The 235321-nt window shown below is 40.6% G+C and overlaps 2 protein-coding genes across 9 annotated transcripts; one reads left to right on the top strand and one right to left on the bottom strand.

The window, feature by feature from the left end:
• Positions 1 to 35063: 35063 nt before the first annotated feature.
• On the top strand, positions 35064 to 173127 carry LOC128610390 (zinc finger protein 521). Of its 8 annotated transcripts, none has more exons than XM_053629674.1 (8): positions 35064 to 35172; positions 47184 to 47237; positions 58588 to 58782; positions 95101 to 98573; positions 98786 to 98870; positions 137857 to 137988; positions 146860 to 146975; positions 171777 to 173127. In XM_053629674.1, exons 4-8 carry the CDS (start codon positions 95451 to 95453, stop codon positions 171807 to 171809), a joined length of 3489 nt encoding a protein of 1162 aa, XP_053485649.1. In that variant the 5' UTR covers positions 35064 to 35172; positions 47184 to 47237; positions 58588 to 58782; positions 95101 to 95450; the 3' UTR covers positions 171810 to 173127. The 8 variants fall into 8 exon arrangements, with proteins under 8 accessions (XP_053485649.1, XP_053485648.1, XP_053485650.1 ...); XM_053629673.1 differs by having other exon boundaries at positions 35065 to 35172; positions 47181 to 47237; XM_053629669.1 differs by lacking the exon at positions 35064 to 35172 and adding an exon at positions 35228 to 35912.
• A 22927-nt stretch (positions 173128 to 196054) lies between these two features.
• Positions 196055 to 222748, bottom strand: LOC128610389 (histamine H3 receptor). The gene is made up of 3 exons (XM_053629666.1): positions 221533 to 222748; positions 207794 to 207960; positions 196055 to 196819 (listed from the first exon to the last, which is right to left on the bottom strand). Exons 1-3 carry the CDS (start codon positions 221795 to 221797, stop codon positions 196055 to 196057), a joined length of 1197 nt encoding a protein of 398 aa, XP_053485641.1. The 5' UTR covers positions 221798 to 222748.
• Positions 222749 to 235321: the final 12573 nt, after the last annotated feature.

Genomic DNA, 235321 nt, shown 5'->3' with positions numbered 1-235321 from the left:
TCTGCCAAAGATGCACGTAGTTCAGCGTGGTCTAAATCAATGTGGCCTGGTCCACACCGGGACTAACCCCCCTCCTGCCTGCCACCTCTCACCATGCTACCGTATTAGGAAAATAATGCCATTGATCCAGCAGGACGTCAGGCTGAGCATTAAATTAGAAAAGCGGCAAGTTGGGCCCGCCAGGTTTCCCCTGCTCGCTCGGTTTAGGAGACGTGGCGATGAAGGAAGACTTTCCCGCTGCCCTAGATGATAACCGGAAGAGCACATGATGTCCCGATGGATGATGGAGACGGGGTCCTGCTCGGTCTGCGTCCATTATAGGAGCAGTATAGGGGAACGGGTCGATCAGAGGCAGAGCAGCAGGGAGAAGATGGTGTGTGTCCCAAAAACAGTGTGATCCCACTATAGCCATGCTATTGGGAGGAAGATACAGAGCGTGACTCTGACGACACGGACAGATGAAGAGCTGAGATTGATTGATTGAGAGATATTGGAAGAAATTTAATGAAGCACATTTAAAACAATGTCCTTTGACCAAATTCTTTACTGAGAAAATCTACTAGATAGAAACACTGACTATTTTACACCCTTCATATCAATTATGTTGTTGTTGTTGTTGTTGTTGTTGTTGTTGTTGTTCAGTGTACTCGTCCTGTCCTGTATTAAAACTGAGCAGGAGAGATGCATGATGGCCCACTTCTCCGCGTCCTTGAGAGGCGTATGTCAGCGCCAGGGGCTTGTAACTTGTGTGTGTGTGTGTGTGTGTGTGAGGGTCCTGTGGAGCTCAGCATGTGCTCTGTGCCCGAGTTCGCTCCACCCAGACGCTCGTCCCCTACCCGCTTCTGGAGAAGAGCCAGGATCTGGAGGGACCGCTGTCACAAGAGGGAGGGAGAGGGAGCGTGTTAAGGTTGAAGAGGACTTCCGAGAGTGTAATGTCTTCAGAAAGCTGTGCTAAATGCGTTGAAGCTACATACATATGCCATATAGAATGATGTTTCTGTAATAGAATTATAAATAAATGCTGCAAATCTTAAGTGTAACCATCATTCTTGCCACCTGAACGCTCTCCAGAGAACCAAATTCCTGCCATTAACACATCAGAGGAAGCATTTTATCTCGTACGTGTGTGTTGTCCGTAATCTCCGTCGTGCCCTGCACATTTCCGACTCGCTCTCAGTGTGCCGTTTGTGTGTTTGCTATAATTGGTATGGATATTCGCCAAGAGCGAAGATAAAGATCCATCTGAGATCCTTTTGTCCTTGAATGGCGCAATGTGGGAATTCGCTAGCCCTTTTCCCTCCTTTATTCCGTAGCTCAGCGTGGGGAATTGGTGGGATGAGACGCTATTCCCTAAATAGCCCGTGGCAAAAGGTAGCCTGATTAGCATGCTGTCTGCTAGGCATTCCTCCAGGCCACGAGCGCTAGCTATCACTTACTAACTATTTGTATTTATAGTTGTGTGTGTGTGTGTGTGTGTGTGTGTGTGTGTCTGTGTGTGGTGTTATAATTAGAATGAGCACAGGAAGCGTGTTTGCTTTTGATCAGCTGCCAGCCTCGCGCAGTGCCGCCGTGCCACAGCCCTCACTGCTCCCAGTGGATCATGGAAAACAGCAAGGACTGTTCTAGAAAGAGCCTGAGAGCATTGCACTTGCTCAAGGTCGAACAACAGAATGGAAGAGGCGATATCACGGACTGAAACTATATCAAATAAAAATGGAGGTGAAATTTTTTTATTGATTTTTTTTTTTTTTTAAATCAATAATAAGTAACCTGATCCTATAGTAAGCATTTCTGCAGGGACGTGTACGCACGATGTGCCACAAAAAAAGTGCTGTTATTTAACAAAGACGTATAGCCATTGATTTGGAGAAGCTTTTTGTATGGAGATTTTACACACTTATGGAAGGAGTCTCCAGTGTTATAACGTTTTTTTTTTTCCACAGGAAAGTCTTCAGGACCCTGAACCTGGAACTGAAATGGACATAACTGGGATTATAGGTCATGAATCTGCACAACATAGCCCATAATATTAAAATGGCCAAAAAAAAAAAAAAATCTATATTCTGCGAAATTATTTAAAATAATAAGAGTGACAGTTGTGGTCGGAAGTTTACATACACTCATCATGGACATGAATGTCATGGCAATATTGAGCTTTCAGTAGCTTCTTTGAACTTTTCATTTTCTGGGGTGGAATGATTGTACAACATACATATTTAATAAATAAATAAATAACAGGAATTTGGTTCACAAGTTTGTTTGTTTTTGGTGGGGGGGAGTTCTGTCATCAACACAGGACCAAAATTATACATACAAGGTCAAAAATATACATAAAAACACTTAGATGATTAATTTAGTGGTGCTGAAAGTTCCAAAATGTCCAAGGCCTCTTCTTTCCTGTTAGTGATCATGATTGACTACAGCTGGCAGATTCTCTGTGCCAACATATAAAGGGTTTGTTTGACAGCACTCGTTGGATTGACCAACACTCAGTACTACTGGAAAGTCCAAGGAGCACAGTGCAGATCTGAATAAAGAGCATGGTGGATTTGCACAAGTCAGGAATGTCTCTTGGAGCCGTTTCTAAACAATTGCAGGTTCCAAGATCATCAGTTCAAACAATTGCACGTAAGTACAGGTTATTGGGAAGTGTGGCCACTTTGCCAAGGTCTGGAAGAAGACCCAAACTGTCACCCTCAGCTGAGAGGAAATTAGTTCAGATGGTCAGGAAAAACCCAAGAACCACCAAGGCACAGGCCTGCCATGAACTGGAAGCTGCTGGAACATCATCGTCACTGTCTACAACCAAGCGAGTTTTACATCACCATGGACTCAAAAGCTGCCGTCCAAGAAAGAACTTCCTGCTCCAAAATCGACACCTTCAAGTCTGTGTAAAGTTTCTGGCTGACCATATAAACAAAGAAAACGCCATCTGGAGGAAAGTTTTATGGTGAGATGAGACAAAGATTGAGTTGTTTGGCCACAATGACCAGATGTATGTTTGGAGGAGTAAAGGTGTAGAACACTGTACCAACCATTATGCTCTGGGGCTCTTTTGCTTCCAGTGGAACTGGTGCATTGCTCAAAGTGGATGGAATAATGAAGAAGGAGGACTACCTTAGAATTATTCAGCATAATCTCAAACCATCAGTCAGACGGTTGAAACTTGGACACAACTGGGTGTTCCAACAGGACAATGACCCCAAACACACTTCAAAGCTGGTTGTGGACTGGATAAAGCAGGCTAACATTAAGCTTTTGGAATGGTCTTCCCAAAATCCTGATCTTAATCCTATTGAAAATTTGTGGACCGTGCTTAATAGTCAAGTTAGGGCCAGGAAACCAACAAATGTCATTGAACTTTACCAATTCTGCCAAGAAGAAGTGGTCAAATATCCAAGCGGAGTTCTGCCAGAAGCTGGTTGATGGCTACGAAAAGCGTCTGCTCAAGGTGAAACCTGCCAAGGGACGTTCAACTAAATATTCGGTCGTGTGTATATTTTTAACCCTGTATGTGTCATTGTCATAAATGAAAACTTTAAATTGAAGCAAATTCTTGTTTTTTGATTTATTAAATATCTAGGTTGCACAGTCATTCTACCCCAGGAAAAAGAAAAGTTCAAAGAAACTATTGAAAGCCCAATATTGCCATGACATTCATGTGCATGATGAGTGCACGTAAACTTCCGACCACGAGGCCCTGTATACATTGGGATGCAACATCATGTCTGAAGGATTACAGTGTATTATATAGAAATATCTGGGTTCGGTACTGTATTACATTATACATACCCACCTGGAGGTAAAACATTATGGCTACCGAGCCCTGAGACTGCTCACATTTAAACACACATCCGCTTCCTGTCCATCAAACTACACATCTCCTATCTACCAGAGTGATGTGCTGAATAGTTCATGATGCTGCAGGATGTAATATTTAGCCAACTACAACAGCAGCATCCACGAGATCCTTCACCGTTTCTGTTCCCTGCTTGCAAAGGTACGTTTTTTTAGCCGTGTCATTTTTCATGTGCCTAGACATCAGTGACGAGCACTGAGTAGGGATTTAACCTGCACGCCAAACAGCCAGACTCCGTTCCTTTCCCCCACTAGACATCTGTGTACATTCCTACACGTGGAAATGAGAGATGTGCTCTAATGATGTCTGGCTGTGGCTGTGTGCTTTCCATTTCTCTTCATCAAGTGCTTGGCATTCTGCTTGCTCAGCACTTTATCGGGAATAAGGGGGAGGGGTGTAAACTCTTAGGGGAATCATAAGAGTTTGATGTGGTCTCACTGCCAAAATGTCAACGATGCTGGGGAAGATGGGGAAAAAAAAAACCCCTCCTTGGCTCAATATTTAAGTAAGCTCTCCAGGGTTGAATATTTTTTTTTAAAGCTACGTTGGTCCACGAATTTATATTTGAATACGCAAGTCTTCAGTGTGACAGTTTGGAGATGTGCTGCAAACAATCCACAGGAAATCATGCAGGAAAATTGAGTCACTGATGAATTAGCAATTTTGTAGTTCACCTCATAATTTTCATAAGGAGTCAGTGTTGATCCATCTGATGAATCTCTGATACATATTGAGAGTATTTCCACTGCAAGAACTTTTTAAGAACTTTAGGAACTTTAGTAAGAACCATAGCCATAGACTGCAGGAACAATTCCTCTGGAGGACTCATGTTCAAGTTTAGCTCCTGGGCTGTAGCTCCAAAACCCTTTCAGGGGCAGGTCATGATATTAGATATTAGTCTAAAATGATTTACTATATACAGTCTGCTCCAAAAGTATTGGAACAGCAAGGCCAATTCTTTTGTTTTTGCTGTACACTGAAGATGCTTGGATTTGAGATCAAACATGAGACAATAGATCAAAATTTCAGCTTTCATTTCCTGATATTTACATCTAGATGTGTTAAACAACTCTGAACATGGCACCTTTAGTGGCAGACTACCCAATTTCTAAATGAGCAAAAGTATAGGAACATATTTACATTTGTGGCATTTGGCTGACGCCTTATCCAGAGCGACTTAAATTTATATCATTTATACAGCTGAGCAGTTGAGGGTTAAGGGCCTTGCTCAAGGGCAGCTTGGCGGTGCTGGGGTTTGACCTCATGACCTTCCGATTTTTTTTCTAATATTTAGTTGCATGTCCCTTGCTTGAAATACCTGCATGCGACCCACTGACATCACAAAAAGATTTTTTTTTTTTTTGTGATGCTTTTCCTGGCTTTTACTGTAGTTTCTTTTAGTTGTTGTTTCTTTCGGGGGTTTCTCCCGTCAGTCTCCTCTTCAGGAGGTGAAATGCATGCTCAATTAAGTTAAGGTCTGGTGATAGACTTGGGCAGTCTGAAACCTTCCACTTGTTCCCCCTTGATGAAGTCCTTTGTTGAGTTGGCAGTGTGTTTTGGGGTCTTTGTCTTGCATGATGAAGTTCCTCCCAATTAGATTGGATGCATTTCTCGGTAAATTGGAAGACAGGTTGTTTCTGTAGACTTCAGAATTCATTCTGCTGCTACCATCATTCTGCACCCATCCATCCATATACTCATCCACCTACCCATCCATCTATCTATCCATCCATCCATCCATCCATCTCTAACCCTACAGCAGAGGTTTTCCCTTTTAGAAAAGGTTTCCCTTTTATTATCTCTCCAAACTATCCAAAGAAGGCCCCCTTATTTCATATTTTTGGACACCATGTTAGATTCCCTTCCAGTCCATCTTTATTATTAACACAGTAAGTAAAACAATCAGTTTCCATCACATTTCCGTCACATCTGTGGCACCAACCAATATCCATCCATCCATCCATCTTCTATACCGCTTATCCTTTTCAGGGTCACGGGGAACCTGGAGCCTATCCCAGGGAGCATCGGGCACAAGGCAGGGTACACCCTGGACAGGGTGCCAATACCAACCAATATCTATCAGTTAAAATGTTATTTAGGAAACCAAATATGTGTTCTTTTGTTCACTCTAAAGAATCAGTCTATTAACACTGTTTTTTTTTTTTTTTTAAATTATTTTAAAGGGAAAAAAATCTCACTAAAGTTCATTTATTTGAAATAGAAGTGCAAACTTGACTTTGTGTATAAGAACAATTTTACACACATATTAATTCTTAAATCATCACAGAGTACAGCAAAAGATACCTAATATATAAAATAGCATAGTACCAAAATCTCCTGCCAATTTCAAGCTCCTAATGGGACTTCAGTGTGTTTCATAATGGCGAGCAACCCAACGCTATCTAACGGCGCCCAGTGGTTGATTTCCATTGTTAGCTTAATGGCATTAATAACACGGTGCAGGCTTAGCGCTCACATTAATGATGATGGAATCCTCGTTAATCTATCATCCCACACTGCAAGCTGCCCCGGACGAGAGAACGCATCACTCGAGGATTGCCATGATGAGTTCTTTCCACCTGGGCACTGCAAACACCTGCCAAAATATTGGCAATTAGAGGCTAATTAGTTGCGAGTGTTTTCTGAGTAAAAAGCAAAGGAGCGTTTTTTTTTTTTTTTTTTCTCCCTGTGCCCGCATGCTGTCTGCTGCTATTGCGCCCCTCAGGTGCTTCTCATCCTTAGAACAGAACCAGTGCTCCGGATCAACATATGCAAATGATTTATTAATTACTCTTCAACATAATGGCCACATTTCAGACATCGAGGCCCATCCTGCCTCATCACGCACCCTCTTGGAACCAGACCCGAGCTGCAAAAGCCTGTGTGTGCACTTTTCTTAGATATTTCATTAAAAATAATTAAATAAATTGGAAAAAAAAAAAATCATCAAATAATGCCAACCAAAATGGACTTATTCATTAACACATTCATACGCAAAGCAGTTACCGGTACCACCTCATCCCTCAGCAATTTGTCAATGTAGACAATTAAAAGAAAAAAAAAAAAGAATTTATTAAAGAGTACTTTTTACCCATTTATAGTTGCATTTAATGGTGTGGAACTTCCACAAAACAAGTTAGTTCATGTTATCACTTGTTCATGTTATAGCTGCTACAAACCCTTACCAGCCTCTCTTTGTTTCTCTCTCTTAAAGTTAATAAACAAAAACAATACAGTTTGTCATTTTACTAAGAAACCCAAAAGGCTTCTTTCCTATGTAGGAAAACATAGTTACAGCTTAACCTCTGATTACTACAAAGCATTGAAACTTTCTTAAATAAACATCTTGACATCTTGTTTTTATTATGGTTCTAGTCCTATCTCTGGCCCCTGTCCGGTCATTGGTGTATTACCTCACTGTGTTCACCTGTTCAGTGTTCCACGCTAGCTTTCCTATTTACACCCTGTCTGTACCCTTCTGAAACCTTCAGTCCAAGCCTTCTTTCCATAGTGCCTTATTTTATAGTTGTGTTACCTCGTTTTGACCTGCATGCGATCTACCTGTCTGTTGCACCTCAATATAAAGTTTAACCATAATTTTTTTTTTTTTACCCTAATAAAGCACCTTAATTTTTCACATTTGCCTTCACTCAGCACACGTTACACATATGTTAAAATCAACGGAACGTTCATCTTGTAACCTCTTCCGCACGATGCTACACTGTAAAACCGGATCAGCTCATTTAACTCCAAAAAAAAAAAAAAAAAAAAAAAAGTGAAGAAACTAATTACCTCAAAATTTTTTTAAGTTGATAAATCAATTTCTTTAAGCCAAATACACTTAAATATAACACAAATTTAACTCAAACTTTGTCATTTAAAACGAATTTTTTATTATATTTAAGTGTATTTGGCTTAAAAAAAAAAATTGATTTATCAACTTAAAAAATTTTGAGGTAATTAGTTTCCTCAAATTTTTTTTGGAGTTAAACGAACTGATCCGGTTTTACAGTGTAGATGCAAATGCACTGGTTTGTTTTGTCACAAGTAATCAATTTAAAAAAAACATCTCCTGCAGATTTAAGTCTGGCGTTCACGTTTCATCTTGATACTATAAATAAAAAAGATCTCAGAAGTAAATGAACTCTAGAAAGGTCAGAACTGCTCCAAGTGGAAGCTCAAGAGAAACTGTAGTAAAAAAAACAAAACAAACAAAAATCACTATAATCATGGGTTCAGTAAATAAAAGGAGTTCTTAGCAGGAAAACTTTATGTCGTAGTTCTAATTGGCTCGCTCGCTTTTAGTTAATGCAGAGCTAATTTTTGAACAGTAATGACACTGTTTCCTCAATCTGTTAATTGTTGTATTTTGGATGCGACAGCCAAGCTCAAAATGCTGAAGTGCTATCTGAGTTTGTGAGCTGTGAATCCCAATCTGGACATGTTTAAAAGACAACCTGCGTGCACATTTACATTCATACAGTATGCATGCATGGAAGTGTCAACACAATAAGCCTGCTTTGGAAGATAAATCACGGATGAACACTTTTCTGACATTTTTTTTTTTTTTTTTTTTGGTCTCTGATGCGTAAGTCACACTTAGCTGACATGGAAAATGAGATGACACCTCAGTTTAACAGGGTGGGGGGGACACTGTGCAATACAATGATTGAAAACATTATACATGAATAAAACAACTTTTATGTTCATGGAATAAGCTTGATATTCTCATGAAGTTTGGTTTGTTTCACCTTCAGGCTAGAAGACTCCGATGAGCTTAGTGTATTCAATTTTCTACTCTATATGAAATGAATATCTTTTTTTGTTCATGTTAATTTACCTCGTGTGTCTGTTTGAAGAGACTCCCCCAACGTGTGTGTGTTGGAGAAGCTTTTTCTCCCAAATGGGACTCATACCAGTGTTGTACCACTCCATCATCAGCTGCTACACTGCCCTGTGCCCTGAGTTAATTATAGGTTTGTTTCTGAACATGTAGAACCCATTATGCAACACTAAATTAATCTAATGATGCAGTAATAAAACGAAAACACACACACACACACACACACACACACATACACAGAACCATTCGCCATACATAACAGATTCACTCATTACATGTTTGTGATGCCATGTCCCATTTGCATGGGTTATTAAAGTGGACTAATGGCACTGCGCCCCGGCGCTTCCAAGTTTAATGGTCAATCATTAGTGCTCATCGCCAAGCATTGCAGGAACAGTTCAGGTCAGTTGGATAGCTTACTAATGAGAGATTGTAGATAGCAACGTGATAAAATCAGAAATAAATTTCAATGCAACAGCTTTATCTCTGGCTGTTACACAACCCCGACACTGGAGACTCCTTCCAAAAAAAATTGGTACATTAAAAGAAGCAGAATCAAGAATTCTACAGCACTGTGGTGTATACGGTGGTGCTCGAAAGTTTGTGAACCCTTTCGATTTTTCTATATATCTGCATAAATATGACCTAGGAAAAGGTTACAAAACCATCTCTAAAGAGTTTGGAATCCACAGTCAGACAGATTGTGTACAGATGGAGGAAATTCAAGATCATTGTTACCCTACCCAGGAGTGGAGACCAACAAAGATCACTCCAAGAGAAAGACGTGTAATAGTCCACAAGGTCACAAAGGACCCCAGGGTAACTTCTAAGCAACTAATGACCTCACACATTGGCTAATGTTAATGTTCATGAGTCCACCATCAGGAGAACACTGATCAACCATGGTGTGCATGGCAGGGTTGCAAGGAGAAAGCCACTGCTCTCCAAAAATAACATTGCTGCCCTTCTGATGTTTGCTAAAGATCACGTGGACAAGCCAGAAGGCTGTTGGTAAAATATTTTGTGAATAGATGAGACCAAAATAGAATTTTTGGTTTCAACAAGAAGGGCTATGTTATCCCATAGCCCTTATCCCATCTGTGAAACATGGTGGTGGTAGTATCATGGTTTGGATCTGTTTTGCTGCATCTGGTCCAGGACGACTTGCCATAATCAATAGAACAATGAATTCTGAATTACACCAGTGAATTTCAGGATTTCTGTCCATAAACCGAATCTGAAGAGAAAGTGGGTCATGCAGGAAGACAGCGACCCTAACCACACAAGTCATTCTACCAAATAATGATTAAAGAAGAATAAAGTGAATGTTTTGGAACGGCCAAGTGAAAGTCCTGACCTTAATCCAATAGAAATGTTGTGGAAGGACCTGAAGCAAGCAGTTCATGTGAGGAAACCCACCAACATCCCAGAGTTGAATCTGTTCTGTACTGAGGAACGGGATAAAATTCCTCCAAGCCACTCACAGATATGTAATATTGGATCATTTTCCTCAATAAGTAAATGACCAAGTATAATATTTTCGTCTCGTTTGTTTAATCGGGTTCTCGTCGTCTCCTATTAGGACTTGTGTGAAAATCTGATGATGTTTCAGGTCATGTTAATGCAGATATATAGAAAATTCTAAAGGGGTCACAATTTTTCAAGCACCACTGTATGTCATATGTGTATGGATTATGCTTTATGCTGTACATACTAAATAATCTTTAGGAGCTGAAGTGTCAAGTGTGTGTCTATGCACATGTTGAATTTCTACCATCTGTCCTGTAGGTCCATTGGCATGTTTGAAGCCCCACATCATGTATGCAGACATAACAGTCAACATGCCAGCATCTCTTCTTCCATTGCCACATGTCACCTTCTTAGATGCTTGGGTGTCTGTGTGAAACTGAGAACTGGGAGAAGGACCTGATTCTATCAAGCCATGTTGTCTTGTTGGACTCCCTTGGCTATGCAGCAATGACTGCAATTGTTACATAGTCGAGTTAGTGTTAAAGCCAAAGTCTACACAACCACTACCTATGCTGGTGTATACATCAGTAACTAATATTCAAGTGTTTGGTGATATACTAATCCCAGCAGGATGCATAAAAACTGTCCTAATTCTCATCAAGTTGTTCAGTTTGTGTGCAAGGCCCATGATCAGGTAGAGCAGAAAGGCTTGCCGACAAAACTGGAAACACAGCATTGAGTTATGATATAGTAGAACAGGACAAATTGATTCTATGTGGGCTTGTAATGTATTCAGGCCAAGCCAACTATCAGTGTTGCTCCAAATGCTGTATTGTGAGTTTCAGTGCATGCAAACAAGCCTTTATAGAGTTTCACAATGTGCATTATGACAGACAGTGCACAAAGTTAACTGAATTTGAGTGGCCACGCTAGGAAAGTAGCTGGCCTTAAACACTATGGAAGAATCCTGGTGATGCTGGTCATCTTAAGGTTCTTGGCAAATTGTTCCAGAATTCTAAGAAAATTGCTTCCACTAGTCACAAGAGACATTGAATGGTAGTCTAAACCAGGCCAACCATCAGAAGTTGTTGATGGCACCAGGAGCACACTATCCATCAATGTAAGCAGCCTTAGAAAGGTGAAAGGTGGCCCACCTGGTCTACACTGACTGTCCAAACAATGCACTTGGTCAACATTTATAGCATCTTGACTTGGCAACAGATCTTTGCCCACTTTCCTGAAGGCATGCCAAATATGTGGCGGCTCAGTGGTTAAGGCTTATCGACACCCCAGTATCAACAAGTTGAAATGGTCATTGAACAAGACCCTTAACCTTCAACTGCTCAGTTGTACAACTGTTTCAGTTGTCTTTTTGATAAAAGCATCAGCCAATGAGCAAATGTAAAGGCAGTGTAATGTAGACTGCAATTTAGAAGTAAACACTGGCTTGACTAAAGATGATGTTTAATGCCCTTTGAATGATATCTGGTAAACCTATATCTCTAGGTTAGGAAACTGGACAGCAGACATTTTGAACTAATCCAGATTCAGCAGTAGGTGGGCAGACCACAGCACTGAATCTTCATAGAAATCACAAAGACCAGTAGTTTACAGTCAACAGATGCTGTGAATGGTAGACCTGGAGGACGGAAGTTTTAAGGCCAAGGCTCATGGTCAATGAGTTGCACTGTTCTTCTATTGACCAGAGTGGAATCACTGGCTGAAGAAGGCTATAACACAGTCATGAGGGCAATAGGTGAATCCAGGCACGGATGTGCTAGCAAAGCTTGATTGGTATCAGAAAGTTCCTTGATCATGTCCTCTGACCAGTTGATCAAGTATTTGGGATCCTTGGCTCTGAGAGCTCCATAGAGTCCAGAAGGAGGTCGATTTTCTCTCAGGAAAGAGCTCCCAACAAGTACATAATCTATGTAGACAGGAAGAAAATCAAGGACTAGAATAAAGATCAGGTTCTCATGTTCTTAAGACCAAATTGCATTAAAAAAAAAAGAGTGCAGATACAGTATGATTAAAAAAATAAGGGGCGTAATGACGCTCATCTTAAAATCATTCTTAAAATGGTGCCCGGTGGTGAGGTCCATGATTTGAAAAATTCTTTGTGCCCAGAAAAATTGGCCTGAAAAGTCTTGCATGGCATCAACAGGATGGGAGGAAGGGAGGGGTCATACAAGGGTATTTGAGCAAATGACTATGCCAAGCTTTCCCATGTTGGAAAACTCCGAGCTCACAGTGACAAGCTTCTCTGAGATGCATGGACCGGAAGACCAGTTATGACAATGTAGTGGTCCACCCCATGGTGTGGTGAAAAAAAGTCAAGCAAAGTCTAAAAAGCAGCCAGGTGAACTCTCAAGCAGCAGCAGGTGCTCTAGAAAGTGGTGCCATAGGAAAGCCAAAGTATGTGCGAATACAGTGATTCTGAATGTAGTCCATACACACATAGTGCCACCATAGATGTGCCACCATAGATGCTTTTCATACATTTGTATCTTGTTGCCAGTGATGACCTCAAGCAGAGGGCTGTTGCACTCCCCCTGAACATTCATCGATGATGCAGACAATTCACTCACCTGCTTGCCTGTGCTTCAAAGTAAATGTCACCTTTAGTGGAAGGTTTTTGAGCAGATGTACTGCACCAGCTGCTGTGGAACCACAGAGTGATGTGACCATTTAGTCATGTCATTAGTGCTGATTTATCACAGTTTGAACCATACAGCTTGTTTCTCTCAAAGCTCTGGTTACTTCAAAGCTACTATGATGGTCAAGATGTCAAAGCAAAAACTCTGGAATCATAGAGAGTTGGAGAGTGGAGGTTGTGGAGAGATTCACGTGTGCAAGCTGTTTTGTATCTGTGCAGGAACATAATAGGCAATATGCAAAACTTGTGCAATGTTACATAGCTTTAAAAATAAAAAAATGCAACCTGTAACTATGCCGGGTATGAATTATGCAACCCATAACAGTGCCAGTATATCCACCACTAAAACCTCACACTCTGCCTTTCTCCTTTTCTACATGCTTCCTGTAGGCTTTCACTCCATGTCACACCACTGTTTCTTTCCCTCTGCTTTTTTTCTGTCTTTTAATTTCTGTGATATAGCTGGTGTGTGTTTCCTCCATATTTCCTATGGGAAATTAAAACCGGGATTATGGATCTCTGGAGGATTTGACTAGAGATGAGATTCGTAGAGGACGAGGAGCACTGGAGCATTAGGTGGGAGCGTCGGAGGTGTGTGAAGTTACGCAATTGCTTAGTTGACTTTAAAGAGATCTGCTGAAACATAACCTTTAATTCCTGCGGTAAAATCTTTGTCAAGCTTGTACAGCTTTATGGCTACAGCTGGTCCTCAAGAGCAGCGATGGATAAAGCTCAGTCGCTGCTGCTTGTGGAAACGTCCGGACATATACGAAAGTCTCGACAAACGTTTTCCACTTATTTCAATCAACAGAGAGGGTTTGTCCAGATTTTGCTACTTTAGATTTATGTTGGAGCTACAAGTATTGACCAGAAATATGCGTCATTTTGCATAAAAGTACAAATCGATTCTAAGGGTGCATCAAAAGAGGGGGAAAGCCCAGCGTGAAATGTTTTTTTTAATTATTTTTCCATCCATCCATCCATCTTCTATACTGCTTAATCCTTTTCAGGGTCACGGGGAAACCTGGAGCCTATCCCAGGGAGCATCGGGCACAAGGCGGGGTACACCCTGGACAGGGTGCCAGTCCATCGCAGGGGTTTTTGAGGTTTGGACCAGTGTAAACAGAGAAAACTAGTTATTTACAGTATATATATATTTATTTATTTGTTTCATGCATAGTGATTTTACAATTTCTACATCTACCTGGCAAAAGTTTGTTCATATTTTTCTGTTGCCATATTTCTGACCAATGAATGGTACATTTTTATGAGTGTTTTCATTCCTACACGGCCCTCAATCACTGTTTTGTTTTTTAAAACTTCTTATTCTTATTTTTTTTCTTTTTCAGTTAATTAATTAAGCAAACAAACCAGTATTTCAGCTTGGTGTGGACTAATAGCTGTAAAAGCATCCTAAATAAGTTTCCTCGGCTGTAATTTCTTTTAGTATGCCAAACATGAGTATGTCTAAAAGCCAAATTGTAGCATACTAAATGTCGACTCAGTATGCTGTGCTGAAAATGAATAAATGGAGACTTAAAGCAAACCATTGCACGTCCAGTGTGTGTTGAGGTGCCACCAGTTTGATCTCTGAGTGCAACAGTGCAGATGAATCACCTCCAGACATGACTACAGTACTGGAGACGCCTGTAATCCAGGCTAAGTGCAGCCTAATGTCATTTCATTAGCTTAATGAAATCAAGGGTCACTGCAGATTTCCGTCAGCACTTTTCTGCTTTTACTTCCTGCAATCTCTGCTGGATGGATCACACTCAGCTGGCACGGAACCGAGCTGCAGTGCTATCAAATGAGACGCGCGCTTTGCTGTTTTGTTTTTTTTAAATACGACAGCCTGGGTGGCACGATGAGAAAATATAACAATAAAAATCATGCTTGTTTAAGAGTTTAAGAGTGCTTTATATTAACACAAGAAACGTTTATTAAAATAAATAAATACATAAAAATGAAAAGTAAAAAAAATAAAAATGAAAATCAAGGAAAATGAATACAAAAAATACCTCAGAAATAAATAAATAAATTTTAAAAACTATTAAAATAGTAATAAATATTAACGCAATATTTATAATAAGCAAGGAAAGAATGAAAATAATAATAATAAAATTAAATTAATTATTAAATATAAAAATATGTAATAATGAAGAAAATAATATCAAGCATAAAATCAAAAGAAAAACAAAATAAAAATGTTGCTCAGCATTTTTTTAATTTGCATCTTGTTAATAGAGGATAAAGTGTTCCTCAAAGAATCGCCTAAAACAGTCTCATAAACAGTTTTTATGTTAATGACTGGCCCAAACAATCTGTTGTGGATGCGATAAAGACTCCAGATGTCAAGAACTTCAAACAACATTGATTGAGATGCGTGTGCGTGTGTGTGTGTGATAGAGAGTGAGCTAGGCTGAAAAGGGGCGATGCCGGATGTCGTCTGGCGAGCAGAACTCCTTTTGGAAATTGGGAATTGGAGAGAGAAGTAGGTCAGTGTCCAGAGCTGCGAAGCCTTTGGTCCCTGAGTCTCTCATGTCAGCTGTCTTGACAGCAGGGATGGGATCAGGATGGGGAACACTCCTCTCCTCCTCTCCTCTCTCTTCACCTCGCTGTCCTGCCCTCCCCTCTGAAGAATACTCGGCCCTTGACAGGAGTTTTGTGAAAGAGGTCATGTGACTTGGGAAAAAGCTCATTTTCCTGCCTCTGTGAACCGAGGACCTTCAGCACCGCAGCTCTTTTATAGGTTTATGACTGAACTGACACAGGATATCAAACAGATGATAATTGGTTATATTATATCGAATACTGTCTTTCTTATAAGTAAAGTCTTCATTAGCGTAAGCATTAAGCTCAAAAGGAGAAGAAGAAAAAAAGGAGAAGAATCTGATTTGTCACGGCAAATGGTTTAATCCTGTATCTCATCAAAAAGCACAGCGAGGCAGAAAACACATTTTAATGATGTGCTGATAAATAAATAAGCTTTAGGTGGAACCGGAAAATTCAAATGGAATTTAAGATCAAAGGCGTAAATAGAAAAAAAAAATCTCATGTTTCATTTCCTTCCTGCTTAAATTGAAGCTCAAGAAGTTTGCTGTAATTATGAAGAAAATAAGCATGTTAACTTCGCTAACTTCTTTTTAAAACTTCATTGGTGTAACATGGCATGAATATGGCATATTTTCTATAACTATAAACTGGGGGGGTGCACGGTGGCTTAGGGGTTAGCACCTTCACCTCACACCTCTAGAGTCGGGGGTTCGATTCCCACCGTGGCCCTGTGTGTGTGTGAGGAGTTTGCATGTTCTCCCCGTGCTGTGGGGGTTTCCTCCGGGTTCTCCGGTTTCCTCCCCCAGTCCAAAGACATGCACGGTAGGCTGATTGGCGTGTCTAAAGTGTCCGTAGTGGATGGATTGGCACCCCGTCCAGGGTGTACCCTGCCTTGCTCCCGATGCTCCCTCGAATAAGCTCCAGGACCCTGTAGGATAAGCAGTATAGAAAATGGATGGATGGATAAAATGTGGTGTCCAATAGTTTATAGAACTACGACTAAGCACAAATTCGAACAATCAGCCAGTCATGTAGCAGTGTATAAAATCATGCAGCTACAGGTCAAGAGCTTCAGTTCATCTTCACACCGAACACTAGAATGGGGAAAAATGTGATCTCAGGGACTTTGCGTGGTTGTTGGTGGGTCTCAGAGGGTCTCAAACTGCTGATCTCCTGGGATTTTCACAACTGAAAATGGAGCGAAAAACAAAACACATCCAGTGTTCGGAAAACGCCTCGTTGATGAGAGAGGTCAGAGGAGAATGGCCAGACTGCTTCAAGATGACAGGAAGGCTACGGTAACTCAAATAAGTACTCTTTACAACCGTGGTGAGCAGAAAAGCACCTTGGAATGCACAACATGTCAAATCTTGAGGTGAATGAGCTACAACAGCACATCCTATCAGACCAGAACATGAATCTGCATCACTGTAAATGAATGCAAAGTTCTTCTGACTGATCACCTCCATCATGACTCCGCCTCCATCCACAGGGCACGAGGACTCACTGAACGGTTTGATGAGGATGAAAATGATAACTCATATGCCATGGCCTTCACACTCAACACATCTACAAAACCGCTGTGGGGGATTTTGGAGCGATGTTTTAAACAGAGTTCTAATCGTCAACCCATCAAGCATCATCAAAACACCAACTGAGGGAAAATCTTTCAGAAGAATGGTCTTCATTATCCATCCATCCATCCATCCATCCATCCAGTACACATGTATCAGGTTCGTGTTTTATTTCCACATTGCATCATCGTCACACTGCAATAAAACCAGTCTAACACTTAATGTAACGTGCTCAGGTGCACCGTTAATTAACACCGTAAGAAACACCAGGCACACATTTAACCCCTACTCGTTTCTCACAGAACAGACGCAGCGCTAATTAATGACTATTTGCTGTCCTCTTTTCTGCTTAACACATTAATGCATGCTCAGTATCAATGCCTGTTTTTTTTCATTTTATTTTATTTTTTTACATTTAAACATTGAAGTTTAAGTGCTCAGAAGAATTTACTAAAAATAATAGCCAGAAAAATAAATAATTTAAAAAATCCCATCGCCTCCTATTAGATCTCATTTTCATTAACCGTAAGCAATATTCCACATCTGAACATTTTTTATTTTATTATTTGTCACATGAATTCTCTGTGACCATCTGATAGACAACTCAACTTTTGAGAAATGTTACATCTTTTTATTTATATATATATATATATATATATATATATATATATATATATATATATATATATATATATATATAATATATGTATGTGTATATATATATATATATGTGTGTGTATATATATATATATATATATATATGTATATGTGTGTGTGTATGTATGTGTGTGCATATATATATGTATATGTGTATATATATATATATATATATATATATATATGTATATATATATATATATGCGCGTGTGTGTATATATACAAATTATATATATATGTATATATACAAATTATATATATATATATAAAAGACATTATTTGAGCAGCTAAGAAGTGCTCACAGATGTAGATTTTGTTTTCTTTTTGCATATTTCTCATAGTGTGGTGATTATTAACGTAGTATAAGACTACGTCAAATGTCATTTATTCCTAGGAATATATTACTGAATTTCAGTAGTTTTTAAATAAATATTGGAAAAAAGCAGTTGAAATGAACTGAGAGTTTTATTCCCTGTGTATTAATCTTAGATAGATAGATAGATAGATAGATAACTCTCTATATATCTAATCTTGGGATTTTGCGAAAGTACTGATAGCAACAGAGTAATGAATGCTTATAAGATGTTAACTTAAGCACTGTGCATTGACACTTTAAAATATTTCACACGAATTGATTATCCATTCGTAAAGGCTCCATGTGCAACAATCAAGCTGTTTATCAAGCTGTTTATGATTATATGGTTTAGTGTTTTCAGCTCTCTGAGACGTCGTCTCAGACGTCCCACCCCTGCCCACCTCCTGTTTCAACCCCTCATGCTTTTTTATTTTATATCTCTCCCTCTGTTTTGCGGCGTTGCTGTATCCCCTGCATGTCTCCGCTCCATCCTGAGTGGCTGCTTGTGGCCGGAGCTCTGTCAGTAAGCTGCGCTGATGTGAACAAGCTGCTTTTCTAATGAGGGTCTTGTCATGGCTAAGGGGGAGCACAGGAGAGAGACTCCGGTTTCATCCAGATCTCCACATGCTGCATCACAACAACTGCGGTTATGTGCTCTGACTGAATCTTTTTATTTCACTGTGCTTGAGCGTTATGTTTCATTTGACAAACTTTTGTTAAAATGAGTGAAACAAAATAAGAACTAATCAAAAGACATAGTCTCTCTAATAAAAAACACAACATTATAAAAAAAAGAAAGAAGTCAATAAATAAAGAAAAAGAATGTTGAAATATGAAGTATTCAAGAAAGTAAATTTTTTAAATGTTTAATATATATATATATATAATATATATATAACAATTACTTTATTATTTGTTTATATACTATTAAGCATTTATTTATTTTTGATATTTAAAAAAAATAGTGATGAAAGATGAAATTCTGTCATTAAAAAAAAAAATTAAATACACTTCAATATAAACAAACAAACAAACATCAATTAATTAATTCTCATTAAAAAAGTCACTTTTAAAAAATAAATAAACTTCAAAATATTGTAAATATAAACAAACAACCAAATAAAAAAATTAATATATTACATAAATAAATAAAGATATTTATTATTTTTTTGTTTATTTAAAAAGTGTTTAAAGTATAATAATATAATATTATTATTATTATTATTATTATTATTATTATTATTATTAACAATTGTTATTTTTTATCATTATTATTGTTATTATTATTATTATTATTATTATTATCTATTAAAATCTTTGTTATTATTTAAAATATTTCAAACCTAAACCAAAGATTTAATTTATTCTTGTTCCTATTCTCCCCTTCTTTAATTTACACCCCCACCTGTCACCAGGACGATCCTCAACAGTGAAGAATAATATTATGTCTCTCTTTTCTTATATTGCTCATTAATTATATAATAAAATTCATTTTACAGTGATACTGTAATATAATCTTATAAGTTGACCTGAATCAGTGAGACACAATGGACAGTGTGTGTGTGTGTGTGTGTGTGTGTGTGTGTGTGTGTGTGTGTGTGTGATTAAGCAGTGATCAGAAGTGTTAGATACTAAATGTAGAGCCTTTCAGATACTTTCCCAGCAGTGGGTTTATCCCATTCCTCTGAGTAAAGCGAACTTCTCATGTTTAATTAAGTGGAATAAGTTCGGTGCTGTAAGTGCGGGAGAGGCGTGATGGAACACAGGCTTCGGTCCTGAACGCAGCGGGAAGTCTGCAGAGAGCGAGCGCCAGGCAGCTGCAACATGCTAGGCGTTCACCCTGAATACAGGATCTCCGGACCCCCAGAGCATTAACCTTTTCCTTTAATTAACACGGTCTCTGTGGTCCAGAGAGAGTGAGAGAACAAGGGAGGGAGGGAGAGAGGGAGGGAGAGAGGGATGAAGGCAGCGAGGTGAGGAGGGGTTCGTGCTGTTGTCAGGGAAGCCGTTGAAAAAAAAAAGAGAGAGAGAGAGAGGAGGAGGAGGAGGAGAGGATGAGTAATGTGCACAGGGCCAGACACTGGACCAGGGCCTTCTTACAATCTGGCATAATGCCCCTCACACACACACACACACACACCATACATTGTTGTATCCGTAATCAACATGCATTTTGTTGTTTTAACAATTTCTTCTAATCCAATTATTATTATTATTTTTTAAATGCACCCAACTGGGAGCAAGTAATGATCAGTTCTCATTGGTTTATTAAGAAGAAATGTCAATATGTAAGGAATAAAATACGCTGTTATAGGAAAATAATCAATGATGACTTGCTGTGATGAAGCATGGTCTCTGTTGATTGATTATTTTCCCATAACAGCACATCCTGCAGTGTTTCACTCCTCTTATATCGCAGCAATTTGCACAACAATTCAGATTCCTTATTAATTCATCAATGACGTGTCATGCTTTTTTTTATCCATTTATAGTCGCAGAATGTCCGCAAAACATGTTGGTTCCTGTTATCGCTTGAGTTACAGCAGCTAAACATTCGTTCCATCACCAGCCTCTCTTTTTTGCTGTCTTTTAAAGGTAAAGAGACAAAACAAAAAAATCACCGCTTGTCGTGTGAGCGTGAACGTTTGTGTTCTGAAGACTTTCCTGCAATCGCTGCAAGTTCAGTCGGGAATTAACAACCAAAAATATGTTAATTACAGTTTTGTTCATGTCGATCATCATAGACTTCACTGTACACACTGACGGTATTAACGTGAGGGTAATTCGAGTGTTTATTGTTTGGTGTGTTTGGTTTATTATATGATAAACATATGTTAATGTTATTTATGGTGCATTCATGCCGACTTTCATGGTTTGTCCATGTTAAACAATGTCAGTTAAGGGAACCTTAAATGGAAGTGGTGCTCAATGGTTAAGACTCTGGGTTACTGATGAGAAGGTCAGGGGTTCAAGCCCCAGCACCACCAGGCTGCCACTGATGGGCCCTTGTGCAAGGCCCTTAACCATCTCTGCTCCATGGACGCTATATCATGGCTGACCCTGCGCTCTGTTGGATATGTGACAAAAAGAATTTCACTGTTCTGTAATGTCAATCTATCCATCCATTTTCCATACTGCTAATCCGACACACTATCATTAGGAGCCTGGAACCTATCCCAGAGGGCTCGGGGAATAAGGCGGGAGACACCCTGAGTGAGTGCCGACGCAGCACGGGGCACGTCCTGTAATGATTATGTGACCGAATAAAGGCTGATTCTTCTTCTTCTGCTTCTAATGCAAAGCATTACCAATGGATGCTTCAAACAGATGAGAAGAAAGTGACCATGTTGAGACAAAAGGTAAGACATCAGCGAGTTTTGGAGCTGGAGATGGAGAACATTTGCAAAGAGACAGCTCTATTTCCTGAAGTTATTACGACTAGAGATAAACTGATCACCTCATGTTTGCCCACCTCATTGAGCACTCTATCAGAATTGGGAAAGCCTGGGAGATAATCTGGCTGTAGATGGACTATCATTGACTGTACAATGATAGAATGAAGTGACAAGCAGAGTGGGAGGAGATGGCACTGCCAGAAGCTCCGTTTGTCCTGTTCTGTCGAGGACCCAGAGCAAGGACACACTCTCCCCGGCCCCATAGATCAGCCAGCCCTGAATGTCAACGCACACAGCAGCCGGTGTTGTGCCAGGAGTCCTCTGTCTCTCTCTCCCTCTCCCGCCATGTATCTCTCGCTCTCTCTCTGAGTACTCTGGCCCTGGCTCCTTCGTCTGGTGACACCGCTGCGCTAACGACCCAGCGTGGGACCGGAGCAGGAGGAGAAAAAAATGGAAGAAGCGGAGATCCAGCTGGAAGGTCACGCCTGATGAAGGCCATAGCTACCCACCGCATGACAGAGACATTGATTTTCTTCAGTGTATTTAGGTAAAAGGGTTCGAGTAGATATTTTTATCTAAATAGTGAAGTGTGCTATCTTAAATAAAGGTTGATTTGTATTTCTACCTAGTTCTATAACATGCTGTGTGATGGAGGTGAAGGCGCGAGATGCAAGTGTGTAAACAATAATCCTAGCCAAAGGCCGTAGTGGAATACTGAGTAATTGCAGGGATCTATATCAACAAGGGTAAAGCAGACAGCAAGCAAATGTAGGAAACATGCAACAGCCATAAGACAATGGTACATTGACTCAACAAGGAATAAATAGATAGACAAATTAGAACTAAACGTAGAACAGGTGAACACAGTCAGATAACAAACCAATGGGGGTGGAGGCAGGACTAGAAGAGAAAACAAAGGCTTATAGGTAAAAGGCTTATAAGTAAGCAAAGCATTGCAGATGCATGCAGATAGACTGACATACAGAATTACAAAATCTCAACAATGCATCATTGTTACAAACACTAATTTGTTGATCAAGTTGGACGGTTGTGGCTCAGGTGGTAGAGCGGGTTGTCCACTAATCGTAGGGTTGGCGGTTCGATTCCCGGCCCACGTGACTACACATACCGAAGTGTCCTTGGGCAAGACACTGAACCCCAAGTTGCTCCTGATGGCAAGTTAGCGCCTTGCATGGCAGCTCTGCTACCATTGGTGTGTGTGTGTGAATGGGTGAATGAGACAAAATGTAAAGTGCTTTGGAACCGCTAAGGTTAAAAAAGTGCTATATAAGTGCAGACCATTTACCAATTGTATCTAATAGCATTAAGGTTGGGACTGTCTCTTCCAGCATAGCCATGTTTGACTATCCCAGCGGTTGTTTTTCTTTCAGTGACTTTGAATCTGCCGAGTTTATCTTAGTGAACATTAAAGCACATTTGCCTGCTTCTGAAATGTGAGCTAATCAAAAACAATAGGGCCATCTGTGCTAACGCTAATCATTAAGTAGTGATCATGTGCTCTCTGTTTCTGAGCACCTGCTCAAGTATCCAGCGCTTTAAAAGCTTTAATGCAACTGAGAGACATCATTTGTAAAGTAGCTTGTAAAATAATCTGTAGCTTAGTTAACACTTTTAGAGTATCATTACAACGATTGTATTCCGCTGTGTAAGGTCAAGGAATGTGATCTGTCTCAAATATGGTGTGACCGAAACATATCACCATCCTCCTCTCTGCTGCTTAAAAACAAAAAAAAAATGTTTAGAACTGTTTAATACCTCAGCACCTTGTTTGATGGAAGATTTCAAACAGCTTCGAACCGTACATGAACCCTGTTCCAATAAATAAGCACTATTGAACAAACATAAATTAGACTTTATTTTCTATATCTTTTGGGAGACTGACAAATTAGATGGGAAAAGAGAAGTAAAGAAAAACATGTGCTTAGAATTGTGCCAAGTTGTTTAGTATTTAAAAAAAAAAAAAAAAAAAGGGTGGACCTACAATTAACCCTTGGGGAACTCCTTTAGTAATTCTGGTGTCAATATTTACGCTGGGAAATTTGCATCTAGTTAAAGATGGGTTACATTCCTGCTGAAGTTGGTTTGTCAGTGTACCTTTCGTTTTATGCAAATGACTTGAGTTCTTCAACACCAAACTTGACAAACCATATCTTCACGGAGCTTGCTTTGTGCACAGAAGTATTGTCATGCTGGAACAGGTTTGAGCCTCTGACAACATACAACCATACAAGGACTTTCTATACGATTGTGTGCTTCCAACTTCGTGGAAATTTGGGAAAGAACCACATTAGGGATCTAATGGTCAAGTGTCCACAAACTTTTGGCCTTATAGTGTGTATGAAGGAAAAATTGTTGATATATATGGCTGCATGAACATAACTTATCGTAAATCATCACTTTTAATTTAACAACATGGCTTCCACCCTTGTCATTAGGCAGCTTGTAAAATAGCACTTGATCCAGCGCATCCTAATATTTTGTATTTCATCATATATATTTAGATATCATTCTCCAACACTTACGCTGTGTCCCAATTCCCCTACTGTCCATCCTAAATAGTATCTGAGATTAGAATTATTGTGTCCCAAATGGTAGTATGTTGAAATGAGTATGCCAAGGGTACTTGGATGGTCTATTAATTCCAGTAGATTTTCAAAACTCCTTGCACGACTGAGGAGGAGATTTGCGATGGTTTGCTTTGCCGAATTCAACCTGCAAACATGGCGGACGAGTGTAACGTCTGTGGTGCATATTTTAGAGAGGTGTAAATGAAGTGTGGAAATATAAATCAAGGGACTGGTAAATTAAATTATATAAGGAATAATGAATGAAGAAACGCTGAAATGCAGAGAGGTGTTTGTTTACGGTGGCAGTGTGCGTAACTAGGCAACAACGTTCTCTTCCGTTACATGTGTTACATGTTAGTATGTCCAGGTACTTGCATACTCTTTTGATACACACTAAAAAGTATGTCGTTTTTCTTCACAAGAAAGAGTCCAGTGCTGTGAAAAAGTATTTGCCCCATCCTGATTTCTATTGTTTTTGTGTATATCTCATACTAAATAGTTATACATCATCAAACGACATAAAATAAAGGCAACCTGAGTAAACACACAATACAGTTTTATTTATTTATTTGTGATGCTTATTGAAGCAAAAAAAAAAAAAAAGTTATCCACACCTATCACCCATGTGAAAAAGTAACTGGTTGTTCCTCCTTTAGCAGCAATAACTGCAACCAAACACTTCTGATAAGTGGAGATCAGTCTTTCACAGCGCTGTGGTGGGATTTTGACCCGCTCTTCTTTACAGAACTGCTTTAGTTCAGTGACACTGGAGGGTTTTCGAGCATGAACTGCCTGTTTAAGGTCCTGCCACAGCATCTCAATTGGTTGAGTCAGGACTTTGACTAGGCCACACCAAAACATTCATTTTGCTTTTTTTTTGAGTCATTCAGATCATGGATTTACTCCTACGCTTTGGATAATTGTCTTGCTGCATAATCCAGTTGCGCTTGAGTATCAACCTATGGAATGAAGACCGGACATTCTCCTTTAGGATTTTCTGATAGAGGGCAGAATTATGTCAAGTTGCCCAGGCCCTGAGGCAGCAAAGCATCCCCACACCATCACACTTCCACCACCATGCTTGACCGTAGGTATGATGTTCTTTTTGTGGAATTCGGTGTTTGGTTTACTCCAGATGTAACGGGGCCCCTGTCTTCCAAACAGTTCCACTTTCCACTCATCAGTCCACAGAACATTCTCCCAAAAGGTTTGAGGATCATCAGGGTGTGTTTTGGCAAAATTCAGACGATCCTTAATGTTCTTCTGGGTTAGCAGTAGTTTTCACCTCATCACTCTTCCATGGATGCCATTTTTGCCCAGTGTCTTTCTGATAGTGGAGTCATGAACAGTGACCTTTATTGACGTGAGAGAGGCCTGTAGTTCCTTTGATGTTATCCCTAGCTCTTTTATGACTTCCTAGACAAGTGGTCACTGTGCTCTTGCAGGAATTTTGGAAGGTTGGAAACTTCTGGGACGGTTCACTACTGTGATGAGTTTTTCCATTTTGAGATAATGGCCCTCCCTGTGGTTCTTTGGAGTCCCAGAGCCTTTATAAACCGTCCCAGACTGATGTATTTCAGTCACCTTCTTCCTCATCATTTCTTTCAATTTTGGCATATTGTGTTACTGCGTAAGACCTTTTAACCAACTTCATGCTGTTGATAAAGTTCTATTTAAGTGTTGATGTGATTGAACAGGGTTTGCAGTAATGAGGTCTGGTTGTGTCTAGTCCAGCTGAACCCCATTATGAATGCAGTTTCATAGATTTGGGGAATTAGTAAGGCCAAACAAATTTTCACACAGGTCCGGTTGGTATTGGCTAACTTTTTTGCTTCACTAAATAACATTATCATTTAAATCTGTATTTTGTGTTTCCTCAGGTTGCCTTTGTTTTATCTGAGATTTTGTTTTAATTTCTGAAACAATTTATTATGAGATAAACAGAAGAAATCGGTTATACTTTTTCACAACACTGTACATACTTTTAATGCATAGTATAAGTAGGCGAATTGGGACACAGCTTTACTCATGCGTACAACTGAAGATATTAAATCCAGGTTGTGAAAATCATAGTGTGTGTGTGCTACTTTACCGTGCTTTTAATTCACCATTTTGATTTGTTGAATTCGTGAAATAATGCGTATTTGTCAGATTTCAGTATTAAATCCTAACTGTGTGTGCTTACCTCAGCTCCGAATACGGCCCTCTGTGTGGGAAGATTGTTCGTGTAGATATGACGAAAAACAGGCTAGGTCTTGTTTTTTGCTCGGAATATGAACTGACTGTAAGTTTGAGTCAACTTGTAACATTTTTAGAATAATACCTTGCAGCTAGTGTACGTGTTCTAGCAGAGCGTACGTGTGCAATACAAATCCGAACATCAACACGAAGTCAAACTGTTCGGTCTTTATTTGTTAAAAAAAACAACCCCTCTGCTTATTCCTACCGCTTGCCATGGCTATACGCTTCAGTTCTCCTCAAACCCTCCGTGACTTTATAGTTTGTTTTTCTCATTTTTATCTCCACTGTTGCTTTCGTCTCTCTGAAGCATCAGGAGTTTGGCTGGCGCGAGCCGAGCGCGGCGGTGATGGGGGCATGGCGTCGACCCCTTGATGCCCGCTGTGGGTGGCATCGGAGCGGAGAGAGGTCCAGATAGAGGGGCTGATGTTGCCATGGGACTCCCCTCAGGAGGAGGCCTTATTCTCAGGGTCGCACTTCCATGCAGGCTCCATAATTACGAGCACAAGAGAGAAAGGGGAAGAAAAAAAAAAGTGTTCAGCAATTCCCGCAGATGTGCGCAGAAGCCCTTCTCCTCTGAGACGTATCCATCTCAAAAGTTCTAGTAGATGAGTATGAGTTTTAATGAGCCAAGTGTGTGCGAGTGTGTGTGTATTTCAGTGTTGGTGTCTGTGCTGTTTGCATCACAGATCGAATGTGTGTAATTGGCAGGCAGTAGGAAATGTGCTGTGTGTTTTTTTTTTTTTGCAGTTGAGGGGGCAGTCAGGGTTAGGTCTGAGAGCCCCAGTAGTAGGCCTTCAGCTATCATTATTCTGGAGAGAAACAAGTTTATTTTGGATGGACATGAGATCTTGGCTCAGAGAGGAAAAACACATCTGTCAAGCAAAGTGAGTCTGACTTTATGATATCTCAGTGGCATTTGAACCAAGGAAAATTCTGTATTGATGAGAGACATGTTTTTCAATGCAAATTAAGTGCATTTATGCAATTTCTGAGTAGTATTTCTGTGGAAGAATTTTTCTTAACAAGTTAAGACGACTGAACCTTACAGTATACCGTACAGTTAAAGACACGCTGTTAAGGCAGACATTATAGTCATATAAGCACGTATATAGCGTTTTTTTTTTTTTAACCTTAGAGGTTCTACAAAACTCTTTACACTAGTTCTCATTCACCCATACACACACACACACACACACACTCACACACCAATGGTAGCAGAGCTGCCATGCAAGGCGCTGGCTTGCCATCGGGAGCAACTTAGGGTTCAAGGACACTTCGGTATGTGGAGTCACGTGGGCCGGGGATCGAATCGCCAACACTACGATCAATGGACAACCCGCTCTACCACCTGATCCACAGCCGCCCCAAATTATACAACAATTCTGTTGAATTCTCAATTCTGATTGGTCAGAATATAAGGTGTTAATTAATTTTCTATACTATCATGAGGTTTATATTAATGATCCGATTAATTGCTGGTACCAAATGTCTTAATGTGGATTATTTTGGATTTTGTGGAACCAAACGTAACAGCATCACCGATGGTCATAAGAGAAATATTCAGGATGGTATGAAGAAGCAAGAAGCAAAGATGGGGCTCATTTAATTCTAGCCAAGCCTGTCACTGAGACTAGATTTGATCTCTGTTTGAGGTGATATTTTTACATCTCATCCTCATGGACTACATCAGATTTGTCAGTTCTTGCTGTGAGATGTTCCTCCACCAAGGCATCGGCAAGTTCTCGATCACGTCTGGGGGACACACATGGTTACATGTAATTTTCCACTGCGAGGACGATCAGCTGTCCTTCCTGTCTCCCTGTAAGGCGTCTTACATTACAGACATTGCAGTTTATTGCTCTGGACACATCTGCAGTCCTCATGCGTCCCTGCAGCAGGTCTATGGCATGATCACGCAGGTGAGCAGGAACCCTAGGCATCTTTCTTCTGGTGTTTTTCAGAGTCAGTAGAAAGGACTCTTTAGTGTCCTAACTTATTGAAACTGACATTAATCGCCTACCGCCTGTAAACTGTTCGTGTCTCCACAGGTGCATGTGCAATAATTGTTTATGGTACAAGCATGAAAAACATCGTTTAAACCCTTTCCCATAAAGATCTGTAAAGCTTATCTGGATTTTACAAAATTATCTTTAAAATACAGTCTCCTGAAAAAGGGACGTTTCTTTTTTTTTTTTTTTTTTTTTTGCTGAGTGCAGTTTGTCTCACATCATTCCTTTTATGTGTCAGGTAATGAGTTTAGGAGACAGATGCAAGTGCATGTAAGGCAGTTTTAATGAGAATAACAATCCAAAGTGTAGTGCAAAGATAAAAAAAAAAACGTTAGACAGGCAAGGTCAGGCGACTGGAACAGGTAAGGCAGAGAATCAGAGTCGAGGGCAAAACAGAATCAAAACCAGATAAGCAACAACAGAGAATGGCTTGGTATAGACAGAGACAGTAGTAACTGAGCGTATACTTTGCAGCTGAACAAGGGGTTTAGATATATATAATATATAATATAATACACATAATCAAGGGGATAAGACAAAACAGCTGATTATAATGATGACACATAAGGGAAACAACCGATGACAAAAAAGGGGTGGAGATAGGACATAAACCATAGCAGTGTGCACACGTGTCAAAAGTAAACAGGGTCAATGTCACTGAAAACCCGGACGTGCAAGCCATCCCGCTTCATGCATGCTGAATACAGCGCGAGGGGAAAGCATGACAATATGGTTAGTGGTTAGCACATTAGGACGTGCCTTGCACCCCTGAGGTTGGGGGTTCGAGTCCAGTGCTTTGGGGGTTTCCTCTGGGTACTCCAGTTTACTCCCCCAGTCCAAAGACATGCACTGTAGGCTGATTGGCATTTCCAAATTGTCTGTCGTGTATGAGTGTGTGTGATTGTGCCCTGTGATGGGTTGGCACCCCGTCCAGGGTTATCCCCATTCCCTGGGATTGGCTCCAGACTCCCTGCATCCCTATGTAGGAGTAGCGGTACAGAAAATGGATAGATGGATGATACCTCATGGGGGGCGCATGGTGGCTTAGTGGTGCCTCACACCTCCAGGGTCGGGGGTTCGATTCCCACCGTGGAGTGGGCGGAGTTTGCATGTTCTCCCCGTGCTGCGGGGGTTTCCTCCGGGTACTCCAGTTTCCTCCCCCAGTCCAAAGACATGCATGGTAGGCTGATTGGCGTGTCTAAAGTGTCCGTAGTGTATGAATGGGTGTGTGAGTGTGTATGTGATTGTACACCCTGTCCAGGGTGTACCCCGCCTTGTGCCCGATGCTCCCTGGGATAGGCTCCAGGTTCCCCGTGACCCTGAAAAGGATAAAGCGGTATAGAAGATGGATGGATGGATGATACCTTGTGATTTGATGTATTAGTTAACACTAATACTTTTGTTATAGAGTTATAGATAGATGTATTTTAGTTCTCCCTTACTAAAGAATTAGGAATTGACCTAACTGTTCCAAAAGCTCGAAAAGTACCTAACAGTGACACCATCAACTCAACATACATTTGATTAAAAATACGACAAACTGAGATCCTCGAGGACATACTGTATCTTCACAAGCACTAAAAAACAAAACAAAAGGGCACCACATCAAGCAATTACATCAATTCAGGACTCGTTTGGAGCATTTGCATAGAGGAAACCTCTCCTCGCTTTGTAAAATTTATCCACAGCTTCTTCATTCTGTAGCTAATGAAAGATACAAAAAGCCCATAAGGACTCAGGGAGCGCCGTTTGTTTGTTTGTGTGTTGTTGCAGGCTGCCACTGAGGCCTGGGGCACACGGGCAAACAGGCATATAACTGAGGTGCCTCGGATTTTGGGGAAAAATCGCTTGACAGCATGCTGGGAGCAGAGGCTCAGCTCACACTGAAGTAGAAGACAAGCGAGACCTCCCGACAGAGCGCGGAAGACCTACAAATAGATGTTTACATCCCGCGAACACTTTGAATGCTGAAATAAACCAAATCATGTCAATCTTTACTAGTTTCTTTTCTTTTCTTTTTTTTTTTTCTTTGATATTCCTCCCTTCGCTTTTCTTCTGTCACCCGGTGGGTGGGGAATTCATTCCGAGGTGCGAGAGCGCCTGTCAAGTTTTAAGGGTCTTATGAAAATAGGTGCGAAATGATATTCAATAAAGTGAAAAACCCTGACAACAATGTAGGTCATAACTTCCCAGATAAGCTGTCTTTTAAAAAGAAATGCCCTGAAGGCGATATGAAGTGGTAATTTTGAACACATTAAAAAAAAAAAAAAAAGTGTTGAAGTAAACTAAGCTGACAGTTGACAAAATATAATGGAACGATATATATCATTACTTTAAAAAAAAAAAAGTAAGAAAAAGAATGCTATTATTGTAATAAATGTTAAAATGTTAGTTCTATCTGTGCAATGCATGCATGAGAAAATGTTAGTCATATTGAATTTAGAAGACATTTTTTTTTCCCCCCCACATTTTAGCAGACAGTTTTCATCTTAAAACCGATACGAAAGCATTAAAGAAGATTAAGTGATGTTTCAATTATAGACGAATATGCAGATTAAATGCAGAATCAACAGACGCTCGATGATGGATGTGAAGAGAAAATTCGATATAATCTACATAACGCACGTACACTGCGTATGGAGAATAAATGAATAATAAAAAAAGGGAATATAAATATGTATAAAGCACAATGCCTAACAAGTAAAAGTGCTAAGAATGTCTCATCACTGTTCATTTCATTTATTTAATTATTATTTTTTTTTAAAAATAAAAAGCTGTCAGCATAGTTTCTGTGTAATTTGTATAATCCCGCAGTCTGTAGTTTATATTTATACACAATATTCTGCTCATTATGTTCTAACTACCTACTGGGATGGTCAGTAGTTCAGTTTAGTACACAACGGGAACACTGAGTGTGTAGGATGCTGCTAATAATAACATAGGATTCTGTAGAGCTCAAAGTAAAATAGGCTTAATATGTTTAAAAATAAATAAATAAGCAAACCAGAACAAAAACCCAACACATAGGGTAGTGCAGTTACAGGAAAGCGTTAACATCAGGGCGGTGTGATATGGTGCAATTTGAAACGCATCACTGTTATCACTTGATTATTGTTCATTAACAGTACATCCTGAAGTGTTTTATTCCTCTTCTACAACAGCAATTTGCCAACAATGACTGCTTATATTTATTAACCGCGTTCTCACAGTGCTCAGGCGTTCCGTTTCGCCGCTGGAATGGAAATCGACTTGGCGCGAATTGTTTTATCGCTGCAAATCTGTTAGAAGTTTAGTCAGGACACTGTTGGGTTTCTGTGTGTAGAGTATCACGACTCGGCAAATGATCCCCACCTGTCCACAATAAAACTGCTACGGAGATCAAACTGACGTTTTTTTTTTTTTTTTTTTTTTTTAGGGGGGTAGGAAAACACTGTGTACAACTGTCACGATAAAATTATAGCATGTAAACCTAGTAGGCTAGGTTAAAAAACAAAAAACATATATACGCATAAAAACTGCAAATTCCTAAAGCCCCGAGTGTCTGCTTTCATATGAGCCGTTGTTTCATCACAAATAAAGTCAGTGCTGAACACAGGCACCCCCAAAACCTCTGGTTTTTTGGCCTCTGGTACAAAGAATGAAAGAAGTCAAGTTTTATCCGTTTACGGTTACATTTAATGTTGTGGAACATCAAGGAAACAAGTTAGAGCAGTTTCTTTTTTTTATTTCTTTTCTAGTTAGAAATGCAGCTTGTCATGTCTCTAAAAAAACAACAACACACATAGTGTGAATTGATTCGTCCTGAAGACTCATGTCAGCAAACTTAAAGTTACAGCTGTACTTCCAGCTGTTACAAAGCACTGACACTTGAAACTCCTTCGGAAAAAAAAAACATTGAATAAACATCTCCTTACTGAAAACTTCCTGTTTTGAGTTGCTATTAAATAAGCAATAAAGTATTAGAACGAGGACATTGATAGAAACCTGTGATTTGCCTTGCAGCTACTAGTAGGAACTATTGTCAGAGTATTGAAAATCAATCCAAACCTTCTGACCAATCAGAATGAAGAATCCAACAGCACTGCCGTATAATATTCCATTTATAGCAATAAACGGAGGCTTTTTCACAAACCTGACGGGACATAAATGTTTATTTCTGAATCGTAAAGTACACACCGGATTAAAAGGGTGACTCTCTGTATCCGAAGTTCGCTTGCAGTCGTATTGTAATAAGCTCTGAGGTACGGGTGAGGACAGAGTGATCTAACTGTCCCCAGGGGTGAGAGGTAAGAGTGTGATCCCCTCTGCAGGAGGTCCTTTCTAGGCCTCATTTTCACATAGATGGGGTGTAAAGCCTGGACAGGTGAAATGAGCTCGTGCTCCGCTAAGAAAAGACCAAAAACCTGAAGGGAGACACCTCCACCGGCCTCACCGTCATCGTCGTTCTTCATTAGAAGTTTCCGACACCTCTGTCTGACAACTGGCTGGAATTTCACACGTGAAAAAGTGTGTTGAATTCCAAGTGAGCTTGTGTTATTGTAGAGTAACTCAAGTATTAAAATACTGCTAGAACAGACATCTTGTTAATTGCTACGTAGCCGTTTCTGGTCGCTGGTCTTAGATCACATAATCTGATCTAACGATTTAATGCCATCGTGTCCAAAGACGATCGACAATGGCAGTCGTGTCAGAAAATTTTTATTTATTTATTTTTTTTTAATTAAAATCCCGACGCTGTGACGCTTGTCTAAAATCCACCAATAGGAGGACGGTATCGGATGACGTATAACTGAGTCGTTTTCTTTAATCCCAGGTTTATTTATTTATTTATTTATTTATTTTTTTAGAGAATCTACGTTGTATAATCCGATACAGAGAACACGTTAGGCGTGTTATTCCTGTCAGACGGCTTTGGGACAAAATCAAATCGACTGAATTTAAAACGTGTCATGATTAAAAAAAATGCTCTTTTAGCTCCAAGAACAACATCTGAGTGAAATCTCTTGCTTTTGTGCAATTGTTTAGCCCATAAACAGAGCTGAAGTGAACTTTTATTGAACAAATCTCAGCAGATATACTCCTACAGTGTCCTACATAATGTATAGTGAAATTCTAATCCTGTATCTATACAGGACTCCATCTTTTTTTTTTTTTTTTTTTTTTTTTAGAGTTTAAATAAAATTTACAGTCCGCTTTTGGAATAAACTGCCTCTAAGCAGTGCTTTTCCTGCCAGAAGGGGGACCAATCCATCTGCTGAAAGCTGCAGACTGACTGAGAGGAAAGAGCATTGCAGAAGGTTGCCAGATCATATGTATACCCCCATTTTTATTTTTATTTTTTTATTTTTAAATTTTTTTTTAAATCACATTGTACAGATGAACTGACAGTATGCATTCAGAGTAAGCATTTATTTGGTACGTTTATTCAGACTCATTATTGTGCTTTATAAAGGCATTAAATCCAATCGTTGGAAAATGACCAGATATTATTTGATATTGTTATTCCGCCTCACAGCTCCAAAGTTTGAGCCTGAGTTCGGGTTCCTGTATTTTTGGAGTTTTAGCTGTTCTTCTCATCCATGTTTCCTCCACCTAAGATTGTCCCTAGGTGTGAAAGTCTGTGTTCATGATGCCCTGTAATAGACTGGCACCCCAGATAAGCTCTGGATCCACCATGACCCTAACCCATGAGCCTGACCAGTATAAAGTGCTTACTGATGATGAATGAATGAATATATATATATATATATATATATATATATATATATATATATATATATATATATATATATATATATGATTTTATAATGTTCTCAGCACAGAACAGTCTACTGGTGGGCTGAATCCGGCCCGTGAGTGAGTTTCTAGTTATATTAAAATAATGTAGCGTCTATAAAAAAAGAGTAAAGTATTGAATGTTGTCCTCCCATCACGACTTACTGAAAGACTGATGCTGTCTTGTGCCTTCTGTGTGTGTGTGTGTGTGTGTGTGTGAGTGAGTGTGTGTGTGTGTGTGTAATTGTGCGGTACAGTAATTGGGTCAGAATTGTGCACTTATAAAGTTAATGTATTACATATAATTAAAAGGGTGAGTCAGTGTGTAGTCAATGTAATTTGGAGGATGTTTCTTAATTAATACTGAATATGAATCATCAAAAATTGAAGAAGAATTATCCTAAAAGTAATCATATCATTCTTCATAAATCACAGTGATATTTATCATGTTTTATTAACGCTGTTGTTCCTTAATTGTTTCACATTTATCTCCACCGTGACTGCGACACCCCTTGTTCTTGCTTCTTTTTTTTTTTTTTTTTTAAATTATCTTCACGTTCAAATTATTTTATCCTTATATTTATCGTTTATTGTTTCATTCTGTTAGTTTGGTTGTTATTTTTTTACATAAGGTGCTTTGAGATTTTTTAACTCATAATAATAATAATAATAATAATAATATTAATAATAATAACATTATGTAATGTAATGTAATTTAATATTTGATGGTGATGGAAGTTACAATTGGAGGGATTAATATCTTGCGTTGAAGTAAAGAAAAACGTCAATCTGGCAACCCGTGTGTGTCACGGAGCCGAATCCTGATCCGGATCGGACCGCGCGCGTCCGCGTTTTGCTGCCGCCCCTCGGATTTTAATCATACCCTCTGTGTGTGTGTGTGTGTGTGTGTGTGTGTGTGTGTGTAGTATAGTGTGTGTGTGTGTGTGTAGATAGTGTGTTTGTGTGTGTAGTATAGTGTGTGTGTGTGTGTGTGTGTGTGTGTGTGTGCGTGCGTGCGCGCGAGCGCAGGCAGGCAGGCAGGCCGACAATGATTTCCTCCGTGATTACGCAGCGCGCGCGTCCCTGTGGGCTCGGGCCCCCTCTGGAGCCGTCCTCATGGCTTTGGGGGCCTCGCTTCCATTTTCCATTATGATGTACCGGACTACCGGAGCGGCGGCGCAGTCCGACACCTCGCAGGTTGGTGACGAGCGAGCGCGCAGTCTTCTTCCTCTCCTCTCTCTCTCTTTCTCTCTGTCTGCTTTTTCCTCCTCTGCTTTTTTTTTTTTTGTGTAAAGGAAGAAAAAGCAATTAAGACGTAGACTTTTTTTGAAACCCCCCGATTCGTAGCTCTAGATTATTATAATTATGAATAGATTATTAGAAAACGGGAGTGAGGGGGAAAATAGTTTTTAACACTTAGACGAATGTAAGCAAAGGAGGAAAAAGTGTTTGTCATTTTTACGGGTTTTTTTTTTTAAATTGTGTTCCTCATTTTGATTTTTTTAATACATCTTTTTTTTTTCTTTTCAGCACGCATTGTCTTTTTTTTTTTTTTTTTTTCGCGCGCCGTGCCAAGAATCCACGCGTAAAGCTACAACTCCTTTGCGTCAATCAGATCATTATTGTCGGGAATCAACGCGTTTCGCACAGGACATGGACGCGCACGACGGATTCTCCGCGACTCCCGTGCCCGCACTTTTCCCGACACTGAAATAGGCGGCACGAATCGGATTTTCTAACCAAATAAACCAAACAAACAAGGCGCCAAGTGTAGAAACCCCCCCACCCCGCGCCCCCCCACGACCCAAAGCGCGTTTTGCGAGCCGATTCTCTGCGATGTTCTTGCGCTAAATTCTCCACCGATCAGCGTCTTCTGCCCGAGCCGCTTCTCTGTAGGATGTCGCGCCGCAAGCAAGCCAAGCCAAGATCGCTCAGAGGTAAGTGCCGCTTTCTCGCCGCGGACACCGAGCGGATTTTAGCAGACAGTAGCAGCCCTGCCTTGCCTCGTCTCGCCTTTGCCTCGCCTTTGCCTCGCCTCGCCTCGCCTGCTCTCTCCTGCACCTGAATGCATGCGGTGCGGTGAAACGTTTTCACGGCGCACAGACGCGCTTTGGTTTGGTTGCAGGTTTGAGGCGACGCGCGTTGCGTAAAGGCTGTGCGTGTTGCATCATTTTACACCAATAATACTCCAAAGTGCCTGTAGGACTTTGTAACTTTGGTGGTGTTTACAATTTTCCTTCTAAGAGGACATTAAAAAAAAAATTCTCTCTCTCTCTCTCTCTCTCTCTCTCTCTCTCTCTCTCACTCTCTCACTCAGAGTCTCTCTGTAGCGGAATTCCGACTTCATCGCAGTTTCTAACACTGGGCTGTGTAGATGTTTATCTAGACCATTGAGCGCGTGCGTATTGTAAATAATGAGGGGCTGCATTTATTTGGACTGGGACTTGGCACCCATTTGGTTGTGGTTTGCAAACTCGTAACATGTAACATTCTGGAGCAGGGGAAACTTTACGCATTGGAGAGATGCCAGTTGCGAATTCGACCTATGCAGAGTTTTGAGGTTAAGGTCAAAAGGTTAGAAGTTTAAACCTAAATCACCCTTGAATTTGGATCATAAGATCAGCTTGGTCATGTCACATGACTTTTAGAAGAGTAGGCGCATGCCTTTTTTTGTTTGTTTGTGTGTGTGTGTGTGTGTGTATGTTTTGGTTTATTTTGAGGATCACCAAGACAGTCTTAGTGAGTTCCTGCTCTGACACACTGAATAAGTGAGCTGATGAGCTGGATCGGGCGTTCGAGAAGAGTCATGAAGGCTGTGCTGGACTCTGACGTACACTTCTGAGTTTTATGAGGCTCGTTTTCAGAGGATGCTTCACTCGGGTGGAAAAGAATGGAAACGTCTGAGTGTGTGTGTGTGCGTGCGTGCGTGAGTGAGTGAGTGAGTGAGTGAGTGCGCGGGGTTCATGGGTGATTAATGACTAGTTAGTCTGGATAATATAGGAGGTTTTCTGAACGTTACCGCGCGTCAGCGAAGTGATGTGTTAAGTTTTGTGATGTTTACGACAGGCTGCGTGTTGGAAAAGTGTTGCATGCAGACAGATACATGACTGTCAATCTTTTTTTTTTTTTTTCAACTATTCTAGATGCAAACACAGGCTTTAAGGACTTGGGCTTAATCACACATAATCACATGTTTCCCAACAAGACTAGAAAGACTTCTCTTTAATCTTACACACGCACACACAGAGGCGGTAAAGTAAATCGAATGCAGACTTTTTTCCCCCTGTAGCCTTTGAGGGTAGCCACTGGTATTCATGGCTAAGCTCCAGTTCATCTGGCAGGCTTTATATTTCGCTCAGCAAATAATTGCCGATTTCACATTCCCAGCTTGTTGTCTGCTCGTTCTCCTCCTTATTTATTTATTTATATATTTATTTATTTATTTATCCCCCTACACCCCTTTCGTTCTCGGAAGTCCTCATCTGAAAGGAAGATTACGTGGTCTGCGGCGTGTTCTTCCAGCCACCATTTTAAATGAATGCCACGGGGGAGAAGAGAATACGACCACGATCGCATCTCTCCGTTCTTACACGAAACGTGTTGACGGACAGCAGGCACACGCTGGGGCGAAGCGGGAATCTCGTCTGCTCTTTAGATTCGTGGCAAGTCGTTTAGAGACACACGTAATCCAAGACTCGAGATCTGTGTGAAGTCGGATGTATCGTGGTGGTGGGATGGATCGCGTTTTTAATTTTGCTTGCGCCTTTTAAAATTTTGACCTTTTTTTTTAAGATTACGTGATCCGGGGGCCGTGTTTTTACGTCTAATTAATGGCAGAGAGAGGTTCACGCGTGTGCCAGGAAATGCATTCGAAACTCGTCGTCGATATATTTTTTGAGCTTTTATTGGTTCTTGGAAAGTTTTGTTTCGTTGGTTCTGATTTTGGATTCTGGGTTTACAATAAAGCAGACTTCATTCAGATTCCAGCCAGGTTAAATCTCATATGGACTAGTCCACTGGTTGGGGGACGGGGGACGGGTTGTGGGGTGTCCACCAGGGGTCAGAATCTCAACACACCATTATCCTATAATATTTTATTACATATATTTATTGGGTTTTTATACTTATTAGTCATTTGATTTGAACGGGTTTAATCCAAATGGTGGGAAGTTCAGGAGTAACCAGCTCTACGACTAGTAAATGGATAAAATATTATTTTGTATCCATTTGAAAGTTTGAGAACCCCTGAACCGGACGCCATGGAAGTTAAGTAAATCTCTGAGCAGAAAGAAAGTTCTACGTGAAACGTGACCCCGAGCATCCCAGACTGCACATGTGGATCCCAGTGGAATTCCAAAAGCCATTTTTCCCCCCACCCATTTCAATATAGAGTGTAAGACAGAGGCGATGGCGTTATTGCTTGAGGGAATAAATGGCACAGACGGAGGCCATACATCATCCGCTTGTATGCAAACACTTCAACCTCGGTGTCTGACATTTACCCAGTCCTGCCTTACTGCGTCACTCATACATACATACTTCCTGTCATTCCATCTTCCCGATGCTTTGTCGCCAAGTTGGATCTTCTGTGTCGCTCTGGAATGCATGACGCCTGCCACGTTGCTCTTTCTCTTTCTCCTCTATCCCTTCTCTCTCTCTCTCTCTCGCGCACTCTCTCTCTCTCTCTCTGTCCCTTCTGTTTTTTACCGAAACACAGCTGTGGCATGTGATCATCGGACACCAGCGTGCGCCCATCCACTAATGCTCGGGTTTTATTAGCAGGGAATCCTACATACATAAATATATTTTCTGCGCCATTTATCTGCTGTGTCTTGGGTGCCATGAAATTGCTCCGGTGTCATATGCACCTGAAAAATACGCCGCTTCCATACACTAGCATGCACAGAGGCTGAAGCTGAAAACGTTCAAAGTTAAACAGGAAAGGTCGGGATTTAGGAACCTCACATTGTGGCACAGATTATACAGTATTATTGTTTTAGAGTATATTATACTGTAGTAGGGGTATATATATCGGTGTATTGTTGCCTTTTTAATGTCACAAAATACTCAGATCACATGCATTTCACATGTAATTACACGAGAAATATGTAACCGCAAGTGGCAAGTGAAACACATGACATCATGTGGATAATGTGTGATCGCGTGAAAAATTTAAAGACATTCCCGACTTGTGAAAAATGATTCATCAATTCGGTGAGAAAAGTCACGTATGAAAATGAATGAATCATAATGAGACTCGCATGTGAAAATGAATGAATGATGAGAAAATTAGATGGGAAAATAAATGAATTACACAAGAGTTACGTGAAAAACGAATCACATGACAATAAATGAATGACATGTTCAAATAAATGAATCACATGAAAATCACGTGAAAATAAATGAATCGTGAGAAACTCTGCTGGGAAAAGAAGTGAATCACACGAGAATGGCGTGAAAATAAATGAATCACATGTCAACATAAGTGAACCGTAAAGCACCACATACGAAAATAAACGAATCACGTGCGAATCACGTTAAAATAAATGAATCGTAAAGAATCACATGCGAGCATAAATGAATCACATGCGAATCACGTTAAAAGAAATGAATCGTGAAGAATCACATGCGAGCATAAATGAATCACATGCGAATCACGTTAAAAGAAATGAATCGTAAAGAATCACATGCGAAAATAAATGAATCGTGAGAAAATCTGGTCGGAAAAATATACACGAATCACATGAGAATCACATGGCAGAATAAGTGACTCGTAAAGAATCACATGCGAAAATGAATGAATCCTGAGAAACTCTGATTGGAAAATAAACAAATCACATGAGAACGTAAGAAAGTCCTGAAGCAAAAACGTCACTTTTTGCACTATAATCATTCAGACCTATGCCTTTACAGTTTACGTTTTCAAAACTGTCGCTTAATAGCGATTCTCTTCCATGTTTAAGTACTATTTTGTGGTGAAATATTCCCTTTATCCAATGCTCCTGATTTTTGATCGGAAGGTTTTTCTACACTGATTTCTCACAGTTTGCTTTAGTTACTCTAAATGAACTAATTAGTGTGCACTAATTCTTAACCCCTTAAACTCCCCGGACATGTTCGCCGGTCCAGATTTACTTCCCTCGCTCTCTACACACCTTTCCTAATAGTTTAACGGTAGTTACAGAATATCCTCAGAATAAAACAGAGCAATTCAAATCGCAGGTTTATATTAACATGCTCGTTCGAATGCATCATCGTTTCTATAGTAACAGCCAAGAATTGCTTTCTTTTCTGTAAGGAAATAACATTTATGGAAGGACTTTCCAGCGTTAGCATATTGTACCAGTCAGTAGGCTTTCCTCTATGGGGAAACTCCTAAATCAGTACAGAAGACTTCTTATTAAATTCAAGAGAGAAATAATAATAATAATAATAATAATAATAATAATAATAATAATAATAATAATAAGAGAGTCTAATGAGGGAACGGCGCTGTTTTTCGAGAGATCACAGGACCTCATTTGTTTTGTAGATGTTCCACGACATAAAATGTAACTCTATATACGCATAAGTGTTGTTCTTTCATATATACACAACATGTCAAATGGCTGCTTTGTGCCATTTTTGGAAAAAAAATCTCATGATCACATTTCTTCACTCAACCCTGTGATAACAGGACGTGTTTTTATTCCTAATGTGATGAATCATTGAATAACGAGCTGAGACATGAAGGGGTTAATATTGAACTTAGTGATCGTACTGAGTTTAATGCAGTATTGTATTTGCATGCTTTAGAATTGCGATGTATGTATTCACGGTTATAAGCATGTAATAACACCATCCATCAATATTCTTTATATTACAGGGAAAAAATGTCATTGTCATTAAGAAAACTGTCAGAGAACCATAAAAAAAATCCCATTAGCAGAGCTGTCACTTCTCATGACACTCGCCTCTGTAAGTTGTTCATGGTGTCTCGGGAGCTGGCCGATTTTTCTGTTTTTTTTTTTCTTTCCCCCCTTAGTTTCTTTCTTTTTTGTCATTGTAGGTGGCTGTCTTTTTTTTCTTTTTTCTTTTTTTTTTTCTTTCCCTCCTTTTCTAATTTCTCACTGGTCCAGCTGGGAGTCTGTGCGCATGTAGCGCATAGTATTTAAGAATGATCATCTTAACAAATATGTTAAATTATCTTGTGTTGTTGCTTTTATTACGGCCGCTAATGAGATTGGTATGAATTAATAATGAAATTGTTCGTTTGCCATGGCTTTATTTGCGTTAGATGAAAATAATAACCTTTAATATTACTTACCGTGAAGGTCATGCGTCTTTCTAACGCGTATTATTACAGTACCGCGGAATGTCCTAATGATCACCACATATTTTTTTACAGGAACAGAAAGACGTAAATGCTACCAGCGCTAATGAGGAAAAAAGCCATTGTACGAGTCACCAATTCCGGTGAATTATAATGTGCATAATTGCAGGCTAGATTCTTTCTTTGAATTTTTTTTTTTTTTTTTTGATCAGCAGTATGTGAATTCAGTAGCTACTTGTGAGGATGTCCTGTTTTTGGCGTCTTAGCGCCGAGTCTTAATTGAGGCAGCGTGACCCGTCGTGCCCTGCTCTAAATTGAGTGGTGATTCGCCTCATGAGGGCTTCTCTCGTGGTCAGCCCTCTGGTTTTTCCCGCCGTTCAGCTCCGCTAACATCCCTTTATTGTTTAAAAACAGCTGTATGAGCGTCTCTCTGGTGTGAAGGGCGGCTCGAAGTCTTCCTGACGAGGACTTACTATAAGATGGCGGTACGGAGATGGCTGTAGTTAGTCATCTTTAAAGATGAACTTTTTTTTTTAACCTTACTCAAGAATATCAGGCATAAAAAGGGTTTAAAAAGGGGGGGGGGGCGCAGTGTTAACCAACAATATCTTATGATGTTTATCTTCCCCTCTCCATCTTATACATTCACTGAATAAAAACACTTCACTCAGAAATGCATCATGTTGCCCGAAGTTTCCTTTTGTTAGCATGCTAACTCGGCATGCTGCGTTCAACAACGCAACAGTTCTCTTTCTCACAGAAGTCTTCGGTTTCATCATGGTTTCTTGATTACGACCATTACTTCCGCCATTCCGACATTAAAAATATCTCCACTTTCTCTTCACTGCTTGTTCAAACCGCAGTCATTTTTACTAGCATATTTGTTTTTAGCATTTAGCTTCAAGGCGTTGATCTAAATTCCAAACAAATCTAAATGCTAACAGATAGTGATTATGAGACAGCGAGTACGAGAGCTAATACACATCACCGCAGTCAATCTGCCGCTGTGTACATGCAGTCCGTATTGCAACAGCTAGTAAATAGCATTCGGCTAGTTTATATGGCAGTGTTATTACCATGCTAGCTGACTTTTGAGAGATTAGGAATGTTGTTGGTTAGTCTTAGCTAATGTTTTACAACGTTCCTGGGTTCCTTGGTGAAAAAGACACTAATTTACCACCAGGAGCTGAAATCAGCGTGTGACTTGAGAAAGACGTCTTTTTATGTTTTCTTTCGTGAATCTTTCTTCTACTTTTATACTTTCTGCAAATGTTTATAAGAGTTTATACTTCAGCTTGAGGGAATCATCTGAAGCTGTCCCGTGTGTTTATTTAAAGGTCTAACTGGACTTTTTTATGGAAAGACTAATACATAATTTACCTCAGCATATCAACCATCAAACCATAAAATGTGTATTGAAACTTACACACACACACACACACACATATATATATATATATATATATATATATATATATATATATATATATATATATATATAACCACAAATCATAACTGTTATTATTTGAAAGTTTTTATGCCTCTTTAAACTCAAAACCCAGGAAGTGGCAAGTGAGAAGAAACATGACAAGAAATCCCAGGCTTTTTTTTTTTTTAGTGTTTGACGTAAATGGTTTAAAGGTAGAGTCAGTGATTTTTTTTTTAAATGGGTTAAATAGTAAAAAAAAAAAAAAAAAAAAAAAAAAAAATCAGAACTAGTTTCTCCTCACATTCAGGCAGCTTCTATAAAATATCAATATGGAGGGAAACCTTGGTCTCTGTGGATTCCCAGGTTCTTATCAATTACTAACTAATCACCTTTCAGTCGTGTTGCATTCGCATTCTGGCGTTTTGGCCTAATTTGAAGGTGTGGCTTTGGGGAAAACACTAATGGATGGAGCTGTATTTTTTTAAAATCACTGACTGCACTATTAATTACAGAAACCTTACAGGTAGCAAAATAACAGAAGAATATTTGGTACATTTGAATAACTCTGTAAATAAGGTGCAGTTTTAGGATTCCGTAGGCTATAAATATAGAGAAGTGAGTTGAGATAAGAGAATAAAGTAGGACAACTGTGTTGTCTTTTTTTTTTTTTTTTTTTTTTTGCTTTGAAATCAATTGCATGGGCGAGGTAGCATTTTAATCATCAAAAATACGCAAAAACAAAGCATTTCTGCTGTGCAGGAGAATCACTAGCGTCATGCTGTACTGACTACATCCAGGGAAAAAAAAAGTCCAGCAAGTCAATGTGGGAACAGATATGAGTGTGTGTATACTGCATGTCTGTGTGAGTGAGTCACAGGGTATGACCTCATGACCCAGCCTGCAGAGGGTTGCACAGAAAACATCACACGGACGAAACACATTTGTTTTGAACTCGAAGTAGAGAATAGACACATACTTTTCTGTCCAGTCATTTTTAATCATTCTGTTTTTGTCTTCGAATTGTTTTGTTTTTGGTTTTTTTTTGGGTACAAGCCATGTCTTTAGTTCACTTATCAGACCAGAGAGGGCAAAAGAAATGATAGATCTATGAAAATCAGTGAAAATGTGCCCCTTTTCAGCTGAATAATTTATGCATGTGATTGGATAAACTGTTACAGAGGATCTGATACAGAAGTTGAGATGTTTAGAAAACTAAAACACGGGCAATTTTTTCAGATATTGAATGCTCTGCTATAGTATTTTTTCAGTTCTGCTTACTAAAATACTTCCCACCAGTTACTGACCCCTGATGGAAACCCTTATTTGAGTTTCCAATGTTTTTTATATATATATATATATATAAATTATTCATTTTCTTTACACATTTTATGAACCTAAGATACAGAACCATATTTACTCCAATTTTTTGTAGGACCAATGAATCGTGAACGAAACTGCTTAATCAGCTTACTGTATCGTAACACGCCTATCGGCACATTTCCCATGAGGGCTTTACATTTTGCATTTTCGTTTTTTATTAAGGCCCTCAAATCCCAACGTTACTTTACTTTCCGATCTCCAACGCACCGTTTGCTCTTTAGTTCTGCGCCTCTGCCTCAGGTTTCATGTTCATAACTCCACGTGTGCCCATCGATGGCGTGAGACAGTATGGCAGGTTGTGCAGTAGTCTTTATCTTCGCTACTGTTAATGGCTAATCACTTCCCCAGCAGGATAAACCATCACAACATCCAACTGAGAAGGAATTTATGTGCTGTATATAAGAAAAAACCCGGCCCTGAATATACGCAGTTCAGTCGAAAACGACAGAAACTTTTTTAATGAGAGCGCTGTGGTGACAAACGACTGTTCTACCGCCATAATGCAAAAGTTCTGATCGTGTCATTAAAAGGAATTTTCTGCCTGAACTCCCCGGTTCTCACCAACAGGGATGGTAATCAAAACAAAACTATGAACTCTCCGTACTCCCATCTCCCATTTGGCTGTGGGGGATTTATTAAGAACCCCCCTCCTGTCCGGATTGAAAACGCTCCTGCGTGCGCCGATCTCCGGCGTGCCACAGAAATTCATTTAGCTCACGTGAACGGGCGCAAGCTGTGCTTCTGTTTTTCGCCGAGGAATATTTGGACATCAAGCCGGTCTCAATTTGTGTCATAACTTTGCTCGTGACTGGTTTCCTGCTTCCTTCTATAGAAATGATGACCAATTACAAAATGTCACACACTGTGTAGTGAAGGGGTTCTTAAACTTTTTGCCGACAGGGACCCCTTTTTATCTGTAAAATAAATCTCACGGACCCCCTCCGATTATAATCCGTGTATGCAAATATTAGGCTCGTTAGTTAAATGTCTACGGTAATATTTGAGTCGTTTATTGCAGCTGTGGAGGGTTTTAGTTCGGAAACTTCCACAGACGGAGCACATTCGGTCTGGTTATAGGCTATACTGAGATTTGGATTAAACCCCATTCAAATCGCATGACCAGTTAAACAGGCTGATGTCAATTCACTAATCGGACCAGAGAGAGTAAATAAAATGAAAGCTTTATGTAACTGTGTGATAATTATTCCTTTTCTGAGGTAATTTCTCTATCCACGTAGCTTCGCTCTGGTCCAATGAGCTGCCTTCAGGTAACTCATTTACATAAACGCTTAGGATAAATATCTAGATTTTGTACTGAAGGCGTTCTCAAACTTTTTGGCTGTAAGGGACCCCTTTAACTGTGAAATAATTTTCCAAACACAATCCGACTATTCAAATATGGCCCGTTATTGAAATCGCATCTGACCGTGGCAGCTTACTATTCATGAAAGTATAAGAACTCAATACTACATTAAATAGCTTTGACCATGGTGGGTTGTGATTTCCATTGTTGTAACAAGGTAAAAATAAACGACGTACCCCCTGACTATGCTTCATGGGGTTCCCTGAGAACCAGTGGCGTGCTGAACATTCTATTATGACATGGCTTTTGAAGAGCTTACTAACTTTTCCTGTCTAAAAGTTGGCTCCGCTTAAATGAGACTTCTTATAGTTTTTGAATGGTTGCAGTCAGCCTGGCACTAAAAAAAAAACAAAAAAAAAAAACACTGTAATGATCCAACCAGTCAGAATTTTGATTGCTCTCCTCAGCAAGCTTTGACTCAAGATCCCGCCGAGCTTTTCGGAGGAAAAGCGAGTTTGACGCAGCTTGCCTGCCGCTGCCCTGTCGTTTTTCCCCGCGCAGCACACCTACTCCAGCACCACTAGCCTCTGACTTAATTATGTCAAATGGAGGACTTTTTAAAAAGGCTCTGTTCAAGACGGCCTCCCGCGCGGCCGGTGGCCCCCAGCAGGGCCCTCTTGTCACGACTCCCACTCGCCGCGCTCGGGAAATGAAAGGGTAGATGGGGAACGAGGCATAATGGAGGCCGGCTTTCCGACGGCGGGAGAGGAGTGGCGAGGAGTGCAGGCCTCCTCCCGGAGACCCTCATTTTCCATGGAGCAGGTGGGAGTCTTTTGTTCTCATCCTGCTGCTAAAATCCATTTAGCTCGCCGCACCTGACATACAGACAAGGAGCGCTTCCAGTTTTAGCCGGTGAGGCAAGGAGCCTCTAATGAAAGAGTTTTACAGCGAGCAACCACAACCAGCGCCCCGTACACTCGTCAAAGAGCGCTCGATTGCCGTGTAATGAATTTGTCTAAATAGCCGACAAGCAGGAGGGGGGGGGTTCATTTGCGGACCAGCGTAGCTTCTCGAGCAGTTGCTGAGAATCATTAGGATGCACAGACATGGCTTGGCTAATGGAAAGACAGGAGGCAGAAGTGCTGCAGGTGATGAGGCTCCAAACAGACAGGATGTGCAGTGTTACCTTCGACAACCTCACACTTCTTGTTTTTTTTTTTTGTTTTTTTGTTTTTTTTACAATTTGTGTACACAGCTCTTGTAGCTCTTTGCAGCATCGAGGTTCATGATTAGAATGTTAGTGCACTGTTGCGAGACAAACCCGATGGGTTATTCATGTATTGGACAGCAGGCCACGCCATGCGGCGAGATCTTTGTTTGGGGGGGATTTTTTTATAATTCATCGTGTTATTACTCGACTCGATAAGTGATTTATGTGGGTGGCTGCGGGCCTCCCTGCAAAACCTGCTGCATACGAACGAGCCGAACCAGGCCGACGAAAACAAACCAAAAAAAAAACAACAACGACAACGACAACACACACACACACACACACACAAAAAAAACCCACAGAAAGTCACACAAAATTAAAAAAAAATACAAAAAAAAAAAAAAACTCCGGCTGCATATCAATGCAAAAACCACAACAACACACTGAAGCTGTGCTTAAGAGATTCCAGAAGATTAGGATGAGATTGTTTTGCCAAGGATTCTGGGCTTGCGTGTTCAGTGACTAATTTATTCTGTGTTTTTTCTCTCTCCCTGTCTTTCCTCCATGGCAGTAGAAGACAATGTGACGGAGGAACAGCACACTCCTGGGCAGGCTGCCATTCAAAGCGGTAATATTTCATTTGTGTTTGGAGTTTGTCGTGTCTTCCTATATTATTATTATTATTAATTTTTCTTCCTTTGGCTTTTTCAAACTGTCGCCATCAGTTTGTCCATCTGTTGTATAAGAGTTGATCAAAACAGCTATGTCAGGAATGGAACACTTGGGCATGTATTGTTACAGGAAAATAATCAACAACCGGACGAGGTAATGCGGTGTAATGTTGATTATTTCCCTGTAACAAAATGTTTTATTCCTCTTACACTACAGCTAAATGAATCTCATTACAATAATCAGAACTGTTCTGATCTAACTCGAATCTAAGCTAACCTAACTCATAGACCTGCTTGCGTTTCATCTCGCTATGCTAACTAACTCCCACGCTCTTGCGTGCTCCGTGTATGAGATGACGGTGTGTACCGGTGCGCGTCGGCTCTCTTCGGACTCTCTCCACCCGTCTCGATGCTGCCGTGTCAGCGTTTTAGCAGATGAATGCTTCCTGTCACCTCATGTGACATTCAGCATTGGCCTCCAGGCAGCGAGCTTTAATCCAGGTCACGCGTTCGGCCGGCCCGCCTATGAATGAGGCCTGCTCCTGACGTGCGCCGAGCCCGGCTCTTCTTTCATTTGTCTCGTGTAAAGGTTAGGTCTCATGTGTGGTTATTTTAAACCTGATATGGATGACTTCGCCCAGCAGGCACGAGGGACCACCGGCCCCTTCTCAAAGCCTGGCATCGGCGTAGAGCGAAAAACCATCGGCGCTTTGTTTTCCGCTGGACGCCGCTGAAAAATGGCCGTCGCAGCGTTGCGCTCAAGTCTTTGACACAGAAACACAGAGGCAAGCAAACACACAGGTAGTACAAGCCTCAGAAGGTGTTTGCGATTTGAAACGTTTAAAGTCAAAACACCCGTGCTGAAAAAACCCCCCCAAAACAATAGAAACCATCACAGAAATTCTAATGGTTTCCACTACAAATACCATTACAAACCATCATCATTACTAACCGTTCAAACCTTTACCACTACTGGTCCTTAACGGTCTCCACTAAACATAACATGCTACCAATAAAAGGCAACAAATTTCCACTAGAGAACCACAGGGACCATTTTAGTTTCCATTAAAACCAATACAATTCCCATTATAATCAATAAAACCATTACAACTGACCTTTACTCAATTCTCATCACCGGTTTCTCTTGACTTGAACTGAACACTATGGTCAGATGGCATGAAGTGAAATCTTTCAGATGTGTCGTTTAGATGCTAGCAATGAATGGATGATAATTAGACTAGCTAGCATGATCTAATGTACATGAATCTAACTAGCCAAATCTGATGGGTTGCTAGCAAACCTGTAAACAAAAAAAACTAAACGAGGAAGAAGAGGATTTAAATTGCCTGATTGGTTGACTAGTTAACTAAATTCTGCTTCTGTTATGTTGTCGTATATGAGCGGTTATCTTGCTAGTCATGTAATATTTGCACTTCTTCCTGGATATAACATGTGATTCTGGCTTCTACAGGCTATAATTCACAGCCGTGGAACATCGTTTTGCACATTACTAGAAACACCGGTAGGTTTTATCGTGTCAGAAACCACCCTGCGCTTGAGCTCACTTGACAACCCGATGCAAATCGAAGCGTGTGTTGATGAACGATGTACTGTAAGTGATAATTATAACACAGTAATTGCTAATCGTTTGATACCAGGCCTCGGCGTTGCGTCGCCGTGCCAGTTTACAAGTGTTTTAATAAACGTGAATTCTCTAGAGAGAACAGGAAGCGGTCTTTAAGCAGTACTCTGGTGAGCCGTTTTATTCTTATTGGAGATATTTTAGGGGGTGGGTTCAGGTTTTTTTTTCTAATTCAAAACGTGCCTTCTTGAAAAGCCAAACATTTTTGAGACATGTTTTTTTTCTTCCTGATATTTAGTATTATTATTGGGGGGCACGGTGGCTTAGTGGTTAACATGTTTGCCTCGCACCTCCGGAGTTGGGGGTTCGACTCCCACCTCCGCCCTGTGTGCGTGAAGCTTGCATGTTCTCCCCGTGCTTCGGGGGTTTCCAGTGGGTACTCTGGTTTCCTCCTCCAGTCCAAACACATGTGTTGTACTCTGATTGGTATTTCCAAATTGTCCGTAGTGTGTGATTGTACCTTGTGATGGGTTGGAACCCCTTCCATGTTCCCCGAGTTTCCTGGGATAGACTCCAGGATCCCTGCGACCCTGTGTTGGATAAGCAGTATGGAACATGGATGGATGGATGGATGAATGGATGGATGGATATTATTATTATTATTATTATTATGACCAGTCTGTAATGACGCCATATGGAACCAATCATCATAGGGAAACTTTGTTACTGGTGCAGAAGTGACGGAGACGAAGAAAAAGAAAAAAAGCACAGTTTCACTTTTCTAATGAAAAAATAAAGAAGCAACAACAAAAGTTTTGGCACTTTTATGCAGTGGAAAAAAAAGAAAGAAGCTCCCTTCGACAGTCTCCTGGTGGTAAGGAGAAGTTCGTAAATTGGCCTCCAGGTACGTCCGTGGCCGAGTCTGAGAGAAAAGCAACCGAGAAAGGAAAAAGAGCCTAAAGCTCACATCGCTGCTTGACACGTGCCCAGAAGAAAAGTGAAATTAGTCACAAAATAAACCGTTCTGGAAAAGTGTGCACGCTCCCCTAGCATGAGGCTCAGGAACAGTGTAGCATCAGGGATTTAATGAGATTTTCTCTTTTTTCAGCTGGGTTTTTGTTTTTTTTTCTTTTCTTCTTTTTCTTCTTTCTCTTTCCAAAGTCAGGCGTGTTTAAGATCCAGAGCTGGCTGGAGTGCTGTGCTGTCTGGCTGTAATTATAACCACATGCGTCTTCTGCACTCCTACAGCCCCCCCCCCCCCCCCCCCCCGTTCTTTTCTTTTCTTTTTGTGCTCCCTCGATTTTTTCCACCCTGCATCAGGTTTGAGGGATTCTGTAAAATAGGATGTCAGCTTTGGCTAAACCAGAGTGGATCGACTTGTATTCGTGTTAGATCGCCGAATACAAGGTGCCGAGAGAGAGCGAGAGAGAGAGAGAGAGAGAGAGAGAGAGAGAGAGAGAGAGAGAGGGAGGGATATGGAGTAAGAATGAGAGATGGAGAAGCGAGAGATCAATGCGCCGCTGCCAGAGGAAAGAAAGAGTGAGGGAGGGAATAGAGAGGGAAGCTCGCTCTCCTCTGGCTCTGCTGAAATCAGCCTCTCTATTATTCATTTCCTTTGTTGTGCGACTGCGCCACGGCAAGACTCTTAGTCCCGTAGTATATCTCCTTCCTGCAAGAGTCAGGACGTGAACCAGAGAAAGTGGGGGTCCTGCTCTCATCCTGATAGCTTTGATAGTTGCATTTTTCTTCTCCTCTTGCCTTTGCTATGAGAGGAAAATCTTTAACATTATCCATATGTAGCATGACACGGAGCAATCTGTTTTAAATACAGAAGTACAGAAGATTTTTTTTTTTCTTGGACTCTTTGGAGTTAAGGACGTCTTTTCCAGATCTTTCTTTTTTACTTGTAAAGGATTACTTAACACATTTAACGCTTCATGAATGGTGAAACTGCATACTGTACGCACCTGGCATGCACTCAAGACACAAATTTGCCGGAAATCCCCTCTGTACCCGCTATTTTTTTTTTTTCTTCTTATCCTTCTCATACAATAGCCCACATGTCCGGAGCCAGGCACGCAGTATCGTTCAGTAGCCATCCTGCTGTTCCTCTACGCTCCTCTAACACGCATCAACTCATAAGAACTCATCAGCTAATAATAACCAACAGATACACTAAGTTGAGTTCAGATTCAGTAGATTCAGATTCAGCACACCTGATTTGATTCATTCAGTGTATTTAGATTCAGCACACCTGATTCGATTCATTCAGTGTATTGAGATTCAGCACACCTGATTCGATTCATTCAGTGTATTTAGATTCAGTGCACCTGATTCGATTCATTCAGCGTATTCAGATTCAGCGCACCTGATTCGATTCATTCAGCGTATTCAGATTCAGCGCACCTGATTCGATTCATTCAGTGTATTTAGATTAAGCGCACCTGATTCGATTCATTCAGTGTATTCAGATTCAGCGCACCTGATTTTATTCATTCAGTGTATTCAGATTCAGCGCACCGGATTCGATTCATTCAGTGTAACACTGAATGAATCGAACTGAATGAATCAAATCAGGTGCGCTGAATCTGAATCTGCTGAATCTGAACTCAACTTAGTGTATCTGTTGGTTTTGATACAGGGATTTGTTCATGCAGGAATGCGCATGTTTTCTGATTTGTTGCATAAATGACTCATTGGACATGAATCCGGTCAAATGGTCCTACTTTTTGGTGGAGAGAGAAAAAAAAAGAATCAAATTTAACGTGTTACGAAGCTCAGGGTTTATGGGTTGTTTTTCTATGACTGTGAACTTATTTTATTATTATTATTTCATCTGAATTTAAAAGAAATTTATTCATTTTCACTTAGACAATCTTAGTCAAGAATTAGTTCAATTTAATCTGCAGTATTTATCAAATCTGAAGAGATTAGACATTTATAACTGCTGACGATCAGAAACTCGCTGTCTCCGTCTCGGTCTCTGTAGTGCTTCACGGTGACCCACATGGGTGAATGGTGCTTAGAAGTTTTACAACTTTTCTCTCTTTCTGCCTTTAAAAAAAAAAAATCTTTTTTTCCTCCCATAATGAGAAGTGGGTGTTGGTGTGAAGGTTATTCAATCTTAATGTCCTCTCATGTGTGTCAGCTCTCCCTGACTGCAATAAAAGGAAACGCGCACACCTTTGATCAGGAGACGCCAACATGTGTCGAGTCGAGCCGCACGCCGATTAAAATAAATTCTTAATTTGAGCTCGGCCGGGGAGTTGGGGGGGGGTTGGGGCAAAGCTGCTGGAGAGAGAGTTCAGTGCTTGTGAAATGTTTCAGAAAATGAGAGAGGAAATGATTAGAGGAAAAAGGGCACGTGAAGTCCATCCTGGTTGTTAGGTGTGTTCAAATAAGTGAATATTTCATCGCTTTAAGACCGAAATCAAGACGGTTCGCTGGGGTTTGAGCTCAGATTTGACACACTTCCTGTTTACTTCTTAGTGATGCATGTCCTTTTAATTTTATAGCAAAATTTAAAATAAATAAATAAGAAACGGAATAAATATAAATAATTTTTAAAAATTATTATGAAAAAATTATATTTACAGGAACAAGCAGCAGCTTCTTATATAATAAATAAAATGTAAACAATAAATAAATAAATAAATAAATAAAAACAAAAACAGATGCTCATCGGCCATGTTGGATCCGCGGAAAAACCGTCGGATTTTAAATTTTAACCGTGAAATTTAAACGGACGATCCGAATATCGTCTCTGTAATTTATGATTTATAAAATTCTCATTGGAAAAATATTTATTTATTTATTTATTTTTTGGAAAAGTCGTTTTATATTATGACTAGAACACGGCATAGTGTTTAAAGTTACCATTGTGTGTGTGTGTGTGTGTGTATGTGTGTGTGTGTGGTGAATGGACTGGGCTGCGGCTCATGATTTGGTCTGTATTCATACTGAATGTTTGAATCTAGCTCTAGCGGTTATTGATCAGCTGCAGTGCTAGCTAGATGGAGTAGTGTACACCAGATACAATGGTGGATTCCCCGGGGCTTTCTCAGGAACTGCAGCTCAAGGGCTGTTAATGCTGGACTCCAGCTCATGGCACAGCCGGGTCAAATTTCTGGAACTAATGGCTGCTGCTAGATATACTCAAGTGGCATAATACAGTAGAGACCAGAAGTCTGAGAGCACTGCCAAGAACTGGTTTTACTTCATCGGGTTTATCACAAGCTCACACAAATTTGTTAAATTATTATTATTATTATTATTATTTCCATTAGTCTTCATGTCACAAAAGGTGGCAAATAAAAAATGTTGCAAATAAATATAAATGTCAACTTTTTTTAAATTTAATTTTTGTATGAAAAATGGGCTGTAAACTTGTTTATTTATTTATTTATTTATTTATTTATTTATTTGTAGGTTTGTTTGTTTACTCTGTCTGTTTATACATTTGCAGCCTATTTGCAATGTGAAATATCAGGTATATTTGGAGATATATAACATACATAGCACAATGTGTGAAGATTTCCTTTCCAGCAGTATTTCATATAACAGTTCTGTAAATACATATGAATCACATGGCGCTGCAAGCAGGATGTTGACATATTTTTATTTCGTTTTAGTCATGCTATATTCTCTATAGTCTCTCTTTCTGTCTTTATATCCAGACTGAAACATCCTCTAGTCAGCGAGTAAGTCAAAAACCTTCATAGACTTATATCCTTCTTCCAGTCTGTCCATTTGTCTCGCTTTTTCCTCTCTTGTTTTAGTCTGTCTCTCTCCATCGTCCCCTGTCTCTGGTGGTTTGACAGATTGGCGGTACAGTCCAGGCCAAAGACAGCCCCCTCCTCCTCAACATTCGGTCCCAGCGGGAGGCTCCGTAGAGGGAAATCAGCGAGCGAGCTCAGTCGGGGGTCTGGGGCCCCACAGCAGGAGCTCTCCATAGCTGAGAAGAGAACATCAATTAAACCACTATAAATATTTAAGCGCAGAAAAGATTCAATAATATTTGGTCAGGGAGCTATCAGAGCCTGACCCCCAGATGAAAGTCCTGGAGTGATAAATGCCACCAGAACGTCTCTGCAGCGAGCAGTCTTGCCAGACATTGACGAATGACCAAAAGCATGCACATGATATTGCAGGACTTACCTGAAATGGCAACGTTCGTTGACTTTGGAGGACAGAATTAAATCAGAAAACAATGATCGAGTCCCCTGGTGAACAGGTGAACATCTGCTCTTAGAATCTGCAAGGGTATGACCAGTATTCAAAAAGATTGTATATAAAAGCTCTTCTTTATCGATGCCTCAATTTATTTGAAGAACTGTATGGCTTATTACCCTTGCGTACCAACGACTTGGACATCTTCTGTTCTGTTGACTCTGAAAAACAATTATGTCCAGTCTGTTTTCTCTAAGCTTAGCAAACTGCTCTTTGTATTTCGTTATTCGTTTTACCCTGTGCTAAAAAAGCTGATAGAGAGAAGCATGACTCCTGGCTGTCAGTTAGCTTAAGCAGAGTTCCATTGATCCCCTGGCCACTCTTTGGGGGATTCAGGTAGGAGAATGTCTAGATCTAATGGATTAATGGTTCTAAACCTGGGCGGAGAGCAACCCGGTATTGACTTTGAGCGCTAATCCCTTGGATCTCCATGACCTTGCTTCTTGCTGAGCACCCGCACCATTGGTCCTGACGGCTCCAAAAGCCAGCTTGTGTGAGGAAGCTAGCTCATGAGGGTAGGGAATGATCTCAGTGGGTCTTGCTAGACTGCGAAAGGAGCCTTTACACTTACAAAAAAAAAAAAAAAAATCAGGGCTCTGCCCTGAGAGTTTGGTACATTTGGTGAAAGCTGTTTTTGAGCCCAGGAGCGGCCTGAGAACTGATCCCTGGTCTTCTTGAAAACGATGGCCTGGGGCTCACTTCAACCGAACTATGGTTTGGTCTGCATCTGTTGTGGAAGCTATCTGCTTTCGGCGCAACGTGCGAGTAACGTGATTGGTTTAACTTGTCACATTATTTACTATTTCAAGTTTCCTCTTTCAACCAGACCTTCGTAAGACTGGAGCACTGTAATTCGTTTACCTTTGTGGTGTAGCTGGTGTGAAAAATCTTCGTGGCGTCAGTGTTGGTACCAAAGAAAAACGCAAATGGATGAACTTAGTGCTTACCATTTTGCAAAGCTGCGTTCACAAAAGCGATGTGTGGAATTGTGCAATTGATCTAAGGTTCAGAAGGAATTTTATGTGAAAACAAACCCGTCTCAGCCAAACACAGAGAATCAGACCTGGGCGCAGACTCAGGTATTCGTGCCAAGTGTGGAAATGCCCTAGATATCAGTCAGCGTTGATTAAAAATGGTTTTGAATAGTTTCAGTTGTTTCAAGGCAATTCTTAATGTGAAAACCTTCGCTCTGATATTTAACATATATATCATGTATCTGCATAAAATAACACAAGCCTAGTACTTCATGCAAATCTGCAGTGCAGAGATTTCCAAGTTGTATAAATGACCACATTCTGTATGAGGACTAGAAGTTATAGTAAAGCCAAACAAACTGAAATGAACATGAGCAAACCGTCCTGAACCAAGTGAAGATTTGCACTTTGAGCAAGCCGCCACTCTCCCGTTACACGCTTGGCAGTCTAGAAAAAGACATGGAGTACTGTGGTCATGCCCTTTGAGGTTTGCTGGTGTTCGGGTGACCATGCTTGGCATGACTGGCCCCTGTCCCAAGCTTCCTTCAGTGCTGTTGGCCAAGCATTTGCCAGGAGCATGCTGGGATTTTCATCTTCTCCCACCACCTCCTGCTTGCTTCTGCGAGAACCCCACAGGGATGGGTACACTGATATTTTTAGAGGGTATGTTCCACAAGCCTCCATTGCCATGAGAGAATGACAGTGAAGGGTGTTGGGTTACATCAGTACTTGGTGTTCAGGCTCAGGAAGTTGGGAGAGGAAAGAATCCTGGGTGGCCTCGATAAGTTCTGAAATGGTGCTCCTTAAGGAATTTCACACCCATGTGATACACCCCCTCTTTCTAAAATACAGAATAAATGGAAGGTTTTGTACATCTAGATGTGGGTGTAGAGCGTTATGCACCATGGGATGTTTCTTTGAATCCATCCCTGAAGTAGTTGTAATTTTGGACTTAATTGTGTGCAAGAAGCAGTCTGGACTATGGTCTATAATCTTACAACATGAAGTAAGTCCTGAATGCATCAGAACACCTCAAGTTCTGGACAAAGACAATGCCTGAAACTTCATGTCTTCAATGTGGCTTGCTGTAATAAGACACAGTGGATTGCATAAGGAAAATAGTCTTTACTTACTCCAAAATGGCAGCCTTTCCTCCCCTAGTAGGTAGTTGTTGGTACGCACCAGTTTCAGAACTAATCTGTGAAATTTTGTGACTTCTAGGTAGAAAACAGTCCTTAGGTCCTGGTATATTTATGAACCTTAAACATGGAGCACATGGAGTTCTAATCTTTATTAAGAATATATACAAACTATAAGAACAAGAACAAACCTAAGGATAACTTCAGCAAAATCAAGTATTCCTACTTCAAGCCCAGTGTTCCTGGGATACATTGCGATCCTACAACCCTGACCAGGATAAAGCAATTACTGAAGAGGGACCAGAACTTCCAGAACCCTCTGGCAAAATACCCAACAAATCTAGATGGTGTAGCAAATCATGTCTCAACTCTTTATTCTTGTGCCTTCTACCGGCTTGTTTTGGTTCTTCAATGAAGAATGGTACAGATTCACACACAATAGACTGAATCAAACCACAAATCTGAGAATATTCAAACCTGTTGATGTTGGATCCTGTATAATATGCTGTTGGGAGGGTCCTCATGGGGGTCTTTGGATTGGCTAGCTGTTATGACTTTTTGAGAAGGTTCTACATGGAACCTCTTTTGAAAAGGAAACACTGTTTCCTTTCAGGTAGATTCTTTTTGATCTACGTAACTGATCTTTTCATGACCAGACGCATTGTACTTTGGATGGCTAGCTGTTCTAGATTTCTAATAAGGTTCAACTTCTTTTTATTTAGAGGGAAACGCTTTTTTACGGTTTCACACAGAAAATTTCAGGGTTCCTCCGATGGACGAAATGAAGGATGTAGCAGATGGAGCCTTTTTGTTTTTCTTACCTCTCGAAGCTTACACATTTCTGACTCACGTCTTATATAAAATATGATACCTAGAGGTAATTTGTGAGGAAATAACCTTCCAGAGATTGATATTTATTCATGAATAAAATCCTTCACCATGGGCAACGATTATCATTAATTCGATTCATTACACAGTGTGTCGCTTCTTTGTTGCCAAGACAGGTCAGAGGGAAGGTTCTCACTAAAGCGTATTAAAATCATAGACGTTTAGGAAACGTTCGTTTGTGGTGATCGCCATTGATTATTCATCACAGTGACATTATGAGGAAGGTGTTTGACAGATGAGGCTTTGGATGCGCATACAGTGCCTTCCATTTGTTTCATGACTGTCAGCTCCATTTCGAGACAAGGTTGATGTAAGAATTGGCCTAGAAGGCTTGTTCCATTTTATGAATTAGATGGCCACTGCAGAGCCGCAAGATTGATAGTCGACGCCATTGCAGACCTGGTTCGCCTTTGAAAGACAACACTGCAGATACGAGAATATTGATGTGTGCGACCCGTGGCTGCCTGCAAGCAAGGCTGAATTATTCAGGGAAGTGTGTCACATTGAGATCGTAACACACACCAATCTCAGCTTTGCATGCTTTGTCTCGCTTTGTCTTCTGATCCGTCGAATTGGCAGACTCCGTGTTCAATGCAGGGGTTCGGGGTTCATCTCGAACATATTTTATGTGGGTTTTTTTTTTCTTTTCCCAGTCATGTTTTAAGGCACATTGTGGAAGGAAATGCGATGCCATGTAATGTGATGTAACTTACAAAAGTGCGACAATTTCCGCACATTTTGGGACTCCAGAAGAGGCAGACTCTTTGCATTTTTGGTTTAAATAGTGAGGTTTGGTTCCTGTTGTTTCTGAGTGTATTCGGTATAGTGACGAAGACAATAAAATAAAGCATTATCCTGTGATTAAGGTGGAATCTTTTGATCTGGATTCATAACTGGTCTTGTCAGATCTATCACGTCTCCGTACTACCAGTATCACACAGTTGGTCTAATGCTTAGAACCATTCTTTGGGTGGCTTGCTGTAATAGCTCATTAAGAAGGTTCTGCTGGAGCCTTTTCTGAATGAGACACTCTTGTAGGGTTCCACAGTGAACATTTAAGGACAAGTAAAAAAAACAAAAACATTAATGTGATAGATCGAGCCTTTTTTTTTTAAATCTCAAAAAGTACACTTTTTTTTTTTTAGATATTTAATTTAAAAATATGATACTTAGAGATAATTGGAGAGAATATAACCTTCTGGAGATTGATATTTTTGACTTAAGGTGGAATATTTAAGGTGGAATCGTGTCTCTTTGCTACAAGAATCGCACAGTTGGTCTAACGCTTAGAGACATTTTTCCTTTCAGTTTTTAGCTAAAAGCCATGGCCGTATATAACTTTAAACCGATTCATATTGTCATTGACAAAATTTGATCCAATTTTATACTTCCATGACTCTTAGCTAATAACCTAACACTTGCAGCAGTCGTCCCAGTGGACGCAGCACCCAGCAGTGACCATGGCACGCTGTTTTTCCGTTGTTTTCCACCACAGATCGCGAGTGTGCCCCCGACACGGTGTGTGAGGATGCCGAGGACGGGCGTCTGACGAGGAGGAGGAGGTGCTCTCCTGGGGAAGGAGACGAGGGGGAGGAGGAGGACGAGGAGCACAGCTGCCGTTCCTGCCACCAGGTTTTCGACTCAGCGAGCGATCTTAGCCAACACAAGATTAATCAATGCCAGCTGACAGGTAAACAATGCTCACTCCATTCCACTTAGCTTATAGCCTAGCTTAACACATAGCACCACCAAAACCTGCCTCTTGGGCCTTGTATGTCCTCTGTCCTTTGTCTTTCTTGGTTTCGGTCTAAAGATACTCCCACAGTTATCATAACAGTTCTGACAATCTGTCCTCAAATTTACATGGTACATCATAATTACGATTAAAACCGCCATTTCTCAAACAGAAACACGTCAAACACAGAGTTTGGTTAATGACTTCCTCCTGCAATATTCTGGAGCTTGACAAATGTCCAATGAGTGTCTGAGGGTCACCAGAAGATGAGTGTCGTTTCTTGTCTGATGTATTAACACGGCTAAAAATACACTGACAGCGAGGGCCAGGAGAGCTAATGATATCAGCTAAAGGCTTTCGGTGGACTGGGCGTCCTCTTTGTTATACTAGCTTTCAGTCTTTGTAACTGATCTAGGTTACTGGAGTTCACTGTGTTTCACATTCGTCCTGTTATTTAACTCATAACTTCTTATAACAGTTGGACAGTAATTCACGTCCGTGAGCAATTGTTTATCTTTGCAAAAACAGGACGTTTCCTTTTAGTCAGATCACCAAAAGAAACGTCCATGTATTTGTGAATGAAGTATTAACTTTAATGAATGGAGTGAATCATGGATAATTGTGATAGTTTGCCAGTGATCAGTGATCATCATCAATAGTAATTTCTTGTTCAGGCTTGAAATCTGTGAGGCCTCTTTTGCTTGTTTGAAGTCTTCCTGATATTACACCTGTACTGAACTAGTACTAGCAGGGGAAAAACACAGAAAATCTTCTGCTTCAACAGAATCTGTATCTTTGAAACAAGACAAAGTCCAAGACTATACATATATATATATATATATATATATATATATATATATATATATATATATATAGATATATGTGTGTGTGTGTGTGTGTGTGTATATATATATGTATATATATATATATATGTGCGTGTGTGTGTGTGTGTGTGTGTGTATATATATATATATATATATATATATATTTATGTATATATATATATGATGTGATGAGGTGATGTGATTGTGCCTGAGCCATGCCGGGAGTTTCCTCACAGGAACTTCACCACATCAATGTTTATACATTTTTACTTGATAAACAAGAGCACATGAATAAATGAGTTTATTATTAGTCTTAGCGTACATGAACATGTGCCTCATGACTCCCTCTTAGTGAGCTGTTAGTATAGAAACAATGTATTATTGTCAGAGCTGCTGCAATAGGAAATGAATCAACGCCTTTTGACCTGTCAGAATTGAGAATTCGACAGCCCCGTGGTTTGCGCTTCTAACAAAAGAACGATTATTCTTTCGAGAAACAGGATTAACTCAAAATGTAGTATAGAGAAATGAGTGTATGTGGCCAAAAAAGAGACTGCTAAATAAATATTTTCAATAGGAAGCAGTATAGGTCCTGAGTGCGGGTTTAGTCCGGTGAGCCGAGCACCTCCTCTTCCCTGTAGACCAGATTAATTTTAGCAGTGACAATAAGCCTTTGTGTGTCTGTTCATCTGAAATGTATAAGAGCTCTGTATGAGCGAGAGAGCAAGACAGAGTGGTTTGCATGTGTGCAATGTGCGAGTGATCAAAATTCTCGTGTATCTAACCACAAATTATAGGCCATGAATGACTTGGATCGGTCTCCCGTGTCTAGACAACCAGAAAGATATCCCATCTGAGTATTACGAAGATTTTCCGTTCACTGGGAGCTCCTTGATTTGTGAGGGAATAGGTTTTATGAACACGTTGCACATGTGGTAGTGTGTGTGTGTGTGTGTGTGTGTGTGTGTGCAAACGGAATGAGCAGTGTCAGTGATAAGTCATATTGTTTTATTAATTTGTGAAATACAGGCAGTCAACCTACAACCACTAGCAGGTTCTAAGTAATAATACAGTCTAGACTTAAAGGGGGGGGGGGGGGAGTTTCCACTGTGAATGACTTGAATATAAATTTTTATAATTATAATGTGGTCTCCAAGTGACACCCAAGCTTTATTTCGCGATGGCGTTTTTAGAGTTTAAACGTCTTTTATTGACATGTTGTTCTATTTTCACTTTGGTTAACGGTTTCCCTCGTTACCCACAATGCCGTTCGACCGCTCGTGGTGCAGTGAGATTTAGCTGTCTCTTCATCTCCACTGAAGAACGTCTGTCTGTCTCACAGACGGCTAATACCACATCAAAGAGCACTAACTAGCCGAGCCGAGTCTTTTGCTGTAACTCAGAGTCGTGTAGCTGCACTGCATTCTGGGTATATGAGTCCTAACGTTTGCATCACATCTCCACGCTACTTCTCCATTGGATTTCTCATTAAAATAACATTACGCATTGCTGGAAAATGGTGAGTGGAAAAAGAAGCTCTTGCCTTTTTTTTTGTTTTTAGGAGCAAGATGTAATGTAAACACAGCACTCACTGATAAATATGTAGCAGAATCACAAATGTGTTATATGAATATAATGTAAGTTATAAAACGTATATATATATATATATGTAATGTGTTTCAGGGTGCGTTTTCCTTTAAGAGGACTTGTTTTGTTGTTCCTCATGTTCCACTAAGGGTTTTGATTTAAGTTAGTATTGTTATTTTACCTCTTGTACACACTTGACAGTCTCATTTTTAAATATGGAGTCATGGGGGGTGGTGAGGGTTGGGGGTGTTGGTGTTTGATTTTTCTTGACTGTGTTCCCAGACCTCAAATGTTTCTGCCATTCTTGCCATTAGAGCAAGACCTCATTAACGTCAAGCTCTTAGACAAATAACTTCTAATTGAACAATGCTTGCAATAAAAGGACATAATTGCCATTTGGGAACTGAGTAGTCAGGTACATCGAAAATGAAGGGTTTTTTTTTTTTCCCAAAGAATGGACGCAAATGGATCTTTTATAAAAAAAGAAAAGAAAAGAAAAGAAAGTATTTTACGATTTGTATGTCTAATTGATTTTTAATTGCTGAACGTTCAATCAGTTTTTCAAGTGGTTGAAAAGGGATGGCTTTAGCGAATGCTGGACGTGCCTTCGTTACAGAATGTTGAGCGTGTGAGAGAAACACAAAGAAGGGGGAAAAAAAAAGAGAGATGTAACATGTCACCCCAATCAATGGCTGCCTTTGTCTAGCCTAGTCTGGGAGAGGTTTATCACCTTTTCGTGCACTTAAGGCGCGACCGCTGGCCTGCGCTGAGGGAACTGGTGGAGTATGGATCGGCCCGTGTCCCTCCTGCGATTGGCGCTATTGATCGCGTTAATGCTGGACTGCAGAAGGAGCCGGAGGAAAAAAAAGATGAGGCAGAGAGAGAGAGAGAGGGAGAGAGGGAGAGAAGGGAAGGGAAAGAGAGAGGTGCACACGCTGCAGGAATGTGTCTCTAGGGAGCAGGCCATCTTCGACTAGGGCAGGGCTGGAGGAATGCTTGCGGCACCCCACCTCCCACTCTCGTCTTCTTCGTATCGACCCCCTTAACGCACACACACACACACTCCCTTCAGCAGGGACTCTCCAGATGCTTGGGCAGGGCTGCAGGAATGCCTCCCCAGGGACTCGGTAGAGTCGGGTGGATGGAATTCTCCCCAGGAGAGTTAGAGGAAGCAGAGTGGAGGTATATTTACCCCCTAAAAGCCTCCTGTGCTCTCTGGTTCTGGCTCTGGCTCCGGGACGGCTGCGGATCAGGTTTCTGCTCTTTAAGAGCCCGTCATCCTCGTTCATCCATATGTCTGATCAAGGTCAGGGGAGTTTGGGTGCAGGTTTCAGGTCAGATCCTCGCCTCCTTTATCTCGACCAAACCCTTGTGAAGAGTAAACCTATTCTCTCTGCAAGAAAAAAAATAAAAAATATATCAAGGAGGAGAAGAAATCCAGTACAATGCCGGTCAGATTTTGCTTAGGAGGCTTAACACTTGGTGCACTCTAGGTAACATGCGAGAAGAAAGCAGCATTTTATTGATATGCTTGGCCATTACCGAGCGCATTTCAGTTTAGAGACTAGAGACTCCCCGAGCACAGTACACCAAGCACCTTTCCTCTACACTGAGAGCCAGCAAGTATGCTTGTTAATTGCTGTCATCTTTTAACACCTGGAAAAACAATGAGATGACTAAACACTCCTCGCGAAGGCTGGTATGCACTGCAAGAACTGATTAGCATTAATGGTGAGGCTTAAGACTGGGAGTCACGTTTCAGTCCCAGCTGCAATGTGTTCTGCGTCTGTGGATCATCAGGAAACAAACGCCAATGTTTATATTGGGAAGGAGGCACGGCGAGTTTCTCTGGTCACGTGGCACCAGAAAAGAGCAACAATTTCAGCAATTAAAGGTATTAAACTCCAATGTTTTTCAGTTTCGACTCTATCTACTGCATCGGTAGGGTATATATGCTTAGCACAGACACGTTTACCTAACTACAGTATATACACCAATTTTTAAAACTACAGAATGTCCCAAAAGTCTCCATATATACAGGGGACTGTGTTGGCCAGCACCACGTCAGTTGTGCCTTCGTCAGTGGATGATCTCGGTTGAACTTCTCGGGTTGGTCCACATTACTTCCAGTCTTATTGAATTTGTTAATAAGTTTGGCAGCAGTGTCGTGTGTGATGTACTCGCCATGTTTCCTGTTAAAGTCCATCGCAACCCTGAGACAGCTTCCCGATCCAGCCATGAGAAGGATTTCACAATGTTCTTCTTTTGTCAAAGGCGTTCTTAAAGGCTATTTGCAAGATATATATATATATATATATACATATATATATATATATATATATATATATACACACACACACACAGGTAATATAAACTAACTATGAAAAATTTCAGCAGACATTTTGCTAAAAAGTCTTAGAGACTTTTGGGACACCTGTGGAACTTTTTATTTTGTAGTTTTATCAAATGTTAACCCTTTACTGCATGGTGTTGCCATATAGCAACAATTAACTCGTCTCCAAATTTTTTTATAGGCAATTATACAATACTGCAGTTTTCTTATGTAACTGGAAACGGGGAGCTTTAACTCTGGCATAACAAAACAAAAAAAGTTTGCACTTCCGTATCGATCAGTCACATGGCATGGTGAAGGCCATCCTCGGAGGGCTCTGCAAAAGCGATTAGTTTTTCAACATTTAGGCGAAACTACTTAAAGGAAAATTTTTAAACACTACCTGAGATAAGTTGAGATAAATGTTTTTGTCTTTTAAACACGTTTATATAGTTTGAATATTTTGTTAAAGGGTAAAATGTAATTGTTGCCATATCTCAACAACAGGCGATAATGGTAACAGTGCGTTCATGAATTGAAACAGGCCTACATAGAAAAAAGTACACTAGGCTTCTCTAATAGTATATTTACATTTTTCAAATTCAAAGTAAGAAAAACCGTAGTGATTTCCGACATTTTTGCAATTCAAAGAATTTAAGAGAGGATAAAAAAACAATACTTTACCCAAAACAAAAACTAATTCAATTAATAAAAGTCCGTGAAACATTTTTTGATGTAAATGTAATAATTCATGCAGAAGAGGGTTAATCATTATAATGATGCTAATTCACAAATTTTGAAAGATTAGACTCTCTCTTTTTTTTTTTTTTTTTTTTTTTTTAACTGGGAATTTACTGTACGTATAAATAAATATTAAGGGAATAGCTGATTATTACAACTGACCTGGCTGTTTTATTAGTCTGGTCTCACTATTTTGGTAAAACTATATATATATATATATATATATATATATATATATATATATATATATATATATATATATAGTGGAGGAGTGGTGTGTTAATGGTTCCACTGTCATACACTGGAGAATGTTAGCTGTGGCTCCTTCACTTGTGGGACAATTAAAAAAAGATATATTTCTGAGATACATCATGCCCTAAAGAAGAAGCCCTTACTTTGACCCCATACTTACACAAGAAAAGTGAGAGAAAAGTGCAACTTTAACAATCCTACAGAACTCACTTTTGTTATTTTTTTTTGTAAGAAAGAAAGAAAGGTGAGAGTAACCACAGCAAGCCTCCAGCTCGCTTACAGAAATACATCCTGTCACTCCCAGAAACGTCCTCTCTCCATGATCCGGCCGCTCCCCCAGTGGAGATTATTTCCTCTCTCATTTCCCCGAAGCTGCTGCTTTCCTCCTGTCCTTCTGTGGAAAACCTTCCCCTTTGCGAGGGCCCTTGCGAGGTGGCCTTTTTAATAAGTGCCTTTCCCCGTTCTCATCATGGCACAGAGAGAATAAGCTAAGCACACCTCGGCCAGATGGCCAACGATAATGAAAGCGATTCAGGGTCACAAGTAGAGGGTGGAAGAGGAAAAGTATGCTTTGTGCTAAAAAAAAACCCAAACATGCTTTTAATGAACGAAACAGAACGGTGTTTTCGTCCGTGGGTAGCCGTATTTGCATGCACGAGATGGCATATTCCTTTAACGTTTGACTAAAAGACGATGACAACGGCGTCACGAGAATTGCTCAACAGCTCTTAGTTGTATAGTCCAAAAGAGGACTTTTTTAATTTTTTATGTTTAACTGTCACACTGAATGAGTGTGTTTACAGCAGCGGTCAGACTAAACATAAATAAAATCAGTCTGGTGAAAAAGCCGTCACTTGAACACGCGTGTGGAAAAAGAATTCCCTTCTGGTCTGGATACACTTTGGATGATTATTTGAGTTAAATTATGAGTTTCAGGGTGATAACTGAGAATCCACAGCTCTCAAAGAGCAATTAAAACGATTATTAATAATGTAACTGCTCATTCTTAAACCTTGTTTGCTTGGTAAACTAGCTAGCTAGCTAGCTAACCGAATCCCTACATTCCCCTTCAAGGACCAGCTTTAACTGTCTGATTATCAATAAAGATCATAAACGTGTCATGGAAAATGTCCTACCCTCTCATGTCCAGTGTAAAGGCCTCATCGCCTGCAATGCTAACCTGACACTGCTGTACAACTGGACAAAAACGCTGGTAGGTGGTAGTAATTGTCATGATAGCCATCTTAATGTTTACCTGCTTACACCACATGCTAATATTTCGCTAGGTGAGCTAGGGTGACAGATATTCTATATGATCAAAACTGTCAGAATATAATATCTTTTCTACCGTGACCTTCTGATCGCATTCATTCGAATACAATGCTAATCGAGCGCTGGATGTAGCATGTCATGTAAGCTGTAATGATGGCAAACACGACCACATATGACGACACATGATGACAAGTTTTATGAATTGAAATACATAGAAACCAGCATTGTTCTGTGACTGCGATAGAAAACGTCGTTATGGCTGGTTAGAAAGTACGTATCTGTCATAAACACATGCTAACTCCTGCACACTTAGCAAACAAATTGCATGTGATATAGATATTTAAACAGCTGTTATGTCAAGGTAACATGTCTGGTCACACTTTACAATAACAGTACATGAATAATCATGCGCTTCATGAGACTCGTGTCGTAGTTAAGGCTAGCTCGAAATCAGTTCGGGATTAGTACATGCCTTAACTCGTCGTTACTTCATATTTAAATAAGTATTAATTCAGGTATTAGTGCATGATTATTCATGTACTGTTCTTGTAAAGTCGTACCACCTGTTTATACCATGTTACTGTTTCTATAGTAACAACACAGGGACTTTTATGGTGTGACTTAAACGGTTTTTAATAAATGTGTAATTGTATAGTTGAAGTTTTCTGTGAAGAGATGTTTACTTATCTTTTATGGAAGGAGTCTCCAGTGTCAGTGCCTTGTAACAGTCAGATTTCCACCATGGAAAAGTCTTCGGAGTGGAGAACTCTTTTCAGCATCTCGCTAACATGACAAGCTGTAATGTAATGGTTTTAATGGAATTGTATTGCTTTTAATGGAAACTGTAATGGTCTCTGTGGGTCTCTACTGGTAATTTGTTGCCTTCTATTTGTGGCTTGTTATGTCTAGTGGATACCATTACGGTGAGGAGAATTGAGTAGAGTACAAACACCGGGTAGCATGCTACATTACATTTTCAGGTTTTCAATCCCTGCTGAAAAAATAAATGAATTTGTAATGGTTTTAATGGTTTTAATGGGAATTGTATAGGTTTTAAAGGAAACTGTAATGGTCTCTGTGGGTCTCTACTGGTAATGTGTTGCCTTCTATTGGTGGCATGTTATGTCTAGTGGATACCATTAAGGACCAATAATGGTAATGGTAATGGTTTTAACAGTTAGCTGATGGTTTGTAATGGTATTTGTAGTGGAAACCATTAGAAGGTTCCTGTAGATTTTTTAAACAGGGTGGTGAGGGAGTGTCTGTTTATAGCTGCTATAATTTAAGTGACCACTGTGTCAATCTTCACCGCCGTAGACTTTTATGCAGAAATATCACTGACTTTGTTCAAAATATATTTCCAGATGTTAGCATGTTAGAGACGCAGTGTTATTAACAGCAACGTTCGTTCAGGAATTAGCAATCCCTCCATGCTTGAGGCTTGGTATCCATGAAGCTTTGATGTGATGTGATGCGATGTGATGAGACTGGCAGAAGATGAGGAGTAGCAGGCAAGAATATCACTTTCCGAGTTGTCGCCCTGCTTGAAAAGAGACCTCATGGTAGACTGAGCTCACTGAATCAATCCCAAACCCACCCCGAGTGCGCAGCGTGAGCCGATACACGGGCTAACACGTTTACGGTACCGAGATGGTGTGTTTCAGTGTTGGCGTAGGCAGTGATGTATGAAGTGATTTGCACATTTGGACGTTGTAATCATCGAGGAAGGTGCCATTGTGCTCTTTCTTGTGTGTGTGCGTGCGTGTGTGTGTGTTTCTTTACCGCCTGTGTGCGGAGTCTCCTGCGTCTCCTCTCCAGTGCCTGAAACATTAGCGGGAGTGTCATTAGGCATTCAAAGCAGCTGCAGTCTCGTGAGATGTGCCTCTTTGCTTCTCCCCCAAGCTTCACGCTGCACATTATGCACTGGATCAACTATTTATTGGGCTTTTGTCAGAAGCTCGCCGTGCTGCTCGGCTCAGCCACAATGAGAGGAAGTGAGACGAGATGCCTCGCCGTGTGAGCTCCTGGATGCCTGCGTTTCCTTCGTGTCCTCTTAATTCCTGCCTGGAAAGAATATTTTGCTTTTTCTGTTCTGCATAACATACACACACACACACACACACACATGCATGCTTATGAGGACCTTCCATTGATATATTTATTAACGCTGTACCTAAACGTACTCTGAATCCAAAAATGGTACATTTTGGTCCTCGCCGACAGTGTCAGAACTGTCAGATATTCCTATCCATATGGGGACATTTGGTTCTCAGTCCCCATGAGGCTATAAAAACATGCCCACACACACATATACATACACATACACACCTGAACGCACACACATGTAGGTATATAACTGATGCCAGCACATTTACTTCCTGACCCTAGTTAACACATTTAGTCTTTGCCATTTCTCACATGTTCTCTCACTCTCTCATAAACACACCCACCCACACACACACACACACACACACACACACACACAAACTGATGAGAACAGTACAAAGTGCAGAAAATGGCTTTCAGTTCTGTTCGCATTTGTCTGAGCAGCTGTAAATGTTTCCTTTGAGAACCGTGTGGTGATGAAGGGGAAAGGCGTGGTTTAACCTTTCCTCCATTTCCTAACATCCTCCCGCTGTCGTTATTCTCTCCGACCTCACATGTGAAGAAAACGAGAATGAAAAACACGCTCGAAAACCTGTGCATGCGTACGCTGTACTCTGTACTCCGAGACACTTCCATCCCTACCGCCTCGTCGCGTAAACACCAGTCACGGCCGGGTGTGATATAAACAAATTCAACTTAGCGTTACTGTTATGAAACCTGTAAGGTTGAGCTTTATAGCATAAGCAGAAAACTATGACTCATACACACAGGAACACACACACACACACACACCATCCGTCCATCCGTTTTCTGTACCGCTTATCCTACAAGGGTCACGGCGGAGCCTGGAGCCTGTCCCAGGGAACTCCGGGCAGAAGGCGGGGGACACCCTGGATGGAGTGATAACCCATCGCAGGGCATAATCAAACACACGGTCACACTCACACACTACGGACATGCCAGTCAGCCTACAGCACATGTCTCTGGACTGGTTGAGTACCCGGAGGAAAACCCCAAAGCACGGGAATAACATGCAAAACTCTATGCGCACAGGCCGGTGGTGGGATTCGAACCCCCATGGCCAGAGGTGTGAGGCAAACGTTCTAACCACTAATTACCACCTAAACGACCGCCCATTTTCTCCCCAGTTCCCATACCTGTCAAACGACTTCTACCAGTCAAGGAAGGTGGGATAAACACATGCTTTCTCCATTACACATGAAGCCAAGTGCTGTACATTTCCAAACTGCTGTTCATGCAGCATCACATGGTGGTATAACACGCTCAGGGAACAGTGCTATCTGCCCTCTTCCGCATACACGAGCTTACAGATGCCTCCGATTGGCTAGTTTCACTGTGATTGACAGGGTAGAGATAGTACAGTAGCGATAGCCATCCTTCCTACCCGAACACCATGGCAAGTGTTACTCTCTTGACTCCTGGCCACATCAGGATTTGAACCCATGATTTCCCAGTGAGAAGGGAGTACTCTGTCGTACCCGTTCCTTTTGCACCATCTCAATAACTGCTCGTGTTACAGATGTATCACCGATACACAAATTAGCCACGATGGATGCTAAATCTAAGGTGTTTGACGTTCTACAACTCTAGCAAATAAGTCAACCACAATTTTCACCATTCTGTGTATTTTTACCGCTGACCGTTGATGGGGCTGTTGTTTATGGTTCCACTGAAGTAAAAGCAATCCACTTCAAGCTCTTTAATAACAGGGGAAAAATGTAATAAAGGCAAAATAAAATACAGTATTTCATTTTTCTTGAGCGTAGCCCCTCTATCCAATTTATACCAACTGGCCTGCCCTAGTAAACACACACACACACACACACACACACACACACACACACATACACAGATTAGTCCTGAATCAGTCCTCCTCAATGTCCGTGTTCTTCGCCGCTGTCTGAGCTGAGCAGAAGAATGGAGCATTAAATGTTAATAGGTCTGCGCTCGGCTGGAGCAGAATCACAAACCCACTACAGCTCGTCTTCCTCTTCTGGCTGTGGAAATGCGCCTGAACAAAACTGCTGCTTTCTGTCAGTGTCGGTGTAATGAAGAACAGTCCACCTTCGAACGGCTAGCACACACAATTCTCTCTCTGTCTCTCTCTCTCACACACACACACACACACACAAACATATACTCGTTTTCTCTAAAAAGAGACGCTCTGACACTAGTCGTGCCTATATGAGACGGTAGTCAAATGACCCCACGTTCCTCAGCACGAGACACGGACAAGGTGAAGATACCGAGACGATACCGAGGCTGGAGTTTCAGCGATTACACGCTATATATATATATATATATTTAGGGAATTCCAGTAGTAAGACTTCTTATTATTAATTGATCATCAATGCTCCGGATACTGTGTAAGCATGTCAGAGTGTAACCATGACAACGAGCTCAAAGAACGGTTCGGGCCGTGGTTATTTACACTCCGCCATTTCTTTCATGATCGTGCTGCCAAAGGAAATGATATGAGCGATATTTCATTACTTTCGAGATGACAGAACCTGGGAGGAATAGGAGACACGTAAAGCGACACCACGCCACTCGTGAGAAAGGCTTCATCTTTGATGCCGATGAATAAATTACACCGAGAACAAAATGCTCCACCTGTTTTACTAGCGACGGTTAACATCCGTGAAGGCTGAAATCTTAAATGTGGAAATAAACGTATGAAATAGAACGATGTCGAAATAAGTTATTACGAGGCAACGGTGAATTTTTATTTTTTTTTAAATATATTTTCTTTTAGGTAGCAGCAACAAGAACAACAGACATAACATCCCCAGAGACGTAATCATAACAGCAAACATAATGGAGCACTAGTAACAGTAAACACACACACACACACACACACACACACACACACAGATTAGTCCTGAATCAGTCCTCCACAATGTTGGTGTTCTTCGCCGCTGTCTGAGCTGAATTTTTTCATTTTTAACTTTTACATTTAATGTTAACTTTTTTATTTATTTATTTATTTATTTATTTATTTTACAACAGACATAACATCATAACAGCAAAACATAATGGAGCACTGGCAAGTTAGCGGAATAAATGAGGAGTTAGTTCGTCCGTATCGTTTCCATACCGTGTTTTACACACTGTAAAAACCCGGATAAGTTCATTTAACTCCAAAAATGTGAGGAAACTTCCAGATCTTCCAAATTTTTAAGTTGATAAAACAATCTCTTTACGCCAAATACACTTAAATATCACGGAAGTTTTACTCAAACTTTGTCATTTAAGTGTATTTGGCTTAAAGAACTTAAAAATTTCGAGGTACTTAATTCCCTCACATTTTTGGAGTTAAATGAACCGATCCGGTTTTATAGTGTAGTGAACTTTCCTTGGACGGTGAGACTTTCGGTGAGTGATTCGGCGACTGACAGATGCGTTCGGTATCGAGACTCCGCTCTGCTGGTAATGAGTGAATAAAGGGCCGAGTCTTCCCCGGGGAGCGGATGTGCGTGAGCCAATAGGGACGCCTGTAGTTTTATGTGCACACCGGGAACCAGGGCAGCGGCGAACACAGCCAGTCGAACGCTACCCACTACCCACTTACATGCCCCTGCGCCCTCTTAAAACATCTGCTCTTGATAATTACGCTTAATGCCAGACGGGTTTTACACGGTGAGATGAGAGTAAGAGGGAGGCAGGGAGGGATGGAGGACAGAGACAGAGAGATGTCTCAATTCTGAGTCAGGTTGTTTGAACGGATGCTAGTACGGTGAAACGTAGCTGTGTGTGTGTTGGTGTATGAGAAGGTGTACTGGATCTCAGCACAGTGCTGATCCTCTACAGCACTCCCTACTTTTCTCACACGGTTGTCTCTACTGCATTCAAATGATGGGTGTGTGTGTGTGTGTGTGTGTGATGTCTGTCGAATGATGATGAGGCTGTTGTCGAAAGCGAGGGTAGGATTAGGGCTGGATCATTCGCGATTGATTTAACATCTCAGAAACTTTAGTGTGTGAGGGTTTTGATACCTCCAAGTGGATTTCTTACAACTAATTCCACCCAGAGGCGCGATTCGGACACGGAGGCTTGAGTGTAACTTTTAATAACATTTTGTGTAACATGCGTGCGTGCGTTACATAAAGCATCTTGCGATCGTTTTCTAATCTAACTTTTTTATTTATTTATTTATTTTAAAGGTTGCGTTCATTTTCACCGACTTAATGAATGAATGAATGAATGAATTTATATTTTTTTTCCCCCCTCTATATCCTTCTGTAATTCTGAAGATCCTATCTCATTTTATTCCATTGCTAAAAGCAGACCCACCATTTCATCAGTATGGGTGAGCCCCCCCCCCACCCCCACCAAAAAATAAAAAGACATGTTTAATTTAATATCGTATTCGGTAATCATGTTTGCTTCCTTTGATAGCAACAAGCTCTAACAGGTGTGTCGCTCGCTCGCTACAACTGACTGCCTTGCTTTGTTGCCCCGGCTTGAATTAATAAATAATCGCACAAAGTGTGAAACATAATCAAACACATGCCACGTAATTGCGAATCGCTATTAGCATATCAAATGCCAAAGAGCTTTTCAGGGGTGTGCTGCTCTCTCAAGATAATGTGTATGTGTGTGTGTGTGTGTGAGGAGACTGCTCGAGTCCTGAGTGCGCTCTCTAGCACAACACACACACACACACCGTCTCTTGGATTTAAATACTCGTTCCTTGATGCAGAGATCTCTATTAATTCATGTAGCTTTTAGCGCAGAGCAACAGAGCAGGGTTTTTTTTTTTTCTTTTTTTTTTTTCCCAGATAAAAGAACGAGCTGAGGGATTTTAGGATGCAGTAATTGAAAACAAAGATGAAATAATGAAACAGAGCCGTTTGTTCGGTTGCAATGGTACGTTGTTTGAGGTTTTTAGACGGATATTCATACTACCGTTAAGTGAGAATCGACGAAATCCATCGTAAGCCTCTACCGTGATATGTTACGTACGGTAGGTCGTCTGCATCCTGGGGGTGAGAGACAAAATATAACATGGGTACTTGAAAACATTATTATGATACACAGTGCTTGGTATGCATGCTCAGGCTTTTTCCTAACAAATCCCAGACAAAATAGTGGGTTATTATTATATTATTACGTAAACATTTAAGTAAATATACACTCAGGGACATTTTTGTTACCAGGCATCTACAGACAATTAAAGTGTTTAACAAAGAATAAGAGGTTAAATAAAAGAATTGCCACAAAAAGTAGATTCAGTAGATAAATCGATGTAATGATGTTAATATATGTCAATAATATATTGTTTTATACCACGACGGTTTTGAATTCTCAGTTCTGATTTGCCAGACGGACTTGTACGGTGGCCGCTGTACATCATTTCCCACTTATAACAAATACAGTTTTAAAAACCTGCTATTATTTAATGAGAAAAAAAAAAATCTGTTATGATTTGGTGTTGATTTAACATTTTTAGAAGGAGTCTCCAGTGCCAGCACTTCGTAACAGTCAGTATGTTTTCTGCCATGTGTTGTCGTTGTTTTTTTTTTTGGAGGTTCTCAGCAGTCCGTCCATGATGTCGCAATTTTGCGATCGCAGAAATGAAGGCAGAATTACTGCAGACTTTGGGCTGATAGGTGTTACGTGACGTGATCACAACGTGTTACGTGACATCATCACAACACGCATTGAGCCAAAGCCCTCTAAGATTCACGTGTGCCTCTCTAACATACTCTTTGTAACCAGTCATGTTACTGACCTGTTGCCAATTAACTGAATTAGTTGCTAAATGTTCCTCCAGCTGTTTCTTTTCAGTAACACTTACTTTTCCAGCCTTCTGTTGCTACCGTCCCAACTTTTTTGAGACGTGTTGTGGCCATCAAATTCACAATGACTTTATTTTTTCCTTAAAAACGGTACATTTCCCCAGTTTAAACATTTGATATGTTTTCTATGTTCTATTGTGTATAACATATGGGTTTTTGAGATTTGCAAATCATCGCATTCTGTTTTTATTTACATTTCACCCAGCGTCCCAACTTTTTTGGAATTGGGGTTGTAATTTGACAAGCTCTGTTTTTTTTTGGGTTTTTTTGGTGTTCTTTTTTTAACTAACTACGAACTAACCTGTTTTGTGGACTTTCCACAACATCAAAATTGACACATATGGACAAAAAAAAATGACAAAACGTATCATGTGTCATACCATAATTAGGAACAATTGAAATTGTCGTCAAATTGCTGTGGTATGTGGAATAAAACACTCCTGGACATGCTGCAAATAATCACCTTTGATGCGATCATCCCGTTGTTGATTATTTTTTCTATGACAATCATTGGGATTTGTTGACTGAACCCTGGTGATACAAAACGGGCTTTCCCAGTTTGGTAGAGTCATATCATATAGCAACCTCTCAGAACTAGCTTTCACATTTTACTTTCCGTCCTCAAAAAAGCTCTCGTTTGAACAAAGGCCCGCCTCAGTTATCGTGGCCGACAGCACCAGTCGTCTTACGTCAGTGTGTGGAAATATACCACACATTTCTTCCTCCCCAGCGTCCCTGAGCTCCTGGCTGCCAAACTGGCCACTGGTGAGGAGCCACTGGGAGTTTAGAGGGCGAGAGCAGTGGAAAGAGTGAACGGTGCGACAGCTTTATGCTTCTCCCGTGGCCTCTTTCCTCCCAGTCTAAGCTCTCAGGAAGGAGTCTTGGCCAGCAGGGGAGGAGGGTGGATGGAAGGCCGGATAGAGAGAGGTTCTCATCCCAGCAATGCAAGGGCTTCAGAGGTCTATGGAGGGATTAACACTCAGGGAGGTGGAGAAACCATTTGGTGATTCTACCATCAAGGGTTTTTTTAATGTCTCAATATGTTAGCAATTTTGTTTGGTTTCAAGGTCCTTTGTGTTTGCATGATCTCACTGGCCCCTACCCTTGTACGTGACTTGTTTCATACACCACCCTCAAACTCATTAATCTTCATAAGCAAATCTATTGACAAGGATTCAGGCTTTCAGTTTTGGAGGGAGAGCGAGCAGAACAAATAGCATTCTGTGCAAAATGCATGCGCAAATGTCAAACCCAGTCCACTTCGACTGCTAACACTTTACGATGAATGATATATCTCATGTTCTGTTTCTTTTATTCTTTGGGGATCAGGACTGCTTGCTTATGAGTCTTGTTCCCAAATGCAGCTTAGCAAAGATCATGGAGATGGTAGAGCAAGCAGTACTCAAAATGTTCCCTGTCCCACTTAAGATGATCTCAACACTACGAGGCTATTGGGAGAGAAGACCCTGGTCTTAGCAGGCTTAGGGGGGCTAGCTTAATGACTCAGCACTTTGTAGATCAATTAAAGCCCCTGATTAAGCTGTAATTCAACTCTTCCGATTGTCTGTGTCTAGACGAGATTAAAGCTTTAAAGTTATCAATAAAGGTTGGAGACATTAACACTGTCGCCTTGAATTGGATGAACGTCAATCTAGATTACAGATAGACTTTATATAGCGTTTTAACATTCATACACTAAGAGAAAAAGCAAAATGTAGAATATTAAAGGGTTACTTGGACTGAACCTTTGAGGGATGCCTCAGTAATGTCTAGAATCATAGAACAGACGCTTTCCCCATCAGAGAGGATCCCAAATAAAATCCCTTCAGGTAACAAATGACCAAGAACCCTTGAGGAACCCTGTTTTAAAGATTGTCACGCATTAGCATATTTGTGCTCAGAAAGGCGCTTCACTTCACTGGTGAATCAAACGAGTCCAATTCAATTTTTTTGTTATGGTGATTTTAACAGTAAGGATAGTCTTTACAGAAATCTGGATGTAGGATTAGATCCGTTATAAGGAAGCCAACGGCAAGGAAAACTCCCTGAAATAACAGGAAGAGGAAGAGACCTTGAAAGGAACCAGAGACAAAAGAGAACCCATCCTCTTCTGGGTGACACCAGAAAGTGGGATTATAAATCATTACTCTTCTACAAGGATATAATATAAAGGCAAACAGTACAGTGTGCATTGAAAAGATGTTCAGTACAAGCAGATGAAGAGTGAAGAGCTCTGGGATGAGCACAAGCCATTTTTTTATGATTACAGCATCAGTTCTTGCATTGTGAACAGCATTGTGAATGTCTTTCAAATTGGCTATTGTGATATATATATATATTTTTTAAAAAGTCATGCATCATCTCCAAATGGCGCATTAATTAAGGTTATTATCTGTATTCCGGATCTTCCAGGCGGAAGCGTTTGGGCGCGATCCATTAGCATGGACTGTGCGATTTCACATTTGCACTGAAGAGCCTCTGCTGATCTTTTGGACATGTACAAAATGGTGGATGGCCAAAGCAGTGTCCTATATAGTGAGTAGGGTATGAGTTTGCACATTTTTCCAAGATGCTTTTCAGCCCTAAATCCCCACTTGCCAGCACCAGCCAGTTCTGCCAAGAGAATAGCTAATTCAATAGTTGTCTTGATTATGTGCGACTGAATTACACAGCGATGACGTTATCCAAATTCTCAGTTGCTGTTTGGATGTGACCACGGTGAGTGTGCAATCTTATTCCTGCTTGACTTATTGGAGAAGAAAATGGATTTCTGAACACTCTGTCAATGTCTCTCGCTTTTTTAAAAAAAAAAAAAAATTGCGATGTAGACTGTAGAACCGTTAAAGATGTAGGAGGCATAGGAAGATGCTAATAGCTAAAGGACTTACATAAGCATTGAGATTTTATTGTGATGTGTATATCCATTCAGTCATCTTCATTTTGTCCTGGTAACGGTCGTGGTGGTTCCAGTCTGTCCCAGGAACATTGGGCACAAGGTGGAAATACACCCTGGATCGGATGCCAGTTGGTATTTGTATGGATTTTCTTATTAATGGGTAAGATTATTGTAATATACCACACTCACACTCAACACAGTAGTCTTTTTTTTTTTTTACAACCCTCAGTCATGGCCAGAGAAGTTATGTATGCTACATAACCATTTAAAAGCAAATTGTCATTCATCCTCCGTAAAGATATAAAGCAACCTGGGGGAATGTAGGCCTGAGTCGTTCAGAGCCAGAGCAGCTTACTCAGTCTGCCGGATAAAGCTCACGCCTCAGGATGGCCAGGGGTCATCTGCACTCAAGAACAAACTGTTGATGCCCTCGGCTCTCTCACGCTCCCGCCCTCTCTTTTATTCGCTATTTCTTCCCTTCCTTTACTCTCTCACTGTGTCACAACACAATTTGTTTAAACCATACTCTTATATCTTCTCCCGGACTCTGGAGAATGGCTTAATGCTACAGATGTCCAGTCCACTAAATAGAGAAATCACGCTGGCCTTGATTTTCTGCCTCAGGCTGTCAAGCACATGCAGGGTAGTTTGTCGAACAGGTAAAGCACAGTTTGAGACTTCTGAAAAGAGGAAGTTTGAGGTTGCTTTAACATGCAGACTCCATCGTAAGCCGGTATCTCCAGAACCACATCTGGGGTTCAGGGGTGAGAGTTATTTTCACCAACTTCCTCCCCGTTCTGGAGTCTTTATCTCTTGCACTGTGTTCATATCGACTGTCTTTCGGAATAAAAGGAGATGAGGGCACTGGAGCGCTCGAGGACATTTCTCTGGCAAGCTGCCTGGCATTGTGCTTTGTTTTGTACAGCACTGGAAGGTCTACGAGTGAAGGAGATCATTAGGAAGAACTGTTTGATACATCTCCCTACCTGTTTGACCTTTCTTTTTATATTCAAACCATTTCTGATCTCACCAAGTGAAGAATCGCCGTTGGATCTCTGGTTCTGTAATCCAATAGGAAGCATCTTCTGAAAGTGTAGTGAGAAGATCTTTACTACGAGGAAAAACCCCGTGTTCGGTTTCTCTTCAAAGATTCTGTAATCCTTATAACGGTTACGCTGGAGCTCGATCGAAGTTCTCACCTTCTAATGCCTTAAAGGCAATATTTTCCTTCATAACACCTTATCTCCTCAAATGTCTTCTAACCACTCTTTTCTTTTACTGTATCTATTGTCTCTTTCCTTCCCTTTTCCCTTTGCTCTCTTTCTCCTAAGTATTCAGCTCTTGTCTTGTGTGGAGATTTTGCACAGACACGTCTGGCTTTAGGTAAAGTGCTGTCCCCAGAGAGCGTGCTCCGCAGCCCCCGGGTCGCCACCACCATGAATACATTATCGTCCCCCTATTTCCATTTGGTTGCCACGGCAGCAATTTCCGAGCCACCAGACGATTAAGACGTCACTCTCTGGCTTGCAAACAGATCTAAATGTCCGGATTCCATGCTCTCCTCCCTTTTTATGAAGTGCTTACAGAAGCACTTTTACGGCTACGTTTAATGCTAATCTGGAAGACCGGAGTGCACATAAACGTGGTTCAGTTACACCTCCTTCACTGCTCATCTAACTGTTAGTCCATTTAAACAAGGCTCAGACATCACTCCAATTTGGAGTGAAATGTTCTGCTTGCTTTATATATATATATATATATAAAAAAAAGCTAGCTTGTTTACCTTTTCTTTTTTTCATTGTTTTATTGTTTGAACTGAAAGGTGATGTATAAAACATGGTGCCTCAGGTAGACGATGTTGGCTAGGATGCCATGTCCCCTTAAATGGACAGCCGTGTGCATGTGCCTAACACTTCACTGAGCAATCTGTCAACATGTCAGCAACACATGTTTTGTAAAAAGTCTCCAGTGGGAGCCAGGGGAAGAAAAAAAAAAGGCTGCTCCTGCCAGACCAGAGAGAGGAAATGCTTTTTTCCTCTTCTCCCTCTCTTTCTCTCTACCTCTCTCTTTCTCCGAAGCAGTAGATTTTCTATTGCTAGTGTGTGTTCCCTGGAGGCCTCCTCCCTCCTTCCTTGCACTTCAGAAATTTGAACTGGGGGACCCTCAGGGAGGGTCTCCTACTTTCTCTCTTTCTCTCTGCCTCTCCCTCTATCGTCTGCACCGAGTGCCTGAAATTGTGGAGGTATATTGTAGCTGAGTCCCCAAGTGGTCTTTTCTAATACCTGAGTTTCTGGAGAAGCTGGAAATTACCGGCAGGCACCTCTAGGGACTCCTTTTTCCACACCAGGAAGGGAGCCCAACTCAGCAGGGAAGTTGCTTAATGCATGGCTGAAATAAAAGAATGTCTGACTGACGGGGGCCATGGTGCTAGTTTTTTACCCCACCCCCACCAGCCCTCCCCCACCCCTCCACTACCACTACCAATTCCCTTCCATCTTCAACCTTTCCTCACTTCTTTTTTTTTCCCCCCAGTCTCTGGTAGCTTAGCTTTCTCTTGTATGTGAGCAAGGCTTGTCTTTAATAAACTTTCGGTGCAGCGGGTGCCGGCAGACAGCTCAACAAATACCCTTGGGTGTTCCCTTTTGTCTGAGCAACAGCTTTTTGTTATGTTCTTGCAAATTTGATTTCTCCTACAGTCTCGCTCTGGCTTGGCCTCTACCCTGCAAGTCTCACTTCTAGTTTTGCAGCATTGTCTTACTTTTGCTCTATCTGTTTGTCTTTTTCCTTCTTCACCTTGCTGCTCTTGAGATATATATATATATATATATTTTGTACTTGCAAGTGTAATTTGTGTGCTCTGTCTTTCTGCTGTTTTTCCATTGTCCTCCTCCATCTTGCTCATAGCAAAAGGAAGCTCATTTATTTAGCGAGACTATTGTGCACCACAGACTTAACTGGTGTGACTCCCCATAGTGATCCTGCGTGCCAGTAGACCTCGGCGTGTACGACAGCAGGTGTTTCAGGCATACATGCCATTATGTCACCATTTGCTGCGCTGATTCACCGCGATTCCCCTGCTAACGTGGGTTCAGATTTCCGTCCGTGCATTAGGATGGATTTCTATCTCTGTTTAAAAAGCCTTGGTGAGGTTTTAGTGTTCAGGGCCAAACTCTTGTCTTTCCTACCTCTGGTTTTACCATTATGTTCTAGATGGCATTAGGCGTAAATACTTAAATATGTTACATGGTCTTAAATGTAATGCTTCTAAGGTCGAAATTTTCACCGTATAATTAATTATATATTGGCTACTATACATAAGAGAGGAAAAAGTAGTCTCCACAACATTACATGTAAGTGTAACTGGAAAAAAAATTATGGTATGATGTGTCTTTCTTTAATCAGTAAAAAAATACTGTTGTGGTATAAGAGGAATAAAACACTTTGGGACATAATCAAGTTCACGGTGGTAACATTAAGGCTTCATCACATCATGGATTATTTTCTTCTCACAGCATGCTCTTTTAAGTTGTAGTCTTTAAGAGTATTTTGTTTTGTAATAAACATACGGAATATTTGTGAACTGTTAGTGGAATGCTTTTTTTGTTCTACAGTAATACCTTTGTTAATAATCACCACGGATGTACATGTTTGTTAATGACCCGAATCCAAAGACGCATTTAAACCCAGACAAAGCACGCAGTACAAACCTCGCTCGGTGCGCCAGCCTGCCTCGGCTCTTGTCTCCACTCCGGTGCTGGTGAATAATTCAGCCTTTTCAAGTACAGAGTCCTTTTCCTCTTAATAGGGATGCCGCATCTGTTGTAAGGGCGAAAACAAACCGAGCACACTGGGGGAAGATGGGAAGGGATTCGGGATTGGAGAGGGTCAAGAAACAAGTCGTTTTCTGCTGTAAGAAAAGCTGCTGACTGGCTGGCATTAATTAAACCCTTAAGAATAGAGGTTATCTGAGGCCTAGAGAAAGCATGTGTCTTGAGTGTTGAGATGCTATCCACTGCATCCTAATAAACAGCCCCTGGAACTGATCTGGTGATTCCTGAGGGTGCCGCCAGCTTCTGTTCATTCCGCTACAGTTTAAAAAAACTCTGAATTCGGTTCAGGGTCCACGTCTTGATTTTGTAAAGAAAAGTGTATTGTAAACAGAAATATGATCTTAAAGGAATACAGGGTTTTAACGTAATCTCTATACGTTGCATCGGAAGCATATGGATAATTACTATGGGCAAGAGATTCATGTTTTGCCTGGACTGAAGAAAAACAAATGAAATCCTGTTTACTCAAAACTCACTTATTATTGAGATCTAAGGGCAGTCCTTAGATAAGGCGAGTCACTAAACATTAACGTGGAATGCACGGTTTTGTACGGCACTTCCAGGGTTTCTTCAGTCACCTTTTCAGAGGTGTTTACACCTTACCAATCTAGTTCTGAAGGTGCTTGTACCTAACTAGACTTACTTTCAGACTTTTTATTATATTACTCCATTGTTGGAAAGTCTTGCTGTCTGGCTGCTAGAAATCTCTTGCTAGCAGTGTTGGCACCTTTAAATTTGGCTTGGGTGTCAATACATTTCACCTGTGACAATATAAATAAATGCATTGCTTAATTTGAAAGGTGTGGAATGTCGCTCGGAAGTTTAAATGTAAATCTTTTTATACACCCAGATCAGCATGTGCTTCCATAATTTAGCACAAGACAGTGTATACCCAAAGTTTGTGATCAATGTGAATTTCAACATGACATTCCAAAAATAGCCGCTAGCTTGTACCGAGGCAGTTCGGATATTAGCATAACTGAAGGATCATTTGTGTCTGCTGTTAGTTTTATATCCCGTATGTTTTCTAGTGGAGTGCATATATTAGAGTCATCTAGCCTTTGCTAAATGAGTCCATGGGATTATTCATCTCTACAACGCTTCTTCGTCCAGACTGAGACTGATGTAGAGGCTTCGGTGGTTGTTTGTATCCTCCCAACTGTTCATTCAGTCCATTTTACAGTATATCCAGGGTGTTTTGAGACAACCAGGAGAAACGTGCGCCATTACCATGTGGTGAAATGGGTCAGACAAGGTAAAAAGCCCAATCCCAATCCCATCACCCTTGTGTCAATCACACCTATCCATCTGTCCGTCCTCTTTTTCACACGTGGCCTCTTGAGGACTGAAGTACAGCAAGAGTGTGGAGTTTTGGAGGTAAAAGATGAAGATGTTTATTCATCTGGAGTGTATTAGTATGATGAGAGCTCTGAGGAGCAGGAGGTGAGGAGGACAGCTGCAGCTAGCGCTTTATAGAGTTGTGAGAAAAGATTTGGAATTCATTTGGATTTCTGCATGAATTGCTCGTAAAATGTTAATGAAATCTTTTGTAACGCCCAACTTTCTACACAAGAAGGTTAAATCTGGAATGCTAAACGGTTCTTCAGATAAATCGTTCCACAATGTAGAACCCTACAATAAAGTGACAGAGATGGTTCGTTTTTACTGAAACGCAAATTTAAGGTAGTTCACTTAATACAAAATTGGGTGGCATGGTCACACAGTGGGTGGTGTTGTCACCTAACGGCTCCCTGGTTCAATCCCGAGGTTACTATCCGTGCTTAAGTTTCTCCCATTGTTCTCCATGTGTTTCCTCCGGGTTTTTCATTTTGCTCTCGCTTCCCAAAAAATCATGCCGGTAGGTAGATTGGTGACTCTAAATAGTAGCCTCTAGGTGTGAATCAGTGTGAGAATGTGTGTGCATCATACCCTGTGATGAACTGGCTTTTGATTCAGTGTATATTTCTGCCTTACACCCAGTGTTCCTGAAATAGGCTCTGTATCCACCAAAATGATGACTGAATGAATGAATGGATGAATAATAGAAAGTCAGCGGTTTAAAACGGAATTTAGGCGTTTCAATCAGTCAGGGTGTGGATTTGATCGGACAAGTGAAATATGGCCTAATTAATAGAGCTTTCAGAGGACCTTGGGAAAAAGAAAAGTTTGCAAAACATTTCTAACGGCTCTGAACCGATGGAGCTCAAGACAGACAAAACCACAGGATGACAGCTCGGGATCTGAAGGCATCTATTACACCTGACAACTTCTGTTGAGACAACCGTAGGAAAAACAAGACTCTCACTGATGTCTTCCCAACTTCAATTTACAAAAGAACGTCAATCTACACGATGCCACGTTAAGAGAAAACCAAACAATGCACAGTAATGCCAATTCCTTATCCTTTCTGGTAGAGAGAGAATGATTTTTCTGGAAGAAAATTGCGATCTATAACCCAGAAAAGCTCAGGTCTTGCACTATGACAGGAATAATCCAAAAACCCAAGGGGCCCAAACAAAGGAAATTTTGTATAAGAGGCTAAGTCAGAGGTTTGACCCTTTGGGAGTGGGGTGTGGCTACATCTTCACTTCCACTTCCTCCAGATGCAGTATCCTTTTCATGCGCCGTGCCTTCACTTTCCGACTTTACACTGCTAGTCGTGATTAATGAATGAACCGTAGCGCTAAGCTGATTTAGCCTACAACATGTTCTCATATCTCGCCTGTTGTCCAACACATGAACAGGTACCGTACAGTTTATCAACCTCTGCTACATCAGTTGAGTTAATAATTGGGAAGCTTTCAAAACAACAATCAGCAAACTGTTATTTATAGTTGACAACAATCGGGGCAGACCACAAGAAAATGAATAGTGCGCCTTCTATGCATATCTGTATTTGTATCTGTTTGGAACGCATTACCTGTTATAAAATGAATGTCTTAATATTCAGTTACATCCCGACTAGGTATGAACCCAAGGATACCGAAGAACACCAGTTTGAAAATTCCAGAAAAATTCCAGATTCACTCTAAAATCATTTGATGTAGCAATAGTGTGTTAGCTGAAGAGTATAAGATGACAGCATCCGGTTATCTCCAAATGATTCATGATGGTGGGGGGTGAATTACAGAAAAGAGAAAAGATAAAGGCATACCAGAGGTGGTGTGGAGAATGGACAGTGTGCTTTTATTCGTTTTTTGAGCCCAAAAAAAAAAAAGGAGGTGTTGTGCTGTTGTCAAGGAGAACTTGAGTTTACTTTGCTCCTGGTCAAGGCTAATTATTAATGAATGCAGTTTTTGTTCAACCTTGGCAAAGTGTCAGTGCTTCCTCTCGCTCGGGGGTGGAAATCTTGACATTTAAGACAGGAATGCGTGAAAAGACACGGTCTTGCTTGGGCTGACAAATGTGTTTTTTTAAGATCTTCTTCCTTTTTTTTTTTATTCTGCCTCTCTTCTCCGGCTCTTCCCTTGATGATGCTTGTTTTGCTCTTGCCCTCGCGTTCGGACTGTCGGCTGCAGTTCTCACGGTGACAAGCTGGGATGCGATTGACGAGGAATCAAACCCGGGGCGAGAGAGTTTTAATCAGCTGTGGGGTGAAGGGTCACTCTCCTTCAGTGAATTCTAATTCCTTCTGTCTGCTGCCTATGCCTGGCTGCTGCACTCCGGATAGCCATATTGCTTCATGCCTCCTGGTGCTACACATCTACAACATGTCTGCAGTTTGGTGAAGTCTTAAGTCAGCCTATAAATATTTCATCCTGCCAAAGGCAGAGATCCCAGTTTTCCTGAAACGTCTAATCAGGTGCTGTTACGCTCTGTTCAACATTTTAATCTGCGTTTTGACCTTGTGTTCGAGAAGAACGACGCGTTCGTTGGCGGTTTAAATTGGAATGTTGACTGATGTTGCAAAACAGTAACATTTTGAGAGTTATTTTAGGTGCAGAAGATGTATCTCTTTTTTTTTTTTTTTTTTTATTTTTTTTTATGTATGTAATTAAGTTTAAATGATTAAGTTATTTCACTCACTTTCAATAAACGCTTTATCCCGATCAAGGTCAGGGTGTATCCAGACCCTTGTGCAGGATCACTGCGTGTTAGGCAGGAATACGCCCCCAGATGAGGTGCCAGTCCATTGATTAAAATAAAATATTAAAATATTACTCATTGCATCCTACTGCAAAGTGAGTATCAGTGGAATGGAATATACTGGAATGGAAATTTTTATTTTTTCCCTCCACATTTTAGAATAATAATAATAAAGTCATCAAAACTCTGGTGTAACACAAATGGAACTATGGGAATTATGTCATGATAAAAAAAAAATTTTCAAAATAAATCAAGATAATTTAGTATTTTAGCATCTTCAAAGTAGACACCATTTTTGCCTAGAATTTCCAGAAATGTATTCTTGGCGTTTTCTCGACCGATTTCTTGAGGAATTTCCCTGAGATGCTTTTTAAACAGTATTAAAGGAGTTCACACCGACGCCGGACTCTTATCGGCTGCTTTTCGGAAATATTTCCGAGTCGTCTGAGTCGTCCGTTTAAAAGAATATTTTTTTTGTAAATAAAATGTTAGTTTTCTAATGAAAGAAACGAATACGTCGGCACGATTGTATTTTTGCCGACGACACCGACTTCACACGTTTAATCACACACCTTCAGATCAAAAGGTTTTTATCGGGATCATGAGAAACATTTCAGTCGAGTGTCCACAAACTTTTGACCGGTAGTGTATTAACCCATGCGTCCACATTCACGAGCAGTCAGAGGGGTTTATCATACTGCCTATACAGACGAGTGACACATTCAAGGGACATCTGAATAAGTGAACGGCGTGTCACTTCGGTGACGGATATCGCTCGGTGGACTGTGTTTCAATAAGGTCTATGGGAAAGACATCAGGAAATAGAGTCGGAAATTGTGGTCGAAAGAAAACAGAGCTGTTCTTCACGTGGTTAAGAATACCAATATCGCCATGGGAGCAAACCACGTGTTGGTTTTTCCTTTAATTTATCAAATTGTGTGAGTTAAGGAGATAAAGTATTACTACTGATCACAGAGCCACCATTGGTGTGTCCATCTGTTTTTTTTTGTTGAGTTTTTGTTGTTTTGGTCCGGGTCCTTTAGCCTCAGTTGTCGATGAGCCAAGGCTGTCCTCGGGTCCCAACTGTCTGTCCTCACGTTGGTCCCGCTGGGCGAGCAAACGCTGGCGGGCCGTACCACACTGGGGGACAGAGGGGGACAGATTGTCCTCCCCCCCGGCCAGCCACAGGAGACAGAGGCCCAGCCAAGGTCTCAGGCGGAGCTCACTTCCTGTTTGCTCGCTCTTACCTGACCCTGGTCAACTGCTTTTCCTCTGGCTCAGCTTCCTTAGGAGAGATCTGCCCAAGGACAAGAGGCTCCGGGGACAAACACACACATGCTTTTTTTTTTTTTCATTTTTCATTATTATTTCTTTCTGTGGTATCTCAGTTAACACATATATTACTGTAGATTTGCTATTGCTGTGTCTACAGCTTAACCTTAGTAATGAAATTTGTCTCATGTTCCTATTATTATGGTCCTCATAAGGAGGTGAATCCACCCCCTCTCTATCACACACAGGCAATGTGTTAGTGATCACACTGGCCAGGTTGGTGTATACCTCTTAACCCTCATCTTCTGTTTCCTCTCTTCAGCCCAAAATGACCCACTTACTCTTTTGCCTAAAAGTGGAACAATACTGAAAAAAAAAAAAAAAAAATATATATATATATATATATATATATATATATATATATATATATATATATATATATATATATATTTCCCAACTTTATTTGCTTGGTTTGGGTTTTTCTAAAGAACATGAATCAATTTTTTTTTTTTTTAAATAAATAAAGTCACAATTGCAGAGATTTAATTAAGGCCATCTGGACATGAAAGTAACACAGTTAAATAAAAAAAAATGTTAAAAAAAACACCATTCTTTGTGAATGTAAACCAAAGAAATGAAACCGAAAGGGGATTTTTAGTCCCTGTACACACACCTGGAGGAAATTACAGCTGTGCGTGCCTGCATGAGTGTATTTCTATTAATAAGTCTAAAGATTGAGATTTGTTAGGTATTTTAAGTAAGGAATAAAACATTTGTGGGCGTTGCCGTTGTAGGAAAATAATCAAGGATGGGGTGGTGTGATGGAGTGGAGTCAATTCAATTCAATTTTATTTGTATAGCGCTTTTTACAGTGGTCATTGTCTCAAAGCAGCTTTACAGAAATATATAAACACAGGATACAGATTTTAAATGTGTGAATTTATCCCAACTGAGCAAGCCGGTGGCAACGGTGAGCAAGCCGGTCACTGTTACCACCCAAAAACTGATGATTTTTTTTACAAACAAAAGCAGCTTCCGAAGTGTTTCCTTCCACTTACGCCACATCACTTATGTTATAACAGCTATAATCAGTCGTTCACTCACCAGCGCCTCTTGTGTCTCTCTTGAAGTTGTCATGTTTCCAAGGAACCACAAAATGCACTTACAGCTTTACCTCTGACTGTTACAAAGCGCTGACACTGGAGTCTCCTTCCACCAATGTTAAATAAATGTCTTTTTTTTTTTTACAGAAAACTTAAGCATATTGATAATTACAGACGTTTTAAAAATCTGTTCATGTGGCGCGTCTGCCATGCAAGTCCCTGTGTAAGTTGTTACAGGTTAGAACGAGTGCATAAATATCAACAAGTGGAACCACTGCTGTTATAGAAAATCAAAACCACCTGACCAATCAGAATTGAGAATTCAACAGCACTGTGGTATGAAATAAATTGTGCAAATTGTATCTTTGGCATTTTAAGGATATATATATATATATATATATATATATATATATATATATATATATATATATATATATATATATTTTATACTGTTATAACTATGTAATTTGCCTGCCAATGATTGTATGTGAGAATATATAATATTACAACAAGATATTGTTTAAAAGCATAAACAAAAAACCAACTAAATAAATAAATAAATAAATAGGGTCTAATTCGATTTTTTGGGTATTGAAAACTTTTTAGTTTAATATATTAAAAACCCAGACTGGCCGAAATCGTATAATTTCAAAGTTAGATGTAAAATCAAAAGAGACAGCACGTGATGGAATTTCTGTTTTATATTCTGGATAAATGATCAATCCTGGCAACCGCTCAACTAGATAAGCACCGTGCGAATCACCAGTACTGCTGACTTTTCAAAAATCAGGCAATATTCACTTATCAGGGTTAAAAAAGGACTTGTTTTATGATTTGTATGGTTGCTCCAGAAATCACATCGCTTTCATGATATTGTCTTGGGCCAAAGCTGGACAAGAGCAGGAATTCTTCATCTTGCCCAGGTGGATGTTCCCCAGGTCCGCCTTTGCTGGAAAAAAGCCGGGCTGGGGTTAGAGGATGAGTGACTGCCCTAGTTTTTCCACACTGCTCTGTCATTTTTCTTCACTTTCCTGGGCAGCCAGTGGCGCTTTGCACAAGACATTGACCAAGTGCCTGTGTCCAGACTGGGACACGATTAAATGTGGACAAAAGTAGTTGATGAGACAGAAATTGAACAAACTGCCATAAAGAGAGTGCTCCTTCAAAACAGCCCGAGTGTGTGTTTGTATTTGTGCCATCGCAGGTTGTTTATTGTTGCCATGGCACTCCTGAAGCGTGTCACGTTGGCGTGCATACACAAAGACACGGGTACACACTCTTTTCTCTTTTGGAGTGACTTGATCGATGACTGGGAGTGACATTTCTCAGTAGTGTGTAAAGAACCATATTGTGTTTGCTTAGAGCCAGAAATAGATAGATGGATAGATGGAGAGAGAAGGACTCAGTCAGTCATTTTTTTTCTTTTTCTGCCAATTGCATTTCAAAAAAAATAATAAATAAATTATAAGAAAAGGATAGAAAAGCGGAATTGAAATGAATATATTGCAATAATAAAAAGCAAAGAAAAACGTGGAAGAAACAAACAGATGATAGAATGTCCCTTGTAGAATAAAAGCCCCAGTTTGTCTTTCATTTCGTTTCCATTTCACTGATCTATTTCGATTTTTTTTTTAAAGCATTGTTTGCTAACCATGCATTTTTGATAGAAATCATTCTCATCTATTAGACATGAACGTTAACAGATGTTAAAAATGAATAAATGAATCACCGCATTTTTTTCTTCAGAGCCATTTGGCCACTGCTGGTGTTCTAAGCTTCAAAAGTCCTGGCACCTTGAACATTCCACTGATCTGAAAACACAATACATACATACATACATACATACAAAAATAAAAGAGCTTGCTTCTGAGGTGATGCTTTCTACTCCCTCTGTTTTTGCTCAATTTATGATAAGTGGTTGTGTCACATACAGCATTGCATGCACTACTGCTGTTCAGACTCTGTGTTGTATCTGGGCTTTGGAATAGGAGTTGCTTTGTGGTGACACATCAGCAGCCTCCAGGGGGATATTCAACATTTTATTTCTGCTTCTGTGAAGACGTTTTCCTTCTTCTCACAGTATGAAGCAAGGTCAAAGTTAGACACGTTGACAGCGTTTTTTGAAAATTAATGAATAAACACAAAAGCACACACAAACATATATACTCCGAAACACGCTTTCTCCAACATTACAGTGAATAATGTCAAATTTAGTTTCGGGACACATAAAAAGAGGATTGAGAAGAAAAACAAAACAGACCTGTTATCCTAGAATGGTCCTATTTCTCATTTATCACATACATTTGCACTGAAATGTACTGCTAATGTTAGCTAGTTGGTTATCCTGATATGTTTGTGTATCTTCCTAACATTTCGCCCTATTATATAATATACATAACGGAATAAAGAGAAATGTACAGTTATGTCTGTGGACTAATTAGTGACTACTAAGTTATATTTAGAATGAAAACAAACCCACCGTCCACCACAAAATACGGTCCTTTTTACATTGTGGTGAAAGGCTAAAGGTCGTTCATTAAGTAAGCAAGAAACTCAGGTGTTAAAATAATTTCCGAGTAGCTACGTGTAATTATGTACTGAAGGATGTATCATGTGGTACTTTTAGGTCAAAACTCCTTTTTGTTAGTTTATGATAAGAGCTCATTCTAATTAGTTTAGAGTCTAATTAGAGTAATCCTAATTGAAATATGACACGTCTACACCCTACATACATTTCTGTATGCAAGCGGAATGCCACATTATAAATATGGGGGCTTAGGTGTTGCTCCATGGCCTGCCCTTCTGTAGAGCTTTCCAACTTTAGGGGGTAGCCTGTTCACTTTTCTATAGAGGTAAGGTGTTGTTGCTCCATGGCCTGCTCTTCTGTAGAGTTTTGCAACCTTAGGTGCTGGCCTGTGGACTCCTGCTCCATAAGGCTTTCCACTTGTAGCTGGCCCCCATTGATCCCCATTCGCCAGAGTGGATTTCCCTTCCAAATAGTTAGTGGCCCAATACATAGGGCATTCAAACCTTAGGGGGCAGCTTGTGAACTCCCCTTCAATAAGGTTTCCAACCTTAGGTGGTGGCTTGTGGACTCACCTTCTGTAGGCCATTGCCAATCTTAGGGGGCAGCCTGTGGAATCCCCTTCCATAGGGTTTCTAACCTTAGGTGGCAGCTTGTGGACTTGCCTTCAGCAGGGCTTTCCCAAACTTATTGGGCTGCCTGTGGACTCCTGTTCCATAAGCCTTTCTAAAATTTTATGTAGCACACCGTGGACTCCCCAACCTTAGGATGCAGCCTGTGGAATCACCTTCCATACCTTCTATGGTCTACCCTTCTGCAGGGCTTTCCAACTTTGGTGGCAGCCAATTGACTTTCCTTTCACGGGGATTTCAAACCTTATGTGACAGCCCAAGGACTCTCCAAACATAAGGATTTCCAAACATATGGAGGGTTCAGAACCCTTGCTGAGGAAGAGGCATCAACCAGTCTTTAGGCCTGTTAAGACCTGCAGCGTCTGTTGGTGTTCATTTCGCATCTACACTCCATTTCAAGGTTTAATTAGATTGATGCTAGTTGTAGAGTCCACTATATTATGCTAACTGGGTGTTATAAAACCAGAAAAACTTGTAGACACTGAAAGAGTCAGTTAATCAATTCAAGTTCCTACTCACCAATTGGTGGAAATCACTGCAATAACTACTTGTGTCTCATGATGAAATTATTTATTAAAGATGATGCCAAAGCCTAGCTAACTACTTTCAAGGTGTGAGAACATCACCTAGTGTTACCTTGTTAACCCAGTTGTGAGTCTGATGGCAACACTTCAGAAACTGTTAGCTGCTTAATAGTGCAGACTTACACTTATTATTGTAAACTGCACTAATGAGAGAAATAATGAATCCCCTCAACCCCCCCCCACCGCACAAGCCAAACACGCATACACACACATACACACACATGCACAACCCCACACTTCAAGTTAAGGTGCCATTTTTCACAGCAGACAGGTGTGCTGAATGTGATTCTCTCACCTGTTCTTTCACATTCCTCCAGTTGCAATCACAGAGCAGGAGTTAGAGGAGTTTTTAGCTGAAGAGTGCAGCAATTAGCAAACAGCAATGCTCATTAGCTCCCTCACAGCCCAGAGCAACACCCTGTTCTCCTGGTGTCTTTTTTTTTCCATTTCTCCATCTTACTTTTCACTTTCGCTTGATACTTTACCACAGTAACGGTCTGAACGATGTTTCCCTGTATATTTGAAGGAAACTAGCGTTAATGCTTTTAGGTAGCATGTTATCCAAAAACAATGGCATCAATCATTATGGCAGTCGTTATAGTTACTGCTAATTGTAACATAACGCTGCTATATAGCAGGACATAAATTGTGATGGCAAATCAAGACATCTTTTGTGACATGTTCATGTGGCAGGGTTCAAGTATAGACATCAAACACTGCCGCTATCATGGCCCTTGTATACAACTAGATGTAAATTGTCACGGCTATTCAAGGGGTCATGTTTATGATGTCAGGTTAAGTGTTACTCAAGTTCCAACTGCTTCCATTATTTTAAAACCGGAAAAAAACAAAAAACAATGGGAACAACATCTGGCAATTTATGTATATGGCTTTAATGAAAATAGATTTCTCAGTCAGAGCAGCCAGATTAACAGTTCTGTCTTTGTTATTTTTCATCACTTAAATGATGATCATAATTATAGCTTGCATTCACTAAGAAGGATCTGAGTCTGTCTTCAGACCAAAACAGTCATTAGAAAACAGTATACTACATGGGGCAGCCTTTATTGTTCGAGGAAAAATACAGTCTATCTAGGCATCCAGACTGGAATACAGGGAGTGTTTGGTTGTGTGGGTGTTTTGATGGGGTGGGCATGTGCCAAAGTGTTTGTGATGTGTTAAAAGGCTGAGATTCTCAGCATACTAAGCAGTCTACCTGAGATCTGATTGTCTTTGTTATCTTGTAATCTGACCAAACCAAGAGAAATGACATGGCTGTTGTGACCAGCTGAGCATGTGAGATTGTTATACACCTATTTGGTCTCTTCCCAAATGCTCTCCTACCAATAAATATGCTGAAACAGATGTCAAACGGGTATCCAGCTGTCCTTGTGCTGAACATTACAAATGTGTTGTTTTGCTCAGAGAGCTAGACTACACTGTGTGCCAAAAAAATAAATAAAAAATTTAAATGCAAGGGGCGGGGGGGGAACTTACATCATGAAGCAGCATCAGGCCCTAAGATGGAGGTCTTCCTCCAAGGCTGAGACAGGCTACTAGCCAGGGGATGTTCAGGAAGGCTTTGGCAGTTCAACAAAGCCAGGCCTTCAGCTGTGGGGTGGAGGTTTGCAGTGTGCAGCATCCCCTTTGGCTGGCTCACACAGACCACTGTCGTGTGCTGGGATATGTGTGTATGGTGTGTGTATGTATGTGGAAAAAAGAGCCCTCTCTTATATTTACTCAGGCTGTCCTGGGTCTGGGCATTTCTCGTCATGGTGAAGGGAGGGGAAAAACACCAAGACAGCAAGGGAGAGAGCAGAGAGAGAGGAAAACAAGCTTCCCTCTTATCCTCTTGACTCTCCAGAGGCTCTCTGTACTCTTTGGTTGGTGTTCACACACTAGTCTGGAGGCGGGTGCACTTTCTGACTGGCCAGCAGGATAGTCAAAAGGAGACAATCAGAATGAATATGGTTTCCATTAAAAAGTGCCCTTCAGTGCCTCTTGTTCACTAATATATTCATATAAAGCTCATTATATAGTATAACAACATAATGTATACTGTACATGAAAGAGCTGAAAAGTTTCAACAGCTGATGAGCCTTAATGAATGATTGTGTTGGTATTACGTACATGGAGGAAGTATGTGGTTAATGCATGTAGATTAACCCCAACCCTAACCCTAACCCTATTAACAGAGGAGACAGTATGGAGGTGATAATTAAATTGCCTTTCAAAAGTCCACTCTATAAATTGAGGCAGAACAGAAACAGTAGATCTAGTAGTTTTTTGGGCGTTTTTTTTTTAAGTTGGCATGTTGCCCAGGGTGGGAGATTTCCAACAAGAGGACACTGCAAGGCTAGCCCATCAACGTGCCTCTTTCAGCAGTTTGAGGAACAGGAGGTCAATATGTGACCTCATCTGTTTCCTGAAGATTGGGTACAGTGGGTTAAGCGATCAACAAGGGCATGTTATCCTGACAGAAGGCAGAGGGCTGTGTTTAAAAGAAAAACAGTCGAAGTGGCTAGAGAAGCCAGTCCAAGGATGGAGAGCAGGCTACATTCAAAGAGGTGTTTTTATGCTTTCCTGCACATGTCTCATAAATCTTGTCTGTTTCCTTTTGTTTTTCTGTTTTCCCAAATCAGCTCTTGGCTCTTTTTTTTTCTTCTAGTGAGGATTAGATAAGCATAAAGAACACTCACCTTTCAAACAAAGTGTGGTGGGTGTGCACATAATCAATTAAAAACTAAAAACGCCATTATTGGTAATAGTTATGGACTGTTATATGAAATAAAGTGAGTTGGGCACCAATGTAGGTCAGACGTCTTTGTCTGATGTCATGAATAGTCAACAACAGGTCACCAACAGGTTTCATTTCTTACACCTAACACTGCCATTTTTGCTGGCATGTCTTGCTGTTCATGGTTCATGGTAGGGATGTCACGATACCAAAAATCTAGTAGTCGGTACCGATACCACCAAAAGTACACGATACTCGATATCAAAGTCGATACCACGGTGTGGTATAAAAATAAAATTAAAAAAATTAAATTAAAAACTCTCCCGGAGGACACCCTCCTCTGGCTGATACTGGCAAAAAGAGAGAGAGAGAGAGAGAGAGAGAGAGAGAATTTTAGTTATCAAACACTGTCTGATAATGATTGGAGGTGCACTCCTAAACGCGCGCACACACACACACACACACACACACACACACACACACACACCCCTTATACTCTGAATGCAAGCATTAGTTTAAATTCACTGATATGGTGGCAGGCCAAAAAGATTTATTAAAAGCATGAACATTTGAATAATTATTAGTGACATTAGGCTACATTTAACTGACAGGACACGGGCTGAATGGAGATGCATGGAGGCCCATTCGCAGGTAGTTTATAACATTGCAATGCGTTAGCGTCGTTAACAAATAACAGGCTATCGCTAACATTACATGGAGCATAACGTTAGCTGGTTTCACGGCCACAATGCCAGCTGCCTCAAACAAACATAATATAGGACCGTCTTTCAGGTGCTTCGCCAAAGTCCAGGTGTTTCCTCGCTTTATTTGAAATGTACGATAGCATCGGTTGCACACCAGAAACCGATACTAGCTTTCCTCTCAATGAGTCGGGGCGGAACTAAACTTGTTAAGCTAAGCTAATCTTCTGTAGTTTTTACCCGTGTGCTTGTAGGCGTTCCACTTCTTTTTCACCACTTGTGGATCGACTAAAACACTCACGTGTATTTGCTGCCCCCATCAGGTCCGGAAGAATTGCAACCTCGGTACCTCCATTAGAACCGGTTCCAACGCTAGTGCAGAAAAACAAGTACCGTCACGTTTTAAGGATGTTGGTACCGACTTGGTACCGAAGTATCGGTTCTCGTGACATCCCTAGTTCATGGTATTCTTGGTAAGTGGTAGTATAAATGAGCATGAAGGTTTCACAATGGATTGAGGGTCCTTATGGTAATTTTGTATAACAATGAAAGCTATTGTTACATATTAATTTATCTAATGTCTGCTGTCTCTCTAAACAAATACACACCCCTCAGACAGCTGCTGGATTCAAATGTCAGAAATGGCTTTTTCTGTCTCAGTGCATATTGCCATTAGGTGGCCACATGCAAGATTAATTTCTCCCTGTTTCTTTTATGGAAATATTTTTTTGTCATTGTAATTGAATACCACACCACCTCTCATTCTCTCTCTCTCTCTCTCTCTCTCTCTCTCTCTGTCTAGCTCACTCTTACTCTGTGCATACCAGTGTACCTGTGTTTGGTGTATGTCTTTTTATGAATGAAGCATAAAGCATACTAAATACATATATAATATATATTATGAATAACCTTCTATTTTCTGTATATTTGTATGCAGTTACAAAATATCTTTTGTTTTTCCTTTATTTGCAGATGGGCCTGATTTAGAAGATGACCCATCCTGTTCCTGGCCTGCTTCTTCACCATCTAGCAAAGACCAAACATCTCCAGTCCACGATTACGATTTTGGTGAAGATGAAGGGGGCCCTGGCCTGCCCTACCCATGCCAGTTCTGTGACAAATCATTCAGTCGCCTGAGCTTCCTTAAGCGCCACGAGCAGAGCCATAGTGACAAGCTTCCTTTTAGCTGTACCTTCTGCAGTCGTTTATTCAAGCACAAGCGCAGCCGTGACCGGCATATCAAGCTCCACACTGGTGACAAGAAGTACCACTGCACTGAGTGCAATTCTGCTTTCTCACGCAGTGACCACCTTAAGATCCATATGAAGACGCACGCCACAAACAAGCCTCATAAATGCCCTGTGTGCCGGAGAGGGTTCCTGTCCTCCAGCTCCCTCCTTGGACACATGCAGGTGCATGAACGAGGGAAGGAAGGTCAGAGCACAGGGATCTCTGGAGCAGAAGAGTGGAAGCTAAAGGAAGCACGCAAGTGCAGCCGTTGTGAAGAGGGTTTTGATGTGCCCGAGGAGCTCCAGAAGCACATTGCAGAGTGCCACCCGGAGTGTTCACCCCCAGAAGAAGGGAGTGTAGGGCCTGGTCTGCAGTGCATCTACTGCCATGAGCCATTTAGTGATGAGGGTACTTTACTTAGCCATATTGACCAGGCACATAGTCGAGACCAAAAGGGCCATATATGCACTGTATGCTCTGAGCACTTCCCCACTGTGGAAGAGTTGTATGCACACATGGACATTCACCAACTCCCAGAGTCTAGCAACCACAGCAACAGTCCTTCTCTGTTGACTGTAGGATACACATCTGTCTCAAGCACCACTCCAGACTCAAACCTTTCTGTTGATAGTTCAACCATGGTAGACACTGCACCCACTGTGCCCAAGACTCGTGGAAGAAGAAAGCGTGCTGCCCAGCACACAAATGATATTTGTGGACGACCTGCTAAACAGCCTAAAGTAGCTTACAGTTGCATCTACTGCAACAAACAGTTATTCTCCAGTCTTGCTGTCCTTCAGATTCACCTAAAGACAATGCATGTAGAAAAACCCGAGCAGGCCCACACTTGCCAGTTCTGCCTAGAGATCCTTCCATCTCTGGTCAACTTAAATGAGCATCTGAAACAAGTCCACAATGCTGAAGATCCATCCAGCCTACTTGCTAGCTTGTCTGATGTCTTGTTACAATGTAACTTTTGTCCAGAGATGCTTGGAGATCTCAATGCCTTGCAGGAGCACATCCGTTGCTCGCATGGCTTTCCCAGCCCGGTAGCCAAGGAGAGCAATGCCTTTTTTTGCCCCCAGTGCTTCATGGGATTTCTGACTGAGGCCACACTAGAAGAACATGTACGACAGACTCACTGTGATTCTGGAAGCTTGCGATTTGACTCTCCACTTGCAGTCACTCCTAAAGATCCCATTGTGGAGGTGTATTCCTGCTCTTATTGTACCAACTCTCCCATTTTTAACAGTGTCTTGAAGCTGAACAAGCACATCAAAGAAAACCACAAGAACATCCCCCTGGCATTGAATTATATCAACAATGGGAGAAGAACCCATAGAACCCTTAGCCCTTCGTCTTCCATATCTGTAGATCAAGCTACCCTTCTCAAACATGGCAGCACTTCATCCCGCTCAACAAGTGAATTCATCTGTAACCAGTGTGGTGCTAAGTACACTAGTCTTGATCTTTTTCAGACTCATCTGAAGACTCACCTTGATGGTATGCTACCACAGCTCACCTGTCCACAGTGCAACAAAGACTTTCCCAGTCAGGAAGCTCTGCTGAAGCATGTGACTGTCCACTTTACTGTCACTTCCACATACTACATCTGTGAAAGTTGTGACAAGCAGTTCACATCAGTAGATGACCTGCAGAAGCACCTACTTGACATGCACACCTTTGTGTTCTTTCGCTGCACTCTTTGCCAAGAGGTATTTGACTCGAAAGTCTCAACTCAGCTTCATCTTGCAGTCAAACACAGCAATGAGAAGAAAGTCTACCGCTGTACGTCTTGTAACTGGGATTTCCGTCATGAGACTGACCTTCAATTGCATGTCAAGCACAGTCATTTGGAGAACCAGGGCCGTGTTCACCGCTGCATCTTTTGTGGTGAGTCCTTTGGCACAGAAGTTGAGCTGCAGTGCCACATTACCACACACAGCAAGAAATATAACTGCCGCTTCTGCAACAAGGCTTTCCATGCTATAATCCTGCTGGAACGTCATTTACGGGAGAAACATTGTGTGTTTGAGGGAAAGGCCCAGAACTGTGGCACCAATGGCTCTACAGGTGGTGGTGAATCTGTTGCTAAAGACGATGGAGAACTGCAGGGCATGCTCACCAATAGCCATGGAGGACCTGGTACGGGGGAGTCTCACAATAGTCATGATGGAAGCGAAGAGGATGTTGAGTCCTCAGAGGTCATGTATACCTGTGACATCTGTGGGGCATCTTATACTATGGAGTCTCTCCTGACCAATCACCAGCTACGTGATCACAACATCCGACCAGGAGAGACTGCGATGCACAAGAAGAAGGCCGAAATAATCAAGGGGAGCCACAAATGCAATGTTTGCTCTAGAACATTCTTCTCTGAAGCAGGGCTCCGAGAACATATGCAAACTCACCTGGGACCTGTAAAGCACTACATGTGTCCCATTTGTGGCGAACGTTTCCCGTCTCTCCTTACTTTGACAGAGCATAAGGTTACTCACAGTAAGAGCTTGGATACAGGCAGCTGTCGAATTTGCAAGTTACCATTGCAGAGTGAGGAAGACTTCCTAGAGCACTGTCAAATGCATCCAGATTTGCGCAACTCTCTGACTGGATTTCGCTGTGTGGTCTGCATGCAGACCGTTACTTCAACTTTAGAGCTGAAGATCCATGGCACGTTCCACATGCAGAAGACAGGAGCCATGTCCACCAATCACCCTAGTGGGCGCGCCACTATTCCTCACCACCAGCATCACCAGAGTCAGAAGCTCTTCAAGTGTGCTTCATGTCTTAAAGAGTTCCGCTCAAAGCAGGACATGGTGAAGCTTGATATTAATGGACTACCGTATGGTCTCTGTGCCACATGTGTAAGTGCTAGCAAAAGCTCCAGTCCAACCATAAATGGTGGAAAGCAGCAGCAACCAGGGGGGCAAACACCAGCACCCTCTAATACCGGGTGGAACCAAGTGGAAAGTCTGAGCCCCTGTGGTGTAAAAAGAAAGGGGACCACCTATTCCACATCATCCTCTTCATCAATATCATCCACTGTTGCCAAGACAAGATGCTCCAGCTGCAATGTGAAGTTTGAATCAGAGGTAGAGCTGCAGACACATCTTCAAACAGTGCACAGAGAGCAGACAGGAGAGGGAAGTGGCAGTCAAGTGAGGACCCCTCAAGGATCCCCCATGCCAAGAGTGAGTCCTTCACAAAGTGAAGAGGTAAGGCAAAGTTTCATACATGCATTTTTACGCTTGTTATGAATGTTTTATCTAGGCTTTTACTTGCTCACAGTGTCATTTGGTGCAATCATTTAGTACATCATTATTACACTGTGTGACATGCACTAATAGCTAAAATTGTGTATGCATGTTCTACTCTGCCACTGTTATTTGTTTTGTTTTGTTTTTTTTGTTTTGTTTTTTTCCCCCAGAAGAAGACATACCAGTGCATTAAGTGTCAGATGGTCTTCCATAGTGAATGGGACATTCAGGTTCATGTGGCAAATCATATGCTTGGTAAGTCTGTATTTTAGAATTGTATGTTTTACACATATTTATTAAAAAAAAAAAAAATTAATTCACCTCAGTTTTCTGTCAGCAATTTGGTGATGAGAAAATGCACATTGTGTGTTTACAAATCTAGTGTTAATGCAAGAAGCAGCTAATCAGCACACTTACTGTTTAGCTAGTCCATTGTACTCAAGATACCAAGGGTTAAAACTGCACATCCGCACATCTACACCATATTATGTCTCATACTGATGTAATGAAATTTATTTTATTAATTCATTGATTCATCTTTTGTAACCACATGATTCTAGTCGAGGTCATGGTGGACCAAGTAGACTATCCCGGAAACACTGGGCGCAATCGCAGGGCAAGATACATTTTAACACTTTAAACAGCACTGAGGTTAAGCACATTTTAAGGACCAAGACGTGTGTCTGGGTGAGACCAGGACTATGAGAATTTTTGCAAACCTGGTCGTGTTATATGAGACATATGGGAAATCATTGCCTTCACTATAAATGGAGGCAGGATTTGAGTAGGATTTGAGCCTAGTAGATGACACTCTTCTGTAGTTTTTTTTTTTTTTTTTTTTTTTATGATGTGAAGAAATTTTCCATTGTGTCTGTTGTTCAAGGTGGTTAATTGATTTTCATGTGTTTGGTTTTTTGGGAGATAACATAAATTTGTTACTGTGGGCTGTTTTCTTGGGTCAGAACATTATCTGTAGAACTACTTCGAGGAGATCAGGTTGAGGTGAAAGGTGGTCAGGGGAGGGTGGACACACCACCTATGTGAAAAACAGGTTTGCGTAGTGTGTTGCATTATGGGCTATGTTTACTCTTTTAAAAATATATATATGCATTATTTTTTATTTATTAATTTTTTTAAAATGATGGCTACAATCCATTACCCCAGCGTTCACAAACTGAACAAACACTGATATGTTGTGTGATGAGCATTAATAACATATAAGTATATTTAAAACCCAAAACAGAGTCCTGCATGCCTTTTTCCAGGCAGTGCACAGTAATTTTCAAACGCATTACCATGCTTCATGGTACTGATTTATTTATTTACATTATTAATATTGCATAGGTCTGTGAATGATACAGTACATGCATTAATGTGTTTCTTGGCTCTAAATATTCACATTCGCCCACACACCAACAGCATCCATTATTGGTATTCAGATTGATTGCGAGACACTTTTCTATGCTGACGTTCTATTCCATAAGACTTCTGGTTACAGTTGAACAGATTCTGTTCTTTCTTCATTTATTATTTGATTTCTTTGTTGGATCTTTCATTACTCTGCATTTCCCAGTTTGATTTTTGGGAACGTTTAAGAATATAGAGAAACGTTCAGTGTATAAGACACGTTCAAAATCTCTACATTAACCCTCCTGGTGAGACGCGAAACTAAAATTTATGGCTGGTTTGTTTAATTCAGAATGAATCGCAGATTTACATGGTAAGCAAAGAATGCTACATCTATGTATGTTTATTATCAGACTACTTAGATTTGAAAACTACAGAGCTGCTGAGTTGATATGGTGGATGTTTTTTTAATAAGGTGTGGCCACAAATGATTATATTAAGCCGACGTCTATTTCAATCAAGATTTATTTCATGGCCACAGAATATGTAACTTTAAAATTTTTTAAATGAATGAGACACAAAGAAATAATCCGAATTAGAGCATTGTGGACACAAGAACCAAAGATGGATAGAAGTAATGATATTACACTTCACTGTTGAAATGACGCACGAGGACATACTTGAGTCAGTAGCGATGTGAAAGGATATACCATTAGCCCATGACATGTTAAGCATGTTCTCAAAGCACATAGTTTTCCACATGTTCCTGCCAAATAATTACCTGGAGACCATGTATGAAGTATGACATTCCACAACATATTAATTTATGGGCTCAAGGTACACATTTTGTAGCCAGAAATCCACAATATTATGGCACACAATCTTATATATACTGTTTGTTGTTTCTATGGGTTATTATGCTGCGGCCACAAGATATTCTCAATTTTATATTCTATAAAATTGTGAAGATCCTAACTTATTAAAATTGCGGCTTCGAACGTGTGGCTTTATTAAAAAATAACCATCATGCTACCTCAGAGGCTCCATAGGCAACACGTTTTAATTTATATACAGTGCCCTCCACTAATATTGGCACCCTTGGTAAATATGAGCAAAGACGGCTGTGAAAAATTGTCTTTATTGTTTAACCTTTTGATCTTTTTTTGCTCGAAAAAAAATTCTCACAAAAATTCTCTGCTCTCATGGATTTCAAACAATTGCAAAATACAACACAGGTTTATCAAAAAGAATATATTTGTTAAATCTAGGTGTGCAATAATTATTGTTATTGTTAATTATAATAGTTAACAATTATTGCCACCCCTGTGAATTCATATGAGACAAATATATTTGGAGGATATTCCCATTGATATTTTAAATTTTTTTAGTACAGCTGGTTGACTAGGAAAAGGAAGTTGTTCAACCATGACTTCCTGTTTCACAGGGGTATAAATATGAGGTAACACACAGGCCAAATTCCTTTAGTCATTCATAACAAAGGGTAAGACCAAGGAATATAGCTGTGATGTGCAGCAAAAGGTTGTTGAGCTTCACAAAATGGGAAGTGGCTATTAAGAATGCGTATAAGTACAAGCATTGAAAATGGCCATTTCCACCATCAGGGCAATAATTAAGAAGTTCCAGTCAACTGGAAATGTTATGAATCGACCTGGAATTGGATGTGTGCCTATATCTTCTTGATGCACTGTGAAGAGGATGGTTCGAGTGGCCAAAATGTCTTCAAGGATCACACCTGGAGAATTGCAGAGAATTGCAGTTGTGTCTTGGGGTCAGAAAGTCTCCAAAACACAGAGAGGTAGCCATATGGAAAAGTACCTCATACCCACGGTTAAATATGGTGGAGGATCTTTAATGTTTTGGGCCTGTTTTTCTGGCAGAGGACCTGGACATTTAGTTAGGATACATGGCATTATGGATATCAACAGATATTAAACAAAAACCTGATTGCCTCTGCCAGAAAGCATCAAATGGGCCGTGTTTGGATCTTCCAGCAGGACAATGATCCAAAACATACATCAAAATCCACACAAAAATAATTTACTGACCACAAAATCAAGGTCCTGCCATGGCCATCCCTGTCCCCTGACCTGAACCCCATAGAGAACCTGTGGGGTGAACTGAAGAGGAGAGTCCACCAGCGTGGACCTCAAATTTGAAGGATCTGGAGAGATTCTGTATGGAGGAATGTTCTCAGATCCCTCGCCATGTATTCTCCAACCTGAGAAGACTCAGAGCTGTTATCTTGGCAAAGGGAGGTAGCACAAAGTATTGACTAAAAGGTGCCAATAATTGTTGCACACCTATATTTAACAAAGATTCTTTTTTGATAAACCTGTGTTTTGTTTGAAATTGTTTGATATCCATGAGAGCAGAGTATTTTTGTGAATTTTTTTGAACAAAAGATCCAAAAGTTAAACAATAAAGGCAATTTTTCACAGCCTTCTTTGCTCATATTTACCAAGGGTGCCAATATTAGTGGAGGGCACCGTATATACAGATTCAACCATTTGTGTCCTTGTACAATGACTATAAAGAAAATAATCACTCTGTAGTCATCTCAGACAACCATTTACATTTCAAAATGGCTGAAAGTCTCTATCCAGCTGGCATGGACCTGACTCACAGCCCCTACTCAGGTGTCCAGCACCGTCTTCCTTTGACAGTTCTGGTGGGTGATGGTAGTGGGTGGGTTGGGTTAATGGGGGTGTGGGGTGTGGTGGATGGGTAAATCTGGACTGGATCGTAATTACCTCACAGATAACATGTGCCAGAAAAGCAAAACGGGAAGGGGGAAGCAGAGGCCTCATTTGGAAAAGGGTCCAAATGCCTTCTCCCTTGAAAAAAGGGGACACTTTCTCCTTTTAATGGCCATCTGCACAGGAGAGGCGAAACGAGAGGCCGGGGGTCATCTCTGCTCAGCTGTCACTGTTATTAGCGTAGGTAATGGAGCAGGCGCTCCTCTCTTAGGGGTGCTGTTCCTGGCCCTACGCTCCTTGCTTTATGGCTGTTGACTCACCCCGGTAGCTCTCTCTCTCTCTCTATATATATATAGATGACATGATGGCACAGAATAGAATAAAGTAAATTAGCATGTCCTCTGAGTCTAATCTGAGCGATGGCCACTAAGAAAAAGGCTCCAAAAAAGCACAGAGCAATTTTGATGAGTCGCTCTGTTCCACCTTTGCACCCATCGTCCCCGTGACCCCCAAAATTAAATTGAATAAAGTATCCCTTAGAATTTATAGAATTGATAACTTCAGTGATGTGGTGATGAGTCCAGCTTTTGCCTAATGGATCCAAGTGGACATGTGTGGCTTTGTGTGGAAAAAGGGAACCATATAACATCCTAATCACGTTTCTAGTGAGGAAAGTGTTGCGTATTGGCCTGAACCATTAGCCACATGCCCTTGGGAGTGAAGAGACAGCTCTCAAGGTCCAGATGGATCCATCCACATTCGCCATACAGCTGGCCATTCAGATCATGGGACTCGATGTGATATTCCTGTCCATCTGTAGGAAAAAAACAAATTGAAAAAATTCGATTGCTGGTGGCTGTGGAGCAATTTCGAAGCAGGCCAGAAGACAGCTGGCCTCTCTTTAGTTTGGAGTTTGCTGGCATGGCTAATTCACACAACTAAAGGCATGCGATGTGTCACCAGAGAGGGTGAGAGGAAGACAGGAGGAATGGATGCCAGGGTTTATGCCTCTCTGAGCTTCTGTGGTCACTATCAAAACTGTCGTTAACTTCCTAGTTTTTGAAGGATGTTTATTAAGGCCTGCATGTTCTCAGCGTACACACTTCAGATGTGTATCCTCTACAGACTGGAGCTTGGCTTTCAAGCGTCTCTGAGTTCTCTATTCAGACGCCACACACACGCAAGCATACATTTTTGTACATTTTCTGAAGAACGCTCAATGTTTGCATAACAATGTCGATATTGCAATGTGAGCAACAGAGCAAAAGAATCTCCAGAGTGTCAAAAACTTTTCCTCGCCGTCCAGAGATACATGTGAAGGTCTTTCGCTGACAGATAAGCCGAAAAGAATCACAGCAGCGCTTCAAAATCCCCCTGTTTTTTTGACAACAGTGTGAACTTTGACCCTTAAAGCTCCGTAGGAGCCTATTTTCCCTCCAAGTTCTCCTGCTGAGCCTAAACCTCTTGCTTACTTCTAAGTACCCTGATGTGAGGTTGTCAGGCACAAGGAAAAAGGTCTAAATCTGCCCTCCATCTCAGATATCCAGCAATCTTCCAAAGCTTGGCTTTGGAAGAAAAAAGCATTGGTGTTTTTTTAGTGGTCCAAGGAGTCATTAGGATTCTTCTTTTTCTTCTTCTTCTTCTTCATCTTTATCCATTACATGAAGCATGCAGACCAAACATTTTGGGCAATATTTCAAGGTCTACAGACAAATTTCTCTTTTTTTTCTTTTTTTTTTGGATGAATAGAAAAAAACCCTCTCTAACTCCACCCATATCGGTTTTGAGCTAATTTGCATATTATGCAACACCTACTTTTGCGAACTAAAATTGTCACCGTATAACTCAGCAAGCTAAATTTCAGCAGCTTAGCACTGAACTACTGTAATGAAACTTGAAATTATATCCATCTATGGCCTCTTTACTGTTTTATGGAACATGGCAAGAATTGGACACTGATTGTACTATTAGTAAATGGTGCTTGGACCCCACAGATCGCTGCTTTCAGCTAGAATTTCGTTGTTCGTTTTCTTTTTTTCTCCACTGAACCCCCCCAACCCCCCCTTCCCCCCGCCAAGCTGGTGGATGACGTTTTTTTTGAAGGACAGTCAGGAACTTTATAAACAGGCGGACTGAATGTTCTGGAAAAGCTGATTTAGAGGGTCACCTTTTGGTGTGTTTTCTTTATATTTTTTTTTCAAGGTGGGAGGGGGTGAAAGCTGAGTGTATGCCCAGACTTCCATCCGCAACACGGAAAGTGGGCAAGAGAGAGCGTGGCCTGGATCGATGGGCAGGAGGTGGGAAGGTGGCGAGGGTGGAGGGGGCTAGGGGGCAGAGTAGGGCGCACATTTACTGTACAGCTGGCCTCTCTGTGTGAGGCAGAACCGTGGGCTGCTACCAAGTGCGAGGAGATGAGAAGCAGCGAGATGAGAACAGGAGAAACAAGAGATTCCATCCTGCTTCCTTGTTCCTGCCTTCTGTTTTAAATCGAATTCATTTCGATTTCCAGCCTGACACCCATCCCGGCTCCTCCTCTGCTCTGTACGTCTGAATTACATGCATGCTTTGTCTTGGAAAAAAAAAAAAAAAACAGAAAAGGATACTTAATTTGCTGCCTGGAATTGAGAACACAAATTATCCATGACACTGTTGTCTGAGGATCCCATGGGAATAGTTTGAGCGGTGATGTGTTTACTGAATGTTAACTGACTATATAACAAATACACCCCATCAAGATGGTGCCAGGGGGATTGCATGGACTGCAATATTATAAAACATATTAGAGATTATTATTATTATTATTATTATTATGATTTTTAAATCTTTGGATTTATCTCAATCCGTATCGTGTCAAAGAGATTCTCTGTTGATTTGATTCTAATTTAAATTGTTGATTCTAATACCCAAAGCGAGAAAATGCAGGTCTGTCTCAATAAATCCAAAGACTAAAGCGGAAATGAAATTCTCAATGTTAGCACTACCGTTCCTCTTTAGCGTGCACCAAATCACTGACAGTAAAAGTGAGTATGAGAGAGAAAAATAGACAGACAGAGAGAGAGAGAGAGAGAGAGAGAGAGAGAGAGAGATAAGTCATTGATCAGCAAGGTGTGTGTAATTGCTTATTAACACAGCCACACTTCACTGCACAGAGGTGACTGCACTAATGAATGGAGAGGCGTTATTAATCACCAATTAATAAAAATGGGGCGACTGTTCAATCTACGCTACACATGACCTCCTCAGCATGCTCTGAGTCACTCGGTTGAATTCCCCATTTTTTCCCCCTCTGAAAATCGATGCACACCACTACACACTCCTCACGTTTACTTTGGTCTGTCTGTCTACTTGAATAGAAGTTACTTTATTAGTGTTTTAGTGTTGTAGTTCATGGTTTAACAGCTAAGATATTTATGCTGGGGTCGTCCTGTTACAAATTGAAAATGTTCAAGCTTTCTTTGCTCAGAGGAAGGGGATTTGCTCAGCGTTGCTCAGGAGATATATTCATACATTCATTTGAAGTTTCATTTCACCTGCCATGTTTATGTTTGCTCATATGTTTTATTCCTCTTAAAAATTTTTTAGTACAAATTCTTAAAGGGAAAGGTTTGGAAATAGAGTATCTTGGAAATACTACGCATGTTTTCCTTGCATGATGAGCCACTTAATTCATTGAAAATTTGAAAAAAACAAAAAACAAAAAACTTTTCTTTTTATCATTTTATCATTATCATCAAGGAAAGGTCCTCATATTTTTTTTAAATTTAAATTTAGTTTTTATTATTGTTTTTGTATTTTTATAGTGCATTTCTTCTCTTATTTTAGTTTTTAATTATAGATTAGATTTTTTTTTTTTAGATTTATTGATTGATTTATTCTTTTTTATTATATTTATATAAGTCCAGTCAGTCTCTCATTAATCCCTTAAAAAGAGTTTTCCAATGGGCTTTTGATGATCCATTTAAATACCTAAAAGGCTTCACCAGCAGTTTTTCACAAGCACCGTTCATCACCTCCGTGACATTAGTCAACTCCTCTCTCAAGCCGCCAGAGGTGAAAGACCCCTCTGTGCTTTCACCCCGAGTTCCTGCGCATGTTTTATTGATGGTGAGCGACGAAGGGGCCGCATTACATTAGCAGTCTTAATGCCACCCCTTGTTCTGAAGCTCAATGTTTAGGATTAAGTCCTGGCTCATAGCGTTCGGCCTTCCAAACGTCCGGACATGGAGGAAGGCATTGAGGGGTCATCCCAACATGTCAGAATGGAAAGCCGCCCAAGACCAAGGTTAGAGAGGAAGGTGGACTTGGAAAACTGGCCTTGTCCCAAAAAAACCCTTAACTCTGAATGGAATCTCGCTCCCTATGTGGCGTCTTTGATGGGTTTGGCAGTTATCAGTTGTTTTTTTTTTTTTTCCCTCCGTCTCCTGTTCCCATATGTACAAAGAAAGAGAAAAGGTCAAGGCCGAGACATCATTCACACTTAGATCGCTTGGCTTCAGTCAGTTGGCTTTGAAAGGGCAGATCCGACAGCAGGTATTCTGTCTCTGACTGATTTATGGTGTAATGTAGAGTAACACTTCTCAAGCTCTCTTCCACAATATCGATCTTAAAGTACTTTTGTGAGTTTAGATTTCCAGAGTTGTTTCACTGAGAATGTTTTGTTTCTTGGCACGGTGTGTAATGTGCTACTAAATGCATTAGTTATACATTTTAGCAGTTAGCAGACATAAATACTATATTTCTGCATATTTATTATATATGGGTGCGCTTTCACACATTTTTGCTTAATGTTTCTGTGTGTTTATGGTATACGTGCATGCTGTGTGTATGCAGTTTAACGTGTGTCTGTGTGTGTGTGTGTGTGTGAGGTTTAATAATAAGGAGAAAGTGGATTGGGTGGTGCGGCTGAGTGCCAGGCACATGGATGGCCATGGCAAGGTCAACAGCGCAGAAGAGGCGCAGTTACTGCACCCTCCACTCCTGCAGCTGAGAGAGGAGAGGGCCAGCCATCTGTCCACTCCTGCCTGCCATACCCGCAGAGCACACACACACACACACACACACACACACACACACACACGCTCACTCACAAATGACACACACTCATACAAACTCTCTGGCACACAATCACACTGTAATACACAAACACAGATGCACGCATGCAGCACACATGAAACAAACATAGACACAACATGTCCAATACAAATATGGATGAGCAAATACGGCCATATGCACAAAGCACATATTCGGCTGTGGTGTTTTAGAAGCCAGACTGCATGTCAGTAGACGTCACGGTGACTTTGAAGGCCAGGATGGTTTGTGATCACATGGTAACACGATGCTCTGATGTTCCAAAACATTGACTGTAACTAGAAATGGACGAATGTGTCGCTCTTTAATACATTTGAAGTTGTTCGCATTGGCAAATTGATGTGGTATACAATAACAGGAGTGAAACACACTACGGGATGCGCTTTTATGGAAAAATAATCAACTTCTGGATGGTAACGGTAACTCTGCCTCATTACACCACCCTGCTGTTGATTATGTCCCTATAACAGCATATCCCCAGGTGTTTAATTCCTCACATACGGTAGATATAATGAAACCGTAGTATACTTATGTATATCATGGTTGTGTACAAGTTCCGTCTCAATAAGCTGAAGCGATTTAATAAAAGTTAATGTGTCAAATCAGGCTTGTTAAAGAGAAAAGTATGAACTTTTCAGTGCTTCTGAAGTCCTAGGTATTACCTTTTATAATGTCATGCATGACTCCAGGTCAATTAAATACTCTAGATATGACTAAACAGTTATACTCCAGGGGTACTAAAGGCCAGAGTCCTCATCTTCCCAAAGCTAGGTGTTTTTTCTTCTTCCACGTCAACAGTGAGACATTTTTATCGAGAGATTTTTTTCCCTTTAATGCGACCAACTTCTTCTTGTTTTTCACCTTGCCTAGGCCCCCCGGGGTCAGCCGGAGAACGGGCTGCTGATTAGCGCAGCTCTCTCTTGCGAAGACCTTTACTATGCCCTCTGGCCGCAGCGGTAGAACCCTGTGGAATGTTCCAAAGCTCTCTAATAGGTTTCAGGTGCTTCGGGCCAACGGCCAGCCGCCAAGTCTGCCCCAGTCCCCAGTCAATGTGCCACTATTTATTTATATCCTCTTGAACTACCTGATAGCCATACCATAAAGCAAAAGGTTAGCTAGTCAGGTTAGAACTTGACAGGATGCAAATAATAGCAAGGTTGGGTGATTTTGTTTGGTTTGCTGTACGTGTAAGCAAAAGTTCTTGTTTTGACCTCATGTCAACTGGCAAACTTACCTGGCAGTTTCTGTAGAACTTTCTGTAGAGGTCTAAACTTCACAGAGGTTTTTTTTTTTTTTTTTTTTTTGCCAACATTAGCCATTTTAGGTAATTACAGATGCAACCAGACCTGAAACCCTGTTCAATCAAATCAACACTTAAATAGAACTTTTTCAACAGCATGAAGTTGGTTAAAAAGTCTTACCCAGTAACACAATCTGCCAAAGTTGAAAGAAATTCCAGAAATGATGAGGAAGAAGGTGATTGAAATACAGTCTGGGAAGGGTTTCAAAGCAATTACAAAAGCTCTGGGACTCCAAAGGACCACAGTGAGAGCCATTATCTCCAAATTGAAAAAAAAAAACTCATCACAGTAGTGAACCTTCCCAGAAGTGGCCGACCTTCCAAAATTCCTCCAAGAGCACATCAACTACTCATCCAGGAAGTCACAAAAGATCTTGGATCAGTAAAGGTCACTGTTCATGACTCCACTATCAGAAAGACACTGGGCAAAAATGGCTTCCATGGAAGAGTGTTGAGGTGAAAACCACTGCTAACCCAGAAGAAGATTAAGGATCATCTGAATTTTGCCAAAACACACCTTGATGATCCTCAAACCTTTTGGCAGAATGTTCTGTGGACTGATGAGTCAAAAGTGGAACTGTTTGGAAGACCCGTTACAGCTGACATAAACCAAATAGAGAATTCCACTAAAAGAACGTCATACCTGCGGTCAAGCATGGTGGTGGAAGTGTGATGGTGTGGGGATGCTTTGCTGCTTCAGGGCCTGGGCAACTTGCACTAATTGAGGGAAACACGAATTCTGCTCTCTACCAAGAAATAGTAAAGGAGAATGTCTGGTCTTCAGTCCGTAACTTGAAACTCAACTCGATTACGCAGCAAGACAATGATGGTGGCTCAACAGTTAAGACTCTGGTTTACTGATCAGAAGTTCAGAGCTGCCACAGTTGGACCCTAGAGCAAGGCCCTTAACCCTATCTGCTCCGGGGGTGCCGCATAATGGCTGACCCTGCACTCTGACCCCAACTTCCTAATAAGCTGGGATATGTGAAGAAAAGAATTTCACTGTGCTGTAATGTATATGTGGCAAAGGCTTCTAAGCATAGGAGTAAATCCACCTCTGAATGGCTCCAAAAAAATCTAAATGATAGTTTTGGAGTTCCCTAGTCAAAGTCCTGACTTGAACCAATTGAGATGCTGTGGCAGGACCTTAAACAGGCAGTTCATGCTCGAAAACCCTCCAGTGTCACTGAATTAAAGCAGTTCTGTAAAGAAGAGTGGGCCAAAATCCCACCACAGCGCTGTGAAAGACTGATCTCCACTTATCAGAAGCATTTGCTTGCAATTATTGCTGCTAAAGGTGACACAACCAAAGGTTTTTTTATATATTTTATTTTTAAGTTTAAAGCGGCAATTAGTTTTTCATATGGGTGAAACGTGTCGGATAACTCTTTTTTGCTCCGGCAAAAAAAATAAAATAAACAAAAACTGTATTGTGTGTTTACTCAGGTCGCCTTTAAATTATGTTGTATTTCGTTCGAAGATCTAAAACGATTTAACATTTAAAAGAAATCCTTTTTCCCCAGCACTACAGACATGACATGTTTGAGTATTAAACTGTCAGTATGTCATTGGGTCTTCCCTGCATGTAAGTATCAAATGAAGAGCCATCATTTACCATTAGAGTTCAATTAATCAGTTCACAGTGTCTTTCTTCATCTCCTTAAACTCATCAAAAGAGAAACTGCAGAGCTTTATTTCGTTCAATAAAAATACACCCCATTATTTATGTGAGGGGGGAAAAAAAAAACCATGAAGCATGAAGGTCTGCAGTAATATTAAATGTAGTCAACGACGCAGTATTTTAATGTGTTGGGAGTCTTATTCAGATCCCTGAATCTGCCTAGTTTAGTGTTTTCATGCTGTAACACACCAGCTTTAACCAGAACAGACTGTAAACTACACTACTTGGTTTCAGCAGCAGGGGAATAAACAGCAATAGTATTGTAGGTGGAATGTTTTCCAGAAACATCATCTAGATTATATAAGGAAAAACGACTAAAAGTCATAGGGGTGTGCTGTTATAGGACAATAAGAATCGATGGGTTGGTGTAATGCAGTTTGATGCGAAGCGGAGTTACTGTTAACACCCAGTAGTGGATTATTTTCCAATTACAGCACTTCCTGTAGTGTTTATTTCATCTTCTACCAGAGCAATTTGCCAACACTTGCATTAGTTTAAATGTATTAAAAAAGGCCATGTACGTTTTATTTATTTATTTGTTTGTTTTTCATCAGTTTTTAGTTACATTTAAGGTTTTGTAACATCCATGAGACAAGTTAGTTCCTGCTGTACACCCCTTTTTACTCTCTCGAAGGTGCTAAGACAGAAATTTGCAGCCTGTCATGCTACAACGCACAAAGTCCTCTGTCCTGAGGAGACTCGGAAAGAGACTCCTTCCATCTCTTCAACGAAAATCTCACCATATTTGATGAATCTGTTTAAGACCCCGTGAATGAGCTGTCACTGTAGAGACGATAACACATACATAACGAGTGCGTTAATATAAACCCCGTGATTTGCCGTGCAGCCGGAAGTACTGTCCGGACTGCTGTTGTAGAAAATGAATCAACACCTCCTGACCAATCGGAATCGCAAACTCAACAGCGCTGAAGTGTAATTGATTGTAGCGCTGGGCCTGGCTGTGAGGCAGAAGCAGAGTTTGCATCACGTTATTAATTCCAGCGCAGGCAGATGAGGAAGGTTTGTCGTTATGGGTGTGCAGTTGCATCAGTCATGGATGCCTTGCGTTCATGTCAGCATGTGTTTCTATCAATATTAGTTTCTCGAATCGACTTGAATATGGGAATCGTAATAATAGTGCACTCGGGTGTTGGATGAACAGTGGCGCTCGTGAACAATTTTATCTCTTCAGAGTCACATTCAGGCTGGACGAGAAGCGCCATCGCTGGCATTGATTGATTGATTTTTCTTTCCCCCCGCAACACTAATTACACAAATTCGAAAATGTACATTTCACGGTCTGCATGATGTTTTTTTTTAACCAAAAATGGTCTGCAGACCAAAAATGGTCTCTTTTGTCTTCGCGTTTCCCTTCCCCCGACATCTCTGGATCGGAGACGCAAACCTTAAGCCGCTCTCGCTCTGATTAATCCTTAAGGTTTATAATTACTAATTAACTTACTGAGCGACTTCTAATGTAGTCCCCCTTCAGTGAGGTGCGTGGAGGACAACAGATCATTAGCTTCAATAATGAATGTGGACAGGACAGATAATGGACTGTGATATGCCAGCTCTGACAGTTGTATTAAATGAGGCGAGGGTTCACTGCGAACACCGTGAACGCGACTAGATCCGTCTTCGCTGGGACGCGTGGCGGTTTGCCAACGGAAAATAGAAACGAACAGGAATGAGACAGCATTACGCTCGAGATTGATTTGAATGCATAAATATGTGTGGAGTTAAAACTCCGGCCGAAAGGCGAAAATTTCGGGCATTTCTGGTCGAAATGCAGCGGTGTACAGTAGCTGTAACACAAAATCGTACGGGGGACGGCTTCAAATCTACGATCGAGTGGGATTCCCAAGGAAACAAGCAGCACTTGCATGAGGGAAATCATCGAAATGTTACTACAACGTTCGAGGCTAAAGGCCAAATGCACGCTCAGCGTTTTCGTTTTTTAACAACTAAGAGGTGTTAATTGCTGTTTGATCCCATTAATGATGATAGCTATTGTCTCACACACACACACTATCTGCTGTTTTTGTCTTAATGACACCGCCTCCGTGGCGCTTTTTTTGCCAGCATCTCCCTCACCCAACCCCCTCCACCCCCCCACTAAACACACACGCACACACGCACACATTCACATTGAGGAAAGATGCGTCTGGCGTAATGATTATTATCATTAAGAAATATTAATGTGCAAAGCAGTGGTGACCCAGAAGCTCATTACTGTCAGAGGCTCGCATGAGCCGAAGCCAAAGCGGCTGCGTACGAGCACGTCTCCACCTGCGCGAGGGCCGCACACCCCCACTCGAGGATCACGTCTTCTACCGTGACCTCCTCATAACAGCTAGCAGCTCCTTTACAATCTGTGTGAGTGTGTGTGAGAGAAAGAGAGATAGATAGAGCTATGGGCGAAATGGCTTTTGACCTTGTTTGCTTCTCCATTATGAATGTACAGTCTATTCTTGGAACAAATAAATAAATGCATGTGCATGTTTGTGCATATCAACACTGCTCACACTTCAGACGACATCTCTACGGTAGATTTAATAGATTTAAACGTGTCACCTTTGGAGGTGTACGATTACCGTCCGCACCATTTTATCAAACCCTTACTGCCCCTATCCATCAATATATATATACGTATACCGCGGCTAGGTGTAGTTAGGTATTCGCACGATTAACGTGATTGTGTGTACCACCGACGGTATTTATCTACTCGTGTGTCCTCTCTTACATCTTGAGCAACTTAATCTACTTTCCACTCAGAGATCTCATGTTTATAATTGCTTGTGTGTGTGTGTGTGTCCATGTGACTGTGCGAATGCACGAAGTCCTTGTGATTATTAATTCCAACCCAGTTTTTTTTTTCCTTCCCAATCCCTCCTCTCTCATACAGTATTGGCATACATTAATTATGGCGGTGTTATTCTGATATCCGCCCGCTCTCCCAGTAGAGACGGTGCTCCACATAATTACACAGTCAATACTCATGTTACCATTACCATCATGTTACCGGGATGAAAACACAGCGCTCTTTTCCAGATGTGAAGTGGAACCTTTTCCCCGCTCACAAGCCTTTTAAACAGACAAATTGAAGCGATGCAGTCGCGCTGATGGCGAATTAGACAGAGGGGTGAATCAAACAGGAGTCAGGACGGGTTTCCTCACGTTTACGTTTACGGTATTTGGCGGATGCACTTATCCAGAGCGACTTACATTTATCTCATCTATACATCTGAGTAGGTGAGGGTTAAGGGCCTTGCTCAAGGGCCCAACAGTGGCTGCTTGGCGGTGCTGGGATTTGAACTCACGACCTTTCGATTGGTATCACTGCCTTAGAGCGAAAGTGCTTGTTATGCCTTGGGGAGAACAGTTATATAAAAATATGTGTATGGAGACATTTGCGATGTTTGTGTTGTCATTTCCATCAGCTCTCTACTCTCTACAGGTCTCTACTTCAGCATGGATGTTCAACAGGTGTGACACCGCATGCATTCTCGGTTCTGATTGGTCAGAACGTGTCGGTTAGTTCCCAATCACAGGTTTATATGAATGCACTCATTCTAATATGTTATCAATTATACACTAACACACAGAATTTTCAAGTGGACATTCCACACGTTTTAAAAAAAATGTGCGTAATCGTTGATATGGGCAGGAGTCTCCGGTGTTCAGCGCTTTATAACACTCAGATGTAACGCTGTTTCGTGTTCGAAAGTCTCCGTGATGGAGGATTTGGCACTTTTGGTTTTCTTAATAATAGACTTCATGAATATTAAACATAACTACTAACAGATAAAGATAAATACACCATCCATCCACCCACTTTCTGTACCGCTTATCCTACACACAGTCACGGGGAGCCTGGAGCTTATCCCAAGGGACTCGGGGCACGAGATGGGCGGGGTTCCAATCCATTGCAAGGCACAATCACACACACACTCATACAATTTTGGAAATGCCAATCAACCTACAACGCATGTCTCTGGACTAGGGAAGGAAACCGGAGTACCCGGAGGAAACGCCCAAAGCAGGGGGAGAACATGCAAACTCCACGCACACGGGGAAAAGTCAGGAATTGAACCCTTAACCCTGGAGGTGCGAGGCAAACGTGCTAAATGCTAAACCACCCACCGTGGCCCCCAGCATACACCATATCATTCTTAAATACACAATTATGTGTGGTGCTGTTTTAGAGGAATAAAGCACTTCGGGACATGTTCTTATTGGAAAATTAGAACTTTAGGTTCGTTATAGTAACTCGGTTTCACATCGGTGCTCGCATCATTCGTATGTTGACAGTAATAGTCGCACAGTTGAGTTCCTGCTTGTATTCTTGCAATGACGTCACTTGTTTCGGATTAATATGTGGAAAACTTTACTGCTGTTTTCACTGTCACGTTTCGATCTGGTGTATACTTGGATTGAGTTACGTGTCGCGTAAGTCCTCAGTCACTGTGGATGAAGATACAGTAAATATGACTGTCAGAAAGGGTGCTATAACGGGCGATACGTTTTCGTGCTTTAATGTTAATAACCTTCAGCGATATTGTATGACACACAAAACTAGAGATCCAACAGAACTAAATAGAGTGAAGTACTGTATATTTTGAGAAGTAACTCACTCCTACGAGTAAAACTGAGTCGATTCGGACTGTACGCTCTAGTCCTAGGGTCATTTAGCACTTTCACTGTGCACAAGCGCTTTTGTAGCCACTTTAAATCACTCGTAATAATGACCTCTCGCTCTTTGCCAATTATAGAACATTCCGCTGCAGATCACATGCTCGGACAGCGAAGCCGGGCCGATCGTGGCCACACTTCAGCGTCCTGCGTGACGCCGTCCTGCAGTCGAGAGGCGCTCGCAACTCATTTCCCATTCCGACTCAAGCAGTAGGCTTCCTGGCTCCTCTCCTGACTTTTTTTCCGCCAGCTTTTCGATGGCTGCTTCATTAAGACTTGGACGGGAGTCCCGTGGTTCCATTTAATCAAACGAATCGCTATGGCAGACTCAGCCAATCAATCACAATCCTTAACCAATATGCTGCATTCCATAAGCGTGGCAGAGGGTTTAGAAAAGGCAGAGTGCTGCTTTTTCCTCACGGTCTGCTCATTCTCACAGTGAACGAGTGACACTCATGAGGACTGGAGTACTGCATGTACCATAAACTATTATAATATATACTATACTATAAACTATTATAATATATATTCAACTATAAACTATTATCTCCTCCAACACTCATGCTACGAATGTGCACACAATAGCACTGGGTGTAATGATGATATAATATCAATATTCTGATGAATTTTGTTGTAATACAATTTTCTATTATTTATTTTTTTTAAACAACACACGTTTTATATTGAAACATGCAGTTTTAATGAAAAAAAAAATTTTTTGTAGCTATTTGGAGTTAAAACTTTTACAGTTTTTAATAAAAAATAGATTTTTGTAGATGTTTCATATTTTTGAAGGAAAAAAATTAGTTTTTTTTTAGTGGTCATTTTGTGTTAAAGCATGTGTAGAATATTTGAAATAAACAAAAATCATACTTTTTTGTAGGTTTTGTTTTGTGACATTTAAAAAAAATGTAAATGAATAAGAAAAACGAATAGATATTTGTAGACATTTCATATTTTTTATTTAAAACACGTTACATGTTAAAACTTTTACAGATTTTTTTTTTACTAAAAAATACTGAACTAAAAATAACAGTTTTATAGATACTTTATATTAAGAATGACAGATTTCTAAATAAATTAAATTGATGAATTAAACATAATTTTATATTTGTCGACCCTTTGGTTTAAAACTTTAACAAGATTTTTAAAAAAAATTTTTTACTAAAAATACTGAACTAAAAATGACAAATTTCTAAATAAATTAAATTGATAAATTAAAAATAATTTTATATTTGTTTTAAAACTTTAACAGAATTTTGTTTTAGACATTTAGCTTTCTTTGGGCCTCTGATTTTCTCTCTGTCTCCCTCTACCTCCCTGTCTTTCGTACATTTTCTTTCTCTCTCCATTTCATGGCTTTGTCTGTCGTCATCTTTCTCTACTGTACTTTATCTTTTCTCTTTCTCATCTCTCGCTTCATGCTATTCAGTTTTTCCTCCATTTCTGTCTCGCTGCCTCACTCTCCATCCTTCTCTTTCTCTCTCTCTCTCTCTCTCCGTGCCTGTCCCCCCATCCCCCCGTCTCTGCGGCAGCGGGTCCCGGTGTGGCGCTCCTGGCTGGCCTGCCGGTTGTTTGCCAGCGTCTGGGTCCTGCTGGAATTGAGTCCTGAATGAAGGCGGCGGAATGAGCGGCGTCCCAGGCTGCTTCCTCTCCCTCCCTCATCAGCATTCCACCGATGAGAGTAATTAAAGCCCAAATTAATTCTGCTGTAAGCAGAGGAGCCACTGAATAACTGATATTAGAGGCTAGATGATGAATGCTTGGCATCAAGGGAAGTCTCCTGGGGGAGCAGAGGAATGGAAGAAGGAGGGGGAAAGAGAGAGAGAGGGAGAGGTGGAGGGAGGGACTTTCTCCATCTCCTTTCTTTTCCTCTTTTTCCATCTTAACTTTTAACTTTTCTCTTTCTTTTCCTTTTCTTTTGTATCTCATACCATCGCACCCATACAAACACAACCATCTCTACATCCCCAGAATGTCATTTTCTTCCCACATTTTTTTTTCTCTTTTCCTGTTTCAACCAAACACATCATTTCCTCAGCTCAGTGTCAAGAGAAATTAACGTCCAATATCTGGTACGGGTTATTTAAATCAGCCGCTTTGCTATTTTCAGTGCAGCCGTTATTTGTGAGCGAGAGAGGTGTGAGCGCCATTTATATATATATATATATATATATATATATATATATATATATATATTTTTTATTATTGGCGGCCATGAGATCCACGCTTGTATGATTCAATGATCCCTCCTGTCCCTGGCCGCTTTATTTTTGGAGCAGCACATCTTTAGCGGGAGCAGTCACAAGGCACAAAGACAAACAACCGAACTCATTTAGAGGAAGGAGTGCTCCGAGTCCTCCGAGAGATGGAATATTGTGTCATTATTTGCAGTTGCCGTAGGATTCGCTGATATTGTGATAGCATCATGTATTAGATTATTGCGCGTCATTGGGTACAGCTTGGCCAGCAGCAAAAGCAATTGAATTTGACCTTTTATTTTGTCTCCTCCTTAAAGAAATCCGCTCCTCAAGCAAATGAGTTTTTGATACGACGTGACGACAAATTCATCACAAGTCTCCGTTCTCTTTAAGAAAGCATTAAGCGTATGCGGGATGTTTGTTATGCTAGCGGATTAGTGATTACTGGAGGAAGAGATCATGTGGTGAAATAAATAGTGAAAAAGCATTCACTTTAATAAATCCGGTGCTGTATTTGAGAGCTGTGGATACACGTAGCGACGACTCGACACAATCTCTATGGGGTTTCCTCACAGACATAAAGAATTACACAGACAAATAGGAACACACGCTAAAAAACAGATCAATTACACAATTTTTGAATTTCTATGTCAAGTTTCTCAAGTACGCCTTCTCGATCGTTGCGGATGACGTGTCGGTGTTGGACCGCTCGGCGACGCAGGTTTACATAAAATACAATGCCACAATGCACGCAGAATCTCGAGGACGTGTAACCAAGTGTAATAATTTGACGCGGCATTCAACAATAGTACAGTCGGGTCTAGAAAGAAATCAGCCCCAACCAACCTTGCTTCTTCAGACCATTCTGTGTATTTTAGCTTGGTTGCTATTGTTTTTGATTCTACGAATAACGCACACTTTAATCAATCGATCAACCTGTTAACAGCAAATTAAGAGAACGTACATGTCAAAAATTGAGCCACGTTTATACCTCCTATCCCTGGTTATACGGTTTTGGACTGTGAAGTAAAAAAAAACAAAAAAAAAAAACGAAATCACTAGATTTCTAACACTAGAATACAGGTAGGAAAATATTTTAAAAAGCCGCTTGCTTTTCTTATGAAGCGGAAGATGCGACTAAGAAATCCAGCCATCAGAGAGAGAAGTATTTAAACCCCAGAGAGAGAGAGGAGGAAAGAGTGCTGAGGAGAATAAAAGGGTTGGCTTGGCGACACAGAGGGAAAGATTGGAGCCCATAAGGGGGCCAAATGCAGAAGAGATGCATCTTTGTTGCCTTGGGACTCATGCACACACTTACACACAGCATGTAGGAGTGGTGTGCATGTGTGTGTGTGTGTGTGTGTGTGTTTGCTTGGACCCTGTGTGAATCCTGCTCACTATTTATTTCTCCTACCGCCTGCATCTCCTCCCATCTTCACCCGCTCTCTGAAGTCACTGAAGCACATGATACGGACACGGACGAAAGAAATGATAAGGAAAGCATCTTCGTTCAATTATTTAGAGCTGACCTGTTCATAACTGCTTGGGAAATGGTCTTTTTAAATTTTTTTTTTTACATTCAGGGGCGTTAGTTAGACCAAATCGTAATGCTGAAATTATTGAAAATGTGATCGCGTTTATAATACGGATACGGCGCGAGTGTAGTTGTTAGCGAAGTAGTTATGTAAGAGTTACATTATAAGTTCGGAGAGAAAGAGGGAGCGATTGATTGTCTCTTGTTTTGCTGTCGGGATCCTGGCGGAATTACCGAAACCAGAAGCTTCTTAGGGGCTCTTTAGAAGGAGAACGGGAGGGGGAGAATAAAGCTTTAAGAGGACATGGGTGCCATTAAGGCTAGGCCGCAGTGCCACTAAAAGCAGAGAGTGATCTGCTCTATGTCTTGGTCTGGACGACTGGGAGCTCTGTGGTTAGAGCAGCAACGGGGAAATGGACTTCCACTGATCGTGGATCTGCTGTTGTGTTTTGAATTTAGGCTGGAGAGGCTCATCACAAGCCTGGCTTCCTGTGCGCTAATGAGAAAAGTCGAGCCACTAAGAACACTTCTCATTATAATTTCTCAATTGTGCTATCTTGTATTTATCCTGAGTAAGATTTTTTTTTAATCAAGAATCTTCATGGTCCTTAACACAGTGTCATTTTATATCCTGAAAACTCGTCCGCATCACTGAACTGAGAAAAACCTGAATTGTATTTTGTTCAGAGTGTAGCAGGGATACTGGCACAGGTCAGCATCCAGCCAGCTCCACCTGGACCTAGCAAGATACTGCTGCAGGATATCGATAAGTAGAAGGGGGAAGTGATCCAACTTCCCAGGGCGAATTTATCTGAAAGTCATGAAAGTTGGTGCAGTTACCCTATAGACGTATGTGCAGACTCATTAGTTTGTGCTTAAGTTCTACTAGAACATAGAATTACCATCAGGGAAATTATGCAAGGAATAAAACACAATGGGGTTGTTTGATGTCAGTGTTAACATCCTCAAGTTGATTATTTTCCTGTTACAGCACATCCCAGTGTGTTTTATACGTCTTATACCAAAACAGTTCGTCAACCGGACACTGCAGACTCCTTCCAAAAATGATCAGCGTCTTACAGAAACCTCACCATATCAACAAGTATGGCTTACGTTCAATAAAAGCATGTTGTCTGATAGAACTTCCATAGCACACCTTCTGACCAATCAGAATCGAGAATTCAAAAGTAACTATAAATGTAGCTGGGTGCAACGTGAATCGTTAGGGGAATGCAAAAACAAACAAACAAACAAACAAACAAACAGATCAAAACATGTCAGCCCTTGTGCCTGTGTATCTATGCCATTGTTGGGATTTGATGTACAATGTGCATTTCGCCCAGTCACATTGGCTGGCCATTACCAGAATCCAGCGAAATGGATATTGTTTAACGTGCTTGCTCAATTTTATTGTCAGAACCATAAAGAGGAAAATGAATCCTCATTTCAGAGCCGAAATGGCCAACTTCAGGGACCCAATACCTGTAAGTGCCATTAAGTGGAAATTGCTGCTCACATATTCCAGTGGTTTGATTAATTACTCTCTCACATGTGCGTCTGCTGTGGGCCAATGAAAGATAAGAAACAAATTGCATTGCATTTGTTGTCCTGTTCTGTAAAACCAGTTTAATTATTTGACACATGTTTTGCCACCTGGCAATGGAGAGGATAGCTGTTCTACAACAACAAAATGTCTGACGCCGTGCGCTACAATGGTGATGTGAGAATAGGCTTAGTCATCGTGCTGGGCTTTTTGCTGAGAAAAGATTGATGAGTGATGTTGCAGGCAGGAAGCAAATCCTAGGCTTTCACAGGTGTTCTGATCAAGGAGCTCAGACGTTTCAATTTAGGGTGACATTTTTTTTTTTTTCTCTCTACTAGTTTATTTCTAAACTCGGTAAGAGTAGCAGATGAGCACCCGGGACTTTTTATTTTTCTCTCACCCATACCTGTGGAAGATGCTGTCTGGTGCACCAGTGAGATGCGAATGCATCCGTTCATTAATTACTAAACAATTACACTATGCTACATTGATTAGGACTGGTGCAAGAAAGTTTTTAGCAAAGTAGAGTGCCTGGCTCACTACCTGATCTTGTTGACCAGCATGGGTAAGCTAGGTAGGCAGTCCCTGGCCCTCTCATCTTTCCCTCCCTCCTTCCCAATATGCACTTGGACCAGGGATCCGGCTGCACCTTCCCCTGTTCCGCAGGGATAGGGAGGCCAGATGGAGGAATTTGATTAAGCAGCAGTGGAAGACCAAATGTTCAATTGGATCCAGAACCTGTGGAAGTACAGGGAAAGGGGATGGGATGGCAAAATGGGGGTCTGAAGAGGGGAGAGGGGAGGGGGGGTAGGAATCTAAAATGGCTGGCAAGTGTCGGCCAACAGCAGCTCCAAACGGGAGGTGAGGCAGGCGCTGAGGTGTAGTAATGCAGAAGGCCTTTTTCCAAGTACCAGCTGGGCCTTTTAGGAGCTGGTCTCCCTGCAGCAGACGCTCAGTATCCTCCAAGCAGCTTGACTTAACCATATGTGGAAACTTTTTTCTCCCCCCTCATGCTCTGACTGGTTCCCCCTCCTTCCCTGGAGGATAGCTTACCACTGAGATATTGGATGCAGGTGAATTGCTCTTAACGTGAAGCACTGAATCACAAGTCCAGCATCCCCTGGAGAGAGGAAACGGATCCAGAGGAAAGTCTGGCTTGGACTAGTGCGACCTTGGAGTCTTGGCTAGCGAGGATAGCTAAAATGGGGGGCAGAGGGGTAGTTTGGTGTGTCCTTGGTGTGTTGTCTTGGATATTCTGATGCTTATAGCTCTTTCACCTCAGTATCATTTTACAAAGTGCTTTTTGTAAAGCAACACAATCCATTTAGTAAACTGGCCAGAGTCTTTCATTTGCTCCGTTTACTGCATCCTTCGCCAGCCCCAGGCTATCAGGCTCCCTCTCTCTTCCTCCACCTGTCCTTTTTAATTCACTATGCAAGGCTTCCAGGTTACTAGAGGCCTGTAGACTAGTTTCTCTTCCTTGAAAAGATGATATATTTTAAAATATACATATTTTCATTTTGGGTTACCACAACAAGATGTAAAAGCTCCCGTTGCAAAAGTTCCATGAGATGAATCGCTTGAAATCCTTTGCGTGCAACTCTTTATGTAAGGAAATATCCAGGTATGCAGGTCCAAAGTTTTTGGTTGAGTAGTGAGATGGGTTTGAGGACATTGTGCACTGGCCATCAAGGAAAACGGGTTAATGGCTTCAGGAACCATTACTCAAACATCATACTGTATAATCACTAAGAATCTAAGAGTTTTCCTTTTTTCAGTCCACCCCCCCTCCCCCAGTTCTCCTCTCCTCATCTCTGCTCTAATCCTTCCAAATGGCTCAAGTGAATCTCTGCCAGAACGAGAGAGGAAAAAAGACGAGCAGAGGATTGAGTGTAGATGTCACTTTAAAAGCTGCTCTTTCCCCCACTGAGGGAAGTCCATCCTCCGGTCACATGAGTTCAACATGTCGTGACCTCTTCATACTTTGAATTGCTATTGTTACGTGCTGTGGTTTTGGTTGCAATGTAAAAAAGTTTGTCAGTAGGTCAGAGGCTTTTTCTTAGCAGCAGAAGCAGCAGGAGCTTTTCCACACAAAAAGTGATGAGTAGAAGAGTACGTTTAGCTAAGCAAAGCGCTTTAGTTCTACACACTTTGTTCATGGCGGTGGTGTGAGGTGGTAAATAAAGATGGCCAGCGGCTCCAACAGTTCATTGGGACATATGGAAAATGGCCTGTCCCAGTGTGGAAAATGGAGCTATTCATGCACGGTCAATTTTACCAGCAGACAGAAATTCCACGATACCCCTGTTTGTGCAGCTGTGCACCCCGATTAAATTAGCCGTTGCGCACACCCATCATGTTCACACCCCCCCACCCCCCCTTTTAGCTTTCCTGGCTGATTTTTTTTTTGTCCCCTCTCGTTCAACCTTAGCCAATGAGTGTTCCGCCAGATTCAGCAGGTGAGAGGGTGAAGGGAGAAACTTGCACCCTTTAAATCCACTTTAACAGGCTTGGTAATGGGATGAGACCCAAGACCGTAACACCCCCCAAGGAGGAGGACTATGATTTGGTGTGATGGCGGGTAGCGAGTTTTTTTTCTCCAGGGACAAGGCAGTAGCAGCAGTGACGGCAGTGTGACAGGCCTTCGGGGAGGAAATCTGCAGGATTGGGGCTGTCAGCTGTTCCTACAGAGCCAAACGTGCAGGCTAAGATGTCTACTGGGAGGGAATTACTGAAGGCTTTTCTTCTGTACCTGGATTTAACTCCTTCTCGTTTTTTTTTTCCTCTTCCTCTTCCTATCTGTTCTTTAAAGGGGGTGTGATTGTAAGTGCATTTGATTGTGAGTGCATCTGTGTACAGAGCACAGAGGGAACTTGATCTGTTCGCCTTCTGATTCAGAGGTGAAGACAAGCGCCCACAGGGGCCCCCTGTCAGTGCGTTCAGGTCTCTGACTTCTATAAAAACACATGAAATGAAATCCCCACACAAGAGCTCCTGGTCCCAAACACCTCCGTCAAAAACAAGAGATCGCGTCCACGACATGTTTCGTCCACAAACTTGTCTCAGCGACGATGCAACCTCCATCTGGAAGAAGAAGAAGAGGAAGAAGAAGAAGAAGAAGAATCGCAAAGACGACATGACTGATATTAAATTGCCTTTCTCACACCTACCATTTCACACATCGATTCCCTTTCCGCTAGCTGTTGACAAATGTCGAGAGTGTGCAGAGATAAGTGTGCCGTTCTGTGAGTAACCCTACCTGTACAACACGACTCCGCTCCTGAGAGAGACAGGAAGTGAATAAAAACCCGCACTGTTAGCATCAAACACTTCAGAACCCGCTGCAGCAAAATGAGAATCTTGTTCTCTACACATCCCCATGGGAACGACTCCTCCCCTACCTTTATGTACTTTTTATTGTTGAAATTTTCCGCCTTTGGCAGACATCTTAGGATTTCGTAGGATTGTTTTTTTTTGGTTTTTTTGATGCCTCGCGAGTTGTGTTGAGGGAAGTTTGTTTAGTCTGATTGTGATTGTGAAGTTCGATGTAGATGAAGCAGTGCTCTCCTGATACTGCCACGACTGTCATCTCCGCAAGCTCTCGAAGAAGCCGTCAGTCATGTTGACACCGTGTTTTAATCATGGCTGTCCCACTTGCTGCGATGATGGAGAGCGCCAGGGTTCTCTTCCCTGGACAATTCCATTGCTCCATCACTTGTGTCACATAGTGCCACTGTTTTTAAATAAATAAATAATCCTTAATGTTTCCGCTTTCTTATTTCCGAAACGTATTTAAGGGAATAAAGCGATTGCAGGAGATGTTTATTGTTGAACTGTTGACAGGTTTAACATCACTGAAGAGAGTACAAGATGAAGAAAACTGTGGCGGGAAAAAAAAAACCCAACTAATCTTGTGAATGGTTCGAATTGAACTTAATTAAATGAACGTTAAATCACGACTCGCAACGTGGAGCTCTGTTATACAGAAAGCCTAATTAATGATTTCATCTTTGCTTAATTTAGAAACAGAAAAAGGTGATTATTATTTTATTTAAATTTTTTTGCAGGAATACCAACGATATTACTTTTTTCCTAAGATAAATTGCTTGAATTAGTAACGTTAAATGTCCAAAGTGTCCGTAGTGTATGAATGGGTGTGTGAGTGTGTATGTGATTGTGCCCTGTGACGGATTGGCACCCTGTCCAGGGTGTACCCCGCCTCGTGCCCCATGCTCCCTGGGATAGGCTCCAGGTTAATCCCGTGACCCTGAAAAGGATATAGAAGATGGATGTATGGATGGATGGATAGTAACGTTAAATAGTTTAGCATGTCCTTATTTTTTTGTATTTACTTGTGGCTAATATGACAAAAATATTTCATATATCATGATACTTAAAGATATTTCTGCAATACATGATTATACAGTGAAAACGCAGGCGTAGAACACGTTTTGGTTCTATTTATGAACGATAACTCGGATTAACCTTCGCCGCTGAGCGTCATACTGTATATACAGCTGTGACCGTGTCACACATCCATTTTGCTTCACTCATAACAGCTCAGTGTTATTTTCACTGTGTAAAGCAGTGTTCCTCGCTCCTACTGCACACTCGAGTCAACTCATCAGCTAATCATGACACTTCGGATGTGCTGAAGTAGGTCAAGCACTAAATTCTGCCTTTCTAATAAACCTTGACTACTGGAGACATACTAGAAATATACCTTTCATCTTTTCTCATTACGATCATTTTTACAGACAGATAATTAATCATATATATTAATAAAATATACCCGTAACTTTCTAGAGGTAGTCGATGCGAAATTTTCACCACAGCTCTTTTCTTTCTGTGTGTGTATATATATATATATATATATATATATATATATATATATATATATATATATATATATATATATATTTTATCATTGTATTTTATTTTTCATTTCTACAATTTTTTATTTAATTTTTTTTTAAAAATATTTAAATGACTAATTAACTCAGAAATGTATCCATGCTGTGTTGTTATACACGTATTGTCTGCGCAGAAGGTCTTTGTGTTCGGTTCTCTGGCACGAGAGGAGCATGTTCAGCTGTTTGATGCTCTGGGTGCAATCTCAAAGGCCCTGATCCTGCTTGCCTTTTAATTCATTTGTCGTGCTCCACAACAATCTGATTTCTCCCCTGATTGTGTCCTGTTCTTGTTTGATTGGTCGCCCTCGCCTTTTCAAATGGCGGAAACTATGGCAACGGGCATCCGAGGCAGGCGGCGCCAGCGAACGCCTGCTTGAAACACGGCCCTGCGCCGCATCTTATTCCTCCCCAGTTCGTTTATTATTATCTTCAATATCCATGTAGATGAGCTGGAATATAAATGGGCTGCAGAAGCTGTGCTGAAGCAGATGTCGGCAGCACGCGGAGCCGCTCTAGGGTAATTGGGGGTCCAGGAGAGAGCTGGCACTGGCCAAAATTAGACTGGTGCTCCTGCCTGGACTCCATGAGGTGGGAAAACAGAGGGCTGCACCAGCAGGGGGCGCCACTACACATTTCCATTTAGCCGTACTGCTGCTAGAGAATGTGGGGGAGAAAAAGCAGTACCGCTGTTTTTAGAAAAGAGAAGACGATGGTTCCAGATGGGTGCCAGTTATTATGTGCTACCGAGGCCAGGTGGTTAATCATGTACTCCAGGGGTATTGAGGTCAAATTTGTAAAGATTCTCCGCCATAAAATTCCTTGTTTATCAAGCTCTGGATCAGCAACTAGTGTAATTGAATGTTGACATCAGCTACGTTTTTAATTAGTTTATGGCTATAAATTAGAAAATCTGAAGTGGTGTTTGATTTCATCACCGTGCTTCTCGTTACCACATTTGTCCAGAGCCATGGAACCTGAAGAAGAGAATAAAGACACACTGCTCTGTCTAAACCAGACCAGAAAGTGTAAATAAAGCGCTTTGTGAGGTAATGTCTCTAGCCCTGTAGCTAATCTCTGGTCCGACGAGCTACCTTCAGCTAAATAATCGACATCAATGCATGTGATTGGATTAAACCATTAAACAGATAATCTTCTGCAGAAGCCGTAACGATTCAAAAACTGTTTTTTTTTAAGCGCTTATTCGATCTTCAGATGTATTTTGCTGACTCCACATCCACACCACAGTCCAGCAGTTGATGTACAGTATTTCATTCCAGTGGCTTGGCTTTTTTTCATCCCTGATTTATGGTCCACAAGAATACTAATGATACGCTGGTTTTCTCTAATGCTAGGCATACTATGCTAGTCTACGTCAACTTGTGTTCAACTTGGACTCGTGAAAACCACTCATCAGGCCACTTTTCAAGTCCTTATTGTTGATGTCTTACTGCTAACTTCCGAATCGCTGCCAAACAATGTTAGACTTTTTCATTAGGTTTTTGGGACTAGACTCGGCAGCCTGCGTTCCTTATTCCTCCGGCCTTTCTTGCACTCTGCTCCATTAGCTAATTGCATACAGGTGTTTTCCTCTCTCTCCGAGCACAGCGTTCTTCTCAGTCTAATAGAAGGTATGAAAGAAAACGCACAAAGCAAGAGCAAAGGGAGAAGTCGGAGGGGAAAAAAGAGGTGTAGAAGTGAGGTAAAAAAAAAAAAAGAGAAAAAAAAAATGGATGAAGCAGCTGAATGTGCTGTGTGAAGCAAATTATCACCCCACGTAGATTCATCACTTCTCCCCGCTGGATTATGGAAGGGCCTTTCTAATGAAGTTCGCCCCGTCAAAATGAAGGGACTAATTCTGATTTAGCTGAGGTAATGAACTTCCCCTCTCCTGGTGCGAGGGGCACCGTGGGGAGGGCGAGGAAGACGAGCCTCAGCAGCATCAGGAGGGATTGAAGAGAGAGAGCGAGAGAGAGCGAGAGAGAGAGAGACAGCATGACATGGAGAGGTAGAGAGATAGAGAGAGAATGTCTCAGTGACAGAAAGATGAAAAAAACATTATGCAAAATGGCGGTCTGCTATCTGCTGAAATGTATTAAATTTCCAGAGCGGGGGCCTGTGTTATATAAAATTATGCTAATGCCTGGCGGCCCACTGTGACTGGTGGCTTGCTGCTCGCGGGCATGCGTGCCTGGCCGCAACATGGTGCGCGCTCAGTGGGACTTGCCTTTTCTATTAAAGCCCTACCTCCAGACACCTGATGATGAATTTGCTTCTGCCAAATGTTCCTTGCTTCTCTTCTCTTCTCTTCTTCTTTTTTTTTTTTCTTTTTCACAGCTCAGGTAGGGAGGGTAAAAGAAACCAGACTCTATTTAAACGACTAGGGACGTAGTGTGCTGTTCTGCTCTGTCTATAGTGCTTGTAGTGTTTTATTACAGGGGCGCGTCCCTCCGCAAGCAGGCTCAGAGAGTCAATTAAGGTGAGTGCTGATAATTATAAGAAGCCGGATCATTTTTGAGTGTTTAATGCTGCAAGCCAAGCCAAGGGGCTCTTCTCAGTCTCTTTTGCTCACTCACTTCCTATGATTGAGACCATGGACTCATGTATCGGCGCTGTTGCTGTGCGTAATAACCAACCCTAACCCTCACCCGAATTGGAGAGATCTCCGCCGTACACCTCTTATTTTCCCTCTCCCCTTTATCTCTAGAATAGACAGAGCGCATGTACTTGGTATGCCTTACAACTGCGAGCAGAAATGGCCACCGAAACAGCCATCAAGAGCAGCGTGGACGTCTGTGTGTGTTTGTGTTGCGCCTTTGCACAATCCATCAGGGCAGTTTTCACTGTTTACCTCCCAGTGGACGTATGTTGGTGTGTTCACTGTCGGCTCCCACCTATCATTAGATAACCAGTCTGCTGCTTTTTGTCCCCGTGTGTGCTCCTCTCACCAACACAAGTAATTTTCCCTCCATTAATTGGACAGACAAGCCCCAGAGTGTTCAGAATTTTTTTTTTTTTCATTTGAAATTGTGGTAAATCAACACTAGAGAAATAAAGACGGCTTTGCCCCTTCCACTGGAGCTCCTTGGTGTGTCTCTATAGGTCTGACATGTACCCATGATTTCCCTCATGAACCATCTCCACATTTAGCGGCATGCTAATCGGGGTGCAGCATGCTGCGTGTTCCCATTGATGCCCCATTATTTGGCTGACAAGACCTCTCTTGGTAGACACAAAATGTACACATTTGCTCCTCATTGCTTCTTGTGTTCCCCCATTTTTATTTTCAAGTGTTTTTCCCTCAGTGGCTCACAGAGATTTAATCAACTGTACCATATGTTCTTTTCCAGCAGCTTTAAGTCACTTTGAGTTTTATGATTATTAGTATTATTATTATTTTTTGTCATCGGGATTCTGCGTATGAATTTCCGGATTAAATCTGTTGGAACGCTGTCTCTCAAACGGAATCCGATGCACTATATAGTGTACCAGGGGTTTTCAATTAAATATGGTTATTAAATTATATATAGTACACCAGGGGTATTAAATTAAATAGGGTTGACATTTACAAATCAAGAGCTGTGGGTCTGAAACAGTATTTATTAAAACATTTTGCTAGGTCCTCTCCACTAATCGACTACCCCTGAACGTCTCAAATGGAGCCCTAACATGTTAAAAGTACAAGCTAACTTGTACTGAAATATGACCTTACTGCATGGTACCGCAGGCCCAAAGCGAACCATTTTAGCACTCAAAATGTCCGGTTTCTGCATCCATGGTGTAGCTCCGTTCTCACTCATTCAGAGAGATTGCCTTCGGGGAATCTTGAGGTGGCTCCGCCCTTCCTTTATGTACATGCGGCTACCAATTCCGTGCAGAAAAACCGTCTAGTGGTTCATTTGAATATCATTTTGTATTATTAGTACACTACATCTCAACCTGCAAGTGTGCATGCAATCAAATGTGATTATTATAGTATGGAATAACTTGAACTTTCATAATAATAAGACTTGCGTCATAATATCAGCATGTTATAACAGCTCTGACATCAACCGCACTGACCTCTATGACTTAAAGGTTATGACAGAGTTAATGACGGAGGTCTAATCTCGCGTCGTAAAAGGACTGACGCTGACATATGCCACTATGTCATCAGATTAGCAGCTTAGGAAGGACCAAAACGCGTGAAATCATTTTAAACTGATTTGCCGTCATGCTGTTAATGACGGTTTGTCTCATGATGTCATAACCTCCACCATAAAACATGCTGGCTCTGCTAGACCTGAGCTGTGCATCGAAAATTAGGACAGCCATCATGACGCTTAATAATAAGGCAACAGTATCACGATGCGGGTATGTCACCTTCAGCTCAATGTATTTATAACAGCCTTATGTCCTCCAGTTATCTAATCTGGAAGTCTGTTAAGGAAGGTATGAAGTCTTAGTTTTTAGACTGAGCTATGCAACACAACCGTGCACGTCTACCTCCAGGAGACACAACATCGCTAATCAGCTTTAGCATCCCAGTCTGAGCGCTTGCTGGCAAATGTCACACACTGCCCACCATTTCCTAGCGATCCAGAAATCCAGACACAATGTCTAATGAAATGACTCGGGAGCCTGGTTTTGCCTTATATGGTAGTGGAAGCTAATGAAGAAAACGAAGGCCAGTCAAGCAACGATTAGTCTGTAGGGAGACGCTCGTCTGAGGATCCTCCTGCTTCGTCAGATCGATCATTTTGGAAAGACGCAGCGCATTCCCACGTGAGCGGCTACACGCCCTCGAGATTATCCTCTTTTTTTTCTTTTATATATACACGTGCCGAAAAACACACTGCCTCTCCTAGGGAGGAGGAGTCGATTTGTTTGCATCCCTTATTCCCTGAGCTTTAATCACGCAGATTTCGGCCCATTATGCTTTAATAGATAGCTCTCACCACGAGAGGCGAGAAAACAGACCCACCTACTGCTTGCAGGTCTGCGTCTAACTATAAAGGCCTTCCGAGACTGTTTTTAATCAGTTGAAACGTAGAGGGAGTTTCACATATAAAAGTTGAACAGCAGTGGTGTGGCTTCATGCGCAGGCCCACAGCGCACTAACCACGTGACACAAACACGTGAGTTTCAGCTTTTATTTATTTATTTTTGTCTTTTTTTTTCTTTTTTTTTTTAAGGCTTAATACATTACCAGTGGGATTGCCCATCAATAATTATGTGTATTTTTGTAGGGTTTGTTCTGTTCCTGAAATTTATGGGTTTCTTTTCCCTTTGGTATTTTTCTGCTGCATGGTCAGAACAAGAACAGGGCCAAACAGGAACCAAGTGGTTATGGCTTTTTGTTGTTGTTGTTGTTGTTGTTGTTGTTAAGGTGTTACAGAGCAAATAGACTGTAGGTTCAAATCCCCGCACCTCTAAACTGCCAATTGTACATAACGTATGCAATACTTCGTTGTAAACACGTTTTACAGTTTACATTTTTTTTTTTTGCAGAACTTTCCTGGAAACCCCGCATTTGTTTCTTCTGAATTCTTTCCCTATGACTCGGATTCATACTTCTCGGACTACATACTTCTCGTGCACATTTTAGGTTTGAACGTAAGACCTCTCTTTCCACGCGGCCCAATTTTCAAAACAGGACCGAACAGGAACCAAGATGACCTGTCGTTTCAGTTCTGAATTTGGTTCCATCATTGATAATAAGGTGTATATATATATATATATATTTATTTTTTTAAAAAAGGTATGAATGCACTTTCTTTCTCATTGGCATTTTTTTTTCCACACACACCAAGAACCAGAACAAACATTCAGATCTAACCAGCTGTGAGTTGTGCATGTTTTGCAGAAACGTGTCGCAAACCTCAGCAGGTCCCTTTAAGAGCAAGACGTTCCCCAGCCCCTTGTGGCAGCTGTAAATCTATGTATCAGATTTTTCTGCATCAATGCCAAGCACTAACACTGAGCTGTATCTCAGCAGAATTGATAGCAGGCTGTTGTGGAAACAGAGGGGAGAGCAAACGAGGCCGTTTTTGCCAAAGCGGGACTTTAAATAAGCTCGGTCGTCGTCTAAAAGTGCGTTATAGACCGAACTTTACCCGCTCTACGGCTTCCCGTGACCAACCGCACGCGCCTGTTCGGCTTAGCCTGCAAAAAACACCCCACATATCGACCCGATCCTCATCTTCATGTGGGTCCTCTTCAACGCCGAGATTAAGAGGAAAAGGTGCATCCTGTATGCTTAATACTGGCAGGATTCTTTTATTTCTTTACTTCCCACTCCTTCCACATGGGAGAGAGATTAGGCGCCAGCGATGGAGCGAGCTGCTGAATGCATAAAGCATGAGGGCGCGAGCGGCAGACCCTGTGGATATGCAGATGAGCTTTCAGCTTTCTCTGGTGTCAGCGGTGCTAGGCTGCAGACGCACTGGCACTGTCTCGTTCTCAAAAACTGCGTTAACACTGAACAGGCGGTGTGTCAGGAAGTAACGGAAGAGACGGGCGCGCAAAGCGAGCGCAGGGAAGGGAAAGAATTCGAGTCTGACCCAAAGAAACAGAAACGATTCCTAAGGAAGATGGCTTTTATAGACGCAAAAACAAGGGCTGCGCTTGCCAGGAAGCAGAAAGTTATTAGATTGGAATGGATCTAAAGAGACTACATGATGATATGATCAGTTGAGTTGTAGGCCTTTCGAGAGACGTCCCCTTGTTGCTTCGGCTCTGAGTAAACCACACTGACATTTAAGAGTAGAAATTAGGGTTTGGGGGAAGAAAAAAAAAAAAACGTCTGTGAGACTTACGTGGTTCTACCTCTTAATACCGTAAGCTAATAATAAAATAAAACGTCCTTCTTGGAAAATGCAAAAAGCAGTGTACGCAAAGTAGGAATATCATCTCTCTGTCTTCTGTCTGTCAATAGAGCATGAGATATATGAGATACATGAGCGTTTGGGTTCTGTCTCACTCTCTCATTCCAAGCCACACACAAAAAAAATAATAATAAATTCAGTGAAGCACTCAATTATTTGAGTGTACAAGTTTTTTTTTCTTCCTTTCTTATTTAATTGTGGCGAACCGGTTCATGAGAGAAGCATTGGAACGATCTTCGACCACAAATTGCGTTCTCATGTAGCAGATAAACACGCTACAGCAAAGAATTATAGAGCAAGATGGCTGCATGGTATGACTTCCCAGCACAAAAAATACATAAATAAATAAAGAACGACACTTTAATAGTGAATGGAAAGAGAAAAAGGTCTGCAGTGAGTACTAAGAAATATAACCAGCTAGCTAGTATAGCTAGTTTCCTGTATATGACATTTGTCTTCCTTCAATCAGTCCGTACAGGATGTCAGGATTGCTGTGGCTTTTTTAAAAAAAAATCTGCGATGTAACTTGCTGAGTTTTTTTTTTTCTTCTGGAAAACTACTTGAATTGGAGAGACTCCAATCGCACGAAATTGTTTTGCCCGCTCTTTCGCAGCGATGTTTGTTGGTAAACGAGACCTTTCAGCTGTACTCGTGTCCGCCGCACACGATGACGTCACGCGACGCGTCCCGTCCCGAATCTGCGGAAAATCCGCGGTCATTTCGACAGATCGCAAGCGCCACAGAATATCGTAGGGTTTGCTCGATTTCGCGTTCATTTCTGTACTTGCAAAATGGCGAACTCCTGGATGGACATGATTCATGAAATAATGTAATAATTACTAATATCACCGAGTGTAACTATACTTATGTAGTACAGGTGGGATGATTCATTGAAATGAAATGACGCGACGATCATAAATCTGATTATAAAACAATTATAAGCACAGTTTTTAGACTGACGTTTAAACAATTTAATAGACCTGTTCAGTCTATTCTCTACGTCATCATTCATAGTACTAGCCCAGATTCTCGACAGATTTGGTCGCATATTAATTGAAGGTTGCTAAATCGAATCATTTTGCATCACAGCAGATTCAATACTACCACCAGATCATATCCGATCATCGCCTTAAAGATGCGTTTGATAAGATTAACGGTTAAGTAGGTGGGTTTGATTTAAAGAATTTTTTATTCTCCTCCTTAAGTGCCATTCCCACTCATATTCACAAAGCCCCGCCCCCAGAATCTACAGTGGCCTATAGAGTCCGTTTTCCAAACGGGTTTTCTCAGCCACTCAGAGGCCATGGCTTAATACGTTATTTTTTTTTAGTGTGTTCTTTTCCAGGTTATTTATACAAGTAAGAGAGAGAGAGAGAGAGAGAAAAAAAGACTACTAATAATAGTAATAATAATGACAATAATACGCTTTATATTGTAGACTTCATTCTGCGATTTTTAACCCCTAATTGTATCTCCGTGAATAATGGACTTACAGTATATCACCGAAACGTCTCATTTCTCATTCTCATTATGAGTATCGACCCATAATTATTTAACATTATGTCTGAGTCCGGTGAACACTGAACAATCATCAGCGGCTGCTCCTCCAACAAAACTCTTCCTGAAAGTTGCATCCCACTGAGTACAAAATGGCTGAACAGAAAGACATTTTCCCCCCCCTGCTTTTGAAATGAACGGCTGCTGGTGGTTTGGCTGCGCCGGTTTGAAGTTTCTACTCGGGGATGGAAGTGAGCTCAGAGCTCTAGCGGAGATGACAGTATGTCTCTCTCATAAGCATCTCGGGCAGTCTGCTTTTAATACTCTTGTGTTCGAAGCACAGCAAGACATGCTGCCAGATGACTTTTTTTTTTTCTTCTTCTTTTTTTTTTCTTTTCTTTTTTTTTTCCCGGAGAATTTTCCATCGTGTGACCCACTGGTGCTTTGTTACTTGTGGACTTTTTGAAAGTAAAGGAAGTTTGCTTGCAGAGTTTGTTGAAGTTATTAGGAATTTGACTCTTTGACAAATGGGCATGAGATCAATATGCTTTAAAAACACAGTCGAAATTCGTAAAATAATACCACAGCGGAGGACGGAATTGTGTTTTAAATGATCGTTCTCACTCTTTAGGAGTCTCCGTGGTAATTGTTTGGTGTGTGTGTATACTGTGTTTGTGTGTGTGTGTGTATATATATATATACATATATATATATATATATATATATATATATATATATATATATAGGCTGGTTCAGGTGTCTCTGGTAACAGAATCATTCATGCTAAACACCCATCTGTCCCAGGCACTTTTTTGGGTGTCGGGCTGCTCAGGTCGCTTGTCTTGCCAGCGCTGAATCACGGTCCGTCCTGCTAAACGGTCCTCTGGGTGCTTTGGTGGGCCGCAGCTGGTTCCTGAGGGGTCTGGGCTTGATTTGGCCCCATATGGCAAGCGCCGGACCGTGGAGAGTGAGAGAGTGGATGAGTCATGGATGATTTCACTTACCTTATCATCCTGATTGTAAAGGCAGCTCACATTTATTTTCCGTTTTGTTTTTTGTTTCTTTTTCTTTTTCTAATGGCATCCGAACTCTGGCGGGGGAAAAAAATAATAAAATCCGAGATATAAACTTTAGACTTCCGAAGGAAAGACTAGACATCTTTTAGCAGAAAGCACCTGAAATTCAGACCGAATACATTGCAGTGAGAATTAATGGCATTTAAACAGGAGCGGTCTCCATGTTAGTCCTTCCACAGGGACGCTTCATCTATTTATAACCTACAGAATTACAAAATTAGTGAATATCAAAGGAGTTTGCCCAGATGTGATGAATTATAGTGTTCATGGATATCAGTATTTTCACTTTAAGCCATCCAGAAGTCATTAAGAGAACTTCACGGTGGAGGATTTTGAAGCGCATCGATTTTTTAAAAACGTATTTATTTATATTTTTGAGTCCTGTATTCTCTGTGTGTCTGTCTTAAAATAAAACTAGACGGAGAATCATGGGTTTATGTTCAAAATATCACTGCATACGTGCTCATTTTCATGGATTATACCACGTAGAGATTTCATTTCATTTTACTTCATTAAATTTTAGTTTGTTTTTAGATTTTCTGTCTTAAATCTACAGCATCGCATAAGCTTAAGCTCTACCAGCTCTTTAAGAAGGTCTTAGATTATGGATCGCCACGATTTTATTTATTCGACTCATTTTTAATGTTTGTTTTTAATGTTTCAGAAATAAAATTCTACGTCATATACTGTAGGTTCGGGCTCCGAATCTGACTTGTTGCACGCGTGTTCATTTTCAAGAAAGGGCGCCGATAATTTCGGAGCTGGCTGGTGCAGTCATGAAGGCGGCATGAGATCCGTAATGAGCCGGCATTTACATAAATCACGCACCTTTTTAATCGTGATTCGTTAACGGCAAAGAGTGAGACAAACGACTGTACGAAGATGGATTTGCGTAGCTGTCGTCGCTGTCAGCGCGTGTGAATTTGAAAACGATTCATGCGCTCGGCGTCAAAATAAAACATCGGGGTGGTGTAAGACGTGCCTTTTTTTTTTTTTTTGTTCTGTAGCACAACACCATTTTATGTATGCTAGTGAGAAGGGAAAAAAAAACTTCCTAAAGCAGTACAGGACCCCTGCCGGCTGTCCAATTTGTGCCTAATGGGAACTGATCGCACGTTCTATTACTTCTTCTAAAACTCAGGAAATCAAAAGCATGTGCTCGTATCACTCCGCAGTGTTAAACACGAAAAAAACGGGCAAATCGGTAGCAAGCGGAGCTTCCCGTTTAACAAAGCACAGTAGAATCGAGTTGATCAGTACTTAAACATACTTTTTCATGGCGCCGTTGTACACGTACGTCTTTATAACTGTGTTAATAACTGTTTATAAGTTGGTAATGACGCCTTGTATGCGTTTTATAAACTCTAATAATGATATGATATGATAATGAGTCTTTATCGGTCACGTATACATTACAGCACAGGGAAATTATTTTCCTCGAATACCCCAGTATGTCAGGAAGCTGGGGTCAGAGCACAGGGTCAGCCATGATACAGCGCCCCCTGGAGTAGAGAGGGTTAAGGGCCTTGCTCAAGGGCCCAACAGTGACAGATTGGCAGTGCTGGGGCTTGAACCCCCGGCCTTCTGATCAGTAACCCAGACCCTTAACCACCAAGCCGCCACTGCCCCCTCGTAAAGATCTTATAAATAATTCCTTTTACTATAAATGACTTATCTTGTTTAGCACTACATGTTAGCGCTTTATGTTGTAGAGCTCATGCTCTGTGAATAATGATAAAGCAACTAAAGCAATATTCATTAACAGTTGTTTGATGAAAACGTTCTAAATGTTTAAATTGTCAGCGCCGAGTGCTTTTCGATTATATGACATGGACGCACATATTCTTCAGCACGTGTAATGACGAATAACTTTATTTTTGTTAAGCATATTTTGCTGGATTTTACACAATGTAGGATTTCTTATCAGTTAAAGTAAGACTGAAAACTTATGTTAGCTACTTGGGACAGGCTTATGAGATTATCGGGCAAGTAAAATCTCCAGTGTGCTGCCCAGTGTTGTGTTTCGTTGCTTGGAGATTTAGGATAACGTGGCAGCTAACGTGACGTAGTAATGTATGACGTGCGTCAATACAGACGAAGTGAAACGGACGAGTCCATTTGATGACGTGGAATTGTGTCTGTTGACGAACGTTTCGCATGTGGAAGGTTTCAGAGTCTGGCTAGCATCTTTATTGTCTCTCAGAATGTTTGACGTGGTGCGGTGACTGTGTGTCGTGTTAGTAGGGGCGTCGGCGACAGGACGGCTTTGCGCCGCGCTTTATTTTGCTCGTCTTTGTCAGCGTTTCCGCAAAGTCGAACCCTTTCGAATGGAAATCGACTTTATCAGACATTTTCAACCAGTATAAACAAATGAACTTAATTACCACCGTAAGTCTGTTATAAGATGAGTCAGGACACTGTTGGGTTTCTGTGTGTAGAGTAGAACTGTGTTGGGAAAGGGTAAGGGTGTGCGCCCCCTGCTGGGCAAACAATTCACATCTCTCCACAGTAACACTGGTAAAGACTTAACACTGAGGCCACAACTAAAGCTTTTGATTTTTTTTATATTAAAAGACCGTATACAACTGCCACAATACAAGATAATATAAGATTTAAACCTAGTAGGCTAGATTAGAAAAAAAGGAAGAATTATGAAAAACTGCAAATTCTTAAATACAGTGTGCATTATCCCGTTACGACTTCATTTCGTATCTGCAGTGAGACATTAAATCTGTTGTCCTGACGCGGTTTGTTTTCTTCGTGTTATTTTCTGTTCACATTTCTCTCAGAAGAGGGGCTGAACCACGAATGTAAGCTGTGCAGTCAGACTTTCGACTCGCCGGCGAAGCTGCAGTGTCACCTGATCGAGCACAGCTTCGAAGGCATGGGAGGAACCTTCAAGTGTCCTGTCTGTTTCACAGGTAAGCGTGTGTATATATGTGTGTGTGTGTGGGGTGGGGGGGGGGGGTTACCGTCATTAACCCCGGTGACGATTATTGCTGTTGAGATGGCGTAGTGATACTAAACGTTATGGTAACGAACTTCACTACATTAACACGGTGTCACACTACTGTACACAACACGTCTATTCATTGTGTCCTTTTTCTTTTGGAGAAATGGTTCATGATAAAGTTCTGCATGCTAGAACTTTGTCAAATTGTCCAAGGGCCAGGGAAAAACTTGACAGATACTTTCATACCATGTCATGATTTCTTTTTTTTTGTTGTTGAACAAAATATCCACAGAGGCTTCAGACCGCGTGAAAACTTTGCGTACTGACACAAAGCAGCTGCAACCACGCCGAAGTCGATTATTGTCCCATAATAATAGGACGTCCTGAAACGTTTTATTCCTCTTAAACAGTTTCAGCAGATAGAATTTTCACTATACCTACTTTTTATCTATTTATTGTTACTTTTAATGTTTAAAGACAGATTCGTTCCTGTTATCGTCTTACATCATAAAAGCCCATAAACACTCGTTTCCTGTAAACCAACCTCACCCCCCCCCCCCCATCTCTCTCTCTCTCTGTCTCTCTTGAAGTTAATAATAAAATAAAATTAACGCAGACGTCAAACTCCTCTGTCTTACTGATGGTTACAAAGCGCTCACGCTTGAGACTCCTTCCGAAAAAGTTAAATAAATATCACCGTACAGAATTCTTGTAAATAACAACATGTTAATTCTTTGTGATTAGCCTTGGGTTATATAGAGAGTCCATTAAAGAAGTCACTGTGTGTGTGTGTGTGTGTGTGTGTGTGTGTGTGTGATGTTAATGTAGAAATGATAATGTATTCGAATAAGCGTGTTAATGTTGACAAACCTTTGCTTCGGACACCTGTCGACCAATCAGAATTGAGAATTCAGCAGTGCTGTGGTATAACTTGAAGATCATGTTAAAATGTGTATCTAAATACGAATCACTGAAACTGGAGGAGGAGACAAAGAGATGGGTGTGTGGAGAGAGAGAGACAGAGAGAGAGAGAGAGATGGGGGGGAGGGAGACATGCTAATTGTGGATGTTGGTGGTAATGATCTCATCAGTCTCGGAGCGTGGCGCACTCCATCCTGTGAGGATCACTCCCCGCTCCGGTGTCAGCAGGGTTAACTGTCTGGATAATGAAATCTGCAAAGCTCTTAGCTGCCGTTCGCCACTCGGCTCCCGCTAAGCCTCATCACTCTTCTCGGTGGACAAAGCTACTTTCACGTCGCTCCACTTCCCGTTCCACGCTTGTTTAGCGGCCGTATATTTAGGCCTCGCATGTGCACACTGCTTACAGCACATCCCTCATGGCAGTGTAACACACACTGTCAGACTCACACACTGCCAGACTCACACTGTCTACTGCATAGAATACAGGAGCAATTTTGTCAGGGCTTCAGTTCCTGCAAAAAAAAAAAAAAAGCATTAAAATATTAGGTTAATAATTAATAATAGGCCTTTATATGAATTTCAAATGCATCTCAGGGTTTCGTGCAAAATGGTGGGGTAAAATTCCATCACATCGCTCGCAAGCCCTGAATTCATTACATGTACTGGATACTTATCGAACTTATTAAACATGCTCTATGAACAGAGTTGAAGTAGAGTCATGAAATTACTTAAACCGTGCTATATTTATGGACATATTAACATATTTATGCATGTGTCAATACAGTGTATAGATCTTTTTTTTTAATATATATATATATATATATATATGTATATATAAATGCCTAAATATTTTTCTGGTAAAAAACTTCTCAGAGCAGAAATCTTTGAAGGACGTGCTTCTCATTAAAATAGAATTATTACATTTTATTGAATTATCTTGAATGATACTTTTAAAATGTTTCAGTATAGCACTTTGCGCAGTGCTTTAAAAATAAAAATGTACGTACTGACTTACAATTCAGATTTCTGCACTACGTAGGTCTTTATATCAAGACTTAAAGTAAATAAATAATAAAATACAGTGTGTTCGGGCTGTCGAAAACAAATTCCATTGTTCAAATGCTATACAAATGGTCCAATTGCTTTCAAAGGCTAAGAATTCCACATCTGAATGTTTAAAGGGGCAGTATGTAATGTTTAGAGCCCTCTGCTGCCTGCGAGGTGAATTGCAATTTGCAGGTTAAAAAAAAAAAAAAAAAAACCCAACAAAACAAGCCTGAACCAATCCTGTTTTTTTTTTTTGGTTTTTTTTTTGGATTCCTTGTGAGTTGCCTTTTTGAGAAAAGGGACTTGACCTGAACAGCCTGCTTTCAGCTGGCAGTGATGCCATTTTCAGGGCTGTAAATATTGCAAACAGAAATCTGAAATGACAAAGCTAGTCAAATTCATTACACAACGATATCACCAATCATCAGTTTTAGACTGTATCTTTGAAATGCTATGATTAGTGCGGGTCTAGAAACACGTTTAACTGTTACAGACTGCACCTTTAATATCTCATGTCCTACTTTTAATCGGTAAATCACTTGTAATTTATTGGTAGTTCAGTGTATCATTTGATGTAGGAACAGTGGTCAGATATTAGAGGTCAGTACTGAGCCATATCACCCTGCAGCTCTCGGCTGGCGTCCCACTGAAGCTAAGCAGGGTTGAGCCTGGCCAGTACCTGGCCCTCACCCTCACCCAGGGGTCTGTGTGGGTCCTAATGCCCCGGTATATTGACGGGGACACTATACTGTAAAAACAGCACCATCTTTCGGATGAGACGTTAAAGCGAGGTCCTGACTCTCTGTGGTCATTAAAAATCCCAGGACACTTCTCGTAAAAGAGTAGGGGTATAACCCCGGTGTCCTGGCGATAACATAATGCCCCATTGGCCCTTATCTATCACAGCCCCCTAATAATCTCCATCTCTGAACTGGCTACCTTTATTAATAGTAATATCAATGAATAGCACCTGAAACAGATAATATCAGGTGAGTACACTTTAGAGATAACCAGTGGCGGCCATATTGGACTGAAGAATGGACATGTGTGTGTCTGTGTGTGTGTATGGGAGAGAGAGAGAGAGAGAGAGCGAGAGAGAGAGAGAGAGAGAGAGATTCTCCAGGAGTTGAACATTTACAGTACAGTAGAGATATGAATAATATTAACATCACTACGCCCAACTGAACAATTCTTCCCCTGCTTGGCTCATTAGTTTTATTGAGTAAACATCATCTATTTTCAATCATTTTTTCTCTCCTTTAAGGTGGTTACAAAAGTGAATTCAAATCATATATTAATAACATGAAAATGCTAATATATCAACATATTAAACATCAGCATTCTGGGCCGCATTTCACCGAACAAAACGAGTTCCTCACCGATAACCCGCGGAGATCGTATAACACCGTCCAACACTCCTAAAGTCACGTCAATGTAACGTTCTATAGAAACGCCGTATTTATGAACGCTAGGGTGCTAATCGCTCACAGAAAGCCTGGTTTTGTGTGAACACACTTCATTTGTAAGGCGCTAGAATGATTTCCAGGATGGCTTGAATCCCTTGACGATACGGAGAAAAGTGCAACCTTAAACAATGGCGACAAGATAATGTACTTTAAATGTATTTTTTAAGAATGAAAGTCAAAAGCTGAAGCTTGCGTGCGTACGATCTCACGGCATACAGTTTAGCACATACAAATGCACTTGTTTTACTATGTATCTCAGTTCTTATAGCACTTTTCACAGTAGACATTGCCACAAAGCAGCTACAGAAATCCAGATTTAGATTTAGATCCCTAACCCTAACCCTTGAGACGACATGAGGAAGAAACCTTGAGAGGAACCAGACTGAAAAGGGAAAAGAGACACCAGATAGTGGGGTTATAAATCATTACTCTTCTCCAGCTGTATAATATAAAGTAGTGAATGTGTTGAAAGGATGTTCAGTATGAGTATGAGTTCTGGACTGAGCACAGGACAGTATGTAGGTGAGATTATCCACTGAAGTAAGGGTGAGACTTGGGCATAAACTATTTCTGAGAAGTGCAGGTCTTTAGAGTACAGTATAGAAGCTCCGAGTCTGTACGAGAGAACGTATACTCTGTATATATATTGACGTTGAAATTCACTACCTTTGACTCTTTCTTTATTTTCTACAAAGGTTTAGTAATAATATGCATCACCGGCTCCGTTAATCCCAAGTCAAATTCTTCTTGTTCCTCAAATTGTTCCTCAAATTGAAAGCGATTGAACTTTTTATTCAGAGAGAAAGTCTGTCAGAAATTGTGACAAAAAATAAGCGGCATGCCTTAAGTTTCTTCTCTGTGACTGTATTTGGGTTTGTACAGTGGAATTTAGAGATGAAACATCTCACAATCAGAAGATGTGACTTTTCTAGCTTGTCCCAAAATTTGAGAAGTAAATAGTGCTGTAGTGATGAGCACCATTGTCCAAAGTCCAAGGTAGGTCCAAGACTACCTGAAATCAAGTCAAGACTGAGTGTTAAGTGGGTTGAATCCACATGAAGATGGAATCCAAATGAAAGCCATTATATGCTTTTCAAGAGCAAGCCTTATTTATCTAGTTGGCTTCATTTGTGCATCGAGTTTTTATCATGATTGTTGTTTTCTAGAATGAAAAAAATGTACTTCCTGTCAAACAATAGGAACTGTACATTATTTTCACAAACTCTGTCAAGACTAAAACTATATTTAGCGAGACTAATGTCCAAGACCAAGACAAGTCCAAGTACAAATGCCACTAAGTCAGACAAGTCCAAGTAAATACAAAAAAGACACGTTGACTTGAGTCGGACGTGAGTCCTACAGCCCGATACATGAGCACTACAGCTAGTAGAAGCCTCATTGTTTTATAAGAACAGAAGGATAATACGGCGAAGGATAGAGAGAGAGAGAGAGAAGGATTATAGTGGACTAAATTACTTGAACTATCTGACGAATTATAGGAATTTGAAGGGAAGATGAGGGGAACGGGCGAGGGGAATGCAGACAAAGCAAGAAAAAGGTAAAGAGAAAAAAAATGGGGGATGAGAGAAAGGAGAGGGGAAGGGAAAGAGGGAAAAGTGGAGTTGAAGAGAGATCCAGAGGCCCCAGGAAGATGACAGAAGCTCCAGTCTCGCAGGGCAAATTTGACAGCTATCAGAAGTAAGGAAGCCCGCAGCGAAAAAGTGTCTGTGCTCACTACGGAGAAGGAGGGCGGGCGCGGATCGCCTTGTGATTTCGACCGCGAGGACTCGCACAAACAAACCAGAAGTAGAGGTGAAAGTCAGGAGGGATTTCTGCACTTTGTCTCACTTCTTCAACCCTTAAAGAAAGCAAATTCTCCACACACTATCGAGTTACAGCACGAGCAGGCACCATTCGATAACAAAGCAGCACGGTGCAATGTTCCTCGCCACGCCGAGAGGAAAGGTAAAACCTCGTCTCTAAAGTCGGACCGGATCCTTCTCCATAATCTCCCACAATGCTCCGTCAACATCCTTGTGCCACATAAAGACGAGAGGGGAAAAAAAAAAAAGTTGTTTATCAAGTGTAAAATATTCAAATGTAGCCCAGAATGCTAACTTTCCCCACATTCGTGTCCCTCAGAGACCGGACCCCTCCCCCGTCCGTCGCCTTTTCTCTCTCATTTCAGAATGGACACATGGGTCTAGCATAACGAAGAGCACGTTTGAAGTACTCCTTTGAGAATTTAGGCCGCATTTACTAACACACACCAACACGCACTAACACGCACATATTCATCCACTGGTGCCGACTTAATTAAAAGAACACAGGCACAGTATGTATTTTTAAGTGCCATCCCAAAGTCGGGGTGACTGTATTCAGGCTACGCATAAATAAATAGTGCGTCTGCATGAATATTTATATTGTCAGTATAATTAAGGACGTAATAGACAGGGTTTTTTTTTTTTTCGCACATTTTTCCCCCCTCAGTGTCTCAGGATCTGATGACTAAAGTGTTTAATAAAGCCTTAGCACTGACCAGAAGTATCAGCTAGATGTGCACATATATGATCATTTCATATCACTTCATTGCATATAATTTGTAATAAATTGTCAGAAAATCCTCTCGTTTTATAGTTATGAAAATGACATCCTGAACCCAACTGTGTTTTTTTTTGTTTGTTTTTTTGTTTTTTGGCATGTAGCTCAAGAAATATGAATAAAATTGCTTTTAAAGGTTTAATTCTGACCGAATGGATTAGGCTTATGTGAGTTTCGCTACAGCAAGTAATTAGCCAACAGTTTGATCAAAGCGTGGCATTCATTTCATAGGAAATCACAATTTAGCAAGCAAGATTTTAGACATCTTCCCACCATGTTTGTTAAACTGGCTCCTTACACAACATCTTAGCAGGAAGACATCCTAGGCAAGATTAACCCATGGGGATATGGGGGCTTTTGTCATTTTGTCGCTCTCGCTCTCTCTCTCTCTCTCTCGCTCTACATATATATATATGAATGAATATATATATATATATATATATATATATATATATATATATATATATATATATATATATAAAGCAAAACTTATTTTCCAACTTGTTTTTCTCACTTTGTCTACTTATCTCCAATTAGTTTGACCCATCCAATTAATCTATGCTAATGACTGTAGCTACTGTCCTGTGCCAGTTTGACAATCAAAACAAACCGATCATTTTTGTCTCATTGTTGACTTACTATTTTGCCGTTTCGTGGTCTGTGAAAGCCAAACAAACAAAAACCCACACTGAAGTCTCGAGCAAGCATTTTTGACAAAATGTGACTGTATTTTATGACTTTTTTGTTGTTGTAAAAATGTAAACAAAGACATTCCTACATCGTTTTAGTGAACTATCTTTATGTTTTCTTGAAGTAGAGGAGTTAGCGTACTGTATGTTCCAGGAAGTAAAACACAAAACTTGATTTATCGTCTGATCCTGAACTGTTTTCATGTGCAGGACGGGAAAGTCTGGAAATGTAGAAAAAAGGTTTTGAAGTGGATGGATATTCTGTAAATGGATATTCTTTTGGCAAATTGACACAGATTCATAACACAAGGGTTATACATGTATTGTGTTTATACAGTACTGTAGCGTCATTTCTGTAGCCGTCTTAATGGATCACGTTTCATTCATTCATTAAGCTTCAGTAAGCGCTTTATCCTGGTCAGGGTCACAGTCACGTTGGATCCGGGGTCTATCTAAGGAACACTGGGTGCAAGGTTAGAATACACCCTGTATTAACGATCACAAGATCACATTTCATGTCGTTCCTTTTGATGTTACAGTTAATGACGTTTAATAAATAGCAAGACAACTGCACGTAGTTTCGGGGGAAAAGTCCGGAAAAGATCCGAGATTGTTTTCCAAGAGGGAAGGGCGAGAACCCTGGGTTATTCAGCTGCTGGCACTCCAGATGGTCCCTGGTCTTGTGTCTGCTTTTGTGTGTATTTTTAGTCGACAACAATTTCACTCGGATTACTCATTAATGGGACGTGCTTCTGAATCTCAGGAATACGGTACAGCATGCTTTATTTCCCCAACAGCAGCTTTGTTTTTAGGGATGTTCTTGTGTTCAGTGTGACGTGTTTTCGTCCAAATAATCAAATTGTGATCACCGTGATCTGTCATATCACTTTATCAGCACACACCTGCTATCATGACTGTGAAAAACAGCATCCAGGATGCCCAAGATCCAAACGCTGGTGCTAAAATGCCAGGCTTATTTTAAGCCTCTCTCGCTCGCTGGCTCGTCTGACTGCCGTGACGTTTGCAGTGGCCCAGATCCCGTTCTCCAGCTTTGGCATTTGGCGTGTTTTCTGTTTGAACGCTGCATTTAGAGTTTCTCCCACTATACAGGCACACAGTACAGGGAATGTGGGTTACGCAAAATTGTTTTATTTCATGCAACAGGGATGCAATCAGGAGCACAACGCCGCTTCCTAAGTGGCGCTAAATTTAGTTGTCTCACAACGATTTCATTTTGATTAGAAGATCTGAGTTTGGTTTTCTACTGTTCTTACCACCAGCATGTCTTCAGTGCATGCATGCAATGTGTAACGTTTAACTGAGGCCTCGTAACTGACATCCGTACATCCTCTGTCTAAATCTCCCTGTGTACATCAAGGCCTCAGACCAAAGAAGTGGGAAAATAAAGCATTTTATTTGAGTCTTACCGGGTACCAACTAGTATGAGGTCACCTCACTGAGTACGAAATGATACTTAAATGTCGGTGCATTGTTCACTCGTCAGAAAAATAATAGGTAATAAAATGTACAATGGAATTGGTATTATTATTTTATTATTATTATTATTATTATTATCTTAGCATGTGCTGTTTTGAGGAAATCTGAGGGGGAAAAAACAACATCATTACCTTTGTCTTCCTAAGGGTGTGCAAACTTTTCCTCTTGCACTGTATATAATTGGATTCTGCAAATGTGAAACAAATGCGATGTGTTGAATGAAACAGGGAGCCGAAACAGGACACAAGATCATCATCCAAGCGGCACAAAATGCAGTCCATGTCTCTCATTATCTCATGTATGCCCTTCAAAGCAGGTCTGCAGTCTGCTTGGGCTTATTAGCCAACCTTTTGTTATAAGAGGCATCTGATATGAGATATTAGAATTTTGGATTACTGCTAATGGGGGTCATGGTGTGAATCAGATATAATGGTGAAGTTGACGTTCATTAGGCACAGAAACAGACTCGAATCCATGTCTAGCTCTGATGAGACCGAGACATTTTAGTTTCCAAGACATAAAAGATCAAGCTCTCATGTCTGTACTGCAGTTTTTCCATGTTGAAGAATAAAGCAACTTAAAGCCTTTCTGCACTTCTGTGTCTTTCACTTTGCGCAGTATTCGTCCAGGCCAGTAAGCTCCAGCAGCATATTTTCTCAGCTCACGGTCAGGAAGATAAGATCTACGACTGCACACAGTGTCCGCAGAAGTTCTTCTTTCAAACAGAGCTTCAGGTGAGTCACTTTAGCACCAGCTAACAAATGACACACTTTATTCAACGTGGCAGTTTACAAACAGGTGGACCGGAGAAGGGAAAGACAATGGATCAGCCTTCAAGATGATCTCACAGTTGTAAATTTGTAAAAAAAAAAAAAAAAAAAAAAGAAAAAAGAAAAAAAGAAAAGAAAATTCACTTGAGACAACTCTTACAAAAAGTTGTTAGTGTATGTTTTTTTTTTGTTTTTTTTTTGCTTTAGGTTTCCTAAGTGGTCCCTATTAGCTCTTATTGCTCATCGTTTATGTAAGGTAATGTATTTTGTACAAATATAAAGGAACAACTCCACGATAAATTCAATTTCCAGTTGTAAAATTCAATTCCTCAGTCAGTTGAGGCATATTTTGGTCCTTCTTTAGTTTTGCACCGTATCTTTGAGGCTAATGTAACTAGTAATGAAAGTATGGCTCATCTAAAATCTTCCTCAAACAGCATCCAGGTCTTCAGTGATATATCTCTCTGCTGATGTGATTTAAGACAATGTGGGATTTTCTACCTCGCTGTACAGATAAACGCTGAAATGTTTATGGAGGCGGCCATGTTGTCCCAAAGTGTGAATGCAGATTCGAACAAAAACCTTCAAACTGATCTGGATGCTAATATAGTTCTAACTTAGATTTGTGAATACACACCTTTCTATTTAACAATAAGATTGCATACTATAACTTAATGACATCATTTAGAGATGATATAGAAAGAAATAGGGTGACCTGACCACCATTACTTGTCATGCACACTCATCAAGCATACTGGGTAAAGCCTCCTTTTGCTCTCAAAACAGCCTCAGTTCTTTGTGCCATGGATTCCACTGAAGAACTCATTGTCATGTTCATGAAACCGGTTTGAGATGACTTTTTCTTTGTCACGGTGCATTATCATACAGGAAGTAGCCATTACAAGATGGGTAAATTGTGGCTATTTAGAGATGCACACAGTCAGGAACAATACTCAGATAGTCTGAGGCATTCAAGCCATGATTGATTGGTCTTAACAGGCCCAAAGTGTGCCAAGAAAACATTCCCCACACCATTACACCACCTCCACCAGCCTGGACTGTCGACACAAGGCAGGTTGGGTCCATGGATTCATGCTGTTGGTGCCAAATTCTGACCCTACCATATGTGTGCATCAGAAGAAATCGAGATTCATCAGACCAAGCTATGTTTTTCCATTTTTCAACTGTCCAGTTTTGGTGTGCCTGTGCACACTGCACCCTCAGCTTTCTGTTCTTGGCTGACAGGAATGGAAGCCGACGTGGTGTTCTCCTGTTGTAGCCCATCTGCCTCAAGGTTTGACGTGTTGTGGATTCTGAGATGCTTTTCTGCTCACCACAATTGTACAGAGTGGTTATCTGAGTCACTGTAGCCTTTCTGTCAGCTCGAACCAGTCTGGTCATTCTCTGTTAGAATAATGATATTAACTCCATATATTTATGAAGCACTGTTCTAAGCACTTGATATTTCCCCAGGAGGTCTCCCATCCAGGTACTGGGCAGGCTCAACCTTACTTAGGTTCAGTGAGAAACCAAAGAAGAACCGCACAGTGATATGGCTCTGGCTCAGGAGCTTGCTTATCAACAAGGTGTTTGCATCTGCAGAACTGCTGCTTGCGGGATGTTTATTCTTTATTGCACCATTCCGTGTAAACTCTAGAGACAATATTAAACTGTGTGAAAATCCCAGGAGATCAGCAGTTATAGAATGACTTAAAGTAGCCTGTCTGGCACCAACAATCACGCCATGGTCAAAATCACCGAGGTCACATTTTCTCCCCCCATGCTGATGGTTGATGTGAGCATTTCCCAAAGTTGCTGGCCCGTATCTGCATGGTCTTATGCCTCTGCACTGGTGCCACACGATTGGCCGATTAGGTAATTGCATAAATGAGTAGGTGTACAGATGTTCCTAAGTGTTCCGTGAGTGTACATTAACCTTGTAGTTAAACCTTGGAAGTTGAAATGTTTTGTCCAAACGCTTGGACAAAGGCAACACTAAGAATATAAGAGCTTTTCATTTCCAGTAGCCCACAAACACAGGAGACATGTGACAACTCTGGGAAAGCACAGTTTTCTTGGGAATTGGATCGATGTGTATTATCATAAACAGATTTATTTTTATTTTTTTAATTGTATTGTGTATTGTTTTTACAGAATAGAGTATTTACAGCAGAGTGATTCCGAGCTATAGGACTAAACTGCGTCATTGTCATTTCATCCATTTTACTTTTATTCGTAATTATTTCCAGTTGGTTTCGATTCAGACAGCAGCGCTCTTATCTCTGCTCTAGGCCAGAAAAAAAGTGAGGATGATCATTATGTGGAAACTCGGTATAAGTCCACGGTGATAAAATAAACCAAACCTGACATACTGACATGGCCCACAGTCATGGGGATGGTAAATAAAGAAACCTCAGTCTGAGCATCGTGTAGCTAGTCCTGTTTTTCATTCTCCATTTTCCACAAGACAAACGTTACGATTAGGTGTAAACAACCGTTCTTTAACCTGAGGGATGTTTCTCAATACTTTTTTCTCCCCACCCCCCCGTTTTGTTTTTCCGATGTTCGGAATGGGATGGATGCGTGTCTCCCCTTGGTGGAGTTTCACGTATGCTTTAGTTGTTTTCCAGGCTTTTTGTCGAGACAAGAGCAGACATGAAAGACCTCTGGATCTTTGTTCTGGATCAGGGAAGGTTATGAAAGAAGCAGCACATTGCACTCGGGGAAATACTGTTATTATATTTCACCTGAAAATTGTTCCCAGATTGTGCCCCATGGGTAGATGCATCACACACACACACACACACACACACACACACACACACACATACACACATACTCCCACACGCATGTTTCAAATATTGTATATAATCCACAAAACCTCATGACTTGATAGTTACCATGCTGCCAACTGCATTTTAAGCATCCTTATAAAGCTTACAATGGCATCTCGGTATTATATAGGAGATTTAATTTATGTAATTAATTCATTAATTAAAAACTACACATCACCTGAATGTTTGTCTAGTGATGCGTACCCAGTTAACTGTAGATAAACAGTATAAAATGTTGGCAAAAAGCATGTTGCACTGTAGAATTACATTTATAATGATAATAGATAATAAATAAATAAATAAATAAAACAATCATTACTGCAATACAACAAATATATACAGCCTGAAACAAAACAAATATATACAATTAATTATAGTAGAACCAAATAAACAAATAAACATTAATAGAACAAATACATAGAGACTGAAATAACAACGACAACAACAACATTTTGTCATGTAAAGTATTAAAAAGACAGGTTTATTTTCGTATCTGATGGTTTTTAAATGCTTTTAATTTGTGAGGAATTGTTGATTTGAGGATCCATCAACCAGTCAGCATTATTCAAATGCATATATCAGTGTTTTTACTGCAGTGAGTCATATGGCATTTGTGACTCAGGTTGTATTTTACAAGCAAACTCTAAGAGAATAAATAGGGGCTAATTCTAACAACTCTCCAGTTTTTATAATACATCCTCGAGGCAGTCCAATCTTTTTAAACAATATATATGTTGTGTTGTTGCGGATGCAGTATGCAGTGGACTACTGTGAGCATCAGGCATCATTTCACATCTTGTCAGATGTGCCACGTACATGTCAGTATCTCTGGCTGAATCGTAGTTCGGTCTGTCAGAGGCCTGGGCTGCTTTCAGCTAGTTCAAGATTCTCTCTTCTTCCACTGTCTTTCTGGCAACATCTTCTTATCTTTGCTTTCTCTGGCCAGTGAGGTCAAGGGTCAGGCTCCCGCTGAGCTCAAGACAGAAGGAGGGATAGAGAGAGAGAGAGGGAGGGATGGAAAGAGAGAGGGATGGAGAGAGAGAGTGCTGGGGGGAATGATATTTTATTCATTTGCAGGAGAGCTCATTGCAGGAGACGATGAGCTGTGACAGGTAGCTCCCTGCCAGGAGCCGGCCAATTTCCACTGGCCTGTCTAGGAGCATGATCGGAAAGCCGAGGACTAATCAGGCCTCCCAGGAACACATGCACACACTGTGATTGATTGACTCTCGGGCCTGTGTGAGATCCAACAGAGGAGATGGTGGTCTCTGACTGGCTGGAACCCCACTCATCTGCTCCACTTCGAACCTCACTGTGCTCGTTTAATGGGCCCAAAATGTTGTTATTCTGCAAAGAATGAAGGTTTGCAGAATAACAACATTATTAGATTAGTGTTTGATAGGGCATGTGTGTGTGTGTGTGTGTTATTAACTGTGTTAACCAAATACTAGGGATACCAGTCCTCCTTCTACACTGTTTCATGACGATTTTAGTCGTCTTTCACTGAGAAGCCAAACATCTCCGGAGTAACAATTTCACCACTCAGTTCTCTTTTCTCTCAAGCAGACCTTCTTATAGACTTCTCTCTCGCTCTCTTTCTCGCTGCCTTTTCCCCCCGTCTGAGCTCAGCAGTCAATTTCATTATAGCGTATTCGCAAATCACTATGTTCTCGCAATAAAATCATGCATGAGATTATATTTGTAGATTTATATAACTTTCTATTCGCCCATATCTGAACCTCATGAGCAAGAACTGTAGCCTACACAGTGATTGTGGCTTTGTAGGTTGTCTTGTAGTTGCAAACAGGTTATAAAATAACAGAACCAACCAGACTTCAGTTTTTCCTGTCAGACAGAGAACTCTTAGGTTTTACCAGAGGTGATTGATAGTGACCATGGCGGCGTTATCACTCACTGTCGTTGATTGTCATTGTTTCAGTTCACATTCCATTATTAGATTTGAGTCATTTCCTTGTTTGGTCATAGCTCCGCCCTGTCATCTGTAGGTCTTTAGTTACCCCGCCTTGTCATTAGTAGTCCCAGGTGTTCCTTGTCTAACTGTGTGTATCTAGAGCCCTTATATGTGTATTTATAAGTTGCTCTATCAATTGGTCTTAGCCAAACAGTTCTAGTTTCATGGGGAAACTAGATACTCCATATCCTAAAGACAGCTCTGAGCCCATTTTACTGGTGGAATGACCAAACATGTTGTGTGAATACAGCACAGATACTCAAGAATGCATATTCTGATAGCTAAATAAGTTCTTAAAGAGTGATTGACTGTGTGACCAACAAATTCTCAACAGTTCACACAAAGGTAGCAAGGCTAAGGCTAGGGTTATGTGGCATGCCTAGCTGAAAAGCTTTGCCAAATCAGGATACGTGTGGAAATCTGTACTGTAGGTTGTCAAAAGTTTACGAGAGCTTAATTTTACACAAACGAGCCCATATGCTGCATTACATTTGGACAGTTAGATGAGAAAAGACATAATGGGAATACTAATTTGCGTCTTGAGACCTTCATATATTGGAGTTTTTACTGAACTCCAGGAAGCACGTTAGATGACTTGCTACTGCTGGAGTCATTTTCTGAGCTGGCTAGCTAGCTGAGTAGATGACTTGTGTGTATCATAATGAAGTAAAACAGCCGTACCTGCTATACCTCAGTAGCTTATTTTTACATCATTGTATGAGTTTATGTCCCACTAACATCATGGCTTAGTGGTTAGCATGTTTGACTTTCACCCCCGGGGGTTGGGGGCTTGAATCCCACTTCTGCTCTTTGTGTGTAGAGTCCCTGCTTCTGGGGTTTCCTCCCCCAGTCCAAAGACATGTGTTGTAGGTTGATTGGCATTTCCAAATTATCTGTGATGTGTGAATATGTGTGCAGTTGTGTCCCGTGATGGGTTGGTGTGCCCTGAGTTCCCTGGGATAGGCTCCAGGCTTAGAATAAGTGGTATGGAAAGTAAATGGATGGGATTACAAAATAGCTATCAGTAATTAAGTAGCTTGTTTATCATATAGTTCAATGCAGTTTAATATTGTCTAGCAGCTTTCCACAATAGCCAAGCCCATAAAAATGTCATATAAAAGCCCAGGAGCAGAGATGGCAGTATGTGGCAACAATATTTGCAAGTGGACACATACCCTTATCTTAACAGCCTGTTCCCTTTGCTGTAACACACTTCATATTTGTGATTTGTAGCACTCATATAATACTGACGTGGGGGAAATAACTCGGCTCTGCTGGTTCTGCTCTAAAAAACACACAAACTAGAATCTAGAATGCGATTTTTTTTTTCTTCCCCCCCTATCATTCACAAACTGGCACTGTGAGTGGGCCAGGAGACATTATCAAACATCTAACGAGTGACGTTACTCTTCACGCCTTCTGTTTTTAAACACTACTCGTAATATGCTGACTTCACGCCTCATTAGAACATCCACTTGTTGCAGTGTGGGAACGACTGCTCAGATGCCAAGCGAAGGAAAAAAAAGCGAAGAAAGGCATGTTGGCTTTTTGAGTACCAGCGGCTGGGTGACTGCACGACCCTCACCTTAATTATAGTCCCTTTTTAAACCTCCCTTATTATTATTCCATTTAGTTCACTGTGCCTTTAACAAAAGGCATTGTCACAAAGCAGCTTTACAGAGATCCCGATGTAGAGGTAGATCCCTAACTAAGAAGCTAAAACTCCCTGAGATGACGTCTCTAGAAGAACTAGACTCAAAAGGGAACCCTTGAGCTCCTACTCAAGGTCTTAATGCGTGGCCTGAAGATGAGAAGAGACTTTATTTTTATACCACTGCACTAATGAATGCTTGTATGAGTTTGTTTTTGGATGAGAGTAGAGGCTTTTTTCTTGAAACCCTTCCAAACAACTTGTGGTGATGTAGGTGACTTCGGATTGTAGTTTTGGAGACGTTCTGACCCCAAGACGCAACTAACTTCTGCAATTCTCCAGCTGTGATCCTTGGAGATTTTTTATCCACTCGAACCGTCCTCTTCACAGTGCGTTGAGACGATATAGACACACGTCCAATTCCAGGTTGATTCATAACATTTCCAGTGGACTGGGACTTCTTAATTATTGCCCTGATGGTGGAAATGGGCATCTTCAATGCTTGTGCTATTTTCTTATAGCCACGCCCCATTTTGTGAAGCTCAACAACCTTTTGCCGCAAATCACAGCTATATTCCTCGCTCTTACCCATTGTTATGAATGACTAAGGGAATTTGGCCTGTGTGTTACCTCATATTTTATACCCCTGTGAAACAGGATGTCATGTTTGAACAATTTCCTGTTCCTAATCACCCAGCTGTAGTAAAAAAAAATGTAAAATATCAATGGGAATATACTTGTATATTTTTCCCATATGAATTCATAGGGTTGCCAATAATTGTGGGACACATTGAAATTCTCACAGCCTTCTTTGCTCAAATTTACCAAGGGTGCTAATATTAGTGGAGGGCACTCAAACATTTTCCCCATTTTTCCCCTTAACATGGTTGCCAGGTTTTGTATATAATGTCAGTTTTTTTTTTTCAGATATATTGATTGCAAAACAAAAATACGTACAAACGTTAACTTGTTTTTCTCCCTGAAAACCAAAAAAAGGCTTTTTTTGTGTTTGTTTCATCTTGCAGGATCTGAACCTGGCAACCTTTCTTAAAATAAATTAAAGAAAAGAACCCAAGCAAACAAAAAAATAAGACACTGCTTATTTTTTTCAGCCATTATTATTGACATATACTGTATATTGCAGTACAGTGACATTTTCTTTTCTTCACATATCACCAGCGTGTTAGGACGCTGGGGTCAGAACACAGGGTCAGCCATGATACAGTGCCCCTGGAGCAGGTAGGGTTAAGGTCTTGCTCAAAACCTTCTGATCGATAACCCAGAGCCTTTCATCATTGAGCCACCACTGCCCACAATCAAAAGTGATCAGACTGAACTGGTAGAACTAGAACAGTGGACTAGTTCAACAAACAGACTTCATGTACAAACCATAATGAACTTTCTTTTACTTTCACACTATCTGTTGTGACCCAGATGAGGACGGGTTCCCTCCTGAGTCTGGTTCCTCTCAAGGTTTCTTCCTCATATCATCTTAGGGAGTTTTACCACCGTCACCACCGTCTCTCTCAATAGGGATAAATTCACACACTTAAAATTTGTATCCTGTGTTTATATTTTTCTGTAAAGCTGCTTTGAGACAATGTCCGTCGTTAAAAGCGCTATACAAATCAAATTGAATTGAATCGAATAGAACTCAAGATGATCTGTTCGATCCGAACCGAACGAGTTTTCACAGATTTTCCCACGTTTGCGGTCTGATTATTGAACCGACAACATGGACTGATTTAAAAAGCGAAGAAGGACGGAAATGCGTTCAGAACGTTTAAAGACGAATTGACGGAGAAGTGTGCTTTTAGTCTCCCTGCATCTCTTCAGAGTCCGTGGCGCTATCCAACAGTGATAATGTACAGAAAAGCGCCAGTGCGAAACAAACTAGAACCATTTTGAATCGTTTTGTTTGTAGCCATGAACTAATCATTCATTGCTAAGCATTAAAAGTCACTCCCTCCAGGATTGAGTGATTTTCCAGTTCGCAGAAACGAATGCAAAATCTATGAAAATCCCGCGGATTTGGGCCGAGACGCATCGTGTGACATCATCGCGACGGGTAAAACCCGCTTCACTGTTTCACGTGCGTGGAACATGAGCGAAATCCTGTACAGACTGAAAAGTCACCAATCGTTCCTATCACCAATCGCTGCTTATGTAGAACTGTACCATTGCTAATTTTTGTAGAATAACCCTGATCAATAACCCTAAAGCACATTAAACAAATGGTCTGCATTTATATAGCACTTTTTTTAACCTTAGCGGTTCCAAAGTGCTTTACACGGGGTCTCATTCACACACACACCAATGGTAGCCGAGCTGCTATGCAAGGTGCTAGCTTGGAGTAACTTGGGGTTCATTGTCTTGCCCAAGGACACTTCGAGATGTGTAGTCACATGGGCCGGGAATCGAACCGCCAACCCTACGATTAGTGGACAACCCGCTCTACCACCTGACACACATGAAGAAAACAGCGATGTTTAGAAAGCCGTGCTGAGAGGAGGAGCTTCGGCGTAACACCGTAGCGATGTTCCACTTACTCAGGTAGATTAGAATTAGACAGGCTCACACACTCTTCGCTCCTGTGAGAATTCTGTACGTTTGCATGTGTACATGTGTGTGTAACGCGTGTGCGCGTCCACCAAGACTCTTGTCTTTGTTCCCGCGTCTTGCCGGGTCTGATGTGCGTATGCAAACACGTCGTCTAGAGGGAGACGTGACAAAAACTCCCCGAAGCCTTTGAGCTTTCTCTTGTTCTCTCTCTTCCGTCTCGTCTGCGCGCTCGGGGATGTTCAATCCAAACAAACGGCGGTGCCGCGCGCTCAGCTGAGAAATCCGATCACCTTTTTTTGATCTCTGACACTTCTGTGCTACATCCCGTCAACTTTTCCTAAACTTTCTTAAGGGAATGGCAAATTAACAGTTAATTTTTCAAGTGCCAGAGGCATCCCTCGTTTCACAAAGCTTAGGATTTAGGAAGAACACGCGGCATCGTGATTTGGGAAGAACAGCCCGTGTTAGTAATCAGAATTAACCTCGGAGGTTCTTTGAAGTTCTTTCTGATTCAGACTGCAGTAATTGTGATTAATTCATACGGTCTGTCTGAGTCGTTCTCGATTTTATTCAAATCAGCGTCGCCTTATTGGAATGACTGCATTAGGTTGTGATGTTGTTAAAGCATTTAAATCAGTTGATTAATCAATCAAATAAGAACATTTAAAGCCCCAGGGAAGCTCAATGTGTGGTTGCTTGTTGATTAGGTTAATTTTGGTGTTTTGTGCACACAAAATAAATCATCCGAAGCATAAATAATTGGTGCCCTTCTAATGTCTACATGTACTTGATCAGCATGTTGCTGTGGCTGATAAAAGACAAGTTTTTCTGCCAATAATGGACATCAGTTCAGTTTGTGATCCGATTTTGCTGCAGCTTTTTTGCAAAATGTGCGTTTTTGCCGGAAAACTACTTGAACTGGCGAAATCGCAGCTGCGCAAAATAGTTTTGCACGGTCTTTCGCGGCGATGTTTGTTGGTAAACGAGACATTTTTAGCTGTACGAATGTTCGACGCACGTGAATCGAAGCGGGCTTTAGCTGAATGCGCGTCACGTGGTAAATGGTCTGCACTTATATAGCGCTTTTTTAACCTTAGCGGTTCCAAAGCGCTTTAGCAGAACTGCCATTCAAGGCGCTAGCTTGCCATCGGGAGCAGCGTGGGGTTCAGTGTCTTCCCCGAGGACACTTCGGCATGTGGAGTCACGTGTTCCGGGAAACAAACCGCCAACCCTACGATTTGTGGACAACCCGCTCTACCACCTGAGCCACAGCTGCCAATCGTGGTAGAGCGTCTCGGCCCGAACCTGTGGAAAATCTGCGGTAATTTAGAAAAATTGCAAGCTCCTCCGAACATTGCGGCGTTTCCTTGATTTTCCTTTCATTTTCTGCTATCGCAAAAGCGCTATAGAGACTGGTAAATAGTCATTAATGAAAGGAAACGTATTGGACTGAACAGACTGAATCAGAAATTGAACGAATCGGCGATTGTTTCCTCACCCGTGTTAGCGTGAAAAGAGACCGAAACTGTTTTAGTCGTTAAAATCAGGCAGTGATGTTGTTTCTCCAGACGTAGGTTAGGTTATAAACGTAGAGGTAAGTGTAACGTCTTTCAGTGGTGTTCGACAAAATGTGACCATGGTTCCGTCTCCAACATGGTCATGTGATATACTTGACGTCTTTACGATTAGAATTCGTCGCACTGTATGAAAAGATCTCAATACATATCTGGGATGAAATCTATAAGCACGCGATATGATCACATGTTCTCCGTGTCAGATTTTACGATGACGATCCTCTAATGATAGACCTCCGAAAAAAATTCTCCAAAGCGAGCTTTAGGGGATATAATAATGATATATTATTCGGTTCGTTCGCTTGTTTTTGTTTACGTTTCAAATCTGGTATTGTTGTCCTGTAAGGTTCTCGTAATCCTTTGCCATCCTCTTATCGGTCGATTCGAACCCTGACCCTAGCCATCGTAGCAGCATTGAGATTTCGATGGATAAATCGGTCAGAACTTGTCTGTCTTTGGTCCCATGTTACATTAAAAAACGCAAATCTTAACTCGTGGCCAAAGAATTCTTTTACGATGTTCAATTTCTCTCAGCAAAACAGTCATCCAGTATTAACCCAGATTTAGTTTAGAGATACACTTCATTAGTGGGTTTGGAAAGTCCTCAGCAGATTTCTTGCTATAATGTTGCAGTAAAGTAGCTAATGCGCATTCTTTTACAGCAGGAGTGTGTTGTGTTGTGGCGGGACGCGAGTGTGTTTCGGAGCCCTGCGGACTTCATCTCCCTTCCAGTGACAGGCAGAGATCCTCCCTGCCTCTGTCTAATTAGAGGATGTAGCCCAGGGCTCACGGCCCGGGAAGACCACCCTCCCTCCCACCATCACTCCCTAAAGAAAGCATTTAATTGGGCTCTTAAGTCCTAGCCTTCATTTTTTTAGGGTTTGTATATATGTGTGTGTGTGTGTGTGTGTGTGTGTGTGTGTGTGAAAGACGTGCACTGACATCACCTTAGGATTTATAAAAGGCCTCTCTTTTATTTTGGTATCACGAAGCTTTGCGATATCAATAGTCGCGTCTTCTCCGACCGTAAAGCTCATAATCCGAGTTTTAATCACGTCTGTTATTTTACAGAAAAGCGAGGCGTCGCTGTGTGATTTCTCTCTCGTCTTACCTCAGGGTGTGATGATATCAGGAGTCTTCATCCATGTGTCTTCTTTATGAAGCGGTTTGCCTTCCTACATCAGTTACTCTCTCGTTTCTAAGGAAAAGTGTGTTTTTTTTTTTTTTTTAGATGAACTTTCCATCCTTTCTTGCCTCCTTGCTTTTTAAAAGTGCGAGGCACAATTTTTTTTTTTTTTTTTTAATCACTTTTGTGAATTCGATTACAATTCCTTTCCTCTGTTAATCTCTGTGGTATTATAATCCAGTGAGTCCAGATCATCCGCGTATGTGTCATTTTCATCATTGCGTGCTGCGTTTTTTATTTGATCGTCAGGCCAACGCTCCGGCTCTGATGCGTCCCTCGCTGTCACGTATTCTTTGATTATGTGTGGCGTTTTATTTCTTTTTTCTTTAACATGCGTTATCAAATCCTGATTAAGTCAGCTATATGAGAACTTTCTGAGTCGCCTGGATGTTTCTCTGAGATGGCGTCTTTCTCCTGATCTTTCCTGCTTGCTCTCTCTCTCTCTCTCTCTCTCTCTCTCTCTCTCTCTCTCTATACCTCCCCTATCTTTCTCCCTTAATGAGGCCCCATAATAACACAGCAGTTGTGCAGTTGTTTTGCTTCCTCTGTCAAACAGCGGGACGGCTGCACTGCGAGTTTGCTGGAGCGTTTGCTTGCACTCCTTCGACAGGGTAATGAGTGTCATTTGGAGCAACAAAGCTGTTAAACGATGGCTGTTTGCCGCTGCAGTCATACTTCAAACCTCTCCCAGTGTCGTCGCGCAGACCTTCAGCTCTTCGGCGCGTGCATACAGTAGCTCCCTCTATAGGATCGTACGCTAAACTGTGCACAGAAGCACGAGGGAGACGTTAGGTGGAGTGGGGTATAAGGATAGATCCAGCGCAGAGGTGTAGGTGATGTTTACCGCAACATCGGAACAAAATAATTAAAGGACTGGAAATGTAGAGAAAAATACAGTCCCAAAGCCAGCATCGGCATTAAAGTACAGAAAAAATAAAACTCTTTGTATTTAGTGCTTGTTCGTTTGAAATGCATTTAAAACCAAGACATTTTAAAAAAAAATCAACTTAGAAAAATGTATGCAACCTACAATATTTTACAGAAATGTATATAACACAAACACACACGTTTGTCTTATAATCCTTATGAGGACCTGCAGTTGGCTTAATTATTAATGCAGCTTATTAATGCACCTAAGCCTAATCATAACCATGACCTTAGTAACCAAAAGGAAACATCCATCCATCCATCCATCCATCTTCAATTATTTACTCCTTTTCAGGGTCACGGGGAACCTGGAGCCTATCCCAGGAAGCATCGGGCACAAGGCGGGGTACACCCTGGACAGGGTGCCTGTCCATCGCAGGGCACACAAAAGGAAACATTTAGGCTTTAATTTAATTTAATTTATTAAAATAGAAGCGTTAATCTTTGTAGAGGACCAGCCAAATGTCCCCATGAGTTCAAAACTCTCCAATCCTTGTACAGCCATTTTGACAGAAAAACATTCAAACATAAAGCTACTGTATAAAATGTAATATAATATAATATAATACACCACAGAATAATTTACCAGAGGTTATTATAATCAGTATAATTCCAAACATTTATATTACATGTTGTCAACGTGGCTAGCAAAACCAACTAGTTAAAAATGCATAGTCATGCTAGCTAGCTAGCTAAACCGTGTTAGCTAGCATTGTTTTCGTTTTCATCATGGCATGGATAATGCATACTCTTTTTTTTTTTCTAATGTGTACTTTACTATAATGATGTTTTACCATGAGAAAGTGTTTAACAGTAAGCGACAGCAAGTAAACATACTTCATAGTAAGTTTAATTTAACTTCTTAATTTGTTAGCTGAAGGCGTGGAACATTATAACCTGTACTGTATAGAGTGTTTCAAATGATGTACCGAATAAAAATCACATGAGATGTTAATTCAGACTCATTTGGGAGTTCGTGGGTAAGACAAAGAAAGAAACCCATACGGATATTAAATAATAACGGATATTTTCGGTTGAGTTTTTGTTCCTAGCAAAATACCGTTTTTACGATGTCGCGTTCACACAATTTTGCCCAGTTTGTTTTAAATCATTCTAATATAATCTAACCAACAATTCATTCTTGTCACGTTCTTATGACTTGATTTGTATTATATTCAGTAAATAAGTCTGACAAAATCATGTTTTTTTTAAAAATGTTAAAGTAAAGACAGCTCATGGTTTGAACTTTCCCTCGCCTGGAAACTCTCTCTCTCTCTCACACACACATGAAATTCACAAGATAATTGGTTTCCAAGGAGATTGAGCCGGCCACGGTCAGAGGACGAGGTCAAATCTGCAGTTGGCCTGAGATGTGTTTATTATTGTAGAGAGTGCCCACTTTGAGTTGTTTATATAGATTTATTCATATATTTCTGGTTTTATTGGAAGCAAAGCCAGGCATGAGGAAAAACTGGACTGTTTCCAGTGTGGAGAAGAGATCTGATTAAGACGGTAGAGAGACTGAAACCGTTACTAATGCACTCTGGTGAAATTGTCCTGTATTGTTCAAGCCATGAGATATTTTTCAACACAGTGTCCTTCTTAAAGATTTTTTCAACGGTGATTAATCAAAGAACCAGTCTATGAACGCTGAGTATCAGTTTAGTACCAAACCTCTAACTGAGTTAACTAACACAGGGAGAAAAGTGAAAGCTCTACATTTCTGTCAACATGTTGATCATGGGATTCATTTCAGTTCTGGAATCTTCGCACGTTCTTACTGTATTTCCTGTGGGTTTCCTCTGGGTTCTCCAGTTTCTTCCCACCTCCAAAAAGCATGCTGGTAGATGGTTTGGTTACCTGTGATGGACTGGTGTCCCAATCAGGGTGTATTCCTGGCTCTCACACAGGGTTCCTGGGATAGGCTCTGACCCTGATCAGGATAAAGTGGGTACTGAAGATTCTGAAAGAGATGAATTTAATCAGAAAGAGAAGGTCAGAAAAGGACTTTTAGGCCATTTTCACATATGTTTTTCCCCCCAGACTCTGGGCCATTGTAGCCTTAAGTTTGGTATGATTGGATCCAGAGATCCAATCCTTGGTCCTCTTGAAAATGGTAGTCTGTGGTTCACTTTAACTGAATACATAGTAGACAAATATATAAATAAATAAATATTAAAAATCAATACTACTACTACTACTACTAATAATAATAATAATAATAGAAGTCGTAGTGAGTGGTAGTAGTAAAATATACAGCAAATAATAATAATAATTGTATTAATGTACTTCAATATACTACTTAATACTGTTATACACATATGACACAGTTTAAGTGACTTTTTATGCCAATGTTAGGAATACAGCGTTATTCAAAATGATACATTTTTAGCATATTTAAAACTATTTCTCACTTGTTTGTTTGTTTGTTTGTTTGTTTGTTTGTTTGTTGTAAACATCTGTATGCAATTGTATAATAGTTACGCATGAACGTAAATGCATTTAGTCTTAAAAAAAAAAAAAAAGCCTTCTTTGACTCTTATACAAACTACAAAGCTCAAAAAAAAAAAAGAAGAAGACTTAACGCGACCCCTGGAACAACTTCTCTATATAATACAAGTCTCTCTATTTTCATATACACGTCGTCCTAATCAAAGCGGATCAGTACAGGATTATCTTCTCGACAGTTGCTGAGACTTCCTCTGTCTGCTGTCGTTTTAAGGTTGGCATCGTGATGTCTTAATTAAAAGCGTCGAGCTGGAGTGAGTTGAAGAGTTACTTTAGCACTCTTACAGATGGCACCGAGGCGCCAAACTTGTGCACAGACAAGCGAAAGCCCTCGCGGGACTCCGTGACAATAGGAAATTGTGGGCGATGTCATGCTCATGCATTTTAGTCCAGCTCATATTATATCTAACATCAGAAATCCGGAAAAACAAAGACTGTTGGCTATCGGTGTGGTACTTTCTTTGGGATTTTTAGATGTGCTAGTATGCACATGGTCCGTGTGCTAGCAGTTTTACTTTGCCCGTAGCTGACATGAGCACTCTGAACGGTGAGCTGTGTTCTATGTGGCTGTCTCTTTGTCTAAGTGCTGTTCTTCTCGATCTCTCAGCCGTCGTCTGCTGCCTCCTTTTCCTTTTCACAGAGCCCCATGAGGCAGTGTGCTAAGAGGCCTTTCTCTCTGGCCATTCCTGAGGCTCAGACTACACAAGAAAGCCCTCTAAAAGCCTTAAGGGGAACTGCACATGATTCAGAATGACTACTTTAACCCTGAACATAGAGTGATGCTGGAAGAGGATAGTGGTGTATTGCTGCGTGTGGTTTGTAACGCGGATCAGGTTCACATTAAAACCTAAATACGTGACAAAATAAATCGTAAAATATGGTTTTCAGAGGTTCACATTGGGAATATTTTTTCCGCTTCCAATGGAAATTGGTGAAAAATTTTTCATTGAACATTTTCTCACCAGGATGCAATGGATTTAATAGTCTCAGTGACAGATTCACAATATAGCCAATGTGTCATTAGTAACATCTTTCCTTGCGGAGCTTGAAATTCTATATTATTATAGACTACAAAGAGTGTAACAGAAGTTAAGTCCATTAAGTGAGGGGGGAAAAACACACACGGGGGCATGCTGTTGTGGGAAAATAATCAGCGATAAATAATCAGGTGTGATTCAGAGTGAAATGGAGTTAACAGGAATTATTTATGATTTCTATTTGTTTATTTATTTCAGTTATTCAATATAAAATGAAGATAATGCAAGTTGATTATTATCCAATAACAGCATGTCCTTGAGCATTTTATTCCTCTTATACCTCAGCAATTTGCCAAAAAAAAAAAAAAATAATAATTATCAGTTAAAGAACATTTACTTTGTTTACAATTACGTTTAACGTTGTCGAAACAAGTTCATTCCTGCTATCACTTATGTTATAGACATTGTAACTAATCGGTCACTAATCGTCTGCTAAATGAATAAATGTCAGTGTAATCGTAACATTGACACTGGAGACTCCTTCCTTAAACGTTAAATAAACGTCTCCTCACAGAAAACTTCCCCGTAGATGTATTTGTAATCACTTTTTAACATGTTTATACGGAGCGTCCTTCACGCAAGTCCGTCTGAACGAGTTGTTACTATAGAAATGTTGACGTATTAGTCCTATAAACCTGTGATTGTTGCAGCTAGATCAAAAGAAAATGAATCAACACCTTCTAACCGGTCATATTTGGGAATTCAACCAACGATGCTTATTACTACACCATCAGAGACCATGAGGCTCCTGTTGGACATATTTGAATCCTATTAAAAACACCAAACGCATCTAGAATCATTCAGTAATCACCTGTTAAACTTTTGGGACTCTCTGTATTGTGATATCCATCCATATGGAAAACCACGAAAGCACCAGGAATCATGATTTTTTTAAAGCAGATTCAGCAGATTGTTCTCTAGCTTTTAGTGAACACAGTGTCATGTTCATTAGGGAGGCTAAATATTTAACTTATAACACATACATTGCTGTTGTCTATGCCAAGATGATTTTATATATATATATATATATATATATATATATATATATATATATATATATATACACCATAGGTAAGTCAGATTACTTGTTTGAAGTTCTAACTTTTATTCTTTCCGTTTTTAACTCTGTGGTGGAATAGTTCTCAACAGTTTTACAAGAAATAGAAAGAAATCCTTAACGATAGCCTGGAGCTCATTTTAGGCCTCTCCCAGGTGGCTAAGAAGCAAAACATCCACCTCTCGCCGTGTCCTATAAACCCAGCCGGCCGATCCATCGCCCAACCGTATCAATAAGCGCCAGAGAAATGGGAGCCGCCAAAACTAACGATCTCTTAATAAATCAACAGCAGCTTCCCAGCCACGTAGTCTCTCTCTACCTCTACTTCTCTCTCTCACGCTCTATCTTTCTCTCTTATCCCTCAGCCATGTCTTAACACACTTCAGACAAATTGCACCTGTTTGCATGGGCTTTAAGTGAACCGCTGATAGGTTTTGTAGCGTTTTGCCGTTTTTTTCTCCACCCAAACCTCCACCCATGACCCCCAAATGCCAAACACATCAACACGTTGGTATACAATTATGTAATGGCATAAAAGGACAGCAGGGACTGAGGAAGACTGGATGGAGAAGAAAAGGAAGACTAAAGAGAGTAGTGGAGTTTCTGTGATGAGGGAAGAAAAGGAAGTGAACTTTGGAGATCTTGTACCATTGAGGAAGGCTCTGAACCCATTGTTCATCTCCAAATCATAGTGGTGACAGAGAAGACGGTGAGGGAGAACATGGCAAGGGAGAATAGGGTATGGGGGAACATGGTGAGATGAGAACATGAGAACGTGATGCGGGAGAACACGGTAAGGAAGAATACAGTGAGGAAGAACATGATGCAGTAGAAAACAGTGAGGGAGAAATGTGGTGATGGAGAACGCAGTGAGGAAGTACATGGTGATGGAGAATGCAATGAGAAAGTACATGGTGGAGAGCACAACGATTGAAAAAGCAGTAAGGAAGTACATGGTGATAGATAACATGGTGTTGGAGTATGCATTGATGGAGAATGCAGCAATGGAGAACACGGTGATGGAGAATACCATGAGGAAATACATGGTGATGGAGAGCACAGTGAGGAAGTAAACGATGATGGAGTATGCAGTGATGGAGAACGCAGTGAGGAAGTACATGGTGATGGAGTATGCAGTGATGGAGAATGCAGTGATGGAGAACGCAGTGAGGAAGTAAATGATGATGGAGTATACAGTGATGGAGAATGCAGTGAGGAAGTACATGGTGATGGAGTATGCAGTGATGGAGAACGCAGTGAGGAAGTACATGGTGATGGAGTATGCAGTGATGGAGAATGCAGTGATGGAGAACGCAGTGAGGAAGTACATGGTGATTGAGTATGCAGTGATGGAGAATGCCGTGATGGAGAACGCAGTGAGGAAGTAAATGATGATGGAGTATACAGTGATGGAGAATGCAGTGAGGAAGTACATGGTGATGGAGTATGCAGTGATGGAGAATGCAGTGATGGAGAACGCAGTGAGGAAGTACATGGTGATGGAGTATGCAGTGATGGAGAACGCAGTGAGGAAGTACATGGTGATGGAGTATGCAGTGATGGAGAACGCAGTGAGGAAGTATATGGTGATGGAGAATGCAGTGAGAAAGTACATGGTGGAGAGCACAATGATTGAGAAAGCGGTAAGGAAGTACATGGTGATAGATAACATGGTGATGGAGTATGCATTGATGGAGAATGCAGCAATGGAGAACACGGTAATGGAGAATACCATGAGGAAATACATGGTGATGGAGAGCACAGTGAGGAAGTAAACGATGATGGAGTATGCAGTGATGGAGAACGCAGTGAGGAAGTAAATGATGATGGAGTATGCAGTGATGGAGAACGCAGTGAGGAAGTACATGGTGATGGAGTATGCAGTGATGGAGAACGCAGTGAGGAAGTACATGGTGATGGAGTATGCAGTGATGGAGAACGCAGTGAGGAAGTACATGGTGATGGAGAATGCAGTGATGGAGAACGCAGTGAGGAAGTACATGGTGATGGAGTATGCAGTGATGGAGAACGCAGTGAGGAAGTACATGGTGATGGAGTATGCAGTGATGGAGAACGCAGTGAGGAAGTACATGGTGATGGAGAATGCAGTGATGGAGAACGCAGTGAGGAAGTACATGGTGATGGAGTATGCAGTGATTGAGAACGCAGTGAGGAAGTATATGGTGATGGAGAATGCAGTGAGAAAGTACATGGTGGAGAGCACAATGATTGAGAAAGCGGTAAGGAAGTACATGGTGATAGATAACATGGTGATGGAGTATGCATTGATGGAGAATGCAGCAATGGAGAACACGGTAATGGAGAATACCATGAGGAAATACATGGTGATGGAGAGCACAGTGAGGAAGTAAACGATGATGGAGTATGCAGTGATGGAGAACGCAGTGAGGAAGTAAATGATGATGGAGTATGCAGTGATGGAGAACGCAGTGAGGAAGTACATGGTGATGGAGTATGCAGTGATGGAGAACGCAGTGAGGAAGTACATGGTGATGGAGTATGCAGTGATGGAGAACGCAGTGAGGAAGTACATGGTGATGGAGTATGCAGTGATGGAGAACGCAGTGAGGAAGTACATGGTGATGGAGAATGCAGTGATGGAGAACGCAGTGAGGAAGTACATGGTGATGGAGTATGCAGTGATTGAGAACGCAGTGAGGAAGTACATGGTGATGGAGAATGCAGTGATGGAGAACGCAGTGAGGAAGTACATGGTGATGGAGTATGCAGTGATGGAGAACGCAGTGAGGAAGTACACAGTGTGACAGAACACAGTGATGGAGAACATAGTGGCTTCTTTGTAGTTGTTATATCCTGCCAGAATTCAGTCACTGACCTTGTATGATTATTTTGAAAAGGTCCACAGTGACACAGATTTCATTATTTTTTGAAAAAGCACTTTCTGTAACAAGCCCACATTTCACACACACACACACACACACCAAGTCTTTGGAACAAATCCAGAAACACATAAGTACATATGAAATTGCGTGTCTTTTAATATAACATGTAAATATGAGATTATTGTTTAATATAAAATGATGAGTTGCCTTTGGAAACTGCATTGTGAGTTATCAGAGATTGTGTAGATGCGAATGCATATGCAAGGACCACGCTGCTCTCATTGCGTTAGCGTTCTCGCTACGGTATTGATTTGTTTCTGTCTCTAGGCCGTGCCGTGTCTCTGTAGATAGTAATTTAGAGTGGGTGTAATAATACGCGCTTCTGAATTGAATCCGCCATGTTTACACACTTGCCATATATTCATTATGAGAACAGCTGACGGAATGAGCGCAACACACACTCCGGTATTTAGATTTTTAATACAGATAATAATTGAGATGCTCGGAGCGAGACCGGTGCTGTCGTTCGCTCTCGCCAAAACACACTGGGTAGCCTCAGACGCAGAGGCAGGCTTTGTCTTTTCCCTTTTGTCTTTCTTCCTCTGTTTTCTTTTTTTTTCACCCTTCTCCAGCCTGCATGGCTGCCACTGAAGTCGTTTAACACTGTCCTTGAGAATGCCTGAAGAGTGAGAGAGAGAAAGGGAGAGAGAGAGCGCGCGAGAGAGAGAGCTTGTCACATGTTTAAAGGAAGAGGTAGACCACTGCTCCCCCATGAGGCTTTATTTTCCCCTTTAATAGCTGTTGCGAGCCCTACATTATATCCAAGGAGCCGCATCCCTTTGGGGTCTCGGCATGCACTTGAGTGTGCGCGCGCACGCACACACACACACACACACACACACACACACACACACAACAAATGCCTGTACACAATAATGCAGGCAGACACTCACACACCTACACGCACTCTTTTTCTTCTCTCTTTGTCCCTCCCCTTTCGATCTTTCTCTCCTTCTGTCTTCTCTTTCTCTCTCTCTCTCTCACACACACACACACACACTTATGCACGTTCCTTTCCTTTCCCCCCACACGCCACAAACACCTCGGCACACACTCGCTCAGTCACTTTGCGGCGCCGCGTGTCAATATCCTGCCATTTGAAGCCCCAGGCCGCTGAGGCTAGGGAGCTGCCGACAAGCAGGGCTGATGGGTAATGGACCGCATTCATTAAGGAAGCTGCAGCTCTGCTCCTTCCTTCTGCCACCAGGGGAGGAGGTGAAGGAGGAGGATGAGGTTTGGGGTGGAGGGGGTTTGTCTCAGGAGAAACCCTCTTCCTCCCTCCCTCGGTTTCTTGCTGCTTCTGTCAGTAAATGGCTGCCTCAGTCACTCAGACTGGAATGAAGGTGAGAGTTTGAACACAGCCATGTTCACACACCAACTTTATTTTCCCCTTGCCCCTGCCCCTGGCATCACAACTTCTTATTACCTTGCCTGTCCCGGCATCATAGGGTCCTGGAAGTGTGAGGTGGATTTAGGGATGAAGGTGAATAATCCAGGCTTGCGCTTGACAGCCCAAAGCTGTAGAGACTACATTATGTTTTATGTACTTCAATCTAAATCCAAAAAGTCCACCTATTCCTATTTAAAGGACATCAACCTTTTTTGCATGAATAGACAGCGTGATACTTTCTAACCTTGTATTTATAGATACATGAACCACTCATTTGTCTTACACAGTCACCAATTTATAAAAAAAAAAAAAAAATGAAGTCTTACAGAAACTATTTCATGTTAATGAAATGATTTCAAATGGACTGTGGAGATAAAAAAAAAAAATTAAAAAATCGTCTCGATTTCTCAGTATAAACCGATATTAACCATGAACATTCAGTTAGCAGTCGGTGCTAAGTGTACTTACAGTATTATTTAAGCGATACAAGTCATTTATTAGTAATCTAACAACACAGCTGAGGTAAAACTTAATATTCTGTATTACTTTGTCTTGTTTCCCCGTCACTACGACTTTAAATTGTCCATGTAAAAGACATAACAGATCTACTGTATGCTAGCTAGCTAATTTGTAGCTAGCTAGAAACAGTGTTGTCGTAAATGTAACTACTTGAATAGTGAGCGTAAAGCACACTGATTAGTTGGATCAGGTGAGCTTGAGACAACACCTGTGTTGCATATTTGTGCTGTTGTGAGGGATTCTATTCGGGTTGATTCATTTTGCGACTGGAGAAGTCATTGTAAGTTGCGTTTTCGGTTGAACCACTTGAAGCATTCGTTGTGTTGAACTATTTCAATCGCTTTGGTTTGATTTGTTCATCGCAAACAGCTGAAAGTCTGTACATTTTGACAGTTATCCGGATTTACAATGGGGGTTGAATCATTTTGATCGCAACTGTGATGGTTCTGTGCTAGCTAGCTAAACTGTAGCTTCCCTCCTCAGCATTTAGTGTTTCACAGTTCCATAGCAGCCTTCTCTCACAAGTTTAACCACTTGACTTGTGAGCACATAATATACTTTTTAGTCTAATTTTACAAGTATGGTATATTTTAGCTATTTAAAAACTTACCGACACGTAAATATTAATTGTTTCCTAAATTGTTTTGGTTTTTTTTTTGTCTTGTTTCCACTGTCATTGCCTTTAAATTGTCAGTATAAAAGAAACAATGCCTCTATGCTAGCTAGCTCAATCATAGCTTCCAAATTTCCCACTCGCATAACAACAGCCTTCTCAAAAGTTTCACCGCTTAAGTAGCGAGTGCGTTATGTATCTTTTAGTGTAATTGTAGACTGATGAAGTCTTCTCTTGGACATCTAACGCCATATCTGAGGTAAATGTTGATATTTCCGATCATTTTGTTTGTTTTGTTTGTTTATTTCCACTGTACTACTGTAGATGAAGTTGCCTAGCAACAGTGTTCTAACAATTTGAATCGTTTGAACAGCAACTTTATTGTATGTCCACCTTCGTACGTCAAAGAAACCACAATAGTAAACGTTTGAAAATACCATGTCATATATTTGCACTGCTGTTTAGTCTTCGACGTTGTTGTTGGTTTTTTTTTCCCCTGTATTTTATTTGCTACTAATAAGGCAAGCTTGTGACAGGTGTACTTAATCCGTGCCAGTTTGAGGCATCCAAGGTTGCGTTATAGAGCGAGAACAGCAAGTGGGGCATGTAGTTTGCATTAAAGGGATTAGCAGTCACTTCAAAAGATGACCTGGATTCGGCCCACCAGGGACACCAGTTCCACTGCCCCCCCAGGTCCACACTTCCCTTCACAGAGGCTCCCTCCGTGCTTTTGTTAGTGCACACAGGTGTATCTGTATTTATTTTATTTTTGCTGCTTGAGTGTCTTTGTGTGTACAATCGGCGTCGGTACGTTATCTCTGAAGATCGTTTGATTTTTTCCCCCAACCGTTTGATTTCATGCCTCGATGATTCCAACTAGATCCGAGGGTTAACAAAACACTTGTAATTTGCATGCACTTACCTCTGCTGATAAATCTAAAGGGTTTATTTTAATTTTATTTTAATTGTTGGTTTGTTTGTTTGTTTTTCACATCCAATTGAAATTTTCCTTCGCTTGTGCATATTAATATCTGATACGAAAGGGACGGCAGGAAGGGGAGAGAAATCAATGAGAAATGAACAGTAAGAGCCTAATCATTCGGAGGTAACAAATGACCGAGCCTTTTATTGTTCATTTCACATCGATTTTTCATTTTCAGACTCCACTGTTTTCCAGAGCACCGTGCACCACTTAGACTGCACATTATAATCACGGTTCGTATTAAATATACAGTGGTGCTTACATTCAATACAGAGTTTTATCAACACCACTGAGCCTCGTGGTTCAGTAAACGCATATAAGGATTCGACTCGGATTCGATTGGACGTATTAATTAACAGCAGTCGTCGGCTTTGTCGGAAAACAAAAGCAAGAAATTATTATGTTATTCACCTCGTTCTGCTCGTATGAGAAAGACTCAGCTCCTGGCTGGTTGTCATGGCCACAGCCATCGATCCCTGGGCGTTTGCGTTCGGATTGAGACGTCGCGGTTTGAGGGGGTTTGACAGCTCGAGCGCGTCACCTGCTATGTCTCTGTGCTTTTCTACCATACCTGCTGCCGCACAGGGCCGAGCTCTGTCGATCCCCATGCAAATTCCGCTCCGTTCTCTACTAATTGGATTTAGATAATGGAAACGCCAAACATGTCCGTCAGACACGTTTTCTCATCCGGCATTGTTCCTTCTTGTTCCTAAGGAGTCCGGACGGATGACGTGCACGCGGTTCCTGATTGTTTTATCGAAGGTAGACGTGTCGCTCGACAGGAAAACACGGCAGCTTCATTTGGGTGAACGAATTACGAAGGGTAAAGCTTTTCGGACGAGAAACACGCATAACCGGATATACGTTTATGAGACGGATGTGATATACTTGTGCCAGGATGCTATGATTACAGTAATATACAGTTAAATTGCGGGAAAGTGAAGGGCGCTTCAGAAAACATGAAAGTTAAATCAATTATAGCGTTCATATCGACTGATATCTGGTCTTTTTTTTTCTTCTATTTTGCAGAATCACACTCTGAGCCAGCACAGCAGCAGCTAACAAGGAAGTTCAACTCAACATAAAGAGCCTCGCCAACGACATCCACCAATCATTGTGCTCTTTTTGTCAGTTTTGCACTGAAATGTTCATTTCAGTTCACAAAAAAAAAATAATAATTAACCCGAGAGCCAGAGGCAAGACATATCCTTGTGAAATTTGACGTTGACACGTTGTTTATCCAACATGTTTGTAAATACCGTTCTTTCCGTCTTGCTGTCTGTCAGCTCTTATGCGTTCTTGCGCTCGCCATTGTACATACTGTTTGTTGAGGGGGGGAAAAAAAAAAAGTATTACACTTTGTTTAAACCATTTTAAATGGACAAATCGTCAGCCAGAGACCTTCGACGTCAGGTGGACGATTTTTAACGGCTGATACACGTCCAGTTGTCTGTGATGCACCCTCTCGAGCCGTGGGATGAGATGCCTGATCACCAGCATGGCCTGAGCAAAACTTTTTACAAAAACTAACACACCTCAGCTAAAAATATGTGGAGTACACTTGTGTATCTCAATTGTTCTGAAAGCAAAGAGAGAAAAAAGGATAGAAGGGATACTTGATATATGCAACAACAACAAAAACAAAACAGTTTTGTGTTAAAAGAAGTATTGAAAGACTCTTTGGGTTGGAAGGAGTTCACAGATGGGACCCATTCCTCGTTCTCCCTCCCTCTGGATGAGAAACTGCTCTCTACACTTGTACATTTCTGTTATTAATGTTTACCCGTCACCGAAGGCTGGATATGACTGGAATTGTCCCTTCTTTTTTCTTTTTTTTTTTCCCTTTTTGTCAGACATGCAATGGGGAATAAATGTATCCTCTGTTTCAGGTCTGTTCTGGCTGCTATCACTCGATTATATGGTGAGGTTCTGGTCAGAAAAAAAAAAAATTATGAAAACGAAAGAAAAACAAGTATTTGTACCCTCCGCCCACGAGTAAGCCGAGCCGAGTCATTTCCGTCGCTATGCTATCGTTCTATTCATGCTGTGAGACATGGTAATGTGTACAGTATTCTCATGGATCTCTGGTATATATGTCAGTTTGGAATTAGTCGAACCTGAAATGCACTTTTGTAACACTCCATACTTTCATGGATGTTCATGTTCGAAAGGCGCTTGACAAGTGACTGTCAATTCAGCCACAAGACTTTGGGAAATCAAACTTTTAACAAGGGTGACAACTTCTGGTGTTAACAGGGGGGGGAAAAAATGTTATATACAAATATTAACCGGGGTCTGAATTTGCTAGACCTCTTTTTTTTTGTGTTCTCATGTGATGAAAACATTACAAAAAAAAAACATTAAAATTGTATGAAGATAACTCTCTGTGTGTGTATATGTGCGTATGTGTTTCTAGGACTTTCTGTCGTTGTGTAACACATTTCCTTTATGTAATTACTGCATTTTCTGACATATATATTAGATTTGTGCATGCTTCTGATATTAGGTCATGTCCAGACGTTTTTTTAATCTGTGATAATCTGTGAGGGAAGAAAAAAAAAAAAAAAAAAAAAGCTCACAATAGAATTCAGTTCAATTCTATTCAATTCAGTGCCTCCTGCTAGTAAGGCAGAGAAAATATTGGCCTTATGGGAATCATTGAAAAGCAATGTGTAAAACGTGGGAGGACTCATCTTAGATAGCGTTTGCTTTTCTCAGAGTAGGAGGTGAAGGAGCAAAAAAAAAAAAATGGTTCCCGAATATGTACTCTCACCGAAAGCAATGAAAAAAAATATATATATATATATATATATATATATATATATATATATATATATAATTTTTAAATTGGAAATCTCCTTCTGAACATCTTAATTCATATGAGACTCCATTTTAAAAACCACCCTCAACTTGTGTCCCTCAGCTGCTTCACAGAGGAAACTACTTGGCCAACCTTACTGAGCATCAGGGTCCAGAAGAACTGTGGTGTTCCTCAGGGGTCTGTCTGACCAACTCTTTTCAGGCTCTCTGCATCTGCAGGCTGTGATATGGGTTTACATTGTTAGCAGGGGTAACAGCCAAACAGTCTGTTGCCTCACTGCCCATGCCAACATTCCATAAGCACCTGCAGTTCATGCTAAACTGATCAAATGTTCTTTATCAGGATGACTAGCATGCCTCTAAGCATTGCTGACATTCCTTCTCTGGGTCGTGGAGGACTTGATGTTGTATCTACTGGGACATGTTCACTATGGTCAAGTAGTAGAATTCCATGAGAGCATATATGTTCCTTTAATAATGGGTTTCCACACCCTTGTAGTATCATGGGAATGAGGGCACAAGATTCAGGGGTTTGGGCCGCTAGAGCTAGCCTCATGTCTCGTAATTAGAATGTAGAATTGTGTTCGCAGCACAGCATACAACATAAGGTATATTAAAACTCTTCAATCTACGTTCACTTCAGTGTATAAGAAGACAGTAGCCCAGTCAAGGGTACTAAGCACTTAGGAATATTTCAGACACTTTGCCAAAAAAATGTCCCTGACTAGCTACAGGGAAATTCCTACAGTATGTTACTCCCAGGTGGAAGAACCATGTCCAGGCGACAGTCTAACCTCCAGCTGTTTCTTTTTACTAACACGTACTTTCCCAGCCTTTTGTTGCCTCCGTCCCAACTTTTTTGAGACGTCTTACGGCTATGAAATTCAAAATGACCTTATTTTCTGTCTTAAAACGGTACATTTCCTCGGTTTAAACATTTGGTTTGTTTTCCATGTTCTATTGTGAATAACGTACGGCTTTATGAGATTTGCGAACCATCGCGTTATTTTTTTTTTTTTTATCTACATATAGCTACATCTATTTTACACAGCGTCCCAACTTTTTTGGAATTGGGCTTGTACATAAATTGTACATTGTCTCGTACCTTGAAATGTAAAATGGTCATTTGTACATACCGTTCCAGCCTGCTACACTATCGTTCATTAATGCTAGCATTATATTTCTATTCCAATGCATTATGGGGCAGATTCCTGACAGTCTATCACTTCATTTCATATCCTCTGTGCTCAATCCCAGTGGTTATAGATGGCACCAACACAGCTAAAACCCAAGACAATCTGGGAATGCCAGCTGTTTCCTTCTCTATCTGTGGGATATGTGATTTGCTTTATTTTCATTGTGCATAGATGATGACAGTGTACAGTATACACCATGGATTTTTCTACCTCAGGTACAAATTAATATTCAACATTCGATATATGTAGACTACTGGAAGTGTGGTGCAGATGATATAGGCGGCTTACAGTGCTTTGCCATCCAGTTGTGCATCGCATCGTGTTCAGAGAAATAGAGCGTCTCAGTTTTCAAACCCTGCCTTTGGTAGTCAGTACTGATGCAATGATCTATTGATACTAGCCCTGCAGAGATTACTTGTCACTACTCATCACCCAATCGTAGCTAAATGGAAAGTGTCTCTCTGAAATAAAGAGGTAAAGAGGCATCAGATACCTCACAGAGCTCGCCGCACATCTGTGATGCAGACAATCTGTTTGAAGTTAGCCGAATGCCCGAGCACACATCGAAAACATTACAGCCCATCTCTCCCAGTTTAACCATCAAACTGAATGCACGTTTGGCAGTGACATAGTTAGCGACTAACGTTGCCAGGCACTTTTAATAAGCTTCAAGGGTATTCAGAGGCATCCAGCTCTTCATGTTTGCCAACAGCATCCTGGCCCACTTCATCCATTCCATTAAAGCGGGTGGTGGCCTCCTGCTCGTGTTTGTGATTTAATTAAATGTGCTCGCGGAGGCGAGAGCAGGACCGTTGCAATGTCTGTCGCCTGAGCATGTGCATGGGAGACAGTGGCCTGTCTCGCTGCTTCCCAAAAACAAGGGGTTTGTGGGGGGATTTTTTGGCACATGCCATCACACAGGGCCATGTCAGCCTGCAGAGAAGCATCTGAACAGATATACAAATCAAAAGCTGGAGGCAGAAAGCATGGACTGCTAGCGTACATGGCCTACGCCAGATTTGGGTAGTTGTGATGCCCTACAGACTTACCTGAATGTCACTGGAAATCCTTTTGAAGGCTAATGAGATCTCTATCATGATTAGAGAGACAGACAAGGAGAAAATGTGAGCATGACTGTCAGTGATGATTGAATTTATTGACTCATTCATCCATGACATTTGTCCATTCACCAGGGATCCGGTAAAGTATGACAGTTGATTATTGAAGGCACTATTCATAATGCTTCCATAGAGGTTGTATTCTTAGGTATAATAATTATGCATTCATAGTAAGAAGGGTTTCTCAAGGGTTCTAAGTAAAACACGATGATAGGGAAGCACTTTTTGGGGGGGATCTATAGAGAATTCCCCTAGTGGGCCAAACCAAAGAAACCTTAAGTGTGGTAAATGGAATCTTTTTTAAATAAGAGTGTTATTCAGTTTCAAGTGACTTTAAATCATTAAATCATTTTTCCATTGTCCAGGAATCTGTGCTGGTCCACTTTTTGGCCACTTTCAGAGCTGAATGCTTAACCACCATTGAATTAATTTGGCAACATTGGAATGGTTTTTCAGCTGGTTGGAGCACAAAAATGCTGCTGGTCTGGAAATAAGAATGAGTACCATTAGAGGCTTGGGTGTGGTATCATTTCATCACCATGGTAATAACTCCAGTAGGCTATATTCATGGCCTCCAAGGCGAACATAACCATTTTACTTGCTATTGCAACAATATGTAAATAACACTGCTAATGCTGGCATGAATACTATGTTTCAGTTGATCAGCTAAACACTGAATAAACTTTTTACAACCAGTAAAACCAATCAAATCATTGCTTTTGCATGGAGTCATGGACTATTGATATGGCGACTGAATGATTATGCAATCAAGTTGGTTTTGGCAATTGGAGGTATGCTCTTAAGGGTTCTGCATGGAACAGTCTCTTTTATATATATATATATATATATATATATATATATATATATATATATATAATTCTACATCGAACCTTTACAGGTTTGTCCAGAGGAACAAAGTGAATAACCCTTAAGGGTGCTATGATGCTGGATAGTAACTAGCAGTGTTATTCATGGCATAATCATTAATTTTGTACCTTGTAACTGCTATAATCAAAAACACTGTCCTATGGTCATCCCTGGACTCTTAATCACAATACACTCATACTGAAAACAGTACTGTTTGACTTTATAACTGTATAGTAGAAGAATAGTAATGATTTATATCCCCCAGTATCCAGGGTCACCCAGGAGAGGATGGATTCCATTTTGAGTGTGGTTCCTCTCAAGCTTTTCAAAGTTTTTCCTTTCTACTGTCACATCTGGTTTGCTCATTATGGATCAAAATCTACATCTGTATTTCTTCAGAGCTGCTTTATGGCAATATTTATCGTTAAAACTGAATTGGGAAAGTTGAATTTCCCGTTGTTTTTTTTTTTTTTTTTTGTTATTTCCAACCGTGTGATTGCAATGCTCATCACCACAGGCACAGATCAGAGCCTGGGCCTAAACTCTTCAAGGCCACCCAGAAGTTCTGCAGAGGTTTAAGTGTGGTGGAACTTCCTCAGCAGGCACAGAAAAGAAACACAAGAATAAGTTTCAGGTGATAATTGGAGGGAAAAAAAAGCCCAGAACTGTGAATATCGCCTTCAGGTCCTGGAGGAGTTTCAGAGAAACTTGGCAGTGGTGAGCACATCCACCCCCACGCATTACTACAAATACACCAGATAACAAGTACACTGTGTTTCACATGCAATGTGCAGCAAATGCACTGTACACTGCCAAACTTTGAATGCCTCTGGATCACATTGTTCTCGCAGTCTTTCTCTGATGCCGACCACTTTTAAGCCCCCAGGTCCTGCCTGGACGGCTAATTAACTTTCCTCTAGTGAGCTACGATGCCTGAGGGGTGAGTCGCCCTCTAGCATCAGCTTCACAGTCTCTCACCGTCATACTATCCAGGAGTCTGGAGCTCCAGAACAGGTGTGTGTGTGTGTCCCCCATACTGAATCTAGCAGGAAGTGATGGAATGCGATTCCTACTTCTCAGGGTGAAAGCGACTTTAAATCCCATTAGAGTTAGCAGTGTGAGTAGAGTAAGAAACAGAGCTAGGAAAAGAGCTGCAGACAAGGGAAGTACTGATGAGATATGAGAGCCAAGTGCACTGAAAAGACAAACTTTACTCTTTATCTTTGACTCGATGGTCTAAACTTTAAAGAAATGATAAATGACACAATTATTTAAATTTTCCACTCAAATAACTGGAGAAACCATTCGCCAAAAGCTGCAAATAGACAGCTTCGGAGGAAGAACTCAGTAAGATAAATTGGCATATCAAAATCATGGACAGCGCTCCATAATAAATGCTGTTTGACCATTTCCTGTTTCTTTGGAGTATAAATATGTAGTCCATCATCATAGGAAAGAGTTTTCAATACAGTTGGCTGTTGACATAGGGTATGTGTTCCTTGTGCTGCTAAAAATCATAGGAATACAGTCATGTGAAAAAATAAGTACACCCCATGGAAATTGTGGGCTTTTTTTTTTTTTTTTGGACATATTTGGACAAGCAAACATTTGATCCTCTTTGAATGTGTCTATTAATAAAGTTGATACACTCTATCAAATGATACATAAAATTGACATTTTGTAGTAATTTTCACAATTTAAATGAACCAAAAAAAAAACAACAAAAAAACAGATCAGTCACATGGAAAAAGTAAGTACACCCCTACATTTCTCACACCTTCAAATCCATATAATTAGAATCAGGTGTTGAAGATCGGGTGCCAGTGATTAGAACCTGCTCAGGAAGTGCAGGTGGAACTGGTCTTATTTATACACCTTTCATATCTAGTGTTCCCTTTGTTATTGAGGTGTGTGGTGTCATCATGCCAAGATCTAAAGAGCTCCGTAACGCCTTCAGAAAAAGAAAAAAAAAAGGTTGTGGATGCCTATGAGTCTGGCAAGGGATTTAAAAAGATTTCCAAATTATTTGAAATACATCATTCCACTGTGAGGAAAATAATCTACAAATGCCGCAGATTACAAACGACTGCCAATTTGTCCAGGACTGGTCGTCCCGGCAAATTCAGCCCAAAATTCAGACCGTCTGATGCAAAAAGAAGTCCCCGAGAACCCCAGGATTTCATCACAGGATCTGCTAGTAAGTCTGACTGCTGTTGGTGTTAAAGTGCATGCTTCTACAATCAGAAAGAGATTGCACAAATTTGAGCTACATGGGAGGTGTGCCAGGAAAAAGCCTTTGCAGGACTGCAGTTTGCCAACGAGTATGTAGGCAAAGACCAGGCCTTTTGGAATAATGTCTAATAACAGCAGATATGTTTGCCGTTGACCAAAGACAGCTTTTCAGGAGAAGCGCCTCATACCAACTGTGAAGCACGGTGGTGGAAATGTTATGGTTTGGGGTTGCTTCTCTGCCTCAGGGACTGGACAGCTTGCATTCGTTGATTCAACTATGAATTCTGCATCATATCAAAGAGTGCTTGAAGTTAATGTGAGGCCGTCTGTCTGAAAGCTGAAGATGAAGATCTGAAAGTGGACCTTTCAACAGGATAATGATCCTAAACAGACTAGAAAATTCCTGAAGGAATGGCTCAAAAAGAAGAAATGGAGGGTTATGCAATGGCCTAGTCAAAGCCCGGATTTGAATCCCATTGAAATGTTGCGGGTGCATGTGAAACTGGCAGAACATGCAAGAAAACCCTCAAACATCTTGCAACTGAAAGAATATTGCATTCCAGCAAGCCTGGTGGACAATTATGCAAAACACCTACAAGAAGTTATTTCTGTTAAAGGGGGCAATACTAGCTTCTGAGGAAAAGGGTGTACCTACTTTTTCCACTAAAGATCACATCTATTTATATTTCTGTTGAATAAATGATTGAAAAAGCTAATTTTCCATGTGGTTTTGTATATCAAGTATATCAAGTTTTTTTTGTTGTTGTTGTTGTTGTTTTTTTGTTTTGTTTTGTTTTTTACAGTAATAGGCACTGTTTCAAAAATGATCAAATGTTTGCTTGTCCAAATATGTTTAAAAAATAAATAAATAAATAAATTTTTACTTATCTTATTTTTTCACATGACTGTAAACAAACAAACAAACAAACAAACAAACAAACAAACTCATTTATTCATATTGGGAAAAGTTAAATATAGGCAGGAAGTTTTTTTTTTAATGTTTAAAAAAAATACTGATTTAAACTATAATCTCAAAATATCAATTGTATTATACATATTCACAGCCATCTTACTTATGTGCCAGAAATATACTGAAAAGACTTATTAATCATTAACAATTTGGGAAAACTGTCAACAAAATCTAGTTAACCAGTCCTAGTCTGCTATTAAGTTAGCATCGCAGCAAGGAACCATCATTGGCATACGTTAGCAAAACATAAATAGTTATCTAGGTAAAATCATGAGGTAGCAGGCTATTGTTTCAGCTTTGGTTAAACCAAGGTCTAATGATTGGAGTAACTAAACATACGTCGCTAAATCCTGTTTCCATCTAGCTTTGCAGTTATCACACTATAAAATTATTTAATATGTACGCACTGTATAGAGTATACTTCACTATAACCACTATAAAAAGTCAGAGGCTATCACAACAGTTGCTAAACATTACATAAGCAACCTGGATAGCTAAATAACTCAACACTAACTACAACATTGTAACAAAAAATGCATACTGAAATCTCTTTATTTTGCAGCTGATGGCTATAGTTTGAGGCATGTTAACCTGCTAATAGTGAGAAGCTAATCATGGAAATAAGTTGACGAGGACTTTAACTGATGAGTCAGCGTTGTTTTTTGGGGGGGGGGGTTTTGTGGCCCATAATTGTAATTGACCATTTCTCATCGTTACCACTGATGCGCCATTATGCTCTTCATTCATTCACTCATCCAAAATGTGTAAACTCATCAGCATGGCCTCAAATATTTCGAATCACAGTAGACTTAATGAGAGGGAAAAGAAAAAGACAGATGACCCCAATCAGACAGGTAATTTAGCCATTTCCCTACTCAATTTCAACTAATTATCAAGCTTTGAATGAGTTAGATGAGTTCCAATGCATTGACTTCTTGTAGTAAAGACAGATCTGTCTGTAGGCCAAACTATATCTTACAGATCTGCTTATACAGGAAGGAAGCCTGCAGTATGGACAGATTTGAGTAACTGATTCATAAGCATCCTCCGTTAGTGGTAGGATAAAAGTCAGTATGCGTGTTAGAAATATGCAGCACATTTAAACGAACCAGTATCAGGTGAATGAACTTGTACAGTTCAGTGGTGTAAACTGTATAGAACTGTGATCCAAACTGAAACTTGATGCAGTGACCTTTTCACATATACGTAACAGAGGCTTTTTTTGCACTCAGATTTGATTTAACACTGGTGATGTTATGAGTAAGAGAAAGGGAACAGACATAAAGCTGAATATTATCTCATTGTATGTATTATAGCATTTGACACCTCCTAAGGACACAGCATAGTGGTTCACTGAAGCACGCATCCGCATTACACAAGCTAGTTAATCTGGACTGATTTAATTCTGTAATCTAGTTTCCAGTTACATAGGAATATAGTAGTTTTGTATTATTGCCTATCTATCTATCTATCTATCTATCTATCTATCTGTCTGTCTATATATATGATAATACTAGAGAGATTTTTGTTTGTTTTAATTTACTTGTATCCGTCAGAAACAGAAAAACTAAACCTGTCAGTGATAAAAAAAACAAAAACAAAGGGCCCATTTGGATTTTTTCGCCTAAAACGCTAGTCAGGTTATTTAATTTTCTAGTCGTTTTTCTCATCAGAGCAGGCGTACCCGGTCACTTTAACTCTCTGTAATGGTAGTGTGTCATCTCTCGCCCTTTCCCTCCTGCGTAGTGGAGAAGCAGGCAATACTGCAGAGAGCAGTCTCACGGGAACGCCGCGTCTTCCTCTCTTCCGCCGTCTCTTTCTCCCCTTCCCTTCCACCTTATGTGCTTATGAGAATTCCCTCTTCTCTTCCCTCAAGACTTCGTCTGTACTCTGTTACTCTCTCCCTCTCTCTCTCTCTCTGTCTGTTACTCTGCTTAGACTTTAAGTCTCTCCATCTCTGTCTCTATCTACTGTATTAGTTGTATCCTTTCTTCGACTATGTTCTTGAATAGCTTGCTTTGTAAAGAGGTCTGTCTTTCTCTCTTCCAGTCTTCTTGCACTATTTCTCTCTCTCTCTCTCTCTCTCTCTCTCTCTCTCTCTCTCTCCATCCTCTTACTTACTGTGCATTGTAAACAGCTCACAAAAGCGTGACAAGGTCTCACCCCGTGGTCTTCAAACCCCCCCCCCCACCCACCCCCCCCCCCCCCGCACTTGTTCTTCCCAGTTATTTGTTATTGTCTCAGAGCTATCGAGTGTTTGTCTCTTTATTCCCCCTTTTTTCCGGCAAAGAAAAGGAGAAGTTAATTAAATATGGAGCGAAGCGGAGAGGCATCTCTTTAAACCATCATGTCATTAAAATGGCGTCCCTGGGAGATGGGCTTAAAAGGAGCCGGAGAACAATGTCTTCCCAGTCAGATATTTATGGGATGCGTTATGTAAACACACTCCTTTTATTCTCTATGTATATTTCATGTAATTATCACTTTTTGTCGAGACTCTTCCTGGGGACCCTCTAGGGGAACGTCATTAGAAAAGACCGTTATTACAAAGAAGCGAAGATGCTCGAATACACAGCAGTGTGGATGGGACCGAGTGGAGGGATTAAACCGCAGGTGAATGTATCGCTATAACAGACACTAAATCAAACACTGCCGAATTAACAACCATGGATAAATCTGAACGTTCAGTGCTCATGTGTCATAAAAAGACTAATGAATACACACTCTGTGTAAACAATGATAGGTTTTATCTGTCAGCCTTGAAAAGGTGTGGGGGGGGGACGGTAGCTAGCACATCTCTTGTAATGAAGACGCTCGAAAAAGCGAGACTGTGTGAAGCGAGAACACTAAACACACTGTGTTTTCTGACTGGGATTGATTCCCAGCTGTGTCGTCCGCCGTCCAAGTCGATGGCAAAGCAACTGCCCACTTCACCAGCTGAGAGACGCTGCACTGCAGGGAGTGTTCCTTCTGTCCTCCTCAGGAGGACTTTCCCAGCATGGCTTCACCAGTCCTTCCACCATGCTGGTATCAACCCTTGACATCCCTGCATCATAAGTAACAAATAAAGCTCTTGAGGACATGTTGGTATAGTAAAATAATCAATCACAGGGTAGTGGGATGAACCTGACTCGAAGCAGAGTCACTGTTACGACTCAGAAGTGTTTTATTACTCTTTTACCACAGCAGTTCACCAACAATATATTTTGATTGATTTATTTATTGAAGAGCATCAGGTCATACTCCCCCACCCCCCCCCATCCATTTAATGTTCTTCTAAACAAGTTTGTTGCTATCATTTAACAGCTGTAATCAGTCACTCCTTTTATTTCAATCCTCTCTTTTCTCTCTCTCTCTCTCTCTCTTGAAGTAAATAAGACAAAAAAAAAAAACCTCCACACTGACGCTAGAGACGCCGTCCATCTCACTGATTATACATTTTGCTTCGTCAAATAATAAAGTTCTCCATCGTGAATGGTCTGTTACTAAAGAAACAATAACATTATATTATATTATGTTATATTAAGTGCATTAATATGAGCATGTGATTCGAAAACCAATCGCATTCAAGATTTCGTCGCGATGTGGTCTGAAAATGTTTGGAGTTTAGGAGTGTATGAGGTTCAACACTCAAAAGCTGAAGCTACACTGATCATTTGAACTAACTAACAGTGTCAGTCGTAATGCCCTCCATTTTTCTTTTTATTATAGCTGCATGATTGAATAACAGGGCATGTTGTATTAGAATTAAACATTAGTGAACTAGGGTGTCTCTGCTTCCTTGATCCCTCCTCCTCCTCCTCCTCCTCCTCCTCATCCTCCTCATCCTCCTCCACACTAACACTTTCACTCCAGCTGACTCAGACACTGAACTTTGCCTTACTGAGCATATTAGTGCTTTCCAATTGTCTTTGCATTCTCGCTTTGCGTCTCATTACTCCTCGTCCTGAAGTGGCGATTCGGCGCGAACTCTCGGGCTCCTGAAGCTGACGTGACTCTAATTTGCCCGAGGAAATGAGGGTGACCCTCAGAACAGGACCCTTTGATGAGAAAACGAAATTGTTTAAGTGAAAAGTGCTGGAAGCTGTCCCGAGAGGATTCCTCTGGAGATATTTAAGTTCGGACGCACATATAGGGAGAAGAGCGTGAAGAGAGTGATGAAGATGGAGCAGAGTTGATACAGTGTTGTTATGTAGAGCTGTGTCTGTCAACTGTGTCTGTGTACTGTGTCTGTGCACTGTGTCTGTGTATTGTGTCTGTGCACTGTGTCTGTGTACTGTGTCTGTGCACTGTGTCTGTGTACTGTGTCTGTGCACTGTGTCTGTGTATTGTGTCTGTGTCTGTGTACTGTGCACTGTGTCTGTGTACTGTGTCTGTGTATTGTGTCTGTGCACTGTGTCTGTGCACTGTGTCTGTGTACTGTGTCTGTGCACTGTGTCTGTGCACTGTCTGTGTATTGTGTCTGTGTACTGTGTCTGTGCACTGTGTCTGTGTACTGTGTCTGTGCACTGTGTCTGTGTATTGTGTCTGTGTCTGTGTACTGTGCACTGTGTCTGTGTACTGTGTCTGTGTATTGTGTCTGTGCACTGTGTCTGTGCACTGTGTCTGTGCACTGTCTGTGTACTGTGTCTGTGTACTGTGTCTGTGCACTGTGTCTGTGCACTGTGTCTGTGTACTGTGTCTGTGCACTGTGTCTGTGTATTGTGTCTGTGTCTGTGTACTGTGCACTGTGTCTGTGTACTGTGTCTGTGTATTGTGTCTGTGCACTGTGTCTGTGCACTGTGTCTGTGCACTGTCTGTGTATTGTGTCTGTGTACTGTGTCTGTGCACTGTGTCTGTGTACTGTGTCTGTGCACTGTGTCTGTGTACTGTGTCTGTGCACTGTGTCTGTGTACTGTGTCTGTGCACTGTGTCTGTGCACTGTCTGGTGGGGGTGAAGAAGATCAGATGAGTCCCTAATTTTCCTTTCAGTTGGTTTTAAAAGTGGATCAATTTGAATGAATTGTTTTGCTGTTTTAGCTTCTCTAATCCGATGTGTTCAAATCCATTGTTGAATTTTTTTAATGTACAATGGCAAAAACGCAGCAACAACCCAGCTAATGAGGGACCGCCATAAAGCTACAGGGTTATACTGTATAATGTAATGTGGAAACATTAACTGGAAGTTCTGTTTCTTCTTCTTCTTCCACTTATTATTATTATTATTATTATTATTATTATTATTATTATTATTAGTAATAGTAGTAGTAGTAGTAGCAGTAGTAGTATTAAATGTATTCAGTACAAGTTCACATATCGGTATCTATCTATCTATCAGTGTGTCTATCTATCTATCTATCTATCTATTCCTTTCACCTTTCCATCCTTTCATCCTTACTGTACATTTTTCTACAATTCCTTACTTTCTTTCCTTTCCATTCTCCCCCTCTCTCTCTCTCTCTCTCTCTCTCTCTCTCTGTGCCTTCCATCCTTCCTTCCTCTCTTTGTTCCTCCCATCCTTCCTTTCCTCTTTCCACCCTTTCCCCATCCTTTCTCTTTCATTTATTTATTTGTTTGTTTTTGTTTACTCCTTTCACCTTTCCATCCTTTCATCCTTAAATCTTTCTACAGTTCCTTCCTTCCTTTATTCCTTCCCTTCTTTCTTTCCTTCTCCCTCCATGTGTCCCTTCCTTGCTCTCTTTGTTCCTCCCATCCTTCCTTTCTTCCTTCCACCCTATCTATCTATCTATCTATCTATCTATCTATCTATCTATCTATCATCTGTCTGTCCATCATGAAAGGGATCCCTGGTTCCTGCAATTTAATTAAGTAAACAAACAAACAATAAATAAACACAAATAATTAATTATGTAATTGATGTATTGATTCATTTATATTCACAGGAAATTGTATGAATCAACAATGAATTAATAATAATAATAATAATAATAATAATAATAATAATAATAATAAATGATTGATTTCATACCAACATGAAATTAATTAAATAATTAATTCCATGTGAGTATTCGGAAACGGAGGAGCAACAATGACATCATCAAAAGCACATCAGCCGAACACACATGGTCATGGTGAAACTGGTCGACATATTTACTACCTCATTTTACCCCACAGAAGGGGGGTCGGGGTGGGCGGGGGCTTCTATTTCTCTATACATCAACATTTAAACCTCCAAAGACTTTTTTTTTTGTCCAGTTCTCTCATATTTCCATTCTGGTTTCTTTATACCCAAATTCAAAATCCCACAGGACGAGGTGAAGGAAAAGCTCACGCACGTGTTCGACTGCTGCCGGTGTTTGCTCAGGGTCGTACATGCCTACGTGAAGCGTGTGGGTTTGTACTGAAGCTATCGATTTTGGTTTCAGCTTTCTGATGGCTGAGGGATTGAGAAGCCCAGCAGTTTTTGCTCACACTAACCGAAACCACGACTCAGCTAGCATCCTACCAGGAGGTCTTCAGCTCTTCGCTGTCTCTGAGCTTGACTTGTTAAAAAAAAACAACAACACAGAAACAAAATGATGTGTTGGACTTCAGCACTTGAGGGGATGTTTAGACCCAGTTTCTCCTTCGTTACTGCTGTGTTTTACTTCTCGCTTAATGGCTTCCATAAACTTTGAGGGCACAGGTGTGCACCAGAAGGGGTCACGGCTCCAGACAGCCCTCGCAGGATTACACACACACACACACACACACACACACGTGAGAGTCATTTTGTTAAGGGTGTGTGGTGTAGCAGTACTGGTTACATCTGTGGAACACGAAGTGTCAAGTGTAGCCAATCTCATCTGCAGCATATTTCTGGGGACCTGTTCATGAGGGCCATCTAAACGACGGGTGAAGAATGTATTACCCTCCTAAAAATCCCTAAAACTTATGTCCCGCACTCTCATAAATACAAACATCAAGTGGAAACATCTTGAATATAGTCAAATTAATTGAAAGTATTTAGTGATATAAGATTGTTCAACATATTTTGCTTCTTTCCAGAAATAAATGCTTGAAATTAGCAAATTGTCTGCTAATAGAATAAGACTATTTCAAGCTTGAAATGAGCAAGACTGTCTAGAAATAGGTTTAATCGTTTATATTTGCTTTATTGTAATCTTATAATAGTAATAACTGGATAGATTTGACTATATCCAAGATATTCGCTTGCTAAAATGTCATTTGTTTGCAGTGGACATACTGAGTATTAGGGTTTGAGGCGAAACGGTTAAAATAGAGCTTTTAAAAACGCACACACACACACACACACACACACACACACACACACACACACACACAGAACCTGATACACCTTGATGAACATTACCCAACCGACAAGATGGCTGTGATAAAGACACAAATGTTTCTTATATCTATTTTAAGTCAACTTTACGTTTGTACACAAGACTGAGGTTCTTCCTGTTTCACAGGGGTATAAATAAGAGGTAACACACAGGCCAAATTCCCTTAGTCATTCATAACAATGGGTAAGACCAAGGAATATAGCTGTGATGTGCGGCAAAAGGTTGTTGAGCTTCACAAAATGGGGCGTGGCTATAAGAAAATAGCACAAGCATTGAAAACGCCCATTTCACCATCAGGGCAATAATTAAGACGTTCCAGTCAAGTGGAAATGTTATGAATCGAATTATCCAGAGAAGAAGGCTAGTTAAACATGTTAAAAATAAGTTAAATATATACTGCAAAATTATTATGAAATAAAAGTATTTAAGTGCACTACTTGCCTGGTAGTCATGTTAGCATTTATTTTAAAAAACCCAAATTGTATTTCGATCATATCTGTGTGCAGGACGCCGGCCAAAGCTTCAGCTTGTCCTCAGGGCGCAGCTAGACACTCCCACTATTGTTGTTAGCGAATCAACGTTGTGTTTATATTTTTTGACCTCATGTGATTGGACCGTTCTCGACGACGCTCTTTCCCGCTACTGCAGGAGAATATTAACAATGTAGATGTAGGCACAACAATTCTTCCAGATGAAAGAAAATTCATTTGAACACAACAGGATAAAGGAGTTTGGACCAGCTTGACCAAATTCAGTGATAGCAGACGAGCTCGCACTCGGGTTTCTCCGGTACTTGTTATGGCGAACGGAGTTGGCTAGTTGGATGAGATGTACAGAAAGTCATGCATTTAATTGTTTTCCTTGTTTGCTGTTTTAAAGTCCTGGTACCGGGGCTCCGAGACTTAAACATCTTTCTGAAAAATGCAAACGGAATGAAAGTCGCCATCTTGACAATGCAAAAAATCTCCAAGGATCACAGCTGGAGAATCGCAGAAGTTAGTTGGATCTTGGGATCAGAACGTCTCCAAAACTACAATCTGAAGTCATCTACATCACCACAAGTTGTTTGGAAGGGTTTCAAAAAAATAGCCTCTCCTCTCATCCAAAAACAAACTTGAGCGCCTTCAGTTTGCCAGACACTACTGGAACTTCAAATGGGATCGGGTTCGATGGTCAGATGAAACCAAAATAGGAAGCAAAATCACATTTCAAATGAATCATGTGGGGGGGGAAGTGAAAATAAAACCACAAACTACATGTGAAAATAAATTAATTGTGTGGAAAGAACATATTTCAAAATAAATGAATCACGTGGGAAAAAAAATCTGAATCTGAAAAGACGTGAAAAATCACAAAAATAGTGAAAATGTGGGGGAAAAAATTCTGAAAATATCTGAAAATAAACAAATCGCGTGGAAAAGAAATCCCGTGAAAATAAAAGAATCCTGAGGGAAAAAAAATATCCCTGAAAAATCATATGAATGAAATGAATAGTGAAAAAAATAATCATGAGAATAAATGAATCACGTGAAAAACAAAATAATTGAAAAAACCCAGATGCACTACGTGTGGAATAAAAACCCGACCTTATCGGAAAATCAAACAGACCTACACGCCTTAAAAAACAAATAAGTTACCTGATACAGTGACTGAATCGAATCATGTGGAAATAAAACCATGCCTTACATGTGAAAATGTGTGAAATGTCTAAAATCACGTATACATTTCTGTAATAATAAAACAACAAAAAAACATTGTGTGGGTAAAAAATATTAAACAGCAATGAACTTTCACATCTAGCTTGTTCAGTGAAAAAGATCTTTCTCAAACTGAAAGTTCATGTGCTCTTTGAAAGTTATAAGCAATAAAATTCCACAATAATCTGCACACAGAACCCACTCGTATGAATGAAGACGATGTAAGGGAAGCATTTTGAGATTAAACATTAACAACTGATAATGAGAATTGACTTAGAATTGAATTATAAAAGGAAACGACGCACAGGTCGGAATAGCACATCAAATTCCTCGCCTGAACATTATTATCACCGATATTTCTAACCGTAGAAATAATATAGATTTCGTTCTAAATCAAATAATAGAAACGATTTCAGTTTGCAAGGCGGACAAAACCGGTCCGAGAGCTCGCTGTTGTATCTGCAGAGTTGTCGATAATATCTGTTAAACAGCTCAAGGTCATGCTGAAGACATGCTCAAGGCTGATAACAGTGATAAACATTACAGCAATGTCACACCACACAATGTGTGTCTATGTCTGAGAGATGGTTCTACAGTAAACAATTCAAACAGGAAGATGAACAGTGACTTCTAGTGGCCGAAAGTCGGTAGTGCAGCAAAACAAATAGGCGTAAGGTAGAAGTCAGGTCAGGGGTTATGTGAGGCTCTAGATCAGGCCTGGAGAGCTCTAACCTTATTGAACACACAAGTCAATGCAATAATGAATTCCCGAGGATCATTTCGGTGTTGATTAAATCTTCAAAATGATGCCTGATACCTCCTAACATTTCTACAAGGTAAAGACTTTCATTGTACCTGGTCTTAATTAATTAACAGTTCAATCATATAAAGTAACGTGCACCTCAAATATATGGTTGTATTTTTGTTTTCGTTCCAAATCCCAGTGTTAAGTGTATAAATATGCAAAAATGTTCATGGTATACTCATAATTAAATTGTAATAGTAGCACTTTACTTAATGATGGTGTTTTCTAAAGCTAGAGCTACATGAAAGCTCCAGAAACTTCGAGAGCACTACTGAAAAATGTTGTGGAAATGCATTCACTTCTACAATTTTCATTACAGATGATATTATTGACAACATCTGGAGTGAAAAGTAGATTCTTTGAAATATTAACATGAATTTCAGAGTTTCTTAGTATTTGGTACGTCCCCCACGCTTTTTTTTTTTTTTTTGCTTTAATGAGAGCGCGCACTCGAGCTGGCATGGACTCCATAAGTTTGTGCAAAACCTCATGATCCATTTTAGATCCAATCCATCTGAGTTTCGTCTGAACATAGTGCTTCAATAGAAGAGATTAGACATGAGGAAAATCTTGGTTAATATCCCACATTTGCTTACAGTTAAATAATGACCTTGAAGCAGTGCAGAATCGTGAACATTCAGTATTCAGTATATATCGAACATTTACTTTCTTTGTTAAAAATATTTCAAGATTTTTAAACTGTTCTGTTTATTTCCCATTTTAAATGGGAAAAAATAAATAAATAAGAAAATCCCAGATTTTCACGTGATGTGATCTTCGACTTTTGTTCGATATAAAACTGCTATAAAACTACAGAAATATTTAAAAGCTTTATTATAACCTTCTAAGACATTATGTGTCGTAAAGTCTGCGCTCACGCTAATGTTGATGTCGTCATAGGAAGTGAATGACGTGAAATAGATTGTGTTAGCATACGGATATGTTAATTGTTAGGACTTCTTCTTGACTGTCGTCAGGAAACTTCACTGTAGTCAGTGAAGCTGTACATCACAGTGTCATTTCCTTGACATTAAGCTAAGAAGAAAAAAAACACCACCACCACCACCACCACCGACACCAACAACAATAACAAAAACAACAATAAACCATCATAAACGGTCAAATTAAACGTAAGAGCCAGATAAAATCTACATAAATCTGTCATGAAATCCAGCGGCATTGATTTCCCATAAATATTCAAAAGCAGAAAAATTATACAGAACATAACATTATGAAAACATACTTCATAACCAATCCACGTTCAGGAGTCACTACGAAGCATCTCCTGCTTTGCTCATTATTCTAATGAACTTCATTTATGTCATGAAGTTATGTCACGTTATTATCATCATGTGCCTCTTCCAGAGGTACAACATCAGTTGACATGATACCCTTATTTAATTCAGGCCAGAACTTGATGTCAAAAAACCTGCTGTAATAAAAATGTATAAACATTTACGTATGTTATGTCAGACATCGGATATCGGGGTGCATAGTGGTTTAGTGGTTAGCACGTTCGCCTCACACCGCCAGGGTTGGGGGTTTGATTCCAGCCACAGCCATGGTAGGGTACTCTGGTTTCCTCCGCCAGTCCAAAGACATCCATGATAGGCTGATTGGCATGTCCAAAGTGTATGAATGGGTGTGTGAGTGTGTATGTGATTGTGCCCTGCGATGGATTGGCACCCCGTCCAGGTTATACCCCGCCTTGTGCCCCATGCTCCTTAGGATAGGCTCCAGGTTCCCCGTGACCCTGAAAAGGATAAGCGGTAAAGAAGATGGACGGATGGATGTCAGACGTCATGAAGGCTTATACCGTGTAGTCCTATGAACATCCCCCCGCAGGTCTTTTACCATTATAGTAATACAAGTAAGGAATAAAGCATGACATGGTGGAGTGATTTGCCAGTCTAATCATTAACATTTCCAAATGAAAGCTGCTGCATTCAAGAGCATTAATAATTTACTGAGGAGTCGAAATGATGATGCATACTGTATGTCTCGAGCACTGGCTGTTTATTACATTTATTACCCAGAAGAACAAGGTGAAAACATTTTATTTGTTGTGCTAACGTCATCAACATCCATTTTGCTCCATCTTCTAACCAAAAGCTTGGTTCAAAACAGATATACCTAGTCCTCCACTTGAAGGCCACACGGTTACCTTCAGCTCTCGTTGGTAACTTGTGCTTAAGGTACCTCTCAGAAGTCCCGAAATCAGTGTGCCAGTATAAGTACCCTTACCCTCTGGCAATCTTGATCGCTTGCTTTGCACAAGTATGAGCAAATTTGCATCACTCTCCAGAATCCTCAAGCAGTTAAGGCTGATTTGCCACTCCCTGATCCTTCTTAAGCCGTGACCTGGCAAGAAATCGATTGCTACTCCAGGCCCTTAAATAAATATGGGCAATTTAGCTTCTACTGAATCACCCATGAAAACACTCGTGGTTATTTTGAGGCTGTAGATAATATTCAAACTTGTACTGAATTAATTTGGAAGTTTAAAACCCACTGTCGACTTTTCAGCATTAATGCATTTTAATGAGTGATCGGTTTACACTTTAGCTATCATAGTTGTAAGCCTGATTGAGTAAAACCCCATTCATCCGTACATACATTTTCTGTACTGCTCATACTACACAGGGTCGCAGGGAACCTGGAGCCTATCCCAGGGGACTCAGGGCACAAGGCGGGGGACACCCTGGACTGTGTGCCAATCCATCGCAGGGCACACTCACACACATAAATTTACACACTACAGACAATTTAGAGATGCCAATCAGCCTACACGGCATGTCTTTGGACTGGGGGAGGAGACCAGAATACCCGGAGGAAACCCCCGCAGCACGGTAAGAAATGGTAAAGGGCGCACTTATATAGCGCTTTTATCCAAAGCGCTTTACACTGTTTCTCATTCACCCATTCACACACACACACTCACACACCAGTGGTAGCAGAGCTGCCATGCATGGCGCTAACTTGCCATCGGGAGCAACTCATTCATTCATTCAGTGTCTTGCCCAAGGACACTTCGGCATGTGGAGTCACGCGGGCCGGGAATCGAACCGCCAACCCTACGATCTGCGACAAATCTGTGCCTTTCTATTCAGGAACGGATCCATTGCTGTAAAAAAAAAAAAAAACGATCTGAGTACTTCTGACTTACATTACAGCAGCTGGCTTAGTTCCCTGGCTTTAGGAAGAAACCACAACACACAATATTCTCAGTCCTGAACATTTCCCTGTGTCTGAAAACTTACTGACTGTTACCAAGCACTGACACTGGAGACTCCTTCCATAAATGTTAAACGGGCCATTAAAGGAAACGTCACCCTATCAACGATTATACAATTTTTAGGTTAAATAACAGCACTTATTATTAGAATCCGTTTAAGCGGAGTGTCCGCCTTACAAGTGAATGAGCCGTTACTATAGAAACAAGAACGCATTACAATAAGCGCATTAATTCAAACCTGCCGTTTGTAGATGCAGTCCGGTCAGAGCTGCTACTATAGAAAATCCATCAACAAATTCTGACCAATCACATCCGAGGAAACCAACAGCACTGTCATATCGTTTGAATAAAAAGACTATTAAGGAGGCAAGCCGATGAAGATCCAGACTGTAAAGGAGAGTATCCGACTACAAACAGTACGAACAAGCCCAGAGAAAGTACCACCAACCAGGGTCGACTGACACTCGGATCCTGTTGCCTATATGGACTCAACCACTGCAAAAACAGCAGCTGAGACATACAGTATGCGTGATAGGAAATACAGTAGCTCTCCATACCGACGTGCGGCAGTAGTCTGTATTGGCAAAATAAACAAGCTATATTCACTATATTCTTACACTATGTCTATACCATGTCCTTGAATATGTACATAGATTTTTGTTGGGTACGGATATTTCAAATCGAACTGAACACTAAACTGAATAAACAGGTATTATGCAGGCGAGAACCTGCCAAAAGTATAAAAAGTCTCCACCTTTCCTTTATTTCTTGTTGCTTCGAAAAATATATCAGCATAGTAAGCACACTACTTTCATTACAAATATGCAAATTCTGTTAATTGAGATGATGCGTCTGTGTCACGAATTGCGTACCACTCTACTGAACAGCCTGCCAGGCTAATTAGCAGTATTAGTACATATAGTTGAATAGCTATAGTGATGGCTTCTTCTCCTGCACTCGGATTTTCTCTGCCATTCTCCTCACGTGCCAATTCAACACGGATTGGCACCGACATTCAGCTTGGTAAGGGTTAAATATGAACTAGCAAACTCCCTGAACGATGGTCCGTTTCAAATTCAATTACAATAGTCATTTAATACTCATCCTAGTCTTCCAAGTTTCCCCCCAGCGCTGAAAAAGTTCAAAAGTCGAACCGACGTCTGGTGAATGTACCGCACAAGACTTTATAGCACGAATAATTCAGTCAATACACCGATTCCACAATAATACTGCATGACAGAGTTTACATTGCAAAAGAACATCCAGGCTAATGTACAGCATGAGTGGAGTCGGTACAGTACATGAACATCACAACGCCACAAGGTGGAGTTATAAACACAGAGCGTGGTGAAGCACATTTAGGACTCTCCTTCCAACAACGCTTTACAGAGAGTGAATATACGGTACATGTGTGTAATGTATGCATTGTTTTACACTGGGCCTGCTTTCTACTTTACATAGAAACTCTTATTTACACTGGCCCATAAGTGCTAAAAACATTAACAAACCAGAAAACAAACAACACCACCGAATCAGCAGACATAACCACAAAACAAACAACACCACCGAATCAGCAGACATAACAACAAAACTCAAAACACGACAGCACATCAGCAGACATGACAACAAAAGAGCAAATCTGAAACACAACAACAAATCATAAAATGCGACAGTGAACCCCAAAACACAACAACAAACCTAAAAACACAACAGTAAATCACAGAACCAAACAACAACAACAACAACAACACAAAAGCAAATCAAAAACAAAAGAACAAATCCGAAAAGGCTTCAAACAAAAGCACAACAACCGACCAGACAACACGACAACCAACCTAAAACAGCATTCGATTCAGAAACACAACAAGAATAACTGTAAACAGAAAGGAGAGGTCCTTATCGAATACTACAGGCTTGTTTCTGATTGGCTACCGCACACGTCAATCTGCGGGACGGTAGAAAACCGAGAGCTGGAGGATGTTTACAGTAAGAAGAATTATGAGCCTAAATAAATCTGAAGAAGAAACTGAAAAAGGGGTCATTCTTTTTTCCTTGTGATAGTCACGGCCAATCAGCAAAGAGCATGTGATGTTCAATAAGAGCCTACACGTTCTGTTTTGAGTTAATGTTTTGAGATGAGTTTCTAAATTTGCTGTTGCGTTTTTTGGTTTGTTAATATGTTTTGTACTTCCAGGCCACCGTACTTATTACTTTGGAACAGTGACAATACTAATAATATAATAATTTCTCTCTTTTTTTTTTTTTTTTTTTGGAGAAGACCAATTGCCCTTGTAGAACGGTAGAAAGGTTGAAAACAGAACGAGTGTCATGTTGGCAATGGTTTACCACTGACCATTAAAATACATGAATAAAGTGCAGTTGCAGTAAGACACGTCCTTCAGGACTCGCTTTTTTTTATGAGAGCCAAAGCAATCCACAGTGGAGAACTGAGTTCTGGGAATTTGGCTTCACATGACCTGGTGAGATCACAATAATACGATTGGTGTTACAGATTAACCTCAGACACTACATCGGTAAAAGCAAGGCTGTACTAGTGGACAAGCATTTGGTTATCCCATTTTGTAATGTTTATACATACAGTATGTACATGAGTTAAATACATTGAGAGTTCAGATTATTACTTCATATCCTGTAAGAAATGTAGTGTGAAACCTTGTAGGACTGATTTAAAACGTTTTAATAGGCAGTCATTTTTTAAAAACTTTCAGAGCAGGATCCGTCCATGGTTTTACATCCGGTAAAACGTTTAGCTTTTATTCTCTGTAAGAGATGTGCCTAGGTACTGTTCTAAATCAAAGGCCATTTTTGTGTTTAAGGAAAGGGCTTCTCTGTATCCAGGGGCAGGTAGAGTTGGTGCTTTAACGGTTCAGGGGCTTGGGTTCTCTGTGTGGGTTTCATCTGTGTTGTCTGGTTTCCTTTCCTAGTAAAAACATGCAGGAAGGTGGATTTACTGCCACTAGGTGTGAATGAGTGGGTCCACCATGACCCTGACAAGTTACCAAAGATGAATGAATGCATGAATTATCTGTCCAAAACTATTGCAGTGAGATAGATGGACTATCTATGGTTGTTAGATGCGTTATCTGATGGTGCTTCAGTGGTTCGGTGTTTGGGGCACAGGATCTTTGCGAAAGCCCTGCGGAAGCTGCTGTGGCAAAGAGGATACAGGAACGGATTGATGGCAGAGTTGAGCCACAGCAGCCAGAACGTCACTTCGTACCAGTGGTATGATACACAGTGCCCCCTGCAGGCAGCGCGTATGATCATCAGAAGCGTGTACGGTGCCCAGCATACAGCAAACACACACACAATCACCGCTAACGACTTTGCGATCTTCTTGTCCTGAATCAGGCGTGTACACTGAGTGCTTCGTATACTCCGTGTGTCGATGCGTCCTGCGGACGGCGAAGAACGATCACCTTCTGTTTCCGGCTTCTTCTTCTTCGTCACGAGAGAGCCACGGCAGATGTAGGTGACCAAGCGAAGCCTCTCGTGCTTGGGAGATGTCATGCCACGGTTCTTGGGGAAGCACAAGTCCTGCTGGTAGCGAAGCCTCCTCTCACGTATGCTGCGGTATATGCTGAGGTTGAAGAAAGCCACGGACAGGAAGGGGAAAAAGAACTCGAGTGTGGAGGCAGACAGCAGGAAGTACCACGTGTGGAAGAACTCAGCAAAGCACTCGTCTTCAGGGACATGGCTCTCTCCCGTCACCACCTCCCACAGCAGGATGGCCGGGCCGTACAAGAGGAAAGCCAGAACCCACACGGCAGCCATCTTAGCCAGGGCACTGCGGGTCATCCCTTGCCTCGCCCGGTATGACACCTTAAGTCATAAACAAGCAGAAAAAGAGAGAAAAATCGTGTAAAAACATTAGAAGGAAAAAGTGTATGAGTTAATCATTTGGAGCAAAATAAAATACATAAACAGTATAAAAAAACAATACATCCATCATGATAGGTTTAGCTCAATTTTGCTAAGAAAAAATATTTCAATATATACGTTATTAAAGGCCACTTTATTAAGAATTCCTGTATACATCATTTTCATAAATATAGCCTATATTATTAATAATGGGTATGAATTTACAATTAATTGGACTTTAAAATAAAACTGTACAGCTGTGTCATTATAACATGGGTCAATGAGGGCATCCATTTCCAAGTAGTGAACAGCTCATGAGGATTAAAGATAAACAAATCCAACCCACATCCAACACATCTGATTCAGGTAATGACTGCGTACAGGAGTTTCTGATGGGTTTATATTTAGGTCAAGTGAATATGTGAATATTCTAATGAAACAAATAACAGGCTTAACATGGAAAACACCAATGACAGGACAGGGGCAGAGTAAATATGAGCTAGTTAGGGATTGTTAGCTATAAAAAAAAAAAAAGCATTTCACGACTTCCACCTACAGGATTATTACAGGAAGATTGAAGGCGCGACGCATGTGCGTATACTCAGCGTGGTGTTGTTCATTAGGGCAGGGGATCAATACACAAACTGAAAGAATCCATAATCGAAAACATGGAAAACAGACATGGGTCAATATGGAACACAAAACCATGGAACACTTCAGAACAGTCGGGTAACACACCAGTGACAAAACAGGGGCAGACAGCCAGGACAGAAACCAAAACAAATGCACATGCCCATAACAAACAAAATCACAAGACACGAAGTCGAAAGGAAACAAACGAGAACAGCGCTCATCACGCTGGGAAAAATGGTGTGCTCTCAAGAGGGGGAATTCTCGACATGCTGTACTGTCAATAAGCACGAAAAACAAACCAAAGCAGTATTTTATCATTTCTATACAGCTTACACAGGGACTTGTATGGTGGATGCTCCACATAAGCGGATTAATAAAATGTACGGTCCCTTCCAAGGCTATTGGAACGGAAAGGCCAATTAGAGTCTTTTGAATCAGACCACATCATTTTTTAGGCGAGCAAAAATATAGGAACAGATACGTCTTGAAGTAAATCAAAGTAAATAATACTTAATATTTGGCTTCATATCCTTGTTTGCAGTAACGGCATCAAGAATGCCACTCATTGACATCGCCAAATTGTTGGTTTCTTCTTTTGTGATGTTTTTCCAGGCTTTTATCGCAGCCTCTTTCAGTTGTTAAAGTCCTTGGTTGAGTTGGAAGTGTGTTTTGGATCACTGCATGACGACAGTTCCTCCTGATTCATTCGGATGCATTTCTCTGTAAATTGGCAGAAAAAAATATTCCTGTAAACTTCTGAATTCATTCTGCTGCTACTACCATGCTACCATCATCAATAAAGATTAGTGAGAATGTTCCAGAAGCAGCCGTGTGAGCCCCAAGCCATGACACTACCTCCACCATGTTTCACAGATGAGCTTGTATGTTTTGGATCTTGAGCAGATCCTTTCTTTCTCCACACTTTGGCCTTTCCATCTCTTTGCTAGAGGTTCATCTCAGTTCCAGAACTTTTGTGGCTCATCTCTGTATTTCTCTGTACAATCTGGCTTTCTGAGTCTTACTGCTGATGAGCGGTTAGCATCTTGTGGTATGGCTTCTATATTTCTGCTTCTTCGTGATACCTTCAGCCCTGCCCTGTGGAGGTTGTTGGTGATGTCACTGGCTGTTGTTTTTGGGTTTTTCTTCATAGCTCTCACAATGTTTCTGTCATCAGCTGTTGTTGTTTTCCTTGGCTGACTCATTTTGTGTCTGATGCACCAGTGGTTTCTTCCTTTTTCAAGACATTCCAAATTGTTATACCGGCTATGTGCAATGCCTCTGATTAATTTCCCCTCTTTTGTCAGCTTCAAAATGGCTTGCTTTTATCATACAGACAGCTGTCTGATCTTCATGTTGGCTTTTTAACAACAAATGCAGTCTTCACAGGTGAAACTGAAGGCTCAAACCAAGAGTAGATTTTCAGGACTATTTATTCTTTAAACACTCTAACCAGAAACACCTGTCAGTCACGTGTTCCAATATTTTTGCTCGCCAACAAATTATGTGGTCTGATACAAGATGTGCTACGTTCTACGTCGTTTAACACGTCTACATATAAATACCAGGAATTCAAAGCTGCAATTCTAAACTCTCTTGTCATATTCCTCTTTTGATCTCAAACCCAAACGTCTTTATACAGCAAAAACAAATGAATTGGCCGTGCCGTTCCAATAGTTTTGGAGGGGACTGTATGAAATTGCTCATAACGTGACGTCTTCTGTGAGAAGATGTTTGTTTATCATTTTTAAAAGGACTCTCCAGTGCCAGCACTTTGTCACAGTCAGGCTTTAAGCTGTGACTTTACGTTTTCAGCAATGGGACAGAAGACTTTGCACTTTCCAGTTGCTCGGTTACTTTATAGCCGTTATAAAGTAAGCGATAACATGAATTTATATCGCGAGTGCTCAACTATAACATGTGGTACTTGAAAAGAATGCGCAAACTCATTGTGTTTATTGGGACAATCAAACAATCGGTGTCATAATCCATATCATAGGTCAAAGCACAGGCAGGTAGGTTCAAAAAGTGATAATCCATAAATATGAATGAATCAGAACAGGGCCACAGAGCCTACACAAAGACACGTCACAATGAGAGCATAAAGAAAAAACTGTCGGTGTTGTCAGAATGCTGTGGTATAAGAGGTATAAAACACTTATGTGCTTTTATGACAATAATCAACTTCAGGGTGGTAACAACATGCTTCCTAACTCTTATCACAATACCCTTCGAACTCAAAAGCTATCCGAATTAGAGCCAAATGTAATTAATATTGAACCTGCATGACGAAGTGGTAATCCATTGTCTGAGAACGCCGTAGTAAACCGAATGAAACGTATCACCCAATCAGTGTTAAAGAGGACTGTCGAGTTTTCATGGTGTATACAGAACAACATGAAATGTGGCACGTATATAAGAGTAACACACTCACATACACACACACACACACACACACAAAGGGAAAGTAAAGTCTCAAGCTGTTGATTGAAGAGCTCTCGAGTTAGAGCGCTCACTCAGAAGAGCTCCTCCTAATGACCATATTAAAGAGCCACAGCTGCTGCTGCGTGCCGAGTCCGTGTGTTACCTGATGATCTCTGCAGATGTTAATGGCCGTTCATTGTTATTCAACACACTTACCTGACCTTTTAGAGCTGAGGCAGTGGCGTGGCATGGGGATTTGAACATGTCGTAAAGACAGAGTGGCACACTGCCATGTTCGGTGTGATGCACAGCCAGAGTTTAGAACATGGTGCCCATGTAGATGATGACTTGAACACCTTTTTGGCAATGGATGGAAATCTGACATTTTTAAACATTTATCTACAGGAAGCACGTTATCCCGGTCAGGGTAATGATGGACCAGGAGTCTACCACTAGGGAACACTAGGCATTAAGCAGGAATACACCCTGTATGGGATGCCAGTACATCACAGGTCACCATGCACACATTTGCACCCATGGGTAATCTAGAGTAGCCAGTCCACTAACTGGCAGAGAACCTGGAGGAAACCCAAGTGGGCATTAACCCGGGCTCTGGATCAAACCAGGCGCCCTGGTGCGTTGAGGCAGCAAGGTTAATGTTATGCTACACCAATATATCCACTGAGTTGCTAGTTCTTTCGGTCCACTGGCCTTGTAACTTTACTCATCGACCATTTTATCAGGTAAACTTACCACATACATCATTTTCTGACTGTCCATCTGTTGCTATCCATCCAACTCCCCATTTCCCATGCATGGAAAGACCACTGGAACTCCCACCTACCAACAGACTACTTTTTAAAGTACAGATATCAAGTGGGGGCCCACGGTGGCGTAGCATGTTCGCCTCACACCTCCAGGGTCGGGGGTTCGATTCCCACCGTGGCCCTGTGTGTGCGGAGTTTGCATGTTCTCCCCGTGCTGCGGGGGTTTCCTCAGGGTTCTCCGGTTTCCTCCACCAGTCCAAAGACATGCATGGTAGGCTGATTGGCATGTCCAAAGTGTCCGTAGTGTATGAATGTGTATGTGATTGTGCCCTGCGATGGATTGGCACCCTGTCCAGGGTGTACCCCGCCATGTTCCCTGGGATAGGCTCCAGGTTCCCCGTGATCCTGAAAAGGATAAGATGGATGGATGGATGGAGTGTTTCATGCAGTGTTACATGACTTCAGCATCACTCACCCCAATAATCATACCATTATCATATCCTACCATCAAGTACTTATTTGGTTTGTCCCTCTGCAGGAACCCTTAAATACCCTATGTATCTAATCCCAGTTGAAAGATCAAGCATCTAAATGGATTAAAGGTCTGGAAAAAGAATGAACTGTAAAAAGTAACAATATGAATTACGTAACCACACGCTTAGAAAAATAAACAAAAAGTTATAAAAAGTGTTAAATGGTTAATGGTTTTTATCCTGTGTAGGTACAACGTGCGAGCCATGTGACACAGTAAAAATGGGCTTTACCCTATATAGTAGTCCAATATTGCAGTCTCAAAATGTAATTTCACAATTCTGTCATCCTTCGGTACTGTTTCATCACAAGCAGTTTACTCATGTTTGGCATCAATTCATTATTTCCCAAGGTTTCACAAGACACGTCATTAATAAAAGCATTCCACAAATGTGAGATGACAGGCACCATCTGTGTTTGGATGATAACTTGATGACCTTAATATCACAAGGTTCGATCTGGGTGAAGAGTCGTTTTGAGATTCCAGCTAGCAAAATCTCTTCAATACGGAAACGTATATTTACAGCGTAACGAGGCTGTTAGAATACTAGCCGAATACGGACAACCTTATTACTTCTGAAAGCTCGGGTACTCTTTGCTAAACGGAATGTTACTGTATAGAGCCTTTTAAATCCACACTATGATCACGTATGCTTTTCAATACGCTGCTTTATTTGTTTGAACGTAATTTACTAACTAACGCCCAAAACGGGAGAGATTTCGCTTCTTAAAATCGTGTTCCTTCAAATATTTTACCTTAACATTTCATTTCAAAGTTGATCATTTGTGTAATGCATGTAGTAACTACTACTACTACTACTACTACTAATAATAATAATAATAATACCACAGTACAATACAGCATCCTCCAGTGGTTATTTTCGACCCAAATGCCAGATCGAATCTAACAAATTCACAAAAAAAAGTCAAAAAGTTTGTGATATTTAGACTTTTAATACTATTATTAAACATGAGTACATGCTTCTGCAAATATTCTCGAATAGCTGAACTTCTGATGGAATAAACCCGTCGCTGAAGAGTTTTGAATTTGAGCCTTAACACAAATGATTTATCGCTCCACTGGGAATATTGTTCCCCAAATCCACTGTTTTCATAAACTGAGTCAACTGAGACGTCCTGGGAAATAACTTCATATCTCAGCTGTTTGACAAGCAATAAATGTGTTAAGACTGCATTTATCAAGCTTTTAGTAAAGTTGGGTGTAAATCTTTTCATGTGTCACACTAACTAAAAATTCCCATTTATAAAGGTTTCATTAACTCTGATTTTCTTCATGTTTGCATGCGTATGTCGATAAATGCCAAATTACCTGTTAATTATTTAAGTGTTTAAGTGCTTTCACGACATATTGACATTAAGTGACACCCACAAAATGGACAGAGTGGAAAACAAAATGATCCATCCGTTTTCTATACCGCTTTTCCTTCAGGGTCGCGGGGAACCTGGAGTCTATCTCAGGGGGCATGGGGCACAAGGCGGGGTACACCCTGGACGGGGTGCCAATCCATCGCAGGGTACATTCACACACACATTCACACACTACAGACATGCTAATCAGCCTACCATGCATGTCTTTTGACTGGAGGAGGAAACCGGAGAACCCAGAGGAAACCCCCACGGCACTGGGAGAGTGGCCGTGGCTGTGACCGTGACGGGAATCGAACCCCCGACCCTGGAGGTGTGAGGCGAACGTGCTAACCGGCACAAAACGAAGATGTTTATTAAATCTTCCAGTAATGCAGCTCAGCCATTGCAGCACATCAGCTAACAGACCCACACTAACTCCTCCTCCTCCTTAATTTGACACCATTTATTTTGCCTTAAATGAATGTGTTTTAGTTATGGATTTAATTTGGAAATCAAGTCGATTATACAGAACAACTGATTTTTCACGTTATGAACTTCCATTAAATTCATAACGGAAATAAATACACGCTTTGGACTTTAGACAGCGTAAATAAACTTGACTCTAAATAATACTGCAGGAACTTATTCCCAGTTATACGATTTGATATATGGAAATTTACGCAAACATTTTTTTTTTTTTGCAAACAAACCGGCTTTTCATGAATAACGCATTTCTTGTTGAAATGCTCCCGAAAGATTTACAAATAAATGTGTTTCACTGTCATATTCAGCTTGATAAATGACGCACATGAAGCACGTTCACCGCTTCAACTAGGGCTTGTTTTGGCAGGAATATGAGTATTTCTTCAATGTTATTTTTTGTGTCTCAGATTCATGTTTGTTTTACTGTCAGGGTGTCTTGTTGATCCAGATTGCTCTTGCATCACATTCAAGCTCTACGATATACATCACTAACTTTCCCAGAAACTCCAGTACATGCAACATGAAATGTGAGATTAGTTTCTTTTTTTTTCCCTGGAAAAGCCTGTTCCTTTAAATAGCCGGCTGATGGACCGTTTCCCTCTTATGATCACGGCCCCTCATTTGCATTCAATAACCAGGTGTTCTGTCTCACCGCTAATGTTACAAAATACAAACTAGCTTCCAGCACACTGTCACACTACAGTAGTGTGCTTCTTTTCTGTGTTGTTGCGTGCTCTCGGGTGCTCTTTGCCCTTTTTGATTGAAGCTACAATCGAAAGTAGAGTGGAACACACAAAGGCAGAGTCTGTGAGATCAAACAGTGTGCACTTCCAGATTAAAGGCTGAAGATTATGCTTGTGCGGCTCATATCCACTGTCCTGATGTTAAGTGTGTGCGCGCGTGTGTGTGTGTGTTTGAGAGAGAGAGAGAGAAAGAGAGAAAACAAAAGCAGACATTGTCGGGGCGACTGGGTCATGGGCTCAGACGAAGCTCCTACGACAGCTTTGAACCTTTTGTCACACTTGAGCGCTGTGTTTAGATGCTTACTGCACCAGTCCATTAGATCAGTAGGTGGCCACTTACATTAACATAACATTAACATGACTCATTTATAAACACTCACGGCTCACACACTTAATTACTAAGCACTTGGTATAAACTTTTTTTTTTCTCTCCATGTTGTAAATTACATTACGCTTCTATTAATAACCAACAGCGTCACAAACCCCTCCTCTCGGCATGTAGCACGCTGTGTGGGCTTGTTCTTTGTCTTGCGCTTTTGTTTGTTTTGCGATGTGCCTTTGTTTTGGGTTCCAGTCTTGTCTCCGCCCCCTGTCCTTTAACTGGCTTGTTGATAAACTGTGTGCGCCTGTTCTGTGTTCGGCCCTTAATCCGTTTGTCCATTTATACCCTGCTGGTTCTTTGTCTCAAGTCTCAGATTTACATCACATGAAGCATCACATCAGGTCCTCAGTCAGTCCACAACAGGCGTGATTCATCTGTATTTCTGTATAAGCAACGACAGCAGAAACAGCACCAGTGTGCTTCGATTTTTAAACTGGATTAGCAACTCCAGCATTCGATCAGTCATGAGTGGGTGGATTTACATTTCTGGCAATTTCCTTTTGTTTTGGGAGAAACATTTACCATTTAATGTTTAACAATTAATGGAATAAGTCTAGCTACCGGAATCCACAGCCGACAACCATGCCCCTTCTCAATCAAGCCAAGCAAACTCCCTGTTCACTCATTACAATCATTGGTACACAGGATTATATAAACGAATGTAAGAACACAATGAGGACAACTACCTCTGACTCCACCTTAGCAACAACTAAACAGTTTTGCCAAACTCTCATGAAGATGGCACTAATACAATAGACTGGATGTAAAGCGGCCCAAAAAAAAAAAAAAAAGATGAAGACCTCACACTGCTAAATATTATTTGCCCCTGAGCTCTCTTTATTCATCTTCCTCTTAGCATATGTTGTTTGTAGCAATCTGCAAGCAAAACCATGACATGAGACAGTGGGACAGTGAATTATTGCTACACTTGTACATATTTTGTTTCCCCATATTGGTGTAAAATGAGTATCATAGCTTACAAACACACCATGGCATCTTTGTAGATGATTATTTTAAATGAAGCGCTTCCGTGGTTTTCATTGTTTTATTGAAATGTTTTTTAAAGGTGCGATTTTGTAGACGCTATGCTCTACGGACCACCTAATAGAGCGAGTCAAGTCGATTTGGAACGATCGTGTTTACGAGTTGAACGCACATGAACGCCACCACAAAGTCGTAATTACGAATGGGAAACTCTGAGGGGGCGTGTCAGTAAGAAAACATGGTGGAGTCAACGGATGCAACGTCTGTATTTAAAGATACATTTCTTGAAATTGTATGCTCGCTCGTCTCAGAAGCTGATTTTAGTTATTACGTGTTTGCTTTTTTCTTTACAGTAGGACACAAAATACGATAGGGTTGTACAATTACGATATCCTACGTAACGATAAAGATTACAGTGGCTTCATAAACTGATTCAAAACATCAAAAAAGCAAAACACACCTGCTGTGCATTGTTCAAAGTCCTTTTTTTGTAGTTAATTAAGAGAAGGTACACCGCCATCTTGCTCCGCCATCTTGCAAGTGATTTGAACGAACCGGACGTGGTAGTTACGACTTCCCAAATGGGTAAATACGAACTTCTCAGAAGGACAGTAAGATCCTGAGGAGGAGCTTCGTGAACATAGGCGGTGATGGGGGAGTAGGCTCAAGGAGTAAAGAAAATCATACAGATGTCAAACCCAGCTAACCGTTAGAAACTTCATCTTAAGAAAACAAAACGAAACAAACAAACAAACAAACAATAGCTATCTTACGTAATGCACCTTTCAAATGGAATTAAATGAGGTCTTAAGGCATGATTTCTTCATGTGCCTTGTTTCCAAATTCTTTACTTCCTGGTTTGGATGCTCGCTTGGTCTTCTGGTTATGATTATGGATTATCCCAGTTGGTTGCTGTTCTGTTTGTGTACTAATCCATGATATAGACTATGGAGATGACAGAAAAGATACGTAATTAAGAGGTAGGAATATCTGGGCCACCTGGTGGTGTCTGTGCGTTTAAGGGTATGAAATAAATCACCTAATATTACCCTCTTGTACTGTAAACCACAACATTGGGTTTTAAGAGCGCTGAAAACTTAAACAAAAGCAGCTCCCACACACAAAGCAGTGTGAGGATGTAAAAATACTGAAAGTCCTTGATTTGCTTTTGCAGCAGTCCTAACATTTAGACACGTAATTAAGTCATTTCAGTAGAAAATCACTTGACATATTTTCCAGCGCTTCTTCAGACATTCTTGTAAATCTAGAGCACTTGACAGTTGCTTAGCATCGTCGCTTCTGTCTAACACATCCCATATAAATTCTGTCAGCGTGATGAACTGGCTGCCCATTCTGACCTCTAGGGTGAGTTGTTTTTTTTTGATATTCCATGCTCGTTGAGGTGTGTTATGCCATACTGACTGACATTGCCATAGACTTGGTAAATATCAGCAAGGGGAAGATGGGAAAATCACTGCACATCTCATCTGTGACTGACAGCATGCCCATGTTTCATACAAATGCAAATTACAGACTGACTCGATTACTCAAGGATTTTTAAAAAGGCTGATATTCCTCAGAATATTTTTCACATTTTATGAAAATGTTTAGTCAATGTGCTTGGCAGATTTCTCAAAGACGTGAAAGCAGGTCAGGAGGTTTTAAAACCTCTTGTGACATTGTCAAAACATTTATATTGCTGTTTTTCCCTCCACACTTGCTCCTTGAGTGTTTTGTAAACTGTTGCTTTCTCATGAACCCAAAATGCTTCCTTGTACTGTCACCTAAGTTCAAGGTGTGTACCTGGAAATGAAATGATGAGAATTTTGGATTACTGGGCAATTATTTCCAGAACAAAAGGTGTTAAAGTACAAAATTGCTTGACGTTAAAGCTACGTCAAACAAGGAGTGTGCTGTCACTGACTTAAAAGTCTGTCCATGTCTGACGTCGTCTGTTTATACGAGCATGAGGAAAATAGGAGGGCTATGGGTAAACATCCGGGAGGTATTAAAGTGTTGGCTATTTTCAAACGCAAACACAAACTGAATCCATCAGTAGACATTTATAGGCTTTCAGAGGACATCCAGAAATGTATCCTTGACAGCACGGACACATTATCACAAACAAACTGGGGTAGCAACTGGGGAAACAGAAAAAGATTTTCCTTATGGTCAGGAGTCACGAGGTCGAATACCAATGATGCCTCAGCCATTGGTCTCTAGGTGGGAGGGGCATACTCTGTCTCTTGTGTCAATCACAGAAACACTAGCCAATCACGGGCATCTGTGAGCTCCTGTATGCAAACGAGGTCAGATAGCTCTTTCCTCCAAGTGAGTTATGGTTGGCTGGCTTGACGTAGTTGTTGTATGATAGCTTGTTTTAAAGGCAACCAAAACCTGAAAAACAACATTTCATTGCAGTGTGCTATAAGGACTTTGTATATCGTAGTACAAACGTTCATTTCTGTCTGGATTCAGCTTGCATAATTTATAAAGTCATTCCCGATACTAGACCTACGTGACACTCCTAATATTAAACAGGCACGTCTGCTTATACAGTATGTGACCCCGATCTCATTCAGCGTGCAGCACAAAAAGAAATATGAAGTGTTAAGTGGCTCACCGCTCTGGTGACAGAGAGGAAACGGTCGTAGCTGATGAGGACAATGTTGAAGACGGAAGCGGTGCAAAGGAGGTAGTCCATCACCAACCAGAGCTTACATAGCCCTCGGCCCAGCATCCATTTGCCTGTCAAGATGTAGGGCAAATACACTGGAATACAAAAGGCCCCTGTAGAAAACAGCAAACAAATCAAACTTCAGCAACATTCTTCAAGACCAGGGGTCATCAATTTCCATCCAGAGACAGGGTTTTCCACTAAAGGGATTTTTTCAGGACTTTGCGCTTTCTGGTTTCTCAGTAACATGACAAGTTAACTTCAAGACAGGAACAAATCAGGCTGGTGAGGGAACAACTGGTTATAGTTGCTATAGTTGAGCGTTGTTTATGTTCCACAACATTAAACGGATTAAAAAGTATGACATGTTCTTTAAATAATAATAAAAAAATTAAGCATACTAAAACACTTTGAGATATGCTGAGTACTGCAAACTAATCAACATCCATTGTTGATTATTTTCCTATAAGAGCATGTCCCAATGGTTGTATCCCTTACATATCACATCACATTATTATTAGATTACAATAAAGGCCTGTTAGACATATTTACTAATTTCATCCTTGAATTTGTCTTGTTTATTCCAGATGTAATCAAAACCCTTCTAAAAAGAACTAGTTTTTCCCTTGGCACTGGCTATGCACATAAATCATTTAAACTAGCAGTTATCAAACCCCTGATTAAAAAACCTGAACTCGACCCTTGTTAATTGTCCAGCTATAAGCCAATATCAAATCTCCCCTTTATCTCCAAGATCGTAGAAAAGGTTGTAGCACAGCAGCTGTGCTCGTACTTGCATAGGAACAATATTCATGAAATGTATCAGTCAGGATTTAGACCTCATCGTAGCACAGAGACAGCGCTGGTTAAAGTAGTAAATGACCCACTACTGGCCTCTGATCAGGGTTGTGTCTCCTTGCTTGTGTTGCTTGATCTTAGTGCGGCTTTTGATACTATAGATCACACTATCCGCCTTGATAGATTAGAAAATGTTGGCATTAAGGGAACAGTCCTCTCCTGGCTCAGGTCTTATTTGACTGATCGTTATCACTTCGTAGATGTAAATGGAGACTTCTCCACGCATACCGAGGTTAAATTTGGTGTTCCACAAGGTTCTGTTTTAGGCCCACTGCTTTTTTCTTATATATGCTACCTCTAGGTCAAATTATTCATAAACATGGAATTAGCTTCCACTGTTATGCTGATGATACACAGTTGTATGTTTCAGCAAAGCCAGAGGACAGACAGCAGCTTAATAAAGTTGAGGAATGTGTAAAAGACATTAGACATTGGATGCTTATTAACTTCCTCTTACTTAATTCTGACAAGACAGAAGTACTTGTACTAGGACCACGTGTAACTAGAAGTAAGCTTTCTGATTACATAGTAACTCTGTATGGTCTTTCTGTTTCATCATGTTCAACCTTGGTGTGATTATTGACTCCAGTCTTTCATTTGATGCTCATGTAGATAATATTACTAGGATAGCCTTCTTTCATCTCAGAAACATTTCTAAGATAAGAAATATAATGTCAGTACACGAAGCTGAAAAATTAGTTCATGCTTTCGTCACCTCTAGACTAGATTATTGTAATGCCTTACTGTCTGGATGTTCCAGTAGGTGCATAAACAAGCTCCAGTTAGTCCAGAATGCAGCTGCAAGTGTTCTTAATAGAACCAGAAGATATAACCACATCACCAATATCTTATCCACACTGCATTGGCTCCCAGTAAAATTTCGCACCGATTATAAAACAATACTATTGCACTGAATGGTCTTGTGCCACAGGACTTGTGCGAACTTTTGGTCTTTTATGATCCACCACGCCTACTTCGATCAAAAGGTGCAGGCTATTTGTTGGTACCTCGAATAGTGCACAGCCTTCTAATTAGTGTTCGGGACTCAGACAGTCCAGGTTGAAAATGTATTTGGCTCACAGGCATAGAGTGTTGTGGTGAACTGGGATGTTTGGATGCTTGTCAACCACCATCCCGCCCCCCCCCCCCCACACACACACTCTTTCATGCATTCATCCATGTGTCCTGATAGTCGAGTATCAGGCCGCCTTATGTCACAGGGCATCCTCATGTCTGTTAGCTTCTGGCTCTCCCTTTAAGTTATGCTGTCATAGCTAGTCTTGCCGGAGTCCCTGCTTGCATTCACTCAAAATACATTGTCCTTAACCATTACGGGGCAATAAGCATACCCGGTAATCTCCCCCTCTCTCTTTCCATCTCTCTTTCTCTCGAGGTACACATGATGCACCTGAGATACCAGTGATCCTGCCCCTTCTGCTCTCTGGTCCTGCCTGATCCATCCTGATGCCCTAAAGATCACGGAGATTGCTGAGGATGGTACCACTTAAAATCCATAAAGATAGCTTTGGACCTCGATTCATATGAACAGTTATGCTATGCTCTGATGGCCAGGACTACAATTGCGATTATAGCCTCAGCACTGCAATTACCACAAACAGTTTTGCACTCAAGTCTCCATCAGTGACCAGTGGAGAAGTTCAACAAAACAGACTTCATGTAAAAACTGTACTGAATTTCCCTGTGTACACGACTGCACTATTTCACCATGTAGTATTAGTACATTTATAGAAGGGATTTATTTATATTCGCACTATCCGGTGTCACACAGATGAGGACGGGTTCCCGTCTGAGTCTGCTTCCTCTCAAGGTTTCTTCCTCATATCGTCTCAGGGAGTTTTTCCACGCCACAGTCGCGTCTGGCTCGCTCATTAAGGGTAAATTCATACATTTAAAATCTATATCCTGAACTTAATATATTTCTGCAAAGCTGCTTTGGGTCAATGCCCACTGTTAAAAGTGCTATATAAATAACACTGCATTGAATTGAATTGTTCTATAAGCAGATAATCTTGCGTATTTCAAGCATGCATTTCTAGCAAAATCATCTATATTAATAATATTTCCATTTGCTAAGGATTCTTTTTCGCAGTGTAGAGTACAGGATACAACACATCTTTCAAACAACTTTTGAAATGAAAATGGGTTTATTACAGCACACAAGCAACTGTAAATGATATTGACACGCCAGTTCTGCTTGTGTAACCCGAACCAGTCTGTTTTCCATTTTACACAAACACCCCGTGGAGAGCATCGCTCAATATCACTGTGCTTTTAAGAAACGTAGATATTTCCTTTGAGCCTGATCAGAATGTTTGACCTTTAGCAGTTAAAGGTCAAACTGTCTGAAGATACACGTAGTACCAGTCCTCATGCTGTCTGCCGACATAAAGCAGCAGATTGTTCTATTTACACTCACTGAGCACTTTATTAGGAACACCTGTCCACCTACTCATTCATGTAATCAGCTGATCATGTGGCAGCAGTGCAATGCATAAAATCATGCAGATACGGGCCAGCAGCTATAGATAATGCTCACATCAACCGTCAGAATGGGAATCTCAGTGATTTTGACCGTGGCATGATTGTTGGTGCTGGTTTGAATATTTCTAAGTGCTGATCTCCTGGGATTTTCACACACACAACAGTCTATAGAGTTTATTTAGGATGGTGCAATAAAGAAAACATCTAGTGAAGATGGGATTGCCTTGTTGATGAGAAAGGTCAATGGAGAATAGCTAGACTGGTTAAAGCTGACGGAAAGGCTATAGTGACTCAGATAACCACTCTGTACAATTGTGGTGAGCAGAAAAGCATCTCAGAATGCACAACACGTCAAACCTTGAGGCAGATGGGCTGCAACAGGAGAAGACCATGTCGGGTTCCACTTCTGTCAGCCAAGAACAGAAAGCTGAGGGTGCAGTGTGCACAGGGTCACCAAAACTGGACAGTTGAAGACTGGAAAAACATAGCTTGGTCTGATGAATCTCGATTTCTTCTGATGCACACAGATGGTAGGGTCAGAATTTGGTGCCAAAAGCATGAATCCATGGACCCAACCTGCCTTGTGTCGACAGTCCAGGCTGGTGTAATGGTGTGGGGAATGTTTTCTTGGCACACTTTGGGCTCATTAATACCAATCAATCATGGCTTGAATGTCACAGACTATTTGAGTGTTGTTGTTGACAATGTGCATCACTTCATAGCCACAATTTACCCATCTTCTAATGGTTTCTTCCAGCATGATAATGTCACAAAGCAAAAGTCGTTTCTTGAACATGACAATGTTCTACAGTGGCCTTTCCAGTCAACGGATCTGAATCTAATAGAACACCTTTGGGATGTGGTAAGATAGAAAGTGAGATTCACAACATGAATGTGCACATGGAAAATCTGCAGGAATTCTGTCATGCAATCATGTCAGTCTGGACCAGAATATTAAAGGAATGTTTTGAGAGCAAAGGGAGGCCCTACTCATTTTGTATTTTCTCATGAGGTTTCACCACTCAATATTCAGTTCAAATGTGAATCTTTATCAAATAAATGAAACTACTCAGCTTGAATCGAAACTATTCAAGGTGTATTATATCATATTATGCCACAGGAGTGCTGAATTCAGGATTCTGACTGGTCAGAAGATTTGCCAGCTCAGTTCTGGCTTCAAGACCAGGTCATCACGCATCGCAGGTTTATATTAATGCACTCTTTATCATTCATCATTCCTATATTAACAATTAATTTACAATAAGCTAAACCTATCATTAAAAAAAATAAATAATGGCCAGACATATATGTTTATCTCATGGAAACATGAGATAAACATATAAACATGTCTAGCTAAACATGTCTAGCGCTAATACTAGAAAGAAAGAGAAAAACTGAAAGCATACAAGTTTCTTGATGCTTACAACTTTGTTGTTTATGGTCACGTTCAAGACGTAATGTTTTACGATGACAACATCCATTAGTGTCCATTAGTAAGAACATGACCTACTTGTCTAAGGTTCGCTAGCTAGTTTCTTGAAGTACAATTTAGTGAGCTACCTGAGTTTGTTAAACCAATAGGTGTAAATTAGGCATGTTAGCTAGCTAGCTAGCTAGCAAGGTGAGCTTGTTAAATTCATACTAAGCAAGGCAACTTCACTGATATGATCATTAGCTTCTCCTCTGAGATGATACTCCTTGGACCAGTAATCCGTCCTAGTCACGTGTAGCCACACCCGCCTTGGAAAGGCTTCGATAGTATGCTACAAAAATGAATGAACACTTTTCCGATTCCGACACCCGACAATGCAGAGAACGACTTCTTGCTTGCTGTTAAAAATCACTATAGTCTCACACTATGGAGAAGAGAAATATAACACTTCTGGATATGAAATCTAAACACCCCCAAAATGTTTTATGGAATATAAACATCCCTAAATGTTGTATTGCTCACTTGTTGGACATGGTATGGCAGTATATTAGGTATACAAAAGGAGAAATGCTCCCCGGTTCTATATACTTTCTATGTGTATCCAAACAGGTCTGCTTATCTCACACTACACCCGGTGATGCAGCTTGAGATATTTGGTACAATGCTGCCGGAGATAATAAAGTGTTTACATATCTCTCCATATGCAGTTACGGCTGTAAGGATTCACATATCTCTCCATATGCTGTCAAACTTTCAGCCTTCTCGCAGCATCAGCCCTCACTGAGCTGCCAACACATCCTTCATACAGTTTTATAGCAATCAGAGTTAGCAATGTCAATTTAGTGCCTTCTTCCTCAAGGGGCTCAACTCAACATCCAGTCCTTCAGTGTCAACTAGACTCCATTAATTGACCCCGATCCTGGAATCGAAATTGGAAAATGTCAAAGCTAGTCACCGTAAAAATGAAATCACTTCCAGGTGAATGAAGGACAGGAAACAATCCCTGTTGCAAGGACATTTTTAATTACGACAAATAATACGACAAATTCCTACTATTTAAACCGCATTACTCAAACACAACTCACCGGAAAATGACACTTTCCATTAAGGTCATAGTTATAATGAACACTTTTATATCATGTTCGATATAGATGTTAGATGTCATTCGAAATACATTACATGCATCGGTAGAATTATTTATGAAAATCCATGACACTTTTTTTTTTTTAGCTATCTTTATTATATACTATGGATAAATTATAAGTAGTAGTATTAAAAACGCATTATATCACCGATACGAGGAGCAGAATCCAAGATGGCGGAGAAGTAGCGTGATTGTCTGTTCGTTTGGTTATCGTTTATTCTTCGCGTTAAGCTCACATTCCGTTAATATATTCTAAGTTTTTAAGCTCACATTTTCATTTTTAACTTTGAAAATATTAGTAAGTATCTCCGATCGGTGTTTTTGTCTGAGTAAACGATCGGAAACCATCGAGGGGATCTTTTTGGACTCGACGCATGTGCCTGGATTGACGGCTCGTATCTGAGACCGGATTATTCCATTTTAGACAGTGCTATTAATATTGACGGGTTTAATGTTTTTAGAACTGATCGACTAAAAAGAGGAGGTGGGTTAGCGAGTTATATAAAAAAAATTAATATGAGGTAACTTTGTTGCTAGCTAAATCATTGTCTAAACAAGTTGAACTCTTGGCAGTTGATGAAGTCTTTTCAAAGACTCTGGCGTTTACTGTAGTAGCTTGTTATAGACCTCCATCAGCAACAAATTAATCCCTTTCATCTTTGATGGATATTTGATCAGCGCTGAATTTTACGGAAATAGTATTAATTGGAGATTTTAATTGGAATCGTCTGCAGCCTTTATCTGTTGAGGTTAAGTTGTTTTGTGATACTTTTAATATTCAGCAACTAGTAAATACACCAACTAGATTAAACCTAAAAAAGCCAGATAAATCATCACTTCCTGATCCTATTGGTTTTTTTTTTTACAAATGTACATCATACATATTCAGTAGCATCTGTCTATGCACATGATATTAGTGATCATTGTGCAATTGCATTAGTTATAAAAACAAAATCACTCAAAACTAAACCTCGTATTATTACCAGGCGGTGTACGTCTCAATTTAGTGAATAAGGTTTTGTTCATGACCTTGCTCGGTTCGATTGGGAGAAGATTTTGTTGATTACAGATATGCCGGTAGTGTGCCTGGAAATATTTGAATGAAGGGCTCACTACTATTATAAACAGGCATGCTCCTCTCAAAAAAATTCCGCGTAAAGGGTCGTGACAACCCTTACATTATCACCTACATGATCAGATTTGATTCATGAGCGTGATGTTGCCTGGGCTAGAGCAAGGCACTCTGAGCTTCAATCTGACTGGCTTTGTTTTAGACAACTATGTAATAGATGCGCAGTGCGATGCGCTAGGAGAGCTAAAGCTGATTACTTTTTAAATGGAACAACTTTTAGAACAACTTAAACAAGCCTATGAGATTTTGGAAAAATACTGACTCTATTATAGGGGCAAAAAAAAAAAAAAAGGCTGCGGAGCTTCCCTTCTACATAATGGATAATTCCGTAAAAAATCTCGGATAGAGGAGAAATGCTTAACCGTTTTAATAAGCGCTTTGTTGCTGATGCGTCTCTATTTCAGGCACCTAAAACTATAGAAATTAACAACGATATGGATTATAGAGGAAGACACTTACCTTCAGTTTTAAATAGTTTACAGTTTGTCTGGTTCAAAACGCTCTTAAATGATTGGATATGAGTAAGTCAGCTGGTCCTGATCAATTAGAAACACTATTCTTAAAATTAGCTGCAGATTTTATCGCCGCCCCCTTTGACGTATTTTTAATCTATCGCTGTGTTTAAATGAAATTCCAAAAATCTGGAAATCTGCCTTTGTTATCCCATTATTAAAAGGAGGAGATTCTACAAACATGGATAACTACAGGCCGCGATAAATGCACTTAAATAACATTATTGAGGCACTTGATAAAGGACTTCACTGTGCATCACTTTTGATTGATTTATCTAAGGCATTTGATACTGTTGATTTCAGTATATTGAAATGAATAGGATTGTCTAATAACACTATATCCTGGTTTGAAAATGATTTAATGGACAGGACACAATGTGTGAATGGAAGGTCACTCATCTTCACGTTAGAGATCATGAGGGGTGTTTTATTGTTTTAGCTCTCTACTTTTTATTATCTCTATCAGTCATCTTGATTTTAACATTAGGAATATTATTAGGAATATTAGGAATAGAAAAACTAAAGCCTTGGTATTTTCGAGATCAAAGAAACAAGCAGCAAATCTATTATCAGTTAAGACCTTAGAGGGTACTGAAGTAGAAGTTGTGACAGAATGGTTCTATATTTGATGAATCTCTATCTTTTAAATCTCACGTAAATCGACTACGGACTAAACTCAAGCTAAAGTTGTGGGGGTTTATTTTGGAAACGAAGCCTTTTTTTCATTTGAGGCAAAAAAAAAAAAAGAGATTAGTTTCTTCCACCTTTATGCCAGTTCTTGATTATGGAGATGTTTTGTATAAATTGCAGGGAAAATGGCTAATTGGGCCCAATTTGGACATTTTCACTTAGGGGTGTACTCACTTTTGTTGCCAGCGGTTTAGACATTAATGGCTGTGTGTTGAGTTATTTTGAGAGGACAGCAAATTTACACTGTTCCACAAGCTGTATACTCACTACTTTACACTGTAGCAAAGTGTCATTTCTTCAGTGTTGTCACATGAAAAGACATCATCAAATATTTACAAAAATGTGAGGGGTGTGCTCACTTTTGTGAGATACTGTAAGTCCCTGTGTCAGTTGCTAATATGGGAACAATAATGCATTAGAAGGAGCACATTGATCTGAATTACAACTGTCAGCGGCGCTGGTATAGAAAATGAATCATCTTGTTCTGACTAATCAGAATCAAGAATTCAAAGGCGCCGTGGTTCTGTTAACAATATATAAATGTGTTGCTATAAACTGCAATGCTTTTTCGTAAGTAATGTGTATATGCCTTGTGGATGCGTTATCATGCTCATTCATAGAGAAATGTCATAGAGGATTCAGAAATGCCGATGCTGTTTACTATTATCCAGATTTATACATGGAAACGTGGTGTTTTTGCCCTCATTTGCTTCTGCTGCATTCTCGTTGATGAGGTGCCGGAAATTACTCAATCTCGACAATACGAGAATAATAACTGAGGCAAATGACACCAAGACCCAGCATGATAGATCACAGCCAAACTTTCAACACTTTAGAGGCATTTAATGAGCCTGTCTAGGCACAACATGCGCTCATGCATACATTTGCAAACATGTTTTTCTTCTTTTGTCTTACTTTTGTTCTGCTCCCTCTTCCCCCAAAAATGATATCAGTCTTCAAAGTAATAGTCGATATTATAATAGTAGATTCCAATTCTAATGTCTAATGTAAGATGAGGATCATCGAAACGTTTCGTTTCTCCAAAACAATTACATCAATCTTCCAAGAGCTAAATCTTTCATACGATTTATTGGAGGAGCGCCTGACAACCCTGATATATGATCGTAATAGTGAGAAGAGGCAGTTCCTCTAGTTCTCTCGTGAGAATTCAACAAGGTCTGTAACATTCCAAGCGTTTCGACCATATACAGTTCCAAAGCAAACACTATCTGTGTTTTTGGGGTTTCTTTTAAGCTAGAGCAGCTTTCACAATCACACGCCTGGAGACTCCATACACTGCAAACTGTTCTAACACAACGGATTCATCCAGTTAAGACTTTTAAAGCAATTAAACGCATACATCGGTCAGTATATCCGACTCAGGTCCTTATTTACCACACTACCTCATGTATTTTTTTTCCCCAATTAGACTTCTTAGAAACAAACTTATAAATTGAATCAATTGAAATTTTCTATATACAGTGCTGTGAAAAAGTATTTGACCCATCCTGATTTCTTCTGTTTTTGTGTATGTCTCATACTAAATAGTTGTAGATCTTTAAACAAAATACAACATAAAACAAAGGCAACCTGAGTAAACACACAATACAGTTTTTACTTGTCATTTTCTTATTCAAGCAAAAAAGTTATCCAACACCTTTCACACATAGGAAAAACTAACTGCCCCCTTAAAATTAAAATCGGTTCGCACTGCCTTTAGCAGCAATAACTGCAACCAAATGCTTCAGACATCTGGAGATCAGTTTTTCACTGACTGCTAGGACTAGTACTTACTCCTACGCTTTGGATCGTTGTCTTGCTGCATAATCCAGTTACACTTGAGTTTCAACTTACGGACTGAAGACCGGACATTCTCCTTTAGGATTTTCTGGTAGAGAGCAGAATTCATGTTTCAATCAATTATGTCAAGTTGCCCAGGCCCTGAAGAAGCAAAGCATCCCCACACCATCACACTTCCACCACCATGCCTGACCGTAGGTGTGATGATCTTTTAGTGGAATTCTGTGTTTGTTTTACGCCAGATGTAACGGGACTCCTGTCTTCCAAACAGTTCCATTTTCAACTCATCAATCCACAGAACATTCTCCCAAAAGGTTTGAGGATCATCAGGGTGTGTTTTGGCAAAATTCAGATGATCCTTAATATTCTTCTGGGTTAGCAGTGGTTTTCACCTCACCACTCTTTCATGGATGCCATTTTTACCCAGTGTCTTTCTGATAGTGGAGTCATGAACAGTGACATTTACTGATCCAAGAGAGGCCTGTAGGTTCTTTGATGATGTCCTTGACTCTTTTGTGAATTCCTGGATGAGTAGTCGCTGAGCTCTTGGAGGACATTTGGAAGGTCGGCCACTTCTGGGACGGTTCACTACTGTGATGAGTTTTTCCATTTGGAGATAACGGCTCTCACTGTGGTTGTTTGGAGTCCCAGAGCCCTTGAAATAGCTTTATAACCCTTTCCAGACTGATGTATTTCAATCACCTTCTTCATCATCATTTCTGGAATTTCTTTCAATTTTGGCATCGTGTGTTACTGCGTAAGACCAACTTCATGCTGTTGAAGAAGTTCAATTTAAGTGTTGATTTGATTGAACTGGGTTCAATCACAGTAATCAGTAATCACAGTAACCTGTGATACCTGTAAGGAATAACCACAGTTTATTCCTTACTTACACTATATGGCCGAAAATTTGTCCACACCTGACCAGTCACATACATATCTGCTTGTTGAACTTGTTGAACCCATTCCAGATTCAGAACCTCCACTCTTCTGGGAAGGCTTTCCGCTAGATTTTGGGGCGTGGCTGTGGGGATTTTTGTTCATTCAACCGCAAGACCATTAGTGAGATCAGGTACTGATGTTGGATGTGTCGGTGTTCCGGTTCATCCCAAAGGTGTTCAATGGGGTTTACCATGTCACCATGGTGTCCACCATGTCTTCACGGAGCTCGCTCTGTGCACAGGGACACTGTCATGCTGGAACAAATTTGGGCCTCTTAGTTCCAGTGACGGGAAACTGTAATGCTACAGCATCCGAAGACATCCTATACAACTGTTTACAACACTCTGAGGAAGAAGCACATACTCTACGGGTGTGACGGTCAGGTGTCCACATACTTTTGGACATTCCGTGTATCATTATTAAAATGGTTGGGAAACACCAATGCATTCAGTTGTATTACAGGAGAGACAACATTAATCTATACTGTATACTAGAAGAAGGAATAACACTATTATCCACCTCGACAAAGAATCCTAGGCAGAAATCACTAGCATTCGATTAACACAAGCAGCTGAACACAAGAAGCACACTGGAGTGTGCTTAACGCTTAACACTTTTTTTTTAGTGTTAAATCAACACTGTATTTGTGAATCCCTCAGCGTAGGAATATTACTCCAGTGCCATCGGTTACTTCACTATCTTCGTGTGAGTCTCTATAAATCCAGCAGGATGTAAACACATACGTGTATGCATTCATACAGCTCGCTAGCTCTAGGATTTAGCATTACAGGAATGAGAACATTTCTTAATGCAAAGATTTGATTTCATTTAACATGCTTTCTGTGACGAGTGAAGGGTATGTGCAATCATGCTTACTCACACAGATATTTTTGCCATTTGTACAGTCCTGGCAAAATGGCTTTAATTCGGGCCCATTCACTGATGCACTGAAACTAAAAACTGTAATTAACAGAGCCGTGGAATTACAGAATGACGCATGTTGTCCAGATACACACATGCTCAATTGCTCATTTGTCCTTCATCTGATGATGCATTGTGCTCTTTTTTTCATTTCTACTCGGCATTTTTTTATACTGTCTGGATGTTTCTTCCTCCAAATAACACACTATAGTTTAAGAATTCCTTCAGTATGGTACGAGTTAATAAAACGGTGTTGGTTATGTAAGCAACCCATCAAGTCCTGTCTTATTATTAACTTCTTGTTTTTTTTTGTTTTTTTATATATATATATATATATATATTTAAAAAAGCTTATTACTCAGTAACTGTACTATGAATACTCAGTAACGACCGTGCATCTAAAAGGAAAGGTGTGTGATCAGTGGCGTAGCCAGGAATCTATTTCAGCAGGTATTTGCAAATACACTGAAGAAAATCACGACATGATCTGTACAGTTATATTGAATAAAGTAGGACACATGCATGTATGTTGTGTGGAGTGTAAAAGCAGTGATGGCAGACATTTTATTGAAGCACTGGCAACCAATCGTGCCATACTAATAATGCTGACATAAAATACATTTAAGACAATCCCAATGAAAACGATTAAATAGATCGCATGCTAGCAATAAGTGAGAGAAAAGACATTTTATCTCATAAAAGCACTTTTTATCTCACTGTACAGTTCTTTTTCTGCATTACTTCTTCGGCTAGCACCTTGATATCCCCGAGCTTAGCATGTAGCTATCTGGACCGACATGGAACAAATGCTTGATCCTGATTGGTTAATCCTGTTTCTCACTGTCGAAGCTGTTCATTTTATGCTTAGGGAATTGTAACGATGATTTCACGTGACCTTTTATGAACGCCGTGAAATGCAAAACACGTCAATTTGACATCTACGGTATATAATCAACCGCGCTGTACGTGTGTTTGGATAAATATCTACACATTGGAACGACCCTAAAATATTTCGAACCTGTAAACCTCCGTAGCCCCGCCTCTTTTTCTAGCTACATGAGTTTAGACCCACTACCACTGGGAATGTGCTGATTTTACAGTGTTAATCCATCCCTCAACATTAAACCGATCGATCGACAACGTAACCGTTCATGCAAAATGCATTAATGAAACATCTTAATAGTCGATTCAACACTCTGAACATTCATTTCAGAATGAAACGTTTGACATTTTTACCAAATTTTTTTCCATTCTCAATTCTTCAGAATTGCTTGGATGGTCGCAGGATTTCTAAAGAGGTTCTGCTGGGAACCCGTTCATGAAAAACATAACATAACATTCTGATCACTATAATGAACATTTATTTATTAAACACTGTAATTTAAAGAAAGAAAGAAAAAAGAAAAGAATGTTTTTTCATTTTTTTCAACACCTTAAATCCTAAACCTGGCAGATTGAGATCTGTGTTAATTACTCGTAACTACACAGGTGATCTGTTCTAATAGTTTCACTGTACAGAGATTAATGAATAGTAAAGTGTGTATCATGTTTTACTGAATATTTTTTGCTTTGAGGTGAAAATCTAGCAAATAAGTCAGGAGTTTAAGTGGTTACTCAACATTTCATGGGTGCATTTAACACCTAGTGTAACTGTGTGTGTGTGTGTGTGTGTGAGTTAATTCAGCATTATGGAGTGCACATTGTATGAGTTCATGCATCACTGCGCACTGCACAAGAACAGACCCTTCTTACCCACTAGGAAGTCTGAGATGGCCAGGTTCAGTAGGAAGTAGTTGCTCTGCCTCCTCAGGCTCCGGTCCGTTTTGAAGGCGAGGATAACGAGCGCGTTTCCCAGCACGATCACGCCGATGAGCAGCAGCATGACGGCGGCCAGCAGCACCAGCACCGGCCCGCCGAATCCCGGCTCTCTGCCCATGTGAGCCGAGGTGTTGGAGCTGAAGTCCATCCGCTCCCGAGACGCGTTGCGCTCCAGCATTGCGCCCATCCGCGCGTGCATACGGTACCCAGGGCGCGCGTGAACCGCCAGAACAACTGCTTTATCTGCGCTCGCGCCAGAGCCACGGCGCGTCCCGCTTCTGGATCATCATTCCCCAGCCGATACCGAGTCGAAAACGGAGTCTATGTTATAAGTGCGACATTACACTATTCTATCTAGTCTATTCTAGCAGATCATGTGGAATCCTCAGAGCTCGCGCGGACCAGCTCGTGCGCACGAGTTGCATGTGAACTTCGCTTTTGCGCGAAGTTCACGCCCCTCGTCGCAACTTGCCAGTCATCTGCGGCTTCCCCGTCACTCGCCTTCGTTATCCAGATAAATAAGTCGTCTTTATTTAAATGAGAAATTCCCTGCCCAATAGAAACCATCACAGAAATTTTAATGAGTTCTACTACAAATACCATTACAAACCATCAGCTAACCATTAAAACCATTACCATTTTTGGTCCTTAATGGTGTCCACTAGACATAACATGGCACTGCACATCACCCTAAAAACACTACACCAACAGTGAAGTGTGGAGGTGGAAGCATCATGGTGTGGGGCTGTTTTTCATCACATGGTACTGGAAGACTTCATATAATTGAAGGAACGATGAATGGAGCCCTTTACCGGGAGATTCTTGAGAAGAATCTGCTGCCATCCACCAGGATGATGAAGATGAGACGTGAGTGGAGCTTCCAGCAGGACAACGATACAAAACATACAGCAAAGGAAACTCAACTGGTTTCAGAGAAAAAAAAAATCAAGGTGTTACACTGGCCCAGTCAATCACCTGACTCGAATCCAACTGAACAAGATTTAAAGACAATGTGTTTATACTGTATCCTGTCCAGGGTGTACACCGCCTCGTGCCCGATGTTCCCTGGGATAGGCTCCAGGTTTCCCCGTGACCCTGAGAAGGATTAAGCGGTATAGAAGATGGATGGATGGATGTTTATATTGTCTTTAAATATATTTATAATATACCCTGATGTGTCCGTTATAACCCTGCCATATGTGATACACTGCATTCTTCAGTATATCAGCCGTGGAGACCGAAAAAGCTTCTTCCATTTTGTACTTTATAAGCCATTTCTTGCTGCAGGATAAGGATAATGGAATTTGAAAAACAGCTACGTTTTCCCTTTCCCCCCACTCACACCGAAATGAAGGGAGGTACAAACTTTTGTGTAACACTTTCTATGAATCAGATATCAGGTATAGTTCTAATTTTCATGTTGCACTATCCTTATTTTGCAACAAAAAAAAAAATGGCTTGAAAAGTACAAAAAGGAAGAAGTGTTTTGGTCAGCAGAGCCGATTTGAAAAAGGCTCTGTACAACATCTGAAAGAGTTATAACAGATGGCAGTGGTGGCCCAGTGGTTAAAGGCTCTGGGTTACTGATCAGAAGGTCAGGAGTTCAAGCTCCAGCACTGCCAAGCTACCGCTGTTGGGCCCTTGGGCAAGGCCCTTAACGCTCAGTTGTATAAAAGTAAGTCGCTCTGGATAAGGGCGTCAGCTAAAAATGCCATTATTGCAAATGTTAGGAAGAATGTGTGGGGGGTTATTTCATTACAAGAAGATTGGTTTGGGTTGAGGAAGGAGGCTTGGGGCTGATATAAAGAAACAGAATCTGAGATAGAAACGGATTTAGTTTCTTTTTCTTTACTATTGGTATGTTAGAATGCACTATTTACACGTTTTTGTTACAAATGATAACAAAGAAACGTCTTCCTGCTGATTAACATTAAAGAATTGTCCTAACGGCATGCAACATTTTGTGAGTACATAATCAGGATGTAACTGACAGATAATATGTTCTAAATGGACACAAATTTTGATACAGTCTCCTCCAAAAGTTTTGGAACAGCAAGGCTTGTTTTCCTCTGTGCAATGAAGACATTTGGGTTTGCGAACAAAAGATGAATATGAGATGACAGATCAGAATTTCTACTTTAATTTTCTGATATTAACATCTAGATTTGTTAAACAATATGGCAGCTTTTGTTTGAACCCACCCATTTTACAAGTGATCAAAAATATTGGAACATGTGACTGGCAGGTGTTTCTTGTTGCCCGGGTGTGCTCTGTCAGATTGGTTGTTTAAACAAGTAATAGCTCTTAACGTCTACTTTTGGTTTGAGCCCTGCGAAGAGTCCTGTGAAGACTGCTTTTGTTTTTAAAAAGGATAAACCAACATGAAGACCAGAGAGCTGTCTCTCTGAGAAAAGCTGAGAAAAGAGGGGGAAACAATCAGAGGCAGTGGACAAGCTTTGAGCACAGCCAATACAACAATTTGGAATGTCCGGGAAAGAAAGAAAACACTGGTGTGCTAACAACCAGACATCAAACAGGTCGGCTAAGGAAAACATCAACGGAAATATTGTGAGAGCTGTGAAGAAAACCCCAAAAACAACAGTCAGTGACATCACCAATACCACCAAAACTCCACAGGGCAGCGGTGAAGCTATCACAATCCACCGTTCGAGTGCAGAAATATCAAATCTTCACATAAACCCTTCCAAGGCAAAACCCAAGGCTCAAACCAAAAGTAGTCATTGTTTAAACAATCAATATAGCAGGGCACACCTGTGCAGAAAGAAACACCTGTCGGTCACATGTTCCAATAGTTTTGATTACTTGTAAAATGGCTGGGTTCTAATAACAGGTGTCATGTTTTAAGTTGTTTAACATATCTAGATCAGGAAATGAAAGCTGAAATTCTGCTCTATCGTCACATATTGATCATTTGATCTCAATCCCAAATGCCTTCAGTGTATAGCAAAAACAAAAGAACTGGCCTTTCTGCTCCAAGACTTTCAGAGGGGACTGTATAGCATTCTTACTACATGTATTCCTATTTTCTGAAAAGCTACTGCTAAATCCTAATTCAAAAACAGAAATATAGGAAGCAAATCTAGTCAGCGTTTTCAGACTAGCTATTGCACATGGACTCTAAAGGTTTAAACAATCAGGAAAAGCTTGCCCTGAGATGTGGACTGAGCAAACTGCCAATAGACGAAGGTATGTACAAAGTAAGCTTTAGAAACACATAATTAAACAGAAGCCTAAAATAGATGTTGGACGCAAGCGCTGTGCTAATAATGGTGCTTTTTGTTTAGTAGCAGTCAGTAACCCTGTGATAGCATTCATTCGTAAGGCACTGCAAATAGCACTGACTGACATTGGTGTCAATTACAGCAATCTAAGAGATGTAAAAAAACAAAAAAAAAAACACATTTTTTTTCTTTTTCTACAAGCCAGAAAATGAAGGAATGTTTTTTTTTAAGAGACTAATTTTATTGTCAATTTGTAGACATTAGTTAAAAATGAGAATAAAGAATTTTCTAAGAGCAATTTTCAAAAGCAGCAGGAATTACTTCAACTTCAAGTTCAATTTCAAATGCGCTGTAAAACCGGATAGTTCATTTAACTCCAAAAATTTGAGGAAAGTAATTACCCTTAAATATAACAAAAATTGAACTCAAACTTTGTCATTTAAAATAAATTTTTGTTCTATTTAAGGGTATTTGGCTTAAAGAAATTGATTTAGCCACATAAAAATTTTGAGGTAATTAGTTGCCTCAAATTTTTTGGAGTTAAATGATCTATCCGGTTTTACAGTGTGGCTTTACTGTCATTTCAACCATATCCAGTTGGTACAGTACACAATGAAACGAAACAACGTTCCTCCAGGACCACGGTGCTACATAAAACAACACGCTAACCACATGAGACGACGCAGAACTAAATGGTAGTGCAGAAGATAGGTGTAACGATAGAATTTAAAAATGGTATAAATGTAAACATAACATGCTATGACTGAGTCTTCAGCAGATTAGTTTATACCACATATGGACATAGCAGTTATTGTGGTAGCAGCCAGGTAACGTGTACAGGTAAAGATAAAGTTACTTCAAAGCCAGTTTGATTAAACTATTGATTATCCCATTTTTAGATTGATAAATGAAGCTCCTTATAGAGTCACAGTGAATGGGTATCCAAAGAAGATAACGCCACCATCGTCATCATCAGCAGCAGCAAGACAGTGAAAGAATATATAATGACGCCGCAGGTATTAGTAGCAGAAGAGGAAGTCAGAGTTAGCTGAAGCTCCTACAGAATAATGTTCATGAGTATATTATTATCTACAGACAAATCTGTTACTGACGTCCATTATATCCAATTTATTCCGCTGTGCTGCTGAAATCCCGATTTATTTTCGATAACAACCATCTGTACATGTTTTATACCCCCCATGACCTCTGGGGGATCAGTCAGGAATTAAACACTTCAAGGCATGCTGTTGCAGGAAAATAATCAACGACAGGGTCGTGTCACGAAGCCGAAGATGATCGCGTTTCCATAAACAGCACGCCTTGAAGCGTTATTACGTATTCCGTTACAGTTACAAATGACTTTAAAAAAAATGAATAATCAGTAACGTAATCCAAGTATCACAATGCGAAAGTAATGTAATCTGCTTTTACCTTTAGATTACCTCAAAGCCACATATGTAAATAAAGTCAAGAGAAAAGCAATATGATCTGAAATACTTTTATTTAGAGCTTAAAACATGTTCAATGTTTGGATTTGTTTTAATAAATAAATAAATAAATAAAAGATCACTGTCTTGATGTAGGTAACATTACATCACAAACAATAGGCTGAGCATCCGAAAAGAGGACACCTTTTTTTTTTTTTTTTGGGTGGGGGTGTCTTAATAGCATTCAAAATAGTGTTACTATGAATGCAGGCTATATATATATATCATTATAATGAGTCTTTATTGATCACGTATACATTACAGCACAATGAAATTCTTTTCTTCGCATACCCCAGCCTGTCAGGAAGTTGGGGTCAGAGCGCAGGGTCAGCCATAATACAGCGCCCCCTGGAGCAGAGAGGGTTAAGGGCCTTGCTCAAGGGCCCGAGAGTGGCAGCCCGGCAGTGCTGGGGCTTGAACCACCGACCTTCCGATCACCAACCACCAATCCACCCCAGCCCCACCACTATATATATATATAAAGTGGATTACCATTGCCCTGTTCAATCTGGCAACCTGTGCAGAGTAGTGGGGGAAACCTTCAGGGTTAATAAAATGACCGTCCATCAATGTGTATATACTGTGTGCACAGCTATTAAAGAAAAACGAATGTGGTGTTCTATCAGGCTGCTGAATGAAGCGGAGGCCAATGAAATGGCATACCATAATTCCTTGGTGCATCTTGTTCCACAGGTTTACGGTACGCTGGATGGCACGCACATCCGTATTCGTCCCCCAAAGGAAGGCTACCGTGATTACATTAATCGCAAAGGGTAGCCATCTATTGTTCTCCAGGCACATATCTATGTGTCATGTAACACATGAATGCCATTTCTTCTTGACAATAACTGTTTCCGAATGATCAGTTGAATGAAAAAAAAAAAAACCCTTGGATGGAAACATAGCTATAGACAGGGACTTGTATGGCAGACACTTTGCATAAATGCAGACCATTTACCATCAAAGTGCAGTAATTGAATTTTATTCAAAATTTAGGAAATATAAACTCATAAATAACAATTTACGCTACTCAAATCTTACAAATTGAGCTAGCATGCATACCTTTTTTTTTTTTTTTTTTTACAGCTTCATTCACATGAAAACAAATCCAACCACACTGCTTTCACTTGTTGTAAGAACAGGAAATGTTTTAGGAGACCTGACCATTTGAAATCATAGGTGCCAAATTCCATCCATCCATCTTCTATACCGCTTATCCTTCTTCAGGGTCACGGGGGAACCTGGAGCCTAACCCATGGGAACATCGGGCACAAGGTGGGTTACACCCTGTACAGGGTGCTAATAGGTGCCAAATTACACTTTTTTAAAAAATGCACTTGGAAGATGACTTCTTAAAGATGCAGGAAGTGTGTCAGTGTCTAAACAGGTAGTAATACCAGACATATACATCAAAAGCCCTGAGTGACATCAGCGTTGACGTCTGTTAAACAGGAAAACAGGCCGGGTTGAGTGATTGAAAGCTTCATTGCAATATCAGATGTAATACTCTCTGCAATACTCTGAGCAGAAGGTTCACAAATTCAACTCTAATTAAATATACATCAAAGTATCCTTCGGCAGAGAAAACAAATTTAAGCACTTAAAATAGATTTCATGACTCAGAGACCTTTCGCTCATCCTGTTGTTTTAAGGAAGATATAAAAGTGCTTTCAAATGTCCTAAAGATTCCTAAGGAATAAATCACCTCAGGACATGCTGTTGCAGATAAAAATGGGGTGAAGTGAAGTCATGTGCATGGGATGGCCACTACAAACTACTAACAAAAAACAACAACAAAAACAAAAAACCTTTTGTTTGTTTCATGTTAATGAACTTGGTGTTTTGTCCTGTGAGTAGGGTTGCCAAGTTGTGTGCCAATATAATGTCTGCGTATTACACGTATAACACAATTAACTTTATTTTTCTAGGCAAATACTGAGGAAAAAGTAGAAAAATCCATATACCTTGTCCACCTTGTATACCTTTAAGCTAGTCTTAGACTTAGACTTTGTGTGCAGTTAGGGTGGGGAAACCTGGCAACCCTGGCTGTCAGTACACATCTAGGCTGCATCACACCTAATCTGAAGTTTTCTGGCAAGTTTTTTTTTTTTTTTTCCAACCAAATAGTCAGCCTACTATTTGTGTATGTATTTGAATTCATTTAGGGTGCATTATATATTCAATACAAATAATGCTTTTAACCTGAATGTAGAATCAGGCTTACACTAGGTTAGAATTTAGAGTATAATTAAAACTATAACTAAAAAAGAATTTTAGTTTCATCTATACTCAAGGATTCATTCATAAGCCTTACAGTGGATATAACAAGTCTACACACCCCTGTTAAAACAACAGGTTTTTTTTTTATTATTAAGTAAAAGAATGTCACTAAACATAAATCATGAAATTGCAAAGTATACAGATAAAGTGAAAAACAATAAGAAAAGAATAATATTTTTATGATTATTTGGGCTTGAATGGACTTTGTGAGAAAGGGTTTCCGTCTAGCCACCCTACCCCGTAGCCCAGACGTGAAGAATATGAATTATTGTTGTCACATGCAGAGAGTAATCAGTACTTGACAAATATTCCTCTAATGTAGGTCTCTTGGCAGCCTCCCTGGTAAGTTTTTGACCAGTACTTTTGCCAAATTTATAGGGACGTCTTCTTGGTGATGTCACTGTGGTGCTCCATTTTCTCCACTTGTTGATGATGGCCTTCACAGTGATCTAATGTTTTGGAAATTCTTTTACACCCCTCTCCTGATCAATATCTTCCAACAAGATATGCATGAAGACATGCATGAGATACCATACATGCTTTGTAAGCTCTTTGCGGACCATGGCTTCAGCAGTAAGATGGAACCAAGAAAATCCTTCAGAAACAGCTGGTCTTTATTTGGAGTTAATCAGAATAATTCCATTGATGACCGCTGTATGATAATTACTTTTGAACACGAGATTGAAAGTGATTGGTTCATTCTGAATACAGCCACACCCCCAATTATAAACGAATAATCGTCTTTTATTGTTTAACCTTTTCATCATTTGTTTAAAAAAAAAAAATCACAAAAATACTCTGCTCTCATAGATATCCAACCATTGCAAGCACAAACACAGATTTATCTAAACTATTTCTTTGTTAAATATAGGTGTGCAACAATTATTGGCACCCTTTTAGTCAATACTTTGTGCTAACTCCCTTTGCCAAGATAACAGCTCTGAGTCTTCTCCTGTAATGCCTGATGAGGTTGGAGAATACATGGCAAGGGATCCGAGACCGTTCGTTCATACAGAATCTCTCCAGATCCTTCAAATTTCCAGGTCCACGCTGGTGGATTCTCCTCTTCAGTTCACCCGACAGGTTTCCTATGGGTTTCTATGGGCTGTGCACAAGAGATGCCCTCACAATCTGATTGATCTGGAATGTTTTTTGAAAGAAAGAGTGGGAAGATTTTGCCAAGTCAAGATGTGCCATGCTGATAGACTCTGACCCAAAAAGACAGAGTGGTGTAATAAAATCTAAAGGTGATTCAACAAAGTAATAGTTTAGGGGTGTGCACACTGATGTAAATAGGTTATTGTAAGTGTTTTTATTTTTCCTTTTCCTTTCCTAAAAAGGTTTCCGGTTATTAAAGGTGGGAAAATATCTAACATGATTTATCTTAGTGCCCTTCTTTTACGTCACAAAAACCTGCCATTTAACAGGGGTGTGTAGACTTTTTATATCCAATGTAGAGCTGTTAGCTTCTTAATTCTACTTAAAGTGTTACTTTTGCCTTCAAAGCATATAGCTTAGATTAAAAGACCAGAATGCATTAGCATGACATTGTACTGTTTGTTTGACAGTGTGATAACTTCAAGTGTCAGTAAACTGGAAGTATCAACGTGTCTTACATTTACAGCTTGAGATTGGGTTTTCAGTCAGACTAGCTATATGAACTGTCTGATTCCACACACTAGGCATGACGCAGTGTCCAGAGATGTGCAAACGCATAAGACTGAACCTATAGATCAAAGTCTAGGTATGGTTATCTTTGTGGCAAATGGATGTGGGCGTAAATGGTATGACATTGATGGAGAATCTGGCAATGCCCTTAATCACATACTCATGCTATTAGCACCCTGAATCACATAGGCAGGGTCTTCCTAAAGGACATCTATAAATAGTTGAAATTAATAGAGTACAGTGCCCTCCACTAATATTAGCACCCTTATAGTCATTATTTTGTGCTACCTCACTTTGCCAAGATAACAGCTCGGAGTCTTCTCCTATAATGCCTGACGAGGTTGGAGAATACATGGCAAGGGATCTGAGAGTGTTCCTCCATACAGAATCTCTCCAGATCCTTCACATTTCGAGGTCCACGCTGGTGGACTCTCCTCTACAGTTCACCCCACAGGTTTTCTATGGGGTTCAGGTCAGGGGACTGGGATGGTCATGGCAGGATCTTGATTTTGTGGTCAGTAAACCATTTCTGTGCTGATTTTGATGTATGTTTTGGATCATTGTCCTGCTGGAAGATCCAACCACGGCCCATTTGAAGCTTTCTGTCAGAGGCAGTCAGGTTTTCATTTAATATCTGTTGATATTTGATGGAGTCCATGATGCCATGTATCCTAACAAAACATCCAGGTCCTCTGGTAGAAAAACAGCCCCAAAACATTAAAGATCCACCACCATATTTAACCGTGAACATGAGGTACTTTTCCATACGGCTACCTCTCTGTGTGCTCCAAAACCACCTCTGGTGTTTATTACCAAAAAGCTCTATTCTGGTTTCATCTGACCATAGAACCCGATCCCATTTGAAGTTCCAGTAGTGTCTGGCAAACTGAAGACGCTCGAGTTTGTTTTTGGATGAGAGTAGAGGCTATTTTCTTGAAACCCTTCCAAACAACTTGTGGTGATGTAGGTGACTTCAGATTATAGTTTTGGAGACTTTCTGACCCCAAGACGCAACTAACTTCTGCGATTCTCCAGCTGTGATCCTTGGAGATTTTTTATCCACTCGAACTGTCCTCTTCACAGTGCGTTGAGACGATATAGACACACGTCCAATTCCAGGTTGATTCATAAAATTTCCAGTTGACTGGAACTTCTTAATTATTGCCCTGATGGTGGAAATGGGCATCTTCAATGCTTGCGCTATTTTCTTATAGCCACGCCCCATTTTGTGAAGCTCAACAACCTTTTTCCGCACATCACAGCTATATTCCTTGATCTTACCCATTGTTATGAATGACTAAGGGAATTTGCCTTATGTGTTACCTCATATTTATACCCCTGTGAAACATGAAGTCATCGTTGAACAGTTTCCTGTTCCTAGTCACCCAGCTGTACTGAAAAAAATTGAAATATCAAAGGGGAATATACTTGAAATATATTTTTCTCATATGAATTCACAGGGGTGCCAATAATTGTTGTGCACCTATATTTAACAAAGATTTTATATATATATATATATATATATATATATATATATATATATTAACCTGTGTTGTGTTTGCAATTGTTTGATATCCATGAGATCAGAGTATTTTTGTGAATTTTTTGAAACAAAAGTTCAAAAGTTTAAGCAATAAAGACAATTTTTCCCAGCCTTCTTTGCTCATCTTTACCAAGGGTGCCAATATTAGTGGAGGGCACTGTAGGTGTCGTACAATCCTCTCAGCATGTACTCGAATCACATATGACTAACTACAAGTCAAATGAGCAGTCAGTAAATAAGGAAGACTAATTAATTTATTGATCTAGGAGTGAACCTACACACATGTCAATAATTTAAGGTCTCAGGAAATTATGCAATCCTCTTTTCCTTTTAGTCATTACAGTCTGATGAACTAATGAGACACAGGCGTGCTAGGCTTTCTGCCTTCGTGATTTCCTATTCAGCAGGTGGGACCTCCTCCGGTGCTGGCTGAGGTGTTGACATTTTGTCTCCTTCCCCGGTAGTCTGCTACCGCTGATCGTAATTAAATTTAAGGGCAATGACAATGTTTTGCACATGTTTCTGACAGCTAAATGTCACTGTGTTCTGCTGCTTCTGGTCGACCACACCCTGTCTCTTTATTGATCTTTTATAGATCTAAACTGCTTATTAAATATTTACTAACTCACTCCGATATGAATAACGTGCTCGTGTCAGAATTGAAATAATGAAACAAATCGTTTTATTATAAGTGCAGCTGCTTGTGTTTATATTGCACGTTTACTTCCATTTTTAAAAAACAATATATATCCAAGAATGTATTTTCAGTCTACTGAATAACTTTTATAATTTCCATAATTGTAATACGTTTCGTTTTTAGCTAGCTCATATATAAAAAATCAATTTGTAATGATCTTTTTCTCAATTTTATAAGGAAACGCACGTCCAAATTTGTCTAAACCAATTACCAACCGTATAACACTCAAGAAAATTAGACCAAATTGGGGTCTTAGAGGATTATAATAGCTGTAGCTGATCTTCTACTGACCATTGACTTTAATTTTATAGGGCACTGAATATAATGTGAAGAAGTATAATTCCCCGATGGAGATTTTAACTAAGGCTAATATGCTAATCATCGTCTCGTCCTTCTTTCTCTCTAAAAGTACCCTGTTGAGGTTTCCATCTCCAAAAGTCCGTTGGGATTTCTATTCACTTCCATTATCTTGTCATTTGAAAAGGATTAAACATTGGTGTCTAATGTTAAGGAAGTGTAACGGCTTATAATAATCTCCAAGCTAATTAACATGACCGGGCTCTAAGGGCCGGAACGCTGCGGTTTGAATGAGCCGTATTTCCTTAATGGTTTGATGGCTGATATGGTGACAAGGGTTTTATGTAAAATATAGTAATTCAGTCCTCTAATCAAAAGCATGAATAGTGGGAAATGACTCTTGCTTTGGAATCACTGTGATTTAAGTTGTTGGCATAGCATCAAAATGTCAATGCTAGCATCAAAAATGAACATTTGTACATATATAGTATAGTGTCATGCAAATGCAGAATGTTTTTTTTTTTTTTTTGATGTTTTAGAGATCTTCAGAGCCTCAGTGTATGGTAAAATGTCAGAAGATATATAGAAGGAATAAAACTTGACATGTTTTGAGACAAGTGTTTAATATTGGCCTTAGCGCTACATTTTGCAAGCGCTACTTGGTGGTCATTAGCTTGCACTGCTTGTTACATGTTTTGTTTCCACCAAACATTTGCTTTACCATATCTAGAATAAACAACTCCTGAGATATATCATTACTCTGAATCTTAAATCTAGCCTCTTTTTTAATCATTTAGGTTCTTAGGTTAGTAGATTAATTACAGTTCAAACAACAGGCTCCTTTACTTTGATGTGAAATTAATTGCAATGACAGCAATATTTGAAACATTTAAAAACATGTAGTGGTTAGATTTGGAGGCATGGTGGATTAGTGGTTAGCATGTTTGCCTCGTATCTCCGAGGTTGGCGGGTTCGAATCCTTCCTCCACCCTGTGTGCACAGAGTTTGCATGTTCTCCCCATGCTTTAGGGATTTCCTCCTGGTTTGCTCTCCCAGTCCAAAGTCCATTTTCATTTCCAAATTGTCTGTAGTGTGTGAATGGGGGAGTGAATATGTGGGTCATTGTGCCCTGTGATGGCTTGGCACCCCATCCAGGGTGTACCCTGCCTTGTGGCTAGAGTTCCCTGTTCTCCCCGTGCCACGGGGGTTTCCTCCGGGTACTCCGGTTTCCTCCCCAGTCCAAAGACATGCATGGTAGGCTGATTGGCGTGTCCAAAGTGTCCGTAGTGTATGAATGGGTGTGTGAATGTGTGTGTGATTGTGTGTGTGCCCTGCGATGGATTGGCACCCTGTCCAGAGTGTACCCTGCCATGTGCCCAATGCTCCCTGGGATAGGCTCCAGGTTTCCCCGTGACCCTGAAAAGGATAAAGCGGTATAGAAGATGGATGGATGGATGGATAGCTAGGCTTGAATTTGCAAATGACAAAATTAGGAGAAATGAGGATTGAAAAGATTAAGAATTCTGTTAGCTCACCCTCTGACCAATCAGATTCGAGAATTAAAGAGTATTGAGCTATAATAATTTATAAGTTAGCTGTATGTAGCAGTTATTTGGCAACAGTAACAGGTTATTAGTGCATTACTTAGTGTTTCTCATAGTCTTTCATGGGAGGGTGGTTTGAGGGGGATTAAAGAGAGTCAATAGGATCATCATCCTGTACCTGCACTTATGGTCAGCAATATTTTATCATGTCTGATTAGATAATTGCATGAATGAGTAGGTGTACAGGCGTTCCAAAAAAGTGTACACCATCAGTGTTCACATCAACCATCAGAATGGAGACAAGTGTGACCTCAGTGATCTCCTGAGATTTTTACACGCAATAGTCTCTAGACGCTAGTGTTTACATCCAGTCAACAGTAGTTCTGTAGGCAGAAATGCCTTGTTGATAAGAGAGGGCAGAGGGAAATGCTCACAAGAAGCCAATGGTAATCACTCAAATAGCCATTTTTTTTTTGTTTGTTTTTTTTTTTTACAACCGTGGTGAGCAGAGAAGCATGTCAGAATGCACAACAGGCAGAACCTTAAGCAGGATGGGCTAAAACAGCAGAAAACTGGATCAGCTTCCACTTCTGTCAGCCAAGACTGAGGATTTTAAGGCTGCACTGGGCACAGATTCACCCAAACTGGAAAGTTTCATCACAAACGGAGTAAGACCTGCGGGTTGGAACAAGTTTGCGCTAAGCCTGTGCCTGTGTGACTTCCTCACTTCAGAAGAATGTAAAAGGGAGACTGTTGGTGACAATGACAACACATTTAAGCACAGCAGATCAGTCAGATTTAACAGCCAATACCCACTTTCATATATCCCAGCGTTATGCTAGCTTCTTTTTTTATATAGCTTTTATAGTTAAAAATTTACATGCAAGCACTATCCTTGACTACATTTACCATATATAGCTTCTATGTACATATAGATATCAGACATCACAGTTACAATCTGTAAA

This window comes from Ictalurus furcatus, chromosome 7 (genome assembly GCF_023375685.1).
Source record: "Ictalurus furcatus strain D&B chromosome 7, Billie_1.0, whole genome shotgun sequence".
In the NCBI taxonomy this organism is placed as follows: domain Eukaryota; kingdom Metazoa; phylum Chordata; class Actinopteri; order Siluriformes; family Ictaluridae; genus Ictalurus; species Ictalurus furcatus.
This window is presented reverse-complemented; position numbering and strand designations above follow the sequence as displayed.

Excerpts from the sequence above, each read along its gene's own strand:
- LOC128610389 (XM_053629666.1), bottom strand. The coding sequence starts at position 221,797 with ATGCACGCGCGGATGGGCGCAATGCTGGAGCGCAACGCGTCTCGGGAG. Across the intron at positions 207,961-221,532 it reads CATCTCAGACTTCCTAGTGG|GGGCCTTTTGTATTCCAGTG; the intron begins GTAAGAAGGGTC and ends TGTTTTCTACAG. Across the intron at positions 196,820-207,793 it reads TCCTCTCTGTCACCAGAGCG|GTGTCATACCGGGCGAGGCA; the intron begins GTGAGCCACTTA and ends TTATGACTTAAG.
- LOC128610390 (XM_053629667.1), top strand. The coding sequence starts at position 35,873 with ATGTCGCGCCGCAAGCAAGCCAAGCCAAGATCGCTCAGAG. Across the intron at positions 98,574-98,785 it reads GTCCTTCACAAAGTGAAGAG|AAGAAGACATACCAGTGCAT; the intron begins GTAAGGCAAAGT and ends TTTTTCCCCCAG. Across the intron at positions 98,871-137,856 it reads TGTGGCAAATCATATGCTTG|AAGAGGGGCTGAACCACGAA; the intron begins GTAAGTCTGTAT and ends CATTTCTCTCAG.